General features: G+C 37.6%; 2 protein-coding genes and 1 non-coding gene across 13 annotated transcripts in view; 1 reads left to right on the top strand and 2 right to left on the bottom strand.

Annotated features, from left to right (window-relative positions):
* Positions 1–71,117, bottom strand: part of CCDC178 (coiled-coil domain containing 178) — a 181,679-nt gene extending 110,562 nt beyond the window's left edge. For 3 of the 6 annotated variants that reach the window (XM_075744161.1, XM_075744163.1, XM_075744164.1), the window contains exons 1-17: positions 64,899–65,669; positions 59,129–59,209; positions 57,073–57,200; positions 54,977–55,011; positions 52,735–52,829; positions 51,182–51,382; positions 48,075–48,295; positions 45,928–46,070; positions 37,996–38,149; positions 34,932–35,027; positions 34,673–34,809; positions 26,113–26,296; positions 21,492–21,554; positions 17,559–17,720; positions 14,147–14,260; positions 9,757–9,902; positions 6,108–6,267 (exon numbers count right to left, since the gene is read on the bottom strand). In XM_075744161.1, coding sequence (XP_075600276.1) covers positions 6,108–6,267; positions 9,757–9,902; positions 14,147–14,260; positions 17,559–17,720; positions 21,492–21,554; positions 26,113–26,296; positions 34,673–34,809; positions 34,932–35,027; positions 37,996–38,149; positions 45,928–46,070; positions 48,075–48,295; positions 51,182–51,382; positions 52,735–52,829; positions 54,977–55,011; positions 57,073–57,200; positions 59,129–59,186 — 2,097 coding nt within the window. In that variant the 5' untranslated portion in view covers positions 59,187–59,209; positions 64,899–65,669. Of the gene's footprint in view, positions 1–6,107; positions 6,268–9,756; positions 9,903–14,146; positions 14,261–17,558; positions 17,721–21,491; positions 21,555–26,112; positions 26,297–34,672; positions 34,810–34,931; positions 35,028–37,995; positions 38,150–45,927; positions 46,071–48,074; positions 48,296–51,181; positions 51,383–52,734; positions 52,830–54,976; positions 55,012–57,072; positions 57,201–59,128; positions 59,210–64,898; positions 65,670–71,036 lie in introns of those variants that run through there. The other 3 variants (XM_075744162.1, XM_075744165.1, XM_075744166.1) reach the window with 3 other exon arrangements.
* On the bottom strand, positions 29,043–29,113 carry TRNAG-CCC (transfer RNA glycine (anticodon CCC)). Its single transcript has one exon. It is a non-coding gene; the product is annotated as a tRNA-Gly (tRNA).
* Positions 71,118–94,207: 23,090 nt separating the features above from the next.
* ASXL3 (ASXL transcriptional regulator 3) lies at positions 94,208–230,534 on the top strand. 6 transcript variants are annotated; one of them, XM_075744156.1, is made up of 13 exons: positions 94,208–94,595; positions 117,834–117,897; positions 119,696–119,778; positions 154,390–154,498; positions 155,870–155,981; positions 166,118–166,239; positions 178,535–178,652; positions 179,583–179,702; positions 186,063–186,226; positions 211,216–211,312; positions 211,781–211,886; positions 217,007–218,960; positions 221,645–230,532. In XM_075744156.1, exons 3-13 carry the CDS (start codon positions 119,723–119,725, stop codon positions 225,317–225,319), a joined length of 6,633 nt encoding a protein of 2,210 aa, XP_075600271.1. In that variant the 5' UTR covers positions 94,208–94,595; positions 117,834–117,897; positions 119,696–119,722; the 3' UTR covers positions 225,320–230,532. The 6 variants fall into 6 exon arrangements, with proteins under 6 accessions (XP_075600271.1, XP_075600270.1, XP_075600272.1 ...); XM_075744155.1 differs by lacking the exon at positions 117,834–117,897; XM_075744157.1 differs by lacking the exons at positions 94,208–94,595; positions 117,834–117,897 and adding an exon at positions 94,917–95,210.
* Positions 230,535–235,228: the final 4,694 nt, after the last annotated feature.

Below are 235,228 nucleotides of genomic sequence, written 5' to 3'. Positions count from 1 at the left end.
ATAGAAAATGCAGAAAAGAATTTCTTCCAAATTAGAACAGCACCCTTGGCAAAAATCAAAGTATTTTTTAAATATTAAGAGTGAAGAAATTATAATAAAAAATGTTTTCCAATCTTAGAAAGAGCCTTTGTGTTTGTAGAAAGAATAATTAACAATTTTTTTAATTTTTAAAAAGTAATTTTTAGATCATTATGATAGTTCTCATTGATGCTGTTTAAACTACAAGGAGGGTTAATTTGGTTTTAATTATTATGCATATGGCTTGTTTTTCAATGAAGAAACATAAAACTACCCCTTAAAATTTCTATTAACCTTCCACTTTTACATCCCTTTGATTTTCACTCAGAGTATTATCACTGTCATGGCACCCAACCTCTAGCTATGCATATTCCTCAGAAGGGAAGGTATATGACTTCCCTATGAGCCAATAAAATCAGTGGGATGGTTATTTGGGTAATACTGCCAGCACTTCCCACAGGACAGCATATAAGTCGATACGCTAAGACTACCCAGGAGCATGGAGTAAGATTCAAAAGTCTATCTTGTAACATGGGAGTCGCGCATACCAGTGTAGCACACTGTTGGAAGCCACTGAGTCAACTAATTAAAGACAATTTTATAGCCAGACTATTTGTTATCCTTACCCTGCACACACACAAAACAGCCTAAAGGGAGCAACGGCTCTCTAGCTTTTAAAAAAATCCACTTTTGTCATATATCTTCAAATGTAGCTCTTGTGTTTACATGGATATGCTGTAACAAAGCTCTTCAGTAACATTAATATTGATTAACAGTATTTTCTGAAAGTAAGAGATGGAAACTGCTCTGAAGGTATTAGTGCAGCAAGACTGGAAAGAATGACTAGAAGAAAAGATGACCTAAATAGATGAATAGTAAATGATAAAAGACACCCAGTGGATTTTACCTAATACCATGATGATAAACAGCCCCCTGGATCTAACTTTGTTTTCCCTGTTTCTTAATACAGCTTTCAGCAGTGTATTATCATATTTTTATAACAATCTCTTCTGAAATATGCCATTTTGTAAATTATTTCATTAGTAATACCCTCAATATCTGATGAAAAAACATATCATGGCTAGCTGTTAGAAACGGTCATGGATTTTCTGATATATCATTCCCCAGATGGAAAATGCTTTTCTATAAAAAATAAATTGCTCATAGGAACATGCTGATTTGTTTTAAAATGAAAAACATTTAAGTTAAGGTAAAAACATTCTGAACAAATATTTGCAAACTAATTTTTTTTTAAATAATAACTGATTCAAAACTTATTTTAATATCTATAAAATTTAAATTAATTTTGTTTTCAAAAAGTATATTCCCCCTCTTTTAAACTTTCTGCATTGCGGTAAGGAGACAATATTGTCATTCTATTAAAGGAATTTCCAAATGCCCCTTTGTATATCTGAGAAATTCTCATTCAGTTTTAGATGAAACATTGCTGAATGTGGTGCAATTTCGAGGTACAATGCTAAAGAAATATCAATTCATTACCATCTTTTTTTCCAGTATCATGCAACAGTCAAATTCATAGAAAATCTAGAAACATTATTGGGTGGTAAGACGTTTTTAGCAGAAGACTAATGTTAATTAATAGAATTAGGAAGTTATAATATTGCTACTATTTCAAAACAAAAAGAACGTCAAAGTATCAGTATATCTGTTTATGCTTTGAGTAACAGCATTTTATGTTTTTATCAAAAGTACAAGTCAGTATATATAGATGTCTGAATTTAAAAATTTATACATATGTACCTCATAAATATATGCTCATGTGTCCAATAGCAGACACTAACGAGAACAAATTTTCACATTTCAAGAGATTGTTGGTCATTCCGAATGTCTTGCTCAATCTTCAAAACCCACAGTAATTGTTTTTACAGTTACTTTAATTGAAAGTATAATAATCACATTAGCAGCAGAAAATAAGAGCAAGCAGGCTTGTTTCGAGGTTAAGAAAACAGGGCGCAACATAATCATTCTGAACGTGATCCAACACTCATTATGAATTGTTATGTCAAAGAATTCTTATCTGTGTGTTTAATACAGCACATATCAGCACTGAACCAAATGGCAATATGATAGTTTGGGGACTGTACTGTCTCTGTAGAACATAAGGTAATGAGATGCTATGAGAATAGTTACAAATAGCACAGCGATACAATATGCCTATAAGGTATAACTTCATCATTACACATGTAAATTTTGCCACATTTAGTAGCATGCATGTCAGTAAAACAGAAGTCACACCTTCTATTTAGCTGGGACATTTGTTACATTCATGTGTCATAGTCTTAACACTTGGTAGCCCTTTCTCCTGCGAAAAGACAGAATCTAGAAGGTCTGCAAAAACTGTGACTTAGCTCTTCAGCCAAATCATACGTGGTGTGTATTCCTGCAGGAATCAGGCACACACATTTTTCAGCTTCTCATCCTACTCAGTCCTGATCATGAATAGACCCCAAGAACCTCCACACAAAAATTCTTTTTCTGTCTGGATCTGTGCTGAGGCCACTAGTTTCTCATAATCAGGACCATTTTTCAATTCCCTTCATGATGCTGAGAGCAGTGGTCCCTGGTTTTCTCACAGTATTTCTCATCTAGTTTCTGGTCAGCTTATCTCTTGATAAGAGATTGTTTATCTCCTTTATGGGTTTAACAGATCCATCTAGCCTCCAGGAGAGAGGGACATCTTGCTTGAAACAAGATGTCGCTGTATATCTCCTTCCCATCAAACCACTCAAACCGTTTTTTCTTGGCAAAAAGTTTTTCCTTCCTCTTGTTCTTGCTTTCTGGCTTTTACTCACCCTCGCAAAATCTACAAGTCACTACGAAAAGGACATTTTATTGGATCATTCTGTAGATCTCAAGCTGGGTTTTCCAATCTCACTGGTCTTTCCATTTATCTTCTGAATAAGGCGTAATGGCTCATATATGTCCATCTTAAAAATTAGATAATGAAGATGATTGGTAATTCCAACCTCCAAATTGTACTGCTAATGTGCCCCTCTGACTTTTTGTAGTGACATGTACCTCTGCATTTCTCCTTAAGTAAAAGGAATTAAGAATTAACTTTCAATTTTCAAAGTCAAGAGTTTGTTTTCCTGCTTAAATCTAGCCCTGAATCAATCAACCAAAGCATCTATCAGCATTTCTCCCAAACTAAAAGATACAACTTATGCTGAGTTGCTTGAGGTTTTGTTTTCCCTTTAGCTATGAATATGTATGACGTTACCATACATATTCACAGCCTATATAGGAAACATCCCCTTTTCATTTTTGTAATTCATGACACTTGGAACAACATATTCTAATTTTTTAACTATCAAGACAGGCAGTTCTCAGTCAATATAATGTTTCACTAGAATTTGTAGAAACCTGAGATCAGAACCTCTTGAACTGCCTCCTGTACTCTGTACCCTAGAAGTCAGGGCATTCCTTTTTTATTGTTTTCCCCCCTTGGAGGTTAATCCTGTGAGGACTACTTTTTCAGTCACTCATCTCTCACCTTAAAAATATGCTTAGTCTATTCCTATTGCATTATCAGTCGGGCATTGAATGGTTTCACCCAGCTTCAGACTCAGAGAAGCAAAGTCTGTAAAAAGTGGTCTAACACATATGCCCCATTACTACTTCAGCAAACCAGCTTTCATCTCCAGACCCTGGGTGACAAAGCCTCATAATCATTGTACCACATTACATGAAGTCAGGACTTTTACAGAAATTGTTAAATCCAAAAATCAGAATTGAAATGCTTTTTCATTCAACCCCTATTAAAGGAGAAAATTTATCTTTATCATTCGATACGAAGCAAGGTAGATGATTTGACTTTTTATTGTCAGGAAAAACTGCTGAAAGCTGTCTAAGTGACCTTTTCCAGAGAGCCACACTGGTCATCTTTCTAAAACTCATGACCCAACTTCCACAAATCATAGCTAGCCTCCTTGAAGAGGAGCTTGAAGGCTCCTGTAAATCAGGATTTACAGCCTGCCTGTAAATCCTAGTTCCAATGCCCTCAAAAACTTCCTCCACCCGCTGGTACTAGGCCTTCCACCCATTTCTGTTGGGTAGTAAACTGAAGACCCTGCTGAAATTTTTTGATTGCCCATAAGGTACAGAAGGAATATTTGGCTTTGCTGGTGTTATTACCACCAGCTTAGTCTTTCCTGACTAGTCAGAAAAAGAGAGTAAATTAACTCAGTGTGAGAAGGCAGACAAAAAGAGATCTTTCTGATGTAATATAAACATTTAGGTCATATTCTATTTTCCATTTCTTAATTTTTTAAACATTTTCAAATGGATTAGTGGAGTTTGGGATTTTATAGATGTGAATAAATGCTTTTATCTATATTTTCCATAAAAATAATGAAGAATTACATAAAAATGACTAGGTAATATCAAGAGAAATATTCATAGGGTGACACTGTGTGCCTCCATTCCAGCTGTAGGCCTAGATGCAGAGATGTCATCACAGAGACCAGCAATGTGTTCCAGTAAAAAACTAAAGCAGGCTCTCAAGCATGCAGCATAATATTTCTACTTACATTTAACCACCAAAAGCTTGGCATAATCTCATTACTCTAACATTAATTTAATAACAAAATACTGTTAAGAGCTCTGTACTTCATGCAATACCCATAACTCAGTGTGTACAGGAGATGGGAGAAGGGACGAGACAGGATGAAACAGGACACATGAGGAAAAACAAATCTTGATGTTCTAGAGAAGGAGATAAGAACAGTATCTCACCAAATCATCCTACAGTGATTGTTGAAGTTAAGGTGATGATGAGCAAGTCAACATACTGACAAGAATTTTGACCTCAGAATTAAGTTAACACAACAAAGGAGCCAAATATGGTATTTTGAAATTACTAATATCCCTGTAAAAAGTAAGAAAGTAGCAATCACTATTTTTTTTAAAAAAAAAAAGTTCTTATTGTTGCTATTTCCCTTTCTTTGATATCCTGATCAGTACAGATTTTGTGAAAACAAACAGAAACAGTAATTAATACCTTAGAAATATGAAGTAAAGGTGAATACTAAAGAGAATTGTAATTGAGTAGCTTACTTCATCATCTAAACTATTGTAAGCTAACTGAGAAAAATACATAAAGGGCATAAAAGCAAAGAACACAAGATCAAAAGTGAATATTTTAATTATTTTTAACACAGCTACAACTGCAAAGATCTTAATCTGGGAATGTGTCCCCAAAGGAGAAACATTTTAATGTGATCATTTTCATGTAAAAACAAAGAAAATTATACATGAACAATTAGACAATTATCCATTTTATTAGGAAAATAAGTTTAAGTATAGAAATAATACAGAAAAGAACTTAGAGAATTGTACTCGCATCTGATTTCTCTGAAGATTTTGTGGTTATTACCACTGTGTATTTTATACTTCTATTTCAGATAGCTCTGATTCCTCAGTTACATCTACATAGACTCTGGCTCCCATCTGCCTGGTATCAACCACAGCATCTAAGATTCAGATGGGGGTCTTGTGAAGGAGTAGCTCCTAACAGTTCAGAAACAGCTTTGTCCAAAAGATCAAAGCTTGACTGCTGCACTATCAAGAAGATTGCATGCACTGAGCACAATTCTTGTACTTAAGTGATTAAAAAGGAATGGAAACTTATTGATGCTGACATTAGTCAAAATTATCTGAGATTTATTTGTTACTGAGCACTTGGTGAAAAGGAGAAAAAGATTTTCAAGTTAGCAGAAGTGATGTCTTGTCTTTTCTTTCCCAGAAGTATCCACAAATCAAAGCAAAAGAAAACAGGGAAGAGAAAGTATACAACAGCCCTAAGCATGAATGAAAAATGAAAAGTGCCAAAGCAAATCAACAGTTTTACATTTTTCCTAGTATTACTTCTTTATTCACATAAATAAAGAAGACCACTACAGAAAAATAGCAATTTATTTAATTAGAAATACTTGCATATGGACAAGAAGATACTACTTATTTCAAAGTTTTGATAAACTGCTATCCTTTTTAGACCTAAAAAGAGTCAGAACTAACCAAATAATTATTTTACTTCTCACATAAAGAAACCCAGCTCTGATAATACTCACTTCCAAATCTTTCAGGTTTTCCTTTCTAATCTGTAGTAATTCTCCATATGTTTTTTCTTCCTGCTTTAACCTTTTCTCATATTCTGCTAGCTCATCTTGGAGATGATTAAATATCATCTGAACATTTTGCTGCTTAAACATCACACCACTTAAGTTTTTCCTTCGGAAGAAAAAAAAATATTCAGTGAAGTAATCAAGATAGTCTGCTATACTGTTTTTTAGTCTTACAGGTAGATGTTTAATTTTTTAATAGATAAAATAGTGTCTTCTCACAAATAATGATACCCTTCAAAAAAAAAAAAAAACCAAACAGAGGCATATGATGGAGCTTATCATGAATGTTTAGACCACTTAAAGATATTCTCCCTATCAATACATATCCAAGGAGTCTATTGAGATACATAACTCACAATTTTAAAATACAGCTTGCATTTTTTAAAAAAAATTTCTAGAGAATGGACTGGTTCATGCCCGCAGGTAAAGTATCTGCTCAGATAATGATATTCTGAGACACAGAATGAGCCTATGATCAGTACCATATTGGGTAACCACTATTTTATTATTTATTGGGACTGGCAGTGGGAGCTTCATACCATTTGTGTAATATTTAGCTTCTGTCTCTGTCCATACTTAGTATGGTTTCTTTAACCTATACATATGAAATATGTAAAGTTAAACAATTTTCAGAAGTTTTTGCTTTGTACTAACATTCTGTTCTGTCAGAGTCTGTATATCTGTCACTGTTAGACAGAAGCATACAAAAAAAAAAAAAAAGTATTTCTACTTGATTTTCTGCAAGATAATGTAAACTAGAGCCTTGCAGGTAATGTAACTGTTGGCTGGATAGTAAAGACTGTATCACAATGTGCACACAAAAAAGAGACAAGTTTAAGTCTACTTTTTCTAATTTTAAGGCTTTGTTGTGTAAACTCAATGTTATTTTAAAACAAATCAAACAGTCTGAGAAAGAGAAAAAAATCTGTCATGATGTAAAGATTATGCTGACCGCTCAGGGGCCATTTACGCTGTCACACTAGGAACAGCTGGGACTGATAATAAGCTGTTATCCGTCTTATTGATTAGCTGATACCTGACAGAACAGATGTATTTAGTAGTTTTAGAATTCAGTTCTAAATTCTGGAGGTCACAAGATGCTCCTCACAGTCCCTTCTGAGACTCTCTGCAGAACAACAGTCCCCTTTGCAGAAAATTAAAGCATCTGAGGCCTCCTCTGAATCAGTGTCTACAAAAATCTCTCTAAAGAAGGGCTAAGGGATCCATCAGAAATTTCCTAGCATTCCTTTTCACTGAAACACCCTTCTAGCCTTCCTAATCGCCAGTACATCCCCTTAACTTGCTTCCTGCCCTTATTTCCTTCTCACTGGAGGTAGGCACACCATATGGGAATTGATGCATGTAAATGGTCGGGACTCCAATACAAGCAAGGATTCTCCTCACACAAACCTTAAGTTCACAGGATTTTCTCATCATCCTTCTAATCTAATTAGCATCAAACTCCACTGACATTTAGAAAAAAAAAAAGAATGTATTTCATGTTTGCTCTTAACTTCAGATACGAAGTCTTTATGTCTTTTTTCAAAAGTTATTGGTGTAAGATGGTTTCTAGGTGGGACACCTGTGGCATACTATTTTCTCTTGGTTAGCAGGTTAGGCTAAATTTTGCAGTACACTTCAGTTTTGTAGTCAATTTTATTGTGGAAAAATATTTCAAATTACTGTTATTTTGATAACGTGTCAATGTTTCTGTTTCACTCTAGTAGCTATTACTTAGTCTTTTTATTGCATTAATGGTAAGCAATGGTAAGTCAAGGAGGTGTTATTCAGAGAAAGATGCTAGGAAGTACCTACAGAAGGACAACAGTGAAGACTGAAAGCAGAAGTAGGGACTCCTTTACCTCAAGTTTCTCCACCAGATCAGGCTAGAATTAGCCTGATGACATGCCAAAAAAATGGAAATAATATCCAAGAGTAAAAGTAAGAACAGTTAATCCTTTATTCGCAGTTTTTCTACCAAGTCAAGCAGGTATCAGCACTCTTATGATAAGAAGAAAGATCAGTTCAAATACAAAACTACATTTGATATTGAACTATATGCATGATGCAAAATATAACAGGAAGTGGCTAGAGCAGACTTACTTAAGATAGATTGATGAAATGCCATATGATATGTCAGATTATTGGAAACATTAATAGAAGAAGGTAGGTTAGCCTGAAAGAAAATTTCTTTCTGAATATTGTCACCATTAATCTTCACTAATGAGAAGCAGTAAGCAACGAAAAAACACCAACAACCTCAAACTTTTCTTCTATTTGCCCCTCAAGCACAGAGAGGCTGAAAGATCTCACAACCAGAAGGCATAAGCATGCTATCAGTTTTCAGTAAGTCACATGATGGAGAAATTCCCATGTGATGTATCTTCTGTGTTCAGAGAATGACAAAAAGAAATACTAGCCATTGGGATGCATAGTTCGGAAGTCTATGAGGGTGGGGTTTGGACTTTTTTTTTACTTTACAGTTCTTTCTATTCGATGGGATCTCTAAAAGCAGGTTCTCAAGAAAAATGCAAAGTTTTCATTACTATCTATTTTAGGTCTAGAAGTTGGAGAATTTGCAAGAAAATTCCTCTTCAAAAGAGAGATGGACTTCATAGCTATATAGAAACAATGAATTGCAGGAATGAACTTTCAGTGCCACTTTGTGCTGATATTATCCCTTTCTTCTCTGAGTCTGAATATAACATGTCACTGACATGAACCTACTGACTACTGGCTAAAGAGCTCTGGAAAACAGGAGATTTTCAGTCATGGAAAAATGCCTTCTTTTCTTGAAGTTCAGTAAGTTCCACTGCACATTGGGTCCCTCTGAATCATTCTGTATGAATCAAAAGTTGAAAAAAAACATATCCAGTCCCATATATTCAACTAAAAAAATTTGCATAGAATTTTTTTTTTTTAACCTCAGTCAAGAATTTGATGGGATAATTTCTCAAAGATCTTTCAACACCAACAGAACATAATGTGAATGAGATCATAGAAAGGGAGCTGTAGCATAATGATGCAAGGATCACTTTCTCACTATTTAGTTATTGTGTACAATTCAACAATCCAAGCTGCTTGCTCTTTGACATTGCACAGCACGTTCACCTTTATCCTTGAAGAGTAAGCCTGCTGTGCAATCAGCATATATGGCCCTCCAAGGCTTGCATGGCCTAGAAGGCAGCCTGCATTATCAGTTGGATAGAGTCCTTTGAGAGTATTTTCAGGACTCATTCACAGCGAGTGTTGGTCCACACTTCCTAAACCAGAGAAAACACAGAGTATGTGGAATCCTCCATTAATTAAGGATGCAACTCATCATGAATATTATCAGATTTCCAAAAGTAATTCTGATGTTCAAAATTCAGTTTGGTAGGCAATTTGTCATTAATAACTTCTACAGATGCATTAAAACTGCAAGTAGTGATCAGACAAAATACTCTCAAATTATTGATGAAAAGTGCATTTCCTAGAAATAATAGTGTAAAATAATAAAACTATCTTTACTAATAGTAATAAAGTAGAATTACTAAATTACTTCAGTAAAAGTAATAAACTATCTTTTAAAATTCATATAATAGGTAGGTCTTACCGCAAATCAATGAAAGATTTTTCTGTATTTTCCATCTGTATTTGCTTTATGTTCCATAATTCATTTAATTCTTTAAGTTCATTTTTAAATTTTTCCATAGTGTGAAAGTTTTCAAAAATTTGACTGGAAACAAATGATATTTTTTCCTAGGAATTTAAAAAATATACAAAGCATGTAAATTAGGCAGGGCTAGATTTCCAAATACTGTATTTTAAGCACATGATTATGGGCAACAATTCACAAAATCGTATACCCAAAGAAAGATAACTTCTTTCAGAGGGGGCAGCTGAAACACTTACTGCAACTGGCAGAACAGCATTTCTATAAGACCACGGCTTTGAACATCCATTCTACAACTTGTTGCACGATTCTTCTATTATATATCCACAAATTTTATTATGGTACTTGTATTTTTTCATTTGCCTATGTTGTATATAGACGTATGGATGTTTGTAGGCCATCATCTTCATAAAATACATATCCTTTTTTATTTTTGCTCTCATACATAAAAGTTTTGCAAATAAGCACTGGCTTGCACAGCAAAAACTTTATTAATGATAGTGAAAAGTAACAATTTTTGTATATGATCTGAGTCTGGGCCTATTTGTTTCAGTGCATGCAGAGTCAGCGTCTTAAATGGCAGCTTTTATTGCTAGACCATCAAAGTACTTACCAAATGTAATGCTGTTTTAGGCAGATACCTAAAAACTCTACTTTCAGGAAAAATCAGTATTTTTAGTTGCCATTCTCCAGGGAGAATATGGCTTACTCATTATCTCTGAAAACTGGCAATTTTCATTTAGTTGCCTAACTAGACAGTTGTCCTCTTTAGATGTCAAGTATTTCATAACATAGTTGTCCTGTATTACAGGCAGTGGAGGATTAAAGCACAGAGAATGATTCCTGAACTCCTGCCTACTTTCCTCAGCTACAAGTGCACAACTGAAAGAGATGCTGACATTAAGCTGCTGAAAACTTTTACATTAAAAAGTGTTTTCACTAAAATTCCTGTTCTACAGAAGAGAGATTAAATTGGAGTGTCTTTTCATTCCAAAAGTGACTGACAGTCACAGGACCCAAAAAAATGTCAAGATTCATGACAGAAGCAAACTCTACTTTCAAGAGCAACAGTATCTGGTAAAGAAAGCAGCAGCTTCCTCACAAAGAACAAGGTAAACATAAGGCACTGTAGCAGTTCAAGAGTAATAAACAGGTGGGAGTCTTCTACTTGGGTGATGCCTCTAAAGTGGCCTTGCTGCATTAGCTTTTGTAACCCACACTAATGGGCTGTAAGCAGCTATGTAAATGGCTTAAATTAAGAGGGAGGAAAATACCTTTTGATTATCCTTATATATACACATATAATTTAAGTGCACACATATATAAATACCAAATATGAAGACCTCACAATTAAGAAGAATGCATCACATCATTTAAATAAAGATCGGTATTTTAAAAGTTTCTTCTTTAGGTATTGCCCTGTTTTTCTGAAGCAGTAGCCTGATGCATAGTCTAATGATCTTTTTCCTTATGAAAGAAGTGCTTTTTAGAAATATACCTAAAAGGCAGCTGTAAAAAAACCCAAGGGATCAAAGCTTTTGTAACAGATGTTAGCATAGATATCAAGGTGTGCAAGGTACCACAAGAACATGACATTTTTAAGGCCTCTGAACTTTGTAAAAGTGTAATAAGTATCTATATAAGATTAGATGGAAATTTCAGGTTTCTTGCAGGAACATAGAATCATTAGAAAGAAAATGAAGATATGGTAATTAATGCAAATCCCTATGCAACTGAATCACCCATAAAGAGTCTCAAACCTCTGAGGAAAAATCATATTAATTTTAGGCTCAGTACCAGGAGAACTTGGAGAAATGTGATAACCTGTGATATACAGGATGTCTGTATGATCTGTCCTGGCCTTAAACTTTATAAATAATGAAATCTGAGATGATTAAGATATCAGGGTCAGATATATATATGTACACAAAGGAGCCGTGACATGTTTTTGCTAGAGTTGGGTTCATATATGAGCTGTGTAAGAACAAAACTGCCAACAAAGAAGATTTTGTCTCTTTGACTTCCTGTACTTTTTTCAGGACTTTTAAACCAAGGCAGATAAAACCTGAAAATGTTGACATCCAGGCATATGGAATACTAGCTGTTGAGTCAGTGCAATGTTACCTATTATAGAATTTGCAATCACATTTTAGAACAAATAAATAAAAATGGTGAGATACTCTACATTCTGTGATCCAAATATCAATAGACTGAATATCTGCTCCTTATGGCTTGCTGTAGTGGATAATAGTCCAGTATCCTGCCTCAGCTGTACAGTATTCTTCATTCTTCTTACTTGCTGAACAAGACTACTGGTGTGTTATAGGGTAGAATTCATATGCTCTTATCTAGGTATTTAGCTTTTAGACATTTAAATGTCAGTAGACCAAACTGAGTCACTTCAAATTCAATGGTGAGATGCAGAAGCCTCTAGGGTGTGATTCATCTTGTCCTAAAATAGGTAAACTATGAAGGACTGGGTGAATTGCTTGATCAATTGGAAGTTGGAGAGTCTATATTACTCCTGTACCAAGAATACTATGGAATCATAGTAATTTCTTTCATGACATCATTTAAGCTACACACTGGATAAGCTTTAAACAAGCCAATGTCTTAATAATAGGTGTCCTGGTTTTTGGCTGGAATGGAGTTAATTTTCACAAGAAGCTGGGAGGGGACACTGTCAGGACAGCTGACCCAACCTAGCCAAAGGAATATTCAATATCATATAACATCATGTTCAGTATATAAGGGGAAGAGTTGGCTGGGAAGGGAGACCAATGCTCAGGGATAGGCTGTCATGGGGTTCCAGGAAGTGAGCAAATTGCATTGTGTATCACCAGCTTTCCATTTTCTGTTATTAGTATTATTGTTGTTACTTTCCTCTTCCTTTGCTGTCCCAGTAAACTGTCCTTATCCCAACTCACGAGTTTTACCTTTTTCTTCTGATTCTCTGCCCCAACCCACAGGGCTGGGGGGACGGGTGAGCAAGCGGCCATGTGGGGCTTAGTTGCCAGCTAGGGCTAAACCACGACAATGGGAGAGCACTAAAATCTCTGAATATAACCGTAAATAATTTTTCCTTAAAAACTATATAACATGATTAACAGAATCATATAGTGTGATCTTGCACAGCTAGAAATATGTGTTATTGTTAAAAATAAGACAGCTCCTTTTATAAAGCCCCCTTTTTACAAAACTTCAATTGCTACGATCAAGGAACTGTATCAGGCTCTAAGAACGCAACATCTAAGGTACCCAAGTATTGTTACCAGTTCAGAGCTCTACAGATCTCATAAAACAGGCTTTGTACCTTGTCTTATTCCACTTACACAGAACACTCCTCCAATACTCCTCCAGAACATCAACTCAAGTATTGCTCAAGTAACCAATGGATATAGTTATTTACAGTTACTAGGAAAGGTAACATTAAAAATAATAACAAAAAGTACAAGAAATAAATGCACTGAAAAACAATGTAGAATTACTGATTATCTGTACTGACTCATCAGTCATTTCCCCATGTTGTAAGATCTAGTGGTAAATCCACAGTTTGGTAGAGCACAATCTTTAATAGAAAGAGATGTATAAACTTTGTCTTCCCTGTCAAATTTAGATACCTCTGTGAATTAACAAATTTCCCAATGCTTAATTTAAGATTTTGTCATATTTAGGAAATCTCAGAGTTTTTTAATAGAAATTACCAGATTCATGAAAGCTACTCTGAACAACATGAAAGCTTTTTTTTTATCAATAAGACTCATCTTTGATGCTGTAATATCTAACTTAAGTTTATACAATATGCAAATGTAAGAAGAATAAAAATGAACAGAATCTTAGAAAGAAAATGCTTGTTTCTTCTAATGCTTATAACCATGTTTATATAAAGCATAGTGTTCAGTAATGAAATTCAATAATTCCCTTTGGTGGATTATACAGTTTACTGATACAGCAGATATAAGCCATCATTTACAAAAAGATGCCATCTGCTGAGCAAACATGCAATCAGCAGGCACTTCCTATTATACTAGAATCTTTTTTGTCCTTTATTGATTTTCTCCATTGCATTTCTAAAGCCCCTCAAGCAATCTGAGCCAGTGTAGCAAATGAAGAAAGCAAAGGACTTCTCAATGACCCCAATATCAATTCTGCTTTGTACTTTATGCTGTCTCAAGGCTACGGACCTCATAGGTTAGTTCCAGCAAGAGACAGAAAATAGTACATACACTGTGTGTATGTATATAGTTCAAGGCAACTGTGTAGAAATGACAGCCTAACATTTCAGATTAAACATACTTCAAAAAAGCCATGCAAGCATTAAATTATTCACCTGTATATCATTTAATTGTTGCTGCATAATACTTCTTTTTTGTTCCAGTTGTTGTTCAGTTCGCTTCTGCTGTTTATATAGCTCTTGCTCCCTCTGATCCAAATAGGAGAGCTTCTGGAGAGTGTATGCATAAACAGTCGTGTTAGTATTTAAAAGTTATTGTCCTACAGCCTATAGAAATCAGAAAATATATCAGTCATTAAATACTTTAACAGTTACCATTCTTAAGCTTATTTTTGTTTTCCCTTCCATATCCATTTTTCCATCATGTAGGTTTGTATACTCTACACTTTGAATGAAAAAATGCACATTTAAAATAGAAAATATCTCTCCTACTTCATCTAGTGTTTATTATCTTACACCAAAATATCACTGCTTACTGTTCTTTCTTTCTGCCAAGGAAGTTACAAATAAAGTTCTGAAATCAAAATATATATGGAATTTGTATAGAAGGCAAAATAAATGTTTATTACTTATTATCACTAACTCATGAAAAAATGCAGCTAAGGACAGCTAACAAGAGGAAGAAGAAGAAATAAAATAAAATATTGGTATATCTCATTTTTATATTTTTCATTAATCCACTCTATTATTAATTAGCACTTCAAGAAAAACAGTTCTTGTCTATTGTATTAATTTCATTTGTGTCATTACTGTGAGCACCAAATATTAAATGACAGAAATTATTTGTAATACATGTAATAAGGAAAATTTTACGTTAGAAAATATGCTTATATAAATGGTTTAATAGTTATATTATTTGGTTTAAAATTCCATTTAGACTATATAATAAAGAATATTAAAATAGGTATTAATATTTCCATTCTGAAACAATAATTTAAACCTTTAAACAATGAGAAAGTTCTTCCTTGAAATTACCAATAGCTTTTGTATATCATTCACATACAAATCTGCTTGTGCAAACTCTGTTTCTAAGCTTTTAAAACAGAAGCAAATACACAGCTATAGACCATGATGTATAACTTACACCACACCTCTCTAGGTTTCCAGGAAACTAATGATGTGATCTTTGTCACAGTGTTTCTACTCAGTTTTAGCTGGGGAAGGGCTAACAACATTAGTCACTGACATTAATGCATTGTTTTGTAAATACTATTAGCTATTAGAGGAATCTTTGGTGGGTTTTTTTTTTAGATTTTTCAATTTGACTTATTAAACCTGCATCAGAAATAAACTATCACATAATCCATTATGTGAACTCAAACTATTGAACATCCTCCATCTCTTCTCCAAAAATAGTCAAGTACTGCTACATGCAGACTATGTTAAGAACCCTTCAAATTGAATAACACTAAAAAACTGGAGAAAATCTCCCATGACAAGATATTTACTAGTAGGTGGATAACAGAACTATGAACCTACAGACTGATTCTGCAACAAAAAACATCTACTCGCTGAGGCAGCAGAAAGTCTTGTATCTGGGGTTTGAGCAAAAATAAAAAATCCTGTATTTATACTGAATAGGCTCAAAAGATGTTGATCTTACTTGATTGTGAGAATGTTCCATAACAAGTATATGGCTTATTGCAAACTCCTTGCCTTAATTCTGGACATGACACATCAATAGCTAGTTTTGTGTCCTATTAATTTGGAAACAAAAATGAAGGCATTTTGCTTTTTCTTTTCTGGCAGTAAGGTCCAGTGAAAATACCCTCCTTTTTCAGACACTTAAGAAATAATTACTTCTTTCACATTGATTACTGTATTTTTAATTCTAGTCCCTAAGACACTTATTTCCTTGGGGGGGGGGGGGGGGGGGTGTGTGAAGAAAAATTTAAAAAAAAAAGCGGGGTGGGGAGAGCTTTAAAAACCTTCCCTAGATTGTAAAACTGCTATTTACAGTGAACAATGTATGCCCACCTATTCATAGAGTGTGGGGCAGCTCACATTTGGAAGGACTTGTTTGCAAGGTTTTGCACATATTTCCTGGTAGAACAGAGAACAAAGGCTTTGAGTAGTAGGCAATGCTTAATTTAAGCATAATGATTGACAGCTCCCAATTTCAGCATTGCTGATTTGTACAATTACCAGTGTGAGAGCCAAACTCTGTTTCACTCATGATAGAAGATGGAAAACAATCAAAATTTTCCCCATGTTTCCAGTCATTTTCAGAGCCATTTCCCAAAAGAAGAAAAGGAATAAGCATCTGCTCAAGAAAATAACATACAAAAAGGATAAAGCAAAGGTATGGAAATGCTCTTTAAAAAAAAAAAAGAAGTATCTATGAATAAACTATATTCCAAACAGTTCTGCAAAAGAAAGACTGAATGGTTTTGTGTGAGGGGTTGGCTTCAATATAATGTATAGACATTACATCTTGCACTAAACTAAGGTTCAGATTTTGAATATTTCCACATCATTTCAGAAAAACATACGTCTGTTTCTACAGATAGTTGTTGAGGTAGCAACAACTATCAGCATTTCTTAAGTAAATTATTTTCTACCTAGCTAAGGTCTCATGTTTGTAGGACTACTAGTTGACTGATTCACATACTATCAGGTATTTTTCAAAAGTATCCATCATTGTAATACCTTGTTTTCAAACAGTAATTTATTTAGATAACATTGTCCACTTTGCACTCTGCATTCTATTACCACTGTTGTACCTTTCAAAGATCTAAAAGATCACCAGATCTAAAAGAGGAAAGTCTAAAAATGAAAGAAATGCTTCTCAGGTCACGCTAGTTAGTATTCCCATTATTCTTTTGAGCAGGTCTGGAGAAAAGGTTATTTCTCTAAAATTTTCCCAACATTTTAGTCTTAGGAAAGGTTAACACCACTAGTCTACCCTGCAAATATGGGGAACAGGCTACTAGGTCATCACTGGACAACTGGAGAAAAATGGCTCTTTGGTCATACTTTCAAGATGATAGAAGAGCCAGCCAAAACATGTCATACTATAACAGTAGGAATGCTCTACCAGAAGCAAAAAAAAAATGTTTGGAAGGGTCAATTCAGATAGGTTGGGGACCTGTTTTTAATAGAAAAATCTTTTGTTTCTTTTTCGTATTATACAAAACAGACTTTTCATGAGAGGAAATAAAAACCTTTTTATCAGTATCACCCATAAAACAGGGAAGCGAAGGTCCCCAGCATGCCGTGGCTGGGGGCTTATACACCAGTTGCGCTCTTCAGCTTATAAGTATGCCAGAAAGTACAAAGGAAACAAGCAAGTGCTAATCAGACTTCCCTTTTGTAAGAAAACAGACGACAGAAAGCAAGAAGTCAAAAATAAGGTTGGAATTATGTTGTATGTTTTGTTACGTTGTAACAGAGCACAATTGCACAGCTTAATAACCCAGCTCTTCTGAGCTATGAACTTCTGTTTCCTGTTTTTGCTAAAAATGACCAAAAATATGCTAGTGAATGGTCCAGAATCTACTACTTTTACCTCATGGTTGTCTTGAAGTATATCCTTATTTATTTTCAATTTTGTTTCTAGATCAGCCACTTGTCTCTCAATCTCTTCTATCCTCTTCATATCTTCCTCTCTTTTCTTAAGTCTGTCTTTTTTCTTTTTCTCTAGCTCTTCATATATTGCTTTAATCCTGGTCTGTTTATTAAAATATATATAGCATTAAGCTTTCAGTATTTCAAAAGCAGAAGTAGAGCTTGAAAAATCCAAATCTGAAAGAACATTTATGATCTTAAGTAAACACCATGAATAGACCAAAAGTTAACAAATACATCATAAGTTGATTAAAAATGTCTTCAAAATGATGGAAGAGTAGGCCGTCAAGTTAGCATATGTCGGATGTCTATGAATAGGAAAGTTGAATAGCCAGCAGAACTAGAAAACACAAATACAGCAGAGGAATCGGAAAGAAATATTAGGAAATGTAAAAATGACATTGAAACAGACAATGAATTTACAGTACTATTTAAGCAAATAGTAGAAAAGAATTCCATAAAAGAGAAAATAAAATTCTAAATATTAATGTCAAGAGTGAAAATCTTTCCCGATGGGAAACATAATCATCATGTTCCTAGATATTTATTTTTTTTAAAAGGGGTGAAAAAAGAGAAGGAAAACACTGCAAAGTGAAAAGGAACAAAATCTTTGCAAAATAAATGAACATCCTTCAAGGTTGGGAAATACAGGGTCAAGCTCACATCCACTCCAACCTTCTCGCCTCCACCCAAAGAAATAAAGAAAGATAGAGAAATACTATGTACCAGCAGCTGTGTTCTTCAGAATGAGAAGGTCTTACACACACTTTCAATTTCTAATATCCCAAATTCACCATCACTTGAACTCAATTATTTATGTGTGTAGCAAAGAGTGAATACACAACATCTGATATTGATATATATACATACACACACTCACACACACATATGTCTATATATATTTAAAGTGGAATGCAGGGGGCAGCATTTTTAATTCTTTTTAGCTGTAGAAGCAGAGTGAAATAAGCCAAGAAGGTTATGGGAAAGGGGGCAAGAAATGACCATACATGTGACTAACTCTTTTCAAAGTATTATGCTAGGTGGTAAATAACTCCTTTTTCAAGTTTTAAATCATAGCCTACAAACATAATTATCCTTACTAGGAGCATTTCAAGTAGTAAATGCAGCATAATTTCTGAATTCCTATAGATTGGCACAATATTAGGTGAAGTTATGGATAATGTTCCAGGTGACAACATGGTTGGTAGGTCGAATGGACAAGCTTCCAAGAAAACCACTAACATTTTTGGATCTCTGTTGCTTTATACTCAGATGGCATTAGGAGATTCCTGTTGGCTATTTCAGAAGAGAATCTCATCTGAACTGCTATGCACTTTGACGGTCACTAGTTAATGATGGCTTTTGCACTTTCAACATCCTTTGACATCACCTTGAAGTTTTGTCCTATTAGTAAGAAAAAACCTCTTGACAGCAAGGATATGAAGGCTGTCTAACCCAGAGAAATGAGGCTTTGGAAGAACAACAGAAAAAAATGGTTCAGTTTGAACAGAACTTTAAAATCACATTAAAAGAAGACAAGATGCATCTTACAAACCTCTTTATCCCGAAAAAACATGAACTACAATGAAAAAAGCAGTTCTGAGCAAAACATTTACTTTCCATTAGGAAAGCATTCTTTTGTTTCTGTCTGTTAAAGGGAAGAAGTGGGCTAAAGTTGCCACTGAGAATTTTTACCAAGAATCAGGAGAAAGAAAGGAAATTTTTGGTTTCATTGAATAATCAAAAAGGATCAGCAATGAATACTAGGAAGAGAGGAAGATGTTTGGAATCACCAAATCAAGCCTATTGTGCTGTGGCAGTCAGAATCAGAAACATTCCCTTCAGCCTTCTCTGAAGCAAATCCTGAGAATCAGAAGGAAGTTGTGCATCAAACACAATTGCATGTGATGGAGACCCTGCGCGCCACCTGGCTTAGAAGAGGAACATTCAACACTTTCTGATAATGTCTGGGACAAATAGGACCTGCAAGAAGTCTCTTAGGGCTTGCCTTTCTAGAAATGGGAGATGTAGATACTAGATTCTGCTATTGACCTCTTGCACAGTTCAAAGTCACAGAAAGGAAGAGAACAAGCTTCATAACAAAAGCAAAATGGAGACTGTGAATGTCCAGAAGCAAATAAAAAAGGTTCAGACTTCTCTCTCTCTCTCTCAAAAAAAAAAAAAAAAAAAAAGGAACAAAAACCTCAGAAGGACTTCCAATCATCACAGTAAATCCAATATGCAATTCTAAGAAAAATAGCCTTTAACAGTTCTCAGAGTAAATCTCTCCTATCTGAGACCATGGGAGACAAAAGGGGGTTTCTGACTCAAGGACTTGCAGTAAAATACTGCAATGTCTCCCTCCAGTTCTGGCTATGTTCTTTCAATCCCACATGATGTTGGATCAGAATTCAACATCAGAACACTCACATCATGTGAGTACTCCTCTAGGGATGAGCAGGAAGGAGCAATGAAGCCAAACAAACCTATATCTCATAGTGGTGAGAGTGGGAGCATTAGTAGAAATATTTTTCCCAGAGGTATTACATGTCTCCTTCATAGAAAGGAAGAGATGAATCTCAATGGCAGTCACTTACAAACTATGAAAGAGCTTTCAGGATGGGTTACACACTGGTGGGTTAATGATGCATCACATGAGTTTTCCAGTTATTAGAGGGATCTTGGATGAGAAGAAAGTGGTTAATTGTACTGTTTATCTGGTATCAAGCTTTATCTAAGAAAAAGGCAATGCTCTTACTTCTTGCAAGGGACCTGGTTCAGCCAGTGTCAGCTCCAGGTTGGCGCAGCCATTATCACTGTATCCCATCTCCTTACTGGATGTACCCAACAAGAGCAACTAGAAATCTATTACTTGTCTTCATCTTGCTGGCAGGCACCACTAACAGCAAGGGCAGTACCATCAGCCAGTTCAGCAGTTGCTTATTTTGCCAGACCTTCTGTATCATAAAGGTCTCTGTTACTGGATTGAAACTTTGAAGGAATCATTGAATTTGATTTTCTGGCATCATAGGGAATGAAGGAGTGATCTCTGGAGAGCTGCTCCTCAGATAGAAGCCAAAGCTTGGTTCTGACAACAACATTTTAAGGCCTTCTGTCTCTTGCTGGTGACACTGAATGATTAAAGACTTCTTCAGAAAATAGTCCTGGAGCTTCCACTCAGTGTCTTGATTGAGGCTTTAAGACCTGGTAGTTATTACAACAGTTTGAATATGACCATTATCCATGCTCTTGCAGAAGACAGCTGATGGACTCCATCTGCCAAAGGATGGATATAGATAGAATACTCCTTTGGGTGATGCCAAACTTGGGACTTCAGTCAGAGAAGCTGAAGAAATATCAACACTTGTCTGAGGATGCTTGAAAAGTATCACTGAAGTCCAGAAGAAAACAGCTACATTTGACAATAGAAAAAAAGGACACCAAAGTGTGTTGTGTCACTTTAGCAGTTCACACTAGGAGAAAATAAATAGTGTAAGGGCCACCCTATTTTACACATGCATGCATCAATATAAGGTATAGTGAGGGTCTGATTGCACTTTCTACAGAAACTGAAGTAAGAAAAATAAACAAATTCAAATGATAATGTATATACAGATATTTACCAAAGTTTTTTTATCTTCTAAAGCAAACTGGAAATGATCGTGAGTAACTAGAATACAACTAAAGTGTTTCATATTTTCATGAGAATTTACATTTTCCTAGTTGCTAACCAGCAGGCATCATTACTTAGCAAAACCATTAGCCTTCTATGTGAGTTAGTCACAAGGTACTCAAAATTAACTCATGATAGAAAGTAAAAAGAACATAGAAGAATAATTTAGATTTGAAGTAAAACAATAACTGTCATGTTTACCTGGATCACTTTCCAAACTCCTTTTTGATCTTGAATTTCTTTTTTAAGATTCCACTCTGAATTCTTAGGGGGGGGGCAGGGAAAAAGCCATATACAATGCATAAGAAAACAAGTTAATGGACAACAGCAATGAAAATTTGACACTAACATCACAGTAAGGATGAGCATAACTTTTAAATTTTTTTCTCAATTATCACACAACTACATTAAAAAGGAAATTACAACAGAGTTGCAGGCACAAGAGGTAACTAAATATAGACCATACTATAAGAAAAGCAACAATATTTTCTAGATTTACAACAATTAATTTTTGGTAGCATAAAATAATTAAATACACAAGAAGCTGAGCTGGCTTACTAAATGGATATTGAACATCAAATGCTCAAAATTTAAAATTCTCAGTGCCTTCTATATTTTATGTGATGAAACTATTTTTGTAATTTCTAGTAAAAATCTGAACATATTTTAGCCCTTTCTTATATGAGTATCCTACTCATATCACTTCTAGGATAACAGTAATATAGCACATTATTATAGTTTGTGCCTTAAAAACCTCTAATTTAATGTACATCAGATTAGCAGACTATCATAACTATACCTGATTGCAATCTAAGTCAAACCCTAGTTAGCGCTTTGCATTTCCTTTTTAAGTGAATAGGGAGTGGAAACCTGATTATTTAAGCAAAACGAGGCACAATATGGCCAATAGTAAAGTAAGACTCAATCAATTCCATTATTGAAATATATTTATTCAAGATGTTTTATTCAGATCCATATCTGTACTTTGGAAGTGCATATATCATCAGCACTTGGAGAGGGAGGTTCCTACATAAGGAGGTCATAAACATCTCCCAGATGCCACATACATAAGAAAATACAAAACCAGGTGCCAAACATCCCCATATATTCTCAAACCCTAAATCCCAAAATTATTAGGAATTTCAACGAAATAGAAGTGACAGAGATCAGTGTTCATGTAGAAAATACATCATGTAATCAATGAGTAAAAGCCTTTTTTCCAGATGAAAGTTTATACATTTGCTCCAAGGGTAACTCCAACAACTCATGCCCATGGCACCACCCTCTCCCTCACACCTCCTTGCCCACAAATGTATATAGTGTATCTGAATCCAAATCTCTCAGTCTATTAGACGAACTGAGGCATCTGGACTAGTCTCCAAAATGCAGTGACATTTTGAATGACTAATGACAATACTGGGTGATTGCATGAATATATTTTTCACTCTATTCAGTAGCCCAAGGATACAGTTTAACTGGTAGTTACAGACAGACACTTTTTTCCAGACAGACCAGAGGGTAATTGCTCTCACAGAATATCAGCAGAAACCAGGCAGTCAACTATAAATTGCACCTTCATTTATATGATCATATTCAAAATTCACCACTATTCAAATGTTGCTTTGGTAGAGAGGTATCTTAGCTTCTGTGCACTCCATTCACACTTTTACCTTGCAAATAGCTTTTGCAACTGGTTACCTTCCCTGTGTATGTCTCATGTGTAGATGCTTTAAATTATTAGAAACACAATGCTTTTACTAATTTATGGTAACTAAGACTAAATATAGCAATGTTAACTTAAAGCTGTTGACAGAATGATCATTCTGCAAGTGGTAGGAATGGAGGTATTCATTAACAAGGGGACTGAAGCAACTTGAGCAGTGCTGGAAAGCAATCATCACTGAAGGCAGGACTACTAGTAATGTCTTCATTAGAAGTTAAGTTGTGCCAACAAGTAAATCAGAATACCTACAGAATGAAATTCCATCTCTGACCATAAATGTATAGCTTTGAGATAGCATTTCTGACTGACTACATGCTGGGGTGTTAACTATGACTTGAGAAGAGAGCTTAAGGAACAACAAAATCCAAAAAAGTAACACTGTAGTCAAATATAAAAATGCATTTTCATAGAAATTAGAGGAGTTTATTAAAAACTATGAGGAACAGCTAAAAGAGTAAAATACTTTCAAGCGAGATGGAGATTACTTACAGATATCATATTGGAGGCTCAAAGCACATGCAAGACAAGTTTTGACAGACACTGGAAATATCAAAAAGAAAATCAATGCCACTAAACAGAAGGGAAGCTATTAGCAGCAAGACAAAATGTTGAAATTATGTCCAAAAAAAAAAAAGGAAAACAGAAAAGATCCTGAACTTTGCATATTTAAATCTAAAAATACCCTCAGGCAAGCTATATAAGTTTTCGGAAAAAACCTGCAAAAGACATAAAACAAGTCCTTTTCCAAACACATATGATAGGAAGCCTGCTAGAGACAATGTAAAACCAACAGATGATCAGAAGCACTTAAAGACAGACTTACCATGAAACACTCAGAAAAGAGAATATGATACTTGAAAAAGCCCAAATTCCAAAACAGATAAAAACTTCAAAGCTCCAAGAAGAAAACTCATAATATGTATTATTATGAAAAAAAGAATTAGTTGACACAAGGAAAATTTGATGCAGAGGAGAGGAATCAGCATGACTGGGAAGCAGTGCCTCAAAATTCAGCAGTTTTCTGAAGGATTTAAGAAGTATGTGGAGAAGAGATATCCAGGTGATACAATCTACTTGGACTCTTAAATGATATTTGATAAAGTATTATATGAATGACTCCTTAATTAATTTCCCTTGAGTTAAGGATAAAAGTCCTCACATGAATATATAATGCATTTAAAGACAGAAGACCCACAATAGAAATAAATAACCAGTTTTCACAATGGCAGTTACAGTAGAGTCTTGCAAGCATCCATGCTGGATCCTGTGGTTTCCAATTTATTCAGAAACAATATGGAAAATGGGGGATATTGTGAGATGACTTAGTAAAACCATCTGGATTTCTTATTTACAGAGGACAAAATTCAATGAAGATTAATGTATGTTTGTACATTAGGACAAAGTCTTCACTTTATACAATGCTGGACTCTGAAATAAACAGGAACATGATCATGAAGAATATAATGCTCCACTGCATCTAAAAGAATAAATGTAATGTAATAACTATTACGAAAGGAACAGAGAACAAACCAAAAGTCATCTTTATATCGCTATATATGCCCATGATGTGTCTACATATTGAATATTCTATGCTCTTTCCCCATAACAAGAGAACTAGAAAACAGAAATGGATGACGGACATGGGACACTTTCCATTCATTAAACAAGCTAATGCATTAGGAGACTTCAGCTTGAAGAAGAGGAAGAGTATGATAAAAGCCTATAAAGTTATGTCTGAACATGTAGGAAGCAAATATGGAATGACTGACAAATACATCTTTGCAAATAAGAACAGGGCATTATATGAAGATGGTATATTCTAGGCAGAAAATAAAGAAACAAAGCAATTTTTCACACAAGCTGTTGTGTGACAAAGCTGTTGAAGTGCTTATCACAGAATGTTGTGGATGCCAAAAATCCAAAATGTGACTGTAAAATTCATGGAAGAAAAATTTGTCAATTCTAAATTAATTTTTAATAGTTAAAGGGGAAAATATAAATTAAGACACATTAAAAAACATAGGATGTAGGACACCAAATAAGCAAGGCCTTTACCTGAATCCCTTCTAAAATCCTAAACTTTTTAGACTAATATTTAGCATCCCTTAAATACTTAAACCATAAGAAGAATCATAGTAGATACTCCTGACTGTACAGTTGAACACCCATTTGTGTAAATATTTCAGCAGTGACTGTGGAGAAAATGGTGCTTGGCAAATTTATATACAAAGAAGACAGAAAAGTCATACAAATTTAGTATTAAAACATATGGCTAGAAAACAGCACAATATACCAAAAAAGACAATTTATAGGACAAAACTCCATGGTGCAAATTCAGATATTGCCATGAATACAAATTTGATCCAAGAGAAGACAACCTGGCAGTATGAAAGGCCTTAACAAATACAAATCTGACTCAATCTTATTTCTTGTGAAAACACTTCTAAAGTTCTCTAGCTCATGTTTTACTACTTTTACCTTGGCTCTATAAGCTTTTTAACTGTCTCTGGTTTAAATCACATCTAAGAATTCCTCTTTTCTTTTCAGAACTCAGGTCTGGTAATTGGACATACATTTATCTTTGGCAAGTAGGTAGGTGAAAAGGAAGGCAAGAAGCATATGGAGTGCATAATATACAAATACAAATTATAATCAGGAAAATACTATTAATGTTCTACATTTTATTCATTACAAGTTAGGATATCGTAAAATTATTACAATAAACAAAAATGTGAAAGCCTTTCCTTCTTGGCAATTTATACTTTACATACAGCAGAAGATCTAGTGAAGAATATGCAAAGTACCATTTATATCTGCCTTGTATGAAAAGACCCTTGAAAATTCCCGATATTATTTGCTTTCTGTATTTCTGAATGCTGGATCTTAGACCTTGGAATAGCACTGATCCTAAAAGCTGTATGCATATAATATTATTCATAGAGAATTATGTAAAGTGAAAAAACAAAAGTCTTATAAGTCTTGTAAGCCTTGAATTAAAATTTCAATTCTAGATAAATAATGACATCCAAGCAATAATTAAATAGTTATTCTAATGTAGTATTTCATTTGCAATGGTTACATATAAATAAAAAAGTATACCTTGAAAGAGATTTCTTCTGCAGTTTTGTTTTTTTTTAAGTCCTCATACTTTCTTTTTTTTTCACTGTAGGACAATTCAGCTTTACAGAGATCTTCATCTAGTCTTTCTATTTGCTGTTCAATTTTACACATGTTTTCGCAGATACTTTCAACTTCTGATTGATATGCATTCTTTTTTCTTGAACTGTTAAAATAAAACAGCCAATCTTGTATTTCTTTATATAAAATACATTAACTAAAACTAAAATAAAACTTATTATTGAATAAGTAAAGCTAAATAATTTTAAAATCAAAAGCAGTATTTTATCATCCTGCTATTTGATGCTGAATACACCAGGCTCTTCCTCAAAACTTTAAAGTCTCTTTATTCATGATAGTTCATTGATATCAAACAATTATATGTATCCATTTTTTTTTGTTTTCCTGCGTATCTGTAGTGTTAACCTGTATCATAGAATCACAAAATGGCTGAGGTTGGAAGGGACTTCTGGAGGTCATCTGGTCCAACTACCATGCTCAAGCAAAGCCACCTAGAGACAGTTGCCCAGGACCGTGTCCAGATGGCTTTTGAACATCTTCAGTGATGGAGAATCCACAACCTGCATCAGCAACCTGTGCCAGTGCTCAGTCACCTTCACAGTGAAGAAGCGTTCCCTGTGTTCACACAAAACATCATGTGTTTTGATTTCTACCCATTGCCTCTGGTCTTGTCACTAGGCACCATTAAAAAGAACCTGGCTCCATTCTCTTTGCCCCTTCCTTCAGGTATTTATATACATTATTAAGATCCCTCCTGAGCCTTCTCTTCTCCAGGCTGAACGGTCCCAGCTCTGTCAGCCTTTCCTCAGGTGAAAGATGCTCCAGTCTCTTCATCATCTTCATGGCCCTTTGTTGGACTGTCTCCAATATATCCATGTCTCTGTTGTACTGGGGTGCCCAGAACTGGACCCAGTACTCCAGGTGTGGCCTCACTAGTGCTGAGTAGAGGAGAAGGATCACCTCAGTCTGCTGGCAAGACTCCTCCTAATGCAGCCCAGGATGCTGTTGGCCTTCTTTGTGGCAAAGGCACATTGCCAGCTCATGTTCAACCTGGTGTCCACCAGGACTTCCAGGGCCCTTTCTGCCAAGCTGCTTTCCAGCCAGGTGGCCCTCACCATATATTAGTGCATGGGGTTGTTTTCCCCAGGTGCAGGACTTTGAACTCCTCTTTGTTGAACTTTATGAAGTTTCTGTTGGCCCATTTCTCCAGCCTGTCAAGGTGCCTCTGGATGGCAGCACAGCCCTCTGGCATATCAGCTACTCCTCTCAGTTTGGTGTCATCAGCGAACTTTCTGAGGGTACATTCTGCCCCATCATCCAGATCATTAATAAAGATATTAAACAGGACTGGACCAAATATTGACCCCTGGAGTAGTAACTGTTAGTTACTGGCCTTCCACTTCACTTTGTGCCGCTGAGCACTGCTGTCTCGACTTGGCAATTCAGCTAGTTTTCAATTCACCTCACTGTCTGCTCATCCAGCCTGTACATCAACAGCTTGTCTGTGAGGATCTTAATGGGAGACAGTGTTGGAAGCCTTACTGAAGTCCAAGCAGACAACACTCATTGGTCTCCCCTCATCTACCAGACCAGTCATTACACCACAGAAGGTTTTCAGCCTGGTCAAGCATGATGTCCCTTTGGTGAATCTATGCTGACTGCTCCTGATGACTCTCTTGTCCTTGTGAAATGTGCCTGGAAAATGATTTCCAGGATTAGCTGCTCCATCACCTTCCCACGGATTGAGCACTTCTCCGAGTCGCTCAGTTATCAAGAGTGGCCTCACAATGACATCAGCAAGCTCCCTCAGCAACCAAACTGAATCAAATACAAAAAACCTACAGGTAAACATTGCTATTACTTTGACTGACAGAATACAACCTCTGTATCATTAGAACTTAATAGTTTTCAATGGAATGTTTCTTTGTAGAAGAATGGTATCACTGAAAAATAAACTGTTACTACCACTGAGTATCTGCTGAATTAGAATAATAAACCTAAATGGTATTGTAAAGATCTTCACAGCATGTGCAACATTGTTTCCGATACTTAATGTACAAATCCACAACAGACCAGCACTGATCACGTATTTCCCTAGTTGAATATTTCTCTCAAATATCAGCTCCTTTAATACAGGGTATCATTTGCTTAGTTAAAGGAAGGAAACATAATTTAGCTTACAAAACCCAAATATTTCTAAATGCACAAGGACTAAACTTCATGGATTATTTCATACACACACATACTCTGCACATTCCACTTTCAGTGCATGTGAACTGCTGGTTCCTAAATATAGTCAGCAGTCTTTTAAATACAGTCTTACAGTCAGCAGTATCTTCTATATAGTCCTTGAAAAACCTGTAAGACAGTGCAAGCCCACAGCAACTTAATTTCCCTTCCCAAAATTCAAGTAACAAAGAAGCACAAAGCAAGAGAACAGAAAATATTGCCTATATGCATCTTGATGAACTATACCTAACATATACCATGTATGTAGTATGCATTACAATTGCCCTTTCTCAATTAGGAGATTGTCCATAGCTGGAGTCAACTTATTGTGATTCCCAAGCAGTTGGCCAAACTGATGGAGACCAGAACTTGGTCCAAATAGAACTGAAAATGCAATATGATCTTTCCAAAATATGACCTAAAGGCTTCAGCAATGTCACACATCTGTAAGACACTGTGCTTAGAGCCATGTCTGACTGGTTTACATAAATTTACATACAAGCATTATTCAAAGATCTGGCAGAAGCTGTAATAGCCCTACTAACAAACTGAGCTCTACATGAAGGAGGACGGACCATGTGATACTGTCACGGTTTAACCCCAGCTCAGGGTAATTTGATTATTTAGAAGCTGTAGGGCTGCAAGTGATGGGAGTATTTCCCTGCACCAGCCGGGAATCGAACCCGGGTCGCAAGAATGGGAATCTTGCATGATACCACTACACCACTGGTGCTTCCCTACAACATCTAAATAATCAAATCACCCTGAGCTGCCCTAAAGTGCAACGTGCTGCATAGTGAGTTATCAATTTCGACAGTCCTTAAATACAAAGGATTCCTAGCCCTTTTTTCAGCTGTTGAGACAAAAAAATCTTGCGCACATCTAAAAGATCTTGTTCCTTGTGAATTAAAACATTGGAGATTATCAAGATCTACTACAAGCACGTTAGGGATAATACAGCTGAGAGTACACATATGAATGGCCCAAATCTTCCCTAGATGATAATGATCAAAGATGACAACAAGAAAGAGCAACAGAGATTTTTGGGCTAAAGGGAGGCAATATAATAGCAGATGTACTCTGGTACTTCCAAGTCTAAGACCATTTAGTTAGGAGCCATCTCATTACACAGTAATAATACTTCTATTCTTTAAACTTTTGCACGTCTGCCTCTATCACATTGTATTGGGTTTGCATAGCAAGGTTTTGGTAGCGGGGTGGCTTCTGTGAGAAGCTGCCAGAAGCTTCCCCTATGTCTGACAGAGCCAATGCCAGCCGGCTCCAAGACAGATCCACCATTGGCCGAGGCCAAGCTCATCAGCAACAGTGGTAGTGCTTCTGGGATAACATAGTTAAGAAGGGCAAAAAACTGCTGCACAACAGCAGCCAAAAGAGAGGAGTGAGAATATATGAGAGGAACAACTCTGCAGACAGCCAGGTCAGTGCAGAAGGAGAGGGGGGAGGTGCTCCAGGCGCCCGAGCAGAGATTCCCCTGCAGCCCATGGAGAAGACCATGGTAAGGCAGGCTGTCCCCCTGCAGCCCATGGAGGTCCATGGTGGAGCAGATATCCACCTGCAGCCCGTGGAGGACCCCACACCAAAGCAGGTGGATCATTGAAGGAGGCTGTAACCCTGTGGGAAGCCCACGCTGGAGCAAGCTCCTGGCAGGACCTGTGACCCAATGGAGAGAGGAGCCCACGCCAGAGCAGGTTTGCTGGCAGGACTTGTGACCCCGTGGGGGACCCACGCTGGAGCAGTCTGCTCCTGAAGGTCTGCACGCCGTGGAAGGGACCCACGCTGGAGCAGTTTGTGAAGAGCTGCAGCCCATGGGAAGGAGCCACGTTGGAGAAGTTCATGGAGGACTGTCTCAGGCTGGAGCAGGGGCAGAGTGTGAGGAGTCCTCCCCCTGAGGAGGAAGGAGCCACAGGGACAACATGTGATGAACTGACTGCAACCCCCATTCCCCATCCCCTGTGGGGATGTTTAGCAGAGATAAACTAACATGCCTCTGCAGGGGGGGAGGAGGTAGAGAAAATCAGGAGTGAAGTTAAGCTCAAGAAGAAGGGAGGGGTGGGAGGAAGGTCGTGTAAGATTTGGTTTTATTTCTCATTACTTGACTCTGATTTGATTGGTAATAAATTAAATTAATTTTCCCGAGTTGAATCTGTTTTGCCCGCATTGGTAATTGGTGAGTGACCTCCCTATTGTTACCTCAACCCACAAGCCTTTTGTTATATTTTCTCTCCTCTGTCCAGTTGAGGAGGGGAGTGACAGAGTGGCTTTGGTGGGCACCTGGCCTCCAGCCAGGGTCAACCCACCACACATATACACAGGTTACCCTTTCCCGCACACCAGTGAGGTTAGCAATGAGATAGGTACAGACTAACAATACCAGTGTGAATAGTACCCAGAGCTGTGACATAACCATGACTTATGAGAGTTATAACTGTAAGGGGATTACCAGTTACAGTAAGACTGATAAAGGAGGTCAATAAAATAATGCTATTAAGGATCAGTGACAAATAAGGAATTTGTGAAGGTACAGTATGTGATGCCTTGAGACCAAAGACCAAGTACTTAGATGGGATCAGAAGTAATTACAACACTCCACCCGACAAAGAGAGTTTCAAGGATATTCTGACTACCAGATGAAACTTCAGTTGCAAATTTGTCCCTGAAAAAAGCATTTGCATACACTTTTTGTAATGGTTTCTGGTTAGTTCTTACAGTTTCTGAATCCTATAGTCTGTGTTAATACTGATTTGAACTATTCAGACCACAACATCACTTTCAAAACAGAAAGTTTTTCTACAGATGGTCTTGTGACCTGATTCTGAAACAGGTCTCATTAACTATTCCATCAGAGATAGATGACTTAATTTTGCAAATTCCACATTTAGAAGATTTACAAATCACATACCTCATGACACATGCAGTTGTCCCTAATTAAGCATTTTTAATATGTCCATATGCCCCATAACATCCTCATATGAACAATACTTACAGTAGACTATGTAGGAAAAAGAATTCTCTAGCAGAAAGAAATTACCTGAACGAAGTAACACATATTCTAAAATACTGACAAAAGGGTCACTCAGCAATTAACTACTCACTTTACCTAGAGAAGTTTTGAAATAGCCAACACTGGAAAGCCTAAAAAATTCATCTGATTGTTTTTTAAAATGGGTATGAGTATAGCTAATCTTTTTGGGAAGGTGAGTAAACAGCTTAACAAATTCTTTCCAAAATGTCTATGATTACAAAAAAACCTTAAATTTCAAAATACCAAAGGCAAGAAAGCAATTCATCTGAACAGTGCAGAGCAAGCAGATCTGTGCTGAAGCTGGAAAGAAATGAAAGGAACCAAACAATGACTGTTCCACTCTGATTTCCTATACCTTTCATGTGGAGCAAAATTGGTTTGATGAATACAAGGCTACCCAAGACTCTGGAAGTCAAAACTCTCTAAGCATGGATGCAAGAGGAACATAAATATTCTAAGCAGAAAAGCAAGTGGACTACAGCTGAAAGAAGCACTATGGTAGTGCTATATGTAGTGTTGAAAATTTCATCATGGCTTCTGCAGCTTACTCAGGAACTCTGTCCCCATTTGAGAAGCATGGTAAGTTTTTGATTTTTCTTTTCCTAAGCTTTCATACATTCAGTAACTGTACATAGCACGTGGACCTGAGATTTTTTGATCTAATAGTATCTGTAAAATATACTCAGCCTTCATGGGAAAAGGGTACAAATCAAGTCAAATGCACTGGTTTTCCTCAGCTTCTTTCATCCAAGATGCTTAACATACTATGAAGGAAAGGCAACACAGATTGGGGGGGGGGGGGGGGGGGGGTGGTGAATGTTCATATGGGTAACAAACTTCAAAGTATTCCAGTAATCAGAACTTTTTTCCCCACCCAAATACTTGTTTGCATAACCTTTTTATTTTAGATCCTTCTAAGCCTAGTCACAATTTACCTGGAGATAGGTCTTGGAACACTTGGGGGGAAAAAGGTGACTTCAGGATCATTTTCCCAAAGGCAACACTATTTCTGGATGCCTCTGCACAGCACTCAGTATCAGTGTGTGTGAAGATGTTTCAATTTCAGGAATATGAAATTATGTACTGAAGTTTAAGAGATGAGATTCCACTCCAAGGAATATCCAATAAAAGCGAGAGTCACCATCTGAACTAGCATCTGCACATGAGGGTATGAAACAGAGTACATGTTGCATGACCTGACACGCAAAATATTTCCAATATAAGGCAAGAGATTAGTGGCAGATCAAAGAATTTAAAACTTTTTGAGCAGACCCAAATATCCTGCCTCTCTCATAGCACATATCAACCCTCACAAGAGAACTATAGTTAGTTATAGCCTTTGCTAAAAACAGTCCTTATTCAATCAAGAACTCCATAGATAAATGGGATTTTCAAATAAAAAAGACCTACAAACAGCACTCTTCCTTTGTGCTTGCACTCAGTAATACATAAGAGGAAGCATGCAACTTCTAATTTTTTGGAGGGATTAGTAATTCCGTTCTCCCTTACAAACTAATACATTTCATGCTAAGTCAGTGATATTGAAAGTAGTTTTGAGATATTGTAGGGGTTCTATATATAGCATTTCAGAAAATCCTTCTAAGAGTTAACAAATTATCATAAGAAAGCAATGTACAGAATTCTGGGATTTTATCAGGGTGACTAAGAATCCTGTTTTTCCATTAAAGCAAGATTTAAAAAGTAATTATTCTGAATTAATATTTTTCTTTAAAAAAATACTTCAATTGAATTCTATATTCAGCCTCCATTCATTGTTTCCTGGGACTAGACTAAATAACAATCTGAAAAGATATTTCCCCTTCAGAGGATGTCTTCATATCATCCTTTGAAGACATAAATAGACTGAGCTCCTGGAATCTTTCATTACTAGGAACTTGTCATAACCTTTCTCTAGGTCTTGATCCTGAATTTTCATATGCATTTCTTTAACTCCTGAACATGTGGAAGGACAATAATCAGGACACGCCCACAACAATACTAATTATATATGAAATAGATAATGCTCAAAGGATTTCTCTTGTGCACTTCTCCAGTCTTTCTAGAATTCCTGTAGTTTTAGTGTACAAGATGGTCACAAGTAATAATGCTTCCCAAATCCATTTTCCAAGAAGTCCCCTCTCTCATTTTTCTATACATGTTCTTAAAAATGTGATTTTCCTCTTTCAGCTTATCCGTTGATATTTCCAACATGGGCAGGATCTCTCTCCATTGCCTGACATGTATGATGAAATAAAATTTTTAATCTGTCAAAAAAGATGTCAATGAAATTGAAAATAATAGATTTGGAAAGCTACGGCACTAATTCTAAAATGTTCTTATAAACCCAATAAGTAGTTCCATCAACATCAGAACTAATGAAGCCTGGATTCTTACCCATTTGTGTCCCGTCATTGATTTACTTCAATATGTAAGATGTGAGCTCCAACTTGGAGGATTAATAAGGAGTATGCATATATGTCCTCCTCTCTTTCATCTTTTTATCCCTCCCTTTTCTCACATCTCTTGTATGGAATATTTGGGGTCTAGTAAGGAATGTTTTCATGCTGACAGGATGTCTGTATGCAACTCAGTCACCAATTTCTACAAAACTTGTAAAAGTCTCATTATTTTCAAGATGACTTTGCTGAAATCAGACAATAACATACGAAGTTACTGGGGGGATAAAGAAGATAACCTGTCGGATACGTGAAACGAGCATACAATTAGTGACCAAAGGAAGAAGGAACTAAAAATTGATTTTATTTGCTGTTATATTATAAATGCACTGAGAACATTATGTACAATATAGTTTAAAGTATAGCTATTTGGAATCAATAAACTGAGGAGCTACAAAAGATGTGTGTAATGTATTACAAAAATTCAAAGAAAATACACAAAAATAGTATTTCAGACTCTATGTTTATAATCATCATATATGAAACAAATACAAATAAAATTCACAAAAGGGTGAGGTTTCTGTTAACAAAAAAAGAATTTCAGAATCTTCCTCATTTTGTTCTATTTTAATTGTCAAAGTATGTATTTTGTCTTTTCCAGACTTTTAGTTATTTTTCTTTCAAGTGAAGGTTGAAAAAGTTAGATGATAAATTTCAGCCTGAATTTTGAATTTGAAATTATTGAAATGTTAAATTAAAGGCAGACTAAAAATAAAAGCAAGGTTCACTTTTATAGGCATGCTTTCAGTGAAAAAATAATGCTTACTTCCTATATTTATACTGCAGGCATTACCTATTTCCAAATTTTTGCAAAAACTCTTTGTTTTCTCCCTCAAGTTCTTCATTTGCACATTTCGAAATGTCCAATGCTTCATTAAGATTGAGGAACTTCTGCTTTATATTCTGTAGATCACTTTTCCTGGTGGATTTCTAATGAACATTAAAACATTAAGACATCTTTAGCATAAGTTGAAATTATTTCAGGCCAACACAGAAGATGCAAGTATGCAAGCATTTTTACTTCATTTCTATAAAAATAATAAAAAACTTACTAATTCTTCCACAGCTTTAATCACTTCAGAAGAAGCATCTGATATTTTTACACTCTCATCTCCTTGGGCAGCTATTTTATTATTCAAATCTTCTGTCTAGAAAATATTTTGTAAAGTAAACAATACAAATATCTCTTTTATTTCTTTGTAAGAATTAATATATTAAAAAAATAAATTTAAAAGGAAGGCTATTAAACAGTAACTAGAAATATTTCATGCTATATTATTCATATGCACATTACCGTTGCAATGTATCCTAGCAGAATCTTTAGACTTCACAGTATCAGTAAGCCCACACTCACAGCCTGCTAATTCATGCATGACATATGTGGTATAATTGAGCAGAATACATTAAGTTCCTCTCAACCTCAAGACTTTTCTTAAGATCTCAATATACCTATTGACTTAATACAGATTCATACAGAGATTCAATGATGGATCAATCACTGGAGGATGTTAGAAAAGCAAGCATCTACAGGATAAGGAAAACATGTGAAGCTGATTTTAGATAGATAGGCATACCTGCTCTCATTAAGCCTAATGAACTTGGTTTCTTTCACCTCTCCTTCCTCTGCAGAGGCTGAAACAACACAGCTATTCTGGCAGAACTTACCTATACAATCTCCAAAGAGACACGGGTCTAACCGGAATATGACCAGACAACAAATGTGCCCAAGCAGGATCAGGGTTGATAAGGATGTTAGCATAAGGGTGGAGAATACATGTGGGAAGATGAGGACAGAATTAGGACACAGGTACTCTAAATGGCATGTAATTTCCTACTGCTACCTCAAGAATGTGATGAAGAAGTAGATTTACATAAGATACTTTATGACTGTGTCCCAGCAGCTAAGGAGGGAAACAATACAGGCTTTACCTTCTTATCTTGTCCAGAATGTCATAGCTCTTTTGCACATGTCTAGGACTCTGCTGACTGTCTTTGTATGGCTGTACCTTCCTAACTACTTGGGGACTAAAAGTCCTAACCTGAATAGTTAGGGATTATAGAACACGACCTGTGAGGAAAAACTGCAAAGAAGCACTTTTACTAAGCTAGAAGAAGGACATAAAAAAGCAAATCATTAAGTCTCTCAATATGTAAAATATTCTAAGAAATATAGTTCAGGGGAAGTGTGGGAAAGACAAAGAGAAATTGGTTCCATCTACAGAGGGAAAAAAATGACAGATTAAGTATGAGCAAAATGTCCCAGTTTTTAAATTGCTAGTGGATGGGAAAAACATGATTCAGAAATGTTTTTCCTTCTTTCAAAGTTTTTAGAGCAAACATTTTGACAGGAATGACCTGAAATACTGCCACACTGCGCAGGTAATTAATGAAGACAAAACAATAAAGGAGGAATAGTTAAGCATGAGATTAATTTTTTAAGAAGAGTTTCTTCTAATCTTTGAAGAGCAAAGCCCATGTTGATACAGAAAATGCATTAAATGCATACAGATACCTTTTGTAATGCAAATCTGGGTAATATGGAAAAAAGAAAACTCAGAGTTGTCATTAGAGTGTCAAAAGTTGTAGCACTCCTAATAGGTCATATATAAAATTTAAGAAACAGCACGAATTAAAACAAGGGAAAAAAGCCAAAATAAAAAAATGCAGAAAAATATTAGTTCAGATCACTAATTCTGTCTTCAAACTAGTTGATGTACATGACAATTGCCATGTTATAATTTGGATCCAGCCCAAATCCCACTGAAGTCACTGAAAATAATCCAAATATTTTCCTGATTCCCAAAATAACTCCATTGTCCCAGTAACATTTCTATGATGATCAGAAGAATCTACTTTGAGCTTTCTGAAAATCCACTTTTATTTATAAAGATTTATTCAGTTGTTTGGCTTAGCCATGTTTTTGAAGCAAACTGACAATAACAGATCAGCTTTATGTTAAACTTAACTCTGGTTCATCTTTAGCATAAAATAATCAAACCAATTTTGTGGTCATGAAATGGAGCACTTCCATGCTGCATCTTATCCCTGTTGCACATTTCTCTCTTTCCCTTGTGTTGGTCTTAACACCCAAGTAGTACCAGCTGAAGTATATTAGGTCAGGCAAACCCAGGGGTGAAAAAAAAAAAAAAAAAGTTTTGCTAATAAGTATTGGCTCTATTTGAAAATAGTGGTTTTCTAGAGATCAGTTGGTAGCAATTGCTGGTGCCAATGACAGGAAGAAAACTGTAATACACAGTTGGAAACAAATGGCAAGAACATGCCCATTGTCTGCTGTCTAATATGACTATACCTTTACTTTTGCAGTGGTGTGCTTTGGATTTTTTTTGGTTAAGTTCTAGGCATTCTTGGTAGATTCAGCTTCTCAGAAATACTACACCTAGATTCTGGATTCCACTGGATCCTTAGCCAGACCTAGCTTTCTAGATGCACAAACCACAACAGTACTGGGCATGTACAAGAGAATGAATTTAATATTTTATTTATACACATATAAAAAAATAACAAGTTCTGTAGTGGGCATTTTCTACTGGTTTCACATATGGAGCTGTCAATTAATTGAAAACTCCTAGTCAGGCAGTGTAAGGAACTCCAGTTCAGATCTTAAACTGCCAAGTACTACAAGATTTCAAAATGAGTGCTAGACAAATATAGCAGAAAATGGGAATTTGAAGTAAAATAGGGTATCACTCTGCATCCTGTAAGAGTGCATCACGTGCTATCTCAGGTCAAAAACTCTACTAATTCAAGAGGACGCTTATGCTGTCTCACTAAATGCACACTTTCTTCCAGATGATTTAAGAAGAGAAGCAATATTAAGCAGATATGCATCCAACAACTAAAAACATTCAGGTCACTTAAATGAATGTAAGATGATTATGATATTTTTAATAAATAAAGCTGAAAAATAACGCTACAATAGAAGAATGAACATGAGAGTTCTATAGAATCTACCAGGTTTTATTTTTAAATCAGTATTTTTATTTTTACTTTTACAGAGGACCTTAACTCTTAAACATACAAAATATTCAGGCATTCATGTACTTTTCAATAAAAGATACTCATTTACTTGCTTGTTTATAAATATTCAAGACTCACTTTACTGTTCCAACATTTTGCATCTTCCTGGATTTCTGCTTTTTGCTTCACTAACTCCTCAAGGTGTTTTTCATCCTTTATAATCTTCTTCTCTGTTTCTTTTAACTTCATACAGTATTCGGTCCAAATAAATTCAGAATGCTTTAACTCATTCCTAATAGAAATACACACAAAGTGAATCCATCTATTTGGAAATATTCCAAGGTAGTCCCTCTCCATAAAGGAAAATGTAAAGCAGATCTGAATTAGTAAAGATTTATTTTGATTCTCTACTATGTTTCTTGAACAGGTATGCATGAGAGAATTTCCAAATATCTACCCTGGCAGGTTCATGCAATTTCAGCCAGATATCAAAACTACTCATGCTACTTAACAGCCTGCCAACATTACAAATTCTAACTGGACCTCTGAAACAGGTATTGGTGTAGTTAAGCACAAGACTTTCTTTCATACCTCACACATTAATTAAAATAGGAGTCAACTTCTTTCTCTACTAGTGGCTGAATCTAGTTCAGAGCCATCTTCACTTAATCAATCCACTGCACTGTCATCATGTGGACAAATGTAATTTGTGAAGAAAATTTTTTACTGACATCAATTCCTCATGTAAAAAGGAACTTGCAGACAGTAGACAAGGTCAAAGGAGGGGATAAGGACTTTACTTTCATTCCGAGTAGCAGATTTATCAGCATTATGAGAAGGAAAACTGGCCATAATTACAGAAAGAGATAATAATAACTACAACAATCATCAGGAAAACACTCCTACAAGACACTGCTAGGCCTCATTATAGAATGTACAAAGGCCTTTTGTTACAGCTGTGTATGAGAATGGATTTGGTGAAAGGCAGAAGGACATCAGGTTAAAATTTTACAATGACTGATGGTGCTTGTCCATTATTTCTATTATTGTTTCAGCAGGTAGAAAAGAGGAGGTTGCCCATGGTCCCCAGATAACTATCTTGGTCAATAACATATTCTGAAGCATGCCTTAAATGGCAAAATAAATCCACCACAGCAGAATTAAGACCAACAGTAGTTGTATTTTAGAGACATCTACTGCATTACAACCCAAATAAAACCAGAATTTGTTTTCCATACTTAAACACAGTAAAACAACAGAAAACAATAATGAAGATACTTCATCACTAATTCAAGAGCCGCTCCTACAAGACTATTTGATAGACACTTTTCCTTTATTTGCTTCCAAGATTTCCATCTAGTGATGGAGAAAAGACTTGCAAGCTCACATTCAAAATGTCACAGAATATATATAACATGAGCATGAAACCTACCACTTCGAACACCTGTACTTTCTTAGATCTCACCATCCATGAAAGAAACATACAAATGATACTTGGAATTATTCTAATGACAGACACGTAACAGGCATAGACTGTCAGTTTGTTCTCATATTACCTATCAGCTACAACTTTCTGAGTACAATCTCATGGAAAAATACAGTACTACCAGACACAGCAAATATGTGTAAAAATAACAGACTGTGCTGTGTGATTTACCCCAGCCTTAGTATTTTGACTTTCATGCAATCTTCATCATTTTCTCACTGATGGCACCAAACATAAAGAAAAGAGTATCAACTGCAGAACAGTCTTTCAAGTCTGTGCGAATTACAAATCTGTCTTTCTAACACCTATCAATACCGCGTTATTCTAGTCCTCCTCAGATGGCAGCTGAAGGGTCTACTTCCGCTGTAATGTATGTATGACTTTAATTACCAGTCTAGCAAATGGTTGGGAAGAAAAAAAAATACAGTAAGCAAAAAAAATTTTCTTCAGAAAATGTAGAAAGAAGTCTTTTATTCGACTTTCTCCCATAAATGCTGATATTCCTAAAAACATTCACATCATTAGCATTTTAAGTTTAATTTACATTCACACATACAAAACAGGTTGCAAGGTGCATAACTGTCATGTGGTATGAGTAGGAAATCACTTAACTAGCTGAAACTGAAAACATACATGGTATATTTCTATCAGTACGGATGATGAATTTCCAGTATTAGTTACCTATTGCCATTATCATGGGGATCTTACTTACATTATGACATGTTTCAAAAGAACAAAGAGTTCCTGTAAAGCAATTTTAACACACTTCAGAACAAAGGCTTGTTACAGGAAAACACCACACTTACTTTCTTGCACATGAAACAAACTCAAGAGCCTTGATTTCCACCAAGACTACAGAAACAAAAGAGGAAAACTGCCCACACTGCCCTACAACTGTTAAGCAAGCTGACAGCTGTGACACAGTGACAGAATTCTAAAGGGAACTGAAGAAACTCCTGCATGAATTACTATTAAAAAGTGAAGTAGTCAGAAGGCAAGATGAAAAATTCTAATACTAATGAAAAAATGCAGAAGTAAGATTAAACAATCAATTTTCTTGGAAAGAATAGGTCAGCAGCATGGTATCTTCAAATCTCATATCTGTTGCTTTGATATATTTACAAATGATCTGAAAGGGCAAGTAGTAGTGAAATTAAAAGTCTGCATATAATGTGATTACAATAGGCAAGGCCAAAAAGAACTAAGAAACTTAAGAAAAATTTCAAGACAAACTAAATAACTGAGGAACAAAACCACACGTACCATTTAGTGTCCAAACTCAAATGAAGTATAAGATCAGAGATTAAGTACACCTTAAAATTCTAAAGTAACTGTATCAAATCAAGACAGACATGTATTTATCTCCACAAAGCACTTGAAAGTCTACTCAACATTTAGCACAGTAAAAGAAGCTAAGAATGTGTTAGATTAATTAAGAAATAGGATGAAAAACATTAGAATAAAAAATGAGAGCAAGATGTCAAGTCATTGACATGGCTTAATTTGGAATACTGTTTACACTACTTTTCAACCTATTTCAGAAAAGTATATCACAGAAGTGAAAAGGAGACAGAGGACATTCTGGAAAGGTCATAAAATACAGAAGTCTTCTGAAAGTGCATTGAAAATAATGGAAGTTTTTTTAGAAAACAGATAGGAAGAAGGACCAAAGTAAAAATCCAAAGTCACAGAGGATATAGGCTAGTGAAGAAAGATCACAACACACAGTAACATTTATCATCGCATACATCTTACGGCTTAGACTCCCAAACTACAGCAATTTGCCTACAAGAGGACAGTAACAAATCACTGCTGACCACCCTTTGTAAATATGAATTGATAAGAAAGTTTAATATGCCGGAATAGTAAAAATAAATAAATAGATACATACATACCTACATACATAAAATTATTCTGGTATTACACAATAAATCATCTCCAGCAATGGGTCACAGTAACTATTGGTAACATCTTCCCAGCAGCTAGTAATTCAGACAAGTTGACAGAACACTAAATAGGCCAATGGAACACTTGCAGAGTAACCGAATACATAGCAATAAATCACACTACATTTTTGGTATTACTTCTTACTCAGGACCTGATCTTTCCCATAATTAAAATCAACATGAGGTTTGCAATGAACTTAACCAGTTACAGAATCAGGGTCCATGCTGTCTGATTTCTCTCAGCTGGAACCCACGGAGAAGTTAATGAGCATTTGATCAGATCATCTCTACACACATATTTAAGCTATAATTAAAATTCCAAACATTGTGAAGACATTATGAAGCTTGCATTCACAAGCTCACATCCATCAAAAGTATTAGCTCCTACTCTTCACACACCTCTTCCTTTGTTTAGACACACGTAGTGATTTTAATTGGAGAATCACATGGTAATTTCCAGAAGTCACTCCTGCTTTGACAAGTATTGGTGTTACACAATTCTGGTCTCAGGTTTTGTATAAGCAGATACTTTGGTTTTAACTATATTTCTCACTAGAATTTTAATTTTTATATACTGCTATTCTTTCCAGATTGCAAACTAGGCTCTGAAGTGAAAAAGAGTTAAGCTTTAGGTAACTAAACATAAACATGTTGTCTGTGGATCTTTTTAATCTTAGAGGTAATAAAATATAATTAGTATAAATACCTCTAAATACAGTGTCAAAATTATCCTGAACTCAAGAAAAACAAGACCAAGAAATTCACTATAAAGATTAGAATCAAAAAAAGACAAAAAGTCAAACATGCTGACAAAAGAAACGAGTCAGACAGACACTTATTCCTCCAGTAAGGCTAAGCTATTCATCTTACAGAAAAGTAGATTTTTTTATCCTACACTGACTCGTCCTTACTGAGACATAGACAGTTTAGATCTCATTACAAGTGCACGTGCATTTTCTGAGTGCAAGACTGGAACTTCTCAAGCAGCAACGTCATTTGAGTAAATGCATGTTACCCAGGATTCCTCCTGCTCCCGTATTAAAGTATAAACATATTACAGGAAGAGCCATGAGTCTTCTTTACTTCTGCAGTTTAATGTCAATGGCAGAGATCCACAGTGATATGGTATCTTAAAGAAACAGGATTATTGCATCTAAATAACCTTCCTTTCTTCAAGAATGTGTCAGTAAGGTTTCTGCTCCAGCTGACTGCAAGCACCGATCTCCCTGGATAGCAGACATCAAAAGCACCAGTCATATTAGCCAAAATAATGATTTCCTGAGGTTATCTACTCCAAAATACACTGTAAGAGTGCTCTGTTTTGCAAAAATCAGTGTTACTTTGTGCTGCAGGCTCAACAACTTGTAAGATTCTGAGGCAGGCAGTAGGTACTCATTCTGTGGGACTGTAAAAGGTGTTTCAAATTCCTGAGCGCTAACCAGTTTTTGAAATAAAGTTGTCGAGATGGTATAATCTAAAGAAACTGGAAATGATACAACCAATCTCCATTATTCTAATCAGGTGCAGCTCTCTACCATGACCTACTGAGCACCATAAACAGTAAGCAAAACAATCACACTTTTTAATTCCAATTATTTTTTGAACAAAGAAATCAAAAGAAAAATCTAAAAACAACAGAAAACAGCTACAGCAAGTCTGAGAGTGGGTCCTTTCACAGAGGGAACCAAAACGTCTTACTCCCAAATTCTACTGTGTGCCTTGTTTTACTCTGTCATATATTACTAAAACAGTTTACATACAGGCTGAAAAGTATAACAATTTTTCCTATTTGGTACATCAAATTGCAGTACCATAAGCACTCACAACTACTCAGTTATTTGAGGTTTTAGTGTTGGCTTTCATGGTAGGCAAACCTACAAGAGATAGAATGCAGTAATTACAGTGGGCTTGTATATACTACTGGTTTTGGCTGGGATAGAGTTAATTCTCTTCACAGTAGCTAGTATGGGGCTGTTTTGGGTTTGTGCTGGAAACAGTGCTGATAACACAGGGATGTTTTCGTTACTGCCAAGCAGCACTCACACAGAGCCAAGGCCTTTTCTGCCCCTCACCCCACCCCACCAGCGAGCAGGCTGGGGGTGCACAAGGAGTTGGGAGGGGACACAGCCGGGACAGCTGACCCCAACTGACCAAAGAGATATTCCATACCATATGACGTCGTGCTCAGCATATAAAGCTGGGGGAAGAAGAAGGAAGGTGGGGATGTTCGGAGTGATGGCGTTTGTCTTTCCAAGTAACCGTTACGCGCGATGGAGCCCTGCTTTCCTGGAGATGGCTGAACACCTGCCTGCCCATGGGAAGTGGTGAATGAATTCCTTGTCTTGCTTTGTTTTGCTTGCGTGGCTTTTGCTTTACCTTTTAAACTGTCTTTACCTCAACCCATGAAGTTTTCTCACTTTTGCCGTTCTGATTCTCTGCCCCATCCTGCTCGGGAGGAGTGAGCGAGTGGCTGTGTGGGCCTCAGCTGCCAGCTGGGGTTAAACCATGACAATAAGCTATTCATAACTCCTTACTTTCTGTCTTTTTAGAAAGTCTGTCAGGGTGCTGCTGGCCTGTAAACATGCAAAATCACAAAGTTTATTCCTGCTAGTAACAATTTCTAGAGTTCAATGTTTTCTTGACAAAGATGGGTTGACATATGGCATAAGATTCTTAGATATGTACAGATGAGAATCATCTTTGGCAAATAGGCTTTTGCTGAGCAGAAGTGAGTAACAGCTCTTACATATATTAAATCTGTGCTGGTGTGAAGAGTAGCTCTTGCAGTTCACAGTCATATTTGGAAGCACAGGGAAAGACTGTCACACCATTCTAGGATCACCAAGTTATCAAGCAGACGCAGATGGCCCGTCTCTTTGAAGGACCTAACGCTACTGCCAGGAACTTTATGAAGTCTAAATTCCACTGTTAGCCCAATAAACATAATCCTCCTCTACAAACAATCAGGCAGTACTTTGTGTTCACAGTACTTCCTGCAAGCTGAATGGATCGGTGCATGAAAACAGACATCCAGCAGTACGAGAACTACAGTGTCTTAATTTTGAAGAGATAGAATTCTTGTAGAAGAGATATGGCACTAACTTGAGATGATACATGGATCTTTAGATAACAACACCCTTCTAAAGCCCTCATTTATTTAAAAATTAAGAAATTCTGTAGCTAGAAATTTCTCTTCAGCTCCATAGTTGCTGGATAAATGATCCCACTTTTGAGACAACACTTTACCACTCTTAGGTAAACTAATGAGGCCAACTCTATAGTGAATTCTCATGAGAATGATCCTTGAAAAGAAGCAGGGAATGAGAGGGAAATGGAACAGTCCCTGGCAATGGTTTTGCTGGATAGGAAATTAACATCTACTGAAATGAGGTTACCAAGGACATGAGTTTGCACGTACATCTCAACCATTAGCATTAATCTTGTTGCCTTGAATGAAGCATCAGTGAGCAGGACAGGTTTTCAGCCACTACTGTACATCAGACACTTTCTAACATCAACTTTCTGGAACATCAAAACAGTGCATGCTGTTCCAGCTCAGGCAATGCATAGCACAATTTGAATTATGGAACCAGCATATAAATTCCTAGTGAACCCAGGTAGTTTTGAATGAATGGGATGGACCAAATTTGATGACTTACTACAAAATATAATTGCCATGCACAGTTTTTGAAATACCTGATATTTGAAGAACAGTTGCTGTCACATGGCTGCAGTACGGAAACATCTGTAACTGCCAGTAAGGTTATCTCAAAGATTTACTGATGTCTTTCAGTTATGCCTGTAAGCTTTCCTCATCTCAAGTGAAAAAGAGCCACTGTGTCACTTGCTACTTTGCCAAATAAAATCTAGCAAATAGCCACAGGCATATGCAGCAAAGTTGAGTGCAACCTCCTACCAAACATGAAAGTACTTGGTATTCCTGTTCTTTGGCATAGTTATTCTTGGTGATGACTTTTTGTCTGTATGTTCAGTGACAGAAAGGATAGAGTACTTGTCAGTGACTGTCCATTAGTGGTGCTTTACTGTTACTACAGCTCTACTTGATAATTCAGGGATTAATAATCTGACAAGAGATTACAGTGAGGAAACTGCACCATAAGTCACTGTCATACAGAAGCTACCTTGCAAACCAATAAAGTTATAGCAATTTTGTTTGTTTGCTTAAAAAAAAAAAAAAAGACAAGGTGTTTTGATTAAGTTCAAAAGTATGTGTTGTTGGTTAGAATTGTTCTGGTTAATATGCAAGTTCAAAATTAAGTTATAACATTACTATGGTACTATGATAAGTGCTGAAGTTCAATACAAGTAATTTTTACAGTCAGGAACAATAATAGCAAAAAGTTCTGTCAAAGGGATTAAAAATCATAGGTAAGTAAAAATGGCATGCTTTAGGAGTCAATTCATGGAACTTTCCATTTGGGTGTATTTCTGGACATCATCCCTTCCTTATTCTGCTAATGCAAGCTAAGACAAACAAGGCAAACACGTATAATTCTATTAATTTTAATTTTACAAAAATCAAAATTAAAAATATTTTCTAAATACAAATTTTCTATAGTTTGATTATCACCATTAAAACTAACAGGACATTATAATACCATATTGAATAGCTCTTACATGTATTGACTCAATAGTACTTCAGCGTACGTAATTTTCTCGTACATAGATTTTATCTTCTTTTCAGATTCTTCATCAATACTTTTCATTGTCTTTTGGATTTCCATGAGTTCACAATGAACATCACCATATATTTTTGATGTCTAAGAAAATAAAATAAGTTTTCTGAAAGATGTTATATAAAAATCATACATAATGTTCAAAATAAAAATAATTTCAAGATTTGTCTGATTCTTTGCAGTTTAAAAATTTAAGTTTAAAGTTGAAGTAGTGTTTTGTGATGTTACACCGCTTAACAACAAATCCTTGCCAGTCTGCAATAGGTACAATTCTAGCAAAAGACAACAGAACATGTGTTGTAAAATTGCATGACATAAAGAAATGTTACAGAGAGATCTTTCATTCTGTTACAAAAAACTTAGAAGTTACTCTGAAAAGGTGGCTACTTCCATGGGAAGATAGTGACCTCTGGAGCAGAAAGAAAGAAATAATGTTGAAAGAAGCCACTGAGGTTTCACTGTGTAGTCTGACAGAATCATTATTTAAACATCTCCCAGGGAATGTGCAAGCCTGGCAGTCACCTATGTAAAAGAAGGGCCTGAGACAATGAAGAACACAATTTTCAGTGATATAAATAGTATTGGGACGCTCAGTTCCTAAAAGCTTTCAGATAGAGATATGCATGTCTGCTGTCTCTGCTTTTTAAAATATTACAAATATAAACAAATAACATGATATAAAATATTTATTATAATCTAGCACTTTGCTGCTCAAACTAGTTCTCTGGATATTAAAAGCTAGAGATTCAAAATTAAATCATTGTTTTAAATGCAAAGAAAATTAAGTATCAATTGCTTTTTTAAGGCTGTGGGAGCAAAAAACAAACCTGAGCAACAACAGCATATAAATTTAAGTACAATAAAAGTCATAAATGTTTTATTTGACAATTAGAAGCTTTGTTGGAATGATATATTTAAGTTACAGTAACACCAAATCTATCTTCTTATGATATGTAGTGACACTTTTTGGAAAGAAAGGAAAAAAAACTCTCTGAAAAAAGTATTTAAAATAGACTTTTTTTTTTTCTAAAGACTATTTCCTGAGTTGTATTTTAGTACACCTCAATATTTTAACTGCATACAATATATTTTTAAGATATTAGCAAGAAAAAGGATACAAAATAAAACCCAAAATAACCAAATTGATTTTTAATTAGCCAGTATTTTGAACATATCTCATAACACTGACAGAACTGTGAGCTATTTCATAGTTCAGAACTAATTCATGATAATTCTCATATTATTTGTGCAATAGGCAATTAACTCTTTAATTTTAGTATTTTGACATGACTGTTGAGTCCTCAAAATGAGAAGTTAAAAATAAAACAAATTAAAATAAACAATATTTGTTAAGAATCACCTACAAAGAAATGACCACTTTTAGACTGTAAACACAGTACCTTGAAAAATTAATATCTAGATTTGTATTTAAAAGTTACTATAGAAAATATATATTGAAAACATAATAATTAGTACTAAAATCTGTATTTGAAGTAACACAGTATCCCTCCCTTTTTAGACATCAATTTCAAGCTACCTACAGCTTTGCTACATTTTGATTATTCAGCCTGGCATTATCCACATTAGGCATTTATTATCAACAAATAATAAGTTATTATCAATATTATTATCAATAAATACTATCAACAAATAAATTAGGGAAAATGTACATCAGCACTTATAAATAATTAAATCTTAGAAACGTTTCTTTGATAGCTTCTAACATCTCCATATTCTGGAACAAATGTTGATGTCTGTGAGAAATCTGAGAAGAATCTACGCAAGTATGAGATACATGCCTTCTACCTTTCCTGTGAAAAACCCCACATGAAATCAATTTACAAAGTTAGAATTATATTCCATATATATTTAAGAGACATACATTAAAGCCCAACAGCATTATCTTCCCTGGATTCTGTCTGCACCGAGTGCCCACAGGTAGTGGTATGGGCACACAATTTGCAGTCTTTGCGTACAAAATTTAAATCAGCCTTTGGTACTTCCAAAAGATTGCTGTTCTCTAAAAGGGTATGCACCTATGTAGTGGAAAGGCTGTAAAAGTAACATCTTCGCATTGTTTGTATTTACCTTTTCATAAGCCAGTAACACATCCTTCACAGCTTCACTCTCTAGATTCAGCTTTTCTTCCAGCAGAGGGCTGTGTTTCTTCATGAAGTCTATATCCTCCTGAATCTTTCTGTTGACTGTTTCTATCTTAAGTATTTGGTTTTGTACCTGTCGCAGCTGACGGCTTTTACAATCAATATGCCATTGTAGCTCCAAGATATCTTGAGCACACATTTGATATTCTGTTAAAAAGATAATTAGCATAACAAAATGTGAGTATCTGAGTGACACCATGAATGCTTAGCGAGATTAGGAAATATGTTGTCATAAGACAAAATTTTGCTGTAAATGACTTTGAAGGCCAAAAGAGGACATTGGTTACAAAAGACTTCACCATATATTGCATTAGCAGTGGAACTGGTTTTAAACTCATATATAATAATCCTAGTATGTAATTCAAGCAAATCTTCAATGTGAGGTTTTGTTTTTATGAAGGAAATTAAAACATCTAGCCTTAAGGCATATCTAGAGGAGGCCATTATAACACAAGAGCAGCTCTACTGAGCTTCCTTGTCTCCAGAAACAGACATAAGTGGATGCAGAGGAAGAACAGGGCAAGTATAAATCCCACATCCTCTTAATATGCCAACTATTTTTAGATCAGGGACACTTCCAGAACAAAATGTCACTTCAAGAGAGCTAAACTAAAGATACAAACTGAAAGCCAACAAACACAACGTATTCATGTAGCCATAAAGAGGTATGTCAGTCTTAATTCAGTTTGCTGCATTTACTTTTCTGATGTTGGCATAAATTTCCTATGGGTCTTTACAAGAAAATATGTGACTAGACCACTGGTTGCCAAATGACAACAAATATTTTATTTTGCTCAGAAAAAAAAAAAAAAGCTTATCAGAGATGGTGTCCTGCAGCAGCTGATGTTCTATATGGAAAAAAATATTGGTATGAAACTAGGGAAAGTAAAGTAGGATTATCAGATAAGAAAAGAAATCAGAAAATGTTTCAGGAGCAGTAAACTTTGCCATAAAGTTGAGAGAAAAGCACATTCTTCTGAGGGGAAAAAAAAGGCTCTCTAGGTCTGAGAAGTAGCTGTGGAATATTCAATGCAATCCCTTAACAGTCAGTAAATTTTGCTGTGTTAACGAGACAAAAATCACACATTTACATAATTATTATTTCATTGCTACTAAAAGTTAAAGAGACATTGTATGAATAAGTGGCTTTTCTACACCATAGAAAGTGATACCTAACATTAAGATTGATAAAATGTGTTTTACTTTGGATTTTTGTTATATGTCAGAGAAGGTAATTTCTGACGATAGCTTACGTCACTGCAGTTTTCTGAGTGTGCTACAGGACACAGATGCAGCAGGAGTTAGCAACAATTAAGATCAAGGGAAGTCTGAAGAAATAACAGGAGTCATTGTCTACTCTGAATAGGTCACGCAAACTCTTAATTAAGAATCTCCTGGGCTTGTAATACTTAGATTAGGAATAATTAGAACATCCCAGAGGGTCTTTTCTCTTTATCCTCTCTTCCATTTTAGCATAACTTTTGTCTTACAGATAATAGTATGAAAAGTAATAATCCTGAAAATTACAAATTTACTCCAAGGACACAATGTCATACTGACATAGCCCACTGATAAATCAAGGGAGAAGAGCTGGTTAATTTTCACAGACAAACTTCATGCTGGTTTATTTTGCCTTCTTTTTTTTTTTTAACACTGTATTATTGCATATAGTAACAGAATTGAAAATGTGTTAATTATATTCCACTATTCCAAATGTTTGATATTTATAGAGAATGCTAAACGGTGAAGTAAAAGCAACAGGACTGTATAGCAGCACACAAAAAATGATTTACAGTTGCATCCTTGTAGGCAAGCACATCAAAACGTAAAAAGTAACATCTCTGCAGCTCAAATCCTGAACTACCATGCTGAAGAATGAAGATACTATCAACCTCCTCTTCTCGCAGTTCTTTGCTTCTGTAAAATTGACCTTTCCACTGCCACAGGATTTTCTCCTGAAAGCAGTTTCTAACCTATCAATGAATTTCACTTCTGATTCTTTATTCAGCCCCCTCCCCTGTTTTCAGGGCATCATAAATTGTCCTTCAGAGGCAATTGCTTTTAAGGGAAGCAATCTGCAGATTGTTAACACCTTAACACAGGTTTCTCGTTTCCAAGTCAAAAATTAGCCATTGGCTAAAACAAACAAACATATATTTTTCTCATATATTATTAGAGATGTGCATTATTTGACATTTTGCTTTCAGGGGGGTGGGGGAAGCATTTGGTTCTAAACAACTCCTGGCTTGCCCCCATTATACACTCATTTTCACTCAATGTTTACCCCTCTGTAAACACAGTTATGGAAGACTCTTGCACTACCACCACACTCTGGATGGTGAGGTACTTATCCAAGATCTCAGGATGATGTGCACCAGAATATACACTAGATTACCAACTATGATTTTACATCCAGGAACCTACTGTTACAAATTATGCAACTTTTCTATAAGTCTAGGCTCAGATGGTACCTGCTTCTGACCATAAGTCAGAAGACAAACAGCAAACAGCTGCTAAGTGGCTGCTTTTTTTTCTTTTTTCTTTAATTCTATTGTGCAGATGCCAGTTCATCACAAAAGGTAATAGAGAATGTTCTTAGACCCCGGGATTTCAAGGATCCCTATCAATGGTTACATCAAACATTCCTACTAAATATCTAAGTACTTTATTCAACTTCACCACATTTTAATTTTTCTCAAAACAAATTTTTTATTTGTGGTTTAATCTACAGTTTAACTCAAATGCATTATTTTATAATTCTATTTCAGCTTCTCATTCCTTGCTGCAAACCAAGTTTATTATCATCTTAAGAGTGTCTTGTCTACTCTTTTGCTATTTCTAAAGGAGTGCTGAACATTCTATAGTACTTTCCATATTTTTTTTTTTTTGATATATACTCAAGTAGACCAAATTCAGAAGAGTAAATATTAGACTTCTATTACAGTAAACACAACTACAGTCAAATCATAATTCTTATTCTTGGTAATGAACTGACTGAAAAATAACAAACATTCTTAGTTTCAATACCAATACCTTTTTGCACAGCTGCAGGGAGCTGCTGAAGCCTCCAAAGTGACATGCAATCAATTTTCATGCCAAGCTTTTTCCTTCGCTGTTTCTCCAACTCCAAAGCTTTTTCTGCCTCCTCACAATCAGCCTCCAGCCGCCTAATTAGCTCAGTAACTTCTAATAGCAAAGCTTCTGTTTCCTGCTTCAAGGTTAATGTCTTGCCATCTTTAAAAATACATTAAAAATATTTTTTATGAAAGCTTAATCATATGCTCTTTATTCAAGCTTCATTCTCAACACAAAGTTGGCCTGTTCACATGTATCACAGTAAGCACAATTGGTTATAGTGCTGTCTTTAAAAATACATTATAATTATTTCTTATAAAGGCTTAAACATACACTTTTTATTCCAGTTTCTTTCTCGATATAAAGCTAGCCTCTTCACATCTATCAAGGCAAGCACAACTAGTTACAAACAAAACCTTCACATTCAATAACATTTTCCTCAGCTTATTTCCAATGCGGAGTGCAACAAAAATGTATTAATAGACATAGTACAAAATTTCCATCTTTGCCTCATTGCTTGGGTAAGTAATCATCCAAATAATAGTACAAGATCCTAATCATTTCAATTTTTTAAAGAATACTTATTTCATTTTATTTTCCTAAGTAAGAATCAATTGCTTCACTAAAGTCTCTGAATCTAAGAATATTCAGTCTAGTATCACAACAGCACTGTTTTACTCATGATACATGTGAATTATCAACATTTCATTCTGTGAAATTTGACTATCAAAAATGCCTGTTATTTGTTTTGATAAACAACTCTTTGAGGTCATCATCCATTGTTCTAATTATTAAAAAACTAGGAATTATATAAACTAAAGAGTCTGAGACATTTTCATTTTGATTCCACAGTCAATAATTCCTTAAATTATTTTGATTAAGAACTGCAAGCATTGAAAAGAAGGACAACTACTTAAAATCTGGAGCGGAATTTTGGCTTCACTGCCATCAACAGAAATTTTATCACACAATTTACTGCAGACAGGATCGTCTCGGGCTGGTAGTATTTAAAAGGTTGCACATTGATTTAAAAAAAAATGCTCACAATCTCTTTAATATTTAAAACTTAATTCAAAAATGCATAATCTGAGTAAAGATGCTTACTGCAAAAAAAAGAACTCTACATTGGGAGTACATTATGAATACCTTGTAACAGCAATGCAGTTACTTGTTTTACAGAAACTACATGAAAAACAAATCTAGAATTTCCAACAATCAACATAACTAGTTTAGCTGGTTCAAATCCTAGACGGGTTAAAATATAGTATGCATCTAAATACAGAAATGTAAATTATTTTCTTGCAAACAGGATGACTTAATAGTACTTAATATAACATTTAAAATGTATGTGTCTTTCAGCTTGGCAGATGATACAGGTTTTAAGGGATACTCACATCATTTACGTGAGCCATATAGCAGGCAACAAGAAACTTATTACAAATGCAAAGCATATATTAAATGAGGATAAGTAACTTTTACCACTCAGACTGAGAATAAGGAAAATTTTTTACCTTCACAACATACATCAGCTTCTTTAAAATCCAACTTAGTAGATAATGATAACCAGATATCTTGAATAGATTCAGCACTGACCTGTTTTGTTGTCCTGTAGATAAAAGCCACTGTCACTAAAAAAATTTTAGACTGAATTTAAATTAGCATTATTAAGTAAACATTACTTTCAATAAGTCAAAATTTCCCCTCTTCAATCTGACACATGTAAATGCTGGCTAGTTAAACTGCATTGCAAGTCATACAGAAGAATTATTAATCGTACAATTCCTATTGTACAATTATTAATTATAAAATATAAATGCTTTTCTCACATTTCTTTACAGAAATACAAGGAACAGATTTCTTTACATCTTGTACTTACACAGATCTTCAATTTTTGTCCTCATACCCAAGGATATGCCAAAGAGAAACTGTTGTAGAAAAACTGTTACTCTTTCCAAGTTCTGAACATACAGGAGCAATATATTCTGTATTTTCCAGACTCTTCTAAGCGGCAGAAGCATTTAGTGTTGTGTCTGTGCAGACACAGATACATTGCCACTGCAGGTCAGATGCAGTTTCAGCTTTATCGGTTTAAGAAAAGTCATCACTTGAGGGTTAACAATGAAGAAAAAAGATTTTTTAGAGATACAAAGGAAAAAAAATCACGACACAGCTCTTAATCAGTTTCCAACAGACAAGCTTTTGAAATCTGTGATACTCAAAAGCAGAGATGAGGAGGGCTTCGTTAAAATGAGATCAGGACAAATTTAACCTGTGAGTGAGAGAAGAAGTAACAAGTAGTCAAAGAAGAATACAAGCAAATCATAGCCCTCAGGTGAACTTACGAGGCTCATTAGCCTACTGGAGTTGAGAACAAAGGGAGGAAGGATAACGACTACCCACTCATGCCCATGTGTGGCTTAAGGAGCACGTACGGGTCCTTCATATGCAGCTAAGACGAAACGAAATCTGCAGTCACAGACTTACATTGTCCATACATGCATAATGTGAATGTATATATTTGAAAGAATTCCAGAAAAAAGTTCCTTTCACCTGAAGAAATAACAAGCAAAAAGTCTATGCCAAAGACAGACCAAAAGAAATACTACTGAAGTCTTACTAGATCAACAGAATATGCATCTAAAGTACAGGGCATAGAACAAAAAAATATGTCCAGTAACGGAAAATACTAAGACAATGGACAGGAAAAGTGGTGATGGAAGAGATATCAAATTAGATACAGAAGCAGGAGTTTGATAAACAGGAGATGGATAAGTAGGTAAACATAAAATAACTCAGTAGGTCTATCTCACATGAAGTAAAAATACACATACAAATACAGGGTTTGTTGAGCAAAATGGCCAGGACAACAAGCTTAGTGCAAGAGATACATTCTCCTCTTGAAACTCCCCTTTTAATCTTTGTAACTAGAACAACATCATAAAATAGCCTGCATCATGAATAATACAGTTTAAAGTTACACTTTCAGACTTATTTTGGGTATGTTCTGAGTACTTTTCCTGGAAAACCAGGAGGAAAAAAAAAAAAATCTTGGTTTTTTTTCCCCATCTTATTGCAGTATGTGATGAAGAAATGGCTGTTCCATTCAAACTTTTTTTTTCCTACTCCCTTTTTTAATGTCTTGTCCTCTTCCAGTGTCTAGCTAAGCTGAAACAAAAGTAAATTTCACTCTCCATGCAAATTCAGAAAATTATACACAATATTTAAAGAACTTCACAAAGAACAAAGTATGCAGAAATATTCAGAATGCTTATACATCGTGTTCCAACCCAAAACTTAAAGCAACAAGTTCTTAAAATAAGGACCCTTACTCATATTTACTCATACCTAAATATCTCATATATGTAATATATATACATACCTAAACATCTCATATCTCAATATATGAGGTGATTGGTACAATTGGCACAATTTCAGAAGTATCAATAACTGAATAACTGTTATCAACAGAAAATCATCACTTAGGTGGGTCCTGAGACCTGCGATTATCTTGAATCTTTGAAAATTAAACACTGAGTAGGAAAGATATGAGAAATTCTCCATAAAGACTTTTTGTCTTCTGAAGTAACTAGATCCTGCAGACATTAGGAATGTGTTCTATGTTCTATGTTCCAGAAGAACTTGGGAAACTCTACAGTTCACAGAGCAGACTTGATAGCCAGACGAACACCTCATCAAATAATTACATTAAGACAAATGCATTATTTTGAATTATTTTATATATAGGATTCTTACCATGGTATTTTGTCCTCCTTAAACACACAATCAGACTGCAAAAGCAAAACATAAACTCCATTATACATCTCAGTTGTTATACACTTTTTCTGTTTTCTGACGAAGACCATAATAGGCCACTGAATTTTGTGTCATAAGAGGATCTAATTAGTGTACATACAGATGAATGGTTTTTTAGGACTTTTAATTCCTAAAAACTATGCATCTCTAAAAAGTTGGTAATAAACCCCAGGTTTTGTACATACATGTTATGTATTACACAATTTTCTAAAATGTTTTTTAAAAATCCCTTAATATCGTTAATTCTGTTTTAACTATTAACCTCTGTACTATGCTTTTAATCTCAAAACTACAGCAGAGATTCTGTCTGAACTTCACATGTTTTTTCTTCATTAGGGCTATGTCTACAACAGTAAATTAAACATAGCCAGAGAAGTTTTCTGGGCCCAGCAACTTGATCACCTACACCATTGTTACTAAATCTTACTGGTACAACCTGCAGTAAGAAACATTGCCACATTCATAAACCACTCCCAAACTGTTTTCAAGCACAGTTCAGGAACTGGAAAGGGTCAGGGACCATTCCTCAAAAGCAGTGCACATAATGTCTGACCTGTTTTGGAGAGTAAGAATTTAACAGTATGGACACGAGGTTTTCCATGTCAACTGGACACATTGTTGGTAATAACTTTCTAGCAGAGGTGTAAATAAATTCAGATATAGACAAGTAAAATCCAAACTCCTTATATATTTGTAGTATAGTCATTTCAGTATATATGCCTAATTTTGACTTTTAAGAGCATTAATGAAATACTCATACTATAGCAACCCCACCTTTTCTCCTCTTAACTCACAGTTATAATGATGTCACCATTTAGAGGCCTCAGACTATTTTGAATCTCTGTATATTAAGTAACAAGAACTTAGAAGAGATGTGGAAAATATGCACAAGGCTTACACAAACAAATTAAGCTAACATTAAAATGAATATACATCTGAACATGTCAGTGGTTATCCACCTAATTCATGTTTATTGATGACAAAATCAAGCACTAAAATAATTTTGCTCTTCTCACATTATTTTAAATAAAGGTGAATGAGGCAATATAAAACTTCCTATCAAATTAATGTCTATACTGTAAATCAAGCTATGAGTGTGGTTCATGCACCTTGGATTCTTCTAGTATCTATGCTGCAGTTGCAGAAATCTCCCTGCAGAGTAATTAACAGCATTTGTGGAATACTAATCTAAGATAGTTTTCCTGATGTGCTGCTCTGACGACATTATTGTCGGTATTGGAGATAAATAATTTAAATAAAACTTATCTGTGCAAGCAGTGATCAGATTTTCTTACTGCAGTGTAGACATATGCAAAATTTATTGACATTTGGAAAACACTTCTCCAGTAAAAGTTAATTATTTAAATTACACTAATCATGTTCTCAGAGAAGTTAATGGGAAGATTTTACTATACTTAAAAATGGTATATACTGCTTGCTTTCTTCATCTACCTGCCTGGGTTTTTTAGCTTCCCTTTATCCTTGTTTCTATTCACACAAAATCTATATAGGCTAGGAAAACATCATTTACTGTTAGAGAAAGAACCCTAACATTTTCAAATTCATGCTTCTCAATATGAGAGTAAAGAAACTTTTTAATCAAGGAATTGTTAAGTACTGTTCAGGCAAAAACATTGTTTACTATAAATGACAGAAAATGGCACACAGTTCAATTTGGCTATCTACTCAAGATTAGTATCAAAAACTAGTTTGCAGACAATTGATATCATTGAAGCAACTTGACTCTGCGTGCAATCGAATCATCATATATGAATTTACTAATCTTTATGATATCTTGATATTACATAATGATATTGTGATATATTGATTTTAACAAGATAGTTTGATTTGTTAAAACTGTTAAGTAGATGAAAAACACATCATCACTAGTAAAGGAACCTGCTGGGAACTATTTTGGAGAGAACATATGACAGGAAGTTAATTTTTTATAAAAATCAACATAGAAATCCTATTTAAAAATATATTTGTTCCTATAAAGATAAAAAGCACTTGGCCGTTTTCAACCATAAATGTACCTGTTGAAAGCATTTTTCCACCTTTAATTCTAACTCTTGAATGTGATGAATAGCTTTGTTAATACAAGGTAATGGAGTATTTACAAAAGCACAGCTACATTGCCTTGTGGTGATCCACTCATTCTTATCTGGAGAAAGAAAGAAAATACAGAAGGCTGCTAAACTTCACGTGTGGGCTGATACCAGATTTTCTCACATTTGATTTTCTTCCTTTAATTTGGAACTTGGTAAACTTTGGTCTTGATATTGACTAAGAGAATATAACAGCTACATGTATTAGTGTTCACACTTTTTGCACATGTTATTCCTTTTTTAATACCATCTCAAATACAAGGAGAGAGATTCAAAAATGCCTAAAGAAAATGAAGGAATAATTTCAAAGGGATGAGATATGATAAAGGGGGCTAGGGTCAAAATACAATTTGCTGTAACTAATTTTACATAATTAATCCCAAATGAATTGAGTTTGATGATTTTACGCTAGTCCTCAGCAAGGATTTTGTTGACACAGCAAAAATAGTATCAGAACCCAAAAAGGCAAAGGTGGCAGCTACTATAGAAACGCCCAGAGCAAAACAGAAAAGGTCACAGGGCTTTAAAGGCAAGCTTAGTCTACTCTTACGTATATAATACCCAGTGCCAGCAAACGTTTACTTCAATCTTATGAAGGGATGAAGTTCCAGGACAGTCGTTCCTGTGCTGGGAATTTAAAGCTACATGACATAAATGAACTGTTTTATAAGAACATGTGGATTTCACACTTACGTTTTCTTTAAACTCTGTCAGCCTTATAACCACATCAATAAATGATACAGTGGCATACTATTGAATGTTAACTATTCAACTAATACACAGAATGGGAATCTGACTGCAGAGGTCACTAATAAAAGGTGTCAGGAACCAGAACAAGACATTGAAACTTAGCAATAGAGCTATTAAGAAGTCTAAGAAGCTGTCCTACAAACATGAAACATTAACCTAATTATGTTCAGGGGGATACAATGCTTTAATGTGCCTTGGAGGTGAACCAAAAATAATAATAACAGTAATAGGGATTAAACCGTAAAACAGAACCAGATAACTTTCATATACAGTCTGTGGATTTTTTTTTTTTTTTTAAAGAATAATCTCTTAGTGTCTTAATTAAAGTGTCAGCCTAAAACATAAAAATTCTGCAGGTTACATAAGTCTCTTTTAATTTTAGTTTATCATAAACAGTCTTATTGGAATGGAAAAGATGGTTTGGCAGATTTTGTTTGAAAAGAAAGCCCACTAAAATGGATATCAAAATCTATTTCATAGCATCTTGCTCTGCCTGTTCCTAGAGCCAGAAACCTTCACAAGATGTCTACACAGCACAATCCTAACAAAGCACACACAGACTTTGTATCTTTCTTGTACTCTAAAGCACAACACAGAAGTTCAGATTTTGGGACCAACATTACTAATTTCCCCTAGCTGCTTCTACTGTTATTATTCTTACATTTTACTAAATTAACATTAATGTTGTTGTAAAAATTATGCTTATTTTCTTTACATCACCAACGCAACTAGTTAATACCACCATTTAAAAAAAAAAAAAAAATCTGAATTTTTTAACAGCCTTAATAAAAAAAGATTACTCTCTCAATACTTTGGTCTTCCTTGGTAAATGCAAACATTTATACATACATAATCCCTTCATAAAAGCAAGCTAGAAATACAACTCAGTGAGAAAGTGGATTATTTACAATTTCCTTAAAATATAAAAACTAAATTTAAATGACAAGTGAAATACAGCCAATTTTGTTTTCAGATAGAAAAGTGAACTATCCTTAGAGATGGACTGACACCAGTAAGTCAATACCTAACAATCAAAGTCTACAAATGCATCATTTGTATTAAAGTTTTTCAAGCAGCATGACATAAGAACCAAAAAAAGAGGACAAGTGTTATATAAGATTACGAATACAAAATATAAAATATTTTATATTTACATATAATTTCTTATATCTTCAATTTACGCCCTTCATTAAACTATTTGAAAACTGTATAATAAAAGACATATCTGACGTACCTTGGGATGGCTTATTACTGTCCTTAGAAGAACAGGAAAATGACTCTGTTTCAAACATTATTGCTGGTAGTACTTTTCAGCCTAATGATTAGAAAAATAATAATACATATATATACATACACATATACACATTTTAAAAACTCTTATTTTCATCAGCAAGAAAATGTATTTCATCAGTGATATATCTACATTATTTTTTAAAAGTTAGCAAATCCATTTTCTCTTTTCCTACTAAGGGAAAAGCAGCAATTAAACAGTTGATGGAAGTACAAATCACACAGTGGATCCTCTTTAAGTAAAGAAATTACAGTTAAAAAGCAAATGAAAAACATGATCCCCAAATTTCAACCTACGTGGCCAGGCTTTTTAAATTATACAGGTTATTTTAGAGCCTATCATGACAGTTGTAACCAACACTAACTAGAAAAATGTGAAAATCAAAATAGATAACCTATGAGATTAATTTTAATTAAGAAACTGTCCATGGCAGTGAGGTCCATAAACCTGTAGTCTGAAACATTGTCACCTCAATGGACAGAAGACACATACAAGAGGAAAATAATGTATCTATTTGCATATAAACTTGTAACTCAGATTTACTACAGTAAACAAAACCAACATTATTTATTTATAATTTACATAATTCAGAAAAATAATACTGGCTGAAAATTTAGGTAGTTAAGCCTCAGGACATCAAGCTGAGGTAATTTACCAACATATTTTATCACCCTTAAAATTCATACATTTGACAAATAACTGTATTGCCATACAGAGGTACAGGTGGACACCTCCCACTCCCTATGCCCCCAGCTTGTGCAATTGGCGTATTAGAGGTCCACAGTAAATTGTGGCTTCCAACTACTATCAACTTACAAAAACTGACTAGTAAAAAAAGCAAAAAAACCCCACCAACACCTACATTACAGTCTTCACCAATATAAAATACTGGAAACAAATATCGCATAGATCATAGATTTTAGCATTCCGTATTCTTGTAAATAGTATTATTAAAAAATAGAGATACATTTATTCCAAATTCTCTGAAACGGAAAATAGTTGCCTAAAAGCCCAACTGGATGGACAGACAGAGAAAACAAAGAGCAAGACCAAAATATACTCTTCACACGCTCCACACCTCAGATTATTGATCCACCAAACTCAAACTCAAGTCTTTTCTAAAGAGTTGTTGGAAGAACGTAAGAGTACCAAGCTTGCCAAAAGAAAGGCTGAGTCCACGGCTGATCTTCTACATGAACTTCCATGCACTGCACTGCAGACAGCATTATTGCTCTGTTACCACAACAAACTAATTGACTTGGAAACTCTGAACAATACCAACAAAACCTTTCAAACTAAAGCTATCAGAAAGATTATTTTAAATTAAATAAAGTACATAATACACATAACAACCTTTCAAGTCACCACATTTTCAACTATGCAACTCTCGTTAGGAAATGTATGGAAAATGTATTATATGAGCCATTCCTGCATGTCATTTGCACATTAATACCTGTTTTTTCCAAGTTTGGTGGCTTTTTCAATTTCCTGAAACAATTATTGCCAATGGTGGGACTCAATGTTGTTCAAAGAAATATGCTAGCTTGGCAAGCAGGAATTTTTAAGTATATCTCTGACAGGATGTCAGCTTCTTGGACTCTGCAAAGCGATATTCTACTCTCCTACAGGCTCATCCTGACAGTCAGACCAGATGGACCATATTAGCTCCAACAAGCAGTATAAAAGAATCTGAAACTCTCAGCAAGTCAGAGAGAATAAGTATTGACAAACAGCATAGCTCTAGAGAAAAGAGGAAAGAGGAGAAAAATACTACATACGAAAGGATGAAATCCAGAATAAAAGCTTAAGAAACAGTTTCAATTTGTTGTTGTTTATATAACCAGTAATACATCTGGAACAAGGTACAAACAGACTATTATCTGATATGCGAGCATGTGTTAAGAAAAAGGTGAGAACATCACTTGCCTGATAAGGAAACACATACACAACACAAAGAAGCATTCCACTGTACATAACAACCCAGTGAAAAAAATATATTGGACAAATCTGCAGTTGATGACAAAAGTATCATTTCAATCTGAGGCTTGGAAAAAAAAATAGTCAGCATGTACTTCATTTGGTATCTGTTGAAAATCTTAGCCTCAATATATATAAATATTAGACTATTAACAGGTGTAGGTATTAAAATACAAATTAAAAAATTCTTTTATATGGTTCTATCCTGAAAAAATAAGCCAATTCCAGTGAGTTAGCACCCACAGTTCTGTAATATATACCTCTGACCTTCAGGAAGTGTATTCTGTACAAACTGTTTTACAGAATTCAAACTAACTTTCTCACTCTGACAAAGATAACCAATACATTAGTCATATTACTAATACGGCTTATTTTTTCAGGATAGAACCATACAAAAGAATTTTTTTATTTGTATTTTCCTTGTATGTATTACTTTCTGCTACTCCATAAAGAAGGAGGAACAAAAGCATTGTGAATCTTTCATCAGGTATGTGTGTATATATATATTTAGAAAAATATATTACATTGCATATATTGTTCAATATGACTAAAGCTAAAATAAACACACGCAACATTTTAATTGTTTTCTTGGTACTTTACTATAACAGAAATAATTTGTCAGCTGCTAAAAATAAATTTCTAATACCAACATTGCAAATAGAAGGATGAGGAACTAACAAAATTTTTGTTAAAAGCAAAATCCTTGATAATGTTTTTTCAATGAAAGAGATGTGAATCCAGGTGTTAGAATTTCTATCCACATATCATAAGCTAGTACTACTACATCTCATCAAAAATGCCATTCCCCAGGCAGATTCTTGGGATATTCATAAATGTGCTTCATAAAAAGCTTATTCTATAAGAAGCTTTTTCTCATCACCTCCCATATTTATCTCTTCACCAAAAGTCTAATTCACTATTAAGTAAACTAAGTGCGAATTGAGATTATCTACCTCATGAGCACAATAGATACGGCCAAATCACAGGAGAATTTTGTTTAAAATGTTCTCGTTAATTCCTGCTTCACTGTGACTATGCCATTTGTGTTGGAATTTTTCCTCCTTCCCCAAAATGCAGTCAGCATAAATAAAAATTATAAACTAATTCATAGTTAAAAGGAGCTAACATTCCATGAAAAATCTTCACTTTATTCTATCATTTCCTGACCTCCACGTGTTAACTTTCTACAAATACAGCATTTTACCATTTGGTTTTAAGGTCCTAGAATTTCTTGCACAATTTCTGCCTATTCTCAGGTGATGCAGTGAATCCTTTTAGCCACTGAAATGCAGCCCAGTTTTACTTCAGAATATGCAGAAGGGGATTAACGTCCCTGAAATTATTCCCCTAAGCTACAATTAGTGCAGATATTTCAAAATAGTACACAGCATTGTTTAAATAGCAGTATGCAGCATTAAAATGTGTTATAGTGGTAGTCAGGTCTCACACTTGAAAACAAGGCTTCATGTAGAATTTTATGGGCTGGCTAATATAAACCACCAACTCTAATAAAAAGATGATAATTATTATTAAAAGCAACAACAGACAGTAAAAAATCCTTAGGTTCTTTATTGTATTTTATTCCTTTCACAGGAACAAGATCCCAATAACTAGTCCATTATGTCAGCCACTTTAGGAAGGGAATTAAGATCAAATAATGTAGTCACAAACTTCTAATGGTATCCACAACTAAAAATATTATAGCTGAGATCTTACTACTATCATATAAATACCTGAACTAGTTCTGTATCAAAATCAAATTGATTTTTTTTCCAGTATTCCACTGTTCTTGTGGTTCATTCCAGCTAGATAATCTGCAGCTCAAATAAACTTAATCCCTATTGGTTTTCCACAGATCTTAGTGCAAATATGAACTCTAAACAAACAAACCAACCCACAGACAATTAAATAGGATGAAAAACAAGGACACTGGAAATCTGTAATAGGTAAGGGAATTAAATCCAGGTATTCTGTGCCATAGTCATGAACAATACACTTTGTCTTTCTCCATATATTCTTGAGTTCCGCCTCTCTGACATGAATCAGAAAAGATAAATTATACTTCTACCAGGTAGTATTGAGAAAATAAATACTTCAATATTAAGAGGTGTTCACATTCTGCAACATGGGTCCACTTAAATCATAACTATCTCTGACTAAAGGTGCTACCTAATCTACTATTTCAGTGTCTCTCCTCACACATTCCAAGGCCAGAAACAAAAAAACAGGAGGATTACTATTCTCTTCCTTATTCCTAGGAGATCAAAGAGATCTGATAGTAGTAGGAACAATCTCTCTGCTCAAGTAAAAACTAATTCAATTCAATTGTTAGAAATGAGCACCCAAAATTCTATTACCACAAGAATCATCCAAATATGTTTTAAAAAGATGATTACTACCAATGTTCACGCTACTGAGCATGTTAGGTATTTGATCTGTCCCCTTACATGATTAAAATATCATGTACTATAGCACAATATTTTTGCAAAGATTATTAAATCTTAAACCTACCATCTTCCATTCTGTTGTATATGTCTAAATGAAATACAGTGAATATTGGTTACCATAGTAACCACAGAACTGAAGAAATTTAGTTTTGGCATAATTGCTGCATATGTTCATACAAATCACATCTCTTATTCTAAGCATTAGAAATGAAGACACTTTCGAACTTCATTTTTTTAAAATAGAGTAATGAAAAAACAAAAAATTAGATCAAGTATTTATAGACATAATGCAACATATTCTTAATTCACTCATTCACTTTTATAATTAGAGTATATTTCTTGCATTCTATTAAACCATTTAGTTAAATACTATTTAAGCTATCTTTTTATTTATTGATAATTAAGCCAGTTCTAGTTTTGTCATTAAATTCAAAATATTATTTTAGAATAATAAATACATTATTAGTCAAATATCCAGAAATGGCTAAAGAAACTTCAGCAAAAATAAACAACCCCAAAAGCCTGTGACAAACTTATTTTGTTTTTTGCACTTGCAATGAGGTTCACATTGAATAAGGATGAATGTACTTGTTTCTTTAGTTTCAAGAAACAGTAGAAAAGGAAAAAGCACTCTAGTCATGCTGACAGTCTTAACAGCAGCATAATTTTCTCAGCAGCATTAAAAAACACGCATTCAGCAGGAACAAATTAACTCAATTCAACCAGCCTGTGAATTAGCTACAAACTCCTCTCCACTTCCTTATCAGCTCCCAGAATGAATCTTAAATGTATCAAAAAACACCCAACCCCAAAACAAATCCACAAACCTACAGGTCAGATAGGATAGTTGAATTTCTATGTTTTTACTTCAACACTAGAATTCTTTCATCCTTTCCCTTCTCCAGCTTTGTTTGCTCAATAATTTCCTTCTTATTCAGTTGTTTCAGAGCTACCTTATACTTACCAAGTTCATTACCATCAGCACCTTTCATTTTAATATTCAGAAATACAAACAAACAATTTCAGAAAGAGTTTGATAATACAGAACAGATAAACAGACTGTTTATAAATCGTAGTTAAAAACAACAGAGAGAGGCCATCTCTGCTTGAAAGCTTTAAATCTTGGAAACTTAAAAGTCTTTTCATAAGCTGTCACATACACTGCACAAAAATCTGTAATCAGCCAATACACTGCAACAAGGAAATGCAAAGTAAAAGTCCAAGAATTTGTTTAGCACACAGTATCATGCTTCTAGCTTGAAGTACCAACAATATAATTTTTGGTTTACCTTCTCTCTTCAGACATTCCTGGCATGAATGGGTCAAGGTCTTAATGAACTGGTGGAACTGATCTACCCAAATTTTGAAGGATATAACAGGTTCTCCAAAAAAAAGAAGATAAAACAGGAATAATGGATGCATGAAAAATCATATTATTATTTGAAAGAATCACTATTTATTAAGTGATGGTCTCACTGATGTTACAAAGAACAGAGAAAAAAACACTAAAAACATTTTACAGCCAAAAAAACCACCCAGCATTCCATGACCATTAGAATCAGTAAAGTCTGGTTTTCCACGGATTTTTGTGCAACATTCCCTCACAAAAGCCCAACTCCCCTCAGTGTCATGGAGCCTGACCAACACAGCTTCCTTTGGTATGCCTTTCTGGGCACCTTCATAGAACTGGTTGGAGCTTGGCTGGCTAACCAAGACACAAGTGGATTAGTCAGCTGACTGCTACCCTACAGGATATGTAAAGAGCTACTTTGTAACTCTCAGATAAGGAAATAATTTGGGTCTTTCTTCCCGTTACTTAGCTGCCAATTTTCATGAAACTTGGAAGAACTTAACATCTTTGAGAATCCTACCCATCTGTCAAATCTGGTTGGAACAGACAAAAGCTACAGGAGGAAAGGCACTGGCAGATCATATACAGTGACAGTGTACACTTTGTTTTCTTAGATATACCAAAAAACCCTCTTTAATTGCAGGCTACCTGAAGCGACTGCCTTCATTTATTTCATAATGTTTCCATTAAACTATATTTTGTAGGAATCTTAAACATCACTATTTTAGAAGTAATGCAGATAAAGGAGAAAAAGATGGCATTTTGTCTAAAATAAAAAACAATGTAGAAAAAAGATAAAAACAAATTAAAGAAGAAAGTGTCAGGGTGCTGACAACAGTAAAGAAAAGCAGATGGCATAGGGCATTCAAGGAATGAAAGGTCCTTGCAAGGCAAAGCTGGAAAACATATATTAAGCAGTAGAGAAAGGGAGTTAGTAACAAGATACAAAGATGACAAAGTAAATGAGAGCTAAAGGGGAAAAAAAAAAAACAAGACTGAAGAAGCCTAGCTGCCAAAACTGGAATGGAACAATATAAGTAAAAATTACAGAGGATCTGAAAAGAAAAACATACATTTATTATTTATTATTGAATTATTTATTATTATTTTATTATTTAATTAAACACTTAGAAAGTACCATGATAGAACAGAAGGGATACAACTAGGTAGAAACTTTATTTTCTCTTTAGTAATGACAGAAGTGTAGTAGAATGTGAAAACAGATTCCATTTGCAAAATAATGCCTCTGTGGCTTGAAATATCTAAGGCAGTTTCAATTAAATCTAAACTATTTCTGACAGATGCTTGTCAAATCTGTTTTAAAATCTTTTAGTGACCATTTCTAGCAGATGTCTAAGCAAACTTAAACCAAACTTAACCACCCTTGCCATTAGTTAGCCATCCTCATGTATAATATAATCTCCTTGTCATATCTATATGGACACTGGAAAGAACAGATTGCCTTCATCTTGTAAACAACTTCTTAAACATTTGAGAACTGCAATCTCTTTCCTTCTCTACACTAAACAGAACAAATTCTAATTTTTCACACACGCACACACACACACACATCCTCCACCCAGAGATTATACTTTCCAATGGTTTTCCACTCTCTTCCTCCAAATTCTCCCCAACTGGTCCAGGTCTTTCCAGGCATATATCCTAGAAAGACCAAAGCCTTCCAGCTGATGCCTCATGAATACTAAGAAGGACGAAGTATTATTCAATGCTTTTGGTTTCATATCCTGACACAACCCTTACTTCTATTACAACAGCATGCTACTCGTTTTCACATTTAGCACTTCAACCTTTTGCAACCTTGCCTAGCCTTTTCTTCTCCTCTGTACATGTTATTTCTGCTAATGGTTAGTACTTTGTACTTGTTCTTAATGATTTCCATTCTATTTACTGACTTCGTGTGAGTATTTCAAAATCCAAACGATCCTGTCCTCCAAAGTGCTTGCAGCTCCTCCCAGCGAGACATTGTGTCCAAATTGATAAAGAATACATGCCGACAGTATTATTCACAGAATACCTCCATTGTTCTACAGACCCATGCATAAGACAGTGTTTGTGCCTAACATGACAATACTATGCTCTTTCAAAGATAAAAAAATGGAGAAATAAACATTGTAAAATGCTGATCCATCTCTATTTGATTTCCCATTTTAAGCTGCATATATTTTATTACTTTATGTTTCAGAGGGACTTGAAGTTAAATAGTAATTTTAGCCATTATGTATATTATATAAATAGTTCAGTTGCAAAGATTAGAGAAATAACATGAGCTGAAAATTTGGCAGGATCATACAATCTATTGCAAATAAAAAAGGGAACACAACACACTACTAAATAATATGAAATTGCATCTGTGTGTTTTCTAGTTTAAAGAGAAGATCTTGCCAAATTCCAAATCGAGTGCTGAGTAACTATAAACACATTCTTGTTCAGTTGGACTAAGATGTATTTGGTGGCTTTGCTCAGATCTTAGCAGCTAATTAATTCTCGATGCCATATAGAAGTCCTGTTTAAAAAGAAAATTAATAGGAAACTATGTTTGAATTATACAGTATCAGACTGCTTTTTTATAAGGTTTCAACATTAAAGGAAAGATTAATTTATACAATTCAATATAGCTACATTAAGAGTACATTCTTGTACCTGTCCTGCAATATTACTCTGGAAGATGACCGCTCTGAGACAAAGCTCTGTATGACAGGAAAATTAAAAACCAAACCAACAAACAAAAAGACTAAAAAGTAATGATAATTACAAAATCAACAGTATCCCCAAGCTGACTGGAGCTGTTGTGCACTCAAACTAATTCTTTCTCACCATCTACATTCCAAAGTGAGACATCCTAAACTGTAAAACTTTTATCTAGGAAATGTGACCATTACCTTTACTTAGAGTTTGTGCTCCATGATTTAGCAATTCAACTTTAATTTTCAAAGAAAGCTAAAAATACACAATAAAATGAATAAATATTTTTTTAAAAAAACTTTATATGAGATTTTATTACATATTTGAGCAAAAAAAAATGCAGGAAAGTTGAGGGGTTATTGCTAGATTTACTCTGTCTGTAAATTTCTGCTTCACCACAGAATTGTTCTCAATACATAATAGTTCACACCACGGACACAGTTCAAAGATCATATAAACACCCATTTTTTGCTAGAGAGTTTAATTTTTTATCCATACTCACACACTGGCATAATCCTCAGTGCGTTTCCTCTCCTTAATGGCAGTGATCAACTATGCCACTACAAAGCCCTTTTAGATGCATGCAGTTAGCTTACTATTATGAGAATTACTGTAATGCATTATCTACCTCAGCACAGTTCATGGCACAAGTTTTATGTATAGACAAGTCCTTTCCAAGTTAAATAGGAAGAGCCTAAGTGATCCATATTTTCTCAGTATTCATTGTTAAGCTGTTTCTTGTTTACACTGTGAAGGCAACTGATTCAGAAAACCAGAAAAGTTCTGTAAATTATCTAATGTTCAACTTTGGGATACAGAATTCAAAACCAGTTAAAATAATTTTGCATACACACTATCTAAACTCATTGGTTTCATGCTGCAATTATTACAAAGATCATAACAGTATACAAAATCAGGAACCCCACAGAAAGGTAGAATAGGTAAGTAGACCTCTGCATTAGGAGATTTTATCACTTTAAAAATAATGAACATTTTTAACCATTTGATTTATGTTCCAACTCCAAACTCTCTTTTAACATCAAGTGCAATGTTTCAGTGGCCATCTTGTAATACCATGGAAAATAATTTTACTGTCATTAAGGTCGATTTCCCTAGAACTTCAATGGGATCTTAAAATACGATAGCAAATATTTTGGGCCACTATTGCAGTATTAACTTTTGATGTTAGTGTGGATAGCAATCTTTCAAATGATACTTCTCCAAAACTGCATCAAGTACTGAAAGAAGAATAGGAAATTTCTCTGTTTCATGTCCAAATTGAAATAAAAGCTCTAACATCACCCTTCAAAAGGGGACACTTTCCCTCATTCTGTCTTCATGTGGACAGTTTCAGACCTACCTGTCCTATTATGCAAGGTATCAAACCTGAAACAATCATCTAGAGTGCAGTTACTACTACCATGCCCTCTTTTTATATAACTGCATCTGAAAGCTCTTTACAAAATGGCTTAGAAAAGGCTACCAATAAAGCAGATCATCGTATCTGCATCGTAATACAAGATCTTAAAGTCAGATATTTTACCGACATAAAACTGTAATCTCACATAGCCTGTATGCTCTGAAAAGATGAGAGCATTTACAAAAATTTAGAGCCCCTCAATAGGGAAGAAGGCTTAAGCGACACATGTATCCATTTTGTAGATTTCTTTATTTAATAGTGGCACTATCTCACTAGAGACAGCCATGCTGTAACTCCACGAGGAATAATCTTAAAGAGCTGCAAATCAAACACCTCCAAAACCTTAGTAAATCTCTGAATTCCCAAAAGCATATTCAAAAAGGATCTCATTGTGTTAGCAAACATACTCAATTTTCCAGTCGGGGCAACCTGAGAGAAAATGATCAGTCCCCAAATGATCATATACTGGATTTTTATTTGGGACCATGACCAACCCCTCAACTTCCAATATACATCTCAATATGATCAATACAGAAAAACAAGAAGGGATTGCTGCTTGGAGTATACTCTGCTGAAGCACAACAGTTAAGCCTACAGTGCTTTATAATTTTTTTTTTTAACGTATTTCCTCAATATACTCATCTACACTCCCATGATCACAGTGACCAAAACTTTACAACCCTATGATCTCTTAGAAGTCCACTAGCCTTCTCTGTCCCAAATTCCCTCATTCCTCATTAATTGTTTTCCCAAAGAAATAAGAAGACAGGCAGAAATTAGAGGTCAATCACTATCATTGTAGTAACAGCCACCTCTTCCTTCCATAAGGTTTTCAAAATACCTTCTTCAAAGTCTATTCTACTTTGGTATGGTGTTACTATGGAGCGAAACTAAGAGATTCCATTCTTTAAAAAACAACCCAGGAGCTTTTGGAGGATAATAAAATTCTGGAGTAACTGCCATACCAAGTCCTCCTGTGTTTTTCTAGCCTTATGCATTTTGCTTTTTAAAGAGAGAAAAAAGAGACAGAATAAGTGCTATACCCTCTGCAGAGGAAAAAAAAAAATAATCAAACTCTCCTCTTCAGTAGTGACTCATCACATTCTTCAGCCTGTGCAAAATGTTATGTATTGAAACTTGGAAAAGGAAGGCTTAAAACTCTTCTAAGTTACAGATCAGAAAGTTTCTTATACTCTTTAAATCAGTTAAGAACTCAGCAGTAAGAGGGCAGAGCCTATTTAGGTATATAAACTGAAAAATCAGATCTCTCAAAGATGCTTTAGCTGCTGCATCGAGCATTGCAAGAAGAAAAGGGGATTAATTCCAGAAGCCCCAACAAGCCATTCTAACTGAACCTCTTCCCAGAGCAGAGATGCCCCAATGCCTCTGCAGCGGGGATGTACCCTCCACGCAAGTACTCTCCCAGGCTTCAGCCAGACACCTCCAAACCCGCAAGCTGCTGAAGACAAAGACCGTTCCTTTGGCTTATTCTGCCACCACAACGCAGTGAATGAGAGAGAACTGGAGGTGCCAAACGCCGCCCCGTGTTAAGTTAACGCCGCCGAGAGCCGTTCGCGGCCACAAGCCGAACTCCCAGGGACCCATGAGGCGGGGAGAGGCCCCGCACATCCCCCGCGGCGGCGGAGCCCACAGGCACGGCCGGGGCCCAGCCAGCAGCGCCCGCCGAGCTTCTCGCTTGGAGGACGATAAAATACAACCTCAGAGCACCTGTCCCGCACTAGGAACGCCCGCACCGAGCCCGGCAGCACTGCGCCCGCCACCCGGACCTCCCCCTGAGCGGGAGGCGGCAACGGCCTGGCTCCCCCCCCGCCCCGCCACCTCCCCTCTGTGCGGCGCCCAGCCGGGCCGGCCGAGGATCTGTTGCCCCCGCTACGCTCCCGCCGCCGGCAACACAGCTGGCTGGCGGCCCCAGCCCCGCCTCCCGGTACTCACGGCTCCGGCTGGGCGCCCGCCGCCGCCGGGCGGGAGGAGGGAGGAGGGGGGCAGGCTGCCAGCCGCCGCCGCCGCGTCCCGTAGCCCGTTTCCCTGGTAACGGCGGCAGCGCGCGGGACTAACGGCGGGGGCGGCGGGCGACCCACCGGCGCTGCACCCACGGGCGCGTCGCTCCCTCGGCGGGGCCGGCCGAGGCCGTTCCCGATTCTCACCGGAGGGAAGCGGGAAGGAGAGACCCTCCGACGGCTGCCCAAGGGAGGCGGCCGGGGCCCGCGGCGGCCGGCGAGGGGGTGTGAGAGGCGGAGGGCGGCGGAGGGGGAGAGTGTTGCGAGGGGTCGCTCACCTCAGCCCCGCACGCCTCTTATTTCTTGAGGGAGCTCAATAAGCCGGGGGGTGTAAGGCTGCCCGCACACTGTCCGACTTTCTTTCCCTGCAGGGAATTCAGTATTTAAAGATCCTTCTGTCCCGCAGGGAAAGCCGGAACCCGCTCCGTGCCCCACAGCTGTTCGCCAGCTTGGGGTGCTTGCACGGCCAGCGCTGCGAAACCATCTCATTTTCACATTTCCAGTTAAAACTTTGCTGCTGAGCTTGATTGTGCAATGAAATTTTTTAATGATTGACAGTGCTTCACAGTCCAAAATTTGGGAACTACTGTTTTGAAGAATAACGCCAATCCTTGCCTGTTTAATTCTTTCCTATATAAATTATTAGCTACAAACCAACCTGGCCCAGACCCATCCCCATGGTTGCTGCCAGTCCTGATTATTAAAATCCACTCCTGGAAATTCTTGCACAACGGTATAATGATGTGAAAAGCCATTTCACTCAAATTTAAGTAGAGACTAGGACTCATAGAGGGTTCAAATGGGACTTAATTAAATCTAGGTTTCCCTCATGAGAAGTATATGCTCAGCCTTCTATAATTCTCTCTTATTTTAAAGGTAGGAGGTTAAAATTAAGTTAGAGAAATAGGCAAAGTTTGCCTCACTCTTATTTACTCCTAGATTGGCCTTTGTTTTCTCTTTCGACACTTTGTACCATATCATGAAAAAAAAAAAGTCAGAGAAATTTAGGACACAATCCAAAAATCACTTTCCCCTGCGTTCTGTGCCCTTCTCATCATTTCTTTGTGTTGTCTTTATGTGCATTCTAGTATGTTCAACTTCAGCGTGTATGTTTTTAATGAGAAAAAAAAAAAAGAGGTTTGATGAAGCGTGTACCCTACCTCACCTTACTTCCTCACAGAATCTTAGTGAAGACAAGATGTAAGTAGCTTTCATTTTAGTGAAACCAGGTGAGGCAAAACCCATGTGACTTTGCCTCAAAGGAAGCTAATGGTATCCTGGGCTGCATTAGCAGGAATGTTGCCAGCAGGTCGAACAAGGTGATCCTTCCCCTCTGTTAAGTGCTGATGAGGCCACACCTGGAGTACTGGGTCCAGTTCTGGGCTCCCCAGTACAAGAGAGACATGGACATACTGGGGAGAGGGTCATGAAGATGATGAAGGGACTGGAGCATCTCTCACCTGAGGAAAGGCTGACAGAGCTGGGACCGTTCAGCCCGGAGAAGAGAACGCTCAGGGGGGATCTCATCAATGTGTATAAATACTTGAAGAGAGGTTCCAAAGAGGATGGAGCCAGGCTTTTGTCAGTGGTGCCCAGTGACAGGACCAGAGGCAGTGGACACAAACCAAAACACAGGAGGTTCTCTCTGAACATCAGGAAATACTACTTTACTGTGAGGGTGACTGAGCACCGGTGCAGGCTGCCCACGGAGGTTGTGAAATCTCCATCTTTGGAGATATTCAAAAGCTGCTTGGAAACAGTCCTGGGCAAATGGCTCTAGGTTGAGCAGGTTGGACCAGATGACCTCGAGAGGTCCCTTCCAATTTCAACCATTCTGTGATTCATGCAATGGGGGGAATTAATAGCATTGGCACTCAGCGGAATTCAGAACTACCCTTATCTTTCTAATGATGTTGCATTGAGATACATATCTCAAATAAATACCCTTTTACAGAGAACAAAAAAATATCTGTCAGTACTGAAGAAAGCTGTGGGGCAGCAGTTATCAGGAGAAGAAATACCATGTTCCTAGATATTTTATAGGCTTTGCAATCACAATTTTAACCTTGAGATAATTATCTTTACCAAGACTGAAGAAAGGAGGTAGGTAAAGGTGATATTGCATTTTTACTTTTCCAGGCTAAATCCAGGGCTTCAGACCCCCAAGCTGTTGCACTTATTTCTCATATCACTACTTATTTGGCAATACACAATTTCTGCCACCTTCTAGACTTTACCAAGGAAAAAGGAAACCACTCTTGAAGCAATAAAAGGAGCTCTTCTGAGTCACAAATGTATGACAAGTTTTGCTGTTACTGTGTTTGATCTTGTGGAGTAGTTACTGATCTTGGTAACTATTGTGAAACAAAGAACATGCTGTCTAATCTTTTGATTTCTATCATAACAGTATTGTGGTCATCCTTAGTTGTAGATTTCTTAAACAAATTAAGAAAAAAAATCATTTAGATAGCTGCCAGCTATCTGATGATACATTTGAAAAATTTAGATGGTGTTAGAAAAAACTAGATTTACCCAACAGTTGAGTGTCTTTGTAGTTAGCTGTATAATTTATTCATAAATGGGAATAAAGCTTCAAGAGTACATTAATATATTCATTAATCTCATAGAAAGCATTGTGTGGTGCCTTTTATTTCTTAGAACAGCATGGATATTATTCTTACAGTTAAACACTTCAAAAGTTAGGATTTAAAAGTTGCTCAAAAGAAGTAGGACTAAGTACATAATGATTTACTCATGTCTAGGTATATGAAAAACATTTTTAAGTTTTACAATTATGGAATTATAGGCATATAGAACTGATGGGCAAAAAATGTGGAGATCATCAACTGCTACTTAGTGTGATACCAACTAAGTATTTCCGGTGAACATCTCTTTACACCTCTCTTATAACCTTTCACCTTCATTAAAGGTTAGGACCTTAACAAAACAAGAAAAATCCTGAAGATGCACTATATGTCACTGCTTTGTGAATTTTTTTGATTCATTTTACAATCCAGAGAATGTAAAATGACACAACAGAGAATACTGGAAAAAGGCACAATACTCTAAAATATGGATTACTTCACTCTTCTGTTGGCTTCTTCCACTGTCCAAAACTGCTATTTTTTTTCTTTGTTATTGTCAGTAAAACATATACTAGATCAATCCACAAATGAAGGGCAGATGGTCTGGATGGTGTGTGTTGTAAAATAGGAAAATTTGAAAATGTGGGACCACTTGTGCCATTTCTTCCAGCCTACATAAACTGCACCAGGGCGTGCAGAAGCTGTAAGAAGCCAAGCTCAGCACTGAATGCTGAATTGCAATACTGAAATTCAGGGTCCACTGCTTTAATCTTCCCTTCTGCAACATAAGTGAGAAATTTGTACATGAATGACAAAAAAGAATTACAAAAGCAATCACAGCATTATATATCTTCACCAATGGAGAAGATGAAAGAACAAATATTGGAGAGATGTTAAGCCACATCAGAAGAGGCACCAGGCCAGCATCCACAACAGTATTCCTACATCTCACTTGTAACGAGGAACTTAACTTAACCCAATGCTTTCATTTAGAATGAGATGCCTAAAATCATCCACAACTCAAAACCTCAGCACCCAAGTTTACACTGAACAACCTCCCTCCTCTGGTGCTACCTTTCTGGCTGCATCTCAAGAAATGAAACGGAGTTGGCCAGTCTAATTTGTATTAAGTGGCTGAAACTGCCTTGAACCAAAATGTTGGTACATAAACCACAAACCAAAAGAAAATCCCCTCTTTTTTCCTTCTTTTTCATACTCCATCACTAATAAATTGTAAGCTGTCCAAGTTGTGTCTTTAATTACATATGTGTGAAATGTAACTGAGTATAGCTTAACACAAATTTTGGCAATGTATAAGCAGCAAGACAGTCCAACTCACCCTGCAATACTAATAGGAATATATAAAGCTGCCCCCTGCAATTGCTTGTTATATGCATTACAAATGTTTCAGCAGATTCAAGGAGAAAATTTACTTGTTTAGCAGCATGCCATTTTCATTAAGTACATTTTCAGAACAAAAACCAGACCCTGAGGTTGCCTTTTAAAGATGTTTTGTATTTTCAGCCTTTTATGTAAAATTTTCATAATACAGTATTGTCTTATGTGGGAAAATAGTATCTGTGTCCCAGATTCACTTCATAACATATGCTTTCAACAAATCAAGGAGTGCAAAATTAATTATATTTAGCATAATGAGTTGCTCATTCCACAACTTGGAGAAAGTGTGATGGAGGAAAGTTTAAGTTCTTCCTGTATCACACTTATAGCTCAACATGTAATACATAGGATGGGAGAAAATTAAGTGTACTGCAGGATATACTACTGCTGCCCCATCCCCAGTTGTTGCAATTACATTTCAGGGCAAAATATGAGTAACAACCTAAAGCAGCAGTATCACTGGAAAGAACACTTAACAGCAAAAGTGTTTTATAAAAGTTCGTGGAAGGACACAAAAGAGAGATTTTTTGAAGGATTTTTATTGGATTTTATAGGCTATTCTATGAAATGTATTTGTCAATTTTATAATGGTGTGCTCTAATTATTCAAATTACATTAATAACAGAAAAAGACCAGTCAAATGCAATCACAACAAGCCACTTCAGATCGTTACTCTAGCAATGAAGAAGAGCTTCATATGAAAATTGGAGCAAGAGAATTTTCGAGCAAGTTATAAATCTCACACTTTTTATTATGGTCTCAGAAATGCTCTATGTAGCCTTGCTTGAGTAGGGGGGCTTGGACCAGGTGACCTCCAGAGGTCCCTTCCAACCTCAATTATTCTGTGATTCTGTGTGAAATGCTGAAGTATTTGAGTCAGATTTGGTGAGGCATAGTTTTAATCCCCCATGGGACTGAAAATGTGAGTTAGAGCTCCTCAAGATAGAAAGAAACACTAGATACGGGTTTCTTGCATCTAAGTTGGCTACTTCATTACTGGGTTACTGAACAGAAGCAGTTTGGTGTATGTGGATGTCTATGCGCTTTGCTTTTCTTTCAAGTGCCTGAAAGTAAAAATTGTGTTACAGAACAAGCAGTATGTTTAATTTAGCATAAAACTTTTTTTTTTCTAGTGTGAAAAGCCACAGATTTGGTTCTTTATGACTCATTCCCACCACACATATTTTTCACTTTGGCTGAGAAGGCAAATATTCAATTATTCATGCAACTCTCTTTAGAACAGACTGCAGCTATGACAATGCTGGAAAGCCAAATATTATGCTTAGAAATGGTGCCTTGGCTGCCTAAACTAATACCCTTGCACATGACAATTATCATGGCCTCTCACAAAATTGTAACATTTTATGTGCTGAAATGCAGATTCTGTGCCCAACAGAAACTTTTTTACAGGGTTAGCTTGTCTATGTATATAAACACCACTTCTGTTGCATTCTCTAACTGTAACAGGAATTCTGCATGATACTTATACACCTCGTTCTATCTAAACAATTTTTCTTGATTCCTGTAAGTCTAAAAGAAACTGTCAGTAGAGGAGTAGAGTTTCTCACTTGAGTCGAGTTAGTTTGTATTGAACAACTGATAAAGATCATATCTGGTATCAAAATACATGGCACAGGGAGACAGACATTGTCTTCCTACCATTATAAGGTGGGAGACGAAAATTCTTGTGACAGAGTTGTTAATAACTCAGAAGCTACTGCCGTGAATTTAAACAGAAAAGTTCCCCTCTCAGATCAGAGCAGGAAAGCAAGATGTGGCATGTGAAGATAATGCACACAAACACATGCTACAGGCATAATATACACAAAGCAACCAAGGCATTAATAATAGATATGGAAATATATCACTGTGTGGAAGGATATAATACTGTTTGTAAAACTAGGGTTGACTTTATATTCATTTAAAGGTAAGTTATGGATTGGAAAATTCTGAACTTAAGACTTAAAAATGACATAAAAATCAATTTTTAGGAAAATGAGTGAAAAGAAAACATTGATTTAAACCAGCTGAGGACTTGGATCTTTATTTCTTCCCAAGAAATACATCTGTGTATAAGAAACATTAAAATATGGATCTATGTTTCTACATAATCCAGAAATATGTACATTAATATATGATTGTCAGCACTCCTAAATAGAAATTACCCATTAGCAAAAGCATTACCAGTTGCTATACCATTAATTTAGTGTCATTACTTCCCTTTTAAAAATTCTTATTTTGCAATGGTGTAATATCATGAATCTTTATCCAGAAAGGCACCGAAGCCCACCAGGGACAAAAACAAACCTTCCACAGGCTTTAGTTGAGACTAATGTGTGCATTAACGTATACACACCCCCACACATAAAAAGAACGTGTATCCTCTAAGTAAATTTTTAACCCTGAAGACTTTATTATAATTAATACAGAAAAGCATCATATTCTTTCCCATTCGTTTCACAACTGAGAAACAACACATGGTTGTACGTTATGATACTCAACCTGCTTTACCATACATAGGCTCAGCCAACCGTTATTATACCTTATATATGAAGGACTCTCCCTGCCCAGCCATTAAATGCTGGTGATACCAACTGCAGCTTACTGAAGTTTTTCAAATGAGTTATTCATATGATGATTTTGTTAACAGTCAATTATTTTTTCCCCCCAAATACAATGTTCCTAATATTTAGCATATGTCTATGAATACTTCCATCCTTGCAAATACCCAAAACTTAGCTAGGTATGACTGTGTAACATGGTATAACTTTGAAGTTGGCCCTGCTTTGAGCAGCGGGTTGGATGAGGTGACCTCCAGAGATCCCCTCTAATCTAAATTATTCTATGATTCATCTGTATGATTCATTCATTCAATGTTTCATTTGTTTTTTTTACACATCGGACACAAATAAGCAAAACCTCTTTTGTTTTGCTTTTTCATTTTGGAGAAATTTTCTTCTACCTGTTCCACTGGTGGTTCCTTTAGAAATGCTTAAAATCCTGTTTTGTCCCTGTTACTTTTCAAACAGAAAATACTATCCTCAAAATGCCATGATGAAAAATCTGCAAATTACAAAAATAATATCACATCAGAATATTTGTTATGAAAACAAGTTCAAATATTTTGACAAAAGACATATTTTGGACCCACTTTGATATTCAACATTTAACATGCTGTCTACCGTAACAGCAGGTTTTTTTCCCTAAGATCCCTTCCTTACATAAAAGCGCATACAAAATGATACTGAACCAAGACAGGCTCCTGAATACATCTTAGATTGCCACTATATTTCTACACAATATAATAATAGCAGCAGCAAACAGTGGTGTAAACGTGAGATGCTTTTTCAATATTTTTTTATAGAATTTACCATAAACTTAACAATGAGAAACACAGCCAATGTACATACCTTCCAAAGTGTACTCCTGGCAACAAAAAGTGTTTAATAACTTGGAAGCTGTCTAAAAGCTGAAGTCTTGCCAATAATTTCATCTTATCTCTTGCGCACGGCAAGTGATAATATTTTTAATTATTTGTTACCTAGCTTAAATGAAGCTTCAGGAAAATATTTATAGATAAAAAGAATAATTGTTCTCATAACATTCTGATCTTAAAGGTCCTTTCCAACCTAAATGATTTTATGATTCTTCAGTTTTTTCAGACTGCAGTTGATACACTCAAATACACATCTCCCGTTTCAACTGTCATTCAAAACTTTTGCCACAGCAGGTCTAAGGTCTTAAAATTGCAGTTTTGATGGGCTTTTAGAAAGAAAGCAGATTAAACATCTTAAACTTTAGTGCCCTGTGAGAAAGCACTTGTGTTTTCTAACTATCAGCATGTTTCCTAGATGACGCAAAGACGGAAATCATGCATACCGACAGTGGCCCAGGTACTCACTGCAATGTTGCTCTTTTGCCCTTAATTATACTTTATAGTTTGAACTCTTATTAAAATAGGCCTCATAGAAAATGTTTGAAGGAATCCAGTAACGAAAGAGATTTTTTTCTGAATTTCAGAAATCTCTATGATTAATGTGAAGAATTTTTAATCTAGTTAACATTTCATATAAATCTAAAATGCAAGTTGTTTGATAAGGTTTGTTTCAGTTGGAGATAGTGGCATTCTTATTTCATATCATTATCGCCATGGATATTACTGAACAATAAAATTATGTTTTTCTATTTGCAGTATATTTTCATGGTACAGTATCTGGTGAGAGCACAAGACTAAATAATATATATGTAACAGATTTTGAGAAAGCATTCTAAAGGTTTTCATTACACTGTGGAGAAACAGCAGCAGAATTTTCTTTGATTTATTTTGACTGTTATGGTCATGAATGATTTTACCCACTATCTAAATTGCCTACAACTATATGTAATAAAAGAGTGAAAGAGAAAGGAAAATATGGATTCCCTATTCATATTGGTCTGTGCAACCATGTGAACCACTACCTTTCCACCTTACTTTTAATACTTGCTAAACTTCTTATATACATTTAGAAGTAAGAACAGATGTTTATTTTAAAGGCGAAAATGAAGCCATGTGAACTTGTCAAGAAAAAGCTTATTACATTTTAAAGAAATTTTTCCGTTATTTACAGTAATTAAAAATGCACTTAGCAGTTTGGATATCCCACTCCTGTAGTTTTTATTATCACCATAATTCAAACTTTTTCTGGATAAAAAAGTTCCATAGCAAGATCCTGCTACGACCTTTCATTTAGATAACACTGCAGCACATAGAAATTAAATAAAAGCTCTTATAGATTGAGTCAAATAGAACTAACTGATACAATATCAGGAGTTTTCAGAAAGTGCTAACATTACATGGACTATGACAGTGGAAATATTTTTCCAGAAGCACCGTAGTGGTCTAGCTAGAATTTTAATTCCATTGAGATTCACTACTTTATCATCTGGATTTTTATCTACTTTGTTGGAGCACAAGTGAGAATCCAGAGGCATCCTGAAGATTCAACCCACAGGAAGCACAGTAGAGTCTTGGCAAGAAGTGCTTAGCTGACAAAGGAGTTATATCTGAAATAGAGTGTGAAAGTAGATGCACCTGGAATCTGAAATTTTTATTGCGAATAAAATGTAAATTAAAGAAAGGAAAATGTCATTCTAAATCAGAATCTGCAACTGCAGTGTCCATATTTCCAGCAACATGGTATTTAAAAATATGAAACCTTTAATAAAATCAATTATTTCTTGTTGATGATGTAGACCTCCTTTGCTTCGACACCAAAATTATATTTTCAAAACCACAAAATATTCTATTCCAAATTTATCTTTTCATTTGTCTGAAGAGCTCTTCTGTAATGACTTCACGATCTACAAAAACAAAACCTACAACAAGTAATGTTCCGTTGGTTATGTGAGTATTCAGAAAGCAATACATTACCTATCATATCTTCACTTGTGGGTTTCACAATTTATTAGTAACATTTGTTCTGCAGTTTGTTTCTAAAAAAGGCTGGTGTTCCCATAATAACACTGTCCCTCGTGATTTTTAGAGCTGTTATATATATGGAAATAATCTAAACCAGTCACTGGTACAGGAAGTTTATGTATTTATATATTTGGTGCATGGAGCGCAGATATATTTCTGTACTGCCTATATTTTTGTTACATTTAAATAATGAACATCCTGCCAAATCAGACACTCTTCAATGGCTTTCTACAAGAAAAACTTCTGACCAGAGAGAAAAAGAAATATAAACAATCCCTATCATATAAAAATTATATTAAAAATAACAATAAAATTAGTCAAAATTCCCTATTCTGCCACTCTGGATTTAATAACAGTTCTACTACCAAATGGTATGGAATTGAGACAGTAGTCTACCTTTGATTCTTTTAAATATGTTTTCTATGGGCTGAGTTTTTGATCAACATTCAGAAACTGTTTATTCTCTTAATTCTGTGAATAATCAGGTTACTGTGACAAGATACATTTTAGCAATAGTCAAGGTTTTTAAAAGCCCGAATATTATTGGGGTATTCTTGTTAATCACTGAAAATAATCCAGTGTTCATTCATAATGAAAGAAAATTAGTAACACACAAAAACAATTTAAAATGCCAATCTTTATCTGCATCTCATCTGCATTTTTTATGGTACCATTATGAAACAGTAATTTCATAATTAATACTTAATTTTCATGAGGAGTTACTTTAAATAAATTATCAATGGTCTCCTAAAGAAAAGTGTCAATTTAAATAAAAAGGGAGTCTGTTAATTAAATTTATTACTCTCAACAAACCAAATAGTGATATTTTAATTATATTTTCAGTTACTCAGTTCAGAGAAGATGACAAATCTGTTACTTGCTAATGAAATTTTTAAAACAAGCTGTTTTCACAAAGTGAATAGCCATGTCACTTCTGACAGAACTCTGCTTTTAGATGATAATGAATCACAACATGTATGTAGGTTTATAAAATCTTACATGTGTTGGCAAGCATTAATTGTGGGTTTTGCTTGTTAATATAGCTGTCTTCACAAATTCTAAGGCTCATGGAATGATAGCCGTGAGCTATATACTACAGAAACATGAATTTCAACAAGATGTGTAAAATCAACATTCCCAGGTTATATAGTGGGAGCTGGAAAAAATCATGACCTCATGAAGTCAATGGCAAAATTCCCTTGAGTCTAATCCCCCATTTTTAAATTTGAAATAACATCAGTTGAAAGTTCTCTGTATCGTTCTTTGAAATATTTTCTCTCTTTCAACATGGATGATACTTTTTTAGATTAAAACATTTGTAAAATACAGTTGTAAGAAGAATTATTAAAAAATACTAAGGAGGAAATAAATTTATACCTTTGTGTATTTCTTTTAACTGAGAAAATTATAATCTGAGAAAATTATGACAAGTAAGGCTAGATGTTTGTATAAAGTTCAGCTAAGCTACTGAAGAATTACTTCTATATATGTACAATGCTGCCTACCACCCACTTCCTGAAATAAAGCACTTCATGTATATGTATCATCTGAATTCTTTAGATGTTTAAACAGATTTAGATAATGACTCAGTAAAAATTATCATTCGTGGTCTCATGGACTAAGAATAAAGGCCAGAATTGCAGAATTCCTTCATTACTAACCAAACGTCTACTGTAAAGGTCTCATGGAGAAAGTGAGCTCCAAACAGCTGTGTTATATTTTTAATGTATTTGTCTGGATCGAATTGTCTGTCTTTAAATATATTCGGTCTGTAAAATCTACATGAATTATAGCAGCATTGTCAAGATGTATTGGAGGAGGGCAAATCACAAATGTAGGGAATACACATATCTCAAATATGGTCATAATTATTCCATAAATTACTAGAAGGCATGTGAACAGCACTATGAATAGTATTGACTTTCATTCCTGAGTTACAAAAATGTAATACATTATCTGAATTATTTATTTGGAAGAAGAACATATCAGTTTCCAAATAAAATGTCAGCGAACTATTTGAAGTATAAATATCATAGGTTCATAAATGCAAACTGTTTTGCATCTCAACCTTTTTACATTTTTAATCAACTAATTCTGGAACACACTGAGACTGTTAAAATATGGAAGAAATATACCATGTGGATTATTGAACTCTGGAAAGCTACTGAAATCTGGCCTTTAGGAAAAAAAGGTCAAAACCTGTAAGTTCCAAATGCAATAATATTCTGAAAGCTGAAATCCCCAAATGTAAAAGATAGAACACTACTGCCAGTGTTCAAAGAATACTGAGAATTTGAATTTTAAAAGAATAACAATCCAGAAAAGAATGGGAAAATGGCAGCTAAAGGAGTCAATACATTGCATTTTACATGTAATTTTTTTATGCCTCCCTTTTTGATCACAAAAAAATTACTTAGTCTGGTAGGTGTCCTCTTACTTTTTCCCCTCTCTCTGCTGATGAGAAAACCCCTCCTCTTTGCACAGAAAAGTGCATATATTTATTTCAGGATAAAGTGAACAGCATGAACAGTGTTGTGTACCTCTCCCTGGACTCATATAAAAACAATGTAGACCTATTCATTACATCTAGACTTTGAAATCAGCTTGTGTGGTCTTCATATTGGAAAGCAGAGGTATAGGAGTAACATAAGGAAGGCAAATCACGTTGGCTCCCCAGTTTCTGGTAATGCAAATATGGCTAACTCTATGGCTGAATGTCTTTTCAGTATCCATACTTTAACCTTTTTGAAGAGTAATTTTCTTCAAGTTAAGGCTGACCAGCTACACCTGAAGTTAAACCTTTTGCCTGTATTTAACAATGTTTGGGTTTGTGGTTTTTCAGTCACAAAATTGTGACAGCAGAGTTTAAGGGGCCCTTTGAAACTGAACAGAGGTATGACAATTTACCTTACCATTCATCAGTCTTGAACTCCTCAGAAAAATGAATTATTAGAAAAGAATTTTTCTAATTTTCCAGCCATACAATTAATATTTCTTGTTTAAAAATAAAGAGAGAAAGAGAATACTCCTTAGAAAGGATATACAGCCACTAGTACAATAATTTTTTTCTTATGTTTGCATCTGTCCTGAAAACTCCTTTGTACAGAATTGCCAAATTTGGTGAATTTTGCAGTCTCATAAAATTATTGCTGGTTCACATCTTTACGATGTTCCAGTTGTGCACAATATCCAGAAAGCTGCTGTCGCTGGCCAGCTGACAATTTTCTCCCACTCAGTCTGACAGAGTGGACTATTCAAATGCTACATTTCAACATTTGGCTTTCCCTAGATATCTATAAGGAAAAAAAAGGGGAGTAATAATTTTACACTGGGAAAATTGTATTTTTCAAATATCATACAACTGCCATTTACCTTAATATATATACAAATATATATAAAAATTCTTTCATATGGTAGCCTGAGAGACCAAACCAAGATCAGGTTTCCACTTTATTTCATGATGTATACATACCAAGAGATTTTCAGTCCCTGTTCTGACAAGCTTTCAATTTGAATAAGCAAGGAAGACAAATGGAGGAAGAAATGAAATATTAATATCTCTAGTTAGAGACAGAGAACTGTGCTAGAGAAAAAGCAACTGACTTGCAGGGATTCAAAGAGGGAGCAGAGCCAGGATCTGAATTTTGAATTTCTGTGACAGTGCAGCATCTCAGTTTGAACATTATCCTTCTTCCACGTCTCATGGGATTTCACATATCTTTTTTTTTAAAAAAAAAACAACCAAACCTTATTTGCAATCCTGACTACAGCAACCCCAGTTTTTCTTGCTCAGACCAGAATAACCGTCCTCCATTTATTTTGGAACTTGAAACTCTTGTTCCAATCTCTTCCCCACAGAGGAAATGCCAAATGAAAAAAATTCTTTAATAACATATGGATAACCACAAGAGTAAAGCTAGACTAATTTTAAGTGAAACTTGATCTTATCAAAGAAAATCTGTACATTCTAGCTAGCTTATTCACCCATTTAAAAGTAAGTAAATAAGACAATACCTTCCTATTTTTCAGAAGTAGAGATGGGGTACTAGGCATCTTGCTAAATTTTTTGATGACAAGTAGATTGTTTGCTTTCAGTACATTACTAAATGCAACCAGGAGCCCCATCGTCCTCTGCTTACTATCTTTAAGGTAGAGTTTTAGGTGCTCACAGAAGGCTTGCACAGAAGCAGAGTGGTAGCAAGCACGCATGGAATGGGCAGCACAACAGGCAGGCCCCACAGGACTTTCCAGGCATTTCCAGGCAAGGAAGATCTTGGGGAGAAGATTTGGGGTTTGTGACTTCTTTGAATTAAGGCATTTCTACCTGTGTCTAATTCAGTCATCTTAGCCTCTTTCTGGCCCGTAAGCTTGAGAAATATTTCTTACGATCACCTCATGAATGCATTAAATAAATCCTCCATGTAAATGTTTACAGAATTGGGTCTTCAAAAGAGTTAATTAGAGGAACAGCGTTGTATGCTTCTTAGTAACCTTAGACTACTCCTGATTTGGAAAACTGAAAATACACAATTTTTCTCTGAAATTGCAAGGACACATTTATTATAGGCTGAATGGACCTGGAACTGGATGCAGCTGCAGGGTATGTGTTTGGGCTGCTTACTGAGTACTGATCATCTGAAAAATAGCAGTAATCTCTGTCAGGTGGTAGATTAAAACCTCATCTTTGTATTTTTGCTATAGGATACTATTGCATAATAACTAAGGTAAACTGCCATGCAGCATGCCATGTAAATGATGTATAGGTTGTGAGCTGGCCCCTTGCTCAATGGCAAATTTCCATCTATGAATTTAGCCAGCATATGTAGTGTTTTGTTTAAGGAAGGTTTACAGTAGGCCTTTTGCTGCTGAGCTGTAACATTCCAATTTATCTACCTGAAATATCATTATTTCTGGAATGTGATTAAGTGATGTTTTCATTCCCACAATGCTTATTAATATAGAACATTGTCGTATGGTCTGAAAAACTGCTTATAATGCACTCCTTGTACCAGTTACCTTGTTTTTTATAAATAACCAGTTTAGATCTTTTAAATCAAATCAAGAAAGGCAATTTGTCCTTTTTTAATAAAAAGTCTTACTTTCAGTTACTTCTCCCACATGCATGTAAATGGCTGGCCTTAATAAAGGCACTGCATATGCTGTGCATGCAGCATATTATTCTTTTGCAACCATTTTCAGTAATCATGTGTAACTATTTTCTTTCCTTTTCCATAAACTCTAGAAGGATGAATGCAGAAAATTGTAAGATTATTTTAATAGTATCTTAAATGCAAATTGAGGAGACCAACCTAGTCAGCTGTAAAAGCAGTTGATCAGAAGTGATATTCTCTTGTTAATAACATGTGCTAGATTCTTTCACTTCCCAAAATAACTTCTTTACAGGCTCTCCTCCTTATAATTGTTGAGCATAACCTAAAAGCCAGCTATTTGAAGTGATTGATCTAAAAAGCTCACAGTCCACAAACCTTTATTACAAATTGCACACTTATAATCTGCCTTGTAACCTTTACTTCCTGTCCCTGCCCTAACCTCAGGTTCTGAAAAGAGGAGTCTTCTGCCATGCAAATCCTTAAATTTTCCAAATTAGCCTTCCAGTAACTTGTCATAATTTAGTGAAAGTGTTTCCAGTCCATAAACTTCACAATGGCCATATAAAACCCAGTGTAGTTATGTAGGTAACTTGCAGTACTGACGGTGAACATTCATAGGTGCTAATTCTTCTAGAATACACAAAACCATCTGGGGGTGTGTTTAATTAATTTTTAAGTGGTTATTTAAAATTAACTTCCTTAAGCCAAGATTAACTTTATAAACTCACATTTTTAAAAGGATGCTGTAAAAAACCATCTGGAGATTAGAAAATTCAAAAATTAATTTATATAAATTATCACTATATCTTACTACAAGATCTGCTAGGAAAACTAGGAAAGTGCTACACTCATTTTTGATTTTTTAATAACTTACAAAGAAACAGCGGATCCAGTCATCATAGGTATGTGTCTCCTCCATGTGCCCTCAGCAATCCAACCAAATAATTTCCAATACACGTATTATCTGCTGCCATGCTTGAAGCATGGTTCTACTAATGTTTAAACATTTCCTTAACACAAGTTTCCTAGTCTCATGAACCTCAGTGGGCTACTCATATTTTACACTGGAAAAGGTATAGATCTGGGAATAGCAAGGGCTTTAGACTTTACCTTGCTTTAAACTTTGAAATATCATTGGGCCAACCAATGTGATCACATCAAAATATCACTGTGATGTGCCATATGTTCAGTATTGATAATATATTTTAAATTGGTTTTGTAGCCTATAATGAACATGGGAAACTGTGTATACAGAATAGAAATTAAAGATTTACTTCTTAGCTATAGTGAGAAATTCTTCCTTAGAAAAGGTAAAAGATGATATCAGATACTGATTATTTTTTAATCTGAATATAAGTGATCTGTGGTTGAATGGCTGGACTATAGAAAACGGATGGCTCACAGGAATAGCATTTGGGATGTCCTATTGTGGGCATCAGTTTATCTGAGAGATATAGCAGAGGGTAGCTAAGGATGAAAACAGAAGCACGACTGAAGAAATCAAGCACCAAATACTCTGACATTAAAATTTTTAACCTCATTGTTCTCACTAGTATGTTTTTATTAAGACTTTTTTGTGTGTGTGATATTCATAGAATTTTTAAACTTATTTAACAGTTTAAAAATAGTATATGTCAAATGTGCATTATTTTATTTTAAATATATATATATCTATCTAGTTGTGATGTCTACAGACCAATGTTTGATGTGGTAGCTGCACCGCCAAAGATCAGTCCCGGTCCCAGATTACAACACATGTATTTTTACTGATAATAAGAAAATATTGTCATTTTAATAACTATTTTATTTGGTCTTTATTTGGCTTTTATAATTTTTAGATGTAAATAGCTAGCATAAGTCATTATGCAAAATGGCACTGATGCAGCAAGTATTGTCGTGAACAGGGTCTTTTGCAGAGCCAGGGCCTTAATTGGCAGAGTTGCTCCAAGCCTGTGTAGATTCCTCTGCTAACTTTAGGAGAGAAGATGGTTACTGTTCCTGCAGAGTCAGCACAGCTCAAATAGAGAAATGGAATATAATACACCTAAACTAGAGTTTTTTTATTGGCCTGTGACGAAGCATCATATACTGTGCTGTATAACTGATGGTTGTTTCCACAGCCATAAAGGAGCAGCAAAGGAGAAAAACCACCGCCATGTCTGCAGCAAGAGCCTACTCTAAAGCACAAAGAGATTCCCCAGACTGAATTTGGTTTTTCACATCAGTGCATTTGAGAAATGCCCTCTGCCGTTTATCACCAATACTGCATTGACCATATTCTTTTTAAGAAGTCTGTGTTGTTAATAAACTAACATTTTATCTCTGTGCTATTGCTTTTGTTATTATCTAAAAGTTTCTGACGCGTGCAGATAGTTATCTGCAGCTAGCAGAAGGCTGGCCAGACTATCTTGTTCGCTTGTCTTGTAATGCAGAGAAGGTAAGGGAAAGTCATCTATTACGTGCAAACAATTCAAAATATTTCTAAGTTGCCCTTGGCAAGCAGGTGCAAGCAGGTGCGTACTTATCCGAAAGACAGCTTATATGCACGTAGTCCTTTACCTCCAATGAGCTTGAGAGACAACATAATCTCTGACTCCCCTTTTCAGGGCATTCCAGGGTTTTGCACTTACAAAGCCAAATTTGAATTGCAGATCCAAGTACAACAATGATCTTTATTACTTTTCATGCTGTTGGGCTGTGTGTTTTGTATCTGATTGTGCTACTACAGCAGCTTTAGAGATCCTCAACCTAGCAACATTTAACTCAGTGTGTGTAGCTCTCCAGGCATTAGTTTAGGAAGTGATTTATGTGATTACATGGAATGTTACTCCTTAAATTTGTAATTAATCCACTGAGAAGGTCTTCCAAGCTTTTTATTCCAGGTTAGCTGTGAAGTCTCTCTCAAAATTTTTGGTAACATTCTACTTCTTCATCAGCTTTAAGGTAACTTGATGGTGACCTTTTACATATATATTCCCAGAAAAAAATACACATTGTGAGAAGTTAAATGGTACTAATTCTTACAGCTTTTGTTCTCGGCTGAAAACAGACAAGAAAGTGATTATAGCAGCAGATGTCACACAATTTAAATGCTCTGTTTGGTACTTTTATGATGTCGTTTATCACAGAAAGATAGTTAGATAGCTAGAGTAACTGCCCAAAGGGGCTGTGATGTCAGATATTCATGGAGAAAAAATGGTAAGGGGTAGGTTGCAATGGTACTGCATGAGTCACTTGTCTTAATTTTGCTAAGTGATTTTAGGGAGGCTTCAGTTCTTCACATCGAGTTCTGGCCACCAATACTTGTCCTGTAATAGTTGGTTTGTTCTGACAACGTCAGACTTACCATGAGCACGATGTATAAATTTTGCTTGTAATTCCTCTGGGACACCTTCACAATTCCTTAAAATGCCATATAACTTGAGGTGACATTTTATTACATATCGATATTGTGGGTGAAGTTCATTCTGTAGGCTGAAACATGGTATTGGAACAGCACCCAATGCATTTGGAATTCCTGAATCACCTTCCAGAAGATATGTAATTTCTGTTAAATCAGACACTACAAGCAAACAGCTTTAAATTTTTCTCCTATAATTGCAGCAAACATATTTATAATCCACGCAACAACTTCCATATAATCAACAAGATAAGCATCTAAAAAAAGAGCAGATGAGAAAACTATCAGCTGCTGTGGTTTTGATTTGACTAAACTGTGTCATATAAAAATGAAAGTAATCTTGCTAGCCATCTGCAGACAGTTCCTGCTCCTCTGAGTCTTTCTGTCATTAACAGAACTGCCAGGAGGCGTGATCTGTATGCAGTTGGAGTGCAATACCTCGGAGGCAGGTTCCCTACTCTTCTGTAGTATATGTGCAATGAAATGTTTCCTTCCCAACACTTTTATGGTATCTTGTCAACTGTTCTTGGTTCAAATACAATGGTTTTCTCGTAGAAATTGTCCTCGCGGATTTGGGTAAAAGTGGCTCCATGTTCGTAGTATGAAAATTGATGTGATGGCCAGCATGGCGGAGGGAAGTGCTGCGTGGAGGTAGTGTGACTGCACGGTGCCTGGTTGGTAGGCTGGCCACACCGGGGGTACCACTGCTCATCTGTTGGGAGGGTGAAGCAGACCCCAGGTTAGCTGAAACCAGGTTTATCAGTTCAGCTGCAGTGCCATAAAAAAGATCTGAATGATTACCTGGCTTCTGAAGGGCTAGGAGGGAGTAAAGGAAGAGTAGCTGGCCATTCCTGGTCCGAGACAAAAGTAACGACAATTGTGTTGAACACTGAAGCTAACAGTATAAACACTGGCTAGTCACAGGCAAAGCTTTCATTGTTTGAAAATTTGCTATGGTGAGATATGTCTTGGGTAAATTTTAGATTTTACAACATACTGGTTTTAATAGTTCTACAAACACTGCACAGTTAGGAATAGACAATGTATACCTTGACTTAAGACCTGAACAATATGGTCGTAATTTTTTTATTTTTTTTTTTCTGGCAAGAGTGAGCTCTTCTGCATGTTCTATGACCTTTTCCAGTCCTGATGGAAGTATGATGTGCTCAAGAAAAGATTACTCTGTGCATCTGATTTAGTATTTAGTAAAATTCAACTTCAGCTCTCCTCTATTGACAAGTTGAAGTACAGCCTTTAGGGTTTTTTTCATGAGCCCTTCCATATACAGTAACATCATCCAGATAATACTACATTTCGGGCTTGTTATTAAGAGTTATTAACATATTTGAAAAGCTCTGGATGTTGATTCAGGTCCATATGGCGTATGATTAAAAGAGAAAAGTCCATTAAGTGTAATAAATGATGTGAAACTCATGCTGTCTGAATACTTGGTAATATGCATTCTTTAAATCAAGAGTAGAAAACATACTCTGCAACTAGGACATCAGTATGTATAAATAGTTAACCGTCACTCACAATGGCTTTGTTTGGCTTCCCTAAGTCCACATAAAAACAAGTATTCGTTTGCTTTTTGTCACCACTGTGCTGAAACTAATTCAGAAAATGCACTGTCTCCATTAGTATCACTATGGTCTATTTTTTTAATTATCTTGTGACTCAGCATCTCTCATTCAATTGCAGAGAGTATGATTTCCATTGGAAAAGTGGCACATTAGATTGAATTGTCATGCTGTGAATAAACCCTTCCACACACATGGCATTTCCATGTAACAGCTGATGTTATTTCTTTTTTTAACTGAAACTGGAATTAGTATTGCTGCAGTGTTTTGTTGTATTGAAGCACTGTGTTATATATTGGCATATGTAGTGCAGGTCACAGATTTCTGCTTAACAGGAGTATTGCTGTACACAATAAAGAACTCGGCAGTATCAAAAGTCATTTTTATATGCAGGAAACAAGAAGAACAATGTTGTTCAGGTAGCTCACTAGATACAAGTGTCAAACTTCTATAGCGTTGCAAGTAAATGCATTCACTGAGTACTGAAACTCAGAAGCCAGTGTCCAATGCTATTTTAGCAGCGTATGGCCGTTCTTCTGATGCAAGAAAAAGTAACCAGACAGAAATGCATCCATAATAAATAACTGCTTCTATCCGTGGTCAAAACACTAACATCTGGCACTGTAACGTCACATGAATATTGCTTAGGTAGAAATTCATGATATATTTTAATATAACACCTTTCTGCAGTATTTGCAGATTGTCCAATATGGTTTACAATGTGCTGTGGATGCAGCAGTACTATATTTACACACACACATATATACACACATGTGTTATGTATGCTGAGCTTTTAGCCATAGTTCCAGCAGCTGCGGTCTGAATATAGTTCACTATTTCTCAATTTTGCTATTGTCAATTCAGTTATAAGTAGCAACAATCATGATCTCTTGTAGTGTCAGGTTGAATTCATGCAGTAAATACTATCTATAATCAATAGGAAATGCTTTCTTCCCTAAGCTGAACTTGACCTTTTTCTGCTGTGCTTCCAGACTTAGGCATGATTTTTAACTCCCTTAAAGCAGCAGTGTGCTGTTCTCTTGAGTCACTTGGTTTCTGTGTATGCTGGCAATCTTTATAGGATTCAGCTAAAACTTTTGTTGTAGAAAAAAAAATCTTTCATTTCAGGAGCACAGATTATTTTAATTTTTTTTCCCCCATGAAAGCATACAGAATGCACACTGGCTCTCTGCTCTGATACAGCACAAATGGTTTTCTTTCTGCAGTAAAGTCAGTGCCATTAACAGCGAGTATATGATTTCCAACCATTTGCATGTGAACAACAGAAGGAACTTAGGTGCACCTGCACTTGGTAGGAATGATGTAAATGAATTAAGTGGCAGCACAGACACTGGTCCAATTTCTTCGCCAGCTGAATAGAAAGGATGCATAACTAAAAAGATTATTCCATGTGTTCATAGAAGTACCAGATGAAAGTGTGATCCTGACTGCAAAGAGTAACACTACAAACCAACCAAAACCTCCACAAAGTCAGACTAGCTTTACAGGGTCCCTGAATTTCTCTTTCTGTCCAGCACCAACACTGCAAGACCAGAGCTCTCCTGAGTAATGGAAGTTCAGTTCATGTTACGTGCATGAAGCAACTGGATCAACAACTGGATCATCACCTACCTGTGAGCAGCTGGGGAACTAATGCAGAACGTTTCCTTCAGTCTTAAAACAGCCACTTGTGATGGGAGTGACTGATAAACTTCCCTATGCTTTTTCATTTTGTTGTAGTTTCAATACTGGAAACAATGAGGGTATTTCAAAGGCAGTTTTAATGAGGTACTTAATTACTAAAGATGTAAACTTTTAGCATGGGGGATGAAACATGAATGAAGCCTATATGGTGTAGGAAAAGAAAGTTCCTAAAGGAGAGGAAATGCAGAAGGAAGAAAAAGGAAGTAGGAGAGAGACATACAAGGCAGAAAACAAAGTCAGAGAAACAAAACATAGGCAAGGAAGTGATTCCAATAGCCAGCGTTTCCTTTCTAATTGTTACTAAGGTGACAAAGAAGGTATTCAGTAAATAACAAAGGAATGTGTAGCTGTTTCGACAACTGGATGATTGTAAAAATTTTTACACAACCTAACTGTCAAACCTGAAATATTCCAGTTGCAACAACATTTTTCTCAAGAACATTTCCGAGGCATACTCAAATCCTCTGATCAAAACTATAGTCTGGAATCAAAACTAAATTCAGAAGCAGCTGCTTAAATAGAATTTTGTTTCGTTAATGCTTTCAAGTGAGAACGAATTATGAGATCTGGAAAGGTGTCATGGTGAAGAACTATCTTCCATGTATCATTTCCAATCAGAATATAAAAAGGAAGAGCAGGATGCCTCTGCAGCTGAAACACCATCTGAGTGCTCTTTGAGAGTGTTTTGGGAATGCTATCAGGTCGCCACTTCTGCTTCCTCCAGGGCTGCCCCGGTCCTTTTCTAGATAAAACAACCTGAACATTGTGGTAGCTGAGAGTGACTTTTGTTTTTCCCCAGTAAACTGTACATTTGTGGGAAAATAAGGTTTAACGTTACCGAAGGCAAGGCGAAACGGGGAGCTGCTGGGAGAAGGATGAAGGAGGGAGCAGGGACTGAACACATGGATACACAAAAGCCTGAATAATTTCTAAGTCATTTCACTCTGAACGAAAAAAAAAAAAAAAAAGCAGCCAAATATATTTCAATAGTATTCCAAATATACTTTAATATTTGGGGGAGGGGAGGAAACGGGAGAGAACCCACATCACAATACCCTGTAACTCAGGAAGGTGTGCTAAGTCCTTTGCTTTGTATTTCGCGGCTATCTTAATCCTAGGTCATCCAATAAAAGAAAACATCCTTCAGCAGTTTTACGAGTGCACGCACATCAACTCCTTTGTTTACACCGGCACAAGAAGATGTTCTTTCCTGTTCCGACAAGAAAAGGAGTTAAAACGCCACGGCAGGATCCCTCCGAGCTGGCACCTCTTTGCCCGGGGTTTGGTTTGTCACATTTCGGCACGCGGGGCGAAACGAAGCTAGGAGGGCACAGGCGGGGACCGCCGCGGCCACAGACGCAACAGCCGCCCCGCGGCGCTCCCCTCACCGCGGCCCGCCGCAGCTAGCCCGCCGCCGGCCCGGCCCGGCCCGGCGCCGCCGAGGCCGAGGGCTACCCCAGCCGTAAGTAAGCGCCAGCGAGGAGGTCGCACGCCGGGGGAGGGCCGGGCCCTATTTGAGGCTGGGTTTACCGACGCGCTTTCGGCGTGAAAGGGGAAAAGCAGCGGTCCGCAGGCGACAAGCGGCCGCGACCGCGGCGCCAGCAGTAATCACCGACGACGCCGACCCGCGCGGCCGCCGGCCGCCGCCCCCGCCCCGGCAGCGCCCTCAGCGCCGCGTCCCCCGGGAGACGCCCCGCCCGCCGCGCTGCACCACGGGAGCTGTAGTCCGGCCGCGCCGGCTGCCCTCCCCCCCACGCTCCCCTGCCCACCGCCCCCAGCCCGAGGGGAGCGCGGCGCCACGGCCGCTCTCGCGAGGCTTGGCGGCGGGAGCGCTCTCGGGCGGCCTCCTCGCGAGGGCGGCCGCCGCCGCCGCGGGGATGTTTGGTGCGGGCGCCATTCCCCCGTGTGACGTCATAGTGCATTGTTGTGAGCGTAGCGGAGCATCCCTCAAGCTGTCAGCTGTGCCGCCGCCGCTGCCGGGAGCCGAGCCGGCCCGGCCCCCTCTCTCCTCCTCCTCCTCCTCCTCCTCCTCCTCCTCCTCCTCCTTCTTCTCCTCCTCCTCCCCCGCCCCTCCCGCCCCGGGGGCTCCAGAGCTCGGTGTCACCGTATCATTGTCCGTGCGGAACCCCTCCGGGCCCCCCCCGCCCCCCCCCCGGTCCGCCCTCCCCCCGCCCCCCCCCGAACCACCTCAATGAGATGCAAACATGAAAGACAAGAGGAAGAAGAAGGACCGCACCTGGGCCGAGGCTGCCCGCCTGGTAGGTGCCGTGGCAGCATTGTGTGTCTGTCCGTCTGTCTGTGTGTGTGTCTCTCTGTGTGTGTCTGTGTGTGCGCGCCGCGCGCGTCCCGTCGCCGCCAGCCCGGCGCGCTGCCCGCCGCTTTGTTGCCGGCGGTTGGGGCCGTTGGGGCGAGCGTGCGTGTGAGGGAGGGGGAGAGAGAGAGAGAGAGAGAGAGAACGAGTGTGTGAGGGAGGGAGGGAGTGTGAGGGAGACTGAGGGAGAGCGTGTGCGAGGGAGAATGAGAGAGTGCGTGTGTGTGTGAGGGAGTGCCTGGGAGTGTGAGGGAGTGCCTGTGCGGGAGTGTGTGTGAGCGTGTGCGTGAGGAAGGGTGCGAGTGCGTGTGCGAGGGTTTGAGAGAAGGAGTGTGCGAGGAAGCTTGTGCGTGTGCGATTTAGCGTGTGACGGGAGAGGCCGGGGTGCCCCAGCGTGAGGGGAGCTCGGGCGTGCCTGTGTGGCTGAGGGGGTGCCTCCCCCCGGCGGTGCCGGGGCAGCCCGCTCCCAGCGTGGGCAAGCCCGAGCTGGCGGTACGGGCAGTCCTCTGCTCTCCTCCCGTCCCTGCCTGGAGAGGAGAAATAGCTACATCCCTTCCTCGGTGTATGTGTGAGGAAATGCCTATTCTTTTCTTCTTTTGCATGTGCGTGTCTGTAAATACCCAGGGATTGTTTCTATCTCTGTGAGGTCATGCATCAGATATCCCAAGAAAATTCCTCCTTTTAATTCTGGAGAAAAGTGAAATATCCGGGAAGTGCCTTTTCATCCTTTTAGGGCGGACAGGACTGGGGCGAGGGGCGAGGACGTTAGAGAGTACTCTGTCCTGGGATTTCCCTTCACTCTCTCTGCTTCCCCCACTGAGCAGGGAAATATCCAGGGCAATCAAACCCACTTCTGGAAAGGCTCTGTGGCTCCAGAGACCTAGTCCATTCCTACTTCATTAAGGAACAGTCTCCTTTTCCTTACTGTATCTGTTTTCGTGATTCCGTATTGTTTGCTAAGTGTAATAGAGCACATCGTTTATGTTGTTTTTCAGTTTTGGAGTATGTACGCGTTCTCTCCGTTCTAGGAATTGTACAACAAATAGTTATGCACAATACAGCGTGTATGGTTGTACACATTTATATGTGTGTCTTATGCAAAGTTGAGTCCGGTTTCATAGAAAGATGACAAAGCTGGAAAGACAGGCTGCTGGCTATATTGCTTTTTCTATCTACACCAACTTTATCTTTTATCCATCTCTGATACATACTTAATTGCTTAAGTAACATGTCTGTGCTCATGGTGTGTCTGTTTTTGGCAATGGGTATTGATATTACTATTATTTGTTCAGTTGTGAAGCACATTTCTTGTAAAAATGTTTTCACCTTGTTGTATGAATTCCTACATAGGAAGTTCAGCCTCTCTCTCCTACGTAAATAATTATAAGGTATTAGACAGACACTACCTATAGATGTCTCTGTAAGCTGTACCGAGGTATTCTCATATGCTTGGTCAGTGCTAAATTCTGATATCCCTCCTTGTCCACCCTACAGCATTTTGTAATAACGTAGCTTTAGTGAAGATGTTCTGATACAGTGTTGCTACTGTCCTCTCTTATTTCTCTGGATTGTAACAAAAGTTTAACTGCAGTAAAACACTCACCTTTGCCAAAATAATTTTGCAAGTGAGTGTTGCTACAGTACTTGTTTCTCCATGCTTTAAACTGGCAACATGTATTTAAAAGTCTATAAAATACATCATGCCATTCTAACTTTACTCTTTCAAGTTGCTGGTGCAGTTGCCACTATAAGCTGTCTTTTGTTTGACAGATGTGCATAAAGGAATTTTATTGTGTATCGAGTAAAATTGCTATTCCCATGTGGTCCAATATATGGAAAAGTTTAAAGCCTCTGGAGAACAAAGGCTGAGCTAGTGCTGAGGAGAAGGGCTAAGACGCTCTTATTTTCATGATGTCATATCACCTCACGCTCACACACACCCACACCCTCGGAAGGGTCATGATTTGCTAAAATCGAGTAAAAATGATACACTGCTGTATGTAAGTGGTGGAGATAGATGCACAAGGTCCACAGTGTGGTTTTGTCTAGCCTCCTGAGGTTGCCAAGTTGTGGAGAACTTGTCCCAAGTGTATTCTGTGCGTGATACATAGTGTTGTTCAGACCAACTACAGTTTTGCACCAGGCTTTACCTGTGTAGGGACGTATGTTTGCAAATCACAATTAAAGACTGAAGCCAAAATTGCCACTCCTTACAGTGTTTTATGTTAGGACCCTGATGGTTCATTATTACTTCTTACTTCGTTTTCTTGGGATACATCGATAATGTATTACTGCAAGGTTTGATTAAATCAATTTCTTTCCAACGACAGGTAAACAATGAAGTGATTGATACTTACAGAAAATGACTCATGAATTACCTAGATCAATATGTTGTAAAATTGTATGCTGCTGAATTATTTTTAGGAACAAGAGGTTGAATTAATACATACAGCAAAAGAATGGATATTTACATGTTACATTTTCTACAAAAGCCTTTACATTACAACAGTATTGGGCTTTCAAAGCGAAGTGCTAAAAAGTATGAAACGATAAAGGTAACATTGCTGGCATTGCTTTTTCACCTTTGTTGTGCACGTCCACATATTACAATCTAGACTTTAAATTATGTACTTGCTTGCTAGTTTCCCAAGTACTTTAAGGTTCACTCACTAGAGCTGCTGATTTTTCATTTTATTTTCTTTCTTTGATCTGAAGCACCATACTTAATTTTCTATACACCTTTCAAACTCAGTGCTAAAATATATTTTTCTTTTATGTTTCAGTCGTACATAGAGAGCTATTATTAGCAACACCCGGTAGCTTCCCAAACACACATGTTTCTATACTTATAACATGCCTATGAAGTTAAGTATTTTGACCTCTGCTTTACCCATGCAGAGTTGAGGCATAGAAAGATTAAGTACCTTACTCAAAGCTGTGCAGGAAATCTGTGGGAGGGGCAGCGTCTCCGTAGTAGTTCTGTTTCATAGTCATAAAATCATCTTCCTTCTGTGGCTACACTTTTGCCTCATTCACTCTCTATTACTATTTCTCTCACAGTAATTACGAGTGAAATGGATATGGTCATGTCTCTATATTCAATCTATATTGAAACTCATAATGCACCGTGTAATAGTTATAGATAAAAAGGAGTACAAAAACTGGACTGGAGCCTGAAATCATTACACAGCTCTCCATTTCCCACATTCACAGTGAAAGAAGCATAAGTACTTTAGAAAGATATATTATATGATGGTCTGAAAATACATTGTAATGTGTAAGTCTAAGTGGTAAGGCTCCAAACTGACAGTCAGTGTTGCATTTACTGTTTTTTGGTATTTGATTAAAGGGTCTTTGAAAGCTTAAATTCCTGCAATGCAGTGCTTTTTTCAAGCTGTTCCTTTAATTTTTAAAACATAAGCAGGAAAGGACTCCCATTATATTCAGCTCTTGCTGTAAATACTGTGTATGTGATACAGGCGGTAAAACAGGACCCACTGGCATGTCCTGTGTTAGAACTTGCATTTTGTGGAAGAAGTGTCCTGCAGAGAGTTGAATTTTTCTGTCTGCAACACACTGCTTTTTTTTCTTCATGCAAGTCTGCTTATCTTAGGGCAAGGCATAGCCCAGCTTACAAGCATTCCTGGGAAATGAATGCATGTGCAGGATCAGTGGAATGGTGGCATACCACTAACAGTTCATGTTACAGAACCCATTTTGTAGAACACACATTTTTATGGACAAAATTGCAACCTGTCTTTACAACCTGCCAAAGGGCATATCTCTGATGTAGACTCGATATGTCAACTCACTTTGTACTTTGCAGCAGACTACAGCAATGCTTATATATGACTTGGGCGTTATCTCCATACCAGTTTTCTGCTTTTTGGAACACTTAAAAGAACAAAAGAAAATCTTTAAAGGAAGGAGGAGAAACCTTCTGTCTTTCCTCTGCCTTTCAGTTGATCCTCATTTGTTGAAACCACGTTGTTGTTTTCTGGTCATCCATGGAACTCATAAAAATTGAATAGAAAGGTTAAACACTTTAATGTATTTTTAATGTTTACAGTTTAAGCAATCTGTAATGATTCCTTTCAGTTCAAAAACAAATTGTATCCATTTAGTTTCATCTGGTTTTAAACTCACAAGGACTCTCAGGCAGTTGCTGAAATTCTGAAACAGTGAATGCTGCCTCTTAATAATTTCATGCCATAAGATATTGGAAAAAATATTAAAAAGAAAAATACTGAGAACAAAACATATCCAAGAATACTCTGCCACACAGGAACTGATAACAGTTTTAAGTAGATAGCAGTGATCCAACTTCTATCATTTGACTGCCATCCTTGGTTATTTGTGATATAGAATCACAGAATTGTTTAGGTTGGAAAAGACCTTTAAGATCATCAAGTCCAACCACAAACCTAGCACCGCTAAGTCCACCACTAAACCGTGTCCCTAAGCACCACATCTACACGTCTTTTAAATACCTCCAGGGATGGTGACTCCACCACTTCCCTGGGCAGCCTGTTGCAGGGCTTGACAACCCTTTCAGTGAAGAAATTTTTCCTAATATCCAATCTAAACCTCCCCTGGCACAACTTGAGGTCATTTTGTCTTGTCCCATTGCTTGTTACTTGGGAGAAGAGACCAACACCCACCTCACTACAACCTCCTTTCAGGGAGTTGAAGAGAGGAATAAGGTCTCCCCTCAGCCTCCTTTTCTCCAGGCTAAACAAGCCCAGTTCCCTCAGCTGCTCCTCGTAAGATTTGTGCTCTAGACCCTTCACCAGCTTTGTTGCCCTTCTCTGGACACTCTCCAGCCCCTCAATGTCTTTCTTGTAGTGAGGGGCCCAACAGTGAACACAGTACTTGAGGTGCAGCCTCACCAGTGCCGAGTACAGCGGGATGATCGCTTCCCTAGTCCTGCTGGCCACACTGTTTCTGATACAAGCCAGGATGCTGTTGGCCTTCTTGGCCACCTGGGCACACTGCTGGCTCATATTCAGCTGCCTATCAGCTGCTACCCCCAAGTCCTTTAGCATTGCATGGAGTTGTTGTGACCCAAGTGCAGGACTCGGCACTGAGCCTTGTTGAACCTCATACAATTGGCCTTGGCCCATCGATCCAGCCTGTCCAGATCCCTCTGTAGAGCCTTCCTACCCTCAAGCAGATCAACGCTACCGCCCAACTTGGTGTTGTCTGCAAACTTACTGAGGGTGCACTCAATCCCCTCATCCAGATCCTTGATAAAGCTGTTAAAGACAACTGGCCCCAGTACTGAGCCCTGGGGAACACCACTTGTGACCGGCCACCAACTGGATGTAACTCCATTCACCACAACTCTTTGGGCCTGGCCATCCAGCCAGTTTTTGACCCAGTGAAGCATGTGCCCGTCCAAGCCGTGAGCAGCCAGTTTCTCCAGGAGAATGCTGTGGGAAACAACAATGTCAAAGGCTTTACTAAAGTCCAGGTAGACAACATCCACAGCCTTTCTCTCCTCCACCAGGCGGGTCACCTTGTCATAGAAGGAGATCAGGTCAGTCAAGCAGGACCTGCCTTTCATAAACCCATACTGACTAGGCCTGATCACCTGGCTGTCCTGTATGTGCCGTGTGATGTCACTCAGGATGATCTACTCCATAACCTTCCCTGGCACTGAGGTCAGACTGACAGGCCTGTAGTTCCCCATATCCTTCCTCTGGCCCTTCTTGTAGATGGGTGTCACACTGGCTAAGCTCCAGTCAACTGGGACCTCCCTGGTTAGCTAGGACTGCTGATAAATGATGGAAAGTGGCTTGGTGAGTACTTCCACCAGCTCCCTCAACACCCTTGGGAAAGGTGAAAGAAGCCTGAACAAAATGAGTGGAGAGTGCTCACTTCAGATATGCAGAGCTCAGCATATGTATGAAGCACGGAACATCTGCCCACGAGTAGTGATAGTTTATGGTAATGTTTTGAGAGGATTTTTTATCAATAGCTTGCCCTTATTATTGCCCTCGTCTTTTTAAGTGGTATTGTGAAACACAGTTAAGTCTCTACCACTAGTTGACAATAAAGCAGAAGAAAATCCCAAGAATAAGAACAGTAGTGCTTGTTGGGTTATTTGTGTGTTGGATCTCCTCTCCAGTATTTTTGCTCTTTCTTCACCAAATTTCATTCTGAAAGGAAGGTTTTCTTGTGTTATGGAAGACTATGTACTTTACAGTGCTATGGAGAGTCCTCATGGTTCAGGTGATGTGTGCATATGGGGTGAGTAATATTCATACCTTAATCCTTGTATTTCTTGCACTAGTCTTCTGACAGGATCCAGCTCTTAATTAAGAGTTGTTCTCTTGCTCCTGTAAACTTTAAGAAAATTATACTAATTAATTAAAGAAACCAATGCTGAAAAAAAACATGAAAAGCAGCAAAAGCCCATTGGAATTGTTAGCTTGCGTGTTACTGTTTAATGTGGCTGGCTGTCCAAAACCTGATTGTTGCTTCATCTGGTCTGCTAAGATAGTGTATTTGAAACAGATTTTATAGTGGTACGGAAGTATTTTTGCGTTACATATTCATATTTGAAGACCACAAATGAAACAAAAAATTAGAAGAGTAACTTCTGTGTAGCTAGACCATTGATGATAATCCCTTTGACTTTTATCTTAAGTCTTCGCTTTTGTTACTATAAATAACATTTTAAATTATTGTGTGAAAGGAACTTCGTGTATCTTTAAAATGGGCAATTTGACATAACTTTGTTTTATGGTATTAAGGATTTCTTTGTTGTTGGCTTAACAGAGACCTACTATTATTTTGATATTTGTTCTGAGTTAATTCTTTTTCAGACATGCAGAAACACTGTGGCTTGGGAAGTTTTGATAGCCTTTCCCTTTGATCCACAATCAATGCTGCTTTGAAGAACTATATTTTATTTTGGTTTGCTCTAGGTTTTCCTCCAATTTGTTTTATTCAAAGTAATTTTTGCACTTGTTAGACAAAGTTAAACCTGCCCTTAATTTTTTTACCTTCTGTGGTTGTGTTTTAAGTGTCAGTATTTTGTTTTGTTAGTATGAAATAATACAGAAATTAGTGTGTTTTAATATTTTTTTATTCTAAAAGGTGATCTACAAATAAAATATAAATTTAATCTATTTCAGCTCACCTTTTGCATTCTTCTAGGGCAAATTGAGAGGAACAAGATTCTAAGTCTTATCTGCAGACAGCCTTTTAACCCTTGGCATCACAGACCTTTAGGAAGGCAGGAAACCAATCCAGGAATGGGACCTGTTTTCTGTAATGTTACTTTACTTTTATCAAATCAGGGTAACATAGTGAAAACCCTTACAGGAACCTAAATATGGGCATTCCTCGGCAATGTGATGGCATTCTCAGTATCTTAAGGTGTGATTTAATGCTCACTGTTACAGTAAATGCTTCCAGTGGCTCATGGCTTACCTTTCTCTGTAGAAGGACCGATATATTCCTGTCTTACTGCATGTTTCTGTTGAAATAACTGATCTGGTTTTTTCTTCTTCCAGCAGCTGACATGTTTCTCACAAACAAGATTTGGTCAGTTGCATGTGGAACTAGTGCAGTCCCAGTGAAATAGTTTCTTCTAATGACACCCAAGTCCCTACCCACCCTTCACAGCTAGGTTGCTCTGGATCTGGTAGCCCAGATCAAACCGTGTCATTGCAGCATCCCAGTCTGGACCAGGTAACATGGTGTTCTCAAAGTAAAAAGCCAAACTCACCGTGCTTCCTGTCAGAGCCTTTGTTTGTTCTTTATACTGTGGCTAGCAGGTTGCAGTCACTTGGAGAGTAACTTGCTAAATTTGACCTCCTGGCTTTAGAGTAATAGGGGGTTTTTAAATGTAGTAAGCTTCAAAATGTTTTCCCTTTTCCTGGGTGTCATGATGATAATCTTGCATTCACTGTAGATAGCAATAACTAATAGTGGCCTCTTTTTCTGCTATCAAGACCTGGGAGAATATGTGATTTGTGGAAATTATTTCATTGTGATTCCTGGGTTCCAGTTGAAAGTGACCAAATCGTCCTTTTGAGGAACTTACAGACTGAAGGAATCAAATACCTTAGCCTTCACTCTGGAACAGTCAGCTTCCAATGCAAAGGCAGAAGAAAAACCTAGAATAGAGCCAACTCTAAGCAATACGTCCTGGGTCAGCCAATTTGCTACCTGTTAGTTCAGGTAGCAAATCCCTATGCTGCTCAAGGACAACAGGTGATGACCTACGTCTTTCTGAATATCATACCTTAGAGCAGACTGCTACATAAATATATCCACTTATGACTAGAGTACTTTAGCATAGACTTCATGAGTATCAGGAGACAGTTAATAAGCCATCTAGCAGTGCATGCCTTCTTCCTAGAGCCTCTTTGGTGTCAGTGCACTGATTGGGGTAACGGACTGCACTTAGTGTTGGAGAGGTCTAGAGCAGCACCATTCACTATGGTCTAAGCAAACTCTGGTGTTTCTGGCATTGGAACTGAGGGGATCTGATTGAATATTAAAAGTTCAGCTTTCTGTAATAACTTGAGCTCAGCAGGACCAAGTCTGTGTGGATCCTGGCATGTAGCTTTCCTCGATATTGGAGCACCTTTTACGTGAGGTTTTTAACACATGGCATCCAGCTGTTACATTGCAGGTTCTGAGTCTGATGTGGTATCCTGTACCTCAGGTGTCTGAGGAGACTTGTTTTGTAATGTAGCATTGAGTTTAGTTTCTGTCTGACAACTTTTGCCAGGATTGGCAACCACAGTTCAGTCCGTGCTCTGGAATCATCGGTGGCGTTCACAGACTCATTAAGAGGATTGGGCTATAGTGCTCTGTAGAAGACATTCCAGGTCATGTCCTAGATTATTGTTCATGATTTTGGAATGTTAGATAGTAATTTATGTAGAAGGCACACATTACATACTCTGTTTTAAAACTTGTCCTCCTATATACATAGATTGGTCTAGCTGAGACTGTAACGATGAGAATCTCACTGCTTGCAGAGGCTCAACTCTAGAGATCATTATCTTGTGGGTGATAGTTGCATCCCATAGGATGTAGTCTGACTTACAGATAACATTTTCTAAACATCTGCAACTTCAGAAGTGTTCCTTGACAGACAAGTGTCTCAAGCTAGTAGATGATTTGTTTTGGAGAACTTAATGTTGAAGCTATTTTCTCTCTTTCTTGTTGAGATCTTGGTTAAGTATAGATAGGATCAGGAATTTAGTGAAGCAGTCATTCTAGTCAGGGATTATATTGCTTTATCCAGGTTAGCTTCTTGTATAACTTGATGTCTAGAGAGGGAAAAGATCCTTAACCACAGTGTACATCAACCATTTGAAGGTCAAAGTTTTACTCCATTTCAGCTGACTCTTAGTAGCCTGGAGAACCTGCCTAACTGTGTGTAGTGATTCACTATAGTTGGTGAGATGTCTTGTGAAATGCCTGTAGAGTAGTAAATCACAGTCAATCTTCATGTCCCATATGATTTGTTCTTGCCTTTGCATCTTGAACCTTCTTTACATAAGGCTCTACTACTATCATTGTATTGCCGAAGTACTTAACTTCATCCTTCATTAAGTGATAACTTTCAGTTTCAATTATTTTTCTTTCAGTTCCATCACTTTTAACTGAACAAATTCCACATCCAGATGTTTCAATACATCTGTTGTTGTCTGGTTTTGGATAAACATTAATTCTTTTTAATTCCCAGTTATCCACCAGCTGATGGGATGTCTATTGGCATTGCTATATCAGAGAAGTGTGTGGCATCCCGTGTCAGTACACCTATCTGCCAATATTTCCTAGCAAGGGTAATGAGAGAAAATAGACCCTTATTGGCCATAGCCTGTTGTCATTCTTCTGGACCAAGATTCTGGCAGCTGTCTCAAAATTATGACACTCTGATCACACCAGCTTCCTTAATCTCATTTGGTATTTCTGTCATTTAGAAATTCTAGACAGGTAAGATCAAGGAGAACCTCTTTGGAATTCAATGTTTAGAGTGGGAAAAGTATCTTAATTAGAGCATTACTTTGATAATGATAGAATTGATAATCATAGCAGATGAAGTTGGAAGGGGCCTCAAGGTCACCTTGTCTATTTAGACTTGAAAATAAGTCACACGCCCCAAATTAGTTTTAGTTATGTGAAATAAATAAAATCACTTGGTAACTTAGATTACCCATAGGAGCTAGGACTTCTCTGGCCTTTGCCAGAATCTGGTCTTTTTGTGGATTTTCATATCCTACTTAAAATATGGGAGAACTAGGAGAATAAAATGATTATGAAAAGTTGCCCAATGGGCATGATTTAGAATTCAAATGCATTGTTACCTCTGTCTTTCTGACAGTGACTAGATAGAAAACATCAATTTTCTTGTACAGATTGAGAATTCTGTATCCATTTAATGGTGTTCATTCACATTCTCTGCTTTTTTGAGTTGGTTTTTTTTACTTAGTCTCTGGATTTTTTTGTCAGTTTGATGCAGCAATGCTGCAGCAGGTTCATCCTTAGAGCAATAGTGCTTAATGCATTCTGATCTATTTTGTAATTTGTTTCATTCATAATGCAGGTTTTGAGACATCTTGCAAGCACTCATCTGTTTTGAAAAGAAAAAAATGTAGAATAACTTAGTGGGACTCGCTGTGTAGCTGTGGAATAAGCTCAGTAAATCACTGTTGAAGACATTTTCAAATAAGTTACTACTGAAGATATGTTAATACCTTTTTGTTACTGGTTTCAAGATGACCCATGGCTCCACAAGTGTGTACCTTCCTGAAGACGTGAGGGACTACCAAGCATTTACCTGGATTTTTTCTTGTACTGAAGTCTCTCGGTTTGAAATTATTTTTTAATGGCCCAAAAATAAGAAAAATCTATGTAGCCAATTTTGCTACACTGTCAATCTTTGTCAAACAGGTTGTTTGTCTTCCTTTGTCCTGTTCCCGGGATGCTGTGCCGTTGTGTTGCATTATTAAACATCTCCAGTCTGTTAAGCACACGTCAGACAATCGGCTGGCCAGTTCAGCAAGTGCTTGGGTCCATCAGTCCAGATTGTAGAAAAGAAAGGGGAAACAGTAGTATAGATCATGACCTATCTTTTATAAAGCTACTAATCTTTTAAAATTGTGCTGAGATTCTCGTGATGATTCACTTCACCCTGCCCGGTACATCTATGCAGCTGGAGACTTTGAATATAGATCACAGTCCAACAGTGGTCTCCTGGGCAATAGCTGAAGTGCTTTTTGCTAGGTATCCCAGTAGGAAAACTTTGATGGAAGCACAAAATAAGGATTGCATGTTTTGATGCAGTCCCTCGAATTCCTGACTTAGAGCCCAAATATTTTACATACATATATATATATATAAAAAAAAAAAAAAAAGTCAAGTATTGGGTTACAGCCCTATGGGACTGACTGGGAGAATTGTAGAAACAAGCCTACATGCCTGGGACATTCGGTCTGCCCAGAACAAGCACCAGCATCCTTTTGGTAGACAGTTAGCAATAGCAACAAACAGACACTGCTCCCAGCTTTTGGATTAGTGCAGTTGTGTGGTTGTTTCATCTTGCAAATCAAATTCTTTGTGCTGAAGTGCTGTTTCTCCAGTCAGTGTTCAGGGATCAACTGACTCACTGCCAATTTCCTCTGTCACTGAGAGGAACTTGTCGATGATAACCAACCCTATGTCTTTGTCTTGGACTGATGCTCCTTGTCCTTAGTAAAAGTCTGTTAGTGAATACTGTGGTTTCTAGAGCATGGGGGTCAGCCCCCAAAGAGTAGATGGTGAAAGAAAACAGAATTACTACTTTAAGCTAGCTTGAATGCTGCAGTTATAAAGAAGGATCTTTCCTGCTCTTTGTGATATGGTGTTCCAACAATGATGAGCCCCACTAAGTGTTTGTGATGTTAAAACATGCTCTTGTTTAGAGTTGTAGAAGCACTTAAGAACTAGAGGGCTGTGGCTTCACAACGTAAATTTGGAGATTTTTATCAGTCTGGCACGCAAGTTACTGCATGCTGTATACATGCATTGCTGATGATTGTCACATTTACCAAGTACCTCCACAGGAACTTCTCAGTAACCATCAGCACTTCACAGTAAATGTTTGATGTTCACTGTAACCATTGTGGGTGATTTATCCTCCAGGCCCACAGCAGCAGCAGCACTCAAGGAGGAGACTCTCATAGGGCTGTCTGTGGAGTTTTCCAATGAAAGAGATCATAAATGTGGGAGAAGTGAACCAACAGGTGCTTGACTGGCTGAAGAGTACAGGATACTGTGCAAGAGATAAGCACTAAGAGGAGTGGGCAAAGTGAAAGGCCTTGATAAAGTCAGTGTCTGAGCAATCATCTGAGCTATTGTGTTTCACGGACTCCAAAAAGGTAGTCTTTCAACTGGTCTGTGAACTACAGATTGAAAACTTCAGCAGAAGATGGGAAACTAGAAAATTTTTGGAGTTATAGAGTCAAAGCAGTCAATCAAGAATGTTTTGTATGGATTTTGGAAGTTAGATCAGAAAAGCATTGTCTTATCATCTTTTAATCTGTTTAGAAAAAACAACCAACCAAAAAAAATCTAAGATGTTGTAATCTGTCAAATTAGTTTGGCCTAAGTGGGATTTTTTTTTTTCTTCAGGGACCTGATAGACTTCTTTGTAGGTTAATGTCTAATGAAATAATTGTTATGTTGCAAAAGATAACACTTCTGTCTCCATTAATTTGTAAGGTTACCCACTTTGGAGATAGACTGTTTGACACATTATCAAAACATTCCCATCTTACTATAATTCTCAAAATCTTTAACACTTCCGTTAAATGAAAAAAATAATTAAAAAAAGAAAATTTCTCTGTGTTGTCAATTTTAACTATCCTTAATGAGGATAGACTCAGCTTCATACTGTAATTTCAACAGGGGAGTTGGCAATATAATGCTAACTTATTATATTAGTATCTGAGCTGCAGGAGAATGTTTCAAACTATTTAAAGTAATGTTAAATTAAGTAAAATAATGCTCCTGTCTTCATTTTGAGCCAGATCTACAAAAGTGGCTGCCTAGAGAACAGAGGTTGGTATACGCATGGCAGTTGGGAAATGCTTCTGAAAAAGCTGCAAAGAGAATGAGAGGTTTTTTAAAAAAAATTAAAAATCACTGCACCTGTTTTCTGTTATCAGCATTCTTAGAGCTGTTATGGCAAGAAGCTTCATGTCTTAGTTAAAGTGTTTTTAAATGTTGGAGTTAATTTTATAGAAAAATATGGGTGTGGAGGGGGAGGGAAGGGATCTGGGGAAAGCATTCTGAGGATTAATGTTCTGAAAAAGATGAGGTTTTAAGTGCTACATACATACATAATAATAGTAATGAAGCTTATTACTTTTGAGTGCTTGCATACATTTTCTGGGATTAGTAGAAAAGAATGAAACTGGGTTTATGTCTGTTGGTATGTCATGTGGTGAAAAGAGCGTGTGCCTGGTTGATACTGGTGTAAACCTGGGGAGAAAAATGATAGTGCTGCATTGGGAAGCGATGAAGAAGAAATGGAGATGTTCTTGTACCAATGAGAAGTAGAATAGCAAATATACTGAAGGGAGGAAAAAAATAATCTATGACTGACAATGAAAGGAATAAGTAAAAAAACCCCTTCCGAATTCTAGGATAAAATTGCATTTCATTTGTTTATTTATTTATTTTGCCACCATTTCACTTAATTAGATAACCAGCTAAAGTACCCAAACATTCATCTTTCAGGTTTAGATTCTTCTCAAACTTTGAGACTATAACAATGAAATACCAAGATGAAAAAAATTCTGTCTTCTCTCCACTGTAAAAAACAGGGCCTTTGTCTTGGAAGTGAAATACTATGTTTTGATTGTGTTGCCTTCTGTTTATTTTTAGAACAAGTTCTATTATGGGCTATCTCAGCCAAAGGAGTATTGATGAAATTATAAGTTCCCTTTGAAATAATTGAAAAGACCAATTTGTCTTCTGAAATATTCTTTCATTCATTTGGTAGTAAGATCTCCTATTGGAATTTTCAGAATTGGTTTCAAATTGTCTCGCCCAGGTTATTTCTAGAGCAGCAAAAAAATATAAATGTCCTAGAATCTCCCATGTCCAAAAGTCAGTCTGATGTAATGGTTGAATATGAGACCGTGGCAGTTTTCTTATTGTGATTCTGGGTACCTTGGTTTATTTTTGTTTTAACCTCAGAGGACTTAGCATGTAAATCTCCTAAGTGTAATTTTATGTGTTTGGATGAGATTTTCTGGCACAGTTAAAGGAAGACTGCATTCCTGGATTTGAACTGTAAGGCTAATCTCATTACTAATTCTCATTGTTTCAAAGGTACAGTGTGAGTTCAGTAGTTATGCTGGAAGCCCAAATTGAGGCAGTGTAACTTTTCCATAAAACAGTTTTTATTTCTCTGTTCACTTATTGCTAGCTATTTTTGGAGGCAAATGGAAGATATAGCTAAAACATGTATTATTATCAACTTCTAAAACATTAAATCTAAGATGATGTGCGTAAACCCCATAGACATTGAATTTATTTGCCAATAGCATTTCCTAGGAGCTGACAATTTTTACTGCTACATTTGCCAAGGAGATGTGACTTCGGGAAAATGCAGATCCTCATGTGTATTTATGTCGGTGCTCATAGAAAAAGAATAAAGAACATGACTGAATATGCTGTATAACAGCCGTGTTTTATTATCTTTGTTTGCTTTTCCTGGGTTACAGTTACCGTCCTGATAGGTAACAGTTGAATCTATTCAATGTATGGTGAGGGGTCTTAGGACAAGAAATATGCTATGATATTAAGGTCCCTTAAAAATAGCAGCTTGTCTTGAATAGGAAGCCTAGCTTTATGAGAAGTCTCTGTATTTATATTCCTTTATAAAATCCTCTGTGATTCCTTCTGTTGACCAATTCCTTTGTTGCGATTCTGGAGTTTGGTGATGGTAGTTGCGTGATGTGTATGACTGATGGCCATTTCTCACTGTAACCTGGCCAGCGCTTGTCCAGCTTGACTTGGAGGGGTCAGCCAGTCTTGTAGCTCGGAATAATGCCTTCAAGCAGGCTCAGGAGTTTGGAGCCTTCACAACAATTGCAGATTATCCTGAACATTTTCAGGATTTCCCCCCATGGGGGAAGACATGTTCTGTATTTTTGGTTTCAGATATGATTACAAACTGTTGATTTAACAATCAGCATTTTGTTGCTTTACGAACTCCAGTTTTGAAGTCACAGTTTGCCTTTCTTCTTTATAGGCTGGAGGTCCTATTGAATTTGTTTACATATGCCAAGTAATTGCTCCTATTGGTTTAAATCTCTAAGGAAAATCAGCATCCAGTTGGTAGACAGCTGTACTGATGAGGACCCATTGATTTTTCTCTCCTATCCACTTACCATCAATAAGAAATGTCCTTAGCTTTCATGATACTTCTTCCCTGCCATAATGTTGCCCTGTTATTTGGCTGGTCTCACTGTCAGGGCTGGTCTCAATTGCTGATCACATTATATGTGGATGTGATTAACAGACTGATAAAAATGTTTAAGTCAATACTTGAGAAGCCTAGATAAAGATAAGGCTTTGTGGTGAGAGCTTTGTAATAATGTGTTCTATTTGATGTAAACCAATGGTAAAGAATTGCTGGTTTTAACAGAAAAAACTTTTGTATCAACGATTAAAGTTTACTTAGCTTGGTGTGATTTAGCAGTATCCAGAGAAGGAGAATTTAAGAAAATACATACAATTCATGGTCCATTTAGGGGGAAAAATAATTCTTCCCTCTTTAACAGAACTTTTGCTTATCAAGTTTTTTTCACTGAAGTATTCTCTTTCATAAGGAGTGGGGAGCATGTAAACAAAATATTCAGTGTGCATTTCTTCAAAGTGATAGGCTTTTAAAAGATGATTAACTTAAATTTAGGGTGGTCAGATTGTTTTACAAGGTCCCTGGGAAGAAGTGAGCATGTAACTTGAGGAAAGCTGCTCTTTCTATCCCGAGTTTTGTTTATGTAGAGGAATACAAACACAGATACAGAGCCATTGTATGTTCTTTCTAATCTGCCTGTATTGTGACAAATGTTTCTTAGTAATAGTTGTTAAATAGTGTATTTTTGAAACCTTTAAACAGATGCTACCACATACCACTGTAAACTACCAGTATTGACTTCAATTCTGCAATAAATGGTGTATTTAACAGGACAAGTGTGGGTGGACTTAGGTGATGAGATGGGGGAAAGGACTGTGTGGAAAGACTGATAAAGACTGAACAAATAAATGACACAAAATGGATATGAGTTAGTGAACAGCAAAATATTCTCCTATTTTTGAAAATCTTAGATGAGTAATTGTCAACTGTGCCATCTGTAAGTAATGTGGGCTTCCAAACTTGTGGCAATTAAAACTGCCTAGCATCCCACTCCAGCCCTGTATTTTATTCTGTGTACAAGTCGGTACTGAAGACTAATCTCTTACGACATTAATCGTCTCATGAGGAGAGATGGAATAAATCACAGTAGCCCTTCCTCTCTTCACTCATGAAGATAAATGCCATAACACGATGGCTGATCTTTGTTATGACACTAACCATTATATATTTAACAGAGATAGCAAAATCCCACTGACAGCTAACAAAAGAATTCTCTCTTTACACATTCTATGAGAAGGCTGTATTTCTTTAGTTCAAAAACATGACTTATCATATCTGCTCTCAGAGGAATTTAAGCAGCAGATCTGGGTTGTGCCAGTGAACTCTATTCTCTACACAATGATGTCATGATTCAGACTAATGAAAACTGATGTGAAATAATTGTGCAAGCTTTGGAAGGAAAAAATTGCATAATACCCAAGGACTCTCTAACACTCTTTTGTATTGTCTGTTCTGATAAGAAAAAATAACTTTCCTACTTAAAACAAGCAAACAGGCAAGTAACACTACACACCCCCCCAAAAAAACCCCAAACTCAACCAAAACCAAACTGAAAGCTTTTGTCAGATTTCCTTTTGTGGAGATTTCGGATTTCCATTTTGCCTTCAGTATTTGAACAGTTGGGCTCAAGAAACCAAAAGTGGCTTTTTGTTGTGTCTATGATGGCAAGGGACTTTAAATTTTTCCGGCTTTATCACTTCCTGTAAACCTCTGAGGAACTTTTTTCTAGGTTTTCCATGCATTATACACATTCTGGTCTTTCTTTCTGGGATAAAATTACTAAGAAAGTTTCTTAGTATTTTTCTGCATCTCTGCTTGCTTATTAATTTGAAGGTAGCGATGCTGTGTATCATCCCGTGAATGAGGAACAGAGCAAACAACTGAGTTCTGAAGTTTATGGACTTGCCTTGTGAAGTTAAGAGAATAAATGCGACTTCCACTGGCTTTTCATCTAAGCATCAATGTGCTGTAAATTTAATGAGGTAGTTTCATGCCATCTATCTGACAGAATTAAAATGGAAGTATAATTTTTACAGTTTTATTTTTATGTTTGCTGTCATTGACCATATTTTAGTAACATGGGTAGAAGTGCTTTTTGGTTGGTTAAATATATTCATGGTGCATCAATGGAGTCAATGTCAGTTGCAATATGAAACTTGTCTCATCCTTTTAGTGGGTGAGTTTTACCTGGATTAATACTTAAAATGACTGAAACTAATATGTAAGAATATTTAGGTAGAGTGCATAGATTAAAAGATTTTATTTGTATTCTGCTATCCTCTTTTTTTTCCCCCTCCTTTTTTTTTTTGTTTTCTTTTTTGCCTTCTGGAAATCTTAGGTCTGTATCTTTAGGACACTGTCTAACAAGATAAGCTCTGATAGTAAAGCAATGGCAAGAAAACCGGCATAACTGTCACCTCCTGTTAAATTTGGTACATTCAGAGAGTAGCCAGTAGGAATTTTATTTCTCACATTAAAAGTAACCCTTACACATTACATTTGCCTGAGGAATTTAAGCGATGAAGGTTTTTAAAACCAACACACACTCATTCTCTCTGTTGATTTTTCTGGGAAGTTTTACTCTTTTTTTTTTTTTTATTTTACTATGCTGAAACAAAAGTTATACAGCAAACTTTTCAGTGTCTCAGAAAAAAAAAATCTGTATCAGCTTTCAATAGAGAAAACAGCATATATGGACATGAATATGTTTGGGGTTTGGTGCTTCTTAGTATTTTTTTTTCTTGTTCCCTTAGTGATGAATGTATTCACACTGGTGGTAGTTCTTTCCTCTGTTATCTGTAATATAAAAGCAGCTGACAGGGGTCTCATATCCATTCTGCTCCATTAGTTCCAGACACCTGAGCATGGCCTCTCTTCATTTTGTACAGGGGTAGATGCCAAAGGGGAATTTTTATCCCTGCTGGAATTAGAGACATTTCAGGATCGTGGCCTGTGTGGTCACCGAATGAGTGCAGATTTCAGTAATGTTTTTGGGTGGCAGAGCTGTGTTTTGCTCCTGGCCCCTTCCCTACAACAATGATTCGTAGTTGTAAACAGCTTTGACCCATGTTTTTCAGCTGGGTGCGCTGATACAGAAATTGAAACTTCTACTGTAAACTAAATAGGCAGAGAATATGGTCTACAAGCTGCGGGAGGTTCACAATACAATTTGTCCTGTCAGCACCTAAGAGCTACAGCATGCTGCTAGCTAGCTATTCAGTACTGATTACTTAGGCAGCACTTGTGTACCTGGGGGGGAGGGGTTGGGGAACCCATGGCAATGAACTGCATCTGTATGGATATGCTAATGTTTCAGGAGGTAGAGGACTTAAAAGAACATACTGTGGGAGTGTACTGTGGTAAGGACAAGGAAAGAAAAGTAGGGATGTGGACAGGTGGGACATACAGAAGTTAGGGGTATTGCAACACCTCAAAAGATGAGAGTATCCCTTTGAGAGTAGAGAAAGACTGGGCAGAGCGAGAGGCAATGAGGTATTGTGATGGAAAGCAAGAAAAGGTATGGCTTGCATGGCTAAGCAGAAGTTTGGAGCTGGACTGCACTGTCAGAATTGAGAAGTCATTCTGAGAATCTGGATGCTCCATTGCTTGAACTGAAGTCATCACTAGTAATCTTGCTGCTAATAATGGATCCCATGCTGGGGTAGCAAGTCTGGTTGCTCAGACAGGCTGATTGCATTAGTAAAGAGAGAAATACGAAGGTTTCCTTTTGTTTCAGTATGTCAGACCAGATCAATAAGTTATTATAAGTCAGTTGTTTAGGGTTGAAAACTTTACCCTGCGTTTTCTGGTGTGATGTATGAGGCCACTAGCAATGGCAAGATATTGTTGCTGCTAGAGCTTGTGCCTTTTAAAGGAATAACACAATTGTATGTTTAATTTTAACTGAACTGTAATCTAATTTCTTTTGAATTCAAAATGTCAAGTGTACAGTTTATTTGGAATTTCAGAAGCACTGTTGCTGCCTTTCAGTTTAAAATATGACATCATAAATAAATTTTTAAAAAAGAACAATAAAAGAGTCCAGACATCTCAGAACAAGCCTCAAACCAGCCAGTCAAAGCAATGGAATGAACAAACAAACCATTCAGCTTCTTTCTTGTTCTTTCGTTCATTTAGGAGATGATAATGCCTTACCTATCTGGCAGGTTAGCAAAGCTAGGCATTTTCAGACCAACTTGCAAACAAATTCTATAGTAGAAATTCTCTTGCAGGAAACACTCTCCCAGTTGTTCCCTGTAAAGTGCTTTTGACTGAAAAAGGGCTGGGGAAAAATGTTTTTTTGGGTGCACTTTAAACCATTTGAGCTCTACAGGTCAGTAGCATTACTTCTGAACCTAAAAAAAAATTATGGACTAGCAAGCATGCACATAACTGATGTTAAAACTTAATGTATTTCAGCAGGTTTGGGTATTTTTAGGTGTTGCTTTCTTGTTCATGTTACATCTTTGTTCCTTTCCTTGCTCAATTTTACTTTTCTTTCTTATCGGTAGTGATGTGTGGATTACAGAGACAAATTCATAGTATGGACCATACCGTGAAAGACATGTCTTATGAAATGCACCTTCTTCTACTCAGATTTTTATAACTTCCTTATTGTAACTGCAACTGCTCAAAGACAAAAGTCCTACCAAGAGACTTATTACTCCTGTTGCAAATTCTTTTAATATTTTAATACTTGGAAACTCTCTTTACCTTTCTCTTAATCACCATCAGAAAAAGCTCCATGAATATCTGAGAACTTATGTTAAAATAGGTTGTAGTGCACCATCCCTTCTTATTTTCATCCCTCTTTCCTCTTTTTCATGTGTTGTGTACCCTCTCTCCTCTCAATCTTTTTGCTGTTTTCTCCTCTTCATCCATCTCTATGGACTTCCTTTCTTCTCCCACTCTGTACTCTACCCTACCCTCCTCTCCTAACCATTTACCCATCTTTCTTCACACAAAGGGCTTTGAACTTTTACCAGGCTGCTGGTAATTCCCCAATGACTAAAGCCGTAAATCAAAAATGAATACAAAAGATTTGAGTGGGGCTTTTCCCACAATAGAAATCAGTCCTCCTGTTAACCTCACACAAGCAGCTGGAAAAGACAATGCTGGATTTTTTTTCAGGATGCTGTTCTTATACTCTGTTTGGGACTCCATCTTTCAATTCATTAATTTTGTAATGAGTGGCTAGAAAATATGATATATTTTCTGCTTCAGAGAAGGAAAGTAATTTTTCTGTTCTTTTATTCACCCTGCTGTCCTTGTGCAGTGAAGATTGTCTTTTGTGCAGTTCAGCCTGACTTGTATTTTAGCTGTTGAGTGGGAGCACTGGCAATAACTGTACTGTTCCTCTTTCGCCTCCTGAATTATTTAAATAATGTTCTAAAGATTTCAGTTTGTGAGTAGTGGCTCAGCCTATAGTTTCACCAAGCAGATGTGATAAAATGATCCTGATTTTTGTCAGCTATCTGACCTTCAGAACCCTGCAGGCAGCTTCCAGAAGTGGAAGAGGCTCTGGCCGGTTCCCACTATCTGTACTCTGGCCACACAACCAGCATCAGCAAGCCCACTAGACTGATCTGTCTGCTGCTTTTGGACCACATCACAATATCAGACCACACTTGGTTCTTGTTTAGAAGAATCATCTTCTGCCAGCAAAATAACTGATAGCTGCAGGAGTAGTGGCTGCCAGGGACGTTTATGGGTGGCTAGAAGGCCGACTTTCGTTCGCCTTTCTTCATGCTGTCCCTCTGCTTTTGTTCCCTCTAGCGGCTGAAATGCAAACGATTGAGCAGATCTGATTCAGGTAGTCACAAGCAGCTGTGTGTATAAATTAAACTAATCATTCCATCAATTATATAGAGGTTCTCTTCTGATTTTGTAGGTGAGCTGAGCATTCAGGATTTGTCTCTTATGCAAAGATGAGTGTCTTTGCTCCAGAGTTTTCTCGCTGACAGTTCACTGGAAAGTATTTTTCCCCAGTGTGGTAACTGATTTTTTGAGCAGTTGTCGATGCACAGAAGATGACAGATGCCATGTTGAGAAAAGGAATTTGGATTTCTTCTTGTCCCATATAACTAACATGACTTTTCCAATGAAACCAGGAATGTATGTGTTTGTGGCATCTGTGTAATTATTTAATATCTCTGAAGTTGTGGGTTGATACGTGTAGGTGATACAAACATAACAGTTTGTCATGCTGCTACCATTTGCTGGGAGGTTTGATTTCCACTGTGCTTGGTAGGATCTGAGTCATCTTCTCTTTAAGCCATTAACCAGGGTTTGAATGAACACCAAGAATGTGTTCAGTGCAATGACAACTTCTCTTCTCTTCGAGATTTTCCTGATGGGTATCAAATTATTTGTCCCAGTTATTTAGCGGCTGTCCCTTTTTATGGCTGTGGTTGAATGGCAGAAATAAATAGAGCATATTTGATTCTCTGTGATAGAGGTTGCAGTCAGTGCAAACCATTCTTCTGCTATTGTCCTTCTTAAAAAAATACATCGAAACAATCATACTCTTCATGACAGTACTCTGGCATGTTTTAATTTCAGCATTATTAGTCACTGCCCATATATGATACGAGTGTTGGTGGATGGAGTGGGAGGAAGGAGAAAGATTTTAAAACAGATAAAGGCTTCCTCCCCTGATGTGCACTACTTTTTCTGACCAAGAAGTCTACGACTTAATTATGCTACTGCATTTTAGTATTTTATTTGCCTTAAGGCACAGTTAGTAATTCAGTTTGAATTTCTAATATTATTTTTAAAAGTCTTAGAAATGCAAAAGGGATTGCAGGCTTTTAGCAGTGTTAATGGTGAGATACAGAGGCAAGAGACACTAGTGCAATTTTCAGTTCAGTGTATTCATTAGCTCACAGACTCTTAAATAATACTCTGATGCTGTTTTCCATAACTGGGGGAAGAAAATGATATTATCACTACAATGTTTTTACAAGTAATTATTTTTGTTTTCTTATTGTGATGAATGGTTAGGTTAAAAATGGGGGGGAGGGGGGCACAATAGCATGGTGGGAGGGGCAGAGAAAAACATCCTTACTAAGGTTCTCTGCTAAATTAATCTTTGTTCTGATGAAGAAAACTTAATCAGGTACAGAATAACTGGATTTTCAACTTAGGCAGTGTTTGAATTGGAGAATTAATGCTTTTCAGTTAGGGTATGAACAGTTCTGTAAGTAACAGGCTTTAAAGAGTTTAAAGGGTAAGATGAACAGAATTAAATTCATGGGGTCTATGACCTGCAGCCCACTCTACATGCCTGGCATAAAACAAGTCCACACAATGGGCAATTGTTTGCTCCAGCACTTTCAGCCTGTCTAACATACTCTGCATTTCAGTTTGTCATTATACTCTGAATGTGTTCACTTCATACAATGGTATTTGAGATCTGCCTTGTGGGTTTGATTAAACTTTCTGTAGCGGTGTTATGCATCCTGCTTGTTGGTTTCATTGTTGTTTGGTGAAGAAGATCTTCCGTATCCATATGTTTGGCCATTGTTTCCACAACCAGTTCAGTGCAGCTTCCTCAGCACAAACTGCTCTTCCTTCTCCCATTGTCCAGAACAGGGTGACTTCTGATGTTTGCGTAGCTTTATTGTTTCCTTCCCATTATTGTCAAAATCACATGGTAATACTTGGCACTTTTACTGACTTTATAGAGTAGGATGTGATGTCGTAGAGAAGGGGACAGGGCTACCCAAATTTTCTCAATTGCAGGGAGGAGCTGCCCAGGTGTGCTGAGGGGCCTGTACTCAGGAAGAGAAACAGGGATTCCTCCACAGTGAGTAACCCCACTTTCAAGTGCACACAGTTTCCTTCATAGCCGTGTCCAGTACAGTGTAGTTTCCTCTTCTGTCCTTTCCAGTTTTCCCTCTGGAATGTTCCCAGTTCAGTTCTTTTCCCTTTATTTTGGTGTATTCTCAGTTTACCTTGTCCTTTGTCTTCTTTCTGAAGGTTAAAGTTTCCATTTTTGTCTCTCCACACCCATTAATCTTTTCTCATCCTAGTCTTAATCTTTATATGCATTGTCATTTTTCCAATGTGTCATTGTGGTTCTGTCACTAATACATCGTATCATTTCTCTTCCCTTGCTGTGCAATGGCCCTTTTCCCAGCCCTGTGCAGTTCCTTCTGTCCTTACTCATTGCCGTACTCTTTCCTACCCACTCTTTTTTCTCCTTTCAAATCACCTTTTGGTTTTCCTTTCCTGACAGGTCCCTTTTGAATCTTGCCTATTGATGTACATGAGATAATCTCAGTTCAGCTACCAGACCTTTCTAGTGCAGCCCTCACTTCTGCATTTTCCTTTGTGGAAAGATAAAGGATACAAAGCTCGTGTAACAAAGAACTGAAGGATTTGGTAAACTGTGTTTTGGCTGTGAAAGGGGAGAATAGGCAGTAAATTAGAACTGTAAAATGTCAGGAGAGGGCTGAGCTGGTCAAGTTGTAGGGAGGGAGAAGGCTTTGGCTTTACGTGAGCTGCTTGAATTACAGCCCTGGCTAGCACCCTTCACAGTCTGATGACTTGCATGATACGATGTGGTGGTGTCTCTAGTTCCTAGTGGACAGGTATCCACATAATAATAGCTACTTTCACAATTGACATCATTTGGTAACTACTAGAGAGAAGCTCAGGATCGGATGAATTTGGAGACCAAACTGATTTCTTATTGACCCACGGTAGAAATGCAAGTTCTGGCTGAGAGATGTTGGCAAGATGCTCTGGGAAGCTTGATTGCCATGGCCTGTGCTGCACCTTTTACTGCTGATTGAAAGGTTTCATTTTTCAGGGCTGTCAGTCTGGCACTTTACATGAGCAAAAGAGTGGCTCTTTGTTTAACAGCTTAAAACTGATGGGGACAAAAAAGGAAGCGGAAAACCAGAAAAATCTGTACAAGATGGTTGTATCTGGAAAGAGGAGTGGGTTACTTTGGGCTCAATTGGAAAAGGCAAAGGAGTGGAAAACTGAGCTGAACTGGAAAAATATACTGCACTCTGTCATGTAGCATCTTGTGTGTTGTGACTGTTCTGACTCCTTCATTTTTGTTGTTTTTAGAAACAAAAAGCATTTTAAAATTGAAACCTATCTCTGTCAATTCTTGCAGTAGCTCCTGCTCCACAAATGGAAGGTTTTAGCCAGTTTTGTTCCCGAGGTCATGACAAAACCTAAGTGTAGAATATGCAAATGACCTCAAATAGTTGTAAAGTAATAAAAATCAAAAAAGAAGACTAGCTGTCTCTCTGTCTGGGGTTTTTTTTTTTTTCCCCCTTCTGCCTGAAAGAAACTCCATTGCTGTGTCATAAAATTAGTTGCATATTTCAACTCTTTTATTTGGAACCTGGTAAGAATTTTTCCCGGGCAGATGTAGTAGATGATGCACAAAAGCAGCAAGTAAATCTTATTCTTGCTGCAGTTTCCTGGACTGTATCTGGCCTTCCAACAGACAGAGGACTCCAGTCTCAACACTGCTGTTCCCTGCCTTTCACAAATGACTACATAAAAACTGCATGATCGCATAACCTCTCAGATTCCCAGGACAGCTGTGTCTTGTCACTTACACGCTTCTTATTTCTTTTCAGGCATTGGAAAAGTACCCCAACTCACCAATGACTGCAAAACAAATACTGGAAGTCATTCAGAAAGAAGGGTTAAAAGAAACAAGGTCAGTGTTTATATGTTCTGTATTTTTGCACTCTCATCTAGGAGTGGTATATAATCTTTATAAAACATAAAGTGCTGGTTAATGGCTGAATTGATTTCCAGTACCAAAGTGGGAAATATAGCTGATGGGTTTTTTTTGTTTGTTAGTTAAAGGCTTTTAAAATGGTTAGTGACTGTCTTAACTTACGTACCTTCCAAAAGGAGTCTGTGGGCCAGCTCCAGTCCAATGGCCTTCCTCTAGAAAGACAGCGTGATTTTTGCTTAAGCACCAAAGCTTGACAACTGGGTTGCCTCTGCAACCTTGTGCATGGAGAAAGTGTGAGATGGAGCTAGATGCGCTCCTTCTCTCACTTGTGTTTGTGGTCTGGCAGTTAAGTCACTGTTACGACATGCTGCTGTTGCTTGTGCCGATAGAGAATTGGGAATGGAAGGAGAGGGCTGTTCAAACACTGGGAACTAGTCTGTGTGTCTGCAGAGGTTGGATACTGAGTTGCTTAATAACAATGTACGTTGGATGTAGATTTCAACTATAACCATTAAGCTGTTAGGGGACAAGTGGGTTATCCAGAACTTATGGAAATCAACAGTTGTCTTCCGTTGACTCCTGGTTCAGATGGGCATGCAGTTTCTTGTTCCTCAAAGGTGACTGACTACTTGGTAGGTCTTCTAGTGACCTGCAGGTGGAATCTTGGGCATGAAATAAAATAAGTTAAGGAAAAACTGGTTGGTTAGTGGGGGTCTCCTAAATATGCAGTTTCTTCTTTAAATGTTATATTAAAAAATTTCTGTTCTAAATTGTTTAAGACTTGTTGCCATCTTAAAGCAAAGGGAGACATCTGCTTTTATTTTAATTATATTCTTTTAGTGTGGAACCTAAACTCTAGGACAACAGAACTTCAAAGTCCATGTAGAGGAGTAGTAACACATTATGTCTGTTACTTCTGAGTTTATTCTGGTGAACCAGAAGTCACCACAGGACATATTTTTACTGAATTCACTGTTGTTTCTAAGAAACAGAATACTGTGCGTGACCATTTGCACTACATAATCATGCAGTGCTTTGTTGGTAGCCTCATAACATGCTTATAATAACTGTATTTTGGTAAAATTGCAAAAGAGATGGTATGCAAGACAAAGTTGAATTTGCCGCCTTTTACAGATATAAAATGCTTTAGTTCCTGTCAAGAAATTGCTTCAAGTATATTTGGCAATGATGCCAAGAAAACAAAGGGATGAAAAATTTTTAAAATTAATGTCCAAACGTGTGTTATGCTGCAAGGATTTGCATACAATAACAGCAAAAAAGCAAGAAAACCCAACTTTGAAAATCTGTTTTTATTAAGATACTGTTTCTCACAGCAGTGAATAGATTGCTTGCTTCTTCTTGCGTCTTGTGATATGAGACAACTGCATGGGAGAGGCTCACATGCGTGTTAATAGCATTTCTTTGTAATTTTAAAAATTCCTTTTCCTGTGAACAGTACATGAATAAAATTTTGTTTGCAAAACCTATGGGAGGGAGTGAAGGCAGCATTTTTATGATTTAATTATAGAAAATATAGAAGTCCTTTTTAATTGCTGCAGAATGAATAATAAAATATTCCTTTAAAGAGGTTCAAAGCTAGATCTTTCATTTCTTCAGTTACTAAGAAACAGAATTACAGGGAAATAGGAAGGAAATTCAGATTCATTCTGATTTTTATTCGTGGTATGGTATGTGCAGGTATGTGTGAATGTGTAGTAGATTGCAGGATGCCATACGTGGTCATGAGTATCTAGATAACTGAGGATAAAATTCAATGTTCTTTACTCCTTACTTGAAATATTGTACTACGTTACAGGCTAGGTCATCCTAAACTGATTAGCCTAAAAATTCTAAATTCTGTATTTGTAAAAACAAAAAAATGTTGATTCTGTATTGATTTTTTTTGAAGTATTTGGATTCTCATTTAACTTCTGATTTCATGTAAAAGTTGTGTTTCCGCTGCATTTGAACTGATTAGGCACAAACCTGCAAAGTTATTTGAGTGCCTAAGTCTTAATAGGAGCCGATAAGATGTTTGACTTCATGCACATATTTGTTGATTGGGCCTGTGTGTGTAAGCAATGTTTTGTTTTCACAGTCCTTGAATTTAGAGTCTCGCATTTACTTCATCCAGCTCTGCAATTTCTTTCAGTACGTTTCTGCCAGTATGGTACCTTGCTGGGACTAAAGATAATCTTTCCTGGTATCTATGCTGCAGCCAGCTAAGATGAGCAAGGGATGTAAATTTATGATGTGCAATCATCTGGTTGCAAGCAATAGAATGGCACTAGCATATTTTATTCTGTATTGATTTGTGTATTCTTCAAGTCTGAACTTGTACCAGCAATATGTTACTACTTTAATATATTTTACTTATTCCTTTATACTGATTATCATTGTTGGTTAGAACCTTGGCAATCCTAAATGAAGTTCTTCAAAAATTCTCCTCTCTACTGTTCCATTTATAGATGAACAAGATTAATAGGCTTAGTGAATTTTCAACTATATTGCAGCATTAATTAATCTAAAGCTTTTTGCTGTGGTAGTAAATCTGAGTGAATAACATATGATTTTCAGCAATCTCATTGTCATTATGTGTAATCTTTAAAAAGACACTGTCAGACTATTCAGCCTCTTCTTTCCTTTGTTTGCAATAAAGACATCAAGTTGCACGTTTATTTTTTTATTACTCAAATAATTAAATACAATAGGAGGAAAATTCCAAAGTTACAAAGCCGATATATGTTAGAAATTAAAATAAAAACTTACTGACATATCCTGTGAGAAGTTATATACCTACCCAGTTTCCTATATCTTGGGAAATGTACAGCTCAATTTTTATTTTTTTTTTAATATCTTTCCTGTTATAATGGTTGGCTGTAAAATGGTCAGCAGGCAGTTCTGTTTCCCAGAAGGAGTAAAAACTTATACGGCAAACCTTTTTGGGATGTAGAAAATATATGGTTTTCTTCTGGGAGTGGGGAGGAGAATGGAGAAGTATTTATTTTACATTCATGCCTGTGCTGATAGCGAACAGTGTCAGGGCAACAGTCCTGGACACTGAAATCTCTTTACAAAGACGAGAGACAGCAGCTTGCTCCAGTGCACAGTGCTCTGGATTTTCCTTCCTAGCTTCCACTGTCCTGTTCTTTTGAAAACAATTCCCTGTCCCATTGTAAATTTCTAGACTCACAACCTGCTCTTTATGCATCCTAGCATGAGATTTTGCTGATTTTGCTAGTGTGACATAGACTACTAGGCAGAGTATGATCCACTCTAGCCTCAGTGTTCCTTTTCCACTGTGCTGCTGCTAGTTGTTCTCCATCTTGTATTTTTGCTGTTACTTATTCCTGTTAAGCTCTAGAATTTCCCTTACTGCATTGTATTCAGGTCTTCAGCAGACCGTTTCTCAAATTTATTAAGATTTCTTTAACATGTAGTCTTGTCTTTCACCATGCACGCAGCCCTTCTAAGTTTAGTGTCATTAGGTGTCAACAAAGAAAAGGCACTAGTGTTCCTGTGCTTTTGGTGTGAGTGCTCAGTGCCACCCCTTCATGGAAGAGCAAGCCAGTTTCCTGTTCCTTGGTGTACTTACAGAAATGTCTTTGTGCATGGTGGGTGGGTAGGTGAGTTTGCTGAAGTTTAATTTCCTGAAGCTCATTTTCTTCTTTTTGTGTTCTCTCTTATTTTCTTAAAAATGAAGAATCATCCCTTCATGAACACTCAATGTTTTCAGCTGCTTGTTCCCCACTAGTTCAAGTCGAACCTAGTGCTGCCTTCCTTCCTAACTGCTTTTTACATCTTCTGTTCAAGGATTTTTGTTCCTAACACAGTCCCAGGAAATTGCCAGATGCTTCTTTGTCCCTGTGTCTTTCTTTTCCCAAGAGGTGCCCACATGGTCATAATGGGGATAGTTAAATAGGTCATGTGTTTTAAAAATTTTTGCTGATTCTTACAGAAAAAAGATTCTCTCTCTAATTCTCCTGGTTTTATTGCTATATTAAACTCTGACCTGGTACCATCCTTGGTTTTGCCCTATTTTGCCATTACCCAGAAATTGCCTGTAGGACCAGGAGGAGTAGCGTATCTATTCCCTTCTGTTTGAGGCACTGCACCTTCATGAAATGCACATGGAAAACAAGGAGGTGATTGGTGACAGCCAACACGGCTTCACTAAGGGCAAATCATGCCTGATAAACTTGGTGACCTTCTATGATGGGGTTACAGTGTTGGTGGATAAGGGAAGGGCAACTGACATCATCTACCTGGACTTGTGCAAGGCATTTGACACTGTCCTGCACGACATCCTGGTCTCTAAATTGGAGAGACATGGATTCGATGGATGGACCACGCGGTGGGTAAGGAATTGGCTGGATGGTCGCACTCAAAGAGTTGTGATCAACGGCTCAATGTCCAAGTGGAGAACGGTGACGAGTGGCGTTCCTCAGGGGTCGCTACTGGGACCGGCACTGTTCAACATCTTTGTCGGCGACATGGACAGTGGGATCGAGTGCCCCCTCAGCAAGTTTGCCGACGACACCAGGCTGTGTGATGTGGTTGACACGCTGGAGGGAAGGGATGCCATCCAGAGGGACCTTGACAGGCTGGAGAGGTGGGCCCGTGCAAACCGCATGAAGTTCAACAAGGCCAAGTGCAAGGTTCTGCACGTGGGTCAGCGCAATCCCAAGCACGACTATAGGCTGGGCGAGGAATGGATTGAGAGCAGCCCTGAGGAGAAGGACTTGGGGGTATTAATTGATGAGAAGCTCAACATGAGCCAGCAGTGTGCACTTGCAGCCCAGAAAGCCAACCATGTCCTGGGCTGCATCAAAAGAGGCGTGACCAGCAGGTCGAGGGAGGTGATCCTGCCCCTCTACTCCGCTCTTGTGAGACCCCACCTGGAGTACTGCGTCCAGCTCTGGGGGCCCCAGTACAGGAGAGACATGGAGCTGTTGGAGCGAGTCCAGAGGAGGGCCACGAAGCTGATCGGAGGGCTGGAGCACCTCTCCTATGAGGACAGGCTGAGAGAGTTGGGATTCTTCAGCCTGGAGAAAAGGCAGCTCCGGGAAGACCTAATTGCGGCTTACCAGTACCTGAAGGGGCCTACAGGAAAGATGGAGAGGGACTGTTTATCAGGGAGTGTAGTGACAGGACGAGGTGTAATGGGTTCAAGCTGAAGGAGGGTTGATTTAGCTTAGATGTTAGAAAGAAATTCTTTACTGTGAGAGTGGTGAGGTACTGGAACAGGTTGCCCGGAGAGGTTGTGGAAGCCCCATCCCTGGAAGTGTTTAAGACCAGGTTGGATGAGGCTTTGGGCAATGTGGTCTAGTGGAGGGTGTCCCTGCCCATGGCAGGGGGGTTGGAACTAGATGATCTTTGAGGTCCTTTCCAACCCTAACCATTCTACGATTCTATGAAGGAGAGGACTAATTGAAGACTGTTTAAAGTTATCAGAGAGATAAAAATAAGACAGAAGTTGTTATGAATTAGGTGTTTGGATTAAGGAAGAGAAGATTGAATTTAGACACAGTAAGTCTTCTATTACGTTAAAGATAGGAAAAATAGTAAGGGAATAAGTTACCCTGCATATCTGATATGGACAGGACAAGAAATAAGGCCTTTAAATTGTAGCAAGAAATGATTTTGATTAGATAGTACGAGATTTTTTTTTTCTTCTAACATGTATAATTGAGCTCTGAGGGAGTCGTGAGAGATCTCTAGATCTCTCTAAAACCAGTTTAGATATGTGTCTGTCAGAAATTATGTAGATTTGGTTGATCCTGTCTTGAACTAGAGGAATAAACTAGCATATCCCTTGATCTATGTTTTTCTATGAATTTTTTTAGATCACTTTGCAGTGCTTGGGCCATACATATTGTTTGAGTCCTAGGGGAGAATATCCAGCCAAATTCTGATAAATGTTTGATGCTAATAAGCCTAGATTGTGTCTTGGCTCGCTGTAGTTCCCTTTCTCCTTTGCTTGGTGAGGCTGGGAAATTCACTTGTCTGGATAAGATTAAAGCCAAAGATTCTCAGTACAAGTTAAAAGCCAATAAACTTTCAAAATGGGACAATTTTTTGGACTAAAACGGTAGCCCACAGCTATGCTAGCTATTTGCTTTCCTCTTCCATTTGACTCAGGACTGTGAACTCTGGAACAGGATAATTTCATAGTATTTTTGCTATTCAGCTAGAGTAACTGACCTCTGTACTGTCAAGTAACTTTGATTATTCTGTTCAGGTAATTCACAGAAGAGGTTAAAAAAAACCCCTTTGTCTCATTCTGTTTTTCATTTTCCAGTAGGAATCTTAAACTTATTTATCTTGATGTTTCTTTTTGGCTCTTCATTTCAACTAGGAGAATTACGCCATCAGTCCTCACTCCTTTTTTTCTCTGCATATTTTGTCTTTTGCTACACAAGATTAAGCTATCTATTGATTTATTGTTGTGGCAGTAGTCTTTCAGAACACTAAGAAGAGATGCTTGCCACTGGCACTGGCAATAGTGCCGTTTTTTCTGCACTGCACAGTGTTGATAATATCTATCATGAATGATATCATAACATATTAAGTCTTCTGATCCTAGGAAAGCAGCAAAGTATGACCCTAATAAATCTCAAGACACTCTTACTAGATTTACACACTTTGTGCAGAAATACTAAACTAGTGGGTTAGCCAGAATTAAACCCACTTGGAACTGCTGAGCGGAGTCATCAATGGAATAAAACACATGATCCGTGCAGGGTCTGTCTTCAGCTCCAAAGTGACATGTTATTCCTGAAAATATTACCGTCACTTCTGAATCCTTTGATCTTTTTGACAGTGTCTCTTTAAGCCTTTGCATACTTCATCCTTAGAGCTATTGACTTAAAAATAAAAGCCCTTCTGAATGCTGTTTCTGTAAATAGGCTAAATGAGCTGGCAACTGTCTTCTGTTGTTTATCATTTTCAAGTTCCTTGTTCTATTGTGTATTGTAGACAGAGAAATTTTTACTTCCTTTCTCTGTAAAGTAATTCCAAGATGTCATTGTGATTCATAATTATTAACAAGTTATAGTTTTTATCTTCCACTTAAAGAAAAGAAAATGCCCTTCAATAACCAAAAGCTCTTAAAAATTTCACTGAAAGAACCACAGTTTTTTGACTTAAGGCTCTCATTGTTAATGGAAGAGTGCAGACAAAGTACAGTTAAGAGGCTTCTGTGGTTGCAAATGTCTCACAGAATTTATTTGGGAGCCTCTTCAGCTGAAGGAGTGCACTGTTTTGTCTTGAAGGTAGTTATTCCCTGCAATGGACTGAGAGGAAGCCTCGATGGGAAGAGAGAGAGAAAGCTGTTCGCATTCTTTTGCCTGGCATTATTAGGTTGATTTTTATGCCTCTACAGATGTGGCTTTTGGCTGTAGAGCAGTGAAAGAAACAAACTTTCAGTACAACCTGTCTTTTTGCATAAATCCACTTCAGACACCTCTTTGAAACACCGCTCTTCCCAGTGTAACAACAAACTGCCTAATTTGGTAGGCAGTTGTGATAGCAGTAATTCACCAGTTGAAAATCTTAGGCTTGTTCCTTGCCTAGACATTCCTTGTGTCTAGGCCACAGTCCTTATGTTATGCCACAGTGCAGTCTAACGTGGTAAAAACTCGTGGTTTTCCTCCATTATTGCATTCCAACATTGTAACTGTAACTTGCATAATCACACTCATGTCACCTCTGTGATAATTATTTCAGTTTTTGATAGTGATGTAGCCCTGAAACAACTATGGTATTAACTCATGCCTAAGAGCAAGGTGGTTAATTCTTGATTCCGTGTTGCTGCATTGTGATTACCTTAACGTTAGTTTAAAGCTAGCTTCCTTATGTCCGTACAATGGTAATCCTGTCTTTGCATTGATTTGGAAAACTGGTTTTGGGTGCTAATTAAACAGATATAAAATAATAAACCTCTAATGTTTTCCCTCAGCTAATTGTGAAAACAACAGAATTTGTATTTATTAGTGGTGGTGCTTCTTCCATTGTGTATACCGATGAAAGATATATTTAAATATAAGACTTTTAACTACCTTGAATGTTGGGAGTTTTTTTGCCTGAACCACCATTATCTTCATTTTTGCTCTATATTTCATTTTTAGACATTATCTGGGTGTTTTTTTTGCTGCTCCTTTTCCTTTCACAGGACAATGAAGTCTCTGTCTAGGGACTTCAGTAAACAGCCCAGTAAAATCAGTCTGCATGTCAGCATTTTTTATAAAATTACCGGTTTGGTTTTGGCATTTTTTGTTGTTTTTTTTTCATGATGCATGTAGTAACAGGTACCCCAGCTGTTACAGGCAGGCTAAAAATCATGCTTGTGTCAGAAATGCAAATTCCTTTGTTAGTTTTATTAAGGTGTGGATTTAATTTTGGAAATAGTTCAGATGATAAACGGCACAATGTAAATAGTAAGAATCTTTTGAGTATGACACAGAATACTTTGGAGGATACTGTTCTTACTGTTAAGAATATTAATTGAAGGTGTGTAAAAAGACAGGGGAGACAGAAGCAAAGTAATATTTTTTCAAAGCTAAATGCAGAGCTGAGAATATAGCCTGATCCTCTACTCCTCCACTCCCAATGTCCTGTCCATTAAATTGGTGTTGCTGGTGCAGTATCTCTACTAGTTCCCGTCTACATGCAATCCCTTGTCCCAAGAGTTTCTGCTACATGAATCTTCCCTTGTTCTCAAACTAGGTCACCAATCCCATAGTCTCCAGTTAACCCAATCTGCTGCCATCCTTTTTCCCTTCCCATATATGAGGACTCAAGCTCCATTCATTTGACCATTCCATGTACCTGAAATTTTCTTAAGTAATACAATGTGGACACCCTAGATTTCAGTATTTATTTCACATTCTGGCTCAGGACCAACCTAGCTTTCTTCTTTAGTTTGGTTCCAGGACCAATTATGAAGAAATAAAAACACAATTCCACCATTTTATCATGTCTGGCACCTTCAATAGATGATTTACAACAGCTTAGAAAAGTTCATATGGTTTCCTCTTTTGTACTTTGCCCCTGACTTGTCATCATGATGAAGTCTATTCCTGTATGCTCAGGTGAACTTAGATTTCAGAACAGTTAATTCTCTTTTTTTGAAGATTATTACTGTTATTTTCCCATATACATTTTTGCTCTGTGGTCAGTACTTCAGTTTTCCATTTGGTACAATGGTTCTCTCTATCTGGATGCTAAAACATATATTGTAACCACCTTTCCACATTTCATGGAAGTAATAGGAAATAGTGCTGCTTGAGTTTTTTTAATTTGGGCTTTTTTTTATTTTTTTAAAAGATCTGCTGTAAAGTTGTTTGCTTTAAATGTATTAGCAGCTCTGCAAAATGTGTCTGCAAAGATTGGGAAAGCAGGAATCCAGTCTGTGTGATACACTTGCTTCCTCGGTACTATTAAAATATTTTTATTTTACTTGTGCAGTTACTTATGGTTCTGCTCCCCTCACCCAAGCCTAACCTGTATTTTCACAAAGACTGTTATGCTAGTGCAGTGTGTAAAGCTTTTTTTATTTGTTTGATGCTTTACTGGTAAGGGAGAGTGGCCCATATGATCATTATATATTAGAATATATATTAGATATAATAATTCAGTGAAAATGTGAAAATTTTAAAAGTTAATTTATTTGGTTGTAAGGAAAAATTACGGTTGTTAAATTTTGTGATGTGATAAACATATTTCAACTTCTAAAGGTCTATATTGCAAAAATATTTTGTCTTCGAATGCATGCCCAAGTCCTCTTTATCACAGCCTAATTGCTGAAATTAAGACCTCCATAATATGTTAATGCCATATTAAAATTAAAGTTATTCCTTTTTTAATACAAGAGGAAATCCAACAACTTAAATGTAACAAATAATGGATAGTGGTGCAGATGCACAAATGCTGATTATTTTGTGGAGTAATGACAATACTTCCTATTAAAGGACATTTTATTTTGAAGTAGCAGATGGCCATAAGCTCTGACTAAACAGTGTAAATTTGTCAACAAATTCAGTGTTGGCTTTTTTTGCATAGTGTAATAATGCCTTTATCAATATATTTTGATGTTTAATGTAAGAATTTAAGTTGTGTTTTCTTTTTCCTGTGTTGTGTCTCTCAGTGTAGACTACTACTGAAAGAGACTGAAAAGTAATAATGTAGTTCATGCTGATGAAAAGAGAAAAGCTCCTGCATTATAAATTGGTGTTACCATATGCATAGGGTTGTCCTAAAGTGTATACTGTGTGATAACTGCCTTCCCACATTTCTCCTTGAAAGTATAACTTTTAGCAATATTTACGTAAGTATGCTACAGATCTTTTTTCTTTAATGTTTCTGTATTTCAAAGAGTAATTCTGCATTAAAGTTTGTGTCTCTTTTTCAAAAAGATAAATTAAATAAGGATATCCAAGAGATCTAAACACATTCAAAACAAGCAGATACTCATAGAAATTATGTTAGGAAAGTTTCACCAGATCTTTAATTCATCTTCACAGCAGTGCAAGTTTGTTGGTTGGTTGGTTGGTTGGTTTGTTTGGGGTGCTTCTTTTATTTGTTTTGGTGGTTGGGGTTTTGTGTGCATGTGGGTGGTATGTTTCCTATAGTGTAGTGCTTTAAGCCTGATTTATTTTTTTAAATGACTGAAGAGATGAGACCTTCCACAGTCTACAGAGTGTTTTCCTGTTCTTTTATCCAAAGTCTGCCTGCAGTTCTATACACTGAACCATGACTATGTGGAAGGTAGATAGATATGTATGTTCTTCAGTTATACAATCTTTATCAGCCTGCTTTGCCAGCATCTTTTTAAGAGGAGCAAGGACATGGAAGAGCCTTCCAGTAATAGTTGTCCAGCCAAAACTTTCAAAAATGTCTTTCGGAAACTGAAATTTGACAGAATGTGTTCTCTTTCCATCATTATTCTGAAATGAAGATCTGTCACCTGTTAACATTAAATTATATAGGTAATAAACTAGTATTTTAAAATAAAAGTCAGAAACAAGACCTGCAAGGGAGCTTAATATCAGTGTATGCTATTTAGGGGCAAAACATGAGAACTGTTGCTGAGTAGCCAGGAACCTTGTTCAGCTCTCTTGTGCCTAGAAAAAGCAAGAATAATCTACGGTATTTCCTTTAGGAAGTATTTGGGCACATGCAATTCAATATATAAGCCAGCCAGAAGCAGCCATATATATCAAACTTTCAAACACAGAATGATACAGAGACTTTAGCTAGGAGTCACCTTTTGAATGAACACTCTGGTAAAATATTCTTGGGAAAAGAGTTTAATCTGTTGAAGACTTAAAACCTGCAGTGAAAATTGGAAGTCTGGCTGGGAACTTGAAGACATGCCTAGTTTAATGGATTTATGAGCTTTTGTTACAACGTCTGAGTAACCTAAGAAGCTGCTTTTTCTTGCATGTGTAAAATGAATTATTCTAGGTTTCAACTTGCTAGTTGTTGTTTGAAATTTATTTGTTGGGGTTGGATTTTTTTTTTTTTTTGCATTTCTGTATTGTTCTCTGTATTTATCTTTTGCATTGAAAAGTTAGTATTTAAACCTATTATTTATTACTGCTTTGAATTTCATTTATCCCACAGCTGACTCCTGTCTTTATTTCTAAGCACTCTGTGTTAAGGGACATGCACAACATCCCACAAAATAGTATAATCTTTTTTAATGCTATTTCTAGTGTTCCATAGCAACTGGAAAAAAAGAAAAATAAAAAGGAGCCTAAACTGAACACTACAACACAGGCAATTCATTACAGATTTTCTGCTTAGTATTCAGTAAATTGTCAAGTTCCTACTTTCATCATTAGCATATTTTTCACAGAGCAGAAGCATAGCCATTTCTGGCAGACTGAATTAAATATGTTTTACTTGAATATGAAAGAAGAAAACATTGTCAGACTTTCTATGAAAGCATAATTTTCTAGTAATAATTTATTTTCTGGAACAGCTTGATGTGGATGTCTTTATGTTTCTGTAAAGATATGGGTATGTGTTTCAGTCTACCTGCAATTAAACCATTTCTTAACTGAAGGGGCAAAATACAGAAATAATTCTTTTCTCATATTTTTTTCCTTCATATTGCATGGTCTGGAAAATTTACTAGTTCTCTTATAGTCATGCCCTGGCATATTTAATTTAAAATTTTGAAGTATGTTTTTATAGAATCAAGACAAAAAAAAGCCTCAGAATTTCACTGTCCAAGGATTATTAAAAAGATCAGGTATAACTGTTCAGAAGATTTGTTACATACATGAATTTCTTTTCTATCTAAGGCTAGCTGATAGCAATTCCATTTTATTTGAGTCTCATAGGTAGTTGTCTTAATTACTGTAAAATTAAATTACATGCACTCTCTTCATTTCAAAACAATTTTAAAAGTGCCTAAACATCTTTTGCTTTCTTACGTACTGTCATGTGAAGGAAAAATCTGTTTTATGCAAGATCTGATTTTCTTTCAGTAGTGTAGATAGCTCACATCTTCTGTTTGTAATCCCAGTAAACTCTGCATTTGTCACTGAGGCTGTATGCTAGAACCAGTAATTGTGTGGCTGGCAAATATTTACAGTATCAACAGAGAACTGAGAACCAAAACATATACATCAAATTAAAGTATAAATTAAAGAACTAAAATACTGTATGTATGAAACTATGTTTATGTTCTTGTTCTGGTTTTGGCTGAGATAGAGTTAATTTTCTTTTTAGTAGCTGGTATAGCACTGTGTTTTGGATTTAGTATGAGAATAACGTTGATAACACACTGATGGTTTTAGTTATTACTTGGTAGTTACAGTGATTACACCAAGTCAAGGACTTTTCAGCTTCCCACTCCCTGCCAAGTGCACAAGAAGCTGGGAGAGCACAGCCAGGACAGCTGACCCAGGCTGGCCAAAGGGACATTCCCTGCCGTATAACGTCATGCTCCGGGTATAACTGGGGAAGCTAGCTGGGAGGTGGGAACGCTGCACGGAAACAGACCGAGCATTGGGTTGTTTTTTTGCCTGTGGTGAGCAATTGCATTTATGCATCACTTGTATTATCATCCTCCTCCTCCTCCTCCTCCTCCTTTGTTATCCTATTAAATTGTCTTTATCTCAACTCATGAGTGGTTTTTTCCCATTCTCCTCCCCATCCCCTTGGGGGAGGAGGAGTGAGTGAGCGGGTGAGTGAGTGGCTGCGTGGTGCTTAATTACTGGCTGGGATTAAACCACCACAGGGCTTGAGTGTGTAAATATGCCTACAGACACAAATTCACCTTTGTACACATACACGTGCACTTATATGTATATCAAGTTATAAATCACAAAATTATACTCAAATACATCCTTTGTTCAGTTATTCCAATAGCAAAGACTATGGGATAGAGCTCAAAAGATTCCTAAGAACTGTTTTGCTGTTTGCCCTCAATAGCTGAAAGAGAGGACAAATTGATTTTTTTTCTCCCATTTCTTTTGGTTTTCATTTTATTTGTAGTATGAGAAAAGGAAAATGAGATCTAGTAGCTTCTCTGCTGGAAGGTATACTTACTAAAGAAAAAACAAGCAAAAATAGCTGCATCACCCTATTTAGCTACTACTGTATGTTTTATGTTTCAATGAGCTGGTTTAAGATATGTTTATCTGCTATCAGGAATCTATCAAGATATACCATTCTGTACCTTTTTTCCTCAAAGAACTTCACTTGCATGCTTTTATATTTCATTCACAAATAAAATAAGCGCAGGATCTAGACAATTATTAGTTTCTCTTGCAAATGGCCTCCATTACTTGTCATCGTTTCCTTTCTTTTTCTTGTGTTACCAATACACCTGGAGTTTTTGTCTTATACACTAAATACTTTAGGTAGCCATTATCAAATATGGAATCATATTTGAAGTCTCAACATGTATCCCCTACAATCATCACAAAAGAAAAAAACCTATGGCCTATAAAGAACAGCAAGAAACTTTTTGAGAAGAAATGTTTGATAATATATGACAAGCAGAAAGTTGTTTAGTTTAGTTTTGTTTTGTTTTGTTTTGTTTTTTGTTTTTAAAGGAATCAGGGATTATTTGTGCCCAGGATTACAATCCAGGAATTCATGATATGATTGATACTGTCAATTGATTTAATATTAAACTTACCATTTAATTCTTTATTAAAAATATTTAGACACAGTGATCAGGATGTCTCACAGAAAACAATTTCTGGTTAAGACTGAATTTTGTTTGTAATGCCACATTACGTTACGTTTCTTTGGCTCTTTCTCTGTGTGTGTGTATCTCAGCCCCTACATTCAGTGGGACTTTATTAATGACTTCAGCAGAATCAAGCTTCCTTTCAGATGGAATGATGTGCCTATCAAGAATCGCCAGTCTAAAAATTTTAGTTATTAATGCTTTGTTTTTACAAATTATTTGATGGTTACCATTGTTCTAATTTTAAATCATTGTCTGTGACATTTTGAAATTAGATTAACTTTTAGTTACAATTTAAATAGAAACGTAAGAGTCTCGATTCCAGACTTAATGAGCTGTTTAAAGTCAAAAAAGAATAAGGAGATCTACTAATAGTATGAATTGCAACAGCTGGATTAAGTTAAAACACAAAAATAAAAGTATCTGCTTGGTCCTTTGAGGGAAGGAAAGAACCTTTTGCCTTGCTGTTTTGCCAAGTTAAACTCCCTTATGTACAACAAGTATAACTTAAACATTTCATATCCACCCAAATATTTTAATTTGACCCAATACAATAAATCATATGTTGCTATATTTTTAAAAATACAGACTGTACTGTGATTGCCCATTCTGTATTTATTTTCAGGCTTTCCTTTCAGGTAAGAGCTCTTAACAAAAATATTTTAAGGACGAAATCGGCACTTACTAGTCAGCAAAGTTGTAGTAGTTACATTTATTTTAATGTAAAGTGTGAAATTATTGTCTTGCTTACAGAAATATTCTTGTAGGAATAAATATTAATAGAAAAAAGTAATTTGCTTTTGGATCTAATCGTTATTTATTTCTGATTACTCCCAGCTTCCTTATTCTATATATCACTGATTTTCCTGCCTGTATTGGTGGCTAAAACATTCTCAAGCACTGAATTACTCTTCAAATAGAACAATATTAAGAAAAAAACTTTTGTAAGGGAAGAATGTTTCTATTCATTCATTCTTTCACATGATACAATAGATTTTAGAAATTTTTTGTCCTTTTTTTGTGTGTGTGTGAACTGAAGATGTAGAAATAGGTCATTCTCATATCTATATCTATCTATCTATCTTCCTGGAGACTATGCTGAGGCACATGGAAAACAAGGAGGTGATTGGTGACAGCCAACACGGCTTCACTAAGGGCAAATCATGCCTGATAAACTTGGTGACCTTCTATGATGGGGTTACAGTGTTGGTGGATAAGGGAAGGGCAACTGACATCATCTACCTGGACTTGTGCAAGGCATTTGACACTGTCCTGCACGACATCCTGGTCTCTAAATTGGAGAGACATGGATTCGATGGATGGACCACGCGGTGGGTAAGGAATTGGCTGGATGGTCGCACTCAAAGAGTTGTGATCAACGGCTCAATGTCCAAGTGGAGAACGGTGACGAGTGGCGTTCCTCAGGGGTCGCTACTGGGACCGGCACTGTTCAACATCTTTGTCGGCGACATGGACAGTGGGATCGAGTGCCCCCTCAGCAAGTTTGCCGATGACACCAAGCTGTGTGGTGTGGTCGACACGCTGGAGGGAAGGGATGCCATCCAGAGGGACCTTGACAGGCTGGAGAGGTGGGCCCGTGCAAACCGCATGAAGTTCAACAAGGCCAAGTGCAAGGTCCTGCACGTGGGTCAGCGCAATCCCAAGCACGACTATAGGCTGGGCGAGGAATGGATTGAGAGCAGCCCTGAGGAGAAGGACTTGGGGGTATTAATTGATGAGAAGCTCAACATGAGCCAGCAGTGTGCACTTGCAGCCCAGAAAGCCAACCATGTCCTGGGCTGCATCAAAAGAGGCGTGACCAGCAGGTCGAGGGAGGTGATCCTGCCCCTCTACTCCGCTCTTGTGAGACCCCACCTGGAGTACTGCGTCCAGCTCTGGGGGCCCCAGTACAGGAGAGACATGGAGCTGTTGGAGCGAGTCCAGAGGAGGGCCACGAAGCTGATCGGAGGGCTGGAGCACCTCTCCTATGAGGACAGGCTGAGAGAGTTGGGATTCTTCAGCCTGGAGAAAAGGCAGCTCCGGGAAGACCTAATTGCGGCTTACCAGTACCTGAAGGGGCCTACAGGAAAGATGGAGAGGGACTGTTTATCAGGGAGTGTAGTGACAGGACGAGGTGTAATGGGTTCAAGCTGAAGGAGGGTTGATTTAGCTTAGATGTTAGAAAGAAATTCTTTACTGTGAGAGTGGTGAGGTACTGGAACAGGTTGCCCGGAGAGGTTGTGGAAGCCCCATCCCTGGAAGTGTTTAAGACCAGGTTGGATGAGGCTTTGGGCAATGTGGTTGTGGTCGGTTGACCCTGGCTGAGGGCCAGGTGCCCACCAGAGCCGCTCTATCACTCCCCTCTTTCATTAGACAGGGGAGAAAAGGTACAATGAAAAAAAACTTACGGGTCGAGATAAGGACAGGGAGAGATCATTCTCTAATTATCATCACGAGCAAAACAGACTGAACTTAGAGAGGGAATTCATCTTATTTATTACTAAGCAAAACAGAGTAGAGGAATGAGAAATAAAACCAAATCTTAAAAGCACCTCCCCCCACCCCTCCCATCTTCCCGGGCTCAACTTCACTCCCGGCTTCAACCTCCGCCCCCCCCAGCGGCACAGGGGGACGGGGAGTGGGGGTTACGGTCAGTTCCTCACGCGGTGTTTCTGCCGCTTCTTCATCCTCAGGGGGAGGACTCATTGTTCCCCCGCTCCAGCGTGGGGTCCCTCTCACGGGAGACAGTCCTTCACGGCCTTCTCCAACGTGAGTCTCCTCCACGGGGTGCAGACCTTCAGGAGCAGACTGCTCCAGCGTGGGTCCCCCACGGGGTCACAAGTCCTGCCAGCAAACCTGCTCTGGCGTGGGCTCCTCTCTCCACGGATCCACAGGTCCTGCCAGGAGCTTGCTCCAGCGCGGGCTTCCCACGGGGTCACAGCCTCCTTCAGGTGTCTCCACCTGCTCCGGCGTGGGGTCCTCCACGGGCTGCAGGTGGAATCGCTACACCCCCTCATCCTCCCTCCATGGGCTGCAGGGGGACAGCCTGCTTCACCATGGTCTTCACCACGGGCTGCAGGGGAATCTTGCTCCGGCGCCTGGAGCACCTCCTCCCCCTCCTTCTTCACTGACCTTGGTGTCTGCAGATGTTCTTACATCTTCTCACTCCTCTCTCTGGCTGCAAAAGCGCTCTCTAACTGTTTTTCTCTTTCTTAAACATGTTATCACAGAGGCGCTGATTGGCTTGGCCTTGGCCAGTGGTGGGTCCGTCTTGGAGCCGGCTGGCATTGGCTCTATCAGACACAGGGGAAGCTTCTAGCATCTTCTCACAGAAGCCACCCCTGTAGCCCCCCCGCTACCAAAACCTTGCCACACAAAACCAACACAGTGGGCTAGTGGAAGGTGTCCCTGCCCATGGCAGGGGGGTTGGAACTAGCTGATCTTTGAGGTCCCTTCCAACCCTAACCATTCTATGATTCTATGACATGTTCTGACTTTCTTTTCCTCTTTTTGGGTTGGATACTATGTTTTGCATGCTAAAAATAAACATGACACTTTTGCATATTTATCCCAGAATTCAACATTTAGTTTCAAAATTCTAAATTCCTTCAGTTAGAAGTCATGCCCTAATTGAAAACTGGGGAGAAGAAACAAAGAAAACAATCTGTGGAGATTTCTCTGAATAAGATATGATACACTTTCTTTGTTTTGAATAGAAATGAACAAAAATAAAAATAAATTTAGTGATTTCAGTTGTTCTTGTTTCATTGTTATTTTATACTTCTGCTTTAAAAGAAGTATGATTCTTTTATCAGAATAGGGTATTACAGGATGGAGAGAGAGGGGAGGACAAGAGAGAATGAGAGGAGAGTGAGGAGGAGAAGAAGAGCGAGAAAGGCAGAAGAGGAAGAGAAGAGATAGGGAGAGAAGATAGAAGATGGAGGAGTAGAAAGAAAGGAGAGAGGACAGGGAAATGAAAGAAAAGGAGAAGAGAGAGAGAAAAGAAGAGGTGCACATGACAGGGCACTGGTGGGAGGCTGCAGCGTGGCCTCTGTGACCACAGGCCGGGCCTGCCCTGGGCCAGACACAGCTGGTTCCAGCCAGCTCCGACCCACCCACCGCAGGGCAGGGCTGAGCCCAGCTGCCAAGCTAGCGGCGCATCTTTGGGAACATATTTAAGACAGGGCAAAACCAGCACTCAGGCAGGAGGGTAAAAAAGAGAGTGTCAAACAGCAGTGTGAACACCACAGCCAGAGAAGAAGGAGAGGGAGGAGGTGATCCGGGTGCCGGAGCAGAGATTCCCCTGCACCCCGTGGAGGACCATGGCAGAGCAGATATTCACACTGCAGCCTGTGGAGGACCCCACACTGGAACATTTGGGTATTTCCTGAAGGAGCAGTTGCCCACAGAGAGCCCAGGCTGGAGCAGGCTCCTGGCAGGAACTGCAGCACATAGAGAGCCCATACTGAAGCAGACAAAAAAGGGTGAGGAGGAAGTAGCGGCAGAGAGGAGCTGATATGGACTGATTGTAACCCCCCATCCCTTGGCACTGCTCCGTGAGGGGGAGGTATAGGAATAGGAAGTGAAGGAGGAAAGTTGAGCCTGAAAGCAGGGAGCTGTTTTAATTTTTTTTAGCTTTGTTTTTCTCTACCCACATCTGTTTGAATTTGCAATAAATTAATTCTCCTCGAGTCTGGTTTGCTTCTTATGGTAACTGGTAAGCAATCTTCCTGTCTTTATCTCAGATCATGACTTTTTCATCACCTTTTCTCCCTGTTTCCTGTTGAGGAGGGGGAGCGAGTGGCTGGGTGGGCATTTGGCTGCTGGGCAAGGCTTAATCCACCACAAGAGGACAGAAAGAGAAAGCAAGGGAGAGGAAGAGGAGAGAAGGAGAAGAGAAAGGGAAAAAGAGAAAAGAAAGGAGAAGGAAAAGAAAAGAGAGGAGTGAGAGAAAAAAGAAAAGGGAGAAAAAAGAAAATGAAGAAAGAAAAGGGGAAAGATTGAAAAGAGAAGGAAGAAAAAAGCACAAGAGAGAATAAATACAGGGAAAGAAAAGAGAAGACAATGAAAAGTAAGAGAAAAAAGCAGAAAGGAAAGAACAGAGAGAACATGAGAGAAGGGAGAGGAGAACAGATGGAGAAAAGATAAAAAGGAGAGAAAAGAGAAAAAGGGGAAAGAAAAAGAAATGAAAGGCAGGAGAGAAAAGGAGAGGGAAAAGGAGAGGAAGAAAAGAAAAAAGAAAGAAAAAAGACGAAGAGAAAAGAGAAGAGAGAGAAGGAAAAGAAAGAGGAAGGAACAGAAGAAAAGGAGGGAGAAAGGAAAATGAGAGAAAAGAAGGAATAAAAAGGAAACAAGTCCAAGCAAGTCCACTGTGGAATCTGTAACTGAATGCTGTTAGCAGTGAAGTTAAAATTCTTAACTGACTTGAAGAGCTTGTATGTGGTACTGGTATGTGGTAACCAAGACCCTGGAAATTACTTTCCATCAACTAAAAACTGTAAAACCCTTAGATTAAAATAACTCAGCTTTGGTGGTTTCAGGATTGCCATTCAATGAATAGATACATTCTTTCCAGGTAAAAATTTCCATAGAAATTGTAATAAGCATTAAAAACTTTCTTACTGATTTGGAAAATTGATTACTTAGATGGATGGTGTGGCTGAAATGGCACAACGTCATGAACTCCAGCAGGCCAGCATGTTGGCATGTGTCAATTTTTAAGAATAGGCAAAGTTAATAAAACAATTTAATTAGGATAACTCAATAAGTTTTTTGCTAGTGAGAGTAAAGAAAGGAAAATAAATCACTTTTAAGTTCAGCAGAGCAATTTGCTTTAATGCTGTCCTTTCTATCAGGGAGAAATATTATTTAATAAAGTAATCTCATATTACAGTCTGGTAGCTCAATATTGAGTAACATAATCAAGATTTAAAGATTTCTGAAGTGAAAAAAGAAATCCATAATTCTCATAAAAGAAAAAATATTTTTAAACTGTGCAGTAGCTAGTGAACTTTGGTCAGCAATACTTGTTGATGTTTTCCTTTAAATGGTTAAATATTGCCATAATTTAAGCCTTTTCTTTGAAATGTGCTTACCTTTTAAAATTTACTTCTAATAGGTCTTAACAGCATGTTGTGTTTTGCCTCTTGTGTTTTCTTTCCATTACTGGGGGAAGGTGGAAGGAGATGTCTGTATGTAAGCACCTATTCTAATTTTATAAATTTAGTTGCAATTGCTTTTAATGGCAATGACTGGAAAACTGCACGTGAGAGAGCAGGGGCATGACATTAGGCTCAAGTGGAAGAACGTGTGGGGGATGTGGGGCTCCTTCAAGCTTGGTAATTCTGCTTTCCCTCAGCAGGGTGGTACCTCCGCCTCTCCCCTCCTCTGCGTCTTCTCATGCCAGATGTAGCAACCCAAGGGGTTACAGCTCAGGCGAGCCAGCTGCATCTGGCATGTAGGTTCGGGAGCGGCTGGAGGGAGCATGTTGTGTTACTGACAAAAGGTGAAACACAGGCCTTGCTCTGAGCAGTCTGAAATGGGAACCAGTTGTGTCAGTCTGAGGCCATCCTTCTCCAGTTACTGTAAACCAATATTGCAGCCGAAAAAGTAATCCCACTCTCTCCAAGCTGCTTTTCCTATTCTGGGCTGCCCACCTCCCTGGGTGCTGGCATAAGCATTCACATGGCTGTTTAGGGAAATAATCAAGATTTAAAGAAAAAAACAAAACAAAAGGCACGGGTGAGGGAGATGGGGAGAACATGCAGTGGAGGCAGGAACATGGGTGCTGCCATAGAGGGAAGCCACTCAGGCTGCTCCTTTGAGTGGCAGAGCTGGCTGAACATGACAAGCCCAGTATTCATCTTGGTGCAAACTTCGTTGGTGAAAGCAGAAACTACTCCATTGCCTTACATACAGGTACACAGATGTACTATCGCTGGCATAACTGCAGGATGGTGTCTTGTCACTGACACAGCTGTGGTAACAAAAGCCCCTGCTGTGGATGATAAGAAAGGCTGGAGATTCTTCTAATCAGTCAGGGGAGGAGTGTGGCTGGAAGCTGTGACTGCGTCAGGATTACGTTCGTGGTATAGCATGATAAAATAGGAGTCCTACTCAGCCTTCTGAACTAGACCTGGCCCACAGCGGTTTTCTGGCAACACTTTGTTCTGCTACCTTCTCCCTTTTTCACTGTGCAACAGAGTTAATGAAGCCACTGTCAGATGCTGCATGGGCTTCCTCTGTGGGTGGTGCAGCAGCTCAGAAGTCCTGTTGTTCTTTTGCAGTATATTTTGTCAGTCTGCTGCAAATCTCCAACAGAGGCAGCTAATCAAAAACTTAGCAATTGCAGAGGTTTCCAGGCTTCTTCAGGAAGCTTCAGGGAAAATCTTTCGGGAGCTCCTGCTTCTGGGAACTGTGGTGGCTTGTTGCTGCAGGTCAGGGCCAGCCCGTGGAGGTGTTGGCCTCTGTCAACTCTTAGTGACCACTTTTGTAGGCTGCATGTTGACTGTGGACTGCCTATGTATTTTGTCTTCAGCTGACTGTTGATCAAGCAGTGTCAAGCACTTGTTTGATGAATGCTTGAGGAGTAGCTGCATAACTGGTGGGCAAGAGTGCAGCTCCCAGAGACCTAGCAGTTACCACAGCAGTTAGTACAGGAGGGGCACAATGGGGTGCAGAAAATTAGCTCAGGACAATGTGCGACTGCTTAGGACTGTGCAGTGATGGTACTGGTGTGCTGTAGGGCATGTTTGCCAGCAACTCTTCCTAGTACATCAGAGGTCTTGTCCCTGAGAGAACTCCAGGTCTTGGGCTGCACTCCCTGGACTAGGACTCAAACTGGGGAGGGTTGTGGCCTCACCCATGGGAAGTGCACTCTGGTCAAGGTGCTGAGTTGCCAGATGAAGGGGCTCTGGGAGGAGATGAGTAGACTGTGCAGCATGAGAGGACAAACAGAAGATCAACAGGATCTTTGCAGAGGCAAGAACCCAAGCTCTGTGATGTGAAATAGAGGCAGCTAGAGATTATTTTCAAATGAGCTGTGGATAGAGACTCCTAAGACTGGGAGACTGGAAATTTATGACTTCTGGCAATAAAAGGAAGATTCTCTGACTGCGGAGCAGGATAGGCATAGTGCCCTGAAAGGAGGTGAGCAGGATTGTAAGGGGAGACGTCAGAGCCAGCCGAGTCTCAGCCAAATGTGCGCATGAACAAGAAAAGGAGGTTAACAGTTATTTGAGACCATATCCTGACAGAGGCACCCATCTGCCAACCTGGTGTACTTGCTATAGCTGGAGGTTTACTTCTTGTAGGGTACTTGAATCACAGATGTTGCAGATGGACATATCTGAGGTTTGTCCAGCCTTCAGACTTCACCCCTTGCTGTTCATCCATGTGACCACCATGATACTATTGGGGTAAGCCCAAATATATAAAAAATGACTGCAGAGCCCTAGGGGCAAGAATGAAGAGCACAAATGCCCAGGTGATATTTTCCTCAGTCCTGCCAGTGAGATGGAAGTGCACAGGTGGCAGAGGGCACATCCCTCAAGTCAAAGTGTAGCTGCATGGCTGGTGTCACAGGCAAAGCCACAGTACCCTCTTTGAGGAATATGGGCTGCTGAACAGGGACAGGATCCATGAGATGGAGTGTGGCACGGGCATCTTTGCTGACAGTCGCAGTAACCTTTTCTGGAGGGCTTTGAAGTAGTTACTTATGGGAGGGTTGCTGCAATTTGAAGAGAAGTGAAGGTATGGGAAACATTGAGGAAGTGTCTGGGGGACAACGTGATTAGAGAAATGTTGCACTTTCCTTATGCATGCAGTATAACTGGGGTGTCCATTTCAGGTATCAGTACACAAATGCACAGAACATGGGAAACAAGCAGGAGAAATTGCAATCTGTGCACACTTGCAGAGCTCTTTAGGGTTACAAAGATGTGGTGGGATAGTTCATTCAATGGAGTGCTGCCATGCAGGCAAAGAGGGACAATGCATGCAAAGGAGGGGCAGGAGTGCACAGTGCTTTGTCTTAGAATGGGTACTGAGCCTGTTGAGCACTTAAGAGAGAGATGAGAGGGCAGAACAATGGGAATAATGTTGTGGTAGACGTCTGCTGCAGACCGTCTGGCCAAGAAGTAGTTGATGAGACCTTTAAGTAACTGCTGGGGGCCTTGCAATTATTGCATACCGTGCATGGGGGATGCAAGCAAGCCAGGACATTCCTGAAAGTCGATTTCTTGATGTGGATGATTGATAAACCAACTAGGGAACATGCTGTCCTGGACTTGGTACACATAAACAAGGAAGAACTGAAGGTGTGAAGATTGATGACCACCTTGGCAATAGTTGGTCATCAGACTATGGACAAAAGGGCCCAGGAAGGCTGTTTTGTCTTCCTTGGTGAATGAGAATGGCCCATTCCAGTGTGCAGAAAGTCAAGCAAGTATGGCAGAAAGCCAATATGAATGAGCAAGGGCAAATCACGCCTGACCAGCCTCTTTGCCTTCTATGGTCAGATGACTGGTTCAGTGCATGAGAGGAGAGCAGTGGATATTGTTTACATTGACTTTAGCAAGACCTTTGGCATCGTTTCCCATAGTATCTTCACAGTCAAATTGGTGAGATAGATAGGAACTCAGTAAGTGGAAATAAGGTGGATGGAAATTTGCCTGGACTGCAGGCCCCAAAGTGTTTTGATCAAAGGTGTAAACTCCAGTTGGTGAGCAGTTGCTAAGTGGTGTTGCTCAGACATTGATACTGAGGCTGTTATTGTTGAATGTTGCAATTAAACACCTAGAGAATGGGACAGAGTGCACATTCAGCAAGTTTGGAGAAGGTCTTCAACTGGAGGGAGTGGTTGGTACACTGGAAGAATGAGCTACTGTTCAGAGGGGTCAAGACAGCAGAGAATTGTGCTAACAGGAACCTCATGAAATTCAACAAAGGCAAGAGCAAACTCCTTCATCAGGCATGTAGTAACCCAGTACAGGTTGGGGGGTAACAGGCTAGAAATCAGCTTTGCAGAAAATGAGCTGGGAGTCCTGACAGTTAACAAGCCAGATGTTAGTCCAGCAACGTGCCCTTGTGGCAAAGAAGGCCAAGCCCATATTGGGCTGTGTTAGCAGGAGCGTGGCCAGCAGGTCAAGTGAACTGATCCTTCCCCTCTGTTCAGCACTTGTGAGATCACAGCTGCAATACCATGTCCAGTTCTGGGCCCCGTAGTACAGGAAAGAGATTGATATACCAGAGTGAGTCCAGTGGAGGCTCACCAAGATGGCTGGAGGCTAGAGCATATGATGTATGAGGAAAGGCTGAGAGAGCTGGGCTTCTTCACGCAGGAGAAGAGAAGGCTCAGGGGGATCCCGTAGTAGTCCGCAGCTCACTAATGGGAGGGTGTAGAGAAAATAGAGCCAGGCTTTCTTTGGAGGTTGCACAGTGACAGCATGAGAAGCAAGGAATGAGAGGCAACAGACACAAATTGGAACATGGAAAATTCTGATTTGATACTAGAAAAAATATTTTCCCAGTGAGAGCAGTTAAGCACAGGAGGAGGTTGTCCAGAGAGGCTGTGAAGTCTCCATTCTTGGAGATTGCACAAAACTTGACTAGACAAGGCCCAGATCCAAGTGGCCCTGCCTTGAGCAGGAGGTGAGACTAGATGACTTCTGCAGGTTCCTTCCAGTGTAAATTAGGCTACAATTATATGAATATGTGAACCTTGGTGGAGCTGAATGTTCTTAAAAATAGCTGTAACTTTTTTGGGGGGGGTGGGGTGTATTTTTTATTTTGCATTTGACTAACCAGTTATATCTCAGTCACACACACAAGATATTCTTAAAGCACTACAGAGAAAGTTGTGGAGACTGGCCAATTAAAAAGCCAAATTAAACAAGAGAACTTGGGATAACTTCATAGAGGTCCCTTGTGTAGGATGATTAAATTTTAGAGGCCAAAAGGCACTCGGTGATTACTGCCTATGTCTTGTTCAGCATAGTCACTTTACTTTCCACCTTAATTTCTTTTCGAGAATTAAGCTTCACCCAACTTGAAGCCAAGAATATTTGGAAGGGTGGGGTGGTTTTTTTCATTTTATACATTGCACATTTTGTGGCAATGTTTTTCTTGGGTTTAGTACATTTTTGATTGTAGCACAGTCATTACTTCATTTTTCTAAACATATGTATTTAAAACCCACAAGGGCCTGTGAAATCTGATACTAAAATAAGACATCATATATATCAAAACCATGGTTTCTTTAAGAAAGCCATTTTTACCCTCTACTCCAGAGTTCCTTTCATGTGGCAGGAATTCATTTTTTTCTTCTTTATAATTTTGTCCTTCATGGTGATCAAAAATGTACTACTGCTTTTTAATGAAATCCGTTAAAACTATTAAAAGGAAATATTTTATTAAAAGAGAAAAGAAAAACCTTATATTCTTAAATAGAAGTAGCTGTCAGAGAGCACTATTATTTGACCAGTATAAGAATTTGTTACACAAAGAAATCAAACAGTTTCTTTCAAGTGATGTTGAATGAGGAAGGTGTTCTGAGTCCAGAGGACACCTTAGCTGTCGTGACCATCTCTGACGCATGCTGATTTCTTTTTCTTTTGAGATAATTTTCTTTCTGAAACATTTTTCTTTTAGGATGATTTCAAAAGGTAGTCTATAATCTTTGCTTGTGTCTTTCAAAAACACACTCAAAATGCCTTTTTTTTTTTTTGTTAGCATTGCTTTTTTCTTGTGTTATTTGTACTACATCTAACAAAATGGCAAGGATTCACAAAGAAGAAAAACCTGGGGTTTTCCCAGGTGTTAGGGAACACAGAAAAGTGTAAACATTCTCTATAAAACTTGTATTCTCATTTCCTTTCTCGTCGAGGAATGCTTGTTGCCATATGTGAATATCATTTAAAGAGGTGTCATGGTGTTTCAAGCATACTTTTCAGAACATTCAAGAATATTTAGGGAGACCTACTCAGAGGCATGGCTGACAAAGGGCAAGGGTAATCAGCAAAAATAATGGGTAGGAATATTTAAATTTCAGGAAAGCATGTTTGTATCTTTCTGTCTACAGTCTATAATGTGGCATTGGTATGATATGTTTGTGTGCTTTTTATTTTTTCTTCTCAAATTTACCTACTATACTGCTAGCATCCTGTTTTCAAATATACTATAAACCTAAATTTGTATCTCCATAGGAAATTTTTCCTTCAAGAACATTTTTTGGAAGAAAAGCTGTTTTCAGGGGATAATGGCAATAACTCTGTAAAATTCTATTCAGGACCACTTTTAAATTTTACACAGGTTCTGGAACTTTTGTATGTAAAGGTTTTCTTGTGAGAGAAAATGGTTTAAAAAAGAAAAAGAAAAAGCCTCACTGCCTTAAGGAGTACTGAGATTTGCAATGAACTGTCGTTCCCAGGGCTTTTCATTTTATTGTTTTAGATGAGTCGTAATAAAGCTCTGGTTTCACCATGATGAACTCCATTTGGGTATTTTTCCTGGAACATTACTGTGGCTATTGTCACCAGGTTTGACATCATCAGAAGTTTTGCCAGGCTGCCAGCACCAGGAGATACAATACACTTTGCTCTAGATACCAAAAAGCTTCATTATCAGTGTTGTAGGGTACCAGAACTTCATATACCCTGGCCTCAGACCACAGAGTGCTCTAAAGGTAAGGGTGGAAATGCTGAACTTGATTGAAATGTCTTTCAAAGGCCATTGTACAGAGCAGAGGGCAGATCTGATGTTTTCAGTAGTCTTTGCCTCTGAGGAAAAAAGGAAAGGTACGTACCGTAGTGCTGTAATACAGCTGAGAGGTGAAAAACCCTAAGTCTATGCCACCATTTGGGAAAGTGAGCCAAACTCTTAGCTACTGAGAGGGAATTAGAATAAAAATATATGGGTAGTCATGCATGAGAGCTTTACTTTACCAAGAAACCGAAGTGTCGTCTTAGATTGTGTCGTCGGTTAGTCACTTGTGACTGATTGTGTGTGAATGCAACCAGTCTGGCAAACTCTTAAACAAGGAAATACAGCAACCTTTTCTTTGTCTTTTTGTCATGTTCACCTTCAGCTAGCAGTTTCATCCACTTGTCCACCTTGGTTTTTACATGATGACATATGGCTAGAGGTTTATTATGTTTGTGCTTTACTGTGTGTGCTAATATCATGTAATCACTGCACACAGTGGCTGTATGCAGATGTACAAAAGGCCCAGAGGGACATTGGTTCATGTAGGAGGATCCTAGCAGTGACAGAAATAGGTCCTAAGGGTAGTGGCATGATCTCCGATATTTGTTTATTATGTATATCCTTTCACAGAAGACTTGAATAATCTTTGTGTGTCTCTCTGGGTGGCTGCTTGCAACTCCTCCAAGGAGATACAGCGTTGTTTAATGCTTCAGAAGCGGTCTGAAAAGAGATAGAGGACACCTGTTAGTTCTGTGAAAGCAGCTTCACTTCCCACTCCTTCCTGATTCCAGGTTTGGTGAATTCAAAATGTGAAACCAGACTAGGTGAGTGAGATTTCCTGCTAAGGAATGCAAAAAATACCTTTTGTACTGGCTTGAATTTCTCTCCAGTATTGCTCCACATTATTTCGCATTTGAAGGACAATGAGAAGGTACAGTTTCTTGGTGACATATCAGATACTTTAGTCAACTGTGATTCCAGCTGCTTGTAACTAACTCCCTCACAAGCTACAAAGGGCAAGGTTCAAGTTCATTGCTACATTCTTCTGCTTTAGATATTTGGGATTCACTACTTTGGTTAACTCCAGTGAAAGCTGATAGGTAAGTTCTGCTAGCTTGTGCGACAGACACAAGGTATCTCTGATGGATGTGTTACGTTTTAGCATGTCTGTACTGGTCCTTGTTTTCTCCATCATACTAGTAATATTCTTGCCTCTGTCTTCATGTGGTTTAGAAAAACAAGAAATCTATATGAGGGTTGAGTATGAAGTGATGTCAGTAGTGTATATAATGGGTCTTTTCCCTATCATCTTCTTGGATTTGTTTGCAGTCTGTGAGACTATGGTCAAATCAGCTGTACTAGTCTCCTTTGTTGCCTGATAGCTGTGAGCTTTCTGGCTTACTTGATCTGCTCAAAAATAGTAGCTGTGTTTGTGATATTTGAAGGCTGAAAGTCAAGTGCCATGTATGAAGCATAAGTAGGGCCAGAGATGTAAAAATTTTCTTTAGGGTGCTGCCGAAATGAGAACAAAACTATTGTTAATTTTGGCTAACGTGGATAAAATTGGTTAAAAATAAACTTTACATATATATATATTTCTTTTAATAAATTTCTTTTAATCCTTCAAAATATTTAAAGATCCAATTGCGAGACCTTATAGTAGGAATAAACCTTAAGTATATTTTATTCAAACTGTATAAGTAGTATTCTACCTGTATGCACTTCAGTTCCTATAAGACATTAGCAAACAATTGTTTGAGGCTTAAGACTTTATTATGACTTTATTTATTAATTAAGTGCTTAAGACTTCAGAACATAGTTTTGAGAGTCACATCAACTGTAGGTATCGAGTATTCTGTAGTTCTCATTAGCAGAGCCTCTAAAACTCAGAAGCCGATTGAAAGTTCAAGAAGTAAAATGCTTTCTTCTTGTTCCAGTTTATGAATGAAAACTTTGTGTGAGAGGCTGAGATCTACCAGCTCTACAGTTTCACTAGTCCTTATATAGTCCTTATATAGATGGTTCCCAAGCTACCTACTACCCACATACTAGAAGACAATGTTTTTATTGTTTAATAAATTATGTTGGATATGTAATATTTTGAAGTCTCCCTTTTTTCCTTTTATATCCAACACATCTACTATATTTTCATTTAGCATTTAAAAGCCAATCTTTTAATCAAATTCCAGTTTCCTTCCAAAAATGACTTAACAGAAATAAGTACACTTGTAATGGTTTACTAAATAAGATGTCATTGCTATTTTAACATCAGAAAATATGACTTAGATTAATTTTTGTAAGTTAAGTTGGATAATTGCTGAATGCATTTATAGTCTCCCGACTGGCAAAGAGTAATGTTACATTAAAGCTCTATTTATTTGCTGATTGAGGTATCAAGCAATGAATGAATTAACCTTGCAATAGGAAAATAAATAGAAGGAAGATTTAAATTGATTGTTCACATCAAGTTTTCTGTTTGATAATTTAAATTGGTTTAGTTTGGATTAACAAGTTTAGTCCATGATTTTGCTGTCTATTGAAAGAAGGATGACTGAATGAAATTTTACCTGCAACACGTAGTCAGTATGTAATATTGGATGAAAAAGCAAATATACCACTTGCAGTCTTCCTGTGTAGGGATCTACAAAGTAACCAGGGAAGACAGTTGAGACTTCATCATCATGTGATTTGATTTGTTTAGACTAACTCGAAGCTTTTATTGCTGAAAAGTTTGTAGATTGTTGGCAGGAAATCTTGCACTCATTGGCATTGTTTTCAGCCATTTCTCTGTCCTCTCTACGTCCCTCTGTGCCAAGGGAAGGATCCTGTGCCTGTACCATTAGAGTACAGTAAAATGGTCTGGCTGCTGTGTACGTTGGAAAAAAGTATACTCAGGGTATACGGTAAACCTCAGGCTTTAACAAAATTTTGATTTATTAAAGAGATAAAGAATCCTAGGACACAGTGCTGGATGCCTGCTCAAGAGGTCATGCAATATGAACGCTAACACTGGGACAGGTTCCAGTATATGTACCAGCCAGGACTGGTGTGTATTTGATCTTCTGATGAAGGTCCTTTTACAAACTCCCCTGCTCTGTTCTGGTGTTGATTAAAACATCAACAGCTACATTCACGCTTTTAGACTATCTGTGAACTTTGTTTTCTTCCCCCAGTGGCCATGAAGAACATTTATCTCTATTGACTTCAACAGTCTTTTACATTTTTCTGAAAAGTTACAATTATACCTTTTTTTACTTTTCTGTTTGCTGGACCACAGAAATGTGTTTTCTGCATGCTTCCCTCATACGTTTTATTTTCTTTATCTGTTATCACTCTTGTGTACTCCGAAACTGGTATAACTTACACGCATTATGAACATATTTTATTCTGAGTGACTTCATATCAGGTCTAGAAATTAGTTCTGAAGCCTTTTAGTTTTACTTTGTTTCCAGCAGTGAGTAAAAATTGTTGCTCCCTTGTGACTATTTATGGATCTATATAAAATGAGCAGATGATTTCAAACAAATAAATACTGATCACATTTATGATAGTGAAGTGCTTCTCTTACAGCAGTCGTCGTTCAATTTGGGAACATATCAGGAACCCTTGTAAGCTCTAGGAGGGGGCTACGCTATGTGCAGGGGAGCTGAGTGGCTGAAATGCTGCCTATGGCAGGACCCCAGGTGCCTTGGCTGTGGAGTGTCAGAAAGCTTTCACTGTCTGCCACACTATATTGTCCGGACAGGTTGACTTTAGGCAATTTATTTTCCATATTTAAAACTGTTTTTCTTTTTTCTTTTTCTTTTTCTTTTTTTTTTTTTTGCCAAGATCAAACTTTTTTTTCTCGTGGCAAGCAGTCTAGCAAAGACCATTAGAATTAAAAGTATAACCATAGAAGTTTTCAGGGTTCTTCTGACAAAAGCGTGTGTTTGAGAAGTTTACAATATAAAAATAAGTAGTGGTTTCACTGGTGTTTTTACAGATTTTTATAGTGTTTTGGGGGAAGGTGGTAGGAGAGAAAGTAACTGAAATGTGTGCTTCCACTACATGTTTTTGCAGAGCTTTGTGTGTTGAGACTGTGTCGTCCGGCATTTCGATTTAGGTAACACTGGCTGCATGACCAGTAGAGGGAGCTCAGAATCACAAAATATTGGAGATATTTTTGACTGGGGGAGTTGGGGTGAGAAGTGTGCTTTGATAGTGTGCAGGAATTTTGTGATTATATTTGGAAGGATGTGCTGAATACTACCAACTTATCATGATTCTGGGAAAGAGCATCTATGAAACATTGAAATGTCTTTTAAATGATCAAATTGTATTAACTTTTATATTGGAAGGCTAATCAGTATTTTTTTTTCTCTTTCCTATGTCGCTGGTTGTTGTAACTTGGTATCACCTTTACAGAAAGTAAGTAACTTTTCATTTTTAAAATCTATTTGAAAGTATGCAGGTGTGGGTAGACTGCTTGTATGTATGTATAGATGTATATGTATATAAAATAAACATACATGCAGAAAATGATCAGTCTTGAAGACGTACTGCTGCAGAGGGTGACTCCCATGTATGAATTACTTTTAGAATACCACAATGGTTTAAAGCAATCTCACCAAAAAGATGATAAATAGTATGAAAGTTCTGTATCTGAAGGCTGTAAATGGTAAACATATTGTAGACTATGGCAACAAGACTTGCAGCAGGTTTAAAATATGTTATGGCTCTAAAAATTCACAGATATCAAGTTACAAAGTACAGTATTACTGTATCCAATTTGATTTAACTGAATCAAAGTTGAACTGATTTAGTGTGTTTCAAGAACTTAGGTCAAACTGTACCATTTTTAACATTCAAAGATACTTATATTTGGCAGTCCTTGGCTGCTGTGTTAATACATGCGAGCAGCTCTGAGCAGAACCAATATGTCCTGCAGGAGAATTTAAAAAGCATACGATAAGTGTTATGGATTCCTCAGAAACTGCTCTATGATTCAGACATCAGTCTGCATCATGGGATCTTTGATTGCTGGCTTTTCTAACTACAGTCCCATATATTGTGATAGCATGTATTGCAAGTGTTTCCAGCATCCTCTGTGGATAACGTTTGGGAATTTTAATACAGCCTCTGCTGACAGAAGAATAGGCAAGTCATTGGTTAAAATGGGTCAAAACAGCAGTGATCAAGGACACCATGGAATTTCAATTTGAGCTGCTAGCTCAAAATCAATCTCATCCCACAATGTCCAGATTATTATTTCATTTGCAACTTAAGTATGTGTGGTTTGTTTTGTGCTCATTATAGACATAACCAAGTCTGATTTTCAAGAAGGGTGGATATGGCCCTTTGGTAGTATGCCAAATTATTTATTTAGGCATTGCAGATAGCTGTATGAAACAAGCATAACGGTAGTTAAAGTACTTCTTGGCTCAGTAGCTGATACGGATTTCTTTGTAAGTCATAGAGTAGTTTCTATTGTCCACTTGCCAGTTGGCTAGACTTTGAAGATTAAGATATCTTCTGTGAGCACAGTAGTGGTCATGAGATATTGCCAAATCCTCTATTTTGGGCTCATTCATCTTGTATCATTTTAATTGGTTAATGATATCTAAAAATAAGTGTGGAGTCCAGAATATCCACATCGGAATAGGAGAAGGATACAAATGGTGCATACATGCACACACAATTTTGTTTCTTGTTGATATATTGAATTTGTCTTCCACTGCAGAGTCAGCAAGTTCTTTCTGTCTTGCCGAGAAAGTCTTAATCTGTGATAATGTTTCACTAAAAAGATCCAAGACTGTGAGAGTCAAAATTGCTTCATGTTATGTATGTTAACATATGGAAGAAATTATGCAACTAGAACTGCTCTGTCAAATGCTTTGTGTCTTTGCTTGTCAAACATTAATACAATAAGGAAAATGTGTAAAGAGAAGTATCCTACTTATTCCAAAACTGTTTTAAGTAATTGTTAAACTCAATGAAATCTCTTAATGTTTTCTGTGCTACTGCTAGCAGTACTGTTCTATTTCTACCATGTTTAGTTTTGTATTCTGTTATAGCATTATATCAAAACCAGATGTGGAATTAGTTTTATTTGCAGGGGAAAAAAAGGAATAACAAAAACTTGTCAGAATTTTCATATTGTATGACTATATTTAGAATACTCATAAAATAGATATTTCTTAAATATCTGACTTGTTTATCAACAAGCAGCATTTTTACCTTTACTTTTTTTTTATTTTAGATGTAGTAATGTGATACATTAGGTGAACAATAGTAAATAAATTATATTGGACAGGACTTCCTGTCCTGAGGACACTTCATAGTTTAATTTTTAACAGAAGATCAATTACCACAATATCCATCTTGCCATTAAATGAATACATGTACAGTAAGGATGAATTTTGTTGTAACAGAGCCATGGAAATCAACAGAAAACATCATCATATGAAAGATGACAATTTCAGTCCAGTTGTATTTATAAAAAAAGATCAGTCATGCAATTTTTAACAAAGATTGGATGTTGTGTTAGAATATTGTATAATAACAAGCGGTAGTTTTTTATGGACTTTTGAAGCCCTGTTCCTGGTTTATAGTTGAGTATATAATTAATCCTGAAATACTTAGCAACGCACTTAATTTAATGCACAGGCATTGTTCCACTTAACCAAGTGGAATATATTTACGTGGCTAAAGATAAGCGTGTGTGCAGGCTAGGGACCCAAGGGAAGAAGCACAGTTTCAGATTCAGTCCCTGAGTACACCGTGTACATTAGTCAGTAAATGGGGACAAAGATGTGTTAATACATCTATAAATCTTGTACTTTAATTTTTAAATTAAAATGAAATAAACCAATTTGTGACAACGTTCTTCCCCACCATTTCTTAGATCAACTTTTCAGAATAGTGTAACTAGCATAGAAACACTTACTTTTTTCTCTTGTAAACATGCATATCTTACAAAGACATCTCTGTACAAGTACTCTTTTTTTTCTTATTGTTGTGTTTCTTTTTACATAGTCCCTTAACATGCATTCCACAGTGGTATTACAATTACTACCTTGAGTAGGTCAATCTCTTAATCTCTAAACCAACTCTAATTAGAAAAGATAGTGCTTTGTAGAAGGTACAAATGTGCTTGTATTTATGTATAGTAATGCATGCTGACCATGTTAAGCCAGAAGAAGGCTTAACTATATATCACTTTTAATTTTAAATGTGTTCTTACTGGGCTCTTTATTATTCTTTTGTTGCCTTTCATCCTATGGGATGCAGCTGCCCTTGAACTTGGTACTGTTTTGATCATTCATGTGCAGCAGCCACATTGTCTGTAACATTTTAAAAATGAGGCTTCATGGTGTTATTTACGAAGCAATTTCACATAAATATTTGGACTTTGTTTCTCTTAGAATGTGGAGCTGGTTGCTGTATGAAGAAAAGCATAATTATAATTCACAGACTTTTTGCCTCGAGCCTAGGGGACAGATGCATATGATTAAGTTTGAAACTGGCCTGTTATTGTAATGTAGATGTTTTCAGGGTTGAGAGAATTAAAAAAAAAGGGCGGGGGGGGGGGGCAAAAAAAAGCCAGGCAAGCATGAGTTTTAAAAAAAAGATAGACCAAGGGAACAGTTTTACAAGAGGCACTCAATCTTGGACTGCACAATTTTATTTTTCAGTGGAACCTCTCCATTAGCTTGCCTGAATGCAATGCTTCATACTAACACTCGTGTAGGTGATGGAACATTCTTCAAAATCCCTGGGAAGTCGGGACTCTATGCTCTCAAAGTAAGTTTAAATTTTGTATATGGAAAGTACATAGCACTATTAATCCATTTTATGAATGTCTCAATAGATATAAAGGTAAACAGATTAGATTCTTTGGAGAGGAAATGACCTGATAGTCCTTCTAACTGCTTTCAGATGTCTTTTAAAAGGATTTATAATGAAAGTAAACATTGAATCTTTTATCCTAGAAAGCATATACATGCTCTTGAATTTGGCATATGGTATAAAAAACATGTAGCTTAGCTAAAATGCTGCTTTTTCAGAGTTGTTCACAGAAAGGCCTTTGTTTTATGAGCAGTGAGCTCATGAGGATCACTGACTTTCTCATTAAGCAATTGTATTAGCGTTTGATTTTTTAATAGTGCAAAATTATTTGCAAGTCTAATATAAATCAGCTTTTAATTTACAGGTTGCATCATTGCTTTTGAGAAGGAATATAATTATGGTGATAGAATTTTGCCTTTATGCTATTTCTATTCCTTTTCCTCTTTATTTTTCTGTTTTGGTATGTATATGAAGGTTTCTGTGGGTAGAAATTCTGTGAGTAGAAATTCTGTACATGATCAAACTTAGAGGGGGTTCACAATAGGAGTGGAGGAATGTGAGGCAGAGGTGAGAAACAAAGTGAGATTATATGTTTGGCAGTCTGAATGAAGTCAATTAAAATTTTGGGCTGGGGGAAGGATCTTTTGTCATTTATGACAGATTTATTTGATATAAGGGTTTAAAAAAATAGAAAATAAAACTATATAGATTTGCCTGCTCCTGATAACTAAAAATTCTGTATATGAGATTGAATTATTAGTTTTCAGAAGCTCTATTTCCTAATTTACTAAAACAAACGCTGTTGTTTTTCTTTAAATCGGGAGATATTCTTGGCACAAATCCAGGTATTCACAATCACTCCCATGCTTGTGAGCTCCAGGTTGCTTCAGCTATTTGAATTCAGGAAACACGCAAAGGCAGAAAAGAAACATTAAAGGATTTGTGTTTGCTGCAGCGTTCTGGACACTCAACTGGAAAACTAGGATTTTTAACAGCTAAACAAGTCTGTTTCTATTAAAAAAGAAAAAAGAAAAAAGAAAGAAAAGAAAAAGTGGAAGATCTTGCATTTTATTTGACATTTTTTAAAAAAGGGTATATTATGACTTCACAAAATAGCTTTTTTGCTTTTGCTTTGCAAGTTGTTTCATGAAAGTCTGTTTTTATGTCTTTCCTTGAAGTAACTCACAAGCTTATTTTATTTTATTCTGTTTTTTGAAATGCAAGCATGAGAGTACACTGCAGTAATCTATTTTCGGAGATGCAGCAGGATCATGATTGATTTTTTTTCTTGTTAACTTTAGTTTTCTTTTTCTTTTTTAACTGTAGAAAGAAGAATCAACATGCCCTACTGATGGAACATTGGATTTAGGATGTGAATCTGAGTTAGATGGCACTGAAATGGCTGAGACAAACAATAGTAATGGAGAAGAAAATGGTGGTAGGTGTTTTAATTTCAATATTAAATGGCGTATTTTGGGAAAAGAAAAAGTATTGTTTACTTAAGATTTTCATGATGTGATTTCTAAACAGTATAGGTAATGTTTTGTACTCAGTGGAAATTTTTTTGAGTGATTCCCTCTCTTTTTTGGCCTTATCAAGAAATCAGGAATGCCAAGTGACTTAGATTTGTAAAAGACAATGAGTAATGCTGTTGGGTGTATTTTGAGTGGGTAATTTTTTGGCTTACAATTGTTTTGTTTTAGGCCTCACAGTTAAAGAGTAATTTGCTTTACTAGGCTTCAGACTTGCAGTTGTCAGATAGACATCTCACTGATTTCAGTGTGGGCAAGTGGGGTTGGGCCCTCAGTAGAGTTCTGGGCACAGGACAAAGGTTAGTATTTTTTTTGTTTCAGGGAGAGATTCTCCTGGGTGCCATGTTGACATAAAGACATGTTGAAGTATCAAATCCTGTGCTTTTTTTTTTCTCTGAGATAATGACAAATCGAAACATTGCAAGAACTTGAAAATGGCATCCTTAGAAATACTTTTTCATTTTGAGAGGTAATAACTGCTCATAAAGAAAACGCAGTTCTTCAGTCACCTAAAATTACTTGCAAGTAATAGAAATTACTATTCTCATTAAAACTACACTAATGTAGAGCTTATAAAGTGAATGCTTTATACAAAAATCAAGCTTCCCAGGACCTCTGAAATAAACCTTTCCTTGATCAGTTCTTTTCTGCTGCCCCCTCACAACCTGTCCACTGCTGGACTGCAGCCTACTGTTTTGGCTCACATTGTGTATAGGAGAGGGTGTCCTGCTTACAACTAGGACGTGAAAAGGCTCAGCTCATGTTGTTGTTCTGCTACAGACTTCCTTTTTGATCTTGAGCTGCTAACTTAGCTTCCATGCCGCACCTGTACAGGACCAATACTGCTATTTCAGTGTTGCTGCTAGAAGCATGGAAAAATCAAAAAATGCTCAGTGATAGGAGTAACAGAACTACCTAAGACCAGTTGTTGTGGATCTAGTGGTGAAGATTTGAAGCTCAGTGGAAAAAACAAAAGTCAACAATTATTAAATGTCTCTGCTTCTTCATTTTCTTTGATATATTATGTCTGTAAGTTAACAGACTCTGCATGTGCAGTGGTTTTATGCTTATGTAATATATACTGCATGTATAAGTGAACATACATATTTGTAGTTCTTCAACAATTCCTGTCTGATACTCAGACAATTTGTGGATGTACACTTCTTTAAGTCACTGGAAGAATACAGCAGTGAAAAGCCAGTTACAGATAGGAAAGCAAAAGTTGATGTTACTTGTTATAAACAAATAAAAATCGTGGCAAAACCCTGGCAATTATTTAGGAGTGGTAGGACGTAAATAAGGATGCCAGAATGGCAGAAGTAGAAAATTACTGGGTTTTGACTGGGAATAGGCTGCATACTATTTTCACAGTTTACAGTAATAAAAATAATTCTAGCACTTGTGGTGACATAAAAGAGAAGCTGTTAAAATTAAACATTTTAAAGTATTTGAGTTAAAGCAATAAATTACACCTAGATTGTCTTTAAAGCTGAGAATTTTCCCTCATGTTTCACCTTTAACAAATCTTGGAAAACTGCAATATATTTAACTTTTTGAAAACAAGACATTTTAATTTTTTTTTTATGTCATGCAGTGGATATATTTAAAAATAGTAAATAGGATGGCAATAGTGAGTCTATATTGCATATAGAAAGGCCAGTGCTGGATGTGATCAATAAGGACTTGGAGAGAGCACATCTTGTATTAATCAGCTGATAGAGTACATAGTTTTGTCAAGCGTGTTTGATAACAGCTTTTCTTGAGATTGAAAGTTTTGGTGTTAAAGGTACCTATTGATATATATGTAGAATTCTAGAAGTGATTTCATTTACAATATAGAATGCTTGGCTTAAAACCGGGACCATGCCCGAGAAATGCAGCCAGTTTTAAGTGGATTGAAAGTTACAAATTATTAGATCTGCAAAGGCATAGGAATCGCAATCCACAGTAGGTATTTTTTCTGTTCTCTTGAGGATGTGATTTGACCACTCTTCATTGAATATCTTTGTCAGTACTTTTTGAAAAGTATAAAATCCTTCTTGATTAAATTTATTGATAATAAATAATAATATTGAGACCCCTCTTGATTGCCTTGTAAATGATTACAGTTGAACAGCATGAATTTTTCAGACTTTAAAGTGAAGAATAAAGGTCACATTTGTACAGTGGAAACATATATTCAATAAATCAGTAAATCTGAAAAGCATTTAAGGATCACAGTAGAAAATGAGTTGAACATGAATGAGATGCTTTTGCTAATTAGTCCAATGCAGTTCTTGGACTATAATTCTGGTAGTACTGATTAAAGAATATAGGCATGGCATTTCCTTTGGGTATAGCACTAGTTAAATGATTACTAGTGTATTGCATTCATTATAGCTATAAGAAAGAATTAAGAAAAATAGGAAAGACAAGACATACAACAACTCCTAGTGAACAAATACCTCCTTTGCTCTGGGAAATTTAATAGGAACAGTCTAGTTAGTTTATCAAAGATGAGGTGGTGACTGGATCGGTTTGTAAATATTTGAGAAAAGGTATTTCTATAGAAAATATTTGGTCTAGCAGACAAAATCTAACAAGATGTCCATCAATTAATTTTTTCACACCAAAGCTGGGACTTTTTTTCTTTCCAGGAAACTATTCTATGGCATAAAAATAACATTTGATTCAGTACAAAAAGCACTTTATGAAATTCTCTGACTTGTGTTTTAGAAAAGGTCAATAGATATAAGGTCTCCCTTCAGGCTTAGTATGAATGATACATATGAGGATGGACATTGTTTGCACATTGTATTCTTAATTGCACAATTGATTGCATTTTTATTTGCTCATTTCCACTGTGATAGAGTCCAGAAGCTCCAGTTCTGACACAGTGATCAGAAATTGTTTAGCAAGAGTTTAAAAAGTGTTGCTTTAAAGTTAGCTGGAAGCAGAGGATGAAACCCTAAGCAGCAGCCTCAGGCTGTTTCTGGGCTTTTAGATGATAGTCTTCGGCTTTCAGAGTAAAAAGTACCAGCTGACACTGAAACAGAGAAGAATTGCATTATTCCCCAGCAGGCACATTTTTCCCAGTATAAATGCAGGGTACTGAACAATTTTATTAGCATAATAATATAAAAATTCCTCACAGTTATAAACACATGACTTGGCAAAAGCTGTTACTCTACATCACTATTGCTAAACTGACAACTGAAATGGTCACACCTCAGGATTTTTCGGATGCTGTGGAGAAATCTTTCTTTCCCCACCTTTTCCAAGGGCATATGTTAAAGAAACTCTTTATGCTACAGTTGATTTTGTTTGGAATGGGATTTCTATAGAAGCTCTCTAGCAGTCTCATATCTTTTTATAAATTCCATTTCCCTCAAATACAGGGGCAGTGTGTAAAGATGCAGTCAGTAAAAGAATTAAAATCCCAATTACTGTTGCTTGGGAAAATGATGACTATAATATCCTTTTGCCCATCAATAGGATGTTCTGGTCTCAAAAAGCATTTGTCCCTAGGGTTTCTGAAGCCAGGGCTAATCCATCAGCCATGGAGCACAGTTGATTAAAAATTGTCTTCACACAAGCCAATGGAATGCACAATGATGGAACGGTGGAGGAGGTAGCAATTCCTACAGTAGCGTGACTTCCCTCCCCAACCCAACCATAGGTTCTGATGTTTGCCCAAATACGAGCAGTGTATGTCTCCTCTTGAGACACTTTGGTTTTCAGCACTTCCTAAAACTTTAAGTTCTTCAATTGCAAATGTGAAACGGCAGAATTATTTTCTTAGGCAGTTTTCTTAGTGATAGTAGATGAAATGATGGACGATAGAGGATCAGATTCATGCTGAATTCTTAAATTCTGTGTTTGTAGCTACTGTGCTCTTGAACACCTTGTACTTTTTGGACTAGGAATCCACTAGGATAACTCCTGTAGTGAGAAATGAATATTCACCATTGTTCGAAACCTGAGTCCACATTTAGATGTTCAGTTCCTTTCTGGGAATGGAATTTCGGCAAATCAGGGAAACCTGTTATCCTTAGCATCCTTGTCTCTTGGGAATAATGTTGGATGATTCTGCTGAATATGTCCATTGCACATGGCAATATCTGGATGTGGGTTAAGCTCTTCTAAAAGCAGAAGGGTGGTAACAGAATAGCAGCTCGAACATAACAGAGTTTTGGATGACATCAGAAAGAGGCAGGGTTTCACTTTTTTTTGTTTTGGTGGGGTATTTTTTTCCATCTCCCTGCAAGTAGCTATAAAATCAAAATAGTGTTCCCAGGATTGCATTTAACTTCTGTTTCATTGCCACTGGAGGGGAGTCATAAGAATGAGAGAAGATACTGTGGAGCTTGAGGGAGAGATCTTTCTGCTTTTTTTGCTGTACAGTAGAGTTAATGAGGCCTAAGAAATCGGTGGCTTAGTGATGACAGGCTGTATATTTTTAGTGGAAAATGTTGACTTCCTTTGGAATAAGGATTCACAGTTTTCAAAGCTTTGTGAAATGTTTGGGCTCAAAAGCATGCTGAGAATATAATGTGATTCAGTGCAAGCTACCAAGCTGATGTGGTATTTGAGTCTTTTTCCAAAAAATACTATTCAATATTATTTATCATTTCACAGTGCTAGTATTGCTTTTCAAAAAGAATATTACAGTTACAGTAGTGCCCTTGATACATGCATCTGTTTTTGCTTGCGTTGGCAAACTTGTACAATTAACTAACTCCCAAACTGGTTTTCATTTTCAAGATCTGATGGCAACAGTCGAGTTCTGAATTGTTCAGATTTTGCAAGTTGGGCTCTAGAGATCAAAGAGTGATGGAGGTGAATTACTTGATACATCTGTGTTGGCAGAGCATGACCATTTATGTCAATACAAGTATAGATCTGTGTCACCCAAAGAAAATATTGAATTTTATGGGTATTTTAGAGAGAGATTTTGTGTGTATGTTTTCCTAAGGGAGTTCTCTGTGAAGTTTCCTATCTCCAGAGTGTGCGCATACATTTTATGCTTGAGGTAGACTCTAGTCTTCAGCATATGGTAGCAATATTAATTTGTGTTTTGTAATGTGGCCATTAGTAAACAATCCTTCTCATCTGCTGTGGTTTCTGTAACAAAGAAGGAAATGAACTGCTGTTGATTTTACTGGTTTGATTTTAAATGGTATGGTCTGTCTGAAATCAGAATTAATTGTGCTATTTATTTTGGGAAAATAAGCCCCTTAAAGCACTCCAGGAATTTTTCTGTCCATCTAGTTACATAAATCTGTTTATAATTATTCCTAACAACTTTCAGTGGCAGGGAGAGAGAATAATTTTAAGTTGTATTCCTACAAAAATTGTTTCTTTGAAGAAACACATGTTTTACGTAGGTGTCATATTTCTTGCGTGGGGAAGGTAAAAGGGAATAAAAGAGAGAGCTTTAAAATTTGAAATTAAAAGATAGCGTTGATGATTTTTATAAATGATAGCCTTTCATAATAATTACCAAAACTGGTCTTGGAAAAATGGAAGAGAGGAAGTTATTTTAAATGGAAGTTGTTGAAAATATTTTTAACATGCTCTTTTTGCAAACTAATTCTAATTCTATCATTCATGTTAACACTCTCTGAACACTCACTAAGGACGTCTTATCTTCAGAAACCCAGCTGCTCTTCTAGCTCATAACCTAACAGTTTATGGCTTAATAGTTGCTTTCTCTTTATTCCTTCACTCAGTCCTGGCCCTTGAAGAAGCCGATTTAAAGAATGGAGCCTAATTATTCTCTGCTAAATGGAAATGCCTCCTGTAGGCTTAAAACTGCTCTTGTTCTCTTTTTCTACTGTAGCAGTGGTGAATCCAAATATTTTTCCTTCATCTGTCACATTCTTTCAGGATTCTTTCTTTTCTCCCCAGCATCCAGTTTATTTTTAGCATTCTTTTCTGATAAAGCTTTTCATGCAAACGTGGATCTAATAATATTCATGCATCTTCAGTGTTTATCGACAAAGTAGTTGCAGCTTTCCAAAGTTGTATGCACGTACAAAGACCACTGTCTCTTCTTGAATTTGTTTTACTTGAATTTGTTTTACTTTCACCGTGTTCTTTGGTTTCCATAGCGGAAATGCCTGGTCTGTGCTTAAGGTGCTATATGTTTCACTAGTATCATCAATGTTCATTTCAAATGCTTACATATTTTTCTGTCATATTTTCCCCTTTTTATTTCTGACCAATTCAGAGAAATGCAGTTGGACTTTATCCATATAAATGAACAAATAAATAAATACAATTTTCTGTGGTCACAGGCATTGTAGTATAGTGAGATTTTGGCACAGATTTGTTTAAATCAGTAAGTAGCAGAACATGTTTTAAAGAATAAATTTAGTCATTGTCTCATATTTGTATTTAATTTCATACAGAAAAGTAAATTCATATTGTTTTGTAAACAATTAATATCTTGATTATCCTCTAAATAAAGCCTGTAGATCAATTTTAGTATTATTTTTTTGCTAATAAAATGAAGACTGTATAAGTTATTAAACAAATACATAAATTAACATAATATATTTATATGGTTAATGTTTGTATCTTCTACTTTTGGAAAATAGGCAGTGACATCTCTTATTTACTAGATGGTTAGGTTTATAGCCATGATTTGTATCAAAGCTGGTTTGAAATGGAAATTTAATTAAAACATGGAAAACAAAATAGCTTCTTACTATTTTAAGCCACTAGATATATGAAGGAAAATATAATGTACAAAATATATTTTGGAAGGGAAGTGTCATTAGTTGTTAATAAATGAAGTTGACTTTCTCTAATCTTTATGTCATCTTAAAAATTTTAAGCAGTGGATTTCAGCCTCACATATCTTTCAAAACTCTGAAGGAACTGTGTTTGGGTTGCACTAAACTGAACCAGCCTAAAGTGAGGTATTCCTTCTGTACCTGCAGAAGAGATTACAGCGATGGAAAGCTATTTATTGTTTCAGTGAATTTCAGTTCCAGTTGCTTCACCTGTTAGAACAATCCCTGTTCCTTGGTTTAACTCTTTTGTCAAAGCTTTAAAGAAACAGAAGCAAAATAAACTAAAACACTGATAATATTTTCACATAAAAATTGAAGTAATAATAGAAATAAGTAGTATGCTCTCTAATAAACTCTGTCACAATTTCAGGGTTTATTGTTAAAAGAAAAATGAATGAAAGCACAAGATTAATATAGAGCTATGTGTCATGGTTTAACCCCAGCTGGCAGCTAAGCACCACGCAGCCACTCAGTCACTCCCCTGCCCAGTGGCGGGACTGGGGAGAGAATTGGAAGGGTAAAAGTGAGACAACTTGTGGGCTGAGATAAAGACAGTTTAATAGGTAAAGCACGCAAGCAAAGCGAAACAAGGAATTCATTCACCACTTCCCATGGGCAGGCAGGTGTTCACCCATCTCCAGGAAAGCAGGGCTCCATCACATGTAACGGTGACTTGGGAAGACAAACACTGTAACTCTGAGCATCCCCTCCTTCCTTCTTCTTCCCCCAGCTTTATATGCTGAGCATAACATCATATCGTATGGAATGTCCCTTTGGTCAGTTGGGGTCAGCTGTCCCGGCTGTGTCCCCTCCCAACTCCTTGTGCACCCCCAGCCTGCTCGCTGGTGGGGTGGGGTGAGGAGCAGCAAAGGCCTTGGCTCTGTGTGAGCACTGCTCAGCAGGAACGAAAACATCCCTGTGTTATCAACACTGTTGTCAGCAAAAACTCAAAACACAGCCCCATAGCAGCTACTATGAAGAAAATTAGCTTTATCCTGGCCGAAACCAGGACACTATGTTTATTTTTATTCTTGTGCTGTATTGTGACTTTGACATTAACAGTTGTAGTGCTGAGCATCATCAGTTAGCTTTACCAGACTTCTCCAGGATAAACTTTATCACCAAAATAAATAGGGGACACTCTTGGATAATGTCCTAGATCAGAGTAATGAAAATCAGAATTTCCCATTTGAACAAGAAGGTAATAGGAGTTGCAGATATCCCGGACAAGAGGAATAGGTTTTTCATGACATCATGTTCTATCCTCTCTTAGGAGTGACAGTTAATATAACATTTTCCATTCTTTAGGCATTTTTAAATTTATTCTGTTCTCCTGTCCTTAACTCTGTGAGTACTTTGTGTACTCACACACTTTCTGGTTTTTTTCTTCAGTTCTTTGACTCTCAGACTTTGCCAGAAAACACTAAAAAAATATATCTTTGAAAGAAAAGACAAAAGCTGGGTAATTTGAAATGTCAGGGTTTTATTTTGGTGTAGGTGTTCTTTGTCTCAGGAGCTTAGCTATTGCAGTGATTTAGGTTATATAAAACAGCTATTGTTTGTTTTCTGCTGACACTTTGCTGCTCCTTTAAGTTTTCTTTTTTGATAGTAAGCTTTGCTCATCATGTGGAAAAGATTGATCCAAACCAGGTGATGCTGTAAACTCAGAACCTGTTTTGTGTTGCTGCTTCTTTATATGTTTTGACAAATCCTTCAAGTATAAGGCAAAATAGTGACAAATATCAGTTATAAATCTTGTGACAAAATAGGATTTGTCTTATCTGCTAATGAAAATTTTTAATCTAACACGAAAATTATCTTGACATAATGCCCATGCCATAAAACAGAATGTATTCTCTGTTTGTGAGGTAAGTTTTAATTATTTTTCCTTTCAATGTGAAAACAAATATTTAATATCACATGCATCTTACAATGGCTACTAGTTATTGTGAACTAAATTGTCTCTGTTCCGTCTTTTTTCTTACAAACACAAAGAAAAAATCATTAGAATATTTCTTCTATGAAGCATTGCTAAAGGCAAGGGAGTTAGAATGCTACTTCAGGTGTCTGCTCATCCCACTGAAGGATGGGAACAGAAAACCATAGGCAAACGGAAGCACTGGGCTAAAATTATTTCTGGCACGTGTCTGTGCAGCTGCTTTGAGTGTCTTCAAGCTATTCTAATAGGTGCGCGAAGTATGGCAAAGCTTGGAAAACCATATGCAGCTGCAGAGCATTATAAAGAAGGTATGTCAACGCACAAACCAGCTCTGAGCAGCGCTGGCAGACAGACTTGAATTAAGTCAGCAGAGGAGAATGGAAAAAAAGCTGCTTAATTTCTGGATCCATGCTAATGCTGTTTTAGCTGGGCTGTCTTAGGACACTAGTGAGAGTAATAGTAATGTGAGGCGTTAAGAGGGGAAAGGGTTTTACAGCCCTTTTGGGCAAGCTTGCTGACTACCAAGACTAATAGGATCCTCTAGCTATTTTCACGGCTTTCCTATCTGTTTAATAAAGCTGGTTTTTTAAAACAATTAATCATATTTCCTTTTATTTTTAACTGGAGACTTTTTCTGTGCCTCACACAACATGTATTCAAGAGGCTGTTTAATGCAAGCACTGTAGTATTTGTTCATTAAAAGATGTATTATTTAGAAGGCTGACAAGTAGCAGTGTGTATTACCTGAGAGACCAGAATTCCTCTTTGCAGGATATTCCAGTCTACCCGTTAAACAGGAAAGTGTGTGTTCTTAGCTTTACCAAGAAGTACTTATAAAATAGATGAGTCTGGCTCCTAAGAAGCCATTACAATCTACTATGAAGTTACATATTTATACATATTTCTGGAACACAGGGTCACCAGTGTCTCTTATATAAATACACGTTTAGACATGTAATAATCCATTAAAAATGTCTTGGTGAGGAAGATTGTTTTTTGTCTAGCGTCTGTGTGAAAAACGTAGTTAGACTATTTCAGTTACCTTTCAGGACCTGAAAGGCAAAATATGCAAGGCCTCCAGAACTGCATAGAAAGGGTGTGATGAGCTACAAATATTTCTGAAGCAATGCATTTATGTAGAATAAGGCTGCATTTTCGACTCATCTGGACCTTGAGATTAGTTGAATTTCTTAAAATGAGCTTTTTGTTTTCCAGGCACTTGCCTTCCCCCCCCCCCACCCCCACCCCGTCCTCAGGACTTTTCAGTATATAGGGAAGATAACCCCCATAACAGAATTCTGATTTTTTTTTTTCTTCTGTAAAGTTTGCCCAAAGCAGACATCTGAAGAAATGTCTTCCAATCGTGATTCAAGCCTTACTAATGCACCGGTGCAGAGCAAGCTAGTATCTTCCTTCCAGCAGCACACAAAGAAAGCACTTAAGCAGGTAAGCTTGTATTGACTGATAATCAATTGGCTTCCCTTTAGCATGTGTGTCAGTCTTATACGAATAAGATCTCAGCAGAATTTGAAGGCATTTCTGAGGATTTTTAGTGCTTTGTTTAGTGGTGTATTGCTGGGATTTTTTTCTTCCTTTTTTTTTACCTATGGTGCAGTCCTGCTATTTATTGTGATTTTGATTTTTTTTTTAAGTGCTTTTCTAGTAAGCAGAATTGTTTATATTATCACATCCATGCTTTTCCTATGTAAGCATTTGTGTTGGAAATTTTATGTGAGGCTTTAAATAAAAAACATTTTGAAAGAAGTTCTGCAGATCGGTAAGAATCTGGGTATACTTGCTGTTCAGTTTTTCTTTATGGTCTGTTAAGTATTTTTTCTTTCATAATGTATTTGACACTGCAGTGTATAAAAGTGGTTTTGTTTTGGGTGGGGTTTTTTTAATAACTTAAGATTTGGATGATTTAGGTTGCATGATAAGTAGTAAAGCTTAGCTACAGTACCTGATTATTGAAAGCCAGATATTAACAGTGCCAAATTAGTTCAGCTTATAGCTGGACAAATAAAAAAGAAAAACTAAAAAATTATAATTTAAAAAATTATCATTACCTCCTCTCACGTTTGAGTATGTAGGAATTGTTTTAGTCTTGTAAGGACTATAAAAAATGAAATACAACTTCTTTAAAGTGTTAGCATAATGAAATGATGTTGGTTTAATTTTTCTTATAACTGGTCTCTTAGAAGTCTAGTATTTCATGGAGTAGTTTATTGCCGAGTTGTTGATTTAGGCTTAAGTTAAGCAAAGCCTGTCCACATCTCCTTGAAAAACATAAGTATTTCTGCTTAGTTTTTCATGCGGCTTGAGTTTAGATCCACTAAAATTAATAGACCTTTATCATTTACATATGGTTATCTTGTACTTTGAGGCTTTGAGGACTGGAAAGGATTGTTAGATTGGGGTCTCACATCTGTTTGGTCAGGAAAATTGAGCAGTGGGCACAAAGCAGCTCACTAACTGTGCGGATAGTTGTGAAAAAGACACTTTTTGGAAACTCTTCTATACAGATCTTTTGCGATATGTGAACTTTCTTAGGGGTGGAGGGAGCAGGCAAAGGGAAAGGAGGGGGGGAAAAAAAGAGCAAAGCCACAAATGTTTGAACTTTTATAAGTGTTTAAACTCTACCATTTGTCACTTAGCAGATGTATAGCACTGAGAATAACTTTTAAAAGGGCAAACTAATCAGAATAGCTTAATTAATATAAAAAGTCATAACATTGATGGAAACCTTTGCAAACATTCCCCAAGGCAGTAGGGTTAGAGCAACATCAGAAAGTTAAGTAATCGATAAAAAGAAATTAGTTTTAATTAAGTTGATGGTAATTAGATCCTGTACTTCAGAGTATGAGAGTATTATTACAGCTATCAGTAAAATGTTTTCTCTATATACAGTATTAGACAAATGGACACTTAAATTGTGAAATAGTAGAGGATTTTTTTCTTTGTTTTCTCTGCAGTTTCAGGTGTTGGCTACTGCCCTATACACGCTGTAGATTTAATGTGATATTGTAGCAGAGGTGAATAAACTTTAACAGTGATTTTATTTATAAAATCGCTGTTGGAAATTTATTCTTTCACTTTTCAATTTTTCTGTTGCTTTTGTGGATACATAATACCTAAAATTTGTACAAAGAAGAACCTGTAGTACCTTTGAATACACAAGAAACTTTAGGTAGTTGTATGCAACACTCCTCCAACTGATACTAACTTACTGGTTCCATGCTAATGTAACAGAAGAAGAGCCATCATCATGCTCTCGGCAAGTGCTTATACTATATAAACATATATATACTGTATATATGTTGTAATGGGGTCTTCCCTAGCTGTTGGGGTTTTTTTTTAATTCTCTTTAAAGTATTATATGCTGGATTTACATATGATTTTATTTTTAATGAATTCTAGAGGTATATTCCTGGGTTTAGATTGCAAAGAGCAATCTCGCATTTCCTTGTAACAGCCTTCATTTTAGGATGTTCTCATGAATCAAATTAGTCACAACACTGCATTTCTTGAGCTGTGTTAGGAGCTTGGAGGGAAGGACATTTTCTGAGCCCTGGCTCTTGGTCTTGATTTCTCTCAGGTAGCAGTGGATCTGGGGTGCTTTGCAGGGGCTAAGGAGGTTTGCAGTTGCAGCGGACTCTCACAAGGTCTGTGTCACAGTGCAGACCTTACCTCCTCACCTTTCAAAGGCTGGGTTGCTGTTTCGGTCTGGAAACTTTCTAGCTTCACCACCTTCCATAGTGTCCTTGTTGGGAGAAAGGTTTTGAGTGTTTTGCCACTGTTTGATACTTCTTTTTCATTTCTGAGGGAGTTTCAGTTTTGCTCTTGTATAGTATGTGAGTGTAATGTCCAACAAAATAGTTCCCATTCATGAGGGTTTAGACAAAAGAGTCTATGGTGTAGAGCTGCCTTTTATGCTTGGCTTTCTGATGGCAGATTTTACAGATTTCTGTTTCCCTTTTGCTGTTGGAAGTGCTTGGGTATGTGTGCCCAGCTGTTGCTGATCTAGTACCTTTGAAAAGAAGGTTTATGACATGCTGTCACACACTGATTTCCTATCAGTACTGATCAGTTCCATACTGATTTACCTCATTTTCACACTTGAGAGTTTTTGGCATGCAGACCCATGTAAGGACCTGTTCCTGGGGAAGTACCGAACTACATCTGCATCTGCTAGCAGTGGTACATGGTCACACTACTGTGTGAATTATTCTTGCTCTGGACAAGGCTAACTCAAGTACGGACATCAAGTCATGGCATAGTATCTACCATGCTCCTCTCTGGTCCGGTTTCTGTTCCATTGACTTGAGGTGATACTTTTTTTTTGAAGTCTTCGCTATGTACAGATTTGTCTGTATCTATCAAGATGTTCTTGGAACATTTCTCGGAAGAAACGATCATACCTGCAAACTGGCCTCATGTAGGTAACACTGAGCATGTGTGAATATCCAGGACGTTGAGGTGGTATTAGTGTCTGTTGGACTCTGATAGCCAAGTATAAGAGCACCTTGTCCATCAGTGTACCAGTTGTTTCCTGGGGCAGTACCAAGAGAGGATAAAGAACTTGAAGATGCACTATAACGATGTCTGGGATGATAGTAGACCTCCCAGACATGGAAGAAAGTCCTGCCTCACTTTTGGCACTTTGGAATCAGCACCAAGAAGGGTACCCATAAATTTTCTGTTGGGAGAAGAGAAGGATACTCCATTCAGACTCAGGATCTGAATACAGACCAGGACATGTCTGAGACTGTGCTGGGCATCCAGATCTCTTTGTAGAGACAGAAACTCCAGAGACAGCAGCCAAGTGGGTTTGGGAGGAGAGAAGCTCAGGAAATAAGGGAATCTACACAAGGTATGTTACTGCCGTGGTTTATTTGTTTTTCTTAACTTTGGGCTTTGTCTGCATGCTCGGTGGCTGGGTTCATATATGTGCCACTATTTTATTCATAAAGTGGGTAGATGCAGTTTTTGATGGAGAAGGAAGGCACCCATCCATGTGATTTTTTTCTTATACTAGAAGTGGCAACTCCACACCTCTTTTTTTCCAGTGGATGCTGTCAGGCCCCAAGCAGTAAGAGAGCTACGGGGAAGTTACGATTTGGCTCATGTGTTGCTTCTGAATTTTAGGACGTTAGACCAGTACAGCTCCAAATAACATTTCAGGCTAACTTTTCTAGCACAACTGTAATTATTAGAAACCAACCTACAACCTGAAGCAACAAGAAACTAAATTTCAGAGCAGAATGGTGAACAGTGTAATTAGCCCTGATTTACCCAAATTCACAGGACTAGTTCATCAAGATTTCTTTGTTTGATTGGGTTTTTTTAAGGACATAGGTGTCCAAGTGCCTAGGTTGGCACTGGAGGTAGAATCTTGATCTCCGTTGATGCTGGTGTGGATTTGCTTTCCTGTCTTCAGCTCAGGCACACTGCTTATCTTGCTTTGAGAGAAAAACAAGAGCAAACTCACCAGTCTTGCTCTGTCCACACTCATTCTGTTAGGACTTCTTTCCTCAATTACAGCCAGATGCAGGTTATCCTGAAGCATTTTGCTGTCTGTAGAAAGTAATCCAGTATGAGTCTGTCTGTGGTGTCTATCCTTTGACTCATTTGAGCAACTACTCACTCACACATTCTGATAGAAGCCTGATACATTTGCCTGCTCTCATTTCCCTTCCTTGCCCCCAAAGAAACAAAGGGGACAGAGGAGATCATTATGATTATGTCCTTATCACTTAGAATTTGAGCACAGGGTGTCTTCCTGAAAGGCCCTGAAAATTCGCTGTGAACTGAGAGGTATCTTTTGTACTGAATTCCTCAGTATGAAGAGTTTGCTGCAGTTTCTCAGTATCTCTGTTAACCATTTTCCTATGTTTCATTTCAGATGCCACAAATTTACCAAGGCCACAGTTGGAGAATTCTGGGTCCCTAGCTGAAGCATTTGATCAGATGTCTGGCAACATAAATGATGATTCTTGACAAATTTTCCTGTCAACAAATGGAAAACAAGGAAAACATGTTGCTTTTTGACTTCTAGAGAGACATGGGAAGGGACAGTGGAATTTACAAAGTGCATTCAGGAAAATGGAAGTTCGAAGATGATAAACTAAACTGATTTTCTGATTGCCAAGACAAGTCTAGGGAAGAGGACAGAGAAACTATGGCAGGGAGACTGCATAATGGGGAAAAGAAGCTGGAAGAGCAAGAGTTCCAGCAGGAGCTCTTCAGGGAGTACATGCATTGCCCGAAGGCAGGCTGCACGGTATGTCCCTCTAAAGGTCCCTATGCATAGGCAGCATGTACCAGCTGCTCAACACAGTGCTTTGGTAAGACGCAAGACAATGTTTATGAAACTTTCTTCTGGGTCATCCCCATGGTCCTCAGCTCTTACCTGTGATGGAAAGAAAGGGACAGGAATCCACACAATCCCTGTATTCTTTTTGTACTGCTTTTTAATAACTAGCTCCCAGTTGCTGGGGCGTTCTGCTTGTTTGTTTTTCCTCAGGGGCTGTTTGCATAGCATGCTTTTTGCAGCGCTCCTGCATGTTTTCTATTTTAATAAATGTATTTTCCAGAATTTCTTACTCTGAGAAATAACTAAGAAGAATTTTAAAGCGACTTTAGAACAGTACCATGTTGAAGTGTAGTTGCCATTCTACCTCACTGTAGGATAGTGTCCCTCTCTTAAAATACGTCCTGGTATGAACATTACCTTTGTTTAAATCTACCACGGTTACGTAGTGGAATCTCCTTCCCAAATATAGGTCAAAAGCGTTCTCTTTGGTCTGTTCTGTAGATGCAGTTGCTTGTCCTAAGCCTCAGACAATCAAGCTGATGATAGTGGCCTAGCTCTAAGCATTGCACTTGTCTGATAATGTTGGTTTTTTTAAGTTACTTGGGGAGCTATTTAAGATGGATTGGTCATTGCTACTGTATTAATGACAAATATCAGCACTAGAGATGAGAGTCCCAGTCAAGCTTTTCTGATGATGTTACATGATTTTTCCCTATAGTGGTAGTGGGTGTCTAAGTGAATATCTTCTTCTGGGCCATATGAAAAGAACAAATTTTTATTTGAATAGTTCATAACATGAAATTATACCCAGGTGAAAATGAATCGTGCCTTGATTTTGAAGTGCATCCTAGAAATGGTTGGCCTTTTCAGGGAAAGACAGGAGTTGGAACAGCTCACAACTCTTCAGAGCTCTAGGAAGCCTCCTACAAAACGCTGACAAGCAGTTATCCATGAATGCTGTTTCAGGAGCTGTTGGGTAGGTCCCCCGAAAGCTGCGTGCTCAGGGTGTGGGGCATGTGGCAGAACCCAGGCTGAAACAGGATGTCTGGCAGAAAGGCATTACTCTGTAACTGCTTACATGGGTGCAATGTAAATTGGTGCACCTGTTCCTCTGAGAGGTAGTATGACAAGATTTTTTATCTGGAGAATGGTAGTCTAGCCCTGAAGCCCCCACTGTATGCTCTGGACCTGTGCAGAGTATGTTTGCAACTTTGATCTAATGGAAAATGTTGATGACTGTTTTAAGATTTTGTATTGACATTGCTATCTTTATTTTACTTTGTTTTTAAACTGCTTTCTACAAACTGTTTCCTTACCTATATGTGCATTGTTATGCCAAGAAACAGATTTCCCCATAAAGCACTTTTCAGCTGATAGATATTATTAGTTTAATACTACACAAACATTTTAAAAAACAAAACCACTACTCTCTTTGGAAAAAAGTCTTACTGAGTCAATGCATATGTCATCATCATTCCCATTCACATGCAAGTCAGAACAGATGTTGAACACATCACATGACTTTTTTTGTCCTTCTCTTGTTTCCCTGGTTGAGAAAGCAACAAAAATGTTTATTTTGCAGTCTATCATGATCTGCAGCCACTGTAGCTGTGAATGCATTATTGTAATATAGAAGGTAGTGCTGGCTTGCAGGTGTACAGACACACACATAAATATACATGTCTCTGTCCCTGCACCATGAATGTCCAAGCACTTTAGTTCAATGTTGGTTAATATACAGATAAATGTCCAGTTGTTAATGTATACTGTCATTGGACAGGAAGACCCTGACCACTACTGGGACCTAAAGAACAAATACACAGAAAGAAATTATTTTTGTTCCAAATACAGATATAAGTGTCACAGGGTAGGAGGATGGCAAGGGACAAGAATAGATTATTATTTGGGAAGTTATTAGCAGAGTTTGAAAATAAACCCTAGGTCTCCAAACTTCCAGCCTGATATTCTACCACTACTCTTCATCTCCAGATGATCAGTTATGTACACTTGGCACCAATACTGTTACGTTCAGTGTACAAGTCTGGTTGGAAGTAAATTAATTTACTCTGTGTTTTGGAAATGGCATTTTGTACTTTGTAGCTGTTTCCATAAGACATTTTTATTGTTGTTTTAATCTTACATTTGCATGCTTGTAACTGAGTACTTTTAATGTATGTTTAGTATAAGAAGTAGTGGCATCCTGAAAACAATAATGTGTTTGTTCTTCATGATTTGTGGTGCTTATGTTTCATTTTAACTGTTCTGTGTATCCATGAAACAGGTTGCCACTGAGAAATTTTTATTTAATAGAGACATGGGAATTAAAGGCTGTCTTAATTTTACTATCAAAATGAGGGTAAGAGAGAGGACAAAGACTGAATTTTATGGTGGTGTTAAATGAATCAGTGATAAACTATCAATTTGGGGTCCATGACCATGATGCAGAGTTGTTATTTATTTTGTGCCATAGACTTTTCTCAGTGTATCATAGCTTGTGTTTTTCACATGGCAGAATGGAAGAATTCCATAGCTTTACATTTTTGATCCATAATGTGTGAAATTTCAAAGGTTATGTTTCATGATACGAGTTTCAGAATGTGGACTTGGCATTTATGGAACAAATAGAAATCTGGAACCATGTTGCTTAATGCAACCAAGTGTTACATATCTTTGTTGTTAATAACCTAATTTTTAACATTCTCAGTATGTCATGCATTTAAGCTCAAATGAAAGTGGTTTTTTGCATTAATGGTTTATCTGTATGCTGCATTTTTTCATTCTGAGTTGAAAAGATGAGGGAAAGAAAAATGATAAAAAATATCCTGAGCAGCAGTGAAATCAGAGCATAGAGCTTGACATTTTGCTTCTGGTGCTCTTTTGGGGATGTATTTTTCCCCTCTCTCCAGATACCTTTTCGTTTATATTGTTTCCTTTCATTCCTACTTCAAAGACGACTTTATTAGTTTTTACTGAAGGAGTCAACCATTTTGTCACATGGGTGAAGAAGTCTTTCTTGTGTTAAGACCAAGTAAATATGAAATGATTATTCTTAAGAACAGCTAATGGCATTCCTGAAACCTCCAACACACTGCTGTACTCCAGCAGGGGCATAAACTCCCCAAAAAAGGGAAGGAGACTTGCTCTTGTCACCTTTTTATAAAAAACCTGCTTGGTATTAGAAGATCACTGTTAATTACATGGTGTTTTTCCTTTACCATCTATCGTCAGAGTTTGTGTTTTCTTAATACTCATCTTTTTATGTTATTTTGAGTTCTTTGGATGAAAATGGATTGATAGGTTTACTTAAAGATTTTGGCAATAAAAATAATTTCTTTAAACACATTAATTATGCCAAGCCCTGTATAATGACCGTGGTAGTGTTATTTAACAGATGGTCACAGGTTCGTTTTTATGAATGGGAATATTGGGAATTCTCCATACTCATTATGTACGAGAGATTCACAGATGTCCTTTGCAAATCTGCTTGTGAAAGGCTGTATGTAAGTACTATATTTTGGTGATGATTTTAAGAGAGCTTTTAATGTTTGACTTGTATACCACATGCACCTCCATTTTCTTTCTCTCCTTTTTTTTATTTGTGCTGTACAGATAGGATGGTAGTAATGTTTTACAGAATACTTCAGCCGTGATCAGTTCTGGGAATTTACAACTTGCCGTTTTTTGACTCAAGCATTTAGCACAAAGTGATTGAATACATTTGAAATGTAAACCTAGAGTCTCATTAAAGAAAAATATACTTTATGTAAGCTATCAAATGTGCTATATGTGTTTCTCTCTTACTTTCCATAGTAAAAATGACACCTTATCATTTGGTAGAATCATCGGCTCTTTCTTGCAGATCTGTAGGAAGCCCAGGTAGGACGTTATGCATCTCTAAATATGGATGAGATGCAAAAGCCTGTGTCGGTAAAAGATGCCAATGTAGGTTGTGTTAGTTACTGTTTCTGTGCCTACAGTGAGATCTGGAACCATTTTTCTTTGGAATAAGTTATAAAATTTCTCATTTTCTTCAGTACTAGTTACAAATTTGACTCATCTACTTTGAGTTTATTCCCTTCACCTGAAGAGCCAAAGCTAGAGATTTATTTGGTCATGGTGACTAGGAAAGCACTGAATTAGCTTGGTGGACTAAAAGCTCAATATAGCAAAGCGCTTGGTGTATGTTTCACTTTCAGTAATCCCATTGACTTCCCAGCTAAGTGGAATTAATCTTGGGATGCAAGATTCTTGTCTTATCCTACGGTAGTCTTGTATCCTAAAATTAATATCCCTCAGGCAAAGTGTAGAGAAGTTAGATATTCATCCTCAGCAGAGACTGCACAGAGTGTCCTTGGTTTATATTTAACTCCTCCTGGCATTTGGCTTTACTAGTAACTAGGTGTCAGTCGGCAATTTCGCCCTCTACTGGGTTGCTTCCTGCGTTGTCTTGCAAAGACTTGTCTATCCAAAATTTCAGACGCTGCAGCTTTAAGTTCAAAGGAGAATTCAACACAAAATTGTTGTGATTAGCTGGGAATAATATGTTCCACTAAACAGAATGACTGAGCAAAATCTCAGCCATCTCTTTACCCTGCGAATCAAATATTAGATAATTTACTTGATACTTTTATACCCTCCTTCCCGTCTCATAACTTTTCTTTGACAATTGAAAAGATGGAGAGGCATGGGGAAGATTATTCATCTGTTCTCTGGGCACAGCGTAATTCATTGGCACTTTGTGTTAAAACTTTGACTTAGATTTTGATGTCCACATGGTTTTAATTTTTTTTTCCATTCTACAACCTGTCTTTCAGGTCTCCACATGTGTATAACTTTACTGTCAGCTTGAGCTGCACATCCTGCACAGACTGATTTCCAAACTTAACTGTTGGTTCCTTGCATTGTGAAGCTGGAGGAGATGGGGGAGGGACTGACAGTGAAACAATGAATGTTAGGGATAAAGAAGCCTTGAAAAGCAAATGTGTGTCAAAGGGAAATGGTTCTTTAAGGTTTGTACTTGATCCTGACATGTTGAGGTGCTTAGTCTGTAGCTCAGAAGTGGGCTGTGCCTCAAAGTAAATAGTTCTGGTAGTAACCTTTGCCTGCTCCCAGCTGTGTTAGGAAGAAAATTAACTCCATCCCAGCCAAAACCAGGACACCCACTCTTGTGGCTCTGAGTGTCCGGGGAGTGCGGGGATGAGCCATGCTGTCTTGCCTTAGTGCTCTGTGAGCGTGGAGTGGCCTGTGCTTCTTGGAAGTGCCAGATCAGTGGCATAAATGTGTGCTTAAGGTTCGCAAGTGGCCTTCCTGTAACACTAAAGAAGGTAAGTGGTGCGCCTGACAAAGATGGGGTACCGCTGCCCTCGCTCCAGCAGCGCGTGTGTCATCTAAGGTGTACGAACGCCAACTACCTGTCATTGATGGAGGATACACTGCTGCTTACTTTCTCTCATTTCTGGGAGTTCAGTCTGAAGCATTGAAAATCAACTGTGAGGCTTTACAAAGAGTCTACCTTTGTCACGGTTGCTGTATAAATCATTAAAATGGTATTTCCTTATGGATGCTGGCAACAAGGCTACAGTCCCTGGTAGAGGTGCAAATTGTCTTGAAAGGTTAGGAGGAGACTGGAGGAGAGCATGGGGCATCGTTTGGGCTCTTATTAGTCTAGGGAAGATGACACTGAGGATGGCTATTTCGGGCTCTTCATTAGGCAAATCAGGCTGTGGAGCACAACAATGCAATGTCTGCGTTCTGGTTATATTGGTATGCTGTTAGTGCAGAAGTTGTCTGTCTTTTCAGTTAATTTTTAGTGGACAATTTGTTACTGTCTCAGTGGTATTACTATTAAATAAGGGCCACCTGATTTGACACTTAGCTTGGCAGGACTTTGCACTGTGGATCATTTTTGGAATTTTGGGGAATTTTTGAGAAACGTTAACATTTTGGAATTTTCTGTCCACAAGTCTGGCTGTGCTTGCTCAATACCAGTATGAATTTTCTGTCTCAAAAATGTATGAAGTATAGGCTGTTCTTTGTGGCTTTCTGCTTGCTTCTTTGGTTCAGTGCAGATCTGACCAGCTTCCTCTCTTTGTTTGATTTCAGGTGTTCTAATTTGCTTTTTATTGCACAGTGCTTATGTGTCTTTTATAAGAAATCTACTGTAAAAGGGGTTAATCGATGAAATAGCTTTTGTGTGGCTTGGTGTATTTTATGTTGTGTAGTGTGTTATTTAGAGGAACAGAGTGATATCGATTTTTTCTTTTCAGTTTTTTTTTCTTTATTTATCTATGTGAACATTTTGGAAAAATACTACAGATTAATTGAAGTTACTTCAATTAAAACTTATAAAGGCATCAGTCATTCATGCTCATAAACCTACAGGGATAATTCATCTCAAATATGTTCCTTGTTGATATAGTATTACTTTAATAAATCCCCCCAAGATCATAACACAAATCACAGTTATAAAAAGACTCCACAGTAAGATTGGAGAAAAATAGGCAGGAGGGGAGAGATATGTATTAAGCCCAGCCCATTCTAATCAATTCCAGAATTTTAATGTTTGCAAATGTATTAATTGGCAAGCATTCATACTTGTATGTTTTAAGATCTTTTGAATCAGATATAATTTTCCGTATAAAACAGTCTGATGGGTATTTGCTATTTCTAATCTTTCAATATTTTGTATTACATTATCAACCCTGTATTCGATCCATTTATGAAACACAAAGCACTCCCATTCGTAGAGATTTATTCTTGTATCATTTTTCCCCAGATTTGCCAGAACACCATCATGTTCGTGTTCTGAAGGTTAATGCCCAAAGTCAAGCAGACAGAAGCCAAGTGCTGCAAGGTTTCCAAGATTAGGACTGATTCCCTTCACAAAAATAAATGATTCCTGCCATGTTCAGTGATTTTGTGCAGCACTACTCACGGCTGAGTGAGTGCATCAATACTGTAGTCCTTACATGCTGTACATACTGATGACACTCTGTGTTAACTTGATTGACTGAGCAGTATACTGGAGAGGATGCACCTGCGAGAGATGTGCAGGCATATATATTTTTATCCTGGTTTTGAAACATTTATTTTACATTTTTTTTACTTGGAAGTCTTAGTTTCACATTCCATGGGTTATCATGTTGTGCTGTTAAGGTAGAGCAAACAGTTACGTGCTTCTTTGTTGTCAAAACTGTATTGGAAAATGATCTGAGGTGCATCTTCTTTCTCTTTATAGCCAAAAGCCTGATTTTATATTTTAAAGGAAAATGACATAAAGGGGACGAGTGTGAAGTCTGGCAAGTCAGTAGCTATGTAAATTATGCTTATTTTAAGAGATTCAGTTTAATGGTAAAGAAATGTCTCATGTAATTCACTTATAAGCATTATTTTTTGTTACATTTTTGTGTTTTGTTATCATTTTTGTAGGCTTTAAGACAACAGCAGAAAAGAAGAAATGGAGTCTCAATGATGGTAAACAAGACTGTTCCTCGTGTTGTTTTGACACCATTAAAGGTGTCTGATGAGCAGTCGGATTCACCTTCAGGTAAATAGCTAAAGGACCGTTTGCAAGATCAGCTCTAGTCACAGAGCCTTCCTCTGAATCAGCTGTGTAGCATACAAAATTTGGAACTGCTGAAATAATATTTCCACTTGGTGGCTTTGTTTAACGTCTTTATTTCCTTATCAAATCTGGTGTCTCAAGGATGGAGATTTTTCTTTAATAAAGAACTGAAGGCACACAGTAAAATGACAATTGGTAATAGCAGCAGCTTTAAAGGAATGCAAAGTAACATTTTGTTTGGCTCTGGAACTCTAATGGAGGACCTCATGCTGGTATTCAATGTCATAAAAAGGGGAGGGGGGGAAAAAAGGCAGGCTTCTCTGTGAATGTGAGTTTGTGTCTCAATTCTGCATTGCAATACTCGGATCCTTTTGTTAGCGTTTCTTCTTCTGGTACCATGCTTATCACTGCAGCATAACCTTGACCTTTAGTTCTGGTGGTTAAGTTACTTCATTGTAAGGGATTTCTATGTCTATGTTTAACACAAATTGACAATTGTATTTCCAGGCATATCTCTTCTATTAATGTTTCTTCACAAAGAAATGATCTTTTTTTGCCTTTAGATTGCTTTACTGCACCGTAACTTGAGGTTAAAATATTTTTGAAGATATCTCTTGGGCATTGTAGGAAAACATTATTTTTGTTAGATCAGTGAACATTTTTATTGACTACAGTGTTCAGTAAACTTTAGTTTTCAGCACTTAATTGATTTATTGAGCTTTTACTTCCATTTCCTCTGATGATGAGGAATCGTGTTGTGACCAGAAAGGTGTATTGCCTTTCAGCAAGTAGATGTCAATTTTTTTTTTTAAATCCTATTTTTGTTTTATTTAGAGTGTAGGGGGTGCTGGGGGGATTGTTGGTACAAGTGCATCAGTATCATGTTTGGGTTTTTTTTATTTTTTTCCTAAGGATCTGAATCTAAAAATGGTGAAGCAGATGGTTCTGATAAAGAGATGAAACATGGGCAAAAGTCTCCAACTGGAAAACAAACAAGCCAGCACTTAAAGAGGTTAAAAAAATCTGGTTTAGGTGAGTAGGAGTGAAATAAATATCTTGTTATTGTAATACTGATATTTTTCTAAACTTTGTGTTCTCTTTAAAAGTTTTAATTTTTCTGGTTTATCTGTCCCTTTTTCAAACTCAGCAGCTGACCCTTTCTCAATAAGGCATTTGTCTTTCTGGCTACCTGGAAAAACCATGGGCAGTTTCCCCTCCCCCTAGAATGCTTTTCTGTAGTTGTTTTTTTTAAAGTTTGAGACACCTAAGCAACTGCAGGCAGAGAGGTCATTTAGCAATTAGCTTCTGATTGTTGCATTATGATTTTTTGGGGGGATGGGGGTGGGCTGTAGCAAATATTCTTTCTTCCTGGTGAATTTGCTTGTAGTCTAATATGCATTTATTCCCAAAGATAATAGCATATGTGCTTACATACCTGCCCTATTAGAAGTTAACCCTCTTTTCTTCATTTGCATTATTCCATGTCATTCAGAGATTTGGCATATCAATTTTGGTTGATTCTCTTTCTTTGGTTGATGTGTTTCTTCAGTTGGATCCTTAATTATTTGGAAGCTACATCTCTTGAGGTGGTAGATACAGTTTCTGGTTTTATTTTCTGTGTTTTTTAGCAAGATTCATGGATGATGATCTGTAATTAATGAAGAATTTTCTCTGAAGAGATGCTAAGAGTAAATTCTCAGTAGCTCCATGTGATAGGCAGATTTTCCTGCTCTGCTTGAAATATAATTGGAAATGTTCCCTAAGGAGCAGAAAATGTAGTGTTCACTAAGACTCTTGTCTCGGCTAAAGTAGAATAATTACATAACTGTTTCTTTATCTTTACAAAGGACCTTTTGCATTCAGCAGACTGCTGAATCATTTAGAGAAGTATTTTGCAATGTGGCCATATTGGAAAATTTAGCAAACAAGCTTTTTGTAGTGGCTGGATCATCCTAAAAATTATTTAATGTCTGTATGGTGATAACAACATTCTTCTTTACTAATAATCCAGCCTAGCCATTTTTCTATGTAATGATTCTGTAAAGTAGCTTGAAGGTACTTTACTTCTTAAATATCATAGGTTGATTGTTAGAATATTCTATTACCAGTTCCTGGCAAACTGTTTCCTGCAAACCTTATTGTATCACAGCCTCCCATGAAAGTGTACTTTGGTTTCATATATGATCTTTCTGCAGATTATTCATCAGTCTCAGATGGATAACTAGTTCTCTGTGTTGATCAAATGGCATTATTCAAAACCAAAAATACTTGGTCAGTATTACAACTTTCACTATGCAAAAATAGCTTCATTTTTAGATGATTTCCTGTAATTTTTCTCTACATTTAAGACTGATATACATAATTTGATGTAAACATTTCTCCCCATCTCCTGATATCTCATCAACTGTTGACCGATGATACCAAATGTAGAGTGAATTCATTAGATTTGTTTGTGCATTTCAGAAAAAAATTCTCTGGCCTTTTGGGATACCACACTTGGAATGCAGGGAACTTTGTGTAAGGTTTAAGGGTTTCTGTTCTTGTACCTGCTGAAATGTTTCTCTTATGACATAGTATTTCTTACGATACTAATAGAACAGTTGTTGAGCATCTTTGAGAATAGATCCAGTGTCCTATATAGTGCACAATTCAGTTCCAGACATTGTTTGATTATCTGAAACTGTGCTGGTCTGCCCAACATTCATTGCATCTTGTGTTTGGTAGATTTTCTGAGCTCCCGTTAAATATGGTGAGATTTTCCCCTTTTAGTTAACTGATTCTGCCAATTATGTGATTTTTATCCTTTTCCTGTTTTGATTTTTATACTTTAATGTAGAACCATGGTGCTCCCATCCTTTTCATAGTTAATTCTCTACGTTGGAGATTAATCTCTTCTTTTCCAAGGCTGCAAGCTTGAGTTTCTCTCTCATCTTTGAGGTTCTATTTCTGATCTGGGCAGTGATCCTCCCAAACTGTGGTAGCAGCTACATAAGGATTCAAAATGTCTTTGTCTGTGGAAAACAACTTAAAAAACATTGGCATATGTTTTGTCATAAACTCAGAGTTATGATTAGCTATGCATACTCTTGTCATATTCCACAGTACTACTTTCCATGCTACTCCCAAATGCTTTGCTAAATCTGATTACAAACTTTGAGACCTACAGTAAAAGTCCTAAATTAGCCATAGGAAGGGTGCAGGAGAGAGAATTTGTTGTTCTTCTGAACAGATTTTGGTTTTTTAAAGTACAGCTATGCTAGGCATCCACAGTGAGCTACTGGACTGTCATCCTAGGAATAATATACATATTTCTTCCACAAGTTGATGAAACCTCCATAGTAGCCTGTATGCAGTAGCAGGTCAAATATGAAATGAAAATGTGTGACCCAGGCACACAGAATTAGGTTTGACTTTCTGATATAGTCTTGGGCTTTTCACACTACTGAAATATCTGCCACTGAAGGATGTAACTGACTCTGCAGTCATATATCTTGTTTTAGTTTGGATCATCTCTTATGTGTATGTCTTTCCATCAGATATGAAGTGTTAGCTGAGGAAAATGTTGCTCCAATTTGGAGTCACTTAGAAGATGGGGAAGTATATTCTGTATTGATTAAAGAAAAGAGTACACATACAGGCATCAAAATCGGATTCATCATACTACTTGTGTTACGCTTGGGGACTGTGTTCTTTTTGCATTTATATTTAGTGGGTGGAACAGATGGTGAGGACAGTTTATTGTGATGCATTCATGAAAATGAGCACTTCTTCCATACAATTGTCCTTTATAACAGGGCATTCATTTGTTTGTAAAAAAGTCTTTGCTGTACTGAAATACAGTGTGTTGGAAATATGTGTTGGAAAAGGTTATCTTGTGCTGAGTGCAAAGTAATCCTTGTCTCATACATTTAGTATTGTCTGCTGAAAAGTAAAAGGAAATTGCAAAAATGTTTGTGGGAGGCTGTGGCTGAAGGGGAGCTTTTAGAATTTATAACTCTGCTGCATTCTCCTTCATTTGTACATTTTGTGGGTGATGTTATAGCCTTTTAGGGGAGACCACTATAGGCCTATCAAGAAATCTAAAGCATAATTACATTATTTTTTTAATGATACTGTTAAATAGTTTGTAGCATTTGAGAAGTTCCTATTAATCAGTATGCTCAAATTCCCCCATCTGTAAAATATATTTATTCTTAACGTGTCAGTTGTAATACTTGCTGAGAGGTCCTATGTGAATGCCAAATACCATTATTGCTTATAGCAGTGGAATAGTCTTCTAAATTGCTTTTGTAGAGATTCTACTGGAATTTGTGTATGATTTAGTTAAGACCCTTTTTGTAACATCTTTGAAATATTTGAAAGTACAACAGACCAAAATCTGGAGGAGTTTCCTGGGAGGGGTTAGAAGCTGTTGAGTTTTTCCAGCCACCTGAACTCCCTGCTTCTTCCATTTCTGTATTGAGTATCATAATCATAGAATCATAGAATCATAGAATCATTTTGGTTGGAAAAGACCTTTAAGATCATCAAGTCCAACCACAAACCTAGCACCGCCAAGTCCACCACTAAACCGTGTCCCTAAGCACCACATCTACACGTCTTTTAAATACCTCCAGGGATGGTGACTCCACCGCTTCCCTGGGCAGCCTGTTGCAGGGCTTGACAACCCTTTCAGTGAAGAAATTTTTCCTAATATCCAATCTAAACCTCCCCTGGCACAACTTGAGGTCATTTTGTCTTGTCCCATTGCTTGTTACTTGGGAGAAGAGACCGACACCCACCTCACTACAACCTCCTTTCAGGGAGTTGAAGAGAGGAATAAGGTCTCCCCTCAGCCTCCTTTTCTCCAGGCTAAACAAGCCCAGTTCCCTCAGCTGCTCCTCATAAGACTTGTTCTCTAGACCCTTCACCAGCTTCGTTGCCCTTCTTTGGACACTCTCCAGCCCCTCAATGTCTTTCTTGTAGTGAGGGGCCCAACAGTGAACACAGTACTTGAGGTGCAGCCTCACCAGTGCCGAGTCCAGGGGGACGATCGCTTCCCTAGTCCTGCTGGCCACACTGTTTCTGATACAAGCCAGGATGCTGTTGGCCTTCTTGGCCACCTGGGCACACTGCTGGCTCATATTCTGCTGGCTGTTGGCCGACACCCCCAGGTCCTTTTCCACCAGGCAGCTTTCCAGCCACTCTTCCCCAAGCCTGTAGCATTGCATGGGGTTGTTGTGACCCAAGTGCAGGACCCAGCACTGAGCCTTGTCGAACCTCATACAATTGGCCCATTGATCCAGCCTGTCCAGATCCCTCTGTAGAGCCTTCCTACCCTCAAGCAGATCAATGCTACCGCCCAACTTGGCGTTGTCTGCAAAGTGACTGAGGGTGCACTCAATCCCCTCATCCAGATCCTTGATAAAGCTGTTAAAGAGAACTGGCCCCAGTACTGAGCCCTGGGGAACACCACTTGTGACCGGCCACCAACTGGATGTAACTCCATTCACCACAACTCTTTGGGCCTGGCCATCCAGCCAGTTTTTGACCCAGTGAAGCATGTGCCCGTCCAAGCCGTGAGCAGCCAGTTTCTCCAGGAGAATGCTGTGGGAAACAACAATGTCAAAGGCTTTACTAAAGTCCAGGTAGACAACATCTGCAGCCTTTCTCTCCTCCACCAGGCGGGTCACCTTGTCATAGAGGGAGATCAGGTCAGTCAAGCAGGACCTGCCTTTCATAAACCCATACTGACTAGGCCTGATCACCTGGCTGTCCTGTATGTGCCGTGTGATGTCACTCAGGATGATCTACTCCATAACCTTCCCTGGCACCGAGGTCAAACTGACAGGCCTGTAGTTCCCCATATCCTTCTTCTGGCCCTTCTTGTAGATGGGTGTCACACTGGCTAAGCTCCAGTCAACTGGGACCTCCCTGGTTAGCTAGGACTGCTGATAAATGATGGAAAGTGGCTTGGTGAGCACTTCTGCCAGCTCCCTCATCACCCTTAGGTTGATCCCATCCAGCCCTATAGACCTGTACATGTCTAAGTGGTGTAGCAGGTTGCTAACCATTTCCCTTTGGATTATGGGGGCTTCATTCTGCTCCCTGTCCCTGTCTTCCAATTTAGGTGCCTGGGTACCTGGACAACAACTGGTCTTACTGCTAAAGACTGAGGCAAAGGTGGCATTAAATACCTCAGTCATTTCCTTATCCTTTGTCACTATGTTTCCTCCTGCATCCAATGAAGGATGGAGATTCTCCTTAGCACTCCTTTTCTTGCTAATATGTTAAGACTGACAAGAAAAAAGGATTGTAGCAGTATGTATATACCTTGAAGCAGACACCAGTAATTGGTCTTTAAGGAGCTTTAAAAAGTATCTTTTAAATATTATTCTAGAAATAATAACAAAACGAGACCAGATGGGACCTCCAGTGGTCATCTAATTTGTTCACCAGTCATAGGGCAAAATCAGTTATACACCTGTCATTCCTGACAAGTATTTGTCTAAAATATTCTTAAAGATTTCCACTGATGGAGACTGTAATGCCTCGCTATGTATCTAATCCAGTGTCTCCTTGTCCTTGGTGATTGAAAGCTCTCTTTTCCCAGTATCTTAACAGAAGTATTTCTGTGCAAGAGTTTAAGCTCATTACCTTTGCTATCCACTGTGGACAAAAGAAGACATTATTTTTTTGCCCCTGTGCATCAGCCATTTATGTATTTCCCCTTCCCTCTGCTGAGTCTTTATCTTACTCATTCCTGGGTTTGTATTTTTCCTCACAGCCTCTGTTTTCTAACCTCTGATAATTCCTGCTGCTGCCTTCTGTGTTTTGATCGCTTTAGATCTTATGAAAATTCTGAGAATTATGAAAATTCAGAGAAATGCATGTTTTCAGACACTAATTTAACACATTAAATATTCTCATCTCTATGATCACTGTCTGTTCACACAGGTAGTTTTTAGCAGGTGCTATGGGACGTGTTACGTAAGCCATAGTGCACTGCAGATGCGGAGCATGGCAGAAGAGAAGCTCTCCATAATGATTGATTCACATCAGCCACGTCAAGCAGCCTTTTGCTTGGAAGTAGATGTTTATAATTTTGTTGATGACATGACAGGAAAATTTTCTGCTACTGCTGAGTTGAGTTGGTCTCTTGAGCTGGAAGTAAGAATATGTCAGCTGTGATGTGGACTGGAACATGGATCCTGTAAGAGCTCAAGAGACAAATACAGGGAATATAAAAGAAGCTGTTAAGACACCTAGAACAGGCTGTGTTACCCTTCTCAGAGTACCATTTCTCTGGAGCTTACTGTATTACACAATAAAAGCTAAAAACTTAAAAAGAAGAATTGTTCTTACTCTCTTCCTTTATTTATGTTTAAAGTTATTTCTGTTTATTTACTCCAGGACATTTGAAATGGACCAAAGCTGAGGATATTGACATAGAAACACCAGGATCTATTCTAGTGAACACTAACCTGAGGGCTTTAATAAATAAACACACCTTTGCTTCTTTACCTCAGCATTTCCAACAATACCTCCTGCTTTTGCTTCCAGAAGTAGACAGGCAGGTAAGTAGCATCATGCAATATTTCTTTCTTTAATGAGACTTTTTTACAGTGTGTTTGCATAGGCTGATTTGATTGACTAGGAGTTGTTCCAGGAAAGAATAAGGAGAAAATTTCCGTACTTTCTTAGGTAAAACTGTTAGAAGTAGAACGACTGTAAAGTTTATCTAAGTGTCACCTAGCTCCTGCTTCCTTTCTTTTTGAAAACTGTGCTGCTGCCTGATTTGTCTAAAAGGAAACTGGTCAGCAAATCTTCCAAACTTGCCAAATCTCTTAATTAGCTTTTCTACGTATGGTGTTGAAGATAAACTTCTCATCTTCCAGACTTTATTTACATTGAGTCTCTTTTCATCTGTGATCTTCCTGGGCACTCTGCCAGCAATGTCCAGGTCAATATTAGTTCTGTGTTAGTTTCTTGTCCTCCTCACCTTTTACGCCTGCCTATATATGCATCTGCTCAGCTCCAGTGCACTGAATCCATTCGTTCACACCTTTTGTAAGAAAGTTCTTCAGAGCTCATGGCTGTAGGCTCGTATGGGTTGTTAATCAGTTCTGTTGAGGAGAATGATTTGGAGAGTGACAGGGTGGAAATAAAAGTTCAATTTCATGCCGTTCCCTACAATGTTTGGTCCTTCCTGCATTTGTTGGTCAGATTACATACAGACTGCTTAGAGCAACAAAAAAATCTTTCCAGCATGTCTAGCAGTTAAAGTAGCAAAGAGAGCCCAAAATAATTTCATTTATGCACTTGCCTCACTTCTGGATTTAAATAGTCTTACTGATTTCAGTGGGGAATACTCATGTACTTAATTCAGACACATTATGTTAACTAAACAGGGCATTATATTTTTGCAGATGGTCAGTATCCCTCTTTTTATGTAATAACTGTAGAATGCAGGTCACTTAAATGACTGATTAAAACTTGCATCTTAAATCAGTATGTTAAATACCATGGTTTCATTTCTGAAACTGTTAATAGTTAGTGTCTACCACAGTGACACAGGGCAAAGCAGTGCAATAAGAGACAAAAGAGAAAGAAAAATTGTATTGATGTACATTTACTCAGCCTCTTATCAAATTAGATACTGTATGTTGTGGACTAAAATTATGCACTTTAATAATGGAATATTTGAAAAAGAACATTAAAACCAGAGTCATAGGAGAAACAATGTAAATGTATTTATTCTCAGGCTCCCACAAGGCAGTCAAAGTCAATATTGACAAATTTTAGAGAGAGCCTTTTTCCCTGCTGTAAAACAAATTTTAACTTAGTGCCCAGCAAATATTTTCCTGATAGTTTTGATTTTTTTTTTCTCTTTCTAGTTAATTTACCAGAAGAGATTAAAAAAAAAAAACCTGCTAGGTAAAATCATGTTTTCTCTCCAACCATCAAAGATCCCCGTGTATATTTCAAATACTGGGGCCTTATTTAGAAGTTTCTTACTTGAAAATTTATATTTAAAAATGGAGGCTCTAGAACTGACAAGCCATTTACCTTCTTATCAATGTTCTTACAGCAGAGCTTTTGGCAAGAAAATCAAGAGAATATTTGTTGAATTTAATCATACCTCATAGTTAAAAGCAATGCATTTCTGTTTAATTTTTATTTGAGAAAGTGTTCACATAATGCATACATTGCAGGTATTATTTCAAAGGCCCAACAGTACATAATTGGACACTGTTACTTCGCAAGCAAACTAGTCACAAAAAAGCAGTTGTCGTGTGACATTTACAGGTGTCCTTCTGTCTGTCGTCTTCTCAGAGCATTCTGTGGGTTTGTGTAGCATACCATGTTTTAACATGCATTTGGGAGGCAGGAATCTCCAGTCATCTCTGGAAGATTCATGAAAATGTTTGGTCTCTAAGCATGATAGTTTGAGGATTGTTTTCTGGTGGGGAGTGAAACAGCCCCAAATCGTGACTTTGCGGAGGTCTTAGTAGAGAAAGAATTGCATCCCTTTTCTTGATATCTGAGAATATGTCCTTTGCTCTGCCTGAGGAGTAGCATCCCAGATACGGAGTGATGAAAGCAGTTGAAGTGATAATCTTTTCCTTCCTGTGGCATGTGAAAAATGCCAGTGTAGTGCTCAAGGGTCACGTGAGAGGGAGAGAGAATTCCAGCCAGGGAGCTCAGGTGGGTGTCTCTGGTGTTGGTCACTCTGACTGGACAAGGCAAGGGTATTCAGTCTTCCTCTTTTACTTCTACTGTCTAAATCAAATGGAGCATCAGGCAAGCAAAAACAGTGTAAAACTATTCTTTGACTTAGCTGGCCATCTCTGAGGGTTCAGTTTCATTGTTTTATATAGTCCTTTTCTTGTTTTGCCTGAGAATTCCTACTCCTGCTTTTCTGGCTCTGAAGTGTTTCCCCCCTGTGCTCTGCTCTGCAGTTTGCTGCTCTCTTCCCCAGAGAAGGCTGCATTTCTGTGTTGTCATGTGGATATAGTACGTGAAGTACTGTAATGAATTGCACTATAAAAATGTAATAGAGTTATGCTATTTGTGTATGTATAGTGATCTGTGAAATAAATTACTAATGAAGTGCAGTCTCATTTAGGCTTTATTACTGCTCCACATAGAAAAACCCTATGATGAATGATCCTTTGTCATTTCTGTCATAAACACCATTTTTCTGGGTGGTGTAACTCCTCCTCTTTAAATCGTACTGAGCCGAAACTTGTCATGCATGTGTCAGTTTGAATAAGCATTTTTAGAAACCATTAGTTAAGGGAGTTGAGGTTTTCTTTTTTTTTTTTCTTTTTTTTTTTTGCATTCAAGTGTTTATTATAAATAAATTACTTCTCTCTCAACCCCGGTTAGTCTAATATGTTCAAAAAAAGTTCAGGGCCAAGTCAGGAGCTTCATGGGATGTGTTTTCTGATTTTTCTTTTGCTTTCAAGTTTTGTAGTTGCTATCAGGGAGCCATGGGAGCCCCTTATGGAACAAGAGCCATGGGACCCTATGGAACAAAGGGCCTTAGAAAGATGTTACAGAATGGAAGAAGTTGAGAACAACTCTCCTGATGTTGTTGCTGTCATTTTTCCTACTCCAGCTAGATTTTTGACAAAGTGGAAGTGTAGGATCATTGCCTTTTTCTTTTCCTTAGGAAAAGATAAATTGTATCACCAGTTATTCACACTTGAAATTTATTTCAGCTTGTATATTATTTTAAATTTTATTTCAGTAGCAATGACGCCTGTGTGTAATTTTCTGTATTCAGAATGCCTATAAAAGAAATTGGAGCAAGTTGGCAGTTATGGTAGATATGTTTTATCAAGGATTTTATTTGCTTTCATTTGGGATCAAAGTGAAATTGTGGACATTTTTCAGAGAAGCAGCCATGACTCAGGCTCATCTATTTAGCAGACTGCTCCAAAATGTTGCATCACTGGGTACTGGGAACATCATCACGCCTGAAATGTGAACATCCAGATTTTCAAACTCTTTGTTGATCTATATGGATTCAGAGACCTGAAAACAAAGCTCAGCTGACAGAGAAGCCTGTTGGGTGATCCCCCCAGGAGACCTAGATGACTGAGCTGTCAGTAAAGAAAACATGGAGGTATAGAAACTATATGGAAAGCAAAGTCTCTGCACAAAAGATTTCAGTTGTCACAAATCCCAGCAAAGTATTTTTCTTTTCAGCTCCAATTAGAACAGTCTACAGCTGAAGAACAATGGCATTTTCATCAAAGAAATACCTGCTTCTAATATTAATACATCAAGCTGAAAATTACATGTAACAGAAGCCTTCCTGACCACCTCTCAGCAAATATTCATCTTCAAAGCAAGAAGTCTCTCTCTGTATCTAGATTGCTATACTGCATCAATGCCTCTTTAAATATTAATTAAACAACGTATGTTGTGCAAGGATGAGTAACAGGTCTGTATGACAGGTTTCTGAAAAGGAATGGCAGCTGGCGATATCTTGTCTACACCAGCTTTCTTTGTTGCTGCTGCTGGGGAGTCAGATTCTTGCTAGTAACTCTGGAGTATGGGCAAAAGGAAGTGAAATACACCCGTGTAGTAAGCTTCCAAGAAGTGCTGCCTCATCTGAATAGTAGCAGAAAGCTTAAATGATTTTACTCATCCTTAGAGCTCTAAAATGTTCTTTCCTGAATGCTCTGAAAAAGCGTGTCTTTCCAGACTCTACAGATGCTTAACAACTTTCTGATCTTCGAGAATTTAACTCCCTGTCCTGTGTTTTCTCTTCTGGTAATACTGGGTTCTTCTGAGCCTCTTGTGGTTTGCACCTGCCCTGCCCTTTCAGATAGGATGGGAATTTCCTCCTGCAAAAACACCCATGAAGGATCTCAAAGCCTCCTCAGACCTGTGTGTTAGGTTGCCGTGCCATTTTATCTAATCAAACCTGCTCATGAAGAACATTTAAAACAATAGAGGATATCCTAGTAAAAATTATATCTTGTCTTAGCTTTACTTGTTTTAGGAAAGAAATTTAGCAATCTTTTATTTTCTGAATCAATCTACAGTTTAAAGATAGTCAAGGTAGTTACTTAAATTCAAAATTCTGAACTTAAATATTCTTAAGGAAATACTTAAGCCATGTAGTATTGCGGAAGTGCCTGTGAATATTTCAGGTTTATGGTAAGCCAATCTACTAAAAAGAAAAACATGACGTACAAATTGAAAGATTCTAAAATGGGTCAAAACCCACCTTAATCTCTTTCTTTTAATTTCTGTATCACTGAATCCCAAATCAATAGCTGTCTCTTGGGTCAGTGCCAGTATTGTTGTTATGTAATAACATTACAGCATCCTGTCATTTTAAGGTCAGCGCAGGTTCTGTGTTTCTGTCTTGGCCTACTCAGTTTAGGTTCATGCTGGCACTTCCAGGTTGATTATATCACCTTGCATTGAGAAAAGGCACACGTTGATGTCAGTTAGTGGTTTTCTCTGTTCTGTTTAAAATAGTTAGAAGTAATTTTGGGGACGTTACCTACAGAATTCCATTTCAAAACCTCTTTGCTTTCATGTAGTATGAATCAGCTTAATATCTGTTCCTGCCATTTAAGCAATGATAACAGAAGGTAACCATTGTTTTTGATGCGCACAAATTACGCCTACTGCCAAGCACATCAATTTGAATTCTGCAGTGGAGAGCAGATAATGAATAATACACAAAATTCTTACGCTTGTAGAAGACAAGGAGAGAGGTGTGGTATCTGCCATTCTGACACTTAGTATTTATTTTATTCTATTATACTATTATAGTAGTAGAAATACTATTTAGTATACATCTTACTGTATATACTTTTGTATTAAAAGAGGGTAAACGAAGGTTTATTTTCACACTTCATTGTGGCAGTATAACCATCTTCCTGTTCGTTTTCTTAACTTCATCAGTACTTGAGGATTATATTTGCCATTGGACTTTTCCAGCATTTTCTTTATAAGACATCAAACTGCAGAAATGAGTCCTGTGTGTATTATTTGCTCTCTGGTTTGTTTTACATTTCTCTCCATGGAATTATTGTGTGGTAGTAGCTAAATGGTTACCTTACCTTACTTACCTGCTTTCTCTGCTAATACTGCAACCTTTTAGCTGTCCTTTTCAATTCTCTATCATCAGTAGCTTTCAAATATTTATTATTATGTTCCTGTAAATGGTTGAGTTTTACACTGAAATAGTTTTAGTTTTATGACAAAAGCACTTAGTTCAGAGGAGAACATTTGCAATAGAAGGTTAAACGTAACATATGTCTTCTGCACCTAAGGATATTTAAAAAGCTGTTAAATTGGCACCCCTGTGTGTGTAGTAATTGAAGGTCATTTTATGTCACATTTCTCCCTTTAACTGACATTTTTTCTTTGGTTTTATTGGTTAATGTGGATAGCATGGCGTTGTTGTAATATGCTTTATTTGTACAGCTTCATTAGGGTAGTTTTAATATAGGTATCTTATAGACTAGATGGATGAAGAAATTCCAAAGCATTTAAGCTGCCTTTTCAATAAAATTCTGGGGCTCTGATTCCTGAGCTCAGCTAGCCAGGGGTGTTCAGAGAGGTTACTACCCCTGGCTGGCCCCCCTGTCCTTGTGCTGCAAGTTAATACCTTTTTTACCAAATGCAGCTGTATGGATGATGTATCTGCACATTTCACAGTCACATATTAACAGCAAACATCAGTTTCACTTTACATGAATTGAAGGTTGAAGGATTTTACTTCAAAATCCCTGTTGGCTTTAGCTACAGGAATAGTCTTTTAGCTTCCCTAGTGCAGTCCAGTAAGGCTCACTGCAATTGCATTGCAATCTGCCTGCTCTGACTGATGTGGTAATGGAATTCTTGTTTGCTTGTTTACAATAATCCTTAGAGGTCCTCCTCAATATCCGTACTTCTACGTAGGTGAATAGGAAGCTTTACATTTTTGATCAAGTGTCATTTTTTTTTATTTCTGCAGGCATGGTCACTGTCTTTCAGAAGTGTGAATAAGCGTTTTCCACCATGCCACATCCATGTTGTGGAAGTTCGTGTTTCATTTCTAAAGCCCTAGCTGCAAGCTCTTCTCACTCTTAAAGCATGTCACACCTTTATGAACAAGTTTTGCAGAGGTGTTAGCAGAACTATTGCAATTGCTTTTGTCTGTAGCAAGGCTCAGCTCAGTTAGAACATCTAGTAGGACACAGCAATGATGCTGTGCCTGCTGAAAGCTAAAAATACAAGAGCCACAGCTGTCTCTGCAGCATCCTTTTCCATGAGTCCTTCAGGTGTGTGAGGGGCCCTGCATTCATGGTTGTTCTTCTGATGCAAAGTAGTGAACCTTTTTTTCCCCCCTCCTTCCCTCCAAACAAATTTTATAAAGTACAGTGCACAGCTGTTAGTGCTTAATAAAAAGAGGACCTTGTAAATGGAACTGGTATTGCATACATTTGACAGAATTATTAGTACTTTAAAAAGAGAAAATAATTGATAAAACACCTCCCTTCCAGTGGGAAAGTACTTGCATAAGTGCCTTTTTAAAAGACTTTGTGCTAGGAGCTGTGTTATGAGAGTATAACTAATATATGGACATAAATGGTAACATATATGGACACAAGGGACTGGCATGCTTCAAATTATGTGGCTGTTAAGGATACATTGCACTACTGCAGTGTGTAGTGTTTCAACTGTTCCTTCCTTGCGAAGTGCTAATAAGTGACATGAGTTGGTCTGCAGTGCCTCCAGTGTTGCCACTGTAGGGCTGCACTGGAATTAGACAACAAAACATTCCTTACAGTTCTGAATCTGAAGACAGCCAAGGACTTGAAACGATGTTGGATGCAGGTGCAGTTAAAAAGAAGAGCAAGCAGAAATGATCCTCCATCCATGCTTCTGCCTTCTCTCCTTCTCTTCACCCTTTCTTTCTCCTTCTGTGTCTCCCCCCCTCCCTCTCTCTCTCTCTCCTCTCTCTCTCTTCTCCTCCCCACCCCTCTTTTCAGTATATTTGTTTTCCTTAAATAAAAAAGGGAAAAAGAGCTTGAGGGTTTTTTCCTAATTATTTTAGAACATTGCTATTCTTTGTCTTTGGATTATTTAAAGTCAAATTTCCTTTAGCTTGTTCTCTCTTCTGTTAAGGACATACAATCATTTTTTTGCATAGGAGGGCAATGTTTTCTAATGCCTAGAGAAAAGGGATTGGATGCAGGGTTTTATTTTATGACACTCATCAAAAACGACTGACTAATTTTAGATGTTTACGTGTAACATCCCTTCACCTTCTGCTTCTTGGGGTCAAAAGCATATGTCTCTTATTTTTATCAAAAGCTAGATGAATAGTGCCTAGCTGATTACCTCTCAGTAAGTTTCCCCAACATATAAGCATTGTTGGGTAATTTAATAATGTTTTACTTTTTGAAAGTCTCCAGGCATCTTTTTTTAAATAATTTTCATACATGCTTGTCTTGATCACGATCTATGTATGTTTTTCTATTTTACCTTTTTTTTTCCAGGCTTATACGCCTCTTCTAGTACCTTTATAAATACTTGGTGTTTGTTGGGTGTTTTGACATGTTTAGGATTGGTACTTGTATGATGGATGTAATCAAAAAATAAATTTTAATTGTAATTTCTATAATTTCAGTGCAGTCAGAAGGTACTGTTTGCTGCATATTCTGGTTTTCCTTATGTTTTACTTGTTTTTTGCTTCATTTTAAAGCATACTTTATCTTTTCATTTTTGCCAGATTTATTATTCTCCTTAAACTCTTCATTTAATTTCTTGCATCTGAGCTCATCCAGATTGGATTCTATTGTCTTTTTTGACACTACAGTGTATTGGAACGAATATAGCTATCCCACTTGTCTTCTTGATTTAGACAAGGTCTAAATTAACAAGTCACATTTCATTTTGAAAACATATGTTTGCAATTCTTCAGTCTTACTCGGCATACTTCCCACTTTAGTGAAGATGGAAAAGGTCTTTGTTTCTTTCTTTAAAAGACTCTTCCTTTTCTCCTCTTGTCTGAAGCAATTATTCCTATAGTAGTAGATATTTTCTTTTTCATCCTTTGATGTTTTATTTCTAAGTTTAGTGTGGTTATTTTTTAAATTACTTTCACCATCTGTCTTCAGAATCTGTCTTTTCATTTTGTATTTGAGGACAAACTATGTTATGTCAATGATCAGTTGGGAATGACAAGAGTTTTTCTTATAAGGATTGATAACTTCATAATCAGGACTAAATAAAATTTAGCTGTATTCTGGGTCACGTTATACTCTACTGTGAAAAGGTGAGACCTATGGAAGAGAGATGATACAGAGTGAACATTAGCACTCAAGTTGTATTACATCAGAATTGCTGTGAGAGACAGTGTAAGCTGGTATCTTTCAATGTCACCTACCTAAAACATGAAGTTGGGGTGGCTGAGTTTGTTATTCTGGGAGGAGCTCTTAAGTCAGGTCCAAGTATTGTTGTCTACTGTATTCTTTTGTGTTGGATGTATCTGTCTTATCATTCATGTACTTCTCAGCTTTCCTACAACTGTTTTGTGGTCACAACAGCAAAAAGGTCCTGATAGTTGCATCTTGTCAGAAGCACTTTTCTTACACTCCTGTTTACCTACTTTAAACTCAGAACCTCTTTCATTGTTGGCTTTAAATGCGTGGAAACTGTTTTAAGAAAGGATAGACTTTTCTTCAAAGTCATAGCACCATGTGTAAATGTGTGCATGTATTTTTGTGTTTGAGATGAGCCTCTAAGTGTTCCTTATCTTCAGGCAACGAAACAGTTGCTATCCTTTTTTTCTCTGTGTTTTTTGGCAAGCCCTGTCTGGTTTTTTTAAATGTTCTGTAGCTTCCAACTTCATTACTTCTTCCACATTCCTACCATCTGTGTCCTCAAGACCTGAAATCATAACGTTTTGTATTAAACTTGGTGATTACCAACTCCTTTGCTATTCATTCCACTCCCTTTTTTTTGCTCCTCTGCAATAATATACTGTGCCTTTCTCTGCACATGTTTCTCTTTCCTTTTTTTATGTATACCAAAACCATTGGCAAAAATTTGCTGCTTTTGAGAAAAGGCAGGCAGAGAAGACAAGAGGAGTGGTTGTCCTCAAGGGGAGCAGCCTATGTGTATGGACCTCTTCTATAGGGTGGATTACAGTCTCGTTCAGATCTTAGAGGTCGAGGTCAGAGGAGAGGCAAGTGGCATAACAGCATTGTGATGGGAGTTTGCTAGACCATCAGATCTAACTCAGCACTGGTAAGGCCACACCTAGAGTACTTTGTCCAGTTCTGGGCTCCCCAGTAGACATCAGTGGAGCTACTGGAGACTCCAGTGAAGGGCCACTGAGAGGATTAAGGACTGGAGCATCTCTCATATGAGGAAAGGCCTTTGAGATCTGGGACTTAGCCTAGAGAAGAGAAAGATTGGGGGAATCTTACCAATGTGTATTAATACCTGAAGTAAGGGTGTGACAGGACCGGAGGCAATGGGCACAAACCAAAAGACAGGAGGTTCCATATGAACATAAGGTAAAACTTTTTTTTAGTGAGGGCACAGATTGCCTAGAGAGGTTGTGGATTCTCTATCCCTGGAGGTATTCAAAAGCCATCTGGACATGGTCTTGGGTAACTGGCTGTAGGTGACCCTGCTTGAGTAGGGGACTTGGACAAGATGACCACCTCCAGAGGTCCCTTCTAACCTCAACTATTCTTTGATAGGGTGAGGAAGTGGGTAAACTATTTTTTAAATAACTTGAGGAAGTCTGCATCACAGATGTGGTTCTTATGGGGACTTCACCCTCCCTGTTATCACTAGAAGGGCAACACAATGGAATGCAAACAGGGAGATTTCTGGAGAGGTAATGGAGTAGGCAACTGGAGGTGATGCACAAGAGGATCTGCTGTTCAATAGCATAGAATAGCTGGTTGGGTGTGTAATAATAAATGACCATGCTAGCTGTAGCTATAGTGCCTGTGGAGTTCAAGATCCTGTGGGGAGCAAAGAATAAGTAGTAGTAGACTGAACAAAGAAAATTTGGGACCACTGCTGAATGAGGTGTATGATTTAATGACTATGGACATATACACAGCTGACATAATGTCTTTGCCTCCATTTTCACCAACAAGATCTGAGCTTTGTAAAAGCGAGGAGAACTGCCAGCAGTAGATAAGGACCAAGTCAGATCACTTGCGAGAACCTGACCTATAGAAATCCATGAGGCGCAACAGACTGCATCTGGGGGTGCTGAGAGAGCTGCGTAATGTCTTTGCAAGGACACTTTGTATCTGTCATCTTTGAAAGGTCCTAGAGATCACGGAAGGTCCCCAGTGACCGGAGAAAGGAAATGTTACACCCATCTTCAAAAAAGGCCAAAAGAACCCTGGGGTCTTGGTAAGCAGCGAGTTAAGTAAGAGCCAGCATTGCACTCTGGCAGGAAGGAAGGCTGGCAGTATCCTGGGCTGAATGAGCAGGACCCCAGCAGGTCAAGAGAAGTGATCATTGAAACCCTTTCTTTCAAGACAGACATTTGACATATTGGAGCGAGTGCAGTGGAGGGCTACCAAGATGGTTACAGGCTTGTAGCACAGGAGAGATGGGTTTGTTCACACAGAAGAGGAGGCTGCGAGGGGATCTTATGGCAGTTTGCAACTAGCTAATGGGAGGTTGTAGAGAAGACAGGGCTCTTCTGGGAGGCACACAGTAATAGCATTAGAGGCAATGGAAACAAGCTGAAACATGGGAAATTCCAATTTAGTTACCAGGAAAAATATTTTCACAGCAAGAGTGGTTAAGCTCTGGCAGAGGTTGTCCAGAGAGGCTGGGGAAGAGGCTTACTTCTCAGAGATACTCTGAGCTCAAGTGGGCAAGGCCCTAAACAGCTGCTCAAAATGCATTGGATCACGTGGATGTCACCACATGGCTGCTCGCTCCCCCCCCCAGTGGGGGGATGGGGAGGAGAATCAGAAGAAAAAGGTAAAACTCATGGGTTGGGATAAGGACAGTTTACTAGGACAGCAAAGGAAGAGGAAAATAACAACAACAATACTTAGAATATTCCAGGAGGATCTGCTCCATGATGGCTGGATGGTCAAACTCAAAGAGTTGCAGTCAACACCTTGATGTCCAAGTAGAGATCAGTGATGAGTGGCTTTCCTTAGGGGTCGGTATCGGGACCAGCACTGTTTAACATCTTTGTCGGTGACATGGACAGTGGGATCGAGTGTACCCTCAGCAAGTTTGTAGACCACACCAAGCTGTATGGTGGGTGGTTGACATACTGGAGGAAAGGGATGCCACCCAGAGGGACCTTGAGGCTTGAGAGGTGGGCCTATGTGAACCACATGAAGTTCAGTAAGGCCAAGTGCAAGGTCCTGCACTGTGCTCAGGGCAATCCTAAGCACAACTACAGGCTGGTAACCTGGTCTAGTGGAGGGTGTCCCTGCTCATGGCAGGGGGGGTTGAAACTAAATGATCTTTAAGGTCCCTTCCAACCCAAACCATTCTATGATTCTCAGTATGATTCTGTAGGTGATGTCTACTGCTTTTTCCTCAGACCTATCAGAGAAAGCATCTATATTGATGCCATGATTTGTTCTTGAGAGCTCCATCCTGGTTGGTGCTTGTTTCTTTGTAATCTTCTGATTTCTTTGTTGCATTATTTTCCCCCACTTTTTTTTTCCTCCTCCAGTATTTGAAATCTACATTCTGTATGTGTGAAAATGTGGAGAAGTAGAAACACAGCATGTTAGCTGTTCAGTAACAGGCTAGCTCTTTAATGTGATTTAAGATGATTTGTTAATGTTCTTGTTTTCCTTTGTTAGTGTATCTCATTTTTTGCCTGGCCTCTGATTTTTATCCCCATGTGAAGTGTATTATTATAGTTTAATAACACAGCCAGGTTAGTACTTTCAATATGATTCTTTCTGGTCTTGGAGACTAATGAAAAGCTTGTGCTTTAAGCTGATAGGTTCCTGCCTCTTTTTTTTTTTTTTTTTTTTTTTTCCTTTTTTTCCCCTATACTGACATAATTGCAAGGGTGTACTTTGACCTAGCATCATTTCTGTAAAGAATTTAGAGAATTCTTAATTTCTTTAATCAAGCTTTTACAGCTACTAATCTAATAATTGATTGAAGTCCAGTGTTTTTATTTTGCTGTTCACTGTGTGGCAGCTTGTGTTCAAGATGGTTTTATTTTGCTGTTCTTAACTTTCTTGTTGGGGCCCCTCACACAGTTTTTTTTTCAAGGCCCAGCACTGCCACAGGTTTATCCCCATATAGTTCCTTTTTCTGGATTTCCAAACTCTGTTTCCCTGCCAGTTCTGAAGGAAATACGAATTATCAATCACCCCTACAGGTACTTCTTGTGGACTTTTGAGCTTTGTCTTTTTGTGACCCTTTCCCTTACCATGTAAGGTTTGCCCAGAAGTTCAGAGGTAATTCAGTACTGAGGAGTTCTATAATAAGACAGTCTAAGCTAGACATTGAAGCTGAATGGTGGCAGTGGGGCTTTAGGGTAGAAAAGCATAAACCGTTTTGCACTGGAAATAATGATGTGGGTTAGTCTATTGCTTGTTTCTAAATCAGATTTGAAAAGAAGATATGGTCATGATTATGGACAGCTCAGCAGAACGATCCATTCATTCAACTTTTAAGCAACAACAACCTTTAAGCAACCTTTTCATTAAATAAATAGTATTAAATCTTCATCTTGAATATTAAGCATGGCCAGTTCACTTCAGAAACTGTGGAAAGAATCCAGAGAAGGGCACCAAAATTTACATGAGCCATTAAAAAAAATCTAAAGAAAAATTACTGGATTTGGGCTTTTTAATCTACCAGAATCAAATTAAAGGTGAAGAATGGCAACTTTAATAACAATCAAGTGCTGCATTTCATACAATAGGCAACTAACCCATGAAACTCTTTTGCATACTAGAAGTTAGAGCATTGATTGCTGGCAGAGTTTAACGGATATAAATAGAAGATGGGGAATGCATATATATGAGTAGTAGCCACAGTTATGTCAAATGGATTGAAATATTTATGATAAATAAAAATCCCCTTGTTTAGTCTTATGCCAGCTGAGCTAAATAGAAATAGAAATCTTTTCTTTGACAGCTTTCCTAGTAATAGGCTACTATATGATCTTTCACAAGCTTTATCTACGTGATCTATTCCTTGCAATTATCGAGGGTTGGTTCAACCTCTGATTTTATCTGATACTGTTACCATATGGTACCACTCACATATTACTGACTGCTGAAAAATATAGTATCTTTGGTTAACATTGAGTTGTGTAGCAGAAACACTATCATCAGAAATGCAGCCATTGTTTAGCAGAACTTACAGATTTTTGTGACAACTACAGCTGCTTTTCCTTTTTTTACCCAAGCACATTCACGTGCATTCTCTGTCATAGACTTGCTAACTGTTAGAGCATCCTTTTAATTTGGTCCCATTTATCACAATCTCTTTGAATGGTAGTTGTGTAAGTGGAAAAATTACTTTTAGATAGGTAATGGCATTCTTGAACAGTCAGCAGTATTCTATAGGAAATGGAGAAACTTCCTCAATTATTTTCATATTAGGAATACATGCAAGTGTACTTAAAAGTATTTTTGAGATGGACAAAAGTTAAGTTTTATAATTGCCAACTAGTACTTGACAGGGAGGGCACTAGCTGTGGAGAACTCCTTGACATAATTGGTTCCCAGATTGTTAGCCAAAGTTATGAACAGGAGAATCATTGTTTTGCATTATTATATAGAATTTAGGCTTATATAAGTGCAAGCAGATCTTGTTAGTTTCTGAAGAATGTGTCAGTCAGAAATTAAACAGTCCAGAGACTGACAAGAGCATATATAGTAATAAGTTCTGTTCCCCTTCTTAGTGCCTTGTCCATTTTGCAATGCTAACTTTTTTTTTTTTTTCTAGAAAATGTTGCTATGAACAAAGCATATGGCCTTCTAATACTACTCTCTGCAGCCATTCTGTATTTCCCAGCGATAATTTCTGGCTCTTGGGCTTAATGAAAAGTCTGTTCTACAGAGATGCCCCTCTCAGCCTCAAGAACAGAAAGTATCTAAATTTGCTTTTAATATACCTCAAGCTATCAACTGCTAGCAAAGGAGTTGTTGATGAGTGAGTTAGGCTCTCTCCAGCCATCATGAAGCATAAGTGTGGTGGTTGATATGACTGTTTTGTGTTTGAGAAAGATGGTTCCAAAAACTGAGAGATTGCGTCTGCAGTACAAGCTGAGCCAGAAGACAGTGCAATGCTCCATGCTATGGCATCCATTTAAGATATTTTGGAACTAACTGTAATCTAAGATACAAATCTCATGCAGGCAAAGCTAAGCCATTATCTTATGAAATCACAGTGTTGCTGAAGGCCATTCTGTCCAAATGAGTGGTTGTTTTAGATATGAATCATGAGCTGTGGTCAGTTACATTAGATTGCATAGAGCGACTCCATTGGAAGGGCATGAAGAGGCTAGGGGCCTTGAAGACAGAATGCAAGGACTGACTTAAACACCTTTCTTTTTTAAAGAAGGTTTGCAGTTGGTCAGAAGAGAAATGCATGCAAGAGCACTTTTAGTTTTCTTTTTAATGATGATGTAATAGATGGCAATTTGATATACTGTCCCTTAGCTTTGTAAGCTGTTAAACACTGTTACTAATTTTTTTAAAACTTCTTTAGCATCTTTTATATCTTAACGTAGAAAACATGCAAAGAAAGGACAATTTATCTGGTCTTCTCTACACTAAGGCAGAATCAACAATGCTTTTTTTTCTTCATAGATACTGCCTAAAAGGTTTTTGGGCTGTTCAGTGATGGAGAATTCACAGCCTCTCCAAATAAGTCTAGTGTTTCATTGTTTTGACTGTTAGAACATTTTCTGTTCAGTGTCTAATCTGAATCTCTCTTGCTGTAATTCTATTATTCTTTGTTCAGTTCAGCATCTATGTGGAGAGCATGGAGATTACTGTGTTCATTTCGCCGTAGCCTTCAAACATGAAGGCGATAACCCATTCCCCGTCTCCCTGTTTCTTTTTCTTGAAAAGCAGGCCTTACTAATGCAGTCTTTCTAGATCTAGAACCTTAAATCTGTGCTCAGCCTCATTTCTGTCCTTTGAACTCTGTACCAGTTCTGAGTTGCAACAATCAAAATTGAACATATTACTCCAGCTCAAGTGATAAGTAACACCAAGGAGAGCAGAACAAATTTCTGTGTTTTCACACAGAACTCCCACTTATAACTTCCAATGTTGTGCTCACCTTTGCAATTTTATAGCAAGGTTGACTTATATTCAGTTCGTGATCAGCCCATGTGCTCATAAGCCACAAATAGTTTTCTACAGATGCACTGCATAGCCACTTAGTTTCTTCATTGTGTATTTCTCTATTTATGTATTACTACAAGAGTCTGAAACTTTGCATTTGCCACAATTGCAAAGCCCTACTTGTTCCTATTGTTTCCAAAGTAATTCTCAAATCCATCAAGAGAATTCTAAGTTTCAGTTGTAGATCTCAGTGTACTCAGTCCCCCTGTGACTGATGTTATTTGCAAATTCCTTCCATTTTTTAGATTATGCCCCTGAAATACAGCCTTCCAGTTAATAACAAATAAACAATAGTTCCCAAAGTAAAGACTTCTGTGTAGTTCTGTAGCCACCTAATTACAATTTACATATCCTAGCTTTGCTTAAGAAAATGTCATGTGACATGGCATTGTTAAAATCAAAATATAATACTTGTGCTGATTCTGTTCTATCACAAAGGCTTTTATGCTGTCGGAAAGAAAAAAGGCTGACTTGACATGACCTATTCTTGACAAATCCGTATTGGCTGTTGCTCAACTCCTTGTTAACTTCCAGGCAGTTGTGTATAGTGTGATATCTTGTGCTTTAATCATTGCATATCTTCTCCAGAGCTTGAAGACAGAGGGAGCAAGCAAGGTATTTAAACCTAGGCTTCTTGTGTCAATTGAGATGTGTTGTGGTATGTAGTCTAGTACTCAGCTGCTTCTTCAGAAGTTTATAGGTCCCCTGTAGGTTCTGGGTTGCATCTGCCTAGAATGTTTCCATATGATTATCTTAGGACACCCTAGGGCATCTCAAAAAAGAATCAGTTGTCTGTGTATAGGCCATAGAGTTCTTCTGAAGCAGGCTTAGTCTGTAAGTCCTTAGCTGTGCTTATCCCCTTCTTTAGACACTGGTGATACATATGTGCTGTATGCATATAGCTAACATGTATAATTTTGTGGTTATCCTCTTCACTGCTCTGAAATCTATCTTTTAACAGTTCTGAAATAGATTAATAACTGGGCATTTAACTAGGCTAGTCTATCAAGCCCAGATTATTTGAATGCATTTAAGTCATATTTATTCAGCTCCTTGCTTGTTCAAGTGTGAGATCTTACCCTTTTGCTGCTGATATGGATTGTATTAAGCACCTGAATGGAGCAGATTTGCGGTGAAGATGGATGCAAAAAAGGCAGCAAGAACATTAGCTTTGTCTCTGTATCCCTCTAGCTTTTCCCCTGTGTTGCACAGTGGACTAACATTTTCTTTCATCATCGTCTTGCTCCTAATGTACTTATGGAATTATTTCTTCCGGAGTTAGATGTATCCCTTGCCAACTGTGTCTAATTTTGGCCCATTATACCATGTTCTGCTGTGGTATTCTTGCTTAGTAAGTTGACCTCATTTCCATTCCCTGCATGCTGTGAGATCAACAGTGAGGTCCTAACTAAGACAATGTGGTCTCATTGTACAATCCCCATTATTTCTTTGCAGGAGGCTTTGCACTCCTGTGGTCAGTATTGTTTATTTAAAGAACTGTGAGGTTTCTTTAACCCCTTTTTCACTAGCACTGCATTCTTGAGGATTCTCCCAAACTGTTTTTGAAAACAAAGCCGATGAAAGTATGCCTACTTGAAACACATTATTTTGTTTAATTCTGTTGTCATTTCTTGTTTCTTCTTTTTTGCCAAACAATCTTTAGTCTTTTATATTACTATCAGTCATATGAACTATCAGATCTCCATTTTGCCAATTAAGTCAAAATGTTGATTGTCAACTAAATCTTCCAACTCCTCCTACGTACCATTTGTAGTTCTTGCATTAGTGTTCAGCCATCAAAGACTGAGATAAATGTACCACTGTCACCCTTCTTTAACCCCTCCATTTATAAATAAACTTTTTTTGGCAGTGGTCCACAGAACAGTATTTTATTTTGTTTGATTTGCCCATACTATTGGACCTCATATATAAATACAGCATTCAAATTTTGGAGAAATTAGCAAGTTTGTCTTTACAGCATGTTCCTTTCCCCTGTGAGGGCTGTTTTCCATCTTTGCTCACCTATTGCTCTCTAAACTTGCTTGGGGTATCACGCCGCTGATGAAGATGCCAAAGCCGTTCTGCCTATAGCACCTATTAAACCACAACTTAATTACCAGTATATGTCTATTATTGCTGATAAACACATCAACAGATCCCTAGGCTCCATGATGAGTCCTACAGCCTCCTTGTCACTTCTGATCCATTCAATCTCATTTCTGGCTGTATTCTCAGAGTGAAGGTAGATGGACATCAAAGTTTAATAACCGGTGAAATGGGTAGAGTTTGCAGGCATCATCTCTACCAACACCTTCATGAGGTTCATCAGATGGTCTGTGTTGTCCTCATTCCCCTTCATTCCTCCCTTGGAATCCCCTTTGGAAGTGGTGAATCTCTTGGACACTGGGAGCACTGGCTTGTCTTAATCTGTTCTTGGGATTGGTTCCTCTTTTTCCAGAACAGGTTCTAGTTTTGGGGTTACCTTTCTCTGTATATAAAGATCATATGAAGATTTGGAGGGTTTAGCACAGAGAGAGTTTTTTATCCTCTGATGATGTGCTTGGTTGCATTGTGCTGTTCTATCTGAATTTCAAACTTGCCTAACAGTCACACATGTAAACTAGTTACTGGTGCCTGAGACTGCCTATTTAAAATTTACATGTACTCATTTTAAACATACTGTTTAAGAGGAATAGGAGTGTAGCCGTTCGTGTCCAGTGCAGCAGATGTGGGTTTATGGTCTGTTGTGTCAGGGCTCAGGAGTATGTTTGGGACTGCTTATACCTGGAACATTTTGTCCAAATGTTTCCACAGAACTTGTATCTAGTTCTGCTCTGTGTGACAAAAGGTGTCTTTTCAGTAGTTAATGACAAGGTAGGTGGCCTTTAGAAATGCATTGCTTCATCTTTTATGTTGTGCTTTATAAACATTAACAGGAATTAATATGGTCAGTGCTTTTCTCATTACACTTTTCTGTTGTTGCAGTGTGTTACCTCTTTGTAGCTTTCCTGTATCCAATTTCTGAGTTGTTTGGCACAGAGGAGGATAGGTTTCACCTCCAAATGAAGACATCTAGATTTGTATGTCTGCAAGCGTGCTAAGTGTCTAAATCTGATTACAGACAATGCAGATTGAGTCAACACATGAACAAAGAACCTGAAGAGCTATTTGTCTTACTGTAAAGCAGATGCCGACTTATTGGTCAGCTGAATAGTCCTCTAGGCTCCATTGACCGCATCAGCTAGACATCCATTGACTGTAATAGGAGACTGGAAACCTAGGCCATGTCTAGACATTCACATTAGTTGTTTTAATACCAACCATTCCAGCCAGGAATGTCACCACCCTCCATTACTGTATTGGGTTTGGTGAAGATGGAGTTGATTCTCCCCACATCAGCCCCCACAGAGCCGTGCTGTGTATCGGTACCAGCCAGGTGTTGGTAACAGCCCGGTGCTGTGGCTGCTGCTGAGCAGTGCTGGCACAGCACCCAGGCTGTCTCTCTCCAACATCCCCCTCAGCAGCAGGCTGGGCCTGGGCAAGGTCTTGGGAGGGGACACAGCCAGGACAGCTGACCCCAGCTGACCAAAGGGATGTTCCATACCATAGGATATCTGCTCAGCAAATGTAGTTAAAAGTCTGATCTCCTCTATACTTCCTTTACTGTTAGTGGAAACAGAGGAGCTCTTCCAGAGTAATGATACAGAGTACCTAAATTAAGTGATTATTTTGTGTGCTTGGACTGAAACAGTTCTGTTTCTTGGAGGGAGTTCCCCTTAATAATGAAGATTTTGGTGGTAAAATACAGATACTGGTCTTCCCTGTCACTGTGAACTTTTGCTTTTTGATCATCAAGAGTAAAATGAGCCAGGCATGTTGTTTATCCAACTCTCCAAACTGTTTGCCTTCAGAAAGTCAGTCACTATGGTTGCCACATCTTCAGATGCTACATTTGCACTCTGCATTCGTCACAGGTCAGTTTGATGCTGGTGCCCAGTACTGGAGAATCATGTTTGATCCATGTTACAAAACAGCAGTGGTTTCTCTCCACATACATAAATAAAATGTAATTTTTCCTCTGTGTGATATAAATGCTGCTAAATTTTTCATTTTTAATATTCTGGAGGCTTTAGTGCAAAAGTGTCAAAATGTATTTTCTCGTACCTTCCACCTTTTGCACGTAATTCCTTTTACATGCCTTTGGGAAAGTCTGTGAATTATAGGACTGTTCTTCCCCCAAGATAAAATAATATAAAAGTACAAAAGAGGGTTAGTAGCAGTTTGTAGAAAGTGTATAATTACTTGAGTGATACTGAACACTTAATTTGGATGAATCTTCACTTCTTTTGCTGATTTTTTGTTTGGTTTTGTATTTTGAGGTATTATGGTCAAATGGTGTGATGTTCACGCATAAGCTTTCATATAAGAAATATGTTAACTTCACAGGAACTATATATAGTGGATAATTAGCAGTTTTATAAATACATTGGGAGAATTTTGAATCATTCGAAAGAGAGAAATAATAGACTTGCTAATTCCTTGTCTTCAAACATTCCAGCCAAGATCAGAATACCTACTGGTGGTACACACCTGTGCAGTACTTGCTGTATCCCTACCAAACCACCAGTGTGCATTTTCAGGTTGAGCTACAAAAATAATCCCTGCCTTCTTGTCAGAAAAGAAGTTTCAGTGGAACTTGAAGGAAAATAATTGAAGTAGTTGTTCATAGAAACATTACTCATTTCCTTTTGATAAGAGTGTTTGACATTTGCTTTGTAATTCAAACAGATGTTGGGTTTTAGCAGATATGTTTTGGGGTTGGATGGGTTTTTTATTTGCTTTCAATAAAAAGACGAACTTTTAAAAGCCATTGTGAATTCTGCACACAAGTATTAATTAGAAAACATAATTCTACCATTGTGCTTAATCAGAAAAACAGAAATTTAAAGCTCAACAGAATAAAACATAAACTTTCGAAGAAATGTTTATTGTTCCAGCTCATTACCACACTGTCTCTGTTGGACAGCATTTTTTAAATACCATAAAAATTAATAGTGTATTTAAGAACTGCTTTATTGGCATGTTTCTTCAAATTCTAATTTAGACCTAGTGGTTAATTGTGCTGTCTCTATCATCAGAGCATAGAGAAGTAAATACACCCTTTGGCTTCAAAATTTTCATTTTCTACTTTAACTTTTTGGCTTAGGTGAAAATGAGTTCTCTGGGTGAGGGGTAAGAAAAGATGATTTCAGTAGAGTTTGTTAGCTAATATTGTAGGAGGAAGACCTCTTAGTCCTTCCAAGTTTAACAGAGCAGAAAGAATGTCAGCCTAATTTCACATGACTTAGGGTATTGAAAAAAGGACCAAAACATATTTGTTAGTGTCGTTGTTTCTGATAGACTCTTCCTGGTACACAGAAAGTGTTCCATTCCCTCTTTTTTCCGTGTAGATGTAAAATTGCTCATTCTGTGACTGTTCTAACTTGCTCACACTTTTTTTCCCTGTCTAGAAATCTTTAAATGAATTCAAAATAGCTAAACAATTCTTGTTAGTTTTGTTTGGGTTGTTTTCCTCATTTGAGAGCGGATCTGCTTTCTGCTTAGTACTTTTTTTGTCATACAACATTCTGAAAAATTCTGTCTCATTCACTTTAGCTCTTTGGCCATTATAAATTTCTTTAGCTTTTTTTCCACCCCCCCTCATCCTTTTCTCTTTGAACTTTAACTAACTAAATAAATTCTTCCTGTTCCATTCCCAGCACAGGTTTTCTTTGATCTCAAATCTCTGAGCACATTTGGCAAAGTCACTGGGGCTGGCCAGCTCTTTATTTCCTGCATTTTTTCCATTGGTAACTCTTACCCTAAATTACGTGTACCAAGTCTAGGTAATGACAACTACTTTCATGCATTCCTCCACAGAGTTTTAGTCTGAAATTATTCTTTCATATGTTAAAATAGATCACTGGAAGCATCTCCTCTAATTAATTAGTGTGTTTCCACCTTCTGTATCATTATATACTCTTCTGTCTAGATTTTGGCTGTTCCAGCTACTTAAATCTTCCATGACTTATGTGGTCCCATGAACATAGGTCTCAGGAAAGCTCCTCCTCTGCCAGTCATCAAAGGCAATGACTGTCATGAAGTCAGCAGTAACTTCTTGAGTTTGTTCTTCTTACTTTTCTTAACTTAAGCATCTTTAAAATCATATTTTCAATCTTGTGAACATAGTTCCCTAATACTTTTAAGCTGTAACAGTTAATATCCGAAGTGGTCAGTGCAGCCTGCATCTGTTTTCCAATGCAGTCCACCAATGATCTGTTGTTCCATTGCTGCTAGTTGACCTTTACTAATCTCTCTTCTTAGGTAACCCACTGCAATCTTCTGATTCTCCCTTTCTGCTATTCTTCTGTTGTGGGTTTGCTGGGTTTTTTTTATCCTTTGTTTTTTTCTCCTACTTAGCATTTTTCTGGTCCACAAGAACTAATGAACTTTACCTATGACCTTGCTAACATTTGCTTTCTGTTCTGAAGTTCCAGCCTGTCCTTTTCTCTCAGGTAGTCTAGTTAACATTTGAATTTGGTTGGACAACTTTCTAGCATTTAGCTTGAGGTTTGCAGTTTCTTTTTCAAACCTTATAAGAAATTGTGCACCCAAAAACTAGGCATTTTTTTCCAAGTATATTAGCCAATAAAATAAAAGATGCAGTAACTCTTCCTACAAAGCTTGCTTTTCTCATGTCCTTACAACAACAGGGTTACAACGAAGCTAATACTGTTCTTGTATTCAGATGGTAATCTAACTTGGCAGTCTTCATAGTGCTCTTGGTTTATGCAGCCTAGTGAAATAGCTCAATCACACTTGCCTACAGTTTCATATTATGTATTATGCAATCTGAAAGTGGATGGCTGCTGAAAAGTGGCATTCTCTTTCCGCTTCTTGTGGTAAATTCCAGCTTTGCATGCGATCTAATGATCATATGACCTTAGGATAAATTGGATCATCTTGCAAATTTAACAGAAAATTATTGTCCACAAGTTATTGCTTTCCTGTGAGATTTGTTGATCTGGCTAGTGATATGGCTACACTGTTTGCCATCAGCTAAGCAGTGAAGTTTCAGGAGGACCATGCCTTTCAGAGGTAGCCTGCAGTTAAATGAGGTTTAATATGATAATAACAATCCCACGTCTGTATTATTCTTTCCTGCAAAACACTGTCAGGCTTTGGGATAAAATCTTGAATTCATGGAAGTTTGGAGTAGAATGTACATTGACATGACTGGATGTTACTGTTTCATCTCCTTTTGTGTTGAAGTTGAAGGTAGTTTCAGCACCTTTCTTTGGAGAACAAAGAATTGTTTATTTAGTAACTTGTGATTCTTTTCTTTATAACTCTTCATCTTACCTTTTTAGGAAATTGTGTAAGTGCTGTTTTCAACCCTCTACTGGTTTGTTTGTTCAGACGCAAGAGGCACTGGTATCTAAAAATCTCACTTTAATATATTAATTCTGGAATTTAAATATTTCTGGAAAAGTTCATTTGTGCAGAAAGAAGATAATGTATCATACCAATTTGATTTATGCAATAAGTATCTTTATGGCCTTTCTCTTGTCTCACTGATTTTATTTTCTTGCTGCTTCTACTCCACGTTTCACTGTTTCTTTCCGGTTTTCCTCCAGTTTCAGCATTAGTCATAGCCCATCTGTAATTACTATGCATGTGTTTCGCAACCCACACCATGAAAAGCATAGAGGCATTATATATCCACCCTACTTGAATGCAAATCCTATGACTTGTTGGCAAAACAACGCCATAGAACAGGAAATCACAGGCAGCAGTACTTTAGGTTCATATCCTGCTGAGGGAGCCTGGTACCATGCTCATACTGTTTTCTTGCTGTATCAAATGCCTTTAGCGCTGCCTGTTTTCTAGAGTCCATCCTTATCACTCTATTTCTCTTTTTACTACTTCACATCTTTCTGGTTTAGTCCTGTGAGATTATTGTGGGACAGGATGTCAGCTAGGCAATGAGTAAATTAGCAAAGACTGTTCTGAAAGTAGGGCCAGTATTATCGGTGAAATGTAGAGCTCAGCAAGGGAGATACAGCTAAATATCATTTAATGTTTCTGACACGTCTGCTTCTTTCTGGCTCCAGTTTGAAACAAGCACTGAGAATTAGGGGATATTACCAAGCTAAAACGTGTTAATATGCTGGAAAATGTGCTGGGTTTTACTGCTAGATCACAAATGGTGTTGACAAATATTCATCTCTTAGTTACCTTAAAGGGTGTAAAATGAACTATAGTGAGACTGTTTATTCTAGCAACATTACTACTTCTGCTGTTTCCTCTCTTTCTCTCTGTATTTGCTAATTTGTTTTTAATGTCTGTTTGTTTATTATGCTAGAGGTGATACCCACTGCTAATTTGTTTTATATAATTACTTTTTTCAGTTATTCGAATTCTTTCAATAGTCAGACATATCTTCAAAACCTGAAAATAAGCATTAAGTTTTATGGCAAAAGAAAGCTCAATAGTTGGATTGCTTTTAAAAGTTATTGTAAAAAATATTGTAATTAAGACTTTTAATGATGTTCTATCATTGAATGTTTGACAGATGTAGAAAGTAAAAATAATTATAATGTTCTTCCATAGTTTTCACTGTTGATGCCCATAAAATTATTTGTATAGCTGGTTTTAGTGCAGAGTTTACACCCGTTATTTTGTTAAGGTTACTTGTCATCCAGTCTTATGCCAGTACAGCATATTAGCTAATATGAGTGTTAGGTTTATTTAGAAACAGCAAAGTTACGGTCTTCATTACATTTAATTAATTTGTTTTGTACGATATTCCAGGCAGACGCACAAGTACAGTAATGATCTTGATTTTTGATTGTGTACAATAGCTCTAGACATAGGCTCAAGATAGGAGGCTGTGATTAAAATGCATCAATCAGTTGTAAACTGAGTTATCAGTAGTACTGATGACTGATTACTACTGAAGAGAGCACACTGATGCTGGATTAGCCCGCTTGCATTTACAGTAACAACTATAATGAAAATGCTGGTTTAGTAGTAGTAGGTAATTTTCTTTGTTATTCCCACTCCCTATCCCACCCCATTTCCCTTAATTGGAATTCTGGTTTTATGTAATCTTAGCTGACGCTATTTCTGACACTATCTTCTGCTACCATCGGCTTATTTTCTAGATGGGAAGTGATGGAGTTTTGCGCCTCAGTAGTTCTGCTCTAAATAATGAATTCTTCGCATATGCAGCGCAAGGGTGGAAACAGAGATTGGCAGAAGGTAACTATCTCCTTGTTCTCAGATTTACCAAAGGTTAATTGTTTTTATGAAGAATGCCTCTGTTTCTACGTTGGAGAAATACTTTTAGAATAGAAAGTGTAATACACCAGTAATTCAGCAAAAGAAAAATTGCTGATTCCATTTTAAATTTAGTGCACATTTTTACAGCTTGCTGTGGCAGCTTATTTTGACAGTTAAAAAAAACCCCAAGCATTTTCAGGCCAGCCTTGGAAACATAAATGCATGTAACTAAATCCTACCAATATACTTTTGAAATACTGATGTTATATGGTAAATTAAATCTTGCTATGTCACACTCACTTTTGTTTTTCTTTATTTTCATTTAGAATTGTTGGTTGACTGTAACAGAAATCACTGTATGTCATCTTTGTATTTTTAATTTATAATTACCCATCTTAAGTTAATCCTTGACAACTTTTATTCAATATGTTAGTATTTGTTTTTTAGGAGAATTTACACCAGAAATGCAGTTGCGCATCAGACAAGAAATTGAAAAGGAAAAGAAAACAGAACCTTGGAAAGAAAAATTCTTTGAAAGGTTTTATGGTGAAAAGTAAGTACTGAAGCAAATAAAAGCATTTTTTCATTTTCTTTTAGGAGGAAATGAAAATATAATTCTCTGCTTCACATAACACAGTCATATGCTGCAAAACTTAATAAAGCAGTTATCAAAGGCAGTCATTCCCCAGTATAAGAAGTTGTGGGTAGAATTATAGTGGTGTGTCTGCACTTGCATTACAATTGCATTTTTAAAGGTTCATAACTCATCCATAAAAGTTCATTCCAAGGAGAGCTTAAGACACAAGGCCCAAGCATGTGAGTATTTTCTAATTATCTTTTAAAAGATAGCATTTGTCCCCTCCTGCAACATATAAATACAGCTTCTACAGACTAGAAGACCAGTATAGATATTTCTGTAGTATGTTTTCATTTCTTTTATTTTTTCTAAGCTAGTTGCAAAGTTTCTGAAATCAAATAGTGGTTTTTATTGTTTGATTGAGATGGCCCTTTGCTGAAGTAGAGTAATACTGTGTGGATATACAAAGTGGCAATGGCTAGTCTAATTTTAGAAGTGAGATGCAAAGAATAAATACCCTTAAATGACTAAAATGAATTACGTAATATCACTGCAGGTGCACAACTGTGGGGAGTCAGCACAATTTCATTGATGACAGTACAAGATGGCATTCTGCAGCAGTCAAAGATTTAGTTCTTATATTCTGGGGTTTTTTAAAAAATCAAATTTTTAAGGACATTCTCATCTTTATAAAATTGAAGAATCTTCCTTTTAAAAATTGCTTCAAAACTTAATCCATCAATACTTAGAATTACATCTCTGGTTTAAAAAATATTAAGTATTAAAAGTATTAATTATTATAAAGTATAAACTAGTTATTTTAATGTTACTGATTTTTTTTATTATTTTCAGGTATGTTTTAATGGAATTTATGAATATGACTTAGCAGACAAAAATGTGCCAGGGGAACCATGTGCCGTCATCACATGAGATGTCTTAGTTTTGTTGTTAGATGTTTTTTACTTAGGAAATCCAGGTCACAGGGAACCCTTCATATAAGTGATTAACTTACAAGATTAAGGCATTAAGTAAAGTGTTTCTGCAGTAACAATGCTACTTCTTGGAATCCACTGTCTTGGACCACTGGGAAATATAATGAAAACAAGGCAGCAAATGGACAGATCCATTTTAATATTTTATTTTGCACATCCTTGCTAGGTGCTTTCTCCCAGTGTGAATACTATTTCTACACCACTTTATCTTTAGATATAATGGAAATTCTAGGGTCTTATCATGGCAGACTTTCTTATTGTCAAGTGCTTAATTTCTTACTGAACAGCTTTGAGACCTCCATGTAGTCCAGACATTGATCCCTTTAGTATCAAAAAATACTAATAAGGTTTTTAGGTAAGGAACATAATGGCTTTTCACTATGCATGTCAAGAGAAGAGTCAGTTACCAACCCTTCATGAAAGAAAGGGCTATGTAAGGTATTGACATGAGGCCTTCCACAAGAAGTAGAAGTTTAGTACCAGCAAAGCATGAGCAGCTCACTCTAGCTGAAGCCTATTCCTCAGTCACAAATGACTGTCACATGCACGGAGAATGATACTCATAATTTTACAGAGCCAGCAGTCCTGCCGTGCTAGCTGAATGCTGGACACTGTAATGGTTGGCAGGTAATTACTCAGTCTTCAGTGATACATGTCATTTGGGTTGATAAGTTCCTGGCATCAACATTGTTATGCAAAATGTCATATTGCACATAATTTCCATTTTGACTACAGTATTGAATCTGGTCCCCCCTGCCCTTTTTGCGGCTTGCATTGTTTCACTTGCATTCTTCTTCCTGGCTGTTATGTAGACAGATTCTACTTCTTTGCTGCTTGGCCAAATTTAAGTACTTTTTCTCATTATTTACTGACCAAATGGTAGCTTTTGCTATAGTTTCCACCTTGTGTAACTTCTCTCCCCTTTTTTCACTTTGGTTTTTAAACTTGCTTTGAGTATGATTGAGCTTTGTCTATTTTCTGCTATGTCGATTCAACAGAAGTAGCAGAGTTTGAAACTTCCCTGAGTCATTTCTCACATGCACTGTCTGCAAAATGGATCTCTCCTGCAGTCTAACTTACTCAACTAACAGTCAATGTGGTATTTTTTCTCTGACTTCAGCTAATTTGATCTTTTAATATTGCATAAGTAAATTCAAGTTTCACCTTACAGTTAGAGAAGAACCATCAATAGATATAGAATCTTGTAAATATTTTTACATACTCCCCAGTTCATGGCATTCAAAGGCATTAGAGTGCTTCTTCCCTGTAGCTCTATACAGTATATTTCTTGTGTGTGCTCTTATCTCTGCTCAGGCTGTTTATCTTAGGACTGCCAGTTGTAGTTTACTTCCATCCATTTATGTTCTCTTTCTACTTTCTCATGGTTGTTCATTTTTCCTCTCTCTGACTTAAAAAACGAAAAACTTCATTGTGCAGTCATTTATCCAGAATCAGCTGATGCATGTCACCAGAAATTCATGTTCTTCTGGCTTGTTGCCCCAGGATTGCAAGGATTATACTCTATTGTTTCAATATATTATTTCTTTTCCCACTCTTGAGAGAGTTACGTGTCAGGATAGTACTGCCAGCTCACTAAATCAAAGCTTTAATTTTGGGTAGACCTCCTCTAAATTTTATTGCTGATTTAATCCTTCATATTCTTCATTATTATTTTTTTATCTATTCTCCCCAGTACTACTTTCACAACACTAGAATATCAGCATCCATATATCCTTGAGTAGCTATTTGGGGTTTTTTTTATTTGATGACTGACTGCCCTTACTTTCTCAGTTAATCCTGTCTTTATCAGCACTTTCCCTCATGGCTGTTTACTGCTGTCCTCATATTTTTGTGCTGTTTTGCAAACTTTGGGTGCCTGTTTCTCTGAGGAAGATGACAGATCAGCTGTTTATCTTACAATCTGAGATTGCCTTAAACAAGCTGATCTTGAGCCTTCTCCTTTTGAAAGCCTTTTTCTTCACTGCAGTATCTTCTTCAAGATAGTATTTCCATTACTTCAGAAAACCAACTAATATTCAGTTACATGTTTTGCTGGCCTTAATCCTGCATTATCTTATTTTTCTCACACTTCTTCCTCTTCAGTATGTTACTAGAATGTGTGTATTTGCGTAGTGTTCAAGTGACAGTTGCATTCACCTTTATCCTGTCCTTCATTATGTTGCTGATTTTCATTCCATAAAGACAACTACCAGGCAATACCATTTCGTGATGTAAGCCAGCTAGAGAAAATAGACCACTGATTTTGTTTTGACTAATGCAGTGGATTTCTTTCCCCTCTTCATTTTCCTGAGATAACTTTTGCTCATTTACACAAGGAATTTTAGAGACAGGAAGTTACTCACCTAAACCTAGGTAAACTAAACTTTACTCACCTTAACTTATAACCTAAACTTAGACTATATAGGAAACCTATGGTCTATTCAGAAGGAGGACACATCTTCTGAAATGCATTCAATGTGGGAGATGTAAATTTGCTGTTCTGAATTGCTTTCTAGAGGATCCTTCCTCAGGGTATTAATGGCATAGGGAATCTTTGTGCATATTAAGTGACTAGTAGTAGGCAATATTAATAATTACCCTGAGAGTGCTCTTTTGGTTACCAATTCCAGCCTGGGTTTTTAGTGTGTGTTTATGGCTATCACTGTAATGCATCTGTTCAGTATTTTTAAAACGTGCAACCACAGGTTTTGATTTTTTACATGTTTATTCTGTACTGTCATATACATGGGCCTTTGCGATCTCTGTATCCTCTGACTGCACATTGACAAGTTATCTTGCTTCCATAATTTCTGAATGTCTTTTTTGCTCGCTTAGTTCCGTATTATTCTTTACTTTCTGATTAAAATGAGAACCGAGATCAAACTTCTATTAATTAGATTCAAACATCCCTAAGACCATGAAATTTATTTTAAGGCCTCCAACCAAGCTTTTGTGTATCTTCTGCTATTACGGAATTGCTGAGGCACAAAGTCTGCTTGGAAAATCTTAATAAAGATACTGAAACACCTGTACTCCAATTGCCCTTAGAAGGAAATGAGGATGTCAGAGTGCATATATTTTTAAATATAACCATTTTTTCCAGCCTTTGGCTTTTGTTTTGTTTTGCTTTGTTGTGGTTTTTTGTTGGTTTGGGGTTTTTTTTTAAAATCTATTGAAGTAATAAAACTTTTTTTTTAACTAATACTTTCAGGACCAAAGGTAAGAAAATCTTCAGAAGAGAAGTATACATAGGAATGGTTCCTTTGCACTTCATCCCTGAGAATGAATGCATAGATTATAAATATCTGTCTTTTTAGCTCCTTAAGAATGTTAAACTTCTTTTTAATTATAGTGAAATCGAATGAATAATATATACATAGATCTGTTTATTTAGAAATAGTTTTTATCTTAAATGTAGTATTTAGTTTGCTGAAAGAATGGAGCAAAACCACACAAGCTGTCAACTGAGATCTTTATAATTGACTTTTGAGTTGTAAAATGAGGCTGAAGTGGAGTTATTTTGATTTTTATCATAAATTTGAAATGACTTTCAAATTACAAAACTGAAGCACATGCTTTGCCTTATTAGTTTCAGGTACAGCTTTTTCTTTAAAGTACAGCATTTAAGCCATATTGCTGGCTGTGCTGACCCTAAATGCAGGTGTAGGAGGAAAAAAGGAATTTCCTTTAGAACTGTTACTGATGAAGAAGATATAGTTGTGCATTTGCTCTGCAATGCAAGCTGTAATAGTATTGCAGTGCTGGTATTAAAAAAAAAAAAGCAACAAAAACAAACACAGAAATGTGTGCAGCTTGCTTTTCTGTTTCATTGAAGTGCCAAATAGTTAAATAATAGATTACTTATTTTTAAAATATTTAAGTTTCTTAACACTGGTAAGAAAATCTGGATAGTTAGTTTCCCGAAATATATAAAACTATATGTACAACCATATAAATTAGTCACCCACCACTTAACCAAACCACTGTTTTAAATGGGAAAGTATGTCCTTTTTGTAAATAAAAGATGGGGGCAAGAAAGACGATCTTATTACTTTATCGTGTCTGTGATGAAAATACCTTTTTAATTTGTGTGGTTTTATTTAGATTGGGAATGTCAAGAGGAGAATCAATGAAACTCACTGCAGCGCAGAACAATGATGAAGATGAAAGCAATTCTTTGTGTGAATCTTCTGGTACACCTGGTCCTTCTAAGCAAGCAACCTTTGAGGACCAAGAAAAGAAAGGTGCTAAAATTCCGCCTTTACCAGAGAGAGATTATTGTCCATCTCTTTGCAATATGGAACAGGTTCCTGTCAAGGATCTAATGGCAGACTCAGAGGATATTCTGATACCTGAAGAATCAATCATTCAGGAGGAGATTGCTGAAGAGGTTGAGACAAGTATTTGTGAATGCCAAGAGGAGAACCATAAAACAGAACATGAGTTTTCTGAGGAGTCAGTAAGTCCAGCTGGCACAAATGAAGAAACAGAGGCAGTGCAGCTTGCAGACAGCACTGAGTCCTGTGTCATGATGAATGATGTAACTGATACTGTATCTCACATTGAAATTAAAGTGGAGTTGAAGTCAGAATGCCCTCAGGAGGAGATGTCAGTTGTGATAGATCAGCTGGAGGATTGTGTATCACCAGCACGATCAGCTTCATCCACAAACTCTGTCAGTGATACAGCAGAGAAGGATTCTGAGTCTGCAAAAGAGCTAATTGCACCAGAAATGCAAAACGCTGCTCTGGAAGGCTCCTTGTTCACTGGTGGAGGCATCGCGGTGGATATGGAGCTTCAGAGTGACCCTGAGGAACAGTTATCTGAGAATGCTTGTATTTCTGAAACTTCCTTTTCCTCAGGAAGTCCAGAAGGACCATGTGTTTGTATTGCTTCTCCTGGAGGAGACACTCAGTCAACTTCAGAGGAACCCTGTACTCCAGTATCTCTTGAAACAGCTTGCTCATCTGAAGTGTCCAGTACTGAAAACACTGAAGGTGATATTCAGCAAAAGGCCAGTGATGAAAACTTGCACACACCTTTAATGTCAGAAATCTCTCCAATGTCCACCTCGCCTGTAACCTCAGAAGCATCTCTGATGTCGAATTTACCTTTAACATCAGAGGCATCACCAGCTTCTAATTTACCTTTAACATCAGAAACATCTCCAATGTCTGATTTGCCTTTAACATCAGAAACATCTTCAGTATCTTCTGTTCTTCTAACTTCTGAAACATCCGTAGCAAATAGTTTGCCTCTTCCATCAGAGACATCTCCAGTTTCTAATTCCCCAAGCAATGAAAGACTTGTTTTGCAACAAAGGAAATCACCGTGTTTGTTGGAAGACTCCCTTCCCACTTTGAAAGATGAAAGCTCTGCCATTCCTAAGGTGGTTCAAGAAGAAAATCTTGTCGTTCAGCCAAAGCAACTTCAGAGTGCCCCTGAAAATATGAAAGTTGGTCCACTAACAATTATACCTGATACTTCAGTATTGGAAGAGCCTCAAAGCAAAAACCTCAGTCATCAGCCATGTAAGTCACATTCTGAAATTGAGAAATCTTATATTGCATCCATCCCAGAACACTCTCCTCCAGAGGTGATCAAAATTAAAAATCATAGTGTTCAGCAAAGAGGTGACAAGAAAGGTACACTCTTGCCATCAGAGGTAGCGGTCTTACCAGAAGGATCAGTTGGCAAAAATATCGAACTGCTTCCATCAAAGCCACATGATAAACTATATACCTCATCTCTAGAGAAAGCTACGTTCTCTGAAGTGTGCAGAAGTAAATCTCACAAGCTAACAGGCAGCACCCAAAGCCGTCTTGAGAGTTCACATTCTTCCAAGTCATTAGAACCCACAAAATCACCTGAAGTGAGGAATGAAAGTAGAGACCCAGAGATCCCAAAGAGGAAAACAGCAGAACAGCACAGTTTTGGAATCTGCAAAGAGAAGAGAGCTAGAATAGACGATGATCAGCCTAACCGTAGTGCTTCATCAACGAGTCCATCTGATAAAGATCAACCACCCAGAGAAGAACCCCGAGTTCCACCCCTTAAGGTAAAGTAACGAATAAACAGGCTGACTTGGGAATGAAAGTTTTATTATCTCTCTCCTACTGACTGCATGCAGACATAGCGCATGGTGTATTTTTTGTGGAGGTGTGAGGGGTTAGTTATGATGGTTTTGCTTTTACTATTACATTCCTACCATGCCAAATTACTTCTCACATAAATATACCTATAGTTGTTCAGTCAGGGTCTTTACAACAAAATTGCTTTTGTGTGAGGGAAAGTTTTCCAGGATCTACGGCTTATTCTACTTCAAGAGCTTCCCCATCATTTACACAGTGCTACTTGGTTTTCTAATTGCCCAACTGTATTATCCGCTCATTTTCCTGTGGATGACTTCTCCAACAAGCACGAATAATAAATGTTACCATAACCAATACTAAGAAAAAGAACCAGTGCCTTAATCCAGCAAGAGAACGTAGAGTCAAAATAGCTGGAGATTCTTTACAAGCCCAGGGCTTGGGGTAGGCTGAAGTATAAGAATTCCCTGTAGAATTAATTGGAAACAGAGACCTGGCTATCAGGGGGAAGCGTCTAATCAATATGTGTATAGATATCTTTGCTAATGGCAGAGCACACGGTAAAAAAAGATACACCAGCTAAGCAAACTCTTTTATGTGCATCATTCTGCTATGTAAGAAAGTAAATTCCAGTTAAAAGCTTTTTTTTTTTTCCCCTAACAGAGGGATCTATAGATTTAGTTATATAAGGCTCAGCATTTTGACCCTTTTAATTTTGTACATGATAACATCAGCCAAGTTTTAGATCCAATTTGCTGAACTTAAGCCATTGACTTTGCAATACTAGTTCCTGATTATTCAGAAATACCCTTTTCTGCATTTATTTTTAACTGCTGCAATCACTGAACATTGTTAATATGGCCAGGAGGGCAAATAGGCTAACTGTTTTAATCACTAGTGCAGCAGCATATTTCAACTAATTTATTTTTATGAGCAGTGATGCAATTGGAAGTTAGCCCATTCTGAGTTTAGTGATATTATTTCATATTTGTAAGGTCTCTATCTAGCCTAATAAATTCTAATCATTCTCTAAGCACAAAGGAAAATAGATCACTAGGGAATAAAAAAAGGTCATGACTATAATAATAAAAATAATCAAGCACTTAGAGCTTTAGCAGTTCTGGTGATGCAAAGTAGAAACTGAAAAAAGAAACAAAGTAAAACATTTTGAAGTAATTGTGAATTTGTGATATTCTTTAAAACACATTTATGTAAATGTTAAAGCCTCGCAATATTAGGCATGAGCGTTTATTTATAAGCCAAAACTTTAACTGCTAGGAAAAGTGAAGTATTCCAGCTCTCCAGACCAGCATAGAGTTGTATGGTTATATAAATAGTTATATATTACAATACCATCTTACTATTGATTTCCACTGATGTCTTATGGAAAATCAGATGCTGTCAGTCTTGCAGAGTCTTCTCAATTGAATCTCCCTGAAATGTCCAGTCAGTGAATGAGAATAATAAAAAATTGGCAAGCATTTCCAAATAATTTTGGACAATCAATTCTAGTCTGGTTTTTGTGTAACAAATATTTGGCTCCTGGGTCATCTCACCAACAAACCCCTATCCTTTGTTATTAAAAGAGGAAAAAGAACCCCAGTTCCCCTAAATCGTTCTGCTACATGGCTCTCACTTTCTGTCATACCTTATGATTACTTTTTCTACAAATACTACCTAGTTTTCTTCTCAGTTCCTTTCAGAAGAGAAGTTACAACATTAACCACTAAGTCCTATTACTGTGGACAGCCGGTAAACATATGTCCCTTTAAGAAATGGAAATATATTTTTGCCTACCTTTGAGTATTCTGAGTGTATGAGTTATAAAGTGGTCCCAGGACTCTTAATCTCTAATCCTGAAAACAGATGTGTCTAATCGGAAACATACTAATAATCCCAGTGATTTTACAGGTTATTATTTTGCTTAAAGTTTTAGGTATTTAAAACTTTAATATTTGCATTTTTAATATTTGTAGGTTTGGGGATTTTGTTTTTGAAAAGCAGTAGTGTAGGAGGTATCTCAGGGATGTACTAAAGCGGATCTTTTAAAATTGTGAGAGAGGAAGGGAAAGGCATGTCCTTTGGTTATTCGCTTCTTTCATACCACAGCTCTAACGTGCTCTGTGGTGTAACATGAAAAATAGTGGAGACACTGCTACATCCTATCTAAAGGCAAGATTTGTTGTCTGGTATATAAGCGAAAGACAGGCTGTTCCTAATCTCTCAGTCAGTGGAGACCAAGGAGCAAAAGCACTACATGATCATTACTTTTTCACACATTTACAGCAAGTGCTTAGTTGTAGGCTCTTTTCCAGTATCATTGCACTAGGCTTGTTGATCTTCTCAGTTAGATACACAGCCGATAAAACAGGTCTGACAAATTGTATCAGATAAGCATCATGTTGTCATCCAGTTCAATCTTTCTTCCTGTCAGAAGGAACAACGTGAGTAGGCCAATACAGGTGTCAGTTATTCGTGCTGGAGGATGATAAAATACTGCAGTGTAAATATCATTAATTTTTTAGCAGTTTTCTGTCCAGCTGCACTGAGCAGTAATTCCCTTCATTACCTTTCTGACCCTTTTAAGAGACAGCTGGTGATTTTTAGCCAGTCGACGATCTCATTAAAATTATTGGGTTTTTTCTTCCTTTAGATTCAGCTTTCAAAAATTGGACCACCTTTCATCATCAAGAGCCAACCTGTTTCTAAGCCAGAACCTCGAGTTTCCCCAAGTACATCGGTCAGCAGTGGGAGAAATACTGGGGCTAGAACTCTTGCAGATATCAAAGCAAGGGCTCAGCAAGCAAGAGCCCAAAGAGAAGCTGCAGCTGCAGCAGCCGTGGCAGCTGCTGCTAGCATAGTCTCTGGAGCAATGGGGACCCCATGCGAAGGTGGGAAGACAAGAACACTGGCACACATCAAGGAGCAAACAAAGGCCAAGCTATTTGCAAAGCATCAAGCCAGAGCTCATTTACTCCAGACTAATAAAGAATCAAAGTCGCAGTTCGGCTCAAAGGAAAGTACCTCATCTCTGGAGATACCAACTTCTACTGACACAAAGATTGAAGGTTCTACCGGTGTCATTATAGTTAATCCTAACTGCAGGTCCCCTAGCAACAAGTCTGCTCATCACCGTGAGACTACCGCTTTATTGCAGCAGCCACTTAACACAGCTACATTACCAGAAACTGCTACTGAGATATCTGTGCACAGTTCTGATGAAAATATACCTATGCCACAATTGTGTGAGAAAATTATTTCATCTACCTCTACTGAAAGTAACAGTGTGCCAGTGCTTTATAATAAAAGTTCAGTCTCTGTGTCTGTTTGCAGCACTGCTATGTCTGGAGCAATTAAAGAACTTTCTTTTGCAAGTTCTGTTGATAAATCCTCTGTTTTAATGTCTGTTGACAGTGCAAACACAGCAGTTTCAGCTTGTAATATAAATATGCTGAAAACCATCCAAGGGGCTGATACTCCATGCATAACCATTGGACCAAAATGTATTGATAACAGTAACATACCAGTCTCCATAGACAATACGGTCTCATCAAATGCCATCGATGACAAAAGATTGCTGATACCGAGTAGCAATGCGAATAACGCAGTCTCCAGTCATTATGCCACTGTGCCAACTTCATCTATTGCAAATAATTTGCCAAATCATCTCCCTGGTAGTTCTGTACTGATTCCCCCAGTGGGGACTACCAACAGATTTTCTTCTGATAAGATAGCCATAACTGGGTGTAATGAGCAAAGCACTGTCTCCATTCATACTACCGTTAGGTCAGCTTTAAGTTGCAGTGAGGCCCTTGCAGTAGCAGATTCTGTTGGAAGGCCGCCCATGTCCATGTTTACTGGTAACATGGTGACGATAAGCTCTTATGATAATGCTACTAAATTAAATGCCGATCTCTTAGAAAAAAGCTCCGGAGCACGAAACCGAATGGATGTCTCTGGTAAATCTCAGCCAGTGAGCTTTACACAAACTGCCATGAATAGGTCTATTCCTTGCAAAGTTATTGTTGACCACACTACAAATCCGAATTCCAGTCTATCGCTTTCTTCTTCTATTGAAAATGCGGAGAGCAGCATTGACCCGCAGAGCAGACCTGTAAGGACAGAAGCTGCCTTACAAAGTATAGCCTGTCCTCAGGTATCTGTCATAAGCAGACCTGAAGTGGTCTCTAATGAAAGCCTTGAGCACAGTTCCAGCTTTATCACCATTACAGCAAAGCAAGACAGCAAGAACTTGCAGGCAGGTTGTTCAAGTCTTCGAGAAGTGCCTCTTGCTCCTCAAGATAAACTAATTGAGGTGGTTACTCCCAACCAAGGTTTTGCTGAGCAATTAAGAGGTCCTTCAGCATTTAAAAATGAAGCAGATGCTGTCTGTGCCGGTCAGTATAACACTAACAATAGAATTTGTTGGCATGATGAAGAGGCAATGAGTACGGACCAGCCAGTGGTGAGCCATCTTAACTCCGGTAAGCATAAGGAATACGCAGAGCAAAACTGCTTAAAAAATGTCAAAACTGAACCTTCCAGTTACACACAAATGTCAGAACTGCAATCCAGGAGTCTTTTGACGAGCATTGCTGTTCCTGTTAAATCGGAAACTAATGAGTCTGACAAGTGCTTCAGGATGGACACCGAGGATTTTACAGGACCTGAAATGCCTGCCCAGACTGCAGAAATCGCCACGAGCACGCAGCCACCGCAGACCTCCAAGACATCCATCACGGACTCCATGGAAGACTCCCTGTCCCTGACAACAGAAACCCTAAGGAGAGTTACCAGTGCCGGGGGCTCTAGCTGTCGCTTGTCGTCAGTGGAGGCCAACAATCCTTTAGTGACCCAGTTACTGCAAGGCAATCTGCCTTTAGAGAAAGTGCTGCCGCAGCCCAGATCAGGAGCCAAACTAGAAATTAACAGGCTTCCCTTGCCTTTGCAAACTACCTCAGTATGTAAAACAGCAGTGTCCGAGAGAAATATTGTTGAACATCCTTCCAACTCTCCTAATCCAGATGGTAAAGGATTTACAGCAGGCAGCATAGCCCCACTACAAATCAGAAAGCGTGAAAACCATCCGAAAAAGAGGATGGCCAGGACTGTAGGGGAACACGCTCAAATTAAATGTGAGCCTGGGAAGGTGTCAATGGACACAGATGTTAAAGTGGCTCCTTGTGTAATTAGTTCCAGCATGAATCAGCTAGGGCATGGTCAGCCATTTAAGCAGGAGTGGCTGAACAAACATGGCATTCAGAGCCGAATCGCTCACAGCCCAGAGATCAAGCAGCAGAAGAGGCCATTGCCTTCATGCAGTTTCCAGCAGAGCTTATTTCACATTGATAAAAATGGCAGCTTTCACGCAGAAGCTAGTACCTCACATAGACAGCATTTTTACCAAATGTCCATGGCTGCAAGAGGCCCTATTCCTACAGCAGCTTTGTTGCAAACTACTTCAAAAGGCCCACCTGGCTGCAATGCATTTGCTTTTAGCAGACACCTGGAACAGAAGGGCTTGGGAGATGTGAATATTTCTACAGCAGCTCACCAGCTGAGGCTAGGAAGTGTGTTTTCCCCTAATATTCAAATTAAGGAAGGTGATGACATTGCCAGTGCCTCTCAAACTCTGCAGAGTAAAACATTAGTGCATCCCCCTCCGCCCCCTCCGCCCCTGCCACCTCCTCCCCCTCCTCACCCAAGTGCAGAAGTCCCCTCTGATCAAAAACAACCGACAGTTACTATGGAAACCACTAAAAGACTGAGTTGGCCTCAGCCAGCAAGCATCTGTAGCAATATAAAATCTGAACCTATTTCTTTTGAGGAAGGTTTAAGCAGCAGCTGCGAACTGGGCATGAAACAAGCTTCCTATGATCAGAACGAAGTGAAAGAACAGTTAAAAGCGTTTGCATTAAAAAATGCAGATTTCTCTTCCTATTTACTTTCTGAGCCGCAGAAGCCTTTTACCCAACTTGCTGCTCAGAAAATACAGACGCAGCACCCACAGCAGCAGCAGCAGCAGCAACTCTGTGGAAATTATCCAACAATACACTTCGGTAGCACAAGCTTCAAAAGGGCAGCATCTGCAATTGAGAAATCAATTGGGATTTTAGGAGGTGGCTCAAGCACTGCCACAGGCCTGTCTAACCAGAATGCGCAGATCCCGGTTCAGAAATTTGCTGACAGCAGCAATGCTGATGAACTGGAACTGAAATGCTCTTGCAGGCTGAAAGCCATGATCGTGTGCAAAGGCTGCGGAGCCTTCTGTCATGATGACTGCATAGGGCCTTCCAAACTGTGTGTAGCTTGCCTGGTTGTACGGTAGGAACTGAATCAAAGATGCAGTATCCCTTATCAGCGCGGGAGAGCAGGACAAAGGAACAAAGAAATTGGAACAGTTTAGACCACTAATGGTTTGCAATTAGTTGATTGATTTTTTTTTTAATTGTTTGTTTGTTTGATTTTTTCTTCCACATGGTGCTTTCAGAATTTAGTTATTCCTGCCTGAGTGCCATTTTCTGGGAAGAAGAGGAAACCTGTAGAAGTAGTTTTAAAAAAACCAAGTAGCCTTGTTACTGAAGCTTCTATGAGCTCTCTTGCTGTACTAAAAAAAAAGCATTAATGCATGTCATTCCCTAGCTTCTATTTATTTGCACAAAGTGCAGCACATTTTTTCTCCACTTTTTGATAGTTGATACAAGCAGGTTAAAGATCAGTGGAAGAATATCTGCAAGAAGTGGAGTAACTATGCAGAATGAATAACACACTGAATAGCAACTGTTTTGATTGGGGTTGTGGCAAGGTGTGGGGTATCGGCCATCATAGCTTTTAAGTCAGTTTGCAGTTTTTCTGCTGGTAGGATTGTTTTCTTCAATTGACTTTCACTACCTAGTGCTAAAATATAGTCACTTCACCTAACCAAAAACAAAAAAAAAAAAAAAAAAAGAGGAATTTAGATTGTTAGAGGGGTTTCCTTACATGCCTTCCAGGGACTATGGAACTCAAATCTTACTCATCATCTCTTATTGTTGATTCCTTGAGAAAGATTTGTGTATGCAGTGGGTTAGTGGGACCAACACTGGAATTACATTGGCTTCAGTAGACTCTGGAGAAAGTAAATTCTCTACTGGGTATTAGAAACTTGTTTTCTCTTTCTATTTCCCAGTTGAATATTCTTTATTTGTATCTATTTCTCTAGTCTGTCAACTCGGTTTGTCAGTCCCAAATACATACATACATATATATATATATATAGGGTCAGACTTATGTAATAGGTTCTGGATGTTTTAGCCTTCCTGTGGCCTAAAAATGATGCGTTCTTATGATGAATGAATAAGGAAAGACTCTAATTGAATATTGATTGAATATTAGAGTATCAGTTGTTTTTCCTCTTATGTGAGTTACTCTATTTAAATAGTATCTCAGAGTTTTGCCATTTAAAGTGTTTCTTAGAATTAGTTACAACACTGACCTTTTTTTTTTCTCAAAGGAGTTCAGACCCCTTACTCTACCTTTTAGACATTTGAAAATAAAAAGGCATTGTTAAAAGGGATACTGCATCTTTAAAGTAATCTTCAGTATTTATCCAGTACTGTATTTACATTTAGGACTATAGCTGCATTCCAGATGCGCTAGCCACCATAACAGCAGAGAAGAAAAATGGTAATTCTGGGGCCCTATTCACCTAAAAGGAAAATATTATAAAGGGATAAAGCACATGCAGTTGCTGGGGAGATGAAAATACCTTGGGTTTTTTTACTCCCGCTTCAAGAACACAAAATGTGGAGTGCAAGTCATCCATCTGCCAATATGTGGTTGGGTCTGCCCAAATGTCAGCATCAGAGAAATGTTATTTTTACCATTACAGTAGAACCTCACTAATCCCAAGACCTTACAGTCTGCTCCAGAAAACTGATATTCCTTCCACAATTCTCAGAGAGCAATGTAGTAAGAATGTGTGAGATGTAATACTGCTTGGATTTCATGATGCATTTACTGTTGCATTCTGAAATATTAATGTGAATGATAGAACTACATTTAGGGAATAAAAACTATACTACATTTTACACTATTTTTTTTTTATATGACCTTTGTTTGCGTACTTATTCATAAGCTGTATCTGGTCTCCCTGATGTGAGTGCATATTAGTGAGGTTCTACTGAATGGAGGAACCACATTTATTTTCTTGTGGGACCATTTTCACAAACATGATAAATGCCATTTATTGTCTTAAAAGTGAGCTGGAATATCTACGACATACATTCCTGTCATAGGAAGCTCTATGGTGCACCTTGATGTTCTCTTTTATTGTAATTAGCAACGTATCAATATTATTTTTGACACTGTGTGGTACAAAGGCCATTTATAATTACACTAAAAAATTTGTTGCTGATACAATAATATATTTTTTCTATACAAAAGTGCTCCTTAATATGACATGTGAGTGAAGAAACGGCTTCTCAGCACTTTCAGGTCTTCTGGTAGGAAAATAAGCCAGCCAAGCAAAAACGTAAAAGTAACCACATGAAAATTAGCATCCAGTGCTATGCCAGCTGCTGGCAAAACAGTGACTGGAAAATACTCATGAGTAAGCGTGAGTGTAGTCAGTTAATGCATATCAAATTCATATTTGAGGAGCCTTTGTATCGGAATTGTATTGCATTGTATTTATACTTGGTAGAGGTAGGATACTTCTATTTAAAATAAAGAGAGCAACCAGTCTTAGACTTGTGCTAACCTGTGTTTATATAAGCCTGCTGGGAATCCTTATTTCTAGCTCAGGTTTTCCTGTCCACAGCACCTAAGTCAACATTTGTTTGTACTTACATCTTGAAATACTTCTTGTATTGACTGACATAATATAGAAATAAATTCCGGCCACAAAATAGTTTTATGTTGTTCAAAGGATAAGAGTGTGACTAATGTGGTAGGTAACTCATTCATGTCATATTGTCATTTTTGTATGAGGATTGCAACTTGCATGTGTGAGGTCATGATAAAATGTTATTTAAAGTGGCATTAGACTGGATGGTGCTATGTTATATTACACAACTGACCAAACTCTTCTGTAATGCAGTTCCACTCCTTTCATGAGTCCTTTCTTGAGTCGTTGGAGATGCACCAGGAATAAATCTGACCAATTAGTTAGCAACAGTCATGGAGTGTTGTTACAGATGATAGTTTTAGGGTATTAAAATACTCAAAAGCAACTGGGGTGATACCAGAGCCTGACTGAATCCTAGTGTGACTGAAAACCTTACTTGGATTGCCGTATCACACAAATGCCTGCGGGGAGAGTGACCCTTGGTCTTCAGTAAGAACACAATCGCATTAGAGGTTAATTTTGAATGACTTCTTTTTTTGTTCAATTGTCCAGGTTTCAGGCCCAATGTCATTGTGTTTTCTAATGACCATGCAGTTTGCACCGTGGGGTGTTAATAGTTTATGCACTGAAAAGTGGTGAAAGAATTGCTTAAGAACACACTGCTCTATGTTTGCGTGTACGTACGTATGTGTCCCAATGTCCAGCATGTATAATTTACCTTTTTTTTTTTTTTTAATCTCCAAAATTGTTCCCCCACTCCTACCCCTGGAGCAGCACTTTTGGGTGAGAGGGAGAAACTCTTTTTTTTTTCTTTCCTCCCTCTTTATTGTTTTAATTGCATACCTGTGAGATATGCAGATAACATTAGGGCATTTGCAGTGTGTGTGTTTGCGTGTTCCTGTTCTGAACTAATTTTCCAAGCAGAAACTCCCTTTGAAATAATGTGTTTTTTTAAAAAAATATTAAGAAATGGTGAACTGGATGCTCCCTGTTTGCATTTTATTTATCTGCTGAGGTCTAGTACATGAAATAGTGTTTAAAAGACAAAAATCAAGGTTGAGCCATAAAGCAAAAGGTATATTCTCTGTACTATAGGCTTTCTTCTTGAGGGTGGTGCATGTTGTCAGGGTAAGCTACAGAACGTGCAGGTGGTTTTTCAGGGCCCTGCAATTCCTTGCACAGTTTTTAAGCTGGTGCATATGGTGCTTTATAATGCAATTTCTGAAGTAAAATTACCTTATGCTGCACCCCCTTCCCCTTATAAACACACGCACAATTTCAGAATCATTATTGTAGCCTCTGGTTTAGCAGTTTCTCCAAGGTGTGGTGAAGTACCAGGATAAACACTCAAGATGAGCTGAGAAGTGTCACCGAAAGGGATCATTTTAGCTGACACACGTGAAGGGCCCTGCTCTGAACACTGAATGACTTCTGCAGTCTCCTGGCAGCAGCGCCAGCGGTTCGTCTTCTGCGGCTCTGCAGAACACTGGGGGGGGAAGCAACAAAATATTCAGTGGATTTATCATGGACCTGTGTAGCTAAATGTTTCTGAATCTATGAAATCCTGTTGTCTTCGGTCATCATGCTTTGTCACTGTAAAACCAACGAAAAGAAAAAAAAAAAAAAAAGGCATTTTTTAGTCTAATTTAAGGAGCTGCTTCTTTTATAGCACATAATATTTCGCTTTGTACTATATTTGATAGTTAAAGAATAATTTAGTCCGTAGAATAACTTTGTTGTATTTGTACTGTTCATGAATGTTACAAGAAAAGTGCTTTACTTTGTTGCCATAATTCTCTTGTACTGCTGTAAAATATTTTTTCTGCTTTACGGAAACTTAACTCGATTCACATTTTCAGTACAGGGTTTTTTGTGTGTTTGTATTTTTTATTTTTTTTTGTCAGTATTCTGAATGTTTACATCTGTTTGACATTAGCCATTCTATGCCTTTACAGGGCAGTATTACTCCTGCAGTATAACAGCAATGTGAAATCCACTCATATCTAACATGCATGAGAAATACAGATTTATTGGGGAGATCCCTAATGTGCATAGATTTTTTTTTTCTATCAGCATTCAGTGAAGTAAAAACCCTCCTTCAGTCCTCTACCAAAGAAAATATTATTCCCACAGGACAAGCTCAGAAAGTGGTTCTCTGAATCTTCAGAAGGGGGTGTAGTTGGTTTCAGCGGGATTGCTACAGTTTAGTGCTGTTATGCTTTGCTTTGTTACCCCACCAGACGCGACTGGGTGAAACAAGCATTCGAGCAATTTTTTTGTTTCAAGACAGTGTTTTGTTTAGAATTCAGGGATCATGCTTTCTTTAATGGTGCTGTTTGTTTTATTTTTTTTTAAGAAAACAACATTTTGTTGCGTACAGAAATGACCATTCACAAAACCATAAATTAAATAAAATAATTTGTCTTCATAACTTCTCTCTTTTCCCTTTCCTTTTCCCCTTCCCTATCCTTTGAAAATAACAACTTGGGCTTCAATATTAAAATATTCTGGGAAAAAAAAAAATAAAGAGAGAAAATAATTTTTGTCATTTGTTTATTTATTTTATGTTCAGTGCCTTAGGCAGGAGATCCTGCTTGTGCACATCCATTGTATGTACAGGTTGGTGACATAGAAATGTGAGAGAAAAATCAGTCCTTTGTAAAGGATTTTTAAATGACAATGATGTAAGACATAGTCTGAATGACTTCTGATGTAACTCAAGTATTAATCATCTTATACTAGTAAAATAAAACTAGGTGTTGTATATTAAGTGGTTGTAAGTAGAATAGTTTGTGGATGAAAGTGATTATATTGCTTTGGGTAGTTAATGCCAGGTGTATTTTAGCACTTTGCCCCCATCTGCAACCCTGTCCAGAACACACTTAACAACTCCGCATCCAGGCACGCATCTCCATCATTCCTCATCCCCACAGCAGAAGAAATTAAATGTCCGTAGTACCTGAAAGGCTACCAGTCCATGTTACGTTCCTCAAAATGGTTACCCTTTGAAGTCTGGAAGGCCTTCCCGAAATAGAATTTCAGTAACCATTATATTAAAAATACATTTTTAAAAACTTTTCAGCATTTTACCTTTCAAAGAGAGCTTCAAGTGCTAGTGGTTAGGGTGAAAGTGTTAGTCGGTGGACAAGAAATAGCTTTTTCATGGGCCTGCTCAGAAATACCAGAACAGTGCTTCTTAAACACCGTCTTCTGTCCAGCCTCCTGGCGTCATTATTTCAGATGTGGTACTGGCTGAGGGTCTTGTTAGCAGCAAATGGCAGCCCCTTCTGCCACCATCTGCCCAAATCCCGAAAGAAGACAGTGCCACCCTAAGTAGTCTATGATCCAATGACCTTTTTTCCATATCCAGTACCCACCCGGCAAACTCCCCCAGCTGGTACTGTCATTGCTAAGGTCTGCTTAGATATTTGTCATTGCATGGGGCGGTACGAAATCAGGGACCAACTCTGCTTCTGACAGCAATAGTTTTTCAAGTTAATTTCTCTTCACAATTTTTCCTCTAAACAATGGAATGCAAATCAATTTCTTAAATCGCACTAGCTAAATAGTCACTTTTGTTCCTTTTCCTTTTTTTTTTTTTTTTTTTAAAACACGAACACTATTTCTGCACATTTTTATTCGATCTTAAAAAATAAATATTTGGTTGGTCTGTGGTGTTTGCTAAGGACCTGATAAGCATCAGTAAGTTAAGCCCTGTCGTTTCCCTCCAGCCCGTGTGCCCTGCTCCGGTGAGGCCGGGCTTGGGCCGTCGGCTCAGCCAGCAGATGGCATCAGGAGAAAACGCGCTGCCCTGGTCTCCTGCCCTTTGCTTTTCCTGTCCCTCAGCCAAAAGCAACCGCGAATACACAGGGCTTTCTGGGTTTGCCTTTCTTCAGTGTGGAGCTTTAGCTGTAGAAAACAAGCCCTCCTTCCCCTGACTCCCCCCTCAGTCCTGGGACTTGGCTTTCAAAGAAATGATGCCCTGGAGCTCCCATCATCCTTTCCTGCACTTGGCAACTTTGGCAACCTTTGAAAGCACCGTCTAGGTTGTGCAGTCTATGGAAGTGAAGTACTGAGACACTGGAAAAAATTCTTCCCCCCGGCCAGAGCCAGGGCTTTTTTTTTTTTTTCTTGCTGTTTCTTTTGCCACTCATAGATGAAGAGAGACAGCAACACAGCTCTTGGTATCAAGGCGCTTCACAAATACATATGAAGGTGTTATCAATGTTTGGTGTGCAGAGGGTGTGCTGTTATCAAGCCTGGCCTTTGTTGGATGACGTGGACCACCAAATAGCACTACCTTTGAGCAGCACCACTTTGGAGACAGCTTTACATAAGGAAGGTAGACAGAGTCACAGGCACTGATACCTTCGGGTACTTTCTTGTGGAGACTATGTTATTAGTACAGCTGGTTTTTATGGAAACCGAGCTAGACATAGAAATAAAGTGACACTTGTTGAGATAATTCAGACACCTGGGCACTGGTACTCTACAAATACATAGCAGACACAGATGAGAGGAGTTTGTTATGTCCCAGTTAAATGACAGCCATTTACCTTTAAGTACTGAAAGTTCATGCTCTCAGCCTGGGAGGTGCCTATTGACTCACCAGCAGTGATGATGTCAACAGGTGTTTCACATATCCGTGCAGGAAAAATGCCTGGATTGTACTTTTTGGAACATAATGACACCCTGGATGAATGTGAATTTCTGTGTACAGGTCACCTTTCTAATGCCCTTCTGTTCGGTGTCCTTTGTCCTGGTCTCACAGAGCGTAGTTCAGCCTTCAGAGTCTTATCTCCATGACTTTCCAACAAAAAGCTGAGAGCTTTCTTCCAATATCTCTGAGCATCCTCATGCATGTACCACCAGGGCAGAGGACAGTTTAAGATCCCACATAGAAAAAAACACGTGAAAATAGGCAGAATCTATTGGATAATTGATTTCTATTAACAAGAAGCATGCTATGTTGAGTAAATAACTGACTGTTCATATTAATATAAAGGAGGAGATACTTCTTCTTTTTTAGATATTGGGTCTTGCTATAAAGAGTCTTATTGCTTCTGATTCTTTTCCAATTGCTGACATCCATTCTGCAAATCACTTTTTCACGCCTCCTGATTGTGAACTCTCAGCCCAACATCCATTGTGCAGAATCTTTGCTACTGATGTTTCTGGCTTTTAAGGGAGCAAATATGAGCAATGATGGAGACACCTGTACGCAGTGCCTTACCCTTCACTCATTTACTTATGCATTGTGCAGAATGGCATGGAGTCTGGGGAAAAGAATAAAATTAGCTGTGAAAATGCAATAGTCCTAATATACGTTCCTTGACCTCCTTTAGGTTATTGAATGGAAAAGTCTAACCCTCTAGATTTTTTTAATGAGTGTGAGCAGGAGCTGACCCATAGCGGCCAGAATAAACCGTAGTCCTGGGTTCTGTCCAGAAGTGAGCATTTACAGTTCAACAAGTCCAAATAAATGACCTCAGAGTATTAGGAAAACAAAGCCAGTGCAGACAGTCTGTCACTTAAAAGAAGCAGGGATGAGGAGAGAGTCAGCATAAGACTAGTGAAGAGGTTTAGTTATGTTTTTGGAACAAGTGATCCTGCCAATTGTGTTAAAATTTCAGTCTCTGTATAAAATTATAAATTTTAAGAACATCTTTCTTAGCTCTAACTTGAGAGAGAAATTTAAATATTTAAGGAAAAATAGATCCACAGCTAATTGATATTATAAAATTAGAAAGCTTGATGGCTAGGTTCTTAAAAATGGCTGCTTGAAGGCATTTTACAATATTTCTGGTTAGGAAATTTAAAAGTTGCTGTATAGTCAGCATTCTTGAAATTCAGACTATTTGGTTTGGTTTCCTAAAATACGAATTTCAGAGCCTTACTTTAATTTCCTGATTCTAAAAGTCCTTGTTTGCATTGCCAGACAAGTCTGATTTATGTTCTTCACTATGTAAAACAGTTCAAAAAGTAATCTAGAAATACATTTAGTGTCACCTATTTCAGTTAAATATGTTGTGCTACCTAGAACAGAATCAGGGTAGGGAAAATCTGCATTTGTCTTTTTGGTTCCTTTAAAATCAAATGAAAGGGCAGTTAAAATAGCCATGTGATTCAAGGAACTTTGTCAAGTATTACTGGACTTGAGGAACAGACCTCCTCCATTCTGCATCTTCTAAATTTTCAGAGAAATGATATCAAGATCTTTATGAAGTGTGTAGGGGACAGTAAAGAGGAATGATATGTACACCAGTGCCAATGGTACTTGAATATTTAATAAAAAAGGATTTATAGAGACTTAGGCAGAAAATGGAATAAAACTTTAGAGGAATAGAAAGAAATACATGTGAGGTGTCAGTCACAAGGGGTTCTTCTCTCTGGCGTCTGATGATAGTGATATGGTTAAAAAAAAGATTATACTTAAGGTCTGCTGAAGGAGTAAGGCATTATGATAGTGGGCCATGAGTATGTTTAAATCAAGGTTACATATTAGGGTATTTCTGGTGCTGCAAAAAGAAGGCTGATTTTATTCACATAGTATAGAATCTGAAAAATAGGATTTGGCTGAAATCTGAAGGCCGACTCGTCCCTGCTGTCCCACAGCAAGCCCAGACTGCAGCTGCCAGTGGTGGGGTGCCTGTCCCGCTCCGCAGGGCCTCCGGTCATGGAGACAATTTGTTTCAGCGCTTCACTGTTCTTACAATTAGAGAGCTTATCCTAATGTTTAACCCAAATCTTCCTTGCTGCAGTTTAAGCCCATTCAGTCTTATCTGCGCTTCACAGACGTTGAGAATAACTTTTTCCTTTCCTCTTTCCAGCAGTCTGTTAGATAGTTATGCTGTTCATTTGTCTCTCTTGGTTTTCTATTGTTTAAGCTAAACAATCCTAATATTCAGCCTTTCTTTATAGGTCATGTTTTCCAACCTCTTATCGGTTTTATTGATCTTCTGTGGACTCTTTCCAGTTAGTTGAAATCCTTTCTGCCGTTCAGTTCCTGAGAGTGACTACGTTATCTCAGCTGAGGCCAAGCAGAGAGGTAGTATTTGTTTGCATGCCTTAGAGGCCAAAATTCTGCTCCTGTGTCCCAGAACAGTGTTTGGTTTGTCCATGGCCTGTTTGACTCAGGTTCAGGTTGGTCCCAGTTACCCCACATCCTTTCCAGTAAAACTGCTTCTTTCCCATCCTGTATTTGAACAATTCATTATTTCTAAGCATAGAATATTCTATTTATCAGTGCTCAGTGCTATCCTAAGCTTTTAAATAGTGACTAGAGCTTGTTAAAATCATCTTAAATTCTTATCTTATCTACCAACAAGCTAACAGTATTTCCCAGGTAGGTATCATCTTCAAATTCAGAAAAACAGGACCACAGTATTGTAGGATAATTCCAGTTGGAAG

The sequence above is a fragment of the Balearica regulorum genome, chromosome 2 (assembly GCF_011004875.1).
Source record: "Balearica regulorum gibbericeps isolate bBalReg1 chromosome 2, bBalReg1.pri, whole genome shotgun sequence".
In the NCBI taxonomy this organism is placed as follows: domain Eukaryota; kingdom Metazoa; phylum Chordata; class Aves; order Gruiformes; family Gruidae; genus Balearica; species Balearica regulorum.
This window is presented reverse-complemented; position numbering and strand designations above follow the sequence as displayed.

What these genes read in the sequence shown, in the direction of transcription:
- ASXL3 (XM_075744155.1), top strand. Translation starts at nt 94,542, where the DNA reads ATGAAAGACAAGAGGAAGAAGAAGGACCGCACCTGGGCCGAGGCTGCC. An exon ending in CAAAGAAAGCACTTAAGCAG is followed by an intron (nt 166,240 to 178,534) that starts GTAAGCTTGTAT and finishes TCATTTTTGTAG; the next exon opens with GCTTTAAGACAACAGCAGAA. An exon ending in GCAGTCGGATTCACCTTCAG is followed by an intron (nt 178,653 to 179,582) that starts GTAAATAGCTAA and finishes TTTTTTCCTAAG; the next exon opens with GATCTGAATCTAAAAATGGT.